Here is a 269,443-nt window from a genome sequence, read left to right as displayed (position 1 = left end):
GCAGAGGGGCCTTAATCTCAGTTGGGGCCTCTGGGCCCTGCCATAATGCAGAAATAATGAGTCTATTATTAAGTGCCCACAGTACTTCTTCACTCCGGTGGCTCGCCTCCAGCAGCAGGCAGAACCTGCCCTGCTTGAAGTGGATGTGTCATCATTTGCCTCAGCAAATCCGATCCCCTTTGATGATGGGCCAAACGCCCTTGGCATGAAGGGCCACAGCTGTGATACAGGCCCCTTTTTTTTCTTTCTTCCCCTCCTCTCTTCCCTTTGTTCCCAGTTCATTGACAAGTCGCCGGCTTGCCTCGGACCTGGGACAAGTGGACACTGGTGGGCATGGGCGGTGAGAGCCCCTGTGCCTCCCTGGAGAGCGATGGGGTGGGGGGCCAGCTCCCACGGCAGCCTCGCGTCTCCCCCCTCGGCGCTGGGGAGCAGCAGGCGCCCTGCTCGTCATAAGGACAGGTTCCCAGCGTGGGCGGTGATAGGGAGTGCTCCAGCCCTTCCCTTGGGCTGAACCGCACTGCCTGGCCTGCCCGGCCTGACAGTCGGGGAGGGCAAGGGTGGGACCAGCACGGTCCCCTGGCCTTGCGCTGGGCACTAAGGTAGATGGGTGTGCAGGGGGTCCCTGGAAGAGGTGGGATTCCTGAGGGGAGATGAGAGTGTGTGAGTTGTGCAGCATGCTGGCAGTGCTGCCAGCACTAGCAGACAGTGCCTGCTGGAACCTTCCCCAGGCTCCCAAGCCCCATGCCTGGAACTTCCACCGTGGGTACCCCCTGACCACCAAGGGGGCCTGCTGATGCCCTGCATGATGCCTCCCACTGTGACTGCAGCCTTCCTCCCCGCTCTCCTGGCTCTTGACTGCATCAGCAAGAGCCTCTCCTCCCTGCAGTGCAGCTCCGACACAAGGGGCTGCCAAGTGCCGAAACCTCCCAGCACGCCACCTCCTTTTCTCCAAAGCTGCTGTCTGTGGTGTGCTCCATCCACGGAGCACGTGGGCTGAGCGGGACAGGAGAGCTTCCTAAATGCAGGCAGCATGTGGAGTCCCCTAGCCCTGGAGCAGGGACATTCCCCGCCTGGGAGGAGGATGGCTACAGGGTTTAGCTGGGGTCAGAGGGGGAAGAACCCTCCTGGAGGAGGAGGAGGGATCTGGGTGAGCCGCATGCTTCAAGAAAACGTGTTGCGGGGTCTCCCAGACCTGACGAGCTCACAGGGCGCTCCTGTGGCTCAGCTTTTGTGTACGGAACGCTTGTCAGCGGGAAAAGTGCAACCTCAGGTTCTCTCCCACAGGCAGCTCTTTGTTCCCAGATAAAGGACCGTACACCAAAGGCCCTTTGTGCCGCTGCTCAGAGCAGTGCCGGGATTAATTGTACCGATAGGTGCTTGAATGGGGAGCACACAAGGCCACTCACTCCTGGTGTAATTATCTTCAAAACTGAGAAAGAAATTAAAATATGCAGAGATGCCCCTTTTGGTGGCTTTTTGACTAGCAGGCAGTCTCTGAGATTAAAAGTGCATCTCTAAACAAGCTAGCTTTCCTTCCAGAGGAGAAAAGCATAGCAGTGAGGGGAAGAGGCATCTGGCACCACTGTTAGCAGCCACCCCACCATAGTGGAAGCCAAGCTAAGGTCTGGAGCAAATGCCCAGCCACTGATGGCATCTGCAGGAGCTTAGCATGGGGAATGTGGCCGCATAAGGCCGGTTCAGACCACTTTCCCCATGCTGAGCTCCTGCAGACACGGTGCCATGATGTGTGTAGCTCACAGAGAGCATGGGCACATTGCAGAACAGGTTCCTCTGCAGTGAGGCTGCGTGGGTGTCTTTACTGACTTTTCTACCTTGCCTTCTTCCAGGATGCTCTGGACTTGCATGAGCTGCCTTCTTATCGGGGCAGAGTTGGCATCTATATTGCCAGCGTATCCAGATAAAAGCCATCAGTCCATGTATTCAAAGGAGAGAGCATTCAGAGTGGAACTTATTGGTGGAGACGATCAAGTCTTCCCCAGTGGCTTCATCTTGAAAGAATTTTGATATTTCCCCCCCTTTTCTGGCTCAGCCATCGCGGCCGCGCACGTCTGCCGCTCAACAGCGCGAGACGGGCTCTCTGGGCCTCTTAAGGGGGGAGTTCAAACATTTTCGCTGGCCTCAGACCATGCATGCTGCATTCCTGAGCCTCAGCACCGGGAGAAAGAGGTCCCTGGCTCCAGATGGGTCCTTGCCAGGGCTTCAAACACCTAGTGAACTGCTGGGGGCTCTGTGGAGGTGATGGGAGGGCTGCTGGTAAGGGACCACTTGTCTTTGCTGCTCAGGGCGTGCTTGGAAGATGTGCAGGGCAGGGAGGAGGCAGCCAGAATGATGCTCACAGCCCTATCCAAGGAATAAGAATTTTTCCCTGTCGTGGGATCCCACTCTGCAATGGAGTCAACCCTGTCCAGCTGCACTTGCTGAGCATAGCAAGGCTCCTGCTCCATCCCTTGCTTTTGCCCAGCTGAAGGTAAGGAGAGGACAACTCCCAGCGCTGCAGACAGTGATAAAGCAAGCCTTAGGGTGACTTCCCCACCTGGCGAAATTGGGAGCCAATTTCCCATTGACTAATGGTACCAGGCTCTTGCTGTGGTGTGCGGGATTGAAGTGGCTTTGACTCACTGTTCAGCCAGCCCTGACACTGTTCACGTCCGTCCACAGCACCTGTAAACCTGAACCGCACCGGGAAATCCCTGGTGACACTTCTCAAGCCGCCTCTGGCACCATGGGCCGGAGGGAGAGAGCAGCTGGTTGATCCTGAGCCACTGAAGCCCAGTGCTTGGGCTCCCCAGCCCTGGACACTCTCACATGCCCTTTAATGGGGGCCAGTGCTTGGTGTGCCCCCGTGGTTTTGGGAGAGAGGACCAGGTTCAGGGCCAGGCCGCGGTAGGAGCAGAGCACTTTTAGAGGCTGAGAGCAGTTTCAGCAACTTGGCTCAGCATGTGCCCCCAGCCCCTGGACCACACAGCACAGAAACACTGGGCCTTCCACCCACGACCTTCACAATGGCAGGCTGGAAGGGTCTGGGAGGTTCCACTGATCCCACCTGGGTCACTCCTGTGGCTGCAGGAAACCCCCTCTGCCCTCTGTGCTCAGCCTGTTTCCTTTAGCTGAGTTGCTCAGTGATTTTTTTATTATTATTTCCCCTTCCCACTCTCTCTGTGTGGTTTACGTGGCTCTCACGCCAACAGCCGGCTTGGCTCTGTCAGTTTTTTCTCTCTGCTGGTCAGATGGCAGATGCTGCCAAATTAGGATGCAGGCAGCGAGCCTCCTGTCCAAGCTGAGGTTCTGCCCACGGCCAACGCTTGAGGGGAAGGACTCTGCCGGAGGGGACAACTGCTATGGCAAGGGCTTCCTACGTGGGGCCTGCTGCTGTGCAGGAGAGTTCCCGCATAGCCTGGACAGGTTTGGGAAGCAAACACCTACTGTGGTCTGGTCAGTCAAAGCTATGCTGTGGCTTGCCACAGCATCCTTGTGTCGCTCTGTTTGTGGGCACACCCTGCCACCCAGATCCCCATCTCGCCAGCCTGACTCACTGCCACAGCCGCTCGTCCATCAGCAGCCCCAGCCCTGAGAACGCAGGGCATCCTTCCCCGGCTCCTCCTGCAGGAACAGCCCCCAGCTGGCCACGCCGGCAGCAGGGCCCTGCACCGGCTGGACCCGCACAGAGTATCTGCAGCGGGAGTTGGCAGCCCCGCACTGTGAGCGCTGAGCGCACGCTTGGCTCTGCTCACCGCCAGCATGGCGTGTCTGGGCCCTCACAGCACCGCTGTGCCCTTATTAGGGCAGCCAGCACGGGGCCTGTCCCTCACAGAGGTGTGGGCAGCCCCCATCTGGAACCTGCTCCCCCGTCATCTGGCACTGCCCACCCGCCCTGGCAGCCACGCCGTGCAGGGGTCTGGGAAGCGCAGCAACATCTCCAGTGGTCTTGTGGCCGTGCAGAGGCACACTTGGGATCCTGCTGGGGTTCAGTAAGTGATGGTGTGGGAAATAAGAAAGGGAGACGTAGCAGTTTGCTGGGCAGGTAGTGCCACAGGACTGAGCAGAGGCTGCCTTATGGGTGCACACTGCCCGTCCTGTATCCCACCCCTCCTGCATTACCTGCTTGACAGAGGCCTTCTTCCTTCTCTCCCTCTGTTTTTGCCAGATGCCCCTAGTTCCCCTAGTTCATGTTCTTGAGGAACAGCAAATAACTACTGCCCAGTAACCATCTCTGCCCTGGTGTCAGCTGTAGATGCTGCCCCTCTGCACCTCTCCCAATGGGGAGCTGGCACCATGAGCAGTTTTCCTCCCTCTGTTCCCAGTGCCGTGTCCACTGCTAGTGCCTCCAGCCCACAGTGGGACTGTGTGTTTGCTCCAGGTGAACAGCCTGGGCAAGAAGCAGGCTTGCTGGCCCAGCTGGGAACCTGGCAAGCCACGAGGCAGGTCAGAGGGCCCACGTGTCCCCAGGTGTGCTTGTTTATCTGTGCTGCAGAGGCACCCACAGCCTGTGCTCCCAGCCTGTCTGTGGGCGCTGGCTTGGGAGCTGCTGGCGGGTCTCCCCGGGGTGGGACACGGGAAGAAGGTGTTTACCTCCAATCGGGCTTCATCCGAAACCCTGCGATGCGTGAATGCTTCCTTCCTCCTCCACACTTCCTCCCTGGCTGGGTCAGCCTGGGGTTTTCCTGGGGTGAAAGGAAAGAAGCTGACATTGCCTCTTTCTGTGGGGCTGAACCATGGTGCTGGCACAACCGAGCTGCCCTGGCACGTCCTTGTGCCCCAGCTGGCGATAGTGAGCGGTTCCCAGCCCGCCGCTGGGACTAGGAGAGCCATGGCTCCCTGCCCTTCGTCTTGAGCCCAGGTGGGCTGAGAAGTGGACAGATGGATGGACAGCCCTTGGGGAGCTGTGTGGGATTTTGGATGGGGCTGTACTTCCAGCTGGGGAGGGGGAGGCCCTCATCAGGGAGGTGTTTTGGTGCTGGTCCTGGGTCCTGCTCAGTGCAGGCAGCAAAGCCCCCCTGAGCACACCAGGGTCTCCAGGCATTTCCACCCCTCTTCTGCCAAACCCCCCTAGGCAGAAGAAGGTCTCGAGGATCCCGAGGTGCCAGGGTGCCTGCTCCCCTCCAAACAGCCTAAAAGCCATCCCTGGAGCAGGGTTCACCAGGCCAGCAGCTCACAGAGGGGCCATTGGCCCCTGAGCATGTCAGTGTGCTCTCATCCTTGTGTTTCACTCCTGGTTTTTGCGCGTGGTGCTCGCGCGGAGCCACGCGGCTCTGCCTGGGATTAGCGACAGCTGCCTGCAATTGCAGCTCTTCCCAGACAAGCGTCTCGCTCCCCCAAGGCTGGGGCTGGGGCTGTTTGGGGAATGCTGCCGGGGTGGTTTGTCTTGTAGTCTGCTCCAGGAATGTTGGCCAGACGGTCAAATTCTTCTCCCCTCTTGTAAAATGAGTGATGTGGGGCGTCTCTGGGAGAGCAGCCTGCCAGTCCCTCCTCCTCTGGATAAACCTGCCTGGCCCGCACCGCCCTGTCATGGGAACGGGCCCTTTCAACCCCAGCCACATTAAATACGCACCCTGCCAAAGCAGAGGGGGGAGGGTGCGGACAGGGGCGCCCGGTCTTCCTCCTTTGGCACCCCCTGCCCTGCCCGGGGGGCACGTTTGGCTGTGCTAGTGGCTGGGGTTGGTAGCCTGTCCCCATCTCCCCCTTGCCACCTGGCCAGCTCCTCATCCTGCCACTTGCCTGCTCCAGCACAGCTCTCCGGGGACGCCTCGCTCTTCCTGTTCTCTTGACAGGAGAAGAGAAATCTGGAGTCTGTCTGCGCCGCTCCCCCCTCCTCCCACCATGTCTCACCCCCCAAGTTGCTGTTTTCCACAGAAATGTCAGGCTCAGCGCTCCTCTCCCCCACTCCTCCTGGTTTTTTTCCCCTCTAATCTTGGCCTTCATCTCCAATTACTTCTTTCCTTCCTTTCTCTCCAGAGACCCTGATGGACACAAAGTGGGTGACCTCTGAGTTGGCATGGACAACTCATCCAGAGACAGGGGTAAGTTTGGAACCAGCCCTGGTCCTCACCTCCAAAGGGCAGAGCTGGCCCTGGCCCTATGGGAATCATGGCTGCTCACCAGCACCTTTGTGAAGCTGGCTGCATCTTTCTCCTTCCCTCCTGTGCATATCCTCGCCTCATGAAACCATCTCCTCTTGACTCTGTGCCAGCAGAGTGGGAGTGCCATGGTCCCTGGCCTGGGTTGCTCTTAGTCACCTTGATGACCAGGAGGGTTGTGACGGGTGGAGGTGCAGCTGCTGCTCTTCCCTGTTGACTGTTGCCTGTTCCCCCCACCCTGTGCCATTCACTATGTGTCTGTGGCACCGATGTCCCTTGGCTGAGGATCTAACCCTTTCCTTCTCAATCACAGTGGGAAGAAGTCAGTGGCTATGACGAGGCCATGAACCCTATCCGCACGTACCAGGTCTGCAACGTACGGGAGGCCAACCAGAACAACTGGCTGCGTACCAAATTCATCCAGCGCCAGGATGTCCAGCGCGTCTACGTGGAGCTGAAGTTCACTGTGCGGGACTGCAACAGCATCCCCAACATCCCTGGCTCCTGCAAAGAGACCTTCAACCTCTTCTATTATGAGTCAGATACGGATTCTGCCTCTGCAAACAGTCCTTTCTGGATGGAGAACCCCTATATCAAAGTGGATACAATTGCCCCAGATGAGAGCTTTTCCAAGCTGGAATCTGGCCGCGTGAACACCAAGGTGCGCAGCTTTGGCCCTCTCTCCAAGAATGGTTTTTACCTTGCCTTCCAAGACCTGGGAGCCTGCATGTCCCTCATCTCCGTCCGGGCTTTCTACAAGAAATGCTCCAACACCATTGCTGGCTTTGCTGTCTTCCCGGAGACTTTGACGGGGGCTGAGCCCACGTCCCTGGTCATCGCACCGGGCACCTGCATCCCCAATGCGGTGGAGGTGTCTGTGCCCCTAAAGCTGTACTGCAACGGCGATGGCGAGTGGATGGTACCCGTGGGAGCATGTACGTGCGCTGCTGGATATGAGCCCGCCATGAAGGATACCCAGTGCCAAGGTATGTGCGTGGCAGAGCGATCGTGGCTTTTGTCCCTACGGCTGCGCTGATGTGAAGGAGGTGGTTTTGCACTGAGCTCGGCCTGGTTTTGGAGGCTTTTCCCTGATGAGTGAGCAGGGTGATATCTCAGAGGACTGGTCTGCAGTTTGACTCCAAAGCCTTAAAACCTTCGTGGTCTGGACTCGTGCAGTGTCTGCTGGGACACACTGGTGAGCCACTACCAGTGCTACCCTCTGTGGGATGCATCTCCTTGCATAGAGCTGCAGCTCAAGGCATGGTCCTCAGCAGGAATCCAGCACATTTAAGCCCTTGAGCATTACCGAAATCGCTCTCTCATCACTGCTGCCGTATCCAGCATCTTCCCTCTCTCCCTCCTGCAGTGCTCGGGGCTGGGGCGAGTGATTGTTCTTGGCAAGTGTGATTTCACGCTGCTTGTGCGGAGGCACTCGGAAACCCCGGTGGTGAGCAGTGCTCTGCTGTGGGAGAAGCCATGCTGATGCATGCTCCCGCTGCCAGCGCTGATAGCTAGCAGCAGGGTTGGTAGGGCCCAGCACAAAGGCAGGGGATCTGAAGCCCCTTGTTCTTGTTGGAAGGGAAGGAAACACTCTGCACATGGCGATGCTGGGGATGGAGAGCCACCCTAGCAGCGGGATAGCTCTGCGTGGGTCCTGCAGCTGCCATGCTCTCCCACGATAGCTTTGGCGTTGTTGTTTAACCCCAGTTCGGGTGTGTTGATAAGGAAAAATCAGTCTGGATGAATGTTGTATTCCCTTGGGGTGAATTTTTTCTTGGGAGCTGTTTCTGGCAGGCAGGACCCTGCCCTGGGGTGGTTGGGGCTGAGGGCAGAAATGTTGCCGTTCCCCTTGGCTGCATGCATTGTACAGGGAGTGGGATGCTGGCTGGGCCTCCAGCACTGGATCCCTTGTTCTCACCAATGACGGGATGCTTGGCGCCGGCCCTTTGCTCTTGGCAGGAGCCTTGTGATTTGGGATGGCCTGTGACGTGGGGCTTGGGCCAGGCTGGCCTCCCCATTGGCTTTGGGAGCGCTGTAGCTGACAGCCATGCTGCTGTGGCTTGTTAGGGAGCGGTCAGTCTCCACGGCCCGCAGCTCTGCCAGAGCCTCCAGCACCCTGAGTGCCAGCACAGCTCTGACTGCAGTGCCACAGACCCCTGCATCAGTCTTGTGAGCATCCAAACTGGTTCCTCCCGAGCAGTTGGACACCAGTGCCAGGCATCCATCCGCGCTTTAAACTGCACTGAGGTCCATCCTCCTGGGGAGCTCCTGGGGCGCTGCCCTCCTTCCTGCTTGGACTGGGAGATCTTAGACCATACACGATGTTGGCTCTTTCCCAGCAGAGAGTGGGATTTGGGCACAAGGGGACACAGTTTCCAGCAAGTACCAGGGCTGTGCTGAGAGGGGGCATCCCAAGGCAGGACAGATTAGGCTCGGGAGCCTGGGGCAAGGTCCCATCTCCACATCCCCCAGCTGGACAGGCTCCCATGTGGCAGCTTTCCCAGCGCCTTTGATTTCCCACCAAGCCCCAGCTTCTGCTGCAGCAGGCAGGGGAGCCGTGCTGGGCCACGGGCACGTCTCCATCCGGCAGCCTGCCTTCTCGCTGGGCAGAAGCGGTGGTGTCCTCACGTTTCTCTGGGAAAGTTGCACTGCGCTTGTAGGATCAGATTTTCCGCCATATGATCGTGTGTTTTAAGTGGAAACAGCTGAAGAAGGGCTGGGAGAAGCCGGAGCTGCAGCTCCTTTTCTCCTCTTGGCTGGATGTTCCCTTACCCCATTTCCACAGTCCAGCAGCATCTATAAGTCCCCGAGCCTGTGTCATGGGCAGCAGTGTGGATGCAGCCCCCCAGAGCTGGGGTTTCATTACTCCCTCCCCAGGGAGCCCGCAGGGGCTTCACCGTGCGGGTGAGCAGCGCTGCAGAGTGCCAGATGGCATTTTAATAAATAACAATACCCAGTTACTGCTTAGATGGGATAAGCCCTGTTGTAAATCTCCCTCTTTTCCCAGACTTTCAGTGGCCTTTGAAGACCTCCTCCTCCTCCTCTTTATCTCCATCCAGAGCCAAGATTAGAGCTCGCATTCAGACCTGTTACAATGCAGCTTGTATCCTGGTCCCTGGGGAGCAGAGGGCTCATCCTGCCCGACTGAAGACAGTTTCTTTGGCATGCTTTGTAAGGCGATACGCCAGGCTGGTACCTGGCGCTCTACTCCTGAGTTGCCACAGCATTGATTTGGCATCTCATTCTCAGCCTCATTATCTTTATTTAATTAGCACACGGCCCTTCTGGGGGTTGTGCTGCTTCCCACACACTCCCTACCACGCAGAGCTGCAGAGGCAGCTCTTGGAGGACAAGGAGGAGCTGCTGGCCGGGGAGGGAGGCAAAGGCTCCCACATGCCTCCGTGGGATGGGGTGCACTGCATTTACACCCCAAGCCCTGCAGCCCCTGGGGTTTAGCCTTTCCCCCCAGCTCCATCCCTTCTCCTTTTGGTTAGGAGGGACCCGAACAGTTCAGAGGATTTGGTGCCAAGGGACTCCCCAAAAATGCTCCTGGGCGTGTGTTCCATGATGGATTTGTTGGGATTTGCACCCCTTGTGTTGCTGGCTTCCCACAAAAACAGAAAGCTGCTGTGCCAGGGTGAGCAGTGAGCCCCCTCTTTGCATGTTCCCTCTGCCCATGGGGGAGCCCTGGAGGAGATCCAGATTGCCCCCAGAGCCTGCACCCCACCTGGAGGAGAACTGAGTCTGTGTGGTGCAGTCTGTGGATACCCAGGCCTAGGAGCACTGGAGGTGACAGTGTACATCATGACACCACACCTTCCCGAGACCCATTTCTCAGCCTTCTTGATGTTCCCTTTCTTGTGGCACCAGGCATTGAACATTTGGGCACAATCAGTAGGTGACTGCAGGTCAGGCTGAGGCCAAAATCAGGATTTTTGCAAAAATAAATTTCCCTGGCAATCAGTGACTAATGAAAACATCACTCTGAATTAAATAAAAAAAATTGCCAAGCAAGCATTGCACTTGCCAACTGTTTGCAGCTTTGCATTGCAACATGGGCTTGCTGCATGAAACCCAGGAAGTGAAACTGCCTGGGATTAATTGCCCGGGATTCCAGATCAAAGGCAGCAGCAGGGAAGGCAAGGAGAGCTGCCGGTTTACAGCCAGGCAGCTCCACAATGGGTTACTTGTAACACAGTCGAGGAAATCTGCCCCTGCCCTCCTGCCTGTGACCTGCTGTGGCTCAAGAGGCAGCTTTGCTTATTGATTTTTTTTTTTCGTTTCTAAAAAAAAAAAAAAAAAAAAAAAAAAAAAAAAAAAAAAAAAAAGGAAAAAAATTTGTTTTCCTGCCTGTTCCTTGGATGCCACTTCAAACCCCCAAGGGCTCTTTCCCTTCTCTCCCTTCAGATTTACTCCATTCACTTTTGGACTGCGCTAGTGTGAAATATTTTCACCCAAAGGGTGATTATTTTCCTTTTTTTTTTTTAATAACTGCCTTTTAAGAGAGACTTAAAAACAGAGTTACCGCCTCAGCTGTAGCCAGGCTGTTGCTTCCACAGCTCCGCTCCATCTGTAGCCACTTACGACAGCGAGAAGGGAGCGAGCTGTGCAGGTTCATAAAGCACAGATCGTCCCGAACAAACCTGACTGCTGCCTCTAAAGAAATTACAGGGTTGATGGGCAAGGGGATATGATCAGTTTAATTTATCTAGGCTCAGGCGAGGCATCCTGCTTCAGTCCTTCAGGGAAAGAAATAGCTGGAAGGATGCTGGAATATTGTAGCGTGAAAGGGAAGCAGTAGAAACATGAAACATGGTGGTTTGGGGCTGGTTTTTCCCAATGTGTCACAGCTATCCCTGCCTTCCACAAGGGAGGGGACTCCAAAGTTTTGGGGATGCATGCGTGGTTCATTGCTGCTTGCCTGCATCCCATGCAATAATGGAGGCTGCCTACGGGATGAGTCATTGCTCTCTGCTGCTGCCAGAAGGGTTTTATTTCGGTGTTTTTTTCAGCTCCCTTCCTTGAACTTTATTCACCAGGGTGGGGATTGTATTTGGGAATAGTACCCTCCTCTTCCCCCAGCTCTGTGCTGCAGCTCTTCGAGACAGGATCAGGCCCTGGAGGTGGGTGGCTGATGAAAATCCTGGAGGAGCTGCCAGAAGCAGCCGGATGGCCGGGTTTGCCGTGCCGGGCGTGCGATGCCCCTTAGGGGGTACAGGGGCAGCTTTACAGCAGGGCTCTGTTACTGTCCTCCTCCCTCCCACACCCCACACAAATCCCCTCGGTGGCTGATCCCTGCTGTCAGGCAAGACTGCCTCTCCCTCCCATCAAACCAGCGGCTCCTCTTCAGACCGGGGAGCTCCGTTTCGGTTCCCTGACCTGTTATCCTGTGGCTGTCACTGACTGTCATGTTCTCCCCAGAAGTGACCGCAGCACAGCACCAGGAGATGTGATCTGTGTGCAGAGGTCCAGAGTTGTTATTTTATTTGAGGACACTTCAGCAGGAAAAGTGCTTATGCAAAGCTCTCGGTAGGGAGAAGGGAGCCTGGCTTCCCAGCTCTGGCTGGATGGAGTCACGTTCCCACTCCAGAGCTCCCAGGCTCGTTCCGCAGCGTGCCGGCCAAGACAGTGGTTGTTGTACAGGCAGTTTCTTGCAGAGAAGAGATGACACAGCGGCTTATCCACCAGGAACCTGGGATCAGCTTTCAGCTCGGTTACAGCCTTCAAATGTGGCGGCTGAGAGCTGTCACGCTGCCACCGAGGTCTTTATGCTCTGATTTATTAAGCAGGGTTGGAAACTTAAACACTGGAGTGCATCTGGGCCTCAGTCCCTCTGCTGCTCTTCCTCTTCTTAACAGGGCTGGTTCATGGCTCATCCCCCTCCTGCTAGGGTGGCATGAGGATGCAAAGGAAAGGCCTTCATCCCTTGTGCCTGTGCTGGGCACTGCTGAGGGGTGGCAGGCAGCTGCTGAAGGACAGCTCTGCCTGTCCCTTCCTCCTGTGTTTGGGAGGCCACTATCGCCTCCATGCCCGTAACCCACTGGGCACTGGCTGGCGCTCTTTGTGCAGGAGACCAAGTGCCCTCTTCCCTCCTGCATCCTTTGCAAGCACCTGGCTGTTCTTGGCTGCCATGCCATGCCATGCTTGGGCTGTCAGCTTCACACAAGCTCTGGGTGCTCCGGCTTCACTCTCCCCCCAACGAGCCTGTTCAGGGGGTTTTGTCCCTGATGGATCTGGGCTCCTCTCCATAACCAAAGCATGTTTGGCAGCTTTCTGAGCCCAGAGCGTTCCTGTCCAAGAGGTTTCAGTCATCTCTCATTCCTCAACAATCTGGTTCCTTATGTGTGAATCTGCATCCACCCAGTTTGAACTGCCTGGGACTCCAGCTGGGGTGGGTCTGCCTATGCCAAGGCTGCTCTGCGAACTCTGGGCCTTTGCTGTCCACATAAAGACACGTTTTCTTGTGGCCTGATTGTCCAGGGCTGGGGAGACAGAAGCCCTGGACCTGCTTCCCATTGCTTGCCAAGGAGAAGATCTGTGCACTCCTTTGCCTTCCAGCCTGCACAGTCGGGATGGGCAAAGCTTTCATTTCCATAGGGAAGGCCCAGAGGCTGGGTGAACTCAGGTCAAGGAGCTGGAGTCAGTTGAGCCATGTAGTCGGTCCTGTTTTGACCAAAGAAGAGTCTCACTGCCGGAAGGCTCGCACCCTTGGGAGCAGGAAGAGGCTCCTGACACCCATCCAGGCGGAAGGGCTGGAGAGCAGGCAGTGGTCTCTGTGAGGGGCTGCTCTCACATCCCCCTGGCCAGCACCACTGCACTGGAACAGGGCTTCTCCCGTGGGGTTGCTGCTGCCTGGTGCCTGGACAAAGCAGGGACCCAAGACAGCGCCTGGAGCTGTGTGCGGGTCCCTGCGGGGCCGGCCCGGCAGCGTGTGACTCACAGCACTCCACGCCCCGTGTGGGGCTGCAACCAGCTGGAAAACTTCCACAGAGAGTGTCGGGAGATGCCTCATAGCAGGAAACTTCCACTCGCCACGGCCTGGCGAGGCACCAGGAAACATCCCTGTTTTCAGGATGATGTGTGACAGGCGTGGGAGGTGGGAGGGTTATGTGCCCTGGGAGCTTCCCTAAAGTGGTGGAGCGAGGAGGACGTGCCCTCCTTCGGGGCCATCGGTGTTGCTGCTGCCCCGGCTGTGGCAAACGGGGTGATGCCAAAGCAGAGCCGGCGTCAGTGGGTCTCTCACCTCATCCAGCTGCAAACACAGAGTGCAGAATCCGCTTCCTTGGGCAGCAATGTGATAAATTGAGCTATTTTGAGGTGTGGGTCAGGTTCCCAAGGCCGCTCTGCCCCTCGGCTCGAGTGCTGTTAATCCTTTCACGTGCCCCTCATTACAAATAAACACCTTGCGGTGCCGATCAGGCCGTATCCCAGGACTTGTGGCTCCTTGAAGGACCCTGATCGGAAGCGGAGGAGGGAGGTGGTAGTGATGCTGAAGCAGCTCTTCAGCCAAGGACCTGCAAGAATGTTTTCATCTCGCTAGCGCTCCACTTGAGCCGACCTCGTGAGGTGCCGCCGCCCCGGGACTGAGAAGTGGCTCAAGAGCCTGAGGCGGAAGGTTTTGGGCTGAGTGGCTGATTTTGGGTGGTGGAGGCCTCTTGCAGGGGCTGCTGCAGAAGGGCTGAGGAATTCTTTCCTTCCCAGCTGTATTTCCCCAGAGGATGGACCTGGCACTGTGAAGGTTGCCAGGCCTTGAAACCAGCATGGCCTTCATCCATGGAAGGGAGCATGGTAATACCCTTGGGAAGGGTAGTGAAGGAACAAAACTGAGGAATGGAGTTCCTGGATGGACCTGCCCTGTCGCCTCATACTGCTGGTGGTGACCAACTCTTCCCACCTCCAGTTACCTCAGGCCTGCTGCTGGAGCACAGTATTTCCTGGCAGAGCTGTGCCTGGGCTCTCTGGTGCTTCCAGCAGCCCACTGTTCTCACCCTTCCCAGCCATATGTCCCTGGGCATGGCTGATGGTGGTGGAAAGGCTCCTAGGAGGCCTGAGGTCTTCAAGCCACTGATCAAAGATTGGGCAGGGGCAGCGAGGAAGGGTCTACCCAGCTACGGTGGGAGCAGTGAATGTTTTCTGGGTTCACTTTATAACTCAGTCTTAAAAACAGGTCTGTTTTTCTTTCCTCCAGCGTGCGGCCCAGGAACCTTCAAGTCTAAGCAGGGGGAAGGTCCCTGCTCTCCCTGCCCTCCCAATAGCCGGACCACCTCTGGAGCAGCAATGGTCTGCACTTGTCGAAACGGCTTTTTCCGGGCAGACACGGACCCCGCAGACAGCGCCTGCACCAGTGAGTCCCGCTCTGGGCACGGAGGGGAGGCAGGGGAAGCTGTGGAGGTGATGGGGATCTGTGTCTGGCATGGAGGTATGTGCTGTGCCCCTGCCAGGGGTGAGCTGGACATGAAGACACACCACCCCTGCCCCTCACATTTCCCTGCAGGTGTCCCCTCAGCCCCCCGCAACGTCATCTCCAACGTGAACGAGACGTCGCTGGTGCTGGAGTGGAGCGAGCCGCAGGACACGGGCGGGCGGGATGACCTGCTCTACAACGTCATCTGCAAGAAGTGCAGCGTGGAGCGGCGCCTGTGCACCCGCTGCGACGACAACGTGGAGTTCGTGCCGCGCCAGCTCGGCCTCACTGAGCGACGCATCTACATCAGCAACCTGATGGCCCACACCCAGTACACCTTCGAGATCCAGGCCGTGAACGGCATCTCCAACAAGAGTCCCTACCCTCCCCATTTTGCCTCTGTCAACATCACCACCAACCAGGCAGGTCAGTGGAGCCGCCAGGGAGCAGGGGCCGTATCTCCTCCACAGAGCGGAGCGGAGCAGAGATTTCTTTCTGACAGCCTGGGAGGCTGCAGTCCTTGGTGGGGCCGCCTAACAGGCTCTCTGGGCCTGCATCTAATCCCCTGGGTAAACTGTCCTCTCCGTTTAAAGCATGTCCCTAGAGGAGATGAGATCAGAATGCATGCAGATGGAGAAGACTAGGGCTGGTAGATGCTCCAGAGAGCTCTGGATCTCCTAGACCTACCCCAGAGATGCTGTACCTGCTGCGAGGAGAGGAGGAAGGAAATGAGATTTCTCTCCTGTGTGCCTGGGAAGGCTCAGCACCAGCCCAAGCCTTTTCAGGCAGCCAAGTGCTCTGCCATTCCTTCCTTCCTCCGGCCCTGGCCCCGCTCCAGCGTGCTGGTAATCTCCAGCCACTGCGCGCTGATCTGATTTCACGGGTCTTGCTGCTGGGGTGGAGCACAGAGCTCCTGTCGAGTGGAGGAGGAGAGGGAGCCCCAGTTTGGCCTGGCAGGGCCCTTCCCCAGACCAGTTTGCAACTAGGCATGGGGTGAAGCGTAACCTCAGTGGTATTTCTGAGGCTCCCCTTGGTGTTGAGATCACACCTCCTTATGGAGACTTGGGGGAGGCCAGTCTCAAAGCTTTTCCATGCCTCTCCACCAAGATTATCCAAGCAGGTCATAGGCAGAGCATCCCCTACTCTGTGTGGGATGGTGGAGGGGGAAATCTGGTACAGGTTCCTCATTCCTTCCCTGTCCTCCTTCCTAGCCCCATCTGCCGTGCCGACGATGCACCTGCACAGCAGCACCGGGAACAGCATGACGCTTTCGTGGACTCCCCCAGAGAGACCCAATGGCATCATTCTGGACTATGAGATCAAGTACTCAGAGAAGGTAAAGCAGGAGCAGCCTTTTCCCTCCTCCAGCCCTTCTAGCTGGCCATCAGCACCACAGCAAAGGCGGTCCCTACAGACATGGTTCCTGGGGGATGTGGGAGCCAGCAAATGCAGGGCGGCTTCACAGAGGTGACATGTCTCCCCTACAGGAAGGCCAGAGTGATGGCATCGCCAACACGGTCACCAGCCAGAAGAACTCGGTGCGGCTGGACGGGCTGAAGGCCAATGCTCGGTACATGGTGCAGGTCCGGGCGCGCACCGTGGCGGGGTATGGCCGCTACAGCCTCCCCACGGAGTTTCAGACAACTGCGGAGGGTGGTAGGTACCAGCACTGGGCTGCCTCCATCACCCAGCCCTCCCACATGTGCTCCTTTCCCAGCTTGACTTTGATTCTGCCTGTCCCTCCATCAGGTTCCTCCAGCAAGACTTTCCAGGAGCTGCCTCTGATCGTGGGTTCGGCCACTGCAGGGCTGGTGTTCGTCATCGTGGTGGTGGTGATTGCTATCGTCTGCTTCAGGTACTGGCTTTTCAGGGAAGGGGGCTTCAAATATGGGTTTGGGGGTTGCTCGTGTCTGCCACAGAGCTTTCACCCTTACCTGTGGGCAGAGCTCTGGCAGCTCCAGTCACAGAGTGAAGGACACACATGAGTCCCAGAGCAGGGGTCCTGTGGGAGGATTGTGCCTCTGCTTCCCCAGCACGAGCTGGGCTCTGCCCAGGCTGCTGCCATGCACTCGGCACAACTAGGCCATCTCCTCCCATTGCGCCTCGGGTGGAGGGATGGCTCTGCACACAGGCTGCCAGAGGGAATGCTCTCTGGCATAGGCTGTCTGTGCTGGGATTTGGAAGTTGGCAGTGAATGTCTTTGCCCCATCAGGAAAGGGATGGTTACTGAACACCTCCTCTCGTCTCCTTTGGGCAGGAAGCAGCGCAACAACACCGACCCTGAGTACACAGAAAAGCTGCAGCAATACGGTGAGTGTGAGAGCCCAGCAAATGGACTCTGCCTGCCCTCTCCCAATCCCTGTCCCATGCAAAGGGGCAGCCTTTGCTAACAAGGGGTAGGCTGACAGCCCAGCCAAGTGTCTTGACATTTGTCACCCTTGCTGTGTCCCTCCTGGTGATGACTTCTGCCCTTGCAGTTACCCCGGGGATGAAGGTGTACATTGACCCCTTCACCTACGAGGACCCAAATGAAGCTGTTCGGGAATTTGCCAAAGAGATTGACATCTCCTGCGTGAAAATTGAGGAGGTCATTGGAGCAGGCAAGTCCTGGGGCTGGGCACAGCACGTGCTGAGACTGCTGCCTCTCACCCTGTCCTGTGGCTCACCATGCTGCTCCCCTCGCTCCTTCCCGCTACAGGGGAGTTTGGTGAGGTGTGCCGTGGGCGCCTGAAGCTACCTGGCCGTCGCGAGATCTTCGTGGCCATCAAGACGCTAAAGGTGGGCTACACGGAGCGGCAGCGGCGCGACTTCCTGAGCGAGGCCAGCATCATGGGCCAGTTCGACCACCCCAACATCATCCACCTGGAGGGGGTGGTGACCAAGAGCCGCCCCGTCATGATCATCACGGAATTCATGGAGAACTGTGCGCTTGACTCCTTCCTCCGGGTGAGCACCCATCCCTCCTGCCCTGGGTGCTGCAGTGCGTGGTGGGGCAGCAGCTCTGAGCCTTTCTCCATCTCTCTGCACTGTCATGCTGGTGTCCCCAGGGTTAAGCTCCTCGCAGACGTCATGACTGGGAGAAGAGGGGTGGCTCTGGGGAGGAGGAAGGTGATGGTAGCACGTTGGGATCCTTCCTCTATCTGTTCAGGGTGTTGCAAACCCCTGTGATCTCTCCTCTGGCAGCTGAATGATGGGCAGTTCACAGTCATCCAGCTGGTGGGAATGATGCGAGGCATCGCCGCTGGCATGAAGTACCTTTCGGAGATGAACTATGTGCATCGGGATCTGGCTGCCCGCAACATCCTGGTCAACAGCAACTTGGTCTGCAAAGTGTCCGACTTCGGGCTCTCTCGCTTTCTGGAGGATGACCCAGCTGACCCTACCTACACCAGCTCCCTGGTACAGGACACTCACGAGGGATCCACTGATCTGGGGGTGGGGGGAAACACCTCAGTTATGCACTAAATTGTAGAGCTGTGTATCCGTGCAGGGGGGCAAGATCCCAATCAGATGGACAGCTCCCGAGGCCATCGCCTACCGCAAATTCACTTCAGCCAGCGACGTGTGGAGCTACGGCATCGTCATGTGGGAAGTGATGTCCTATGGGGAGCGACCCTACTGGGACATGTCCAACCAGGACGTAAGTGCTCTGGGGAGTAGGGAACCGGGAGCTGTAGGCTGCCTGTGGAAGCCCAGGTGGCTCACAACCCGCCTCTGCCTGTGCCTCTGCAGGTGATCAATGCTGTGGAGCAGGATTACCGCCTGCCACCCCCCATGGACTGCCCCACTGCCCTGCACCAGCTGATGCTGGACTGCTGGGTGCGGGACCGCAACCTAAGGCCCAAATTTGCACAGATCGTCAACACGCTGGACAAGCTCATCCGCAATGCTGCCAGCCTGAAGGTCATCGCCAGCGTCCAGTCTGGGTCAGTGACATCCTTGTTTCCAGCCAGCACTTACCCCAGTTCCAGGGAACACTGGAGTGGTTGGGAATCAAGCTGGAGGGCAGGGATAGGAAATGTTCCTTGCTTCCAGTTACGTCTCTCCCTCCCCTGCTCCCTGTGACCTGTGGCTCTCTTGCCCTTTAGCATCTCCCAACCGCTCCTGGACCGTACTGTCCCAGATTACACCACCTTCACCACCGTGGGAGACTGGCTGGATGCCATCAAAATGGGACGGTACAAGGAGAACTTCGTCAATGCTGGGTTTGCCTCCTTTGACCTGGTGGCACAGATGACTGCAGAGTAAGTGCCTGCTTGGAGGGGAGGAGGGAGAAGACTGGGACTGGGGCTGCTGCACACTGTCCCTTGCCTATCTGACAGCTGCCTCCTCCCACCTGGGCACGCGGTGGGCTGAATTAAGGGCTGAGATTCAGCATCCAATCCCAATGGAGTTCAAGCTTAGGATTCAGCATTCTGAATCCCTCTGGTGTTACAGGGAGCACTGGAGCTTGGCAGAGGGCTGTAATGATGGATAGGTCCTTACCCCAGTGGGGCAGGGCCACACATTGATGTTGCTGGTGGCTGGGAGCTGAGTCTTCACCTTTTCCTTGCAGGGACCTGCTGAGGATAGGGGTGACGCTAGCAGGGCACCAGAAGAAGATCCTGAGCAGCATTCAGGACATGAGGCTGCAGATGAACCAGACGCTCCCAGTGCAGGTTTGACCACAGGGGACTCTGCATTGGAACGGACCAAGGGAACCTGCCAAAAAGGTTCAGTTTGCGGTGCAGCCCAGCTTCCTGTTTTCCCCTCCACATGGCGCTCCTCTGCCTCGGACGGTCGCCTGGGACGGGATGGGACGGGACGCCCTTCCCTGGATCGAAGGCACTCATGCTGAGAGGGAGCCCAGCTTTTCGTCCCGTGTCCTGGAATGGCGAGGCAGCAACACATCTTCATATTGAAGATGGATTATGGGACAGAGATGGCACATCCCACTTCCCACCCTGTCTTGGTGCTCATCGGTTTGAAGAGTTGTTCTGCTTCTTGGATTTCTTTTCACCCTGTTTTCCTCCCAGTCTTCACTTCCCTCACCTCCCTGAGGCCACAGACTGTTGACCCGTCCACTGACTCCGTCAGACACGTCCGAAGCCTTCCCTAACCCCGTTCCCCACATGGAAGCAGCCGGGGGAGGCCGAGCCAACGACAGGGCTGGGGCCACCAGCCCCAGACAATCACTCCTCTCCTCCAGCCCTGGCAAGCCCTCTGCCCAAGGGTCTGCACTGGAACATATCTGAAGGGAAGGCTTCGCTCCCTTTCTTGGCTTTGCACGCCAGAACCCGAACCCGATTTACTATGCAGGGAGTTAGGCAAAAAAAAAAAAAAAAAAAAAGGAAAAAAAAAAAAAGAGATATATTAAAAAAAGGTAAGAGGGAGCAGAAAGGGGAGGGAGGGGGACCAGGTGCCCGGCTCCTCATCTCTTACCCTCTTGGTTCTCCTGGCCGGCTCTGGAGTGCAGAGCGAGGCCGTCAGCACGTTTGCACAGGGACCCTCCGCCCCCGGACCGACGGCGGCCGCGCTCCCCCCCGGGGCCGGAGAGCGGGGCTGGGCTGGGGGCTGCGCCGGGGGCCGCGGCTCCCCCGGCCTCCTCTTTTATGCAGAAGGAGCAGGCGCCGCCGGCGCGGCTGCCCGCTCCTGACACACGCTGTGATTGCTGCCAAAAGACTCACTCACCTTTCCCTGAGGATTCACTGCAGCCCGGTTCCTCCGAGCCGAGGGAGAGACTCCCAGCGTGCCTGAGTGTGCGTGAGTGTGTGCATGCGTGCGTGGGTGTGTGCTGGCCGCAGGACTGTGGGAGGCAATGGGCAGAATAAAGGCAATAAGAATTTTACCCGAGTTTCCTTTGCTCGATCGCGCTCTCATTGGATGGGCCTGGCTGCCTGCAGCTTCGCTGCCCACCAGGGTCATCCTCCTCCTCCTCCTCCTGGCCGACCCCAAGCTGGCTGTGTGCCCCTTTCTGCTCCCGCCTTCTCTTGCTCTCATGTTTTCAGGTTGTCTAATGGGGATCAGGCAGTGATGCTGTACCAACCCTGTGGTGCTGGGGGCCCAGCAAACTCCTCATGGGGCACATAGGGTGGAGGCTCTGAGTCCCAGGTCAGACCAGTCAGGAAACTCTAATGTACTAGAGATACTCAGCATTTTTTTCCCCCATACCCTCCTCAAGTCAGGCTGGAACTGTGGGAACCAAACAGGGAATGTGAAAGCCAGGCAGGGAACAGCCGTGAGCACTGCTCGTCCAATGCCAGAGTGTCCCCACAGCTCTGGGGCTTCTCCAAAGGGCACTGTTCCTCCCCTGCTCCCTCTGGGCAGCCTGGCCTTTGGCAGGAGGGTTGCAGCAGCCCCTGGCACTTCTGGATTGCTGGCCTCACTCCTCCTCTCCGAAATGGCTCTCGAGCTCACCAGAGTGAGCAGACCAGCTGTGTGTGGCAAGGTGCTCTCCTCTGGGAGAGCAGATCTGGGGGGGCCCATGCCCTCAGTCTAGGGGGGGTTTGTCCACAGTAGTCAAGTGGAACCCCGGTTGCTCATCCCGGGTTTCTTGGGTCCCCCTCAGCTGCAGTACACCTTGCTAACTGGCTTTTGGGGTGCTTTGCTGGCAGTCCAGAGGAGCAAGTGGTCTCTCCCCAAAATGAGGGGGTGTGCCCCTAAGCTCCCCAGTGCTTGGCCCTGATCCCCTCCTCCCCGGGCTGACAGGGCAGGTGCTGTTTTTCCCCTTTCCTTGGAACAGGCCTGCCCTTGGGTTTCTCATTAACCCTGTCCTCCTCCACAGGGTAAACAAGTCCAGGAGGGCAGGTGGCAGCAGGTCTTGCAGCAGGAATGGTCTCCCCACATCCCACTATTTCCTCTGTGACATTTATCTGGGATGTTGGCTGATAGGGACGGCACAGCCCCATTTTGCTGGGGGTTCCCACCCTGGTTCGTTCTCTACTCTGGCTGCTCCCCAGCCCTGCCATGGTGGGACCCCAAACAGCAGCGCTAGATGGATCTCACCCCTCTACCAGGTCAGGAGAAACCTGGCATTGAGAGGCTTTTAAGAGCGAGAGGCTGAAGAGATATGAGAGCCTGTTTGGGGCCTGCTAACCCCCCCACAGCCCTGCCATGCAGAAGCACAATAGGGCACAGGGGCTGCCCCTGCCTCCCTTGGCCCCCAGGCCCTGCAAAGTTTGGGGTCCCACCAGCCCTGGTGCATCTCAGACATCCCCATCTCAGCCCTCCATCCCGGCCTGGCTTTGCTTTGAGGAGGGGTTCTTCTCGTTTTAAACAACAAACCCCTTCTCTATGCACACCCTGCTCTCGTGGGGCAGGACACACCATCCCTGCAGGCAGCCCTGGGTCTCACCCCAGCCACAGGGGTGCAGCTCTCCACATCCTGTACCTGCCTCCTCCCTTTCCATACAGATCTGGGGGAAAGCTGTGTTCCATGGTGAAAGAAAAGCAACAGCGAAAAACAGCAGCCAGGGAAATCAATGCGAGCGTGCGTTTGTAAAAATATTTTTTAACGGAAAGACTTTTTTTCAATTAAATTATTTAAGGAATTTTATGGAGGTCTGTGGTGCCTGCGTGGTTCTTGGGGAGCTCTGGGTGGCAGGGAGCCCTGTGCTGGTGGGTGAGGGTGTGTTTGGGCATTTGAGTGTGTAAAAATGGGTCCGTGGCCGTGAGCAGGAGGTGCGTGACCCCACATGGGTGCGAGCCCAGTCCAATTCCCCCCCAAAAGATGCTCCCTGCCTCTTCCTGGAACAGCCAGTGGGTGAGGGCATTTTGAGGAGCTGGGTGAACCAGATGATGCTCCCAGGGTTGCCAGCCCTCAGGTGCCACTGCGGGAACATCTGGGGCCATGGGCAGGGGAGCAGTGTGGGGTGGCCCTTGGGGAGCGTGGTGGCCAGGCTGGGCTGGGGGCAAGGCAAGCCCTGCCTGCACCCCTGCCCGAGCTCTGCCTGCGCCCCGCGCTTCCCCCCTCCCAGCCCCTGCAAAAGAGCCTTTTGTGCTGCTGGGCTTTTTCCCCCCTTTTAATTCCTAACCAGGAGATTAAGGGAAGACAAAGGCTACGATTGTTCCCGCTCTGCTGAGAGCTGGAAAGTTCGGGGAGGGGGGATCGTCCCTTTCCAGACAGACCCAGAGGAGGGGGACATGCGCCCCAGGTGGAGGGGCCGGCATGGGGGGAAGACCCTGGGAGCGGCAGTGGGGGGTCCCAGGGGCACCGCTGGGATGAAGGCACACTGGGTGTTAAGGGGGAACCCCGCTGGGGTGGCCCGGGGGCTCAGGGCTCCAGCAGGAGAGTGGGAGGCTGTCCGCAGCAGAGGAGGAGGAGGAAGGCTGAGGAGGATGGGTTGGCCGGCTTGCCGGCTGCTTGGCGTTTTCCCTGCTAACTCTTGGCTGACACCTCAACAACTTGGCAGGGAGAGGATCCCGCAGCCCCGTCAGCCGCCTGGGGCCGGCACAGCTGGAAGGGATCACGGCTCGGCATGGCTCGGCACGGCTTGGCACAGCGCTCCTGTGACCCGGCAGGCCAGCACGAGGCTTTCTCCACAACCTCCAGCACGCCTTGTCCCCACTGCCAGCCTGTGCCCAAGGGAACGGCCAATGTGCTGGTGGCCACATCCTGAACCCGCTCAGCCAAGGATGGGCCGGACGCCGGCCAGGCGGGTCATTGCCTCATGGCTGGAGCCAAGGACACGGCACGACCCGGGAGGGGGCTGTCCCCACACCACAAGGGACGGGACCCAGCACATTTTCCCATGCTCACAAGAAGCCGTGAAACACCCACGAACACCCCAGTTCTGCTCCTTCTGTTTCCCGTTAAGATTATTTATTGGTAATTTTTAAGACCACTTACAGACTCTGTTCACGTGCCAGGACCCTACACGGCTTTTTCCCAGGGCTTTTTTTTTTAATTATAAAAAAGGAAAAAAAAAAAAAAGCCCTGAATTGTTTTAATCATTTTCTTTCCATTTCTTCCTTCCAGTCTCTTTTGGTTGCTAGCAGAGGACTTGCACATGGTGCAGCATCTGTCCTTGTCTGCCGCTACTACAGTCTGTCCTCCCTGCCCGCTGCTGCTGCGGCTGCAGCCTCATCCCTCATCAGGACTGAGTGTCCTCACAGGAGGGCCATGGGGGACAAGACCCCCAGAAGCTGCCAGCCAGCCTGGGATGTTCTGGAAAAGGGGATCTGAGGGCCAGGGGCTGCCTTGGGGAGCAGGAGGCAGCTCTCTTGCAGATGCCTGGGAGCTGACATCGTCTTTGGCAGCACAGCCAACGAGCAAATGCACGCGCATCCATCACCCCACGCCTGTCTGCCGTGTTTGGGGAGCAGAATCTGACCCAACACTGGACCAGGAGGCAAAAAGCAGCTTTGGGTTATTAAACAAGACCAGGGCAATGCCTTGACCCAGTGCTGTCTGGGAAAGGCTGGATCTCCAGGGGGAATCAGAAGGAAAGCAATGGTGGCCTTGCTGGTAGGGTTGGGGCTGGTGCCAGGAGCTGCATTGCTCCCACCAAGTGCTGCCCTGGCTGGAAACGCTGGCTCCTTTGGGAATGAGGGGAGCAAAGGACTGCTGCATGGCTGGAAACAAGAGGGAGAGATGTCTGTATTCCTGCTAACTTGCCTTACCCAGGGTCCTGGAGTATCACAGATATTGATGCCTGTGGCTCACATGGCAGCATTACCCATGCCACTGTGCCCACCCGGCCCTTCCTGCCACCTAGATCTGGCATCTTCAGATGGGGAGACCTTTCACCCTGCCCAGTCCCCCAACAACCACAGCCCAGCCGCTGCTGAGCCCCTTGTTGCCCCTCTCCCGCTTTGATCTCCCTCGGAGCCCGGGCCAGTATCGCCGGCGGGGCCGGGGGCCGCCCCGGGTGTCAGACTGGTTCAGCCACACATTTCTGGCTAATGAGAAATTTCCTCTCCCCGGCACCCGGCCAGGTTTTTTTTTAGCTCCGGTATCGCTACCCCACCTCTGCCTCCGCCACGGCAGCCTGAGTCAGGGGAGGCCCCGGGCCACCTCCCGCACGCTGGCTTCAGCCACCGCCACGGCGCTCGCCGTGCCCGAGCAGCACCCTCTCCCCGTGCCTTCCCCTGAGGATGGCGTGACCGGGAGCCCGGCAGAACCAAAACTCCGATGAGCCATCCTCTTGCAAGAGCCAAACGCTCCGGAGTGATGCCCTGGAGCCGGGGTGGATGTGTCGAGCCTGGGGAAGGGGTCGGGGCAGCAGCGGGTGGGGAGCTCGGCTGCCACACCCTGCTGTGCCCCACCGTCCTGGCTGCCCGGGTCCGTGCTCGGGGAACCACAGCTCGGGGCAGCTGGGGAGGTTCAAAGGGAAGAAGAAAAGCAGCAGGCCCCGCTGTGTGTGGGGGGGGTTTGGGCTTGGATCCCCACTCCCCGTGTCACATCCTGAAGTCATTTAGTGCCATTAACGGGTTTTCTCGCTCTGAAGTCGCTAATGAGCCTGCGTGGGAAGCAGCAGGGACCGAGGGCCTCCAAACTGGGGCAGTGGAGGGAGCGAGTGGCTCCTAGCAGAGCATATTGAGGGAAGAGACAACCATCATCCGCCCTTAACTCCCCCATTGAGCACCAGCACGCTCCTGGTGCTCCCCAGCCAGCCCCACTGACCCCCCGTGCCACCCCGACAGCCCGGCACTGGTAAAGAAAGAAGGGTGTCTCATGTCACCACCTTAAGGAGTGGCTCAGCTTCTGCCGCCTCCCTGGTGTAGTTTCCCCCCATCACGCTGTCCCCATTGTCACCCAGGCGGGGAACCAGGACTGCGCCCCGGGAGGATGAGGCTGAAACCATGACCCATCCCCAGGGCGGTGAGTCAGGCTGTGCCAGGTGATTTCTGCTGGAAAGCACCTTTCAGCACCATCCCCATTCCTGCCTCTATCCCTGTTCCTGTCCCTGTTCCTGTGCCTGACCCCATCCCGCAGTGGCACAGAAGGACCCCAGGGGAGGCACTGATGCAGAGGAGGAAGGTAAAAGCTCCGCGGAGGTGGTGGATGTTTCTGTCCACGGCCCAGCCTTGCAGGAAGCGGAGCAAGAGGATGAGCCAAGCCTGGGGCAGGAACACTGGGGCAGGAGTGCCGAGGTGTGTGAGCCAGCGTCATCAGAGCTGTGCAAACAAACACACGGGGCTGCGGGGATGGGGGAGCGCCAGGCAGAGGGATGGGGAGGATCCATCCTATAACACCCTCAGCTCTGGGGCTCATGGGGCCGAGGACCCCGGCGATGGAGCCGTGGCACAGCACATCTGGGGGCTGGTACGAGGCAGGAGCTGTCCCTGACAGTGTGATGGCAGCCGTGCTGGGGTCCCAGCCATTGTCCCGCGCCCCCCGGGCTCTGGCGGCAGGCAGGGGACAGGCTGCGCTGGCACAGGGGGTGCGGGCTCCGTTCACACGCTCGTGGTGTGGGTGGGCAGCGGGTGATGGACGAGGCGTGTCCCAGCTTCCGCGCCCAGATAATCCTGTCCCTGCCGGCCCGCGGTCGGCATTTATCTTGCGCCAGGGCTGACGTCAGCCTCCAAGACCCCAGCCAAGGAGGCCTCGCTGCTCTTCCTGGCTTTTCCCAGGGACGAGGGGCTTTGGGCCCCTCGCCCCAGGCTGCGAGCAGGTGGATTTATGACCACAGCCATGCTCCGGCATCCAGGGGACAGGAGAGGCAACGAGACCTTTATGGCTTTAATACACCTTTCTGACAGTGAAGTTTAAATGGCCTCGTAAACCCCCTTGTCACCCACCCCCCAGCAGAAGGCAGCAGTTTATTAGGGCTGTAATTCTTCTCCTGGCATTCCATCAGTGTCCTTTTAATCTGCGCTAGGGTTTTTTTTATTATTATTTCTGCTTAATACCAGCAGCTGTAAATGCTGTTAGGGATCGTCTCGTGCAGGGACCCTCCGAGGGGGACTGGGCACCGGGGCACGGATACAATGGAGCAGGGGGAGCTGGAGGCTGGGACAGCCCAGTTCCAACTGAGGGGTCAAAGTGGTGAAGAGGAGACAAATTTTCCTGCTCCATGCACATGCCTCCTTTGCAAAGCAGGCCCGGGAAGGATGCATCCATGATGCAAGGGAAGCCTTTCCAGGGAACCTTGGGATTTCAGCAGCAGAGCCGGCCGGGAGCTAATCCTTTGTGCCAGGCTTTCCATTTTCATCTCATTAACTCCCGCTCTCTGTGCTGCTGCCCTCTCAGTTTTTCTGGCGGGGAGATAAGTCTCCGTGCTCGGTGCGGTGAATCCTCCGCGCCTGCTCGCCCAACGCTCCCGGTTGCGCTGACGCTGGCAGGCAGCTTCCATCCAATTACAGCGGGGTGAAGCTCATTTTAATTGCATAGAGCAACTGGGATTACGCAGACTTTATCTCCTAATTCCCTCTTTATCTCTTAACTTCACACTCACTGCTTGCATTGAAGGCAGGACAGCTTGTGCCGGGGTTTGCCATTTCTGAAGTACCCTCTCCCCCTGCACCAACCCCTTGCTCAGATGGGGTTGGCCCCAAAATGCCCCAGCTGATGTTGGGGAACCCTCTGTTTCCCATGGAGCCACAGCCTCCAGACATCCCTGCAGTATTTGGGGGGTCAAGCCCACCTGCTGGGGCATGGCACCCATTACACAGGCTGCTTGTCACACCGGGACACCGGGAGGCAGAGACTCCCTAGGAGAGGCTGGGATGGGAACAGCATGAGTAAAGGGCTCTTCCTCTTTACAGCCCATGATAGTAGGTGCCCAGCACCACTGCTGAGGCTTCTGCAGGGCTCAGGGGGTCCCTGTGAGGGAGAGACGGGTTGCTCGCCACCAAAAATGCACACTGAGGACAGCAAGCATCTCAGCCAGCTCCCTGGGGACTCTTGAGGGCCCTTTATCTGCTCTGTGCACTTAACCAGGATGAAAGCTTCTGCAGGCCTCTGGGGGCTTGTTAGTGGAGTCGAAAGATGTTTTTCAGTCTCCCCAGGTATGAATAGCACCCATGGGTCCCTGACTCCCCCTCCAAAGGGCAGCCCCCACCGTTCCTCTCTGCAGCAGGAGCAGACAGAACCACGGTACTCTGCTCTTCCCACCTCTATTTATTCAGCTCCTGAGACATCCCTGGGTACCTCCCAGCCACCCTGGCTTGGGCATCCAGCAACACCCTCTTGGCGTGAGGACACGTCCACCCCGACCCAGAGCGAGCTCTTGAGATACGAGATAGCCAGAGGCTGCCCCGGATGGGGCACTTGGCAGGGCTGGCCCCGATAACAAGCCAGCAGCTGGTCCCCTCTCCCTGCAACATTTCCTTGTTGGTTTGATGTCTCTTGGCTTCACGGAGCACCAGGTGCCAGACTCGCCCTGCTGCAGGTGGGTAAACTGAGGCAGCAGGGCAGGGGTCAGGTGCCTGGCTCAGCAAGCTCTGCATCAGCACAGCTGGGTGTTAATTAGATACCATTAGCACACGCTAATTAATGTAATTCCAATGACCCACAATTCTGGAGCGTGAGAGCTGCTCCTCACCCTGTGCCATCGCTGCGAACAGCTGTGTCCCTGCCGTGACTGGTGGCAGCAGGAAGGGACCAACCAGGCAGCCCCGATGCCAGTGCCAGGCTACCAGCGCCCTCCCAGGGCTCCTTCCGGCAGGCTGGCACGCTGCTGGCCCCCACTCCCCGGGCACTGCCAGCACAAGCCAGACCCAGCAGATCAGGCGTTTCAAGCGCTGGCAGAGCCACATTAAACCTGTCAGTTTTGCCAGCAGGAGTCCCCCAAATAACCATCTCCTTGGCGTCCTGTTGGCTGCCCTCCCTCATGGGTGGGGGGCTGAGCACGCTGGGGGGTGCAGGGGCTTTGGCACGGGGGCCGTGGCAGCGAAAGGGTGACTCTTAATCCGGCGGCAGCTGCGGGGCCCAGGCTTGCTTGTTCAAGGGATATGGCAGCTCGGTCAACAATCCCTGGCCCGTTTCGGGGGGGATTAGCAGCCCCCCGGGGAGGGAAGGGGCCCACATGAATATTGGGCGGGTGGGAACACAGCCCAGTGGGAACAAAGCCAGACAGGGAGGCAGCAGGGAGCAGGCACCCGCCATCTCTAGGCGTCCCCAAGGTGGGGGACAGGGCCTTGAGGACTGTCCCTGTCCCCATCCTGCTTTCACACTGCAGAGTGCTGACAGGAGGGAGCTCTGGTTATCATCCCACGCCACCCCAGCACGATAACCCTGCGCCAGCGTCCGGCCACTCCCTTGACCCCACGTCCATCCTCATGTCCCACCATGGCAAGCCTCAGAGGGAGGTGGCACAGAAGGGAGCTCCTGGCAAACAAGGGCAAGTGTGTAAACTAGTCCTTGTTTGCCACGTGTTGTCCAGCTGGGGATAATCCAGGCTGGAGGAGGCCATAGGGAATAAAGCAAGCTAGGAGGGGAGCTGGGCTGTCTGGGGACCCCCAGTGGGAGTGGGAGCCTCCCATATATCCAGGGCCAGACTCAGACCACTAAAACATCTATGGATTCAAACTGGGAGGCTCCAGCTCCTGCCCAAACAGCAAGTAGGACTCAGGAGAGAGGAGGAGGACAGCTTGCCTTGGTGACATCCAACCCTATGTTTCCCACGTGCTCAGCACCTCTCCATTCCCTCTGCATCCTGCTGTGCCCCATGCTTGGCCCTGGTGTGGAGAGCCCTTGCCCAGTGGTTGGGATTACTGATCTGCAAGGTCAGTCTTTGCTGAGGCGAGCCCCGGGACCGTGTCTGCCCTGGGCTTACCTCCATGGGTAGCAGAAGGCCTCTCCAGGGCAACTCCCTTGTGGACTGAGAAGGTCCCCAGGGTGAGTGCAGGTCCCTTTGATGCCTTAAGCTGGGGCCACAAAGGCAGGCGAGACTGGGGCGTGCACCCAGGGAGAGGTCTGCTGGGTGGTGGTACTTGGGGAATAAGCCCCCACCTCTGGGGTCTTGTGCTGGGTACATGTTTGGGTACATGTACACGTGTAGCTGGGTGCTCCCTGGGGCCCCCCTCACCCCATTGCCCACGGGTGCTGAGCAGGGGCCACTTTTCTGCTCTGTTAGCCACGGTTGTGCCGGCACATAATGACATGGTAATTGTGAGCAGAGGCCCGGCCACACGCGCTGCCCAGCTCACTGGCCAGCCCTCCCAAACCCGGGGGTAGCTGCTGCCCGGGGGGTCCCACCATCTGCCCCCTCACCCACCCATGGGACCCCCATGTCTGGCTCCACCTGGGACTTGCCCCAGTGGTAGTGCAGGGGGGAACCCCCCCGGCAGGCTGCGGTCACCTCCTGGCCTGGGAGCTGGGAAACCTGTTCTTCCCCGTGGTGTTTACACGGGTAAGAGGGGTCCTCTGCCGCTGCACATCGCATTTTCTGCTTGGTCACTTCCATCTGTGTCCCCGCATAATGATTTTTTCTGCTACATTAATTTAACACACTGCGGCGAGCCGAGGCGCTGGGACCCCGGGCTGCTTAATTGTGTCAAAGGAAAGGCTCCTGCTCCCGCTTTCATTGGCAGCCGGGGCCGCTGCGGGGTGGGTGTCCCCGCGGGGGGGTGGGAAGGGGTCTCAGGGTGGTCGTAGGGGCTGGAGGGAGGCAGCGGCGGAAGGGTGTAGGGTGTCAGAGGGGTTGGCGTGAGTCCTGGGGCAGGCAGCAAGCCCTAGCTCAGGCTGTCTGCTGGGGGCTCTGAGGTGAGGGCTCCTGGGGACCCTAAACTTCCCTTCCAAAGAGCCTGGCTCCGTGGGGTATCGTCCCTTCAGACGTGGCAGCAGGATGGCAGCAGCACATCCTGGTGCCCGATTCTCTGCTTGGGGCCGGCAGACCCCACCCGGGGCCGGCGGGAGCCGGAGGGTTAAGTGATGTTTGTGTTGGCTGAATGAAGCGGGAGCCGAACAAGCCCCCACAAATGGAGGTGAAGGGCTGCCCAGACGGGATGTGACAACCCGATTTCAGGGCTGTCAGCCCCAGCATGGTGGGCATTGAGAGGGGACATTCCTCCCCGACGCTCCCTGCTCCCCTGGCTCCAGCATCGAGACACCGACAAAGGCATCGGGCAGCCCCTGCCCACCTCGCCCCGCCATCCGGGGTGCCATGGGGCATCCGCGGGGCACTGCGGAGCTCGAGGAGCCCCCAGTCTGAGGGGGATGCCGGGAGGCCCCCTCGCCCTCCCCGCTGGCGGCCCCGCCGTAAGTGGCCTTTGGTATTTGCAAACATTGTGGCGAGGGGCTGGGAAGGTCTCGGCCCACCCCAGCGGGCGCCTTTGTGCTGTGCGGACCCCCGGGGGCTCATTTCCATCCCGCCCGGGCGCTCGCCTCGCTCCTTTCAGTGCCGACCGCCCTCGCTCCCCGCTCCAGCAGCGCGCCCGAGCCCGCAGCAGCAGTGCCAAGCGCACAGCTGTGCCCCAGCCCGGCACTGTCCCCGTCCCGGCGGTTCATGCCCCATCCCGGCGCGCTGAGCTGTTGTGAGTGCCGCTGCCCCACGCGGTGGCTGCTGAGCTGCCCCGTCCTTGTCTCGCTGAGGGTCTGTGCGCACCTGCACAGGGGTGTGTTCGCTCTTTGCACGGGCCGCCACAATCAGGGGGGTGCGTGTGCTTCCCCCGTGCACGGCTGCACCCGTTGTTGCACACCTGCCCACCCTCCTGCGGCCAGCTCCAGCTACGTGTACCCACTCTGCCGTCTTCACACCCCCGTGCACACCCCCGACCCTCAGGATCTCCCAAATCCCCCCATCCCGGCTGAGCAGGGTGCCTGGCGCTGGCGGGCTGCTCCATCCAGCCCAGCACAGCCAGACCCCACGGCACAGGCATAGCGTGAGCTGCTCTGGGCTCCCCACAGCATCCTCCCTGCACACCCAGCTGAGGGGTCACCATCGCCACCAGAGCCCAGGGACCCAGCCCAGCGCAGCCTCCGGCAGCGCCCGTTTGCTGGAGCCGGTGTTTTATGGTCCAACTCAACACCTGCGGATCAATGCCAATCCGCACTTTATTTGGGTTTTATTCTGGGTTTCATAAAGGTGAATTGTTTTATTTTGGGTTTCATAAAGGTGGATTGACCCAGCTGCACCTCTGCAACTGCTTTTCCCTGCTGCCAGGTGCAGGGTGGAAGAGAAGGGCGGGGACAGGGGACTCCGGGACACAGTGCCCATCCCTCACCGTGCCCAGGGGAGATGGGGTTGCTCTTTTCTCGTGCTTTTTGTGACTGGAAAATCTCCTCGGGGGCCCCCGGCGGTGACCTCTTCCTGGGCGCAGCGCTAAGCCCTTTGTAATGGGATTTTGTGGCAGAACCGGCAAATTAGGGGCGAAGTGAATGTGTTAAGCTGCTGGTTTCTTTCTGGCCGTTCCCCCTCCCCAGCCCACTCCGGCCAGAGTTGGAACAAAGGCGAGGAGCTCTGCTTTCATCTCGGGTCCTTAGAAGTCAGAGCTGTACAGGGCTGTGCTTCCCCCTCCGGAACAGGCAGGCTGGGACGGAGATGGGGACATGGACGTGCAGGGCTCGGGGCTCCGGCACAAGAAGCATGGGAGGAACATGCTTGCAAGAGGGTTGTGCCAACACATCGGCTACGGCCATAAATTTGGGGAAGGAGCACAAAAGGATTCATCTCTGGGTCAGGGAGATATGGCACCGAGGAGTCCCTGTGGTGTGGGACCACTCAGCATCCAAGACAGGGAACAGCAGTGGGAGGGCGGGTGGGGTGGGGAAATGTATGGGTCTGGCGCAGCATGAAGATTGTCCCCGGGCCACGCTGGGGCTCGGCAGCGGCAGGACCTGCCTCTGCTTCAGAGTTAATATTGTTACAGCGAAAAGGCTCCGTTAACACTGACAAATACAAGCCATAAATACTTGTTAAAATCCCACATCTCTGGTGGGATTGACAGCTGGAGTGTCCCCTCTCACTTCTTGTGCCCCAGCTCTCCGGGGTCCTTTTGCCTCCCGAGTTCTTTCTGCCCTTGAAAGAGAAGAATGGGCAACCCCCAGCCTGGAGCATCTCCCCCAGGCACAGCCACCCCCACCAGGAGGTCTCCTTTCTAGGGTTCCCCAGCACCTCTTCCACTTAGGGTGAGGACTGATCTCCTGGGACCTGCCCTGGGTGCCTCTGAGCACCCTCAGGCAGGAACAAAGTACCGAGGGGCCGGGTGGAAACGATGTTGCTTTGACACCCCAAAAAGCCCCCAAATGCAGGCAGGGAGCAGGAAGGGGACAGTGTGCTGCCCCCAGGGCCCCCGTAAGGACCTGATTTATTGCTGTCTCTTGAAGGATGCCATTAAGACAGAGTCCGGAGCTGGGAGCACAGCTGCCAGAGCAGATCAGCGCCTGATTAATGTTGGGCAACTTGTTATATTGTCAGATAATTATCCCCAAACTGTATGACTTTTCTGCTAAGTGGCAGCGCTTAATTGCGTTTTTAATTACACTGCCATCACCGCAACCCCTCGGAGGGATGCTGGGAGCCAGGCAGGAACAGGGTAGGGGACCCTTTGCAGAGGGCATGGCAGGGGCATCGCGCTCCCACAGAACCCTCCTGGCGTGGGGCTTACAGCTGTGGCATCTCCAAGCCATGAGTGCTCCCTCGCTCCATGAAAACGAGGTTTTGGAGTGATCCTTCTCGGCGCTCCTCAAGGTGGGGGCACATGGGGTGCAGAAAAAGGGGGAGTAAGGCAGGGTGCCCCTTTGCACTCCATGAGCTTCGAGGGATCACCATCCCCTGCAGCCCCGCATCCCCATCTGGCTGGGGGCAGCTCAAGGTCTGGCTTCCCCTCACAGGCGGGGATGGGTCAGGGGTCAATACATTTAAAATTCCTCCTCGATCTCAAACTCCGGCGAGCGGCCGGCGGGCAGCGGCTGCACAGGGAGCGCCCGCCGGCACCCCGGGCAGGCAGAACACGTGCGGGCAGAAGGGAGAGGCTGTGCCTGCGTGCGTGAGTCCATGTGTGCGTGGTTTTGGGGGCTGCATGCACACTTGTGCGCGTGCGTGGGAGTGGATGTACGGCGTGTGCGTGTGGATTTGGGGGTGAGCACACGCGTGTGTGGGTGCCCCTGTGTGCGCGCACACACGTCTGGTCGTGTCGGGGTCTGTGTATCGGTGTACATGTGCTGCAAACATGGAGGTCTGTGCACACCTGTCTGTGCGTGTCTGAGTGCCTGGGGGAGGAGGAGGTGCCTGTGTCTGTCTGTGCTGGGACATCAGTGCCGCGTGTAGCCCCGTGTGTGCGCAAAGGTGTGCCCCTGCGCACACCCCCGTGCCCCCACCCAGCCGGTTCTGCCATCCGGGGTGGCTGCAGTGGGCCCTGACTCTGTCCCCCTCCCCAGCCATGCCGGACCTCCCAGGGAGACCCCCCAGCTGACGCCGTGGGGGCAGCAGGGACAGGACCCTCGGGGCTTCAGGTGCAGGAGGCACCTGCAGGTCACAGCAACTCCTCTCCCTCACCCATCCCTGCCTGGGACAGTGATGCTCCCAGTGCTGCAAGGGGCTGCCAGACCCCTCTGCTGTGTCCCCCAGGGCCAGGGGTCAGCTGTGGCTGTTCCTGCCGGGGTACAAGGTGCTGCTGCTGGGCAACCCCCACACCACATCCCTCCTCACCAGCCGGACGCTGGGCAGTGCCGGGAGGAAATCCAGGCGTTATCGGGCAGCCGGCTGCAGCCCTTGCCGTGGCCTCTGGCCTGAAATTTCCTGACGTGGCCATCATAACAGAATTTATCCCGGGCTGTGCCTTCCTCACCAAGGTGGGGTCCAGCCAAGCTTCCCCTTGACACCTCATGTCCCCAGATCAGGCCCCCCCAGACCCCTGTCAAACCAGTGGAGAGGAAGAAACATGGATTTTGATGGGGAAGGAACCAGTACTAAGCCCTGCCTTGGTGCTCCTCTGTGCCCTTCACACACACAGGGTACACAGGCTGGGGTGAGAATCGAGCTTGGGGGGTAGTAAGCCCCCCGAAAGCCACCCTGCCCTCCAGCAGCCCCCCTACAAGCCCCTCTTATCTTCATGACAGCCGGATGGGGTCTCACCAGAGAGAGGCTGAAATTTCCAGGAAAAAATGTAAATAAAGGTCCCTGTCCCGCCTGTCCCTCTTATCTCAGGAATCCGGAGCGCGCCGGGCCCTTCTCCCAGCCATATTTCATCTCAGCCATCCCTGCTGGCCATGAACCAAAGCAACAGTGATGGGGATGTGTAAGAGACTTAAAGATCACAGTTGCCTTCAACATTGTCTAGGCCACAGAATGGAGGGAGGCTGTGTCTCAGGGCCCACCAGGACCCCAGGACCCCGGAAGCCACAAAACACACCGGGCTGGGGTCACTTTCCAACCCCACACAGCTGGGGGTTTGTAGGGTGGTCAGAGGGGTTTGGTACTCCAGACCTCAACACACACCGCCCAGCCATGGGCGTTCCAGGATGGGAAAGCTTTCGGGTTCTCACTGCTCACCTGATGTCCCCATGCAGCAGGGCCAGGGCTCAGCGGCTTCCCCTCCCTGCTCCCAGATCAGCTGCTAATGATGTCTCCTGACCCTGCTGAAAAAGAACGTGAATTATTCAGCTTCTCATCAGAGCAATTAAATTAGCTCGTCATCGCAGGCCATGAATATTTCAGGGGGGCAGGGGCTGGGGAGCTGGGGGTGCCAGGGGTGACAGGGCTGGGGCTGAGCCCCATTCCTTGGCCAGGAGGTGTAGTGAGTGTGCCCATTCTCAGACCACAGGGAACAGAGAGGGTGGGGTGTAGGGGTCGGGGGTCTCTGGGCAGAGGTCTGGAAGTCTGGTGCCCAGATGTCTGGGTCCCATGTGGGCAGTCTGTCCCGTTGTCCCGTCTGTCTGGGTTACTTTCCCTGCTGCTGACAGAGGCCAGGTGCCAGCAGCCAACCCCTGCCCCACTCCCAGAGCACCTCCTACAGCCCACATCGCCCCCCTCTTTCAGGAGGGACACCTGGGGGTTGGCGGCACTGCAAGGGGCTGCCTCCACCCTAGAGATCCCAAATCCCCCCTGCCTTCCCCTTGCCCCAGGCTGTGCCAACTCCTGCTCGCTACCCTCCCCGGAGCCTGCGGGTTCTCCGTCAGGATTTCTCTTTCCTTTCTTCCTCGCGCTGAACAATTAATAATTTATCCCATAATAAAAGAGGAAACAGTTAATGAGATGAAAACAAGCCAGAAACATCTGCTGGGGCTGCTTTCATCGCCTCCCCGGGCCGCCTGCGCAGGAAGCGGGGGCGGGAAGGGGACGGGGGCGCCGGGGGGGCCACAGCAGCAGGAGGCTGTCCCTGCACACAGCCTTCCTTGCCACGGCCCCCTCCTCCTCGGGGACCCCCAGGCCAGGCACTCTCTCCCCACTGAGTGATCAAAACCTGGCTGAGAACTGCCGGGCTTGGGTCCTGAATAGCACTGGGGCTCCTGCCATGGGGGTGTCACCCTAAAAAGGGCAGTGAAGCCTGTTGGTCTGATGCTGCCCAGTGTCCCCAGAGATGTGCCTGGCTGCTGAAAGGGGACAGGATTGTCCCCTCAGTTCCCTCTGTCCTCAGCCCCCATGCCCAGCTGCTGTTCATTACTGGTGATCTGATCTCCGGTGAGTGGGGCTGCCCCCAGGACCTGATACTATCGGGGTAGCAACACAACCCCAAACCCTGCTGGGGTGCCAGGGGGGACACGTGGGGATGGGGCAGGGCACCCTGCCAGCAAAGGGGACTGCAGGGCTGACCCCATGACTCAGTGCCTTGCTGAGATTTATGGAGTCCAAGGAGGAAGCTTATTTTGGGACCGCTTATTTCGGAACTGTGGCTTCATGGCATGTGAGGAGAGGTGTGAGGGGACATGCCTGGGATGCAGCGGGGATGCAGGGTGCTGTGGAAAGGGAGGGCAGGCAGCTGGGGCACTGAGAGCAGGAAGAGGACAAGCAGGGAAGGGGAAGGGGAAGGCAGCAATGCCCATAGACTGCTGACGTGTGGCCAAGACCCAGACTGGAAGAAAGAGACAGCCCAGACCAGCCCCACCATCAGTTTGGTCATGGGAAGGGACTGCGAGGGCCCCACGGAGGCACCCTGAGCTGCAGAGATGGGGCTGGGCTGGGGGTTTGGGCAGGGGCAGCAGAGCCTGTGCATGATGCTGCCGCCTGCCTCTGTTTCCAATTTAGCTGATCCTCACCCCGATCCCTGCAGCTCCCTAATCTGTTTGTCTTCCAAAGCCGTTAAGTTAATTTCGATCCCAGCAAAATCCCATAGTCTTCATCCCAGCCCACCCTCCAGCTCGATGAGTCTGGCAGGGGCATGGCGGGCAGCTGCCAGTGTCCAGCACGGAGCCCCTTCCATCACGAAGGAGCAGGAACTCGCTCCTGGCCCAGTCTCCAGCAGCCCCTAGGTCCCTCCTGGGGCCGGGTGCCGCTAAGGGCCATCACGGGGACAGGCGGCTGTGATGACAGCTGGGGAGATGGCCTGTCCCTCTGCCAGCCCGGACAGGCACCCGGCCCCGCTCTCAGAGGTGCCGCGGAAAAACTGACATCAGCATCAGCCCGGAGGAATTCGGCCTCCCTGGCCCATCCCAGCCGGGGACAGGGACGGACAGGGACGGAGACAGGCGCCTCTGCCATGCACCACAGCAAACTTGAGCGTGGTGAAGTAGGAGGGGGAGTGGTAGAAGCCCCCTTCTTTGCTGTGCCCCTTCCCGAGGGCCAGGAGCAGCCCAGAGGGTCTGTGAGTACCCCCAGGGTGCAGTCACTGACTCTGCTTCCCGACTGCAGAGAGCAGCCAGCTCATGGCACTGGTGACACCCCCTGTGCCAGTCAGGGACAGTGCTTGGGGCTGAATTCCTCAGGATCTCAGTGAGGAGAAAGAAAGCTCTAATCCCTCCGCAGACGCCTTGGGGCTTCTGGTATGGTTATGGCCTGGTCACCCTTGGTCCCTTCTGTCCCCACCCCGGGGGATGTGCCCGGTGGCGATGAGGAAGTTGCCGAGAGGTGGTGACACCCCCCAGATGCTGGAGACCCCGACATCCTGCTCCCCTCCCCCAGTCACACTCCATCATCTCCTCATTCCCAGCCCGGGTAATTGGTGGCCTGGTGACAGACGGGCTCATTAACAGCTTAATTTCGGCTTCATCTCTTCCTGCCCGACCCCCAGCCCAGGTGGAGACTGGCCCAGCAGGGATGGGCACCCGGAGGCCGCACTGCTGCACCCCACGGGGGCACCCAGGGAGCCGGTGGGAGAGCAGAGGAGGGCACAACGGGGGCTGGCAGCGCTGCCCTGGGCAGCCCACACGGCCCCGGCTCCCGACATCGGGGCGCATGGGGGGAGCCCCATTCCTCGGCACGGGGACCGTGCCTCCCTGCTCCTCGCCCCCCTGGGCTGGGCAGGGTACCACCACGGCAGGTGCCGGCCGTTGCCCACCTTCCTGGCCTCACCCTGCCCTTGTTTGCTTCCCTAACGGCGGCTCCTTTCGGCTCCTTTGTGCCGGCGGATAACAGGAACAGTCGCTGCCTCTGAAGTACCGGCCAGCAGCCCCGCACCCCAAAGCGGGCAGCAGGATGTGGGCGTACGAGCAAGGAGCCAGGCCAGGGCAGGGGCAGGAGGGCTGGCAGACCTGCAGGCAGTAGCTGTGGGCACGGGTTTTGTCACCCCCGCTGCTCTTCTGCTTTGCCTTCGGGTCCTTATTGCAGCCCATCCCCAGCACCAGGGCAGCACCCAAAACCCTGTCCCTGTCCCTGTCCCTGTCCCCCTCCCAGGAAAAGCAGCTGGCGGCAGCCCACGATGGCTGATGTGGGGCCCCCAAAGGCTGCCCCACCACCGGATGGAGGCCTGGCTGCCTTTCAAAGGCGCTTGTGTTGTATAATTTATCGGCAGGAGATAACAGACGAGCGGCTAACGAAGGAGGAGGCTGTACCCCTGCTCTGGGGAGTCTGGCACCACAGGCACTGGTGCTGCCAGGATCCATCACACTGGGGCCACGCACGCCTCCCTGGCCGAGGTGTAGGTCTCATTTTGGTTTGGGGGTGCCCCAAGGCAGAGCCAGAGATGGTCCCACTCTGTGCTCTGCTTTGGAGCTGCTGCCTGCCTTGCAAAGAGACCCCAGGGCTGCAGCACCACCAGAGCAAGGGGAGCCCGGGTCCAGTACGTGAGGGGTTCTTCACCCCAGGGACACAGGGACTTCCCAGCATGGGGGAAGGGCAGCAGGCATGGAGGGGCACAGGGTAGGGAAGGGCTGGTCCCACGGGCACAGGGGCAGCACCTGGCGCCAGATCTGAGGAGAGTTTGTTTAATCCCAGATAAGGAGGCAATGCCAGGCACCTGGCTGGCAAACGGGCACTCCCTGGGCAGCAGCAGGGAAGCAGCTGACCCACCAGCACCTGCGCCAGGACCGTCTGTTCAGCCCCGGCTGCACAGGGCTGGCGTTCGCTGGGTACACGAGTCCCTCTGGCCACCCACACTCCTGTGGCACAGCATGTCGTGGCATGGCATGGCACATGGCACGGGGTCAGCAAAGCAGCCGGCACACGGCACAGCCAGGGCAGATGGACGTGGAGTGCAGGGAAAAGCAGGATGCCCAATCCTGTGCCAACCCGGGCCAGATCTACACTGGGGCCAGCAACCCCCCGGCCAATCCTGCCCCAAGGGTTGCGTGGGCATGGGGCCAAGGAGGGGGCTTAGGGGCAACGACGTCTCTTGTCATCATGGTCCTACTACACAGCCAGTGCCCAGGAGGTTCAGGGCTGTGCCAGTCTCCTGCTGCCACTCTGATCCTGTGGCATCTGTGGAGCCTCTGGAAATCCACCCCCCGCTTCCCCATCTGGCCCTGCAGGTGGTTGCGTGCCTGTGACCGTGCCCAGGTGTGCCCTGTCCCGCCAGGGCAGGGAGGCAGATGGCAGTGCTGGCTGGCAGGGTCACTGGGCAGCAGCACCCCTGGGGGCTGCCTCGCCGGCTGGTGAGCACAGTCCCAGCTGCCTGCTGGCCTGTACCGAGTGTGCCAGGTCTCAGCAGGGGCGGACAGGCACAGCCAGGTAGGATTAGCCCTTTGTGTCACCCTGCAGTGGCCCTGAGAGCATCCAAGCAGGGGCACAGCTGTGCCATGGCCCTGCAGCCTGAATCACACCAGGATCCCAATGGGTACTCCTGAGTACGGGGGTGGGGCTGGCACATGGACCCGTCCCCGAAAAACAGCCCTGGCCCCCACACCGCCCTGTCCCGGCAGGCTGGTGTCCGCCGGGCAGGTCACGTCCCTCCAGGACGGCACCCTGAGCATTCTGGAAAGGGTAACTGGTCATACTGGGGAGCCTGGCTGCGGTAGGACTTCCCTGTGTTCCGGCACACCCTGGGGCTGTCCTGCCATGTCCGGTGTGCTGCTGCCACCCCCTGGCAGCCTGCACGGCCCCTGGTGTCCCCCACAGCCCCTCACGCCGGGGTGTCCAGGTCCCCTGCACCAGCCCAGTCCCAAACGAGCGGGTACGCGGGATGCAGGATGCCAGGAGGGCACAGTAACTCCGGGGAAAGGTCCACAGCTCTCACCCTGGGCCAGAGGGGAGCCTGTCTACGGTCACCGCATTCCGGCAGGGAGAAGGTTTCTGCCCCTCCCTGAGCCCGGGTGGGCAGAGTGGGGAGGGGGACTGCGGGGCCCGGGGGCGTCACCCACCCGGGCGATGATTAGAAGGAGCCGAGGTTCCTTCCCAGCGCATTAGGACTGTCCCCGCTGAGTGCCACCGCCGCGGGGTGACCCCGCCGTGAACCGCCCACGCTCCCCCGACGAGCCAGCAGACCCCTGGCACCAGCACCCCCCTTCACGCCAGTGTCCCCGCTGTGTGTCACCACACCGCCCCGTTCCGCTGCCTGCGCCTCAGGCATGCGTGAGGATGCGCTGGCACCGTGTCACGGAGGGGACATGCCACGGAGAGGTCGCACCTGTGTGTGTCTGGGGACCGCAGGCATCTTGTGACAGGCCGCCCGGTGCGGATGCCGGGGCACCTGGGCTCTGAGCGCCATCCCGGACCACGGCCTGGAAATGTCTGGCTGCCGGGGACAGCATGGGCTGTGTCCCCACGAAGCCGCCTCGCTGCAGGTATAGGGGCCGCGCACAGGGGGCAATATGCCATAGATGTCCCCGCTCAGGACCTCCTGGTCCCTAAGGAGATGGTGGCATGTGACACACACACACAGCGCCGTGCCTCCCGCCGTCCCCGGTCCCCATCCCACCGGGACACCTGCAGGCTCCGCCAGACTTCTCTGTGCCACACCTGGGCACACGCTGCCCAGACGAGGCGCGGGGTCCCCACAGCCGAGCGGGGAAGAGTTTGTTCGGGCAGGCTGGTGCTGGCATTCGGGGAACGGTGGGGACAGGGCTGAACTCTTGAACCCGCAGCGGCAGCTCCCGACCAGATGCCAAGCACGGAGCACCCCGTGGAGCCCAACGTGTGAGCAGCCCCCGGCCGTGCCAGACCCCCCTGCTCCCCTCACGGTTCATCGGCAGGACACGGGGGACGCTGTCACGCGTCCTTCCCCGCCATGGCCGGCGGGCGAGGACGAAGAAGCCGGTGGGGGCTGCAGTCCCGAGACCCCGAGATCCTGGCTGAGTCCGCGCAGCTCATCACACCGACGTCCAGCTGCAGTCGGGGGGCGCGAGTGAAGCCCCTCCGTCCCGTGCGGCGGGGGTGGGAGGCGGGCTGCAGGAGCTCCGCGGGACATGCCGGACCCCTACCGGGACATCCCGGACCCCTGGCGGGACATCCCGGACCCCTCCCGGGACACCCCGGATCCCTCCCGGGACACCCCTGACCCCTTCGGGACACCCCGAATCCCTCCCGGGACACCCTGGATCCCTCCCGGGACACCCCTGACCCCTTCGGGACACCCCGGAACCCTCCTGGGACATCCCTGACCCCTCCCGGGACATCCCGGACCCCTCCCGGCACATCAATAACCCCTCCTGGGATAACCCCTCCCAGGACACCCCGGACCCCTCCCGAGACATCCCTAACCCCTCCCGGGACACCCCGGATCCCTCCCGGGACACCCGTGACCCCTTCGGGACACCCTGATCCCCTCCCGGGACCCCTCGTTCGCCTCCCGGGTCTCCCCGTGTCCGCCGCGCGGGGGCGCTGCCGTGCCCGCTCGGTGTCGGGGGGCGTGGCCGCAGCCCGCGGGTCTCTCCGCGGCCTCGCAGCGCCCCCTGCCGGCCGCGCGCGGGGGGGGCGGGGCCACGAGGACGGCGCGCGCTCCCAGCGGGGGTGTGGCCCCGCCCACCGCGAAGCCGCTTCCGCCCCGCCGGTGCGATTGCGTCATCAGCGTGCGCCGGGCGGGAGCCGCGCCGGGAGCGGAGCCGCTGCCATGGCCGGGATCCTCTTCGAGGACATCTTCGACGTGAAGGACATCGACCCAGAGGGCAAGAAGTTCGACCGCGGTGAGTTGGGCCCCGGCCCGCTCCTCCCGGTCCCCTGTGCCGCCGGCGCTGGCCGCTCCGCGTGTTGCCGGCTTCCAGAGCGCCCCGCTTCCCCAGGGTTTCCCCAGCCCGGCTGCCGTGCCCTCCGCACCCCCGCGGGCCCTGTGCCTTTCATTTCTCGCCCCCCCGTGTTCCTCTCCCTGTTTGTGCACACCTCCGTCAGCTGCTGGGCTCGGGCATCCATCCCAAACCCGTCCGAAAACGGCTCCGGAGCCAGCCGGGGGTGGGAAGACGAGCCGGTTCCCACCCAGCCCTCGGGGATCTTCTCTGTCCTGATCCCTGCCTCTGCTGCTTTCCCCAGTGTCGCGCCTGCACTGCGAGAGCGAGTCCTTCAAGATGGATCTCATCCTGGACGTGAACATCCAGATATATCCCGTGGACCTGGGTGAGCCATCGGGCTGCCAGCACAAGGGCGAGGCAGCCGGTGTCAGCTTGGGTGGGCGAGGTTAGAGAGGATGGAGAATTCCTGTGACCGAGGAATAAGCTGCCTCAGGCTTCCTTGTGCCGCAGTCTTGTCCCCGGGTAACAGGAGGTTCAGGGCTCTCTCAGTGTACTGAGGCTGGGCTGGGTTTCTGGTTCACCTGCCTGGGTGTATTTGGGCCCACCATTGTCCCTTTCCCCACAGACACTGTCTGGGGATGCGGCTTCAGCTGATGGTAACCAAGCTTTAAGGGAAACCTCCTGAAAGTAACTTCTGCAACTAAACACGCTAAACGCTTGGAAAAGAAAATATTGCCCTTGATGAAACACCAAAGGGCTGAAGCTGATGCTGCAGGGGTCTCATGTACCTGCCCAGGGTTCAGCCAAGCCATCCTGTTGTGTCCCCTGGAAACAGCCGCAGTGTCCTTGTGACTCTGGTTTCCTCCGTGATGTGGGGAACAAGGAGACACAGGATCCAGTGTGACCTTTCACACATTCCCCACAATCCTGTTGGAGGACTGGCAGTAGGGACAGAGCTTGTTTAGCACCCCCTGCCAGGGTGGCCCTGAGTTCTGGCTGTGTGTGCTGCTGCTCTGGTTGTGCTCTAACCTTCTCACTGCTCCTGTGGCCTCCTTGCAGGGGACAAATTCCGCCTGGTCATTGCTAGCACCTTGTATGAGGATGGCACTTTGGATGACGGCGAGTACAACCCCACGGATGACCGGCCATCGAGGTACAGGCCCAGCTGGGACCCACGTGGGTGGAGATGAGAGAAGATGTGAAATGCTGAGGTTGAATGTTTCAGCTTGGACTCTGAGAGGAATTTCTTCACGGAGGGGGTGATTAAACATTGGAATGGGCTGCCCAGGAGGATGGTGGAGTCACAGTCCCTAGCATTTTTTAAAGGAAGACTGAACGTGACACTTGTGGTCTAGGTGTTCAGTCACAGGTTGGACTTGATGATCTGAAGGGTCTTTTCCAATCTGATTGACTCTGTAACTGTGAGGTGCCTTCTCCCAGAGGACACTGAGCTGGGGGAACGACCAGGTTTGATTCCTTGCTGACCTCAGGCTGTGCTGTTGCAGGGCGGACCAGTTTGAGTACGTGATGTACGGCAAGGTGTACCGGATCGAGGGGGACGAGACCTCCACGGAGGCGGCCACGCGCCTGTGAGTGCCTGTCGAGAATGGGGGGACACAGTGCCCTGGGGTGGGAAGCGCTGGGATCTCGGCTCGGGCCCCCCATGGGATTCCCTGCTCTCACTACTCCTCTCCTCCCACCTCAGCTCTGCCTATGTGTCCTACGGGGGACTGCTCATGCGGCTGCAGGGGGACGCAAACAACCTGCACGGGTTTGAGGTGGACTCTCGCGTTTACCTGCTGATGAAGAAGTTGGCCTTCTAGCACGCCTCCATGGACTGCCCCACAGACATCCAGCTGGAGCCCTGAGAGCCCACATTCTGCTCCAGCATCCATGCTGCCCAGCTTCTTCAGAGCTCTCCCCCTCCTCACCCCAGTGTCTTCTGACTCCTGCTGGAATCCACAGCTCTGTTTGTGAGGAGAGAGGTGCCTGACATCTGGGTGGACACCATGCTGGATGCTCCGGTCTTGCCTGATGGCATCTCCTCACCTTCCCCTGTGCTCTGGCCAGGAGGAAGTGGACTGGGACAGCTGCTGCCTGCCTCTGGGGACTGGGGACCATTCCCTCAGGAACCATCCTGAGGCAGGCTGCCTTGGTTTTGATTAAACTGGGATGTTTTCTACATCTGGCTCTGTTTGTTAGGAGATGTGGCTGGCAGGGAGTGGACACACCTGCGCAGGGGCCAAGGGGGAACCCTGCCACTTCCCAAAGGATGGGGAGTCCAAACCTGTGGCAGGTGGGTACAGAGAGGAGGAGTGGCAGCTCAGGCCCCATGCAGGGCTGTGCCAGGGGATCCTGCAGCACAGGTGGCTGCTGCAGGTGGGAGGAGGCACTGGGCAGAACTGGGAGCATGTCCCAGAGGAGCTGGCTTCTGCCCTGGGCACAAGGACGCACACAGCTTTTAGAAAAATAGCTCTTTAATTGAAAAGCATTCACAGTAGAGGTGCCTGCCCTGATGGGAGCAGGGCCTGTGCCTGCTGGCACGTGAGTGTCACCGTTTGCCTCCATGCGCTGCACAGTAGACAAAGACTTGAGGAACAGGTGCCAATGCTTTCCCAGTGGGCATCTTGCTGGGCACCCAGAGCACAGCTTAGTGTCCTGCAGGATCGCTCCAGCATGGCTTTGTGGTTGAACCCTGCATGCAGCCTCATCAGGCCCCACATGGAGGGTCTCTGCCATCCCCCTGGCCTTGCTTGCACAAGACCTTGGCCAGGTCGTGGAAGAAGAAGCGCAGCTTGCCCTGTACCAGCTTCCGGTAGGTGAGGAAAATGCTGGTGATGTGGGTCTGCTCAATGGAGTGTGGGGAGCAGCTCTGCTCCCAGTGTCCTGCCTGAGGGGCGAGAGTGGGACAGAGGGGTGTCAAAGGCCGTTGCATCCAGCCCAGCCCATCTGGCACCTGTGGTGGTCTGGCTCATGTGGGGAGGTCTCACCTCCCAGCTGAAGGTCTGCAGGAGCAGGAAGAAGGAGTTGGCGTGTCGGTAAAGCTGGCTCAGCTGCCTGGCGCCGCACTCATCGCTCACCTGGCCCTGGGCCCCTGCCGCAGCACCCACCAGCAGGGCCAGGTCACACAGGATCTCCCGCCGCTTGGTCTCGTTCTGGGGGAGCAGACAGTGACCCCCAGGGCCTCGTTGCTTCCTGTGCTCACCTTAGGTCTGGATGGGGTCCTCTACCCTCCCTGTGCCACCAGATATGCCCACAAGCACCTTGTTTAGCATTTCTGGTGCTTGTGCCAACCCAAGATTCCTTCTCCAGTCCTGTTAGTACGCCAGTGTCAGCACCCTCCTCCCAGCCCCTCTCACCGATTTGGATTTCCACTGCTGGAAAGTGAAGTCCACCAAGGGCAGCACTGCGGGGCAGCTGAGTGCAGGCAGGGCCTGGCACTGGTCCTAGCAAGGAGAGATGTCAAGCTGAGGTGCCAGGAACTGTGCATGTCCCTGGTCTTGGGTTTTATGGGGGACCGTATCCTCACCACTCTCTTTTCCATGTCCTTGGCCTCCGCGATGTATTTCTGGATAAGCCTGTTGTCACAGACCAGCCGTGTTGGGCTGGCATGGTCCTCTTTCACGTGCAGGAGGAAGGATGTGAGGAGGAGCAGTCCTGGAGGAGATGGGGTTACCTTGTGCATTGTGCCAGCCCAGAGCCAAGCCTGCAGTGGCAAGTCCTCTCCCCAGCCCTTTGGTGGCCCCGTGGTAGGGATGCGGGGAGATGTAAGTGGCCGAGGAGGGCCGTGTGCTGCTCTCCAGTCAGCCAGCGAGGGGTGCCCCGTGCTCACGGGCGAGAGCCGGGGTTTCCGTGCCAGTGGTGTGTGCCAAGGGGCCGCACAGCCACGCCTGCCAGGTTTTTCGGCCGCGCTCCAGGCAGGGAAGCAGGGCTGTACTCCCTGTGCAGACCAGGGCCAGCCCTCCGGATCCCTGCCAAGAGCGGTTCCAGGCGTCATGTGCACTTCGGGGAATCCCGGCCTGCAGTGTCCCACAGGGAACATCTGTTCCTGGCCGCTGCCCTGGCTGAGTGCTCCTCTGCCGGCGCTGCCTTCCCCAGTGCTGCTGCACACCGCTGTGCCCAGCAGCTGCCCATCCTGCCAGCTTCTCCAGTGCCCTCTTTGCATCCTCCTGCCTGCCTCGCTCCCTGCCCTGGCACTACACCTGTCCCCAAAAATCCTCAGTGCAGCCTGTTTACCTAGGATGGGCATGGAGAGATGCTCGGTTGCCCTCACACGCTGGCAGTGGCTAGGTCCAACCAGCCCAGAGCCACCCTTGGGGTTAGGTGCCCATCTGGGATTCATCGTGCAGGGGACACGGTATCCAGCGTCCCTTCCTGCGCACCCAGTCCCCCCTTTTAGCCGCACACTCACTGTTCAGCTCCATGCTCAGCTGGGGGCTTCGGCCCTGCATCTTCCACCGTGGGGCCAGCGGCTGCTCCCTGGCTCCCGTCCCCCTTCCATGGAGGGCAGTGGTGGCGCGGGTTCCCCGCGAGCCGCCCAGCCGGGACGGAGGGCCGGAGGCCGGGAGCGGCCCCGGGACAGCACGGCGCGGCTCTGTGGCTCCGGCCCGGCCGCCCGGCCGAGGCAGCACGATTTCCTGTTGTGTCGCCGCTGACCTTCCAGCAAAGTCGCAGCAGGGGCCCCGGGCCCGGGGGAAGGCTTCCTGCCTCTGGCCGCTTCCTCCCTTGGCTCGGGGCACGGGAAGGGCGTCCCTGGGCGCCCTCCGTGGCTGCTCACCTGCCCCCGGGCCTGAGCGCTCAGCAGCCAGCACCTCGGTGATCAGTGCCTGTCCAGGGGTAGGGGGTGGCCCTGGTACCTGCAGAAGGGCTGGCATCAGTGACCCTGCACTGGACAACCCCGGGAACATCAACCCTAATGAGGTCCTGCTCCTGGCTGTGGCAGCCAGGTATGAAAGCCACCAAAAACCCTCTCCCAGAGGTGGACCATAATCCTGGTGACTCTCTCCCAGGGTGGTGACCTTTACCCTATTAGAGCCTCATCTCTGTTGACCCTCACACAGAGGGATGCTCTGACCCCTCCCTCCACCAGAGGTGACTCAGGGAGCCGGAGATCCCTGCGATGGCTGTGGTTCATGGGATCCCTCTGAGCTGGGGAGGGCAATGGATCACAGGGGTCATGGCCCCAGGGCTCTTTCACCAGGGGTATTTCTTGGGAGTGGGCTGGGTGAGGCACCCACGGACGTCCCCTCCCTGGGGGCCCTGTTCAGCACCACGCCTTGGCACGGCTGTGACATTCCCCGGCAAAGTCAGCTCCCACTGGCCATTCTGGCAGGGGGTGCGCATCCCCATGCCCGTGTGTGCGTGCGTGTACGCCCGTACCGCACACGTGTACACACCCACCGCGGGCACCCTCAAACCTACGTGAACACACGTGCGCTGCCCTGGCACGCGTCAGGCCACGAGCTCAGATCACCCTCCATCCTGGCAGTCCCCACGGCTTCCCTGTGGGGGACACCCCCCTCCCAGCACACATCCTCTCGCTCCCGGTCTCCCTGCAGCGCGTGCGTTTCCTTCTCACACCCCAGCTCTCGCACACTCTCGCACGTTCCCACCCCTGTCCCTGTGGACAGCAGTTCCCGGCAGCGCCTGGCTGGGTGACAGCAGTTAAAGTAAACACCCCGGCCCCGCTCCACCTGCCCCATGCCCTGCTCAGCCCACAACAGCCCACCTTGCAGGGTGCCTGGATGGGGGGTCCAGAGGGTGCCACGACTCCAGGGATGAGACTGACTGCCCCGGCTTGCCCGGGCACAGCTGGCAGCAACGGGACCCGTGAGCTGCGGGGTCAAACGCCTCCAGGCTTCCCCCACACGGCCGTGGCTCTTCTGCGGACGTGACAAGCTGCAATCGTGCCCGCGATCACGCCCATCAGCACCCTCAGCCCCTCTGCCAGCTCTGACCTCGGGCCCTGCGCGTCCCCATGTCAGTCCCTGCCATGCCCCCACCGTGTCCATTCCCTGTCCCTCGCTGGGTGCAAAGTCACTGGCGATGCCGGGCTGGAGAGTGCGGTGCCCTGCGTTCCTTCTTGATTAGGCAAACAAACCTGTCAGGGGAAACTGGAGAGCAACTGGACACTGGACGTCTAGTGGACCCCTCATGGACAGCCTAAGGTGCCTACAACAGTCCCTTTGCTCCAAAATATTCCTTTCAACAATGCCAGAAGTTGGCAGGCAGCAGGAGCCAGTGCCCGTGGGCAGCCTGGTATTCCTCTGCTGGAAAGGGCAATGCCAGCGTTTCCTGCCCGTGCCAGGGGGGCAGGAGATATGCGGGAGAGCCCCTGCTTCTGGCCCCAGCCCGATCCCACGGACGCTTTGTGCTGTAGAGGGAGAGAGTGTGGGGGCAGTAATTGAGGCGCAGGGACCCCAGAAGGGCACGGGGGCTCCGGCCAGGCAGCCCGGGCTCTCTGGCAGGGGACAGGAAGCCAGGCGGGGGCCGCGGGGCTGCACAGCTGGCCGGATCCCGGTGCCAAGATTCCCACCTCTCCTTACGGGGTGCAAAGTGCTGGGAATCCCGCTGCAGGGACAGCCGTTCGCACCCACTTTGCCAAGGTGCTGAAGACAGCAGGAGGTGCCAGGAGTCAGGGAAGGGGAGGGGGGGGACGGGGGACTGTGGTTCGGTGGCACAGCTGCTGTCCCCGCAGGCCACCCAGATGTGCTCGGTGGGCACCCCCAGGATGTCAGTGCTAGCATGGGAAGCAAACCTGGCCTTCCAGGGCGGGGAGGGGGTCCCAGCCCCCTTTGAAGCCCCCATAAAAGAGTCAGGAATAAAGGAAAGAGAAAGTCAAAGGAACAAAGAGAGCGGCTAATCCCGGAGTGAGCAAACAGCCCCGTTTGCTCAGGGCACAGCTGGCTCCGGGGCCAGGGAAAGGAGCACAGCGGGGCTCTACGGGTGCCAGGCAGCGGGGGACCCTCTGCCCGGGCTGCCCCTCCCTGAGCACGGGCAGTCCCCGGGAGCAGGTTCCCTCCTGGACCCTCCGGGCTTTTTTACTACATATGCAAATTGCCAATAAACATCCGTGGGCAAATCCTACTCCCCGTGCGACCCGGTCCTTGCAGTGCTCCCAGACAGCCATCCCAGGAGAGCACCCACGCTACCGGGTAAACGGACTTGCAAGGGGCACCTTGGCCGGGGTACAGCAGCTTGGGGGTGAAGGATGGCAGGGTTTTACCTTTCCCAATTTTCAGCAAGCCACATGCTGCCCAGCACCCCTGCACAAACCCCTCGGTGCTGCCCAGAGGATGTCCATGGGCAAACCCTCCTTGCTTTGGGCAAGGGCACCTAATGCCAGTGGCTCTACTGGCATCTGGGGCGATTCTTCCTCTACCGTCCCGCTTCTCGGCCAGGCTGAGTGTGCTGGGAGGGCACCTCGTCCCTCTGCCTCCATCCCATGGAGAGGAGAAGGGGTTAATGCCAGGCAGCCGAGCCGCAGGTGGGCGCAAGAATGAAATTCCTTCTCGCTGTCCTGCGAAGTCTGGGCACAAATATTTGCCTGCATGTCCGGTGGGGAGGGGGGAGACCACCATCGCATCTGGGAGCTTGTTAATCCCCATGCCAAACAAGGCCCCCACATGCCCCACATGCCCCCCACCTTCCTCCTTCTGGGGTCACCCTGAAAAGCCTTTGAGGAGGGGACATTTGGGGTCAGGGGGACACCAGCACCTTTGGGTGCTCCTATGAGCAGGGAGCTCTGTGGGGTTGACCAGGCACTGAGAACAGGTATCCTGTTCAGGGACACCACCAGGACCTGCTTGGCACAGCAGATGAGACTGTTTTGGGGTTTCCATTCCGCTCCCCGAGCCGTGGCCACCACAGCAGGATGAGATGAAGGCAAGGGCCCCAGCCATCCCCCAACGCACCCTCCATAATAAATTCCATGTGTTCACAGACAGAAAATAGCCAACTTCCCCCACTCCACTGTTCCCCCAAACTGCATCCCCCTTCCTTACCTACCACCCCCCGAACTCCCTCTATCCCCAGACCCCCCTGGCCTTCATCTGGGATGGCCCAGCCCTGCAAGTCGCCTACCAGTTGTGCAAATATTGCCGGAACGGCTGTAATCCCTGTGTCCAACGTGAATTATGAGATATTTCCACCCATTACGACAGCCCCCCCCCCCCCCCGCCCTGCCGCGTGTGTGAGGCCGGGGGGATTAGACACGGCACAAGCCACGCTCAGCACAAAGCTTTGGGGAGGCTGACGGCTCTCCGCATCCCACAACGGGGCGGGGCAGCCGAGGGGGGCTCTTTTTGGAGAGAGGGAGTGCCCCACATGCCTTCCCGTCTTCAGGCTTATGCCTGGAGGGGGTGTTGGGGTGCCCAGAAAGGCAGCAGGAGGCTGAGAGAAGGGGGTCCCAGGGCATGCAGTTTCCACCACGACCTCATTCCTGGGGAGCAGAGGCTCCTTCCTGTCGCCCTGAGCCGGGCTCGTGTTCAAAGCCGCGAGCAGGCAGCAGCTAATGAGGGCAGACAATGGGAGCTGCGCAGGGCAGAGCGAGGGCGAGGGCCTGCTGAGACAGCCCCCCGTGCCAGGCGTGGCACAGCCCTGGCACCACGATCCTCTGGAATACTCCGTGGGACTCTCACCACTGGGCAGGGCACATGCCACAAAGCCCCTGCAGAACTACAGGCTGTTCTCTAGGGCACCGTCGGGGCACCCCACCTGTACTTTGCTGGGACAGGAGACACCCCATGGGACCATCACCCGTGCACTGGGGACAAGCCAGTGCCCGCCCTGGGAAGAGGTGAAGGTGCCAGGCTTGAGGCCGCCCGTGGCCAGCCGTCTCCATCGCGGTACAGCTCCAGCTGCCTGCAGCTGGCTGCCCTGTTGGGGATGTGCCAGTGCCAGGCCCAGCTCTGCAGCCTCAGAGGTGCCTTTGTGCAGAGCACTGCTCCTTGCACACATGTGCGGGCGCTGAGAAGCAGCTGGTGGGACTGGGGACCCTTTCCCAGTGCTGCCCTTGACTGGGACCATCCCCTCTCCAAGAGCACAGGGACCCCCAAGGTTCTGTCCAGCCACTTCTGCCTATTGATGAGGGCACCCCTTGGCTTTCTGGGGGCAGCCTAGGCTGTGGAAGAGGGGAGCCCAGGCATGGCTGGAGCATCCATCTCCTCCCTGCCCATGTGCCCCCCTCCCTGGGCAGGGATGCCCAGCACCCTCCTGACCTGGTAGGTCCCATGCCAGCATCCCACCCTCCTCCCAGCCTGGTAATGCCCTTGCAGCCCCTCTCTTGCCACCCCATGCCTCGGATTCCCCTGTGCCGAGGAGGCTGCAGCCAGGCGGGTTCCCCATCTCTCTTTCCTTTCCCCTGGAAAGGGGAGGGAGCTTCCCTCATCTCTTCCCTGTATTCCGCAGAAGAGCCAGGAGACTGTGACGAGCTCTGGGTGCACAGAGCCAGCACCGGATTCCTGGCACCGGCGGGACCGCTGGGAGCCATCGCCCGCCTCCTCCCTGCTCGGCCCCGCTCACGTCCCGCCGTCCCCAGAGCCGCTGCTGTGCTGCAGCGGGCACCGTGCAGCGACGCTGGCACAGCTACACAGACCCCAACCCTTCCCCGCCCTCCGAGTCGCTGGATCCTCGGCCAGCGAGGACGTCGGGAGAGAGCAGAGGGGACAGGTCAGTGACACTGCTGGGGACGCGGGGAGGGCCGAACGTGCCATGCTGCCAGGCACGGTCGCTGTTCGCAGAACGTGCTTGCGAGCAGCGGCGTGTCGGGGACAGCCGTGGCCGGGGGATGCCCGAGGTCCAGGCAGTGTCCCAGCCTTGGTGATGCCAGCGGGCCGTCCTGCCGGAGAAAGCCCGGCTACTTCTTGCCAGCTCCTGCCACGAGCCAGGTCCCCGGCAAGGCCAAGCTCCCCTGTCCCACTGCCCTCCCCGGGAGAGACGTGTGCCAAACCAGGTCAGGGAGCGGGATGGGGCAGCCGTGGACAAGCTGGGGACGGGCAACCCCATGGCACAGGGGCACGGGGCGGTGGGCTGCAGCCCCCCCCCCAGCTGCTCGCTGGGCTTCGGGGAGGCCCATGAGGAGCTTTCTGGGGAGGCAGGAGCCTGTTGTGCTCCAGCTGTGCCGTGTTTCCCTAGCTACACCGCGCAGCTGGCCGGGTGTTTGCACCGCCCGGAGTTGATTTTGGCAGCCCCGCGCTTCCCCCTCCTCCCCTCCCCACCCGCCTTCCCCCTGCCGGGCGCCCGCCTGCCACGCACCCACCACCCTCAGCCTCTCCCTGCCACCCTCGGCGGGGGTGGCAACAGGGACACGGGTGACACAAAGTGCCCCCACTCCTCATAGGCTCGCCCTCCCCTAAATTCGTGCCTCAGTTTCCCCAGATGGATGATGCTTTCCTCGAACATTTCCATGGTGCCTACCCACTGCCAACGTCTGCCATGCCTACCAGCCCAGGTGTGGGTGAAGAAAGGGACTGGTGCTGGGTGCTGCTCTCACAGCATCCCCCCTCCAGATGCCCCTTCTGTCCCTGGGCAAGGGAACCCAGACACCCTAGGATCCTGTTCCCCTGCAGCCTCTGTCACTGGTGGGCAGGATCCCAGGGTCCCACTCTGGAACCTTGCTCTGCCCAGGGTAGGCAGCAGCAGGAGAAATTTAGGAATGTGGAAGGCTGGAGGGGGTTGGTTGTGCCTTTGCAGAGCACATTGTGCATTGGGGGAGGGGGCTGGCTGTTTTGGGAGCCCATGCTCAGGGGTGCTGAGTGGATGGAGGAAGGGAAACCATGGATGGACCGTGCCTTGCAGTGCCCTGTGTCCTGGGGGACAAGGGGCTTGGGAGTGGACTGAGTGGATGGAGTAACCTCCAGGATGTCTCATGCCTGAGGAGTGGAGGACAATGAGCCCTGGAAGAGCTCATGACTGAAGGTGAACTGTGTGGATGTGTGGGCACCAGGATGCTCCATGCCCAGGAGATGCCCTGTGCCAGGAAGAGTACACAAATTGAGGAGACAGGCATTTGAATAGGTGTGCCCTGCAAATGCCTTATTCCTGAGAGGGCTGGCTTATCTGGACGAGGAGACTCCCGTGGGGGTCATGTCCTTGAAGAGGGGAACGTGAATGGGGGCATACCTGGGACATCCCGTGCTCAGGAACACCCCATGCACTGAGGAGGAGGTGTGGATGGTGGTGGTGGTGTCTCCACAGTGCCACATAGTCCCGAGGGTGCTGTGTGCATTGGGAGGGGGTGTCTCCAGGATGCCCAAAACCTGAGGGTGCCCAGTACTCTGAGGGAGGGTTATATCACAGAATCGTATCCTAGACCGGGCTGGGTTGCAAAGGACCGTGAACATCATCTAGTTCCAACCTCCATCCCTCAGGCTCCCCGTGCCCTGGCACGTCAGCAGGGATGCTCCGCACTCGGGGGTACCGCATGCCGGGGGAGCAATGAATGGGGGGGGTCCCCAGGACATCCCGGGCGCGGGGGTACGCCCTGCCTGGCGGGGCAGCCGCCTGCCCCGGGTGTCGCCGGACCGGACGGGACAGGACAGGACGTCCCGTGCCAGGCGGGGGCGGCGGAGCCGGAGCCCCGGGGGTATGTGGGGGGGGTCGGAGCGCGGCGGGGGGCGCATCCCACCCCCCCCGGCCGGCCGCTGCCTGCGCCTCATTAGCAGGGCCTTTGTTTGCACAGGGCTCGCAGCTCCCGCTTGCCCATGCCGCCGCCTATAAAGCGGGGCCGGAGTCGGCAGCCGGGCAGAGGCGGCGGCAGCGCCCGACAGCGCCCGGCCCCCCCTCCCCGCCGCCGCCTCCGGTCCCGGTCCGCCCGCCCCGGCCGGCCGGCACCATGCGCGCCGCTGCGCTGTTGCTGCTCGCCCTGCTCCCGCTCCGGCCGCTGCCCGGCCGCGCCGCCCGCCCCAAGCTCGCCCTGCCCATCCGGCCCGACGCGGAGCCGCTGCCCCCCGGCGGGGCGGCAGGTAGGAGCCCCCTGCCCTACACCCCTCCTTCCCCCGCTCCGCGCACCCCCTGTCCCGTACAAGCCGCTGCCGCGCCCCCCCCCGTCACTCATTTCTCGTCGGGCACCCCCTCCCTGCCACCCGCACCCCCGTCCGTGCATCGCATGCCTGCACCCCCCCTTCTCCGGCACCCCGCGTTCCGCCCCGGGCCCCCCGGCCGGCCGGGACCGGCACCGGGAGCGCAGCGGGCGGCGGGGCGGTGCCGGCCGGTCCGGGGCTGCGGCAGGGGGGTGCCCGCGGCCCGGAGGTGACCGGCGACGGCGGTGGGTGGTCGTGGGGTCTCCGCAGGCTGCGCCTTCGGGGGACACTTCTATGCTCTGGAGGAGACGTGGCACCCGGACCTGGGAGAGCCCTTCGGGGTGATGCGCTGCGTTATCTGTCACTGCGAGCCGGTGAGTGCCCCCCACACACCCCTTTCCCTGGGAGACCCCCCGGGATCCGGGTCTGCAGGGGAGGGGGCTGGCAAGGAGGCAGTTTGACCCCTCTTTTCAATACACTCCTCTCCTTCCCATGGAAGAGGGAAGCGGGATTCCTTCAGCCAGCCGGACACCTGGATGTTCTCCCCCGCGGCATGGGGGAGGAGAAGGGGGATTTAAAGGATCAGACTTCATTCTTCCTCCCCCTCCTCGGGGATGGCCTCAGGCCCCCTCCCTCCCTCTCTCCCTCCGAGCAGCTCCCCGGGGCCAGGGCTGGCGGGGCCGCGCACAGCTGCTCAGGAGGCTGGGGGCAGCGGGGAGGGGGCCCGGGTTTGGCTGCCGTACAGGCATCTGGGGACTGTGCAAGGTGTCCAGGGCTCCAGATGGAAAAAGATGGGGGAAGCCAGGCTGTGCCAGGAGGGCACACCTAGAAATGTCCTGGCACAGCTTGGCATGGCTCTCCTGGGGTCTTCTTGGCCCCCCACAGCAGAGGAACCACCGGGGGAAGCCCGTGGGGAAAGTGAACTGCAAGAACATGAAGCAGGACTGCCCCGTGCCTACCTGTCCCCGGGCCACGCTGCTGCCTGGACACTGCTGCCACACCTGCCCCAAAGGTGAGGAGAGTGGCTGCTTCTCTGCAGAGAGCCCCCGCCAGTCCCCCAGGATGCCCCGCTGGCCTGGGACAGGGGCATTGCACACCCCCTGAAAAGGACTGGTCAATTTGTTATGAAAGTCACCAGTGCCCATGACATGATGGGCAGGGGAAAGCCCTGATGGGAACAGCCTGAAAGGAGCACAGGGAAGGCACATAGGGCTAAATGCCCTGCCTGTCCATGTGCCTGTGCACAGCATGCCCCAGCTAAGAGCCCCATAGTGATTCACAGGGCACGTCTTGGTCTGTCTCAAAAGGGGCGATTTGTTATTGTCCCCCACCCCAAGCTCTTGGCCACAAGCAGCCTGGTGTGATGGTCTCCTCCTGTGTCCACCCCATGCCAACTTTGCCAGGCCCCCCAGAGAAGAGCCCTGCACTCCGCTTTGACACCTTCGAGTACTTCCAGGACAAGGAGGACGACTTGGACAAGCCCTACAATGACCGCTCCTACCTCAGCTCTGAGGGCCTGGCTCGTGACGATGCCCGCACAGGTGAGCCACCCACCCAGACAGCAGCAGTGTGGGCCACCCTCCATGCTCCCCCTCATCAGCAGCCTCTCCTCCCCAGAGTTTGTGGCCTTGCTGACGAGTGGCCCAGAGCCGTGGCACCCCACATCCAGCGCTGTGGGCAAGGCTCGCTTCACCCTGCTGCGCTCCTCCCTGCTCTTCTCCATCAGCTACGAGCGGTGAGTCCTGCCCCTGTCCCCTGTGCAGCCTGGCGCAGCAGGCATCTCTCTGGGAAAGGGGGGGATGCAACTGTGCTTGTGCCTCAGTTTCCTTTCTGATATCCCCCCATAGCGCCATAGCCTTACACTGACAGAGTGAGAGGTTTGGAGAAGGGGGAGCAGTGTGCTGGGCTCCAGCCTAGGTCAGCGGCCAGAATTTCGGCACACCCACGGTGTAGGCCCAGCCTCACCCATTTGCCTCCAGATCTGCACTGGAAACAAACAGGAACGGTTCCAGGGCTCCCGTGGGTGCAGCTGGCAGAGTTGCTGTGCCACCCTGCAGGCTCTGCCGGTGGGCAGTGCCTTGGCACTGCTGCCAGGGCTCCCCATCCTTGCCATGCCCTCCCCGGATGCCCGCCAGCAGCAGAGCCTCTCCTCTCCCTCCCTCCTTCCCACTCCAGTTTCTTCTGCTCTTCCTCACTTCCAGGCCCCTTTGCATAGTAAAGTGGTGACTAATTTCCAGCTCTGACAGGGGGAGCCAAGCGGAGCCGAAAATGCTCCTTATTTACAGCTTGAGCGCTCCGCTCCCAGCGGGTTCTGCCATGGTGCCTTTCCCGGCAGAGACCCTCATCCCGCTTTGTGCCGGTTAGACACTGCTCCAGGACAGGGGGGCCCAGAGAATTCATGCCGAGCTGGCATTTGGCAGGACAGCAGTGTTGGGCTAGTCCTGGAATGGGCGGGCAGAGCCTAGCGCTCCGCACCCCATGAGAACGTCATCCTTCCCCTGCCCACCCCAAACCCCCGGTGACCCCCGCATGCCCTCCCCGACACACCCCCGTGCCTGATGCTGAGTGAGGGTGGTGCCGGGGGAGGGCAGGGGCAGGTACTGGCCCTTGCTCACCCCCGCGGATGCTCGCAGGCTGGGGCGGCCGAGCCGGGTGCGTTTCAGTGACCCCGAAGGTAACGTGCTGTTTGAACACCCCGTGCAGAAGAGCGCTGCCCCCGAGGACGGCATGGTGAGAGGGGCTGGGAGGGCAGGGGGCACGGTGCCCCTTCCGACCCCTTCCGGGAGTGCGGTGCACCCCAGCCACCGCCCAGCCCTTCCATCCCTCACCCACAGCTCTGCGGGATGTGGAGGACGGTGTCCAAAGCCAACGTCCAGCTGCTGCGGGGGGAACAACTCCGCGTGTCCCTCATCACCCGGGCGCAGCCCTCCGGAGAGGTCCACGGGCACATCCTCAAGCACCGGGCACTCTTTGCAGGTGAGTCCATCTCCTGCATGAGCACGCAGTGGGTGCCCACCAGAACCTCCCTCATGTCCCCGTCCCTGCACAGAGACATTCGGTGCCATCCTGACCTCGCTGGACCCCTTGCACTTGGGTGCTGGGGGCATGGCCATGCTGACACTGAGCGACACCGAGAACAACCTGCACTTCATCCTCATGGCCCGGGGACTGCTGGAGCCTGGAGCGAGGGGTGAGAGCGGGCAGGGAAGGGGAGGGAGGCACTGAACAGAGGGGGCTGTGTAGACCTGAAGGAGTGCATGGCATGTCTGCAGCTCAGGATGCATGGCTCAGCATCTGTGCTGGCAGGATGGGTGGCTGGGCTGGGGGTGGGGCTCAGGGTGGGTATAGGAGCTGTGCGTGGGGTGGGGTGGAGTGGGGGGTGAGGTGTGCATATATTATGTGTTGTGTGATTTGGGGTGCACGTGGAGGGGAGGGGATGGCATGCACCTATGCAGGGGGGCAGGAGGTGCTGCAGAGCGTATGGGGTGTGAGGGTCATTGTGCAAGAAGGTTTGTGAGGTGGGTTTGTAAGGATATAGGGCATGCTGGAAGGAATGGTGAGGGTCTGGGCACACAGGGGCAGGCAACTGGCAAGAAAGTGCCAGGGGTTTGGAGGTGGTAGGCATAGAGGTGTGGGTTTGACAGTGGTTGCAGACCCCTGGTCCAGTGGGTCCGCTCCCCTCTGCCGTGTCCAGAATCCCCGTGGGTCCCGCTGAGGGTTCGCATCCTGCACCAGGACCAGACGCTACGGGAGGTCCACACCAACATCACCGTGGAGGTAAAGCCTTCTCCTCCCCCTCGTGCCCTGGCAGCCACGGTGCCCAGAGCACCAGGGCTGATCCATAGCACTCTACCCCTCGTGTCAGGACCCCGACTTCGCGGAGGTGCTGAGTGATCTGTCTGCCCAGGAGCTGCAGTGGCTGGTGCAGGGGCAGCTCCGCATCACGGCTGAGACGGAGGGCCGGCACGCACGCCGGCTGGCTGGCACCATTACCACCCGCCGCAGCTGTGACAGTGAGCACAGGGCAGGCACCCCGGGGTGCAGGGGGATTGCTGTGCTCACCCCCGTGCCAATCTCACCCACCCTTGTGCCTCTCTCCCCGGGCTGAAGCCATCCAAAGTGTGCTATGCGGAGCAGACGCTTTGCTGCCGACCAAGACCGGGGCTGTAGGCTCAGCCAAACTGGCGCTGCATGAGAATGGCACCCTGGAGTACCAGGTAAGTGGTGGGCACGCATTTCCTTCTCGAGGGTTCCGGCTGTATCTGCCACCCTGGCACTGCCCCCTGGCACCCCCACCCACAGGTGCAGGTGGTGGGCACTGCCAGCGAGGTGGTGGGCGTCACACTGGAGACCAAACCCCGGCGGAAAAACAAGAGGAACGTCCTGTTTGACATGACGCCCAGCTACAAGGATGGGCTGGTGAGCACCAGCTGATGCTTGGAGGGATGGCACAGGGACTTTGGCTGGGTCCCTGTCCCAACCTGCACGCTCTCCCACTGGTGGCAGGCCTGCGGTGCCTGGCAGGGCCCCAGCGCCCGCGATGCCCACATGCTTCTACAAAACGAGCTCTTCCTCAACGTGGCCACCAAAGACTGGGCAGAGGGTGAGCTGAGGGGCCAAATCATCTCCCTGCCCTACAGTGGACTGCTCGCCCGCTACACAGGTACCAGGGACGCGTGGGGTGGTAACGGGGGGCGATGGGGCGGCCCTGCCACACACCACCCACACCCTCCCACGCTCCCTGTCTGCACACAGAGATGCCAGTGGCGCTGGCGGGGCAGCTGGTGTCCCCCCCGGTGCACAGTGGCGCTGGGGGGCACGCCTGGCTCTCTCTGGATGAGCACTGCCACCTGCACTATGAGATCTCGGTGGCGGGGCTGGGACGCCCGAGCGACGGCACGGTCAGTGCCCACATCCATGGGGTGGCCGAGCTGGGGGAAATGGGCACCCGCCCCCATCAGCACAAGCGTCTGCTCAAGGGCTTCTACAGCACTGAGGTGAGGTGGGCACCCGGTCAGGGCACCACAGAGCAGGGGCCGGGCCAGACCTTGTCCCCACCCCAGTGCCCCTCTTGCCACGACAGGCCCAGGGGGTGGTGAAGGACCTGGACGCCGACCTGCTGCAGCACCTGGCCCAGGGCACTGCTTTCCTGCAAGTCAGCACCAAAGCACACCCCAGCGGGGAGATGCGGGGACGGGTAGGTTCTCGTCGGGGCAGGGCGCCTGCACCCATCCCCAGTGCTGCCTGCGGCCGGGTGGCACTGCCTGGAGCGGGGTGAAAGGGCACAGGATCACTCTGTTACAAGGTCCCAGCAGGACAGCCTGATGGGTTTTGTGGTCACGGTGGTTCCTTCACCAGCCCTGACCATGGACGGCAGCCAGGCAGCGGCATGGGATGTGACTTCCTGCTCATTGTCCCCTCCAGGTGCACATTCCCAACCAGTGCCATGCAGGAGGGACCCGCCTGGCCCCAGGGGAGTCCCTGGGGCCGGCAGAGCTCTCTGAGAGCACCAATACCAGGGACCAGGAGCAGCTGAAGAAGGACCCCAATTCCTGCTTCTTTGAGGGTCAGCACCGGGCCCATGGCAGCCGCTGGGCACCTGACTATGACAAGAAGTGCTCCATCTGCAGCTGCCAAGTACGAGACGGGGGGTTGTGCTGAAGGGGCAGCACCCATCAGTAACGCCCCTCTGCAATGAGCCCCATCCCTGCTGTCCCCAGAAGCGCACAGTGATCTGTGACCCCATCTTGTGCCAGCCCCTCAACTGTACCCATCAGGTGCACCCTGAAGAGCTGTGCTGCCCCATCTGTGAAGGTACCTGGGGGATGGGATGGGATGGGATGGGATGGGATGGGATGGGATGGGATGGGATGGGGGCGCTTCTTGTGAAAACAAGGTGGGGGTCCGTCTCGGAGACTTTGCTGCTGGCACCGTGTGCACCCCCTCATGGCCTTCCTCTTCCTTGTAGAGAAGAAGACAGAGCAGGAAGAACTGAAGCTGGAGCGGGCACGGGACAGTAGCGAGGGTGAGTCCTTGTGGGCATGGGCTGAGGGGGCAGCTCTGCAAAGGCTGAGTCACAAGGGCTGTGACTTCCTCTTCTTCTTCCTCTCCCAGGCTGCTACTTCGATGGCGACAAGACATGGCGAGGCTCTGGCACTCGCTGGCACCCTGTCGTGCCCCCATTTGGCCTCATCAAATGTGCCATTTGTACTTGCAAGGTGGGTGTGGGTTCCAGACTTGCTCCCCAACCTGGTCTGGCACCTTCGAGTGCTCTCAGCTCCCAGGCGCTGTAGCTGAGGCTCAAACCAGGGCATGGGGAGCTGACTGCCCTGTGCCTCCCGTGAGGCCCGTGCCCTCCCTGCAGGGCACCACAGGCGAAGTGCACTGCGAGAAGGTGCAGTGCCCACGGCTCACTTGTGCCAACCCCGTGCGTGCCAGCCCCTCTGACTGCTGCAAGCAGTGCCCAGGTACCTGCACCCCTCTCCTGCCCTCCGCTCTCCCTGTGTGCCCCCACCGGCAATGCCACAGGCTGCCCTGCCACAGGCGGGCATCCTCCCAGTGCCCTTTCCTGCAGCCCCAGAGAGGAGTGTCCCGGAGCTGGCTGACTCCATGCAGGCAGATGCACCACGGGCGTGCCGCTTTGGGCGTCGCTGGTACCTCAACAACGAGAGCTGGCACCCGTCTGTGCCTCCCTTTGGAGAAATGAAGTGCATCCTCTGCTGGTGTGTGGTGAGTGTGCCAGCCTGGGGCAGCACCAGGGGAAGGGAAGGCACCACTGTGCCAGTCCCTAGGGCTTTGGGAACGGGTGGGAGAGCAGCACCCTGGATACCCACTGCACCCTGAGGAGCTGCTGCCACCCACCCTGCTGCCCAGCCCCTCTTTCTGTTCCCCAGTCAGGGGAGACGCACTGCCAGCGCCAGGAGTGCCCTCCATCCGCCTGCGCTAGCCCTGCCACGAGGGACAACCCCTGCTGTGCCAAGTGCCGTGGTGAGTGCACTGCTGATGCAGGGGCACCGCTGCCCGAACGCTCTGTGGCAGCCCCTGCACCTCCCAGTCCCCTTGGTGCTGAGCCAGGGCTGGCACCACCACCCCCAGTGCCCTCCTGGCACCCACTGTGCCCATCTCTCAGCCCCTCTTTTCCCCCCCCCAGCCCTGGATGCCCCCTCAGATGCACGGGAGAAGGTCCACGATGCCAAGGTGGAGTCACGGAGCCACTGAGCAGTGACTGCTGCCCAGAGGGGGCAAGCACGCAGCGACGCTGGGTGGAACGGGGGGTCCCCACTACTTATTGCCCCTTCCCGTGTGGGGCTGGGGGCACAGAGGAGCACAGTGGGGCACGCATGGCCAGGCCCCCAGCCTGGGCACCCCATCTCAGCACAACTGCAATGCCAGGACTGCCCTGCCCACTCCTGCCAGTGGGCAGTGGCTGGGCTCATGGAGGCTGGGGCACCCGCTGCCCTGCTGCTCCGAGCCCCCCTGGCCAGGGGGCACCCTGCCCACATTGTACATAGTGTAAAGTCCCTCTGGCCCCTGTTTACTGCACCCACCCTGTCTCGGCCGGGTTTCTCACATAATTTATGGTGCCAGTGGATGGGGGTCAAGATGTATTTATTAAAACCAGAGCTATTGCCCACCTGGTTCCTGTCTCTTCCTAGCAGCAGTAGGCACAGGGCTGCGCCCCTGCATCCCGCGGGGAAATTGCAGGCCGTGGCATTGCTGGCGTTGGGGATGTCTAATTGGGGATATGGGCTGTGAAAGCCAATGCCAGCATCAGGACTCCTCTGTGGGCTGTGGGGTGGCGCTGGAGAAGACCAGAGCAGTGTACAGTGCCCGCAACTGGGGCCACGATGACAACCTCTGCCCATAGTGGAGGCTGCCAACACAGGGCTTGGCGGTGGTGTCTGCTAGCACAGGGACAGCAGGAATCTGTTCCCCACACCTCCACGGTGGCACAAAGAGCCCAGCCTGGGGCCCCCATCCAGCTGCCACCCATGGCGGCCCTTGTCCTGCAGCACCCACAACCTGCCGCGTGCCCAGGGCTGGGCACAGATACCCACGGTTGTGCAGGGCAGACCCCTGTGCGTGCTCCGGGGCAGCGCAGGCACAGTCACCCCAGTACAGCTGCACTGGGCTAAGGCCTCGTGGGGCCCCATGGGAGACCCAATGCTGCCACCTGCCCTTTGATCCCTGACACAGAGGACTGAGGGGTTTCTGGGGCCATTTATATTGTGCTGGTGTACACTGGGGTGACTGGGACAGTCAGAGCTATACTGAGCTGTACTGGAACAGTGCCAGAGCTGTAGGGAAAGTAACACTGGGTTCTGCTGGGATAGCAGGAAGTCATGGTGGCACAACCAGGACAGCGTTAGCCTATACTGGGGCTGCACCCAAGGTGACACCAGGCTAAACTGGAGTAGTGGTAGAGCAATAGAAGGATGGCACTGGGGCACACTGGGCTGGGACAGAGCCCTGCAGGCTAAGCTGGGTGCCCTGCATGCACCCACAGCCACGCAGGCAGCTGTGCCATCAGGGTGGCATCACCTGTGGTGGCCTTGCAGTGTGCTGGTGGCCCACAGCCAGGCACGCTGGTGGCAGCGGGCAGAGCATGTGTCCTGGCACAGGGCTTCCCCTCCGGATGAACATCCCTGCTGCCATGGGGCAGTGCCAGGAGCTGACGAGCAAGGAGGGAGCTCCGTGCCTGGGGATACAATGAGCGGGGAACCCATTTTGTCACCTCCCTGCCTCAAACCGGTTCATGTCGGGCAATGAACCCTCCCAGACTGGCACAGGACATATCCCGGCCCCCAGCTCAGCCATCGTCACCCACCCTTGGGGGTGCTGACGTCAAACCAGAGGGTGGCACCTGGGCAGTGAGAACTAGCCTGTTCCCGATCCTGCAGCACCAGCCCAGCAGTGCCAAAGCTCTGGCTCTCTCTGCACCCAGTTCTTGCCACAAAGGTGACATCCCGTGCCCGGGGGAGGAGGGTGAGCGTGGCCCTGCCAGCTCGGTTGTCCCTGAGCCTGTGGCGGCGGTGAGACAGGGGTCCCGGCAGCCAGCCTGCCATGCTGGAGCGCCTTGCCCAAGGATTGCCGGTGCCAAGCTCTACCCGTGCGCCTCTCTGGAGAGGACTGAGCCTCTACTGCCCAGCAAGTTCGGCAACAAAGAGTGGAGCCCACCTCTCTCCCTGGGGGCTGACGGTCCCGGGATGCTGAGCAGCATAACGGTAAGGACGAGCTCCCTGACAGCTTTGGGGCGGTGACATCCCCACAGCGCCAAGGTGCCCTGCCCTCCTTGGGCATTGACAGGTGCCCCCGTGCCCTTCATGACGAGGCAGACCTCAGGCGCCCTCGGCCAGATCTGTCCCTTAGCCAGGCATGGCCATGAGCCTGGAGGTGACGGTCTGCAGAGCCCCGGCACGGTCCTCCCACATCTCACCAGGGGGAACCCACCGGGAAGCAGCGCCCAGCCCCAGGCCAGCCCCTTGTACCTGTGGGAAGAGGGAGCAATGCTTCCCGGGGGAGGCTGGCCCTTGGTCACGTCACCCACGCCAGCTTTTACCCTCACCTGCACCCACCGGCTGCCGTCCTGGCCAAAGGCTACGGCGGACGGGGTCCCGCCATAGGACAGAGTTTCCGGCCGGACTCCCCTTGAGCTAGCCGGGCACCGGGTGCCCAGCGCCGCCGGTGCCGGGCGCTGCCGGCGGAGGCGGAGCGCGGCCGGTCCCTCCCCCGGGCAGTGCCCCGGGCCCGCCCCGCGCGGTCCGGGAGGAGCCGCGGCCGCCGCGGGCACCGGCAGCGGCACCGGCACCGGGACGGCGCGGAGCGGAGCGGCGGCAGCGGCGGCACCATGGCCTCCGACAGCGAGGCGCAGCGGGCGCTCCAGTATGAGCAGACCCTGGTGAGTACCGAGGGCACCGGGCGGGCACCGGGCACCGTTGTGGCACGGGACGCGGCGGGACGCGATGGAACAGCCGGGGATTCCGGGGGTCTGCCCTGCTCAGGGCGGCAGAGCTCCGCGGTGCCCTGTTTGGGGTGCTTTGTCCTGTTTGGGATGTCACTGCCGGCCCCCCTCTGGCTGTGGAGGAGCCTAGCTGAACCTTCCAACCCCAGGGCAGGACTTCTGCGCACACCTCACCACCCCCTGGCAATACCCCTCATCACTGGGAAGGATGCCCACTCTCTGGGCGCTCCCAGAGGCGCCAGCCGGGCACGCTTCTCTTCCCCACACTGCTTGTGCCCGGCCCTCTGCCCCCGAGATAAGGTATCTCCCCCGCCTGCAACCTTAGCCCCATGTTTACAGCTCATTTTCCTCAGGGGCCTCCCCACCGGCACCAGAGTGTCCCACTGTCCTGGGGTGTCCTCCTTCCCCGCTGTGTCCCCAGTCACTCCGCTGCTCTCCGCTGCCCACGGCCCTCAAACATCACGGGCAAAGGTGCTTTTCCCCGGCCTCAACTTGGGATGGTGCCCAAGGCGGACGGTACTTTGCCCTGGCAAAGGCTTTTGGACAGGCAGGGCCAGGGAGGTGTTCAGGGAAGCAGAGACTGAGTGGCCACAGAGTTGTCGCACCCACGGCTGCCCGAGAGTGCCCGAGCCGGCTGCTGTGTGCGAGGCGGGCCCTGCCGAGCCTTAGCCACCCGGCATGGGCACACAGGGCACCGTCAGGGCACTGCTGCTCTGTGTACCCTCGGCATCACCTTTCCGGCACCCGAACCCTTCTCCTGGCAGCGCCCCTCAGCTCTCACCCCAAGCTGCCCCTGGCCGCCGCTGTCAGGTGGCCACAGGACAGCAGCTGGCCGTGGGAGCCCCGGCTGCGCCGTCATCTCCACGACCTTATTGACCCCACGGTCCTTCCCGGCAGGGCTGAGTCAGGGAGCACTCGGGGGCAGGAGCAGGGGTGAGCGGTGGCGCTGCCGCTCCCTGTCGCCAGCTCCCCTGGGCCCCGCTGGGCGCCGCGGTCACGGTGGGTGAGCAGAGAGGCCATCCCGGCCGGGCACCGCGGCGCGGAGGAGCCTGCGGGCAGAGCGTGAGGGGAGAGGCACGCTGGGCTGGCATCAGGGCAGCGCCAGCAGACTTTGCCCTCCTTTTCTTTGGGCAGGGTAGCACCCGTGTCCCGAGTGCTCCGTGGTGCCCATCCCGGTGGCCTCTGGGCTCAGTGAGGATCGTGGAAGTGCCTGGGGGTTGTGGGTGAGGCTGGGTGCGGGCTCCTGTCCCATAGCCTCACACCTGCGTTTTGGGAGCTGCCTGGGCATATGCTGGGCAGGAGGAGTGCCCAGCCTTGCCCAGTGCATCTGAGCCACCAGCAGCTCCTGCCAGGAGGGTCAGGATCCAGCTGGAGCCTGACATAGGTGGATCTGAGCTGGACAGCCTGGGGACAGCTCTTGCTGCTTGTGCCCACAGCCGAGCCATCACAGCCAGGCTGCAGGTTGTGCCCATCCACAGCCAGGGTCCTGTGTCCCTACCCCAAGCCCTTCCCCTCCTCAGATTTCACCAGCCCTGAGATGCAATGGGTCTTGGGGTCCCAGACCTAAAGGTCCCCCCAGGCATCCCACCCCAGGGTCCCCATGCTGGACAGGTGTCTCTGGGAACCCCTGACATGCCGAGGGTGCTGGAGTGCACATCAGCCCCGGTGTCCCCCACATGCCAGGCAGTTGTGGCAGGGAGCAACAGGCCCCATGGGGGGGATTAAGCTTGACAAACTGCCCTTGTTCCTTGCAGAGCTGCTCAGGGTGATTAGAGCCCGGCTAAGACGGGCAGCGTGACACACACCCCTGGTCCCTGCCTGCCCACTGCCAGCCCAGAGGAACCCCCGACTCCTTGCCTTTAAATATCTCCCCTAGGGGAAATCTGGAGGAGAGGCTGGCTGGCATTGGCCATGAGGAGGTGGGCACCACTGCCAAGCAAGCTCCGTGCTGTGGGACAGGCTGGCATGGGGAGACACGGCAGCACCAGATGCCAGTGCCTGCCCCAGGCGCAGCATCGCCCAGGCACAGCGGGCACCGTGTGCTGGCAGTGCCCAGGGAGCTGTGGCACAGTCGGTGCCTGCAGCGCAGGAGCCCAGGACCAACACAGTGGCCTTGGCCCATGCCCGTGTCCCCGAGTGCCCCCTGCCAGCCCCCCCTGTGCCCGTTCCCTGCCCGCCCGGCACTGTGATTGTTCAGCTGCTTCACGGCAGAGGCCGGAGTCCCGGGGCTGTTTGTGTTTCAAAAGGCCTTTGTGGAAAAATAACCCAAGCGGAGGAGGAGGAGGAGGAGGAGGAAGGAGAGAGCCCACCACTGGCTTTCACAGCCATGCCAGGGCTGTGGGCACAGTAGCTGTGGCTGCTCAACCCTGGGCACCCGTGGGGGTCCCATGTCCTGCCTGTGGGGCTGTGGCATGGAGCGGAGGGGCGGCATGGGGTGGCACAGGGTGGCAGCAGGGTGGCATGGCCCCTTTGCTTGCACCCCTGTTGTTACAAGTGGGGTCGGCTCCAAAGTGGGACAGAGGGAGAGCAAATCCCACCACCCCCATCCAGGCTGGAGACCCTGGGACTGGGTATCACGTTGTGTGCCCTAACACTTGGGGGACAGTGCGGCAGCCCCTGGCACAGCCCCAAGAGGCAGACACGGAGCTGCTTTAGGGGACAGTCAGTCTGGGGTGCTTCCATCTTGGTTTGGGCTGGCCATGGGTCAGCAGTGGGGCCAGGCAGACAAGTGCTTGGCAGGGTGACAGCGCTCCTGGGGTGCTGGCCCATTTCATCTTCCAGAGCAAACAAGCTTTTTCCAAAGGGAGCCTTTGAAATCGAGACCCCGTGCGGGGCCGGGGTCCTCCTCTGGCAGCCGATGCTGGATTCGGCCCCTCAAGGTGGTCCTGCCTGTCCCCCTCAGCTCTTTTCCACAGGGCAAGGAGCCACTGAGCTCACGCTGAGCAGAAGTTTGGGGGAAAATCCATGCCAGAACAGGGTCAGCAATGGAACTTAGTTCACCCTCCTCTCCCTGCCTACATCCCCACCCTCCCTCCCGCTGCTGGGCACAACCCGGGTATTAGACAGCAGGGAATCCACTCGGCGCCGCTCTGACTGCTTTCCGCTGTCTACCAAGGGGACCTGGGCAGGAGTGCTGCCCCGTGAGAGGCGCACCTTGACGCCGGCCGCACGGCGAGTTGTCGTGTGCCGGCAGCACAGGGGGCTGTGAGTGGGACCGGGGCATCCGGGGTGGGCACTGCTGCCCGCAGCTGGCCCACGTGCCGAGCGCGGTGCCCACCCGTGGCGATGCCCCTGTGCCGGGCGCTGGCACGGGCCGTGCCGGGGAGGAGGGCGGCTGCGCCCCGGCTGGGCAGCCACGCGCTGCGCTGGCACGGCACGGAGGGTGGGCACACCATCAGCATGGGGCTCACGTTGTCCCGACGTGGGAGCCTGGCAGGGCCCCCACGGCCCTGAAGCCTCCCTTTGTGCCGGGCCAACCTCTGGCGCTTGGCATTCAGGTCGTGCGAGGGGGGGAGCGAGGCGGAAACCAAGCAACCGAGTCCTTGGCAGTGCCCGCCGGCGCGAGACAAATGCCCCCGGCTCAGCGGGGAGGACGGGCACAAAGAGCTCCCGGCCGGCACCAGGGGCACTGCCAGACCCACCCCCTGCCAGGGCCGTGCCACGTGCCACAGCCAGGCAGGAGGCATCCCAGGAAAGGGGGGTGATCCCTATGTGGACACAGAGCCGCTCGCACCCCTTTGATGCCTAAACCCCCTCTTCACAGCCCAGGGACCGCCCTGGGCTTGATGTTGTGCTCCCCCTCTCCTGGAGCTGGGGGTACCTCCTGTCCCTCACTGTCCTCTTGCCTCCCTGCTGCCAGCTGAGACCAGCCAGCTCATGTCACATATGACTTACCAAGGCTGCTTTTGGGGGGGTATCCCAGCCTTGTTTTTAGCATGTCGGGGTGTGGTGCCTGCAGAGTGCCAGCACAAGCCCAGTACCAGCCCTCAGAGAGTCTCCTGGCCAAGCTGGCCACGCTCCCATCACTGGAGGCCCTTCCCCACCCTGCACCAGCCCAGTCCGGTGCTTGGGGCACCTGGGCAGGGCCAGAGACTGGTACCGACATTTCAGCCGCCTGCTTTGGGCATGTGGGAAAAACAATCACCATCGATCCACACTCACCTTATCTACCTGGCTCCTTCCCACGCCCTGGAGGGCAGCCGGGCACTCCCACAGGCTCCTCCACCCCTTTGCCTTGGGATGCCGTGCCTGCTCCCTCACCTGGCAGGCCATGCCAGTACACTCACTGCTCCCCTGACTCAGTTTCCCCATTTGGGTGCAGGGGTTGCAGTAGCAGCCGCCCTAACACCCCTGCCTACTCCTTCTCCCCTAGATGTATGGGCGCTACACGCAGGACTTGGGCACCTTTGCCAAGGACGAGGCAGCCCGGCTGCGGCTGCAGGAGGGGGACACGCCCCGGCCCCGCCGCCCCTCCGAGCTGCTGGAGTACAGCCAGGGCCGCTGTGCCCCGTGTCGTGGTAAGAGTCACGGGTGGGCACAGCCCCACGATGGCACGGTCTGGACACGGTGGCCACCCCGCCACGGTGGTGCGGGTAGAGTTTCTCCATCTGTCATGGGACACCGGCGCCGAGGACAATGCCACCTGACCGCTGGGACACAATGGCCCGAAATAGCCGGGCACGCTGCAGGGACAGGGGGCCCCCGGCCCCTCTAACCTGGGGCCATGCCAGGGAGGCTGTGCTGGTGGGAGGTGCATGGCCCGTGGTGCCGTGTGTGACTGTGCAGTCAGCTGGCTGTGACAGCTGGACACAGCAGTGCTCCGGAACCAGGCAGAATCAGCAGCGCTGGGTCAGTGCTGCTGCTTGTGAGCGTTTCTGTTGCTGCCAGCCTGGCTCTGCCACTTCAGCGTGCCCATCCCTGGGGCATTCAGCCTTGAACCCGCCCTTGTGTCCACAGTCTGCGCCTTGCAGTGCCAGCGGTTCCTCATCTCCAAGGTGGGCGAGGACTGGGTCTTCCTCATACTGCTGGGACTGGTCATGGCGCTGGTCAGCTGGGCCATGGATTTCGCCATCGCCACGTGCCTCCAAGGTAAGCGGGTTCCTGGGTTCCAGGGTGAGTTCCTGGGGCCGTGGCAGGGCAGGGAGTGGCCATGCCACAGGGCCATGCCATGTGCCTTGGCACCCACCTCCTATCTGACCGGCTCTTCCCACAGCTCAGAAGTGGATGTACGGGGGCCTGGACACCAACGTGCTGCTGCAGTACATGGCCTGGGTCACCTACCCCACTGTGCTCATCACCTTCTCAGCTGGCTTCACCCAGATTCTCGCCCCCCAGGCCGTGGGTAGGGCACCGAGGGGCTGCCTGCAGCCTAAACAGGGTGTCCACTCCCTGGGGCTGTGCCTTGGAGGGGCTGTGCTGTCCCTCTGGAGGTCCTGCGAGTCTTTCTAGGAATATGGGCTAGTCTTCAGAGGGTCTCCTGGGGACTGTGCTTTAGATGTCATCCTGAGCTATGGGGTTGGGGATCTTCTAAAGCCTGTGAGAGAGAGGTTTTCAGAGAGTCTCCAGTGAGTTAAGGGGTGGATGTCTTCCTGGGCTATGAGGCCAGCAGGCTTGGGGGTCTTCCTAGGGCTAAGACCCGATCTTCAGTGGGTCTCCTGGGGCGTATGAGATTGGGGTCCCCATGGGGCTATGGGTTAATCTGTGCCTACATAATTATGGGGCTGTTCATCCCAGTTGTGGGAAGAGGTGTCTCTGGGATCTCCCTGTGGCAGTGCGGTACGGCAGAGCGTCAAGGGTTACCCCCCAGTGTCCTCCATTCATGGCTGTTGGTCAAGGCTGTCCCCACGTCACCAGGCTCAGGGATCCCCGAGATGAAGACCATCCTGCGGGGCGTCGTGCTGAAGGAGTACCTCACCCTCAAGACCTTTGTGGCCAAGGTGATAGGACTGACGTGTGCCCTGGGCAGTGGCATGCCCCTGGGCAAGGAGGTGAGGGCAGTGCTGGGGCAGGGTGAGCAGGGGGCCAGGGCGTGACGCTGAGGGCAATGTCCTCAGTGCCCTGTTGTGCTCTTAGGGTCCCTTTGTCCACATCGCCAGCATGTGCGCAGCGCTGCTCAGCCGCTTCCTCTCCCTCTTTGGGGGCTTCTACGAGGTGAGCAAGGCAGGCTGGCCCCACGAGGACCAACCTGTCCCCACCAGCAGGTTTGGCAGTGCCTAGGGTTGGGGGGAGCAGTGCCCATTCACTCCTGTCTCCCTCACAGAATGAGGCAAGGAACATTGAAATGCTGGCAGCTGCCTGCGCTGTCGGTGTTGGCTGCTGCTTCGCCGCCCCCATCGGAGGTAGGGTCACCTCGGGCCTCCCCACACCCCCCACACCTCCCGCCCAGGCAGCAGGGTCCACCTGGAGAGGCAAGCAGGACCCCCGGGACAGCTGGCATGGGAGAGGGCAGTGCTGCTCAGCAGGGAGGAGGAAGGGAGGAGTGGGCACCATCCTCCCAGATGTGTAATGTCTGCTCTTGTCCTCTCCCCTGCCGCCCTGCGCTCCAGGGAGCTCCCCACTCCAGTCCCGCTGAGCCCTGCCCGTAGGTTGGTGATGTGTCTGACTCTTTCCTTGCCCTTTGCCTGCTGCCCTGTCCGTCTGTCTGTCTGCCCATCTGTGTGCACCTCACTCCATCCCAGTGCCACCCCTCGTGTCGCTGCCCACATCCCTGTGCTACCCTCCCGCTCGTGCTCGTGCTTGGCCCGCTGTGCCGTGTCCACTGTGCCCAGCTGGGACCAGCCACGTGCTTTTCCAGGGAAGCCCTCGAACCGCCCCGTAGTGGGGCAGCCAGGCCCCCATGGGCTGCACACGAGTGTGGGCTCAGGGTGGGAAGCATGCCAGGCACTGGGGTCTGCCTAGGTTTCTCCACCTCCCTCGTGCACTTCCCCCAATGCCAGGCGTCCTCTTCAGCATCGAGGTCACCTCCACCTTCTTTGCCGTCCGCAACTACTGGCGCGGCTTCTTCGCTGCCACCTTCAGCGCCTTCATCTTCCGTGTCCTTGCTGTCTGGAACAAGGATGAAGGTACCTCAGGCAGGGTGGGGGTACAGGGGTGCCCCGCCCAGCCCTACTGACCCCCACCAACCCCCAGAGACAATCACGGCGCTGTTCAAAACCCGCTTCCGCCTCGACTTCCCCTTCGACCTGCAGGAGCTGCCCGCCTTTGCCGTCATCGGGTGAGTGCGGCCATCCCAGCACCCGTCCCATGGCCCTGGGGTGGCCGTGGTGGCACTGGTGGCGCTGGTGGTGGCGGCAGGACACCTCTTCCCTTGGCTCTGCCCAGGATCGCCAGCGGCTTCGGGGGCGCGCTCTTTGTCTACCTCAACCGCAAGATTGTGCAGTTCATGCGCCGCCAGAAGACCATCAACCGCTTCCTCATGAAGAAGTAGGTGCCCAGCAGGCCCCAGCAGCAGGGTGGTGGAGCTGGGGCTGCACCAAAATCACCCTCTGCCCTGTGCCCCCCTGCCAGGCGCCTGCTCTTCCCTGCCCTGGTGACACTGATCATCTCCACGCTGACCTTCCCACCTGGCTTTGGACAGTTCATGGCTGGCCAGGTACCTGCTGTGGGGTGGCACACCAGTCCCCACCCCAGGGCCACCACAAGCCCCAGCTGACCCCTGCCCATCACCAGCTCACCCAGAAGGACACCCTGGTGACACTCTTTGACAACCAGACGTGGGCCAAGCAGGGGATCAGTAATGAGTTTGAATACCTGGGCATCCTGGAGGCCTGGCACCATCCCCGCTCCAATGTCTTTGTCACGCTTATTGTCTTCATCCTCATGAAGGTGGGTGCCTGCTTCCTCTGTCATCCAGGGTACCAGCGCGGGGTTATGGAGAGGATTTCCTGGATGCCATCAGGGAGGTGCCAGATTGTTACCAGAAAGGTGGCACCAGAAGGCACTGGGTGGTTGCTCCAAGAGTCCGTCAAGGTGTTTCCTGGGTGGTGCTGGCATGCCATCAAAGAGATCTTGGCTGGGAGCCACCAGTGTGCCACCAGGGAGGTTCTGGCTGCTTGCTCCTTGGTGCCACCAGGGAGGTGCTGGCCAGATGCCACCAAGTGCCACCAAAGAGGAGCTGGCAGGGTGCCCCTGGGAGGAGCCCATGTCCCATTGCAGGGTGCGGTGCCCACGTGCTGCTCCACAGCACTCAGCTGAGGGTCACAGCAGGGGCAAGAGGCAGGGCTGGGTCAGGGAGGGCAACTAATGGGTGTCTGCCCCACAGTTCTGGATGTCAGCCTTGGCCACTACCATCCCAGTGCCCTGTGGAGCCTTCATGCCTGTCTTCGTCATTGGTAAGACCCTGCACCCTGTGTGGGCAGAGTGGGAGGAGGGAGCCGCCTCTCCACCCAAACTGGGCACCTATGGGTGCCTCCGGATGCCTCTTCCTAGGCAGCATCAGGCAGAGGAGAGGGCACAAGGTCGGGCCGAGTGCTGGGAGATCCCTGTGCCCATTGCCAGCCCCTCTCTGCCTGCAGGAGCAGCCTTTGGGCGCCTGGTGGGGGAGAGCATGGCAGCCTGGTTCCCTGATGGCATCCACACGGACAGCAACATCTACCGCATCGTGCCGGGGGGCTACGCCGTGGTGGGTAAGCACCGGGCTGGAATGGGGACACCATGGCAGCATCATTTGGAGATGCTGCCCCACCGCTGAGGCGATGATCCCTGGAACTGGGAGTGGTACCACCATTGGGGATGTCCCCGGATGGTCCCAAGGGCTCCAGATGAGGATGCCCTAGAGAAGGGAGCCCAGGGTGGGGACCTAGCCTGGTGGGCAATACCTGACAGCTCCCCCTCACCTCCTGATGGTGGCCGCAGGGGCAGCCGCGCTGTCAGGTGCTGTCACCCACACGGTGTCCACTGCCGTCATCGTCTTCGAGCTGACGGGGCAGATCTCGCACATCCTCCCTGTCATGATTGCTGTCATCCTGGCCAATGCCGTTGCCCAGAGCCTCCAGCCCTCCCTCTACGACAGCATCATCCGCATCAAGAAGCTTCCCTACCTCCCTGAGCTGGGCTGGGGCCACCACGAGTGAGTCTGTGTCCCCTGTCCCAACCCCAAACTCCTCACCGGGCACGACGGGAGGGGTTGGCACTACTCTGAGGCCGCTGTTCTTGTCCCTGGGCAGGAAATACAACGTGCGGGTGGAGGACATCATGGTGCGGGATATCGGATACGTCACCCTCAACTGCAAGTACCGGGACCTGCAGCAGGTCCTGCACAGCACCAAGATGAAGAGCCTGCCACTGGTGGAGTCAGCCGGTGAGACATAGGCAGGGGCTCTGCCAGCATCCACAGCAGCCGTGGACTATGCTAGGATGGTGGGTGGGTGGCAGAGGGAACATCAGGAGCCAGTGTGGCCCCTTGCTGTGTCTGGCAGAGTCCATGATCCTGCTGGGCTCCATTGAGCGGGCTCAGGTGGGGGCCCTGCTCAGCAGCCAGCTCAGTCCCCAGCGCCGGCTCCTGACGCTGCGGCAGAAGGTGCTGCCCGAGGACGGGCACCGGCTCTCCGATTCCAGCATCCGCTTCCAGGTGAGGGGCGCAACCACCTTGGGGGATGCCTGGTCAGGGTGCCCCCCGCCACCGTCACCCTACCGCCCCATCCCCGCACAGATCAGCACAGAGACCTCCTCGGGCACCCCTGCCCGCCCCGCGCTCCGCAAGCCCCTGAAGCCGGCGCTGAAGCGGGTGCACAGCAGCCCACCCGACAGCCCCCCAGGTGAGTCCACATGTGGCCCTCTGGCCCCCCTATGCCCCCGCCACTGACACCTCCTCTCCACCCGCAGCTGGCAGCGCTGACCACGCTGGCATCGCCCTCAAGAACCTCTTCTGTGCCAACGCTGCCACAGAGCCCACGGAGGTGAGAGCCTGGCCCTGCCCAGCCCTTCCCATCCCTGAAAGGCCTTGCCTGGCCCTGCCCAGCCCTGCCTGGCCCTTCCCAGCCCTACCCATTCTTGTCACATCCCGTTCCGTTCCTGTTCAATCCTGCCTGTCCCTTCCCATCCCATCCCATCCCATCCCCTTCCATCATTTTCTATCCCATCCCACCCCATCTGATCCCATCCAATTTCTACCCATGCCATGCCATGCCATGCCATGCCATGCCATGCCATGCCGTGCCAATCTATCCCAACCTACCTCATCCCACCCCATCCCACCTCATCCCATCCTATCCCACCCCATCCTATCCCACCCCATCCCACCCCATCCCATCCTACCCCATCCCATCCTATCCCATTCCATCCCATCCCATCCCATCCCACCCCATCCCATCCTACCCCATCCCATCCCATCCCATCCCATCCCATCCCATCCCATCCCACCCCATCCCATCCTACCCCATCCCATCCCACCCCACCCCATCCCATCCCCTAACTGCTGTCTCTCCCACGGGCCAGGCCCAGGGCACAGCCTATCACAAGGCCAAACGCGTCCGCATTTCCATTGTGGTAAGCTGCAGCCAATTGCAGCCTGGGTACAGCTCCTCCCAGCCAATCAGAGCCTGGGAGGAGTTCTCTGAACCAATCAGGGGCCTGGCAAGATTTTGCTTGGCCAATCACCATGGGCCTATGTCTATGCAGTCTGTCTTGGACAGTGACGATTCCGTTCAGCCAATCCTGGTGTGCATCCTCCCCATCCCAAACCTCCCCGGGAATTGGGATGTGGAGCCTCCCAGCCATCACAACCACGGGATCCTCCCCACTTTGCTCAGCCAATCATGGCACACCTTGCATTTTCTCCACCAATCACAAGCTTGGCTTGTCCAACTGTGGCCAATCAGAGTGTGACCGATGTCCTGTCAACCAATCATGTTACTTGACCTGCCCGCGTGCTGCCTGCACCCTGCCTGCACCTTTGCTGCACCCTCGCTGCACCCTGCCTTTGCCCTGCCTTTGCCCTGCCTGCAGCCGGCGTGCAGATGCGCTGCCTGCCGCCCTCAGGGCTGCTCCAACACACCTCTCTTGCAGGAGGAGATGATCCTGGGTGACAAGATGACTCCAGCAGAGGTGAGAGGCTGGGCAGAGACGGGCAGGACCCTCCTGCTCAGAGGGATCCCAGACATCCCTAAGGGGTGCCAGAGCATGAGGCGGGCATGGGGAGGTAGAGGACGGATAATTCATATTTCTCCATAAGACTGCATGTAAGAAGGATGGGAGAGCCCTTGCTGGCACCTGTGGGGAGGCCGTACCCCTTACCCTGCCCAATGGCACCTCCCCAGATCCTGGAGTGGGAAGAACAGCAGCTGGACCAGCTGGTGGACTTCAGCAGTGCCAAGATCGACCCCGCGCCCTTCCAGCTGGTGGAGCACACCTCGCTGCACAAGGTGCGCCCACACCCCACCCCAGACCCCCACCCACAACCCCCAGACCCTCAACTCAGCTTCCTCTTCTTGCAGACCCACACCATCTTCTCTCTGCTGGGCCTGGACCACGCATTCGTCACCAGCATTGGGCGGCTGGTGGGCATGGTGTCCCTCAAGGAGGTGAGCAGGGAGCCGGGGGGCTGGAGGGACGCGGAGCAGCACCTGGAGCGGTTTGCCCATGGCTTTGGTCCCCGCAGCTGCGTAAGGCCATCGAGGGCTCCCTGACGGGCAAGGGGGTGAAGGTGCGCCCGCCGCTCGCCAGCTTCCGCGACAGCACCGCCAGCACCACCGAGGCCGACACCACCGCCCTGCGCCAGCTCTGGGATCGCCACCAGCACCACCACATGCCCCGCGAGGCTGGTCCTGGGGGCGACGATGAAGACACCCCCAAGGGCCAGTGAGACCCTGGAGATCCACCCCCGCCGTGTCCCCGGGAGCCACAAGGGCCCCTGGCAGGTGCCGGGGGATGCCCACCCTGAGCCCACTGTCGCCAGGCTCAGCACAGGCATGGGCACCCTCAGTCCCGTGCCTCTGCCCCCTCCCTGAGCTGGGGACAAGCCAAATGCCCCTCAGCCAGCCCCTGCTCCCCAGCCACCTGCCAGCTCTTGGGGCTTCCCACTTTGCTACCTCTGTACCCCCCCAGCCCCTGGTGCCCCCCAGAATGGCCACTGCCCTCACACCCCTCCATGAGCACCGCAATGTCCCTTCTCAGAGTGGCACGGGGCAGAGAGGGGCATCAGGTTGGGGTGTCCACGGGGACATGGGTGGGCATTGACCCCTGTGCTCAGCGCCTCGTGGCTGGGAACAGGGGGTCCTGCTGCCTCTCTGCCATGCACCTTTCTCCATGTAAATACAGAGATTTTTATATTAATTTAATAAAAGGACTTTATAAACAGAGCTGAAGCACTGTGTGGCTGGCGGTGGAGAGGGGCGCAGCCAGTGGGCACCGGCTGAGCTCCAGCACAGTGCTGGGGTTGGCATCACTCCAGGCAAGGAGCCTGTTGTCACCCAGAGCCGCTCACAGCATGGCCTCGCTGCGGTACAGCAGCTGCGGGGGCTGCCCACGGCCGGCGCTGGCGCGGCGCCGCACGGTGATGACCAGCGTGCCAGTCTCGGTGATGGTGCAGCTCACCGACAGTGGGTCCGTGTCCTCGGGCAGCTGGCACTTGTGGGTGAAGGTGTCGCAGACGGTGCCATCCTCAGCCACCTGCGGGGAGGCAGCGCGGGGCAGCGGTGGGTTCCACAGCACATTCCCAGTTACCCCAGTGCTACTAATGGGGCAGCTCCTTGTCACCCTGGCTCCGGCAGGGAGTTCAGCAGGAAAAATCCCAGTGACACCAGGGCAATTCCCAGTTACTCCATTGCCAGCAGGAAGCAGGCCTCTTGGCCTCGTGGAGTAAATTCCAGCTGCTACAGAGCCAGCAGGGACTGTTCCCACTTGCCACTTCCAGCAGAGAAGGGAATGGAACAGGAGTTCCCTTCCCAGTTGTCCCATTCTCAGTGAGGACAGTTTCCAGTTAGGCCAGTACAGGACAGGTGCAGTAGAGCAGGAGTTACCCGTTGTTCCATCTCTAGGGCACATCTCCCATTTATCCCAGTGCCATCAAGGGCTATTCCCAGTTACCACCCCCTCCCCTCCACCCACAGGAGGGGGTGTTATGGGACAGGACCCCCATTGTGCCATGGCTGGGAGGGATGCTGTCCCCTCGGGAGCCTCACCTTTTCTGCCTGGATGGCGACGTGGCAGTTGGAGGTGGTCACCACAATGTCGGGGGGCTCAAACTGGCTGACGTCGGCCACCACTTGGTAGGTGTCACCCTGGGCACGCACCCAGGTGCCCAGGCTGCAGGGGTACATGGCGCCTGGGGACTCTGTGGGCATTGGAGGGCTGCTGGGCATGGGGCCACAGTGCCAGGGGCTGGGGGACAGGGAGGTGTGGGAGAGTCTGGTGACACTGGGTGAGTGAGGGCTGGGGCTAGCAGGTGGCAGTGCGAGTTTGGAGATATTGAAGGTGCTGGGAAAATGCAGGCTCAACTGGCGGACTGGGGAATGGAGCTATTGGGGGGGTAGTGGGTGGTCTGGAGGCTCCTGAGGGCACTGGGAGATTCCAGAGACACTGGACAACCTGAGGACCGCAGGGGAATGGCACAGGAGGGTGAAGACACTGGGGATGACCATAAAAGTCTGGGGGGAGTGGGCTGGTGTGGGGGGAAGAGGCCACTGGAGTTACTGGAGCTGTACAAGAATGTGGGGGCCTAGCAGGTGACATCAAAGGGCGTGGGGCACAGGGGAGCTGAGGACATGAGGGCAGCCGGGATGGTCTGTCTTGAGGAGGAAAATCTACGGGGGTTTTTGAGGACAAAAGGAGGATCAGAAGGGTCTGGGGACAGGGAGGAGGCAGCACGGTGCTCCTGGGGACAGCAAGGACACTGGGGTTATTGGGGACTTACAGCAGGAGCACAAAAGCATTTGGGGAGAAAGAGCTGGAGGACAGTCCAGAGAGCCATGGGGCACCTGGGGGGCAGTCGGGGTTCCCCTCTCAGCCCTCCCAGCCCGTGCTGGGGGGAGGGTCACACGCCGTCTCCAGGCACAGTCCAGCTGGATAACCCTTGGGGGGCCATCCCCAGCGTAGCAGGGCTCCCCCAGGGTAGCAGGGCAGCCGCACCCTAGAGCCCCTCCACCCTCCACGCCCGATACCTGTGTACCCAAACGCCTCCTGTGCCCGTGCCCCAAAGGGTCCACGCAGCCGGTCGCCCTCGAAGCGGGGTTCGCTGTGGCCCTGCCCGTAGGCACCGAGGAGCTCGGCGCGGTACGAGGAGGCTGAGCTGAGCGATGCCATGGCTGCTGCCGCCCCCCGAGGCACTGCCCTGGGGAGGGTCCGGCTGCCCGCCCGCCAGCCACCGGCGTTCGATGCCCATAATTAGGCACCCTGTCCGTAGGAATGTGAGATAAGGGACGAGGCCTCCGTCACCCTGTGGGGCCGCGCAGGGGGATGCATCCCTGCCACCGCTGGCTGCCACCCCTCTAGCCCCCAGGGGAGGAGGTGCCCGCACCACACCTGCAAGAAGAGGCGCCCGGCGCAGCGCTCGCACAACTGACTTTATTCAAGACCTGGCAGGATGGAGGAGGGGGTGCCACGGCGTGGGCACCCCACGGATACTCCACAGGTACCGCCGCAGCGGGGCGGGAGGCTCCGGCAGCTCCCACAGGGATGCACATGCGTGCACATGCCCATGCACCCCCCGGGGGTGCACATGCACACACACACAGAGCGAAGCCCCCCACACATCCACAGGTACCCCGAGCCCCCCAGCCTGTCCCAGTACCGTGGGGAGCATCCTCTGCCCCCGGGAGCAAGTGGAAGAGGGTGGCAGGGAGGCATCAGCATGGTGTCGGGCCCGCTGGCCCCTGCAGCCCCTCGGTGATGCAGTGCAGGGGGGTCCAGCCCCACACCGGGCACCCCATGGCAAGGAGGGAGAAGAGGAGCTGTGCCCGGCAGGGGTTGATGGGGGTGCTGGGGGATGCAGAGGTGCAGCGGGTGCTAGGGGGCAGCCCGGGGTGAGGGGACACAGGGGACAGTGACTGTGCTGGGTGAGGAGCAGCATGCAGGGGGAGAGTGACCCCACGAGAACACGTGCCATGCGGGAAGGGGTGCGCAAGCGTTGGCAAAAACTGGCATTCCTCCCCCAAACGACGTGCCTGGAACCCCTCAAGTGGGCTTGGGGGGTCCCCGGGGGGGTGCCACCCCCAGCCAGGACAGGGGGGCTGGTCGCCCTTCGTGTAGGCACTTGGTTCCCTGCTAGGGGTGAGTGACTTGTCAACAGGGACGTCAGTCCCACGTCCTACCCTCTCTCTCCACCCTGCTTTGCCTCACAGCAGACTTTGGGACCCCTGGCTGGGCTGACCCCCTTGCTTCAGGGCTGAACTGGGGCTGCTCTCCTGGTGGCCCAAAGCCCCCAGCCTGTGGGCCTGCACCCACCTGGCCCTGCAGTCTTCCCGTGTCAGCCCCATGCACGTACAAAAGTATAGAAAGTCCCAGCACCGCAGCACATCCACAGCCCCCCAGCACCCCTCCAGCAGCTCCATGCTCCAAGGCAGCAGTTCACAGTTTTAAACTCGGTCCGATAAAGGTTGGCCAGGGAGAAAGGAGAAAAGCCCTTCCCACACCAAAACCCCCACCACCACTCTGGCTCGGGGTGGTAGAGGCATCACAGGATGATCAGAGAGTTTCAGCCATGCCATTCGGGGAGAGGGAACTGTGCCCAAAAAGGGAGCCCAGGGTGGTTTGGGGGAGAACATGCGAACAACCAGCCCCACTTATTTAGTCTTGACAGTTTTGGGGGGCACATCTGGGCATCAGGGCAGAGGACAGACCCCCCCCAAGCCCTTCCCTGCGCCCCTTCCCTGCTCTCATGCAAAAATCCAGGAGGGCGACGATGTGGCCAAGCAGGGCCGGGGCACAGTGGGGGCACACTGGTTGGGGGGCTGCAGTGGCCCCCGGACCCCTCCTGCACCCGAATAGCGAGGGGGAGCAGCGGCAGGGCCTGTCCCTCACCCAGCGTGGGGTCTGGCCAGAGGGCTTTGACAGGGGACCCGGACCCCCACCAGGAGAGGCAGGGCACCCCAGGAGGCATCAGGGCTCTTCGGCCTCCTCCTCCTCCTCCAGCGATGCCACCCCGGAGGAGGCGACGTCAGAGATTTTCCGGCGGAGTGGGAAGTCCTTGCTCAGCACCACCTCGTCCTCCGTGGGCGAGAGACAGGCTTCGGCGTAGGACACGGAGTAGAGGGAGTCCTGGCACCGGAGCCGTGCCAGGCCCCTCAAGGCACTTTGGCTGGCTGGGGGCGGCAGCTTGGGCAGCAGCAGGTCCTCACCCCCCAGGGAGCCCAGCAGTTTGGCAGTGAGTTCGGAGGGGGACACCATCTCCAGGCTGCAGAGGCTGGAGCAGAGAGTCTCGGGGGAGAGGGTGTGCGAGGAGTCGCTCTCGGGCTCGCAAGAGCCGTGCCGCATGCCCAGTTGGCACAGGTGGCCCTGCAGCAGGTCTCGCAGCAGCGCGCTGGCGGGCATCGTGCCTGTCAGCTCTGTGGGAAACCAGGAGACGTCTGGGTCAGTGCAGGGCTGAGGACACCAGGGATGTCAGCTGCCCCCTGCCCCGTGCCCCGCAGGTTGGAAGCAGTCCCGCGCCCGCTTTGCCTGCAGTTTGCTGCATGCATGGCACTGGTAACCACCAAAGGAAAAGCAAAACACTCTCTGGCACCACGGAGCTGTTGCATTTAAGGGCTTCCCCATCCTTGGTTCAGGCATTGTTTGCCAGGCTGCCAGGCAGGGGCACTGCCCTGTATGGGATGGCCAGGCTGGGGAATGTGCCAAGCAGTGGGCACCCCGTTCCTTTAACCCTCAGCGGTGGGACACCCACACCAGCAGCGGAACAACTTGCCCACTCCCCCCAGCACTTACCAGTGGGCTGGGAGCTCTCTGTGGAGGGCATGAAGTCCTCGTCGTAGGACTCATCATTGGAGTCGTCCCCATCCACCGAGGACCAGGCTCGCAGCTTGGCCTCAGCGATGGCAAACTGCTCTGCCACACCTGGCACAGGACAGGCACACATCAAACACCTGCAGTGAGGTGCTCCCAAAATCCCACCGCCCTGGCACCTCTATGGCCATAGTGCCGTGGGATGGATGGATGGATGGGTGGATGGATGAATGGGAACAGCCCACCCCACCACCCCTGCCCCGGGCCGCAGCGGGGACCGTGCCCGCCGGCCGTGCCCACAGTGCCTACCGGCAGCGAATCGCGCCTCCTGCTCGCCCTCGCTCAGGTGGCAGTAGGAGCTGAAGGCGCTCTCCAGGGCGGAAGGTGACTCCACTGGCTTACACCAGCCCTTCCACTCGATGAGGTGGGCAACACGGCCCTGTGCCATGGCCGTTGGCTTTGTCACGTGCTCCTTCACCACCTGCGAGATGCCTATGGGATGTGCCCTGTCATCAGCATGTCCTAGGGCACCCCAAGTCCCCAGCACAGAGCCCATAACCCTGGAACCCAGCACTGCCTATCTCCAGTCCATGGGACCTGGTACCCCCATACCCTCCTCTTGAGTGCCACCAGTAACCCCCTAACCCCCCAGAACTCCAGACAGGTGACACCCAGGTCCCTCCCAAGAGGCCCAGACTCCTCACCTCAGGAGAGCCCCCTTTCCCAGATGAGCCCCTGGGTGAGCAGTTACCGTGCAGCGAGGAGCGGGCCAGGGCAGCGATCTCCTGGATGGTCAGCGCACGCCGTGACTTGGGCAGCATCTCGACAGTGTCCTCAACATTGACCTGCCAGAGTGGGCAGCGTGGTCACAGCCCCAGCACCGTTCCCTTCCAGGAGCCCCACGCTCCAGGAGCGGCCTTGACCCTGCTTGGTGCCTACCCCAGGGGGCCTGGGGTGTTTGTGCACCCACACATTTCAGGCATACATGTGTGCAGAGGGATGGTCACGGCAGGGCGCGCTCCCACAAGAGCAGGAACCCCGTACGATGACACTGTGTACACACCTGCGCACGCCTGCTCAGGTCACCTCAGACACACAGACTGACCATAAACACACACCTGCACACTCACACCTGAACTCCACCGTGCACACACACGCACCTGCACACCCATGTGCGCTCGCATGCGTACGCGCCCTGTGCTAGATGGTGTCACACACACACGTGTGCCCTCCCCAGCTTATGCACACACACGTGCGTGTGCAAGACCACTGCAGCCCGGCTCCCCAGCGCCCACTCCCCGGCAGCACACGCCATGCCAGGACATCCTGTCCTATGTCCCCATTGCTATCCCGGCCACGCCAGGCCCTGAGCCCATGGCCACGGGGGAAGCGATGTGGGATTTGGAGGCGCGCAACAAATTGCATTGCCATGGCAACGAGGCACCGTGGACTGATTTCTCCCAGGATACAGCCCGGCTCATGGCTGACGTCAGAGCAGCCCCGAGCCACTGCAAGCTGGCAGGGCCACGGCCAGGACGGGTGCCCCGCCACGGGGTACCGGCACACGGCCACCTCAGCCGGGCACGGCTGGGCTTGCTGGTACCTGGAGGAAGTCCTGGCTGTCGAAGGAGGCCTGGCGCACCAGCCGGGGCAGCGGGCGGGCAACGCTCAGGGGTGACAGTGCCTTCACCTCTTTCCACTCCACACACAGCGTCGTGTCCACGGCCACTGCGGGAAGAGCCGAGGCCAACCTCAGCACCTCCGTTTCCCCAGCAGCCCTCTCAGTGCCCCAGCCACTGACCCTGCGGTAGCAGCTCCTTGTCCAGTCTGAGACCAGACACAACTCGTTGCTGCAGCACTGGTGACTCACGCCCGGGCAACTCTTCCGCCTGTGTCAGCGGTAACGCACGTCCCCAGCCTGGCACTGGGGACCAGGCGCCTGTCCCAGCTTGGCAGCTGCTGTGGGAGGGGTGGGGGCAGCTGGACCAGGCTGGACTGTGCCAGGTGCTGGGTGTGTGATGAGAGACAGCACCAGGCCATACTTGTAGGGGGCTGTTGCTCCTCCACTACCTCCAAAATCCCCCTGTCCAATTCCCTGCCACTGGGTCAGGAGGGAAAGGAGCAACAAGGGATAGGGTCAATAAAAGTACCTGCACCCATCTTTTACCAAAAGAGCTTGACCTCCTGGCACTGGCACCTCAAATGGATGGGTGCCCACATCCTCAGGCACTGACTGTCAAGTGCTGGGGGGTCTCCTGTCAATGCAGTTGCCATAAAAGACCAGTCCCAAAGGGACCAAGACAGAGTACCCCTCCAGAGCCTCATTTCCTCTGCACCAAGGTGGGCCTGGCTGATGTAAACCAGCTGTGAGGTGGGATACACGGGAGCTCAAAAGTGCTACCTCCCACCCACAGCTGAGGGTACACCCTGGCCTCCTTTGGAAATTGCAGAGAGGATCGCCCCCACTCCCAGCTGTGGGCAGGGGCACCCTGTGGTGACATCCTAGCAACAACACCCCCAGGGCCCCTCCGGCATGTCTGCAACACTCTCAACACTGTCCTAGCCCCCACGAACCCAGCCTCCAGAACACACTCTGATCACAGCCCCCATCCCTCCTGCAGCACCCCCAGGACATCTGCAGCACCCCTGCTGCACCCCACACACTGCAGCAAACCCCAGCATCCAACGGCCCCCTGAACAACCCTCCCTCTCTCATAGCTACCCCATAACCTCTCAGAACTCTAACCAGCACCCCAGTGCCACATTCCCTTCTCAGCCCCCTTGCACCCCCAGCCCCCAGAGCTGCAGTCCAACCTCTCCAATCACCCCAGCTCTACACATCCACACCCCGCCCCCCCAATATCTCCCTGCATTCCCTGGGCTGCCCAGCTGCCCCAGAGCAGCACCCCCAGCTCCCAAACCCCCACCCACCTACAGCCCCCATCACCCTTTATGTACCAAAATCCTCCAGAGCCCTCAAGCTGTCTGTATACACAACACACTTAGATACCCCAATTCTCTCTGTGTACCCCCCCACCTCCGTAATTCCGTATACCCTACGACCCTCACAGCCTCCCAATCCCCATACACCACCACTCCATGCCCTGGATCCCCCTCAGCTCCCTTCCCATATCCCCCATCCTCCGTAGACCCCACGCCCCTATCGCATCACCTCCAGCCCCTCGGCCGCCCCCGCACGTCCCCCTCGCCATCCTCGAGTTCCCCTGACACCCTCCATACCCTAGGGCCCCCTATCCCCCCAAGTCCCCGGTCCCATCCCGCTGTCGCTCACGCACCGATGGTGGTTTTGGAGCCGATGCAGCCCATGCTCCCGGGGGGGCCCCGGTGCGGGCACTACCGCCGGCTCCGCGCCGCCCACATCGCCCCCCGGCCGCATGGACGGCCCCGGACAGCGCCCGCGCCCCGCCGGAGCCGCTGCCGAGCCGGGTCCGGGCCGCGGTAGCGAAGCCCCGAGCAGTACCGGAGCCCCGAGCGGTGCCTGCGCCGGGCCGGGAGCAGCACGTCCAGAGACGTCACTGGTGGGGGAGGAAGAGGAGGGAGAGGGGGAGGCGGGAAGAAGAGGAGGAGGAAAAGGAGGAGAATGTGCGGAAGGCTGAGAAAGAGAAGGCAGAGGGGGATGAAGGGTGAGGGAGGAAGGGGAGAACGGGGGAGAGGGGAGGCCGGGAGGAAGAGAAGGAAGGGGAGATGAGGAGAGAGGTGAAGGGGGGGATGAAGGCAGCCGGGGAGGATGAAGGAAGAGGGGGGCTGAAGGAAGAGGAAGAGGGGGATGGAGGAAGAGGAGGGGGCGCGGAGAGGAGGAGGATGGACGGAGGAAGAGGAGGGGGCTGAGGAGGAGGGGAAGAAGGCCGGCCACCGCGGAGAGCGCAGTGCCAGCACCGCGGACAGCGCCGCCCCGCCCGGCCCCCGTGCACCCCCCGATCAAGGAACGAGGGCTGAGACCCTGCGGAAACGGGGCACCCCTCAGCCCCAGACCTGCCTGCCCCTAGCCGCCCCCGAGGGCCTGGTGGTGCGGGAGGGAGCACACAGCCTCGGGCACAGGCTGGCACCCCCACGGAACTGGGCTGGGGACAGGTGGGTGCAGCCTTTGGAACATCACATCGCGTCCGACAGCAACGGCCCCTGCAGGAGATCCGGGCCAGCGCTGCCGGCCAGGCTGATGGGTCAGCCCGTGCTCATTCTGAAACCTACCGATGGCAGCTCATGCTGTGGTACCTTCTCCCTGGCACAGGAGGGCACTGCTGCCGTGACACCCTCTCTCTCCCTTGGCAAGCAGGTTACCCAAACAGCTCAAAGGGCCTCCCCTCCCTCCTTACTCACTCATTCCCAGTCAGGGAGAGTTCCTGCCCAGTCCCCATCCCGAGGCCTTTCCCTGCCAACTGTTTCCCAGCATTAGCGATGCCAGGGCTGCAGCTCAGACAGATCAGCCTCTAATCTGGGGAACAGCCTCCAGTTAATTATTCTGTACCCTCTGGGCCATGGCCAGGGTGACTCAGCAAGAGGCAGCCCAAGGCAGCAAAGACCAGCCTCCAGCCCCACAGGGGACCAGCCTCTGTCCCCAGCAGGGATACCCCACGGGGGAACCCCAGCAGGGGCCGGCTGTGCCCCATCTCTGCTCCAACTGCCAGACAAGGTCAGGAGGAAGCTGACAGAAAAATGCCCTCCCACAGTGGAAGGTGTAGGGAGAACCTGGCACACGTCTCCCATCTCCTGCCCCGAGGAGACCATGCAGGTTCCACCACTCATACCTGTGGGAAAAGCCATGTTCGGGGAGATCAGGCTCTGCTCCACAGCCAGGCTGCTGGCAGGGCTTTCTGTTACACCTCCAGAGACCCTGTGCCAGGCAGTGCCAGCAAGGGGGGTCCAGGGAGCCTGGCTCCAGGCACATCCAACCCCCTTGCCCCCCTTCCAGCCCTGGAGTGGGGGGTACCTACCTGCCTTGAAGTGACAGGGTAGGCTGGTCCTTGCCCATGCTCAAGGCTGGCACCCCCACACCAGCCCAGGCACAAGGGACATGGGAGGGTGGGGCTGGGGCGGCAACAGCGGCACACGGGGCATTATTTAGCAATGTTCTTTTATTTCCAGTTTTAAGGTGAAAAGATGCCTTTAAATCTTCAATTAAATACTCCATAAAGAAAGAAAAAAAGAAAAAAAAAAAAAAAAGGCAAAAAAAAAAAATTATTTACAAATTCACGTGACCAGTAATTGAATCCTTGTTTTAATAATTACACATGCGGCTCGTCACATCCGGCGCTCTATAAATACAGGGGACGCAGATGAGGGGGCCGCCCTGTCGCTTGCCCAATTGTGGCCTTAAACGTTTGGGAGGAGGATGGGGGCTTCTGGGGCCGTGGAGGGGACTCAGCCTGGCCCAGAGAGAAGGGGCCACCCCCCCTCCTCCCCGGCACCCTCCCCAGGTGTCAGAGCAGGAGCTGGGGGGGAATGATTTATATTTAAAATTTAAAAACCATAGAGGGGAGGGGGCCCAGGCAGTGACAGAGGAATAGAGAGAGGACAGGGGAGGGGGAGAAATCACGCTCCTGTCCCCAAACCAAATTTAATAAGTTTATATATATATAATCTCTCTATATTTCAAGAAGGGGGGAGGAGAAAGAGGAGGAGGGAGAGGAGGGGAGAGATATGTCCCCATCCTATCCCCCCCCCCTTCTCCATGACATGAATCCAGGGGTGCTGTGCCCCACTCCCAGAGACCTGGTGTGCCTGTGCTGGGAGGGGGGCGAGGAGGGTCCCCAAGGGGACCCATGGCAGCCACCACCTCAGTCAGCATCTGTTTATTATCATGACAAACTCGTACAGGCCTTACAAACAGAACCAGGACAGAGGAAGAAGAGAGAGAACTGGAAAAAAGAGGGGGGAGCTGCAAGGGGCACAGCAGGTCCCTCAGCCCTGGCCTCAGCAAGTCCATGGGGGCCAGGGGTGGGAAGGGATGGAGTCACTCCCCAGGGTGCCCCACTCTCTCTCCCCCCTTCCTCCTCCTCTTCCTCACAGCTGCTCAGTTGTTGTCCGACTCATCCTCAGCTTCCCGGAGCCAGGTGAAAAAGGCTGTCACCGATTTGAGAGCCACCCCTTTGCCCTGCTGCTCGGCTGGGTCCTTGCTGGACTCCCATTTGTAGAAAGCCTCCTCCTTGATGACGTCCTCATCGTAGAGGGCATCAAAGAACATCCGCAGCAGGTCTGGGTTGGGGGGACAAAGGGGAACCTCTGCTATTCTGCAGCCACCAGCCAACCCTGCTGGGATGGGGAGACATTTGCCAACCCCTCCTCAGCCCACCTGCACCCATGGTACTCACTGGGAGGCTGGTCCAACTTCACCACCAAGGCTTGCAGGGCATAGAGTGCCTGAAGCTCCTTCTGCTCATCCCGCAGGTACTTCTGGAGCAGCTTGGCTTGGTTGTGGATGACCATGGAATCCACGCGGTACGGGTTCTCAACTGGAGGGGACGGGGTGTGAGAGGGGAAGTGTGGACAGGGAACCCCCACCCCCTCCCACCTCACCCTGATACTCACAGACAATGGCCAAGTGGCACACAGACGTCATCAGGGCCCTGATAAACGCGTTGGACGAGACCTGCTGCTCACTCAGGTTGGCCTGGAGGGGGAAGCGTACAGGACTGTGAGCTGGAGAGGGAGCCAGGAAGAAGCCTCCTGACACTCAGGCATTGTGCCCCCACCCTCACCTCAATCCAGTCATATATTCTTTGGTTGTTTGGGTTCTCCTTCAGCAGTTTGTCCATTTGCTTGCACAGCTCCTCTGAGGTCAGCTCCTTGCGGCTTGGCATGTCTGAGCTGTCCCCCATCGTGTACTCCAATTTCTGGGGAAGCAGAGACAGAGCTGTGGAAGGCAGCACAGGGCAGCACCCCTCTCACACTGCTCAACATCCACCCACCTCTGCCCCTCGCTGTCACCATGCCCCTACCTGCTCTGTGACAAATTTGTTGACATCCTGGTCCTCCGGCAGGAATTCCTTCCAGCTCAGGCCCCCATCCCGCCACAGCTTCCCTGCGGTCTTCTGGCCCTGCAGGACAGACAGCAGGCATCAACACCTCCATCTTCAGGGAGATACTGCAGTTTGGCCATGCCAGCCCCATGACCCCCCCACTGAAAGGGATGCCCCTCACCATCCTCTCTGGTGGAAGGGGGGGCTCAATCCCCATATGCCCACCTGGCCCCCAGACAGGATGCCAGTCTTTGAGACAGCAGCCACACAAGCCCCATGCACTTACCATGCCCTTGCACAACAAGCCCAGCACCTCGACCAGCAGTGTGGTGGCCTTCCCAATGGGCACCAGGGGCTTCGTGATCTCCCTGCAGGGCACAGGAGACCTGGGTGAGCTACCTGCCCCCAGGAAGCGCCCCTGTGCCAGCCCAGCCGAGGAGCACAGCCCTCACCTGAACAGCTCCTCCATGGGGATGCCTTCCTCTTGCAGGATGGGGGTGATGAGCTCAGCCAGGTATAGCCAGATGTGTGGGATGTCAATCTCCATGTCCTCTGCGATCTCCAAGATCTCCCGCAGCCTGAAGAGCAGAGGGAGCTGTTGGGATCCAGCAGTCCCCATACCCTTGGCTAGGAGGGACCTCAGGATGGTTTCAGTGCTGAGTCCTAGTCAAGGCAGGGCCAAATTCAAAGCCATGCTGCCCCAGCTCCTCACCCTTTGTAGTACTGCTCCTTGGAGAGCGTGCCTGCCTTCACCAGCTGGCAGAGCAGGACTCCCATGTGCTCACGGGAGATGGTGCTCCTCTCCAGCGTGGACTCAATGCCATTTTGCACAAAGATGTAGAGCGAGGAGGGGCTGCCCAGCTCCTGCACACACTGCAGGGCCTCCTGCAGGGAAAACGGGGGTCAGTACTGCCCTACAGCCAGCTCTGGCTCCCCTCTTCCACATCCAGGCACCACCAGAACCCTGCCCAATAGCGCTACCACACAGGGAAGGAAGCACATGACATGTCAGGGGAACATGTATGGTGTGTTAGGGTACTTGGCCACCCCCTTCTCTCACCTTCATGTCATTGATGTGCAGGTATTCCTCTATGATGGCCTTGGATTTCTTCTCCAGTTCCTCTTCTGACAGCGCAGGCTTGGTGGATGTTGCAGGAGGTGCTGGCTCTTGTTTAACTGCAACAAGAGGGTAAGGATCAGGCATCACCTGGTACAGGCAGAGCCGCAAGTGCAGCCAGGCCCGGGATATCGCTCCTCCCCAGCTCACTGGTCTCTCTGCTCCGGTCCCGTTCCTCCGTCATGCTCGCAGCCTTGCGCACAGCCTCGGGGCCGCCCTGCTTCTCCCGTTCTCGGCTCCTGTCCTCTGTCTCTTTGCTGAAGCTCCTCTTGGTGAGGGCAGACCTGTTCCTGTCTGTTCTCTCTGCTCGGTCAGGACGCTCTAGACGGTCGCTGCCCTTCTCCGAACGCGACTCCCGGTCGCCTCTGTCCCCAGCCTTCTCTGACCTGTCACGGCTGGAGCTGCTCCTGGGTGAGAGAAAGATGCACACAGCGTGAAGAGCCCATCATCACTCCCTGACCACGGACTGTAGAGCTCTGTAAGGTAAGGCTGTGCCATTCCAATCCCCACCTCTTCTAGCACTTGACCATTCTTTGAGGAATTTTTTTTCCCTACTTCTCCCCTGTTCTAACTCATACACTTTTCCTTTTACTCAACTCCTTGGCATGGCTGAGCAGCGCCTGCCCTTGTCCTACCCACACCTTCCTTCTGACACAGACTGTGGTAAAGCCCCCCTTTGTTTTCCTCTTCCCATAAACAAATCCAAACTCCAGCTCTCTTTGGGTTCCTCACACTCTCATCCATTAATGTCTATCCAAGGACCCCCAGGCCAGACTAAGCACCCAGGGTTGGTGACCCAAGTGCCAAACAGTAGGGAGGACACTCAGGGTAAGGTCAACCTTCCTTGCCAACCTTGTGACACTGACTCTGAGCTCTCTCAAGGCCTCATCTTGCCACAGGGCAAGTCCAAATACCATAACATGCCTATACACTGACCTACCAAAAATCTGAATCAGGAGTTCTCCCTCACCCCCACACACCCATCTGTCGAGGCAGGGCTGGCTCCTCACCTCTGCACCACACGGCGGGACTCCGGGCTCTCGGCCGGCGTTGACTGCTGGAGCGCTGAGAAGCGGTTCAAGGTGCTCGTGGCGGGTCGCCCTGAATCAGATGCTGGGCGTGAAAAGAGGGAAGTCTCAGAGTTCGGCAGCTCCCTGGTAGAGGAGCTGCCAGGGGAAGGATCACCCCTCCCACTCTGTCCCACAACACCCAGCCAGTTCCACACTGCCTACCTGAATCTGCAGGCTTCGCGCCAGACCCTCCGCTGCTGCCTTTGCCCCAGCTCAGCCGCCCACCCGGTGCAAAGAGCTGGTTATTGGAGTCGATGGATCCAGGCTGCAGGTGGAGAGAGACAGTCAGATCTGATCCTCCCACCAAGGCAGGAGCTAGGCCAGGCATCTGGCTCAGCTGCCACACCAAACCCTCAGCCTCACCTTGGTGATCTTCGTTAGCCGGCTGGTGTCGATGGGCCGGTTGCCCTTGCTGATGGGCACCGTGTTCCAGCCATCATCTGCAACCAGGCTACTGCGCCCTGAGCACAAGAGGGACAGTCATAGGGTGCAGACCAGCCTTGAGGAGAGTCCAGCATGAGAATTCCGCCCCCAGCAAACTCAAGTGCTCCCGAAGCCCAGGCACTCACCACTGGAGGATGGCCCAGGGGGTCCTCTCCTCTTGTCCTTTGACATGAGCTGCTGCACTTTGATGTGTTCCCGATGCTCCTCCATCTCTGCTTCCTTGTGGATCTGATCGATGGTTTTGGGGCCCTGGTCTCCTCGTCGCGGCACCCAGCTACTCTGCAGAGGGCAGGGAAGGAGGGAAGAGAGAACTGAGATGGCTGGAAGATGGAGGGAAAGGCATTCCCCTTTCCCAGCCATCCCACTCTGAAAGTCTCAGGTTGGTCTCCTGCCTCAGCCATCACTGCTTTCCATGCATTGTGGCAACTTTTGGCACAAAAAGGCTCAGTTTCCAGAGCCCCCCTGCATTAAATAGCCGCCAATTACTGTGCGCCCACTACCACTACCATGATAACCAAGGGCAGCGGCTAACATGGTGTCTCTGGGGCTGGCAACAGCTCACACACCCACCTCTCCCCTAGAGGGGACATATGGATTGCTGGCACTCAGAGGACACAGGCCAGCAGCTCCAAGGGAACAAGCAGCAGAGGGAGGACAGTACCCAGGCAAAAGCATTCCATGAACCTTACCCGTCTTAGGTCAATCACATCCTGCAGCATGAAACGGATTCTGGATGATGTCTTTTTCTCTTTGATGATCTTCTCCATCTGATTGAAGTACTGGTCCATCCTGGGCTATAGAGGGACAGAGCCATGGTCACACTCTTCCCAAAGGCAAGGGAAGAGCAAGGTATGGCAGGGCAGGGCAAGGAGTACCTTGGCTTTCTCAAAGTCCAAGTCCTTGCCAATAGTCGTAAGCAAGCGGCAAAGGCACTCAAGAGACTCCTCATCGTGATTTTTGAGCAGCTTCACCACACAGTCATGCATAATGGCCTCCGTCAACATCTTCAGTTTGAAGAGCTCTCCAATGAACTTGATGTTGCCCAGGGATCGTCGTCGGGCCTTGTCCCGCGCCTCCTCCAGCTCATCCTTCATACGCGCCTTCTCCTCGGGCTGTACGAAAAGCCCAGCAGCCAGTTCAGTGTCCAGAGCCAGCCCAAGGACACCCATGCCAGCCCTCAGCCGCAGACTCCCACCCCAACTCACAGCACTGGCGTCATCCATCTCCTTCTGCCGCTTCTCAAAGATCTCGTCATCATCCTTGTCCTTCTCAAACTCCTTCTGGCAGCGGTTGAGCAGCAGCTTGCGGAAGTTCACAGTCACTGTGGGCTTGTCTGTTGTGGGCACTTTAAGCTGCAGGGAGAGGTACAACCCAGAGAAGGGGCGTAAGTTGTGTCTCCCCCAAAAGTTGGGCAACTAAGGTGGCACTGCTCAAATCAGGGAAAAGCCACACTACAACACTGTGATGCCTGCTGAGACTCCAAACTTGGCACCCCCCCCAATCCACACACCCCAGTTTCCCCACTCCACGTGGAAGGACCTGCACACTACTAAGCTCAACTGAGATGGCCAAAAAAACCCTTTCCCACTCAGCAGGAGACCGCCCAGCTTCTGCTCACCCCCATAAGGCAACGGCACATGTTAGCATAGGCAACAGAGAAGTTTGGCTCCGAGATGGCCTTCTCGAAGACGAGGTCAATGACACCCTTGAGCCGCTCCTCCGTGTCGATGGACAACTCCATCACCTGCTTCATCAGTTGCTGGAACATCTGGGGCGTCAGCTTGTTGAGGATGCTGCGGACACGGCGGAGCAGTTCCTGCAAGGGCAGCAGGGTCAGCAAGAGCTGGGCACCCTTCCCCCAGGCCCTCTGACTGCCTGCCCACATCAGCTCCCACCTGTGTCTTGATATTCTCAGGATCCTCCTCCTCGGAAGCACGTTTGCTGCTGGGTTTCCAGGCCTTCTCGGCCTTGTTCAGCTTGACATCCTCATTGAGGGACACGGTAGCAATGATTTTGCGAGGCTCTTTCCTCGGGTTCTGCTGGGAGCGGCGGGGACCCAACCCTGAGGGCTGACACACAGAGAAGAAACTCAGCTCTGTGCTCTGGGACCACATGAGCTGTCTCCGAAGTCCCCAGTCCGTCTACTCAGATCCTCAATTCCATCATGGACATCAGTGGCCCAGACACAGCGGCTCGAAAGCTTGATCATCACAGAGAGGCAGAGCAGGATAGCAGGAACGAAGCGAGGAGATACTCACCAGGCCTCGGCTGCCCATGACAGGCCGGCCAAGGTTGGCGAAGGAGGGGGTGAAATCAGGGCTGCAGTTCATGCCAGTGAAGCGGATGGGGTCGATTGTCCGCAGTGGGGTCTTGTTGGCCTGCGAAGGTACACACGGCTGAGGATGCCCGGGGGCAGAGGAGCGGGACGGATCCATCCCCCAGCCTCAGCGCCGGGACAAGGAACTGGAAAAAAGGCCCCAGAGGTGCTCCCACATCCACCAAACCCAGGCTCAAGCGTCATTGCAGATGCTGCAATAGGACCCTGAGCACAAAAGGAAGTCCCTGCCCCACCTTCACAAGGCACAAAGAGGAGCCAGACCCCACCTAACCACCACCCACAATTCCCCAATTTCCAGGGCCGCACCGACCTTGTCCAGCACCACATCTGTGATCTGGGGCAGCCCCTCAGGTTTCTGCATGCTGGCAAAGATGAACTGGAAGCCCAGCAGGAACTCCCGGTCATATCGCTTCTTCTCCTCAGGGTTTAGTGGCTTCCATTGCTCTGCAGTGGAGGACAAGAGGGAGACTCTGATGAGGCCTGTGCCATATTCTCCACCCTGAACTGTGGTAGGTCTGGGTCCACACAGGGACAAGAGAGGTGGGATGTAGACAACCACAGAACTGCCTCAGCCTGGTACACCACGAGCATAACCATGCATGCTTAGACTGCCTGATGCCATCAGCTCCCTGCCTCCTGCCAGGACCCTTGTGCTGGGAATTCTGTTCCCTGCCCCATGCCAAGCTTGGGGACAAGATGGGAGGAAAATGTGAAATTTAGGACCATGCCACCCACACCTTCCCCCCTGCTGGGTCCAGAGGTGGTGGCTGCCAGCAGAGGACTGTACCTGGGCACAGCTCACCTTCCTTGTAGCCATACTTCTGGCCAGCAGCCTTGCCCTTCTCCGGGGCCAACTTGTCTTCCTTCTCCTCCCACGTCTCTTCCGACTCTTCCTGTGGACGGGCAGGAGCCACATCCTCTGCTTCACTGGGAGAGGCAGACATGGGGGGCTTGTTCTCCACCTCCGAGGCACTATCACCGGTCTGAGACTGCATCAGGGGGACAGGGACAGCGGTCACCACACCAGCCTGGTCCTGTCCCCTTCATCCCACTCCTCGATGTCCACCTCGCCTCAGATCCTCATTACCATCACAGAGCATCAGTGGCCCAGACACGATGGCACAAAGCAGAGTTCATCACAGGAGATGAGACACAGGATCCCCAGACACCCCTGGGACACTCACCTCTTTAAAGGCATCCAGCAAATCACCTACTGCCTCCTTCTTGTTCAGGTCCTTCATCCTTCGTTTCTTCTTTGGCACCGACATGGCGACTGGGAGGAGAGGCAGGAAGGTGAAAGACAGGAACCCTCCCAAACCCCAGTACCCTGACACCAGCTATGGGGTCACCAGCAAGGCTGCAGTAACACCAGGTGAGCTTCAAGATGGAGCCACAGGGATGTGGTCTTGCCACCCCATCACAGCCCCCATCCCCAAACACACCCTGATGTACCTCATCAAAGCCTCCTACACACACCACTGCCCTAGTGCGTGCTCCCCATCCTGTCAGAGGATCCCTGCAGACACCCACACTGCCCTACAGACAGCAGCCCTTACAGGAACACTCCCATACAAACCTCTGTTCCCATACACACCCCCCTCCCTGGCACCCCTATACACCAGCCCATACAGACGTGCTTCCCAGAAACATCTGCCCTCAGGTTGCCCTCCTAGAGCACTCCTGTATCCCTGCCCAAGGCACTCCATAAACACATCCTGTGAACCCATCTTCCCCATCACATTCCCATGTAACCCCAACACTCCTGTGCAAGGTGCTTTAAGAAAAAAAGAGAAACCCCAACACATCCCCAGAGCACCATTTCCTCAAGCACCCCTGTATACTTGCATACCCCTGCACAGTACGCCCCACATCTTCCCTGCCAGTCCTCCACCTCCCAGTGTCCTCAATGACTGGGGACAACCCTCAGATACAACCCTGATACACCCATCCTGCACCCCTGTGTAAAGCATCACAAAAAACGTGCTTCCGTTCCCCATGACATCTCCTGCACACAGTCCTCTATACCCACCCCATACACCTCCACCTCCCCAGCCACCTCCCCGATCCCACCATCCACAGGCACCTTGTCCCTTTCAGCTTCCCATAACCACACAACCTGTTATCCCTAACCACATCCCCCCTCTCTGATACCCTCCCTGGGGCACCCTGGAGCCCAACATTCCCAACCTTGTGCGGTCGCTTCCGAGATCTGCGAAGGGGCAGGGGCTGGGCTCAAGCTTCGCTCCTGGGTCTCACCAGGGCCTTCGCTCTCTTCCTCCTCCTCCTCTGCAGGCGGGGAGGCAGGGGTGCCAGGCTGGGCTGGCTCCTCAGGCTCTGAGATGGGGCTGACATCTGACTCGGGCTGCTCCTCACTTGGCTCCACTTTGCTGGTGCCCTCCATCCCATTGGGTAGAGGCAGCTCTTCAGGCTGGGCAATGGGGGAGTCCAGGGTGGGCACAGGCACTGGCTCAGAGACCGGCACTGGCTGGCACACGGGCGCCTCAGGGACCGTCTCAGGAGTCTCCTCCAAAACCCCATTGGCCTCAGCAGTGGGCTCAGGGCAGGGCTCTTCCCGGGGCGGTGGAGGGCTGGGGGAGGCGGGTTTGGCGGGCGCTTCAGGGGCCTGTGCTACAACGGGCGGCGGCGACGGCGCAGCCGGCACCAGGGGCACGGCTGGCATCGAGGGAACGACGGGCACCGGCAGCACCTCAGGAGGCACAGGCTCCTGCAGGGTGGGCTCCGGGAGGGGAATAGCAACCTCCTCCTCCTCTTCCTCCTCCTCCTCCGCAGCCACAGTGTCCATGTTGGGCGCGGGCACAAGGGGCAGCTCTGCAGCCCCTGGCACTGTAGTGATGGCGCTTAACGTCTTTTGCGGGTCAGGTGGCGCCTCGCCCTGCTCCGCTTTCGTGTCCGTGTCCGCGGGAGGCTCCATTGGCACCAGCGTCACAGGAGAGAGCACCACGGGCTCCACCTCGGGGATCAGGGGAGGGGGAGGCGATGGGGATGCCGACTTGCTGGGCTCCAGGGAGACAGGCTTGCTCACCACCAGCGCGGGCTTCGGGCGGTCATCTGCAAGGTGGGTGGCATTAACGAATGACTCTCTGATCCCCTGCTCATCCCACATTCCTCCCCAGATCCCTTTGACTTCAGGAGAGATAGGGACAGATTTGCCAAGCCACATCACAAATGGCTGATTGGGACAACAGGGGGTCCCCAGTGCCCAGGGGACAGCTGAGGTGAGTATACAGCCCCCACAAACTCTCCTGGATCCAACAAGGGGAGACAAGTCCCCAGGTATGAAGGGACGGCCTCTGAGCCCACAAGCCTCAGAAGAACCAAGGAACAATGGGGCTGGAATTTCACATCCTGCAGTGCCAACACCAGGGAACCTTGCTGCAGCCATGCCAGCTGGCACACCCAACCCTGGCATGGACACTTACCGGGCCGGACAATAACTGCTACATGGGGGGTCTCTCCATTGGCCTGGGGCTCCAAACCGCTTCCTGCCTGAGGGGGCAAAGAGGGAGTTGAACAGGGCCTCATGCACTTCCCTCTGCCCCAGCTGGAAAGTCAGAGGGTGCACTTACCTGTGGAGGGGTGGGGGTGGATGAGGTCCTTGCTCCAGACATAATTTCTTCTGTAATATCTTTGCCGCCTTGGTTGGGGTCTCGTATTCGGATCTATCCAAGAATCAGAGCAGAGTGGGGAAGCTGTTGGCAGGGTGCAGGACACAACACACGGGCTACCCCCTTTCCCCGAGCCCAACAGCCCCATGACACCCTTCTCCAAAGGGAAAAGGGAGCTTCATTCACTACAGTGCCTGTCCTGGCCATGCATAGTTTGGGGACCAGTGGGTGCCACATCCCCTCATCACAGGGCACAGTGTCCCACAGACACTGGCCTGTTCCAGTGCCTTGCAAGCCATCACAACAGGCAGCTGGAGCCAGCAGGTACCCAGGCCAGTGCCCATCTCCAGAAGTCAGGAGACCCCAAAGCATCATTGTGCTGGCACAGGGGCTGCAAGGTTCCCCCCCTCATTTTTGGGACAATACAGGAGATTAACCTCAGCACACAGAAACCACAGTGAGCTCTGTGCCACCCCAGGTACACCCTATATGCCCACAGCCTCACTTGCCCCATGTCCGCCACAGACGCAGCACGAGCTACAGGGCACCCTGCTGCAGGGCAACTGGAGGGGTAGACGTGAGTCTGCCTGGGACTACAGTGCAGGATAAAGCACAGCCAGGAGCCTTGTCCTCTCCACCTTCTGAACATGATCTGCCCTCAGAACCCCCAAGTGCAGAGCTCAAACCCAACGCTGATGAGGAAACGCCAGCACGCCACTTCCCAATGGCAACCCCTGCACCCCAGCACGGGGCCACACCGGCAGCCACCCGGCTCCTGGCTATAAATAGGCCCCGTGCGAGGCCTCTGAGCACCGGCATCTCCGGGAGCAGACAGCAGTTGGCAGCCGCGGCACCCCCGCCCTCTCGGGAGCCGTGACTCAGCACAACGCTGCCCGCCGGGACGGCCAAGGTCGACAGCACCCACCATGCACCCCAGTTCCCTTGCTAAGCCCTCCAGCCTACAGGGACACAGCCCCGCGCCTTTTCCCTGGCATGCTGAACCACATCCCAACCCACACGCCACCAGCACCTGGGGCTGACACCATCCCCCTCCTGCACACGAGCACCCCCATGCCTGGAGGCAGATGGCTCCTTACCGTCTTGCGTTCTCGTTTTGGGGGAATCGGTGGTTGCTGGCTCACAATGACCTGGGCAGCAGGGACCCCCGCTGAGAACTGCTGCACCCCCTGCGCCGGGTAATACGCACCCGCTGAAGGAGAGGAGACAGCGTCAGACGAGCCAACTCAGATCCTCCAAGCCCAGCCTGAGGACTCCCTGCTCTCCCAAACACAGGGGTCTGTCAGGAGCCCAGAGAGCCCTTGCTGCTCTGCAGCGAACCCCCATCGCATCCGGCCTGGATTGTCCCAACTCGCCTGACAGGCCTGACCGAATTCCTTCCCTGTGAAGCAGAGAGCGTCCCCGCGCCACCCCCACGCCCAGCCAGGCCCTGCAGGCATCCACCGTGCCCACCAGCTCCACGCCACCGAGAGCCCTGCCTGGACACTCGGCCATGTCAGGTACAGGCGTCCCGGCTTTGCAGGCGGCCGCCTTCCTGCCTGCGCCCTTATCTCCTCAGGGCCAGCACCAGCCCAAGGGCGGCACCAGGCAGCCTCCATTCACACCCAGGCTGAGGGGCTCGGGCTGCACGGGGAGCAAGCCCAGCCCACAGGAAGGAGCTGCGCTGAGGGCCAGAGGCAGAGCTGGACCTCATCCAGGGCTGGCACAGCCCTCAAGAGGTTCTTCACTCCTCCCAGGGCCCCCGTGAGCATCTCCCCGGAGCAGTGCCACAGGGACATGGGTGTGTTGGGATAGGCACAGCTGGGACCCAGCCCCCTCTGGCTCCAGCACCTTCCCCACTGCACTGACCCTGGAAGTCAACCAAGGTGCTCTGGTGACTGCCTCATCCCTGAGTCAGGACCCTCCCTTTGCTCAGGGGACACGCAATGGGCCTCACATGCCAGGATGGGCCAGGCATGCAGGGAAGGAAGGAGACCCTGAGCTGCCTAGCCCTGAGGACCAGGCAGGAGACCCGATCTGATTCATTTGTCAAGGGGCACATCATGCCGGGTCACCCTACCAGTCCTGTGGGCAACAGGTGAGCTGCTGCCAGCTTCCGCAGGAAGAACCACAGCAGCCCCAAAGCAGAGGTTGGGGGCACACCCATCCTGGAACCTCAAAGAGATACCCAGAGCACATCCCAGGGCTGTGCACAAAGGTACAGCAGTGTCCTGGCCCAAGCACAGGAGACAGCCACTGCCAGGGGCCACCTCCCTCCTCTGAGGAGCTGGCTGAGCCCTGAGACAAGACGGAGGGAGGCCGGGCACGTACCTGGCTCAGGAGAAGCCCATCTCTGCCCTGGTTATGCTTTGCTGCTGTGCCGGGGCCGGGCCGGAGGCCTCGGCTCACATTTCTGTGTCTGCTGGGCCTCCCGGGACCAACCAAGCCTAAATATAGTCACAGCCCGGGTGGCCACATGCAAGCAGGGGGAAGGAGGAGGGGCCGCTCACATCACACTCCCAAGCACCGGGAGGGGGCAGGCACGGAGCACCCCGGCTCAGCTCCTGGGGAGCAGGAGTACCCCGGGGGCTCAGCAAGCACTGAACTGCTCACCACCTTGACAGTAAGTAAGGGGGAGCAGGGGATAAAGTCTGCCCCAGCCCTCTGCCAGCAGAGTTAAATATTAAACAGCCCCAATTTGGAAAAGGACATGGGTGAGTGGACTAGTGCAGATGAACCAGTGGGACATGATGTTCTGCTGGGCAACAAGCAACTGCCCCCCAAAACAGCCTGCAATGAAGCCACAGTGAGCTGTGTTCAGCTCGGTGGGATACACAGAGGACAGAAGCAGGGGCGCAAAAAAACGGGGAAGTGCTGGGACTGGAAGAGCTTTGGGGAGTGGAGCAACCCCTCTGTCTGTACCGTAAGTCCCGAACTCTGTGGGGCTGGCTCCAGGGTAAAAACTAGGGGCGCCAGGTTGGACCGGGTACTGTTGGGTCGGGACAACGTATGTGGAGCGACCCTGCAATGGGAGAGAAGAAAAGTCAGTTCAATTCCCTGCAGGGCATGGACATACCCCCAAACCAGATGTAACCCCAAATCTGCTGGGAACTAGCTGTACACTGGGGCAGAGAGCAGGACACAGGCAGAGTAGACACCAGGTGCCTTGAGGAACTGCTGGGGAGGGGACCAGTACTGCCTGCCACCTCTCTATAGAGCCAGCAGCACCTTGCTTAAACCAGTGGGTGCTCAGAGTCTCGGGACCCCTTCCACCCTCCTAAAACGGACCTGGGATCCAAGCCCAGGCAACACATCCCACCAGTGCCCATCCCACTCCCCTCCCACAGAGTCCAAAGCATAGCCCTCACCTGTCCGGGAATGTAATAGGCTCCTTGGGAAGGTGTGTAGGATATCTGGGAGGGTATCATCATCACCTGGGAAGCAGCTGGATACACATGGGCAGGAGGGCCGGGCCGAGCCGTCGTGTTACTCTGCACGCGGGATGCACTGGCGGGAGGCTGTGCCCTGTTCTGGTAGAAATGCTTGGGGAGAGATGGGGCACAGCGTTAGGAGCTCCAGTACCTCCATCTGTCACCGCCACACATGGAGGGAGACACCAGCTCCCGCCCGCTGCTGGGATGCAGCACCGCCTCGGCAGCCCCCAAGGCCGCGGCCCACCCCGGCACCATCCTGTCCCCACGCACCTGCGGGGCTGCCTGGGTCCACCCGACCCAGCTCATGCCCGGCGTGGCACCAGCCCAGCCCTCCCCGGGCCGGCAGCTCCAGCGCCCGGGGCCGGCCACGGCCGCACGCAGCTCAGCGGCGGCGGCGGGTCCCAGCGTGCTCTGCACCGGCTCCCGGCGCTCGCGGGGGATGCTGGGACCTGTAGTCCCACCACGCCGGAGCCGGACAACATGTGGCGCTCCCTATTCCCACCCTGGCCAACGCCGTTCATCCCGACCCAGCTCATTTGCCGGGCAAGAGCATCCCCGGGAGCAGCAGCTCCAGCCCAGCGCCAAGTGGGCAAGGAAGGGTCCGCGCACACGCCCCTGGGGCAAGGAGAAAGTGTTACCTGAAGAGACCTGAATCCTCCCTGTTAGCAAGCGCACGCATACAGAGGGAAAGGGGGAAAGAGAGAGACAGGAGTTACTGGCACTGGGACAGGGACAGCAGAGGAAGTGACATGAGGCCAAGGAGCCCTTTGCCCCGTGCCCACATCCCAAATATACTGAGGTCCCCTTTAGGGACCTCCCAAAAGGCAGGGATGGGTCTGATGAGGTCCCAAACAGCACAGCCAAGGATGTCACCAGATCTGTCCCCAGCAGCTCCTCCACACAAGAGGGCTGATGGAGGTCCAGAGCCCTGCACGCCATTGCAGGGCCTTGGGAGACCAAGCAAAGCAGGGAGGAAGAGGAAGATGAGGAAGGACACAGGCAGAAGCAACAGCCTGGGCCGTAATTAGCACAGGCACAGCTACATGCTGCAGGCTTCATGCAAGGAGGGAACTGAGTATACACTGCAGAGAAACCTACCCAAAGTCGAGCAGGCATCCCGCACTTTCCCCAGACCTGCCTGTCCCCAGACTCCAGGGTCCCCACATGCTCCCCTTCATGCCCAAGGTGGGTGTTTCTGTGCAGTGTCAGGGAAGGGTGCTCAGCATGCAGGGCAGGGGAAGCGGGTTAGTACCTGCTGGTGAATAGCCCGAGGCCCTGCTGGAAACTGAGAGAGGAGGAAAGGGAGGTTTGGGGCAGGGGAGGAAGGAGAGAAGAGCAGTCACTCCGTGGGCATCCTCATTGGAGGCGCCTGCCCCCCACCCCAGGGCCAGGAGGTCCTCAGGCGGCAGTCGTGGTCCAAATCATGGGCTCATTCCCCCTTCACAGGCACACCAGCCCCAAGGGACACCACATTGCTCCTAACACCCCCGGGTTCCAAGGTGGCATGGGCTACACGGCCAGGAAACAGAAAGCTGCTGGATACCCCTTATCACCCTCTCCAGCTCTGGGCAAAATGCTTACCTGGCGTGGCTGGGAAGGCGTATTCATTTGTGAGTTCGGTGCCGGGTTAAAAACCACAGGTGCCGTCTGACCAGGTGGGAACGTCGGCTGGAAGAAGGCAGGGAGGGAAAGAGATGGTACTGCTGCCCCTGGAACCAACTGGGGAGGCAAAGCTGGGTCCCCCAACCCTGCAGGGGACGGTTACCTGCGGCAGTCCGGGAGAAGGGGCAGGGTGTGGGGCAGTCGGGGCTCCTCCTGTGGGCTGTGGAGCTTTGTTCATTTCATGGGGTTGTGCATAAGGATCCCCTTGCTATCTGCAGGAACAGGGATGGTAGGCATAAGCTGGAGATGGCAGTACCCTAAGCATCGGTCCCCTGTCCACATCAGCCCTGAAATTTGCAAATCTGCAGCCCCACAGCCTACCAGTGTAAAGCCAGGCATCAGCCATATCCCGCAGACACCATCCCACCAAGGCAAGGACCCCCAGCTGTCCCCTCCTGCTCCACTGGGCCACAGGGAAGATAGGGTAGCTACTGCCAAGTCACCCAGCCTGGGCAGGTCCTCATGCCCTATGGAGCAGAGCCCCCCATCATGCCCCAAACCCAGCCATGCCTACTAGCAGGACTGACCCACCCAAGGTGACCCAGTCCTACACAAAAGTTGTCACCAATGCCCATGATTTGCTGCCAGCACCTAGGCCACGACTAACTCCGGGGGGCTGGGTGGGCCGGCGGCACTCCGGCGTCAGCCGTGCCCAGCTCCACCCCGGCTGACCTACTAAGCGCTTCCCCCGGCCGGCCAAACCTGTTCCTGCCGGTGGCACCGGGTCCCTAGCGTACACCACAAACGCCTACCAGGGAAGGCAAGGAGCAGCTCCTACGTCCCCCCAGTGCCACTGACACTCCTGCCCACTGCCCTGCCCAGGGGAGTCTGCAGCCCCCTGCCACCGCCGGCACCCAGGCAGCACGGACACCCTCCTGGCTGTCCCAGGAAGGACTTGGCAGCCAGTGCTGCTCTCCCCGCCCCAGTGCAAAGGCCGCCGGGGCAGGAAAGAGAGGCGGTACCCCACACACTGACAGGGGTCCCCTGCGGCCCACAGCACCCGGCAAGCCCACTGCCGGCCAGACACCCAAGGGAACAGCCCTGGTGCCTCCTGTAATCTGACGCTTGGACCCGTCAACCCCCCGGCCCCACTGCAGGCGCTGCCAGACACGTCCCAACAGCGCTGGGAAACAGGGCACCCCAATCCCCCCAGGGCTGCATCTTGGTATGGAGGCACCACCCCATCACAGGCATCCCCCAAGCCACAACTCCAGTGGAGATGAGCCCTACCAGGGTTTCAGGAGGTGGCAGGGGCTGGGCTGCACCCCCCAGTGCTTCCCCCGGGCCCCTTTTCACCGGGGACCCAAGCGCCTGGCACGGACAGCCTGTACCTGAGCCAGCTTAGCTAGGCCTTGAGACCCCTCACCCCAAAACAGAGGGGGAGGATTGTCCCACAGGGGACAGGGACACCCAGGGACAGCCAGATCTGGTCTCCTCTGCCAGACACACCGGGAGCGAGCTGGATACTCACCCCCCCGCGGGAAAAACCTGGGCCGGCTGAGCGGGCCTGCAGAGACCGTTCATCCGACTGACTGGGAGAGAGGAGGGAGAGAGACAAGGAGAGAGATCAGGCTGGGCCCCGCGGGGGGAGCCCGCCCCGACCCCGGCAGCCCAGCAAGACCGGGAGAATGCGGGTTCCGTCTCGGGGAACAACGGGGCACCGCCGCGGCTGTTTGTAATCGGAGTCGCCGCCGCCTCTCCTGCGCCGGGAGCGGCCGGGCCGCGGCCTGCGCTGGGCCCGCCGACGGGGCGGGGAGTCTCTGCCCGGGGGGGGTCCGGGAAGGCCTAGCTCGGTCCGAGTGAGGGCCCGGGGAACGGGAGCAGCAGTTCGGGGAAGCGGGAACGCACGGGGGAGCGGGGGACACGACGAGGATCACCGACGGCCGGGCCGGGACAGGCCGCGGCGGTGGCCCGAGAGCGGCCGTCCCACCAGGCCCAAGCGCGGCCTCGCCCCCAGGCCGAGGCGGCGGCCAAACCGGCGGCCGCGGCCAGCCCCGTCCCGGGGCGGCGGCAGCACCATCGCGACGGCGGGAGGGCGCGGTGCGGTGCCCGGTGCGGCATCCGGCGGCCCGCTCCCCCCCGCGGCGGCGGTGGCCTCTGCCAAGGACACGTGTCACTGCCGGCCGCAACCGCGGCCCCGCGGGCACCGGCGGCGGCACGGGAGGACGGGCGCGGCGGGGCGGGGGCGGCAGGGCTGGCAACACACGCGGCGGCGGCGCCGGGCCTAGGCGCCGGGAGCACGTGTGCGGCGGCGGCGGCGGCGGCGGCGGGGCGCACCGGCCGGCACGTGGGCGCGGACCGACTCCGCCGCCGCGGGACCACGGGGACCATCGGGACCAGTGGAGCCCGGCTCAGCAACGGAGCGAAGCACGGGACGGGGCGTGGGAAAGGGGTGGCGGCGGCGGCGGGGCGGCACCCACGTGGTGGCGGCGGTGGCGGCGGCGGCGGCGCGACAAGGCCCGGCGGAGCGAAGCCCGGGGAAGGGAGGGAGGGGCGGGGGGGGCGCGGGGGGAGGGGGGGGAGGAATAGGGCGGCACGCGCGGCCCCGGTACCGGCGCCCCCCCCCGTGGGGCGCGCGCCCGCCCGCCCCCGCCCGTTACCTTCAGTCTCCTTCAGCGCGCGCGGCCCCGACGCAGCCGCAGCGCAGCGCAGCACGACCATTTCCGGAAGCCGCGCCGCGCGCAGGGGGCGGGGCCGCGGGGCCGCGCGCCCGCCGCCGCCGCGGGGGAGGGGCGCACGGGGGCGGGGCCGCCACGCCCGGAGCCGCTCCGAGCCCCGCCCCGCCCCGCCCCGTGGGCCGGGGCCGCCACGCCCCGCCGCTGCGGTCACGTGGCGGAGAGGGGCGGGGCCCGAGCATCCCGGAGGGGCCGGGGTCCGCACGGCTACGCCTCGTCCCGGCAGCCACGCCCGCCCTACCGGCCCGGCCCGACCCGGCCCGGCCCGCCGCCGTACAACCCGTGCAGAGTCACGAGGTGAGAGGGCGCACTTGGCACCGGCAAGTTCGGGACGCTCGCTCACCCGGGGCCTGACACCACCCGGTTCCCGCAGCCACCCAGGGACCGGCACTGGCGGCACCCCCACCCATTCGGTGCTTAGCACCACCGGGACCCGGCCTCACCCAGGACCTCCACCCACGCAGAACTTGACATTGCCCCGGCGGGCAACCACCCGTGCTCCATCCAGCCGTGGCCACGTCCGTGGCCGCACCCTCCTGGACAAACACCGTCCTGGGACCAGCATCCACCTAGGGTCTGCTCTCAGCAGGACTTGCACCCATCCAGCATCCCTCCCTCTCCTGGCCAGGAGCTGCACCTTCCCAGAACGCACCCAGCACGTTCCATCCACAGGGGACATAATCCCCACCCTGTCCCCTGCAGGATGCAGCACCTTATCCCTATCCTGCATCCATCCCACTCCCTTCGGGACTCAGCACCCCACTCCCACCCGGATACAGCCTCCCCTGTTCACCCAGCTGGGGCACAGCAGGATCCAGACACTGAAAGTTTTGGAAATAGGGCAGGGCTTTCCTCTTCACTAAAGTACTTCCCACGTAGCTTCCATCCCCCAGTCCTGATGGCCTTTAACCCCAAAGTCAGCTCTGGACCAGCACCAAACGATGGCAGAGCCCAGTGCATCTGGAAGAGCAGTTGAAAGCTCACAGTTGCCAACCAAGACCCCAGGAGAGCAATCCCAGCCAGGGACAGGCCCTGCTAGGCTAAAGGGAAGTTGCACACTCTGAGCACATGTGGCTGTGCCTGGCACACACACAGGGCACAGCTGGATGCTGAAGTTTAGGAACACCCACAGCACCCCACAACTCTCTGTTCCTGCCCTGCATCTTGGGGTCTGCACTTTGCACAGCCTCCCTGGGCCACAAGCAGACCCAAAAGGATGAGAGTCCAGTCCCTATTCCCAGTGCAAGGAGAGCATAGAAGCACTAGTCCGCACATAGTTTATTTCCTTGACTCTCAGTAACAAAAACAAACTAGTTTTTTCCCCTCCCCTCCCAAACCACCTACCCACCCCCCCAGCTTCCCCTTGGCTCAAACGTCATAGTTGGGGTTTTTGCGTAGGATAACAAATCCCTCCAGAATGGGTGTCACAGGCACGTGCTCCTCTGTGGCCAGCTCTGCCCGCTCTCCATGTGCCAGCAGCACTGGTGTTGTGTGAGTCTGGAAGCCAGTGATGGTTTTGGGCTTGCCTGCCTGGCCCACCACATCCACAGCCTGTGAGAGAAGAGCAAGGTCAATGCCACGGACGCAGAGGGACATCAGCACACGCCCTCCTCAGCCCTGGCTGCCCCTTACCTGTCCTACCCGAACCGACACGGGCAAAGGCCGCAGCTCCTCATCGAAGGTGACCAGCATGCGGGGCTGCATGGCAGCAACAAGGCCGTAGAGGATGTAGTGGGACTTGCCCAGGATAACTGGAGGGGAGACACAAGTAAAGGGGCTGAGCAGTGCCCACACTGCAGGGCAGAGAGGGCTGAGGGGGACAGAGCCCACACTACTCACTGTTGCGCACATCCAGGAAGGACACGAGGACGGTCAGCAGCCCAGCCACAGCCACCTGGCTCATGAGCTGGCGATCACTGTGGTATGGGCATAGGGTGAGTGTTCCCTTGCCCAGATGAGTCAGGCCCTGGTGTGACAGAGAAAGCACATGAAAAAGCGATGGAGTAACCTGGGACTCCCTGCCCTACCCTCAGGAGGGTGACACCCCCAGGACACCACTCTCCTCCTACACCCAGGGCAGGGACCCAAACCTTCCCCTTCCACACACAAGCAGTGAGCACAAGTATCATCACCTGGGCCAACCGCACCATGAAGAGGTTGTTGGGGTCCTTGGCGTGGTACTGGGCCAGCTGCCGCAGCATTGCTGCCAGCCGGGCATTGTTGGTACCTGGGAACAAGGAGGTGCAGGCAGAGTAGTGTACAAGGCACAGATCTCCCACCTTCCCCCCAAACCAGGCTGTCCCCAGGCTTACCACTGCCCACCATGCCCATAGCAAAGATGGAGTTGTATGAGACCTCGGGGTCGGCGTCATGCGAGAACTTGCTGAGGGTATCAAGGATGTTGAGCCGGGGATTGGAGACTGAGATAAGAGCCAGGGCCAGGGGCACAGCACGGCGCAGGGTGGGCTCCCCATACCGCAGCTGCACAGAGGGGAGGTGGGTGTTAGACGCAGATCACTAAGCGCAGCAAGGTCTACTGAGCTGTGAGGCAATACCCAGTTTCTGCTCCGAGGTCCCTTCCCAGCCTTGTGCTGTCCCCCGAGGTCCCTTCCCAGCCCTGTGCTGTCCCCCAGTGTCACTCACCAGGTGGCCGAACGTGCGCAGGCCCATCTCCGCACCAATCTCCTCACCCATGGCAATGAGCGCAATCCCCAACACAGCTACACCCTGTGGGGACACAGGCACTGAGCACCAGGCAGGGAGCACCCAGCCCAACACCCAAGTTCTTAAGCCTCTGTGCCCATTCCAAGCCTAGGAGGACAGGGTGAGCAGGGGATGCTGCTGGGAGCTGTTTTCCCTCTGCTGTGACACCACAAGGGCCTTAGGAACCCCTCCAAAGCCAGTTCCTGCACCAGGAACAGATCCCAGCCCACATTTCCCCACCTGGTGAGCACCCATGTCAGCTGAGCTCTCTTTCTTCTCCTTCTCTTTCTTGTCCTTTTTGTCCTTGTCCTCCTCTTTCTCTTTGGAGTCAAAATGCTCACTGCAGATGTGCAGGAGCTGTTGCACCTTCAAGACATTCCCTGATCCTGAGGAGAAAGTGGAGAGTCAGGATCAGCAGGCAGAAGATCTTGGACCTGCTCCTGCTTCCCCCCACCTCAACCAGCCCAACTCACCTGCATAAGCACAGATATCCACCAGTGTGTTGGCAAAGCTGCGGAACGGCTCTGACACCACCTCCAGTGCTGCCAAGATGGCCTCAATTGCCTCTCCCTTCCCTGTCAAGGAAAGCATAGTAGTTAAAGGACAGCGCTGGAGGGATGCTCCCACCCTGTCCCCCAACCCATGGAGCCACTGGCACTGCCCAGCCTTACCCAAGTGATTCAAGCCCAGGCCAAGTGGCAGCCACCGGGCATACGTGTCCTTCAGCTCTGTCTCTGATTTCTCCATGATGGTCTGGAGGATAGTCGAGGTGACATCCCCATTGCAAGAGCCCACTGATATCATCCCACAGGCCAGGGCAGTCACACCAGCCACCTAGTGATGGGGGAAGGAGTCATATCATACACAGGGCCAGCTCAGAGTAAGCTGGCCTACAGTACTAGGTACCCTTGGTCTCCACTTCCTATGAAAATCTGGGCGACTGGGAGAGCTGATGGTTTCCTACCCTCCTAAATCTGCTGCAATCCCGTTGTGGCAGCAGCTCAGATAAGGAAAATAGGGTCATGCTCTCCTGGCATAGCACAGTGCTGAGCAGGGACATGTAGCCTTGCTCTTGGAGCTTGAGCTGGCTGCAGGACTGAGCTGGCTGCTGGCCTGTATTCCCAGGAATACAGGGGCACTGGATGGGGAAGCATGAATCACAAGCAAACCCTGCCTCACTCCCTACCTCCATGCTGGACTTGGAGTCTCCCATCACAGGCAGCAGCAGAGTCAGGACATCCTCGCGGTTGGAGCCTGCGTACGCCAGTCCCAGCCTGCAGAGAGTCCAGAGGGGTGTGAGGGAGGAGCTGCACCACCCTGTGCAGCAAGAGGAGGCTGTGGCCAGGCCCTTACCCAAAAATGGCTCCAATCCTCATGGTGTTGCTGTTGTGGAGGACATAGTCGGACAGGAGGGCCAGGGCAGGGTCACACTCATTTTTCACCCCCGAGTTGACGATGCCACAGGCTAGGAGGGCTCCAGACTGCAAGGCAGAAGCACCATCACAGACTAGCCACCAACACACAAAGCTCCCTGCTAGCCAGTGACTGATGTCACCCCACACATCACACCCATCCCCAGGATTGGCAAGTTGGTACCAAGTGGGTAATGCCACTCTGGATTAAGCTGAGCAATCTAAAGCTCATAGCTCTGTGACAAGGGGAGCCCCCAAGGTACTTCAGGCAGTTCCCAAGAGATCCACACCTTACTGTGAGCTGCTTGAAAGCCTGGGCCACAGGGCATGCAACCCTTCTCTGTGCAGGAGCTGAGCTGCACAGGGGACCAAAGCAAGGACCATTCCCCAGCCAGCTGCACACCCAGCTCAGAGCAGGACTGCCCCACACAGACACTGAGCTAGGATCTGTCACTGACCTTGATGTAATCCTCTGAGGAGTACAGGTACTTGTCAATCTGTGTGAGTCCCCCGTCCACGTCCCACAGGAGGATTGTGCCCAGCGAGGCTGCAGCACTCAGCATCCCTGTGGTTCCAGGGAAGAAAGGCCCACATCAGGCCTGAACTGATGTACCCTGCCTGGGGCTTGTGATAGCCAGGGACATAGGCCAGCTCAGCCACACTTACCCCAAAAGGAACAGGATGGTAACCCCAAGCCTAGAGGCACCTCCAGCCCTGCCCAGCCAGCTAACTCACCATGGTCCTTGTTCTTGTACAACCATTTATTGCCATCATCTGTCAGCAGCTTGTCCTGTCCAAAGGCAGCATTCACAAAGCCATTCACAAAGGAAGAGGCCAAATTCATCCGGGCTGAGTCCACTTGGGAACCACTTCCCCCAAACCCTGTGGAACAACAACAGGATGAGAAAAGCAGCAACAGAAGCCCTGCCAGCCCTCCACCATGCAGCTATCCCACACCATAGGGGAACGAGGACCTGTCCCATCACCAGCAGGGAGGAGAAGGTCAAATCCACAGGTTGGAGACCATGGGCAGGCCATCTGCCCACCTCAGATACACATCTGACCACACAGGCTCAGAGGTGCTTGGCAGCCTCAAGAATTCCACACAGGCAAGGATGATAAAAGCCACAACACAAGCCCTTACGGTTGTTTTCTAGATGGGTTTTGTAAATATCGTCTGGCACTTTAGGCTCCATGATGTCCAGCTGCAAAGACAAGGGAGAAGGGAGTTACCTCCTGGCCAGCACATCCTACAATGGCAACCTCTCCAGGCAGTGTCTGGTCCAGATCATAGGGATGATGAATTTCTTCTCAAATCTTGCCACAGGGCGGCAGCCAGGGCAACCACAGCTGGAGGTAGCCCAGGGTGCTTTTCCCAGCTGGGATACTCACCTCTCTGGCTAAGGCCAGGAAATTGCTGTTGAGCTGGACATTGGACATAATCTCTGTTAAGTCCTCATACTCCTCCACATCTTCGTTCAGTTCCAGGAAGACCCCATGACGGCCCAGCATAAAAGCCATCTGCTTCTGGACAACTCTGTGCAGAGGGGAAGGGTTTCCTGAGTGCCCAGAACCCAGCAAGACCCAGCACAAACACAAGTTCAGCAAGCAGTGAGCCAACCTGCCCTGCCCAGGGGATACAGACATGACCCACTCCTGCCCATCCTCATTTCAGGGACAGGAGTCTCAATCCAAACTCCCAGACACCTCTAAGCAGGGGCAGATGCAACCTGAGCAAAAGCTGCAGAGGGCAGGGAACATCTCTGCTTACACATCTCTGCAGGAAGTGAAGATGTCTTCCACCAGCTCCACATCATTGAGCATCAGAGCCAGGCGCAGGGCTTCAGGGTAGCGATTGAATTTGCGGAAGATGCCCAGGGCACAGCGCAGGAGAGCCGAGTTCTCGGGCTCCGGGACATAGCTTACACAGCTTCAAGGAGGAGACAGACATGAGGGTGACAACCAGATCAAGCAACCTTGGCCCTACAGGGATCAGGCCCTGTCAAGCACCTCAGCCTGCCAAGCCCCCTCACCTGGTCAGGTAGAGGCACACTTTGGAGTAGGCATTGTCATCGATGTACTTCTCCAGCATGTCCATCTGCTCTATCTCCATGAGCAGGTCACAGGCCTCGTGCTCTGCATTGTGGGCCATGTTGTAGGGGACGATCTCCTTGACTAGGGTGAGGAGTGTGTCCCTCTGAGCCTTGTCAGCTTCATCAATCTCCTGCCACTCCTTGGCCACCTCTCCTGCCAAGTGCCTGCCGGAACAAAGGAGCATCACCACTACAAAAAACAGTTTCACTGAGCCATGAGAATGGGGAGCAACTACTGCCAGTCAGCCAGGGCTGTTTGCTGTTTATGGAGACTCTGCATTCTGCAGAGCTTATGGGGGACAAGCCCAGAGAAGGAGCAGGATTAAGACCAGAGATCTCAGAGGCCACAGCAGCAAGACCTCTGCAGCAAGAAAACCACCGTGAACAGAGCATGAAGTCACACATGTGCAGGTCTAATAGGGGCAGCTGAACACACCACCAGCTAGTCAAGACACATTCCAGACAGGCTAAAGCCAAAGCGCTCCAGGAAATCCTCCTGAGCCTTCATCCTTCCCAAGCTCTGGTCCCACTCAGGCTTACCTGACGTATTCATGCCCCCAAGATGCCAGCTCCTCTTGGGAGCCCAGCAGCCGGTACTTCAGACACTCACGCTCCCCACTCATGGTCATGGCCAGCACAGAAATGATGTCTGCTGCAAAGCGCTGCAGAAAGAGTGCAGAGCTCTAGACACAGGCCAGGCACAGGGAACCAGGAGCAGCCAGGGACACAACACCCTCCCTATGCTCACAAACCACCACAGGTGGAAGAGGTATCATCCTGACAAGTTATAATCCTCTGGTGCAAGTCAGAGACTGCTCTTAGATCCCAGGGTCCAGAGGGCTCTGTGACTGCCTGCCCCAGCACTGTCCCCTGAGTCACATGGGATGGTGGGGCCAAGAGTTTCTACCTTGTTCTCTCCCGGAGCCATGTTCTCGTAGATCTCCTTCAGCTTGCCATAATGGGGCCGTAGGAACTTGAGGGGTTTAGGAACGGAGGTCATGGAGGTGGTGGAAGAGCGGATCTGCCTCCGCAGCTCCTCCAGGGCTGGGCGGTAAAGTGACGTGTCTTTCTCCTGCAGAGGGAAGCTGCCTGTCAGGGAGCAAGGGGCTGGTTTCTGAGCCACCAGCCCTCCCCAAACACAGCCATGGCTCTTAGCGTAACAGCCTCCTACCCTGGGCTAGCTCCTTCAGCCCAAGAGCTGAAGAAGGGCACAGCAGGGCAGAAAGCCTCCCTCATACCAGGGACACAGAGGTCCCTTGAGCACAGGTCAGACAGGCAGCAAGGCTGGGGACAGTTCACAGCAGACAAGCACGAACACTTGCTTGTGCACCACCCCACTCAAGGTAAAATCCCCCATCTCCACTGCACTAGAAATAGCCATAAGCAAGAGACAGACCGAGTCAAATCCTGGCCAGGACTCCTTGCTGAGGGGCACAGCACAGACTTACCCCCAGTCGCTCCACCAGCATCTCCAGCTCATCCTGTAGCTGCTTGTCCTCCTCGGACTGCCGAAACACACGGGAGAAAGCAGAGTTAAGGGTGCAGAGCACAGCAAGTCTCAGTGTGTCAGAGGCAGGGGTGTCACCCCAAGCCACAGGGGTACCAGGACAAAGTGATGCGCTGATTGCTCAAGGCACCATCCTGTCCCAGTGCTGCCAGAGTGGAGCAACGCTCACATTACTGGGGATACCCTCCCAAAGAAAACCGCTTGGGTGAGACGCATTTCCCCATTACTCTGTGCTGCATGAAAACAACCACAAAGAGAGGGGCACGTCAGGTCACAGCCCAACGGGGGAACACCCAACTCAGAGCAGCCCCTTCACCCACAGGCTGCATCGCCCAGCCCACGGGGACCCCCAGAGCCAAGGTCACCCCGTGCCGGGCAAAGCAGGGACCGCTCCACAGCGCCCACTGCCACACACCCCCTGGTTACAACACAGCTTCACTCACCAGCACTCCTCTGAGACCCCCGAGCCCCCCGCCCAGGAACGGGAACCCTCAATCGCGTCACACGGGCACCCCATGACGTCCCGGGCCCCGCCGAAGGGAACCCCTCGCGCCGCTGCCGTCACGAGCCCCCGCTGGAGGGAGTCCCCGGAGGGATGCCGGCCGCCCCCGTGACGCGGGATGACGTCCCGTTCCCGGAGGAATGCCGGCCGCCCCCGTGACGCGGGATGACGTCCTGCTTCGCCGGTGACGCGGGCCCGAATGGGCCGTGACTCAGCTGCGGCCCACGGCGCGGCGGCACTCACCAGCTCCTGCTCCTTCTCGGGCCCGGCGGGCGGGTCCCGGCGGTCCCGACCCCAAAGCGGCGTGGGTTTCTCGTCGCCGCCCTCCCCGGGGCCGCCCTGCACCCGGCTCTGCCCGCCGCCACCGCCCGCGTCCATGTCCGCCCGGCCGCGCTTCCGCCGCACCGCGCCTGCGCAGCGCCGTGACGGCACCGCCGCGCGCCGGGGGCGGGGCCAGGGGCGGGGCGGCCGCACGTGCGGGGGCATCGGTACCGACCCTGGCACCGGCACCGATACCGACACTGTCACCGATACCTACACTGTCACCGTTACCGACACTGGCACCGGCACCGATACCGGCACTGACACTGAAACCGGCACCGATACCGACACTGACACCGGTACCGATACCGACACTGAAACCGGGACGGATACTGACACCGACACCGGTACGGATACTGACACTGACACCGGTACCGATACTAACACTGAAACTGAAACCGGTACCGACACTGACACTGACACCGGCGCCGATACTGACACACCAGCACGGATGCTGACACTGAAACCGGTACTGACATAGACACTGACACCGGTACCGACACTGACGCTGACACCTGCGCCGATACTGACACACCAGCATCGATGCTGACACTGAAACCGGTACTGACATAGACACTGACACCAGTACCGACACTGACAGTGACACTGGCGCAGACACTGACACTAACACCGGTACCGACACTGACATCAACACCAGTACCGACATTGACAATGACACCGACACTGACACGGACACTGCCATGGGCACTGACGCCGGCACCGGCACTGGCACCAGCACTGATCCTGACACCGGTACCGCCACTGACACTGACACAATGGTATTGACACCGACACTGGCACCAACAGCGGCACTGACGCTGACACCGGCAGTTGGAGCCCCGGGGGCTCCTCCACCCTGGCACGGGTAACACTGCCACCCGAGCTGGGCAAGTGAAGTAGCATTGCTGGCGGGCTTGCCGTGCCCCCACATGTCACAGACAGCCGTGGGCACCCTGGTGCCCCACCAGCGGTGTTCACACACACACCCCTCCTCACACGTGTGTCCCTAGCTCCCCAGTCTGGGCAGGTGGCGCCGCCTCACCCTGTCCCTCCAGACTCTCCGGGGAGCACTTTCACCCCTTTGCAGCAGTAGCTCGGGCATCGAGCGGGTGACCTGCGGTGACGCCTTGTCCCGGACAGGTGGTCACACAGCTCTGGGAGCTATCAAGGCAAGGTGTGAAGCTGTGCATGGCCACGGCCTTCTCCTCGCTCACTGCCAAGGCTCCCACCACGGCTGTGCACCCCCGGGTGCGTGTGCTGCGGCGTGGGCCTAAGGGTGACATCGGGGTGCCGTCCTTTAGGTACAGGGGACGCGGTGTCAGTGTGCGTGTGTGCCTCCACCTGTGCGGGTGCTGCACCGGGGGATGTGCCCGGGTGCCGGAGCAGGGCGTGCTGCTGCGGCTGTGCACCATTGCTACCCCGCTGCCGGCGCCCGTGATCGGTACCGGGCGGCGCTGGCGTGCCCCGCTGAGCGCTGAAGACAGGAGCCGGTCCTTGTGTCCCTGTGCGCCTGTGCCGGTGCCCGTTGCGGGCAGCCGGGTGTGATACCGAGTGCTGCTCTCCGTGCCGGTGTGGGCGCCGGTCCGGGTGCCGCTGTCGCTGAGAGAGGCTGCGGGCGCCTTTGCGGCTCTCCGGGAGTGCAAGCGGCGGTGCCGGTGCGGACACCAGTGCGGGTGCCGGTGCGGAGCTCCTCCCGTGCCGCACGGCGGTCACCTTGGTGGGGGGGCCAGGCCGAGCGGAGCGGAGCGGAGCGCTGCGACCGGGCTGGGCACCGGGGTCCCCGCTTCAGCCCCTCCCGGGCCGCCGGCCCCCGTCGCCCCCGCCCGGTGCCAGCGGTCGGCGTGCCGCCGGTCTCAGCCCCTGAGGCTCCATCCCTCCGGCGCGACCCCCTCTCCGCCCGGCCCCATCGCTGCCCAGCCCCGGTGCCGGTGTTGGCGGCAGCGCGGCGCACGGTGCGGGCCATGGCGGCAGCGGAGGCAGGCGGCGCTGCGGCGGCGGCGGGGGCCCGGCGCGGCCCGGGCGGGGAGCGGAGCTAGGCGGGAGGCGGCCCGGGATGGCCAGGATGAACGTGGCCCTACAGGAGCTTGGACACGCCGTGAGTGCCCGGGGGCAGCAGCGCGGCAGGGAGGGGGGCAAGAGGAGAGGGAACGAGGGGCACCAGCGAGGGGGTCGGCGAGGGGGACAGGAGGGGGTCGGGGTACAGGAGAGCCCAGGGGCTGGAGAACTCGAGGATCTGGAAGGGCTGCGGGGGCTTCGGGAACCGGATGGAGGGAAGGAGGGCGGGGGGGGTGGGGGGTGGACTGGTGGATTACGGGGGGCGGCAAGAGCCTATGGGATGCAGGGGCTGCGTGGTGCCGGGGCTGAGGGAACTGAGTGGCTGGACGGTCCCTGTCCCCCATGGTGGAAGAAGAAGGACCCTCTCCAAATCCCTGCCTGGGGCTGGACAGAGGGAAGTGGGGTGGTTCAGACGTAGCCTCACAAACCCTACTCCACTGAGGCATGAAACGCACAGTAATGCTGTTCATAGGGTGACCCCCAACACAGCACCTCTGGAGGGGGCAGGGGGCCCTGTCCCTACGGGACTCAGCCCTACAGAGGGGGTAGGAGGAGCCCCAGAAATAGGCTCCTGCTTTGAGGATGCCACAGAAGATGCTGGAGAGGGGGTATTGGCTATTGCCCAGGATGAGGACCACCCAGGAGGGGAAAGGAGCATGTTGAGGGGAGCCAGGGTGGTGGGAGGGGGCAAGCTGGCCAAGCTCCTACAGGATGCTGAGCAATCCCTCCTAATGCCAGCATCTTCCAGGAGCCCGACTTGGTGGGGGGCTCCTGCCAACTCCTGCCAATCCCACTCTCCTGCTGCAGCCCTTGGCAATGCCCCCTCACCATCCCAGCAATGTGGCAGTACGCAGAGCTGGGCATGAGGCACTTGCTTTGCTTTCTCCCCTGCCCATCATCCATCCCACCCCAGCTCCTTCCTGGCCCGCAACACCAGCCCTGCAGGCTGGGCATTCACTTTAGTCTGCAGCACAGACACGAGGGTGAGCTGCCACCCACCCAGGCATTAACTCCGGAGCCTATGGATAGCCCACAACCAGCAGCATTGCTGATTCTCTTTCACCAAAACCTCCAGCATTTTCTTATAGCTTATCCCCCCTCCAACGCTGCTGGCTTAACTCCACCACTCCCCTCTTGGCTGAGTCCTCAGCAGCCTTTATGGCTGGATCTGTGCACGCTGCCTTGTGAAGCTAGGACTAAGGGGGACCCTGCCCTGCCAGCTGGTACACACTGCAGGGCCCCTTCTCCCCTTGCAGGCTCTGTCCTGCATCCTGGTCATCCCCAGAGCCAGGATGGGGCTGGAAGCACTTCCAGATGTTTCAGACCGGTGCACATCTGCATGGAAAGTTCCAGTCAGGGGAGGAGGGGTGAGCCAGCAGTACTAGGAAATCGTTGCTTGGTGACGGGGACCATGTCTCCGTGGCGATGTGTCACCTGTCGGCAGGGCTGATGCCATGGCTATGCAGAGAGATGCTCCGGTGACAGACCACAAGCCCCTCATTAGCAGCTCTCCCCGTGCTCTGCAGGGCCACACAGGGCTGGGGACAACCTCTGGGGGAGGCTCAGGCACACCGAGGGGGCTCAGGGACTGCCTCGGCGCCGCTGTGTACTTGCTGAGCAGGCACTGGGCCCTGCCATAAGAGCCAGAGGGTGTGGCAGGGCGGGGAACGGCCACCCCCACGCCCCTGTCCCAGCCCGCTCCCTCCCTTAGCAGATGCCCAACTACAAGCGTGCCACGCTGCAGGATGAGGAGGGGCCGGAGCCAGCTGGGGATGGCAGCGCCTCTCCCGACAGCGTGGAGGTGAGGTCCGCCCCGGCTCCTCCATCCTTCCCCTCTCCATCCTCTCTAGCCCCTGTCCTCTCCCTCTGGAGCCTGCCTGCAACCAAGTGGGCAGTGGGAACAGGGTAGGGAGCCAAGCCAGACCTGGCTGTCCCCAGGGATGTGCTGGGAGTCAGCCAAAATGCGGCACAGATTGTGCCTGGACGATCATCCTTCCTTCTGCTTTGAGGGGGGCTGCCAGCACCCACCACTGGCCTGCCAGGGCTGCTGGGGGGGGATGTCCTGGTCCCCACCTCCTCCTGCAGCCACGCCAGGCACTGGGGACCGGCGGGGAGGGAAGGGGGGCAGTGATGTTCGGCCCCCCATGGTGCGATGGCAGGTCCTGCTCCTGCTCAGGTGGGGTTTCGGAAGGCGCCGGGGACGCTGCTGAGCCGCCTGGCCTCGCGCAGCCAGCTGGAGCTGGTGCTCTGCGCCGTCGCCATCTCCCTGGCCCTGCTGCTCAGCGTTGCCATCATCACTCTGGCCATTCAGTACCGCAGAGGTAGGGAGACTTGGCAGTGGAGTCCCCACACCCGAGAGGACACGGGAGGATGAGGAGTGATGGGTCAGCCCAGGGTGCCTGCTCCAGGTGCTCTGCCCATCCTGGGGTACAGGCAGGGCTTGGCCCCGCTCTGTGCCTCAGTTTCCCCCAGTACACTCGCCCAGCCCCAGGCATGCCTTCCCTGCCAGATCCCTCTCACAGCACGTGCCTGACGGAGGCCTGTGTCCGGGTGGCCAGCAAGATCCTGGAGGCCCTGGATACAGAGATGGACCCATGCCAGGATTTCTACCAGTACTCGTGTGGGGGCTGGATTAAGAGGAACCCGCTGCCCAACGGGCGCTCCAAGTGGAGTACCTTCAACAGCATCTGGGACCAGAATCAGGCCATCATGAAGCATCTCCTAGGTGGGCACCAAGGGGTCACAGACACTGAGGGGGTAACCCCTGTGTCACTGGGGCTGACCCACAGCCTCCCACAGAAAACGCCACCTTCAACTCCAGCAGCGAGGCGGAGCGGAAGACACAGCGATACTACCTGTCCTGCCTCAAGGAGCAGAGGATAGAGGAGCTGGGCTCCCAGCCCCTCATGGAGCTCATTGAGAAGGTGGGCAGACACTGACACGTGAGCCGAGCTGCCGGGGCTCAGCCCAGCACACCTACTTAGCTCTTCACATAACTGGGGAGGGAGCAGACCTCGGGGATGCACCCCATCCCTCCTTGAAGTGCCGGGTCTGTCTGCTGGCAGATTGGAGGATGGAACATCACTGGCTCCTGGAACCAAACCAGCTTCATGGAGGTACTCAAGAGCGTGTCAGGCACTTACCGGGCAACCCCCTTCTTCACGGTGTATGTGGGTGCAGACTCCAAGAGCTCCAACAGCAACATCATTCAGGTTGGCACCTCAGCCCCCAAGGGCGGCAGACACCGGGGGACACCATAATGTCTATGCTGCCCCTCTCTCCTCACAGGTGGACCAGTCAGGGCTTTTCCTCCCATCCCGGGATTACTATCTGAACAAGACTGCCAACGAGAGGGTGAGGCTGGGTGCTGGGCATGCTGCCAACAGCAATCAGGGAAAACCCACGGCAGTGGGGTGCGAGCAGCACTGGGACACACCTGGCACCTCCATCCTGCCTGTTGGGTGCCCACCCCAGGGACGTGGGATGAGCTGTGGTTGGCACTGAGGCAGGGCTTGGGGCTCCACAGGTTCTGGCAGCATACCTGGACTACATGGTGGAGCTGGGCACACTGCTGGGGGGCACCCCGGAGCCCACCCGCCTCCAGATGCAGCAGGTGCTGGACTTTGAAACCCAGCTGGCCAACATCACCGTGCCGCAGGCTGAGCGGCGGGATGACGAGAAGATCTACCACAAGATGAGCATCGCCGAGTTGCAGGTGGGCACGGCCCAGAGCAGCCTGGGGAGACCCTTCTGGGACATACAGGGAGCTGTCCAGAGGGCACCGAGGGGTCCGTGCCTGTTGCTATCCTCACTCTGGGACACCCTGGGCAGCCCTATCTGCTGTGGGACATGCACTGGGTGTGGAAGAGTAGTGCCCATTCCCCCAGCTCTTACCATTTTGGGGAAGCTGCCACCTCATATTGTGGGGTCCAGGGGTCCCCTTCCTGTCCTGCAGCATTAAGAGCACCAGGAGGGGTGCAGAGAAGGATCTGGAGTGGTGAGGGACTTTGGGTCCTTCCCAGAAAACACAGTTCCTGACCCAGGAGATCTCCTCCATGCTGAGCAGGATGCAGCAGAGCCATGCCAAGCCCCTGGTGCCACATTGCTGTGTCCTCTCCAGCTGCTGGCCCCTGCCATTGACTGGCTGGATTACCTGTCCTATGCCCTGGCCCCACTGGAGCTGACAGACACGGAGCCTGTGGTGGTGTATGGGGACACCTACCTCCAGCAGGTCTCTGACCTCATCAATGACACTGACAGGAGGTGGGGCTTCTTCATATCCCTGGCTGTGGCCCCCATGGCAGGGGCACATTTTGGGCTCATCAGTGTCTTGAAGTCATAGACCGTGGTGAGCTGCAGCATCTCTCTGCCCCCCCAGCATCCTGAACAACTACCTGATCTGGAACCTGGTGCAGAAGACGGCCTCCAGCCTGGACCAGCGTTTTGAGACAGCCCAGGAGAGGCTGCTGGAGACACTCTATGGCACTAGGAAGGTAATGGAGGGCCCTGGGATCAGACCCTCTGCCCTCAGCATGGAAGCAGCGAGGACCTCCTTTGCCCTTCAGATGCCCTTCGGATGCTAAGACCTGGATGCTCCAGTGGGAACCCAGAGATTATCTTTTGGGATGGGGCTCTTGCTGCTGTGTGTCTCCCCTCTGATGAGGAGGCAGAGCCAGGCTGGGTGAAGGCAGGGGAGCAGGGGAGTTGGCTGTGGGTCTCACAGATCCTCATCTCTCTCCCACAGTCCTGCACGCCCCGTTGGCAAACCTGCATCTCCAACACGGATGACACACTGGGTTTTGCGCTGGGCTCCCTCTTCGTCAAAGCCACCTTTGACAGGGACAGCAAGGCCATTGTGAGAATACTTCTGTCCCCATCCCCTCCCCATCACCATCCACGGGAGTTCCGATTCCACCCAAGCCCCAGGGCTGGAAGGCAGGGAGCTGGGAAATGGGACCCCCAACCCCGGGGAGGTTGTACCCTGTCCACCCTGTCCCCACTGCTGTGGGGGACAGGGGGCCTTCATTCCCTCCCCTCCCCAGGCTGAGGAGATGATCAGCGAGATCCGTGCAGCCTTTGAGGTGTCCCTGGACCAACTGGACTGGATGGATGAGAAGACCAGGCAGGCTGCAAAGGAGAAGGTGACCCCAGGGAGGGAAGTGGATGGGAAACCTCACCCTACCCACGTAAGCCCCCCCATCTTACTGCTGGGACCTCTCCCCATGTAGGCAGACGCCATCTATGATATGATTGGCTTCCCTGACTTCATTCTGGACAACAAGGAGCTGGATGATGTCTATGATGGGGTAGGGAGCACCCAGCTTGTGGGGAGAGGCTTGGTTATGCCAAGCTCTGGGGGGCCCCATGGTAGAGCAATGTCCCTATTTGGGACGTTATGCAAAGCCGCCCCAGTACTGAGTTCATCCTGGCCAGAGTGTGGGGAACCACCCCAGTGGACCTGTCCTCATCCCTCCTCTTCCTCACCAGTACGAGGTCTCTGAGGACTCCTTCTTCCAAAACATGCTCAACTTCTACAACTTCTCTGCCAAAGTGATGGCCGACCAGCTCCGGAAACCCCCCAACCGCGACCAGTAAGGGGTGGGCTCAGGGGGTGAGGGGGAGGATGTGATCCTGGGTGCCTGGATGGCACTGGTTCATGGGGAGAGGTCACCCTCATGGGGTAGCACAGCACTGTAGGTCACCTGTGGAGGCACAGGTCACCTGGGGTAGCTGTAGGTTATCCTCAGGTAAGGTCCTTGGTAACAGGATGGGGCAAAGGTTTCAACCTTGGCAGGGCCCTGTGGTGGGCAATGGCACAGGAGGGTGCTGGGGCTGGCGTGAGAGGGACACACCCCTGCCTGTCCCCTGTCCCACCTCCCTGCCCCAGGTGGAGCATGACCCCACAGACTGTCAATGCCTATTACCTGCCCACCAAGAACGGAATCGTCTTTCCTGCTGGGATTCTCCAGGCTCCCTTCTACGCCCGCAACCACCCCAAGTGAGTTTGGCATGGGGGGCACCTCCTGGAGGCATGGGTGGGATCAGGGCCAGCATACCATAGAGACCCCACAGTGACAAATAAAAGCCCTTGAAGGGCTTGAGTGTCTCTCAAGGCTTTACATCCTGCAGTCAAGACAGCCTAAGTCCCCTTAGGGCCACCAGCGTCCCCAAGAGGAGTTATTCCCAGCTGGAGCAGAGTTTCATTGGGTGCCCAGGCAGAGATGGGGTGGGCGGCAACAGCATCATTAACACATCCTGTACTTACCTGGTTCTTTCTCACGGCCCCACAGAGCCCTTAATTTTGGTGGCATCGGTGTGGTGATGGGGCATGAGCTGACCCATGCATTTGATGACCAAGGTGAGAGCCTACAGGCAGCGTTGGCCCTGACCCCTGTCACCTTTCTGTCCCCCCCCGCAGCCCCTGCCCTCGGCATGGGGAAGAGGTGCCCTGGGTGCACAGGGGTCCCGCTTTGCCATCCATTGCATCATGTGTGCTCGTGCCCCCCTGGCCACCCCCTTCTATCGTCCTGTCTCCCCAGGTGGCACCTGCCGATACCTCCCCCCGGCTTCTCTGTGCAGCTTTCGCTCCATCCGCTTGGTGAGGACACAGTGTCTGCAGCCCCAGCCCCCTTCTCATCCTCCTCCCTCCAGGGCATAGGATGGGGTCCCTCTCCCATCCACTTTGCTTTGCACCTTCACCACAGCCCCGGTGCCAACATGGGGTCATTGAGGGAATTTGGGGTCACAGATCCGGGCTGGGATATTGAGAATGCACTGGGGGATGCCCGGGGACCCAAGTGCATGGCTGAGCCCCAGGCAGAGCCTGCCCACAGCAGGGGCTGGAGGACACCCTCCCCCCTGGGCGTGGACCCAAGGTACCGGGTCCCCCCGGCATCCCCCGGTGCCCATTCTCCCAACACACCTCGTTCTGCTCCGGGAACCCCTGCAGCAGAGGGGCTGCAGGGGGACGGCTTCCCCTGGTCCCACCCCAACCCACGGCTCGGTCCTGCAGGACGGGAGTACGACAAAGAGGGAAACCTGCGGCCATGGTGGCAGAACTCCTCGCTGGAGGCCTTCAAGAACCGGACGGCGTGCATGACAGAGCAGTACGGCCGCTACACCGTCCACAGCGAGAAGGTCAACGGGCGGCAGACACTGGGCGAGAACATCGCGGACAACGGCGGGCTCAAGGCAGCCTACAACGTGAGTGCCGCCATCCGGAGGGGACACGGACCCCCCTCTTGTGCCTGTCTGTCCCCTGCCGGAGCTTCATGCCAGCTCTCCCGCAGGCTTACAAGTCCTGGCTGCAGAAGAACGGGGAGGAGAAGCGCCTGCCAGCCCTGGGGCTCACCAACCACCAGCTCTTCTTCGTGGGTTTTGCGCAGGTAGGGCGGAGCGAGGTGATGGGCTCCCCGTCCCTCCCTGGCTCCTCGGAGCCACAGCACAGCTCCCCATCCCGCACCGGGGGGGGGTCCTCTGTCCCCATCCCCGAGGCTGCTCCGGCTCCGTCAGGTGTGGTGCTCCGTCCGGACGCCCGAGAGCTCCCACGAAGGGCTGGTGACCGACCCCCACAGCCCCGACAAGTACCGTGTCATCGGCACCCTCAGCAACTCCCGGGACTTTGTCGAGCACTTCGGCTGCCCCCTGGGCTCCCCCATGAACCCCGGCAAGCACTGTGAGGTGTGGTAGGGACGGGGAGGGCGCTGGGGACAGAGGGGATGATGCTCTGCTGTGCCCCCCCCTCCCCAGACCTCAGTGGCTGCCGGAGCTGGCCACGGGCAGAGAGCGGTCCCCTCCTGTGCTCACACTGCACACCCCACCTCTGCACCCTCCCCGGCACACACGGCCCCACACCAGGCACCCACCGCAGCCCCATCCACGGCTTGGGGCTGGACACGGCCGGCAGAGAGGCTGTAGCACCCCTAAAAACGCAGCTCTGCCCCCTAACCCTGATGTGCTCGAGTCAGGCACAGCTCAGTGTGCGCTGCGTCCCCCCCCCCTCCTCAGGCGGGCAGGTCAAAGCGGTTCCAGGGAAAGCACTAGAGCCAAGATCCCCCTGCTCCTGCGCCCCAAACCTGCCGGAGATGGAGGCTGGGGGCCGCCCGGCTCCGCGCTTCCCTTGTCCCCTCCCACTCCAGCTTGGCTTCCCCATTCACCTCTGCTGGGACCAGCGGGCGGCAGCGGGGACTCTGGTGCCTTCAGCTGTGGGTGGCTGTCGCCGAGTTTATTTAACGATTAAAAGCAGTTTCCACTTACTCCAGCGGCTCCGAGTCCTTGGCGGTGTCGGGGCGGGGACAGAGGTGGGTCTGGAGCGCTGGGGGCAGAGGGGTGACTCCAAGGCGTGGGAGGTGAGGCATCCCGAGGGAGGGGAGTGGGGGGGTGAGATGTCCGGACGGACATTCCCTGAAGGAGAGAATGAGGGAAGCAGAGGCGTGGGGAAGAACACAGCAAGGCTGGTGGGGACGAGTCAGAGACACGGAAGTCCCCGGTAAATCCCAGCCCGGGGATCCCGCTGCCTTCAGCGCGGGTGATCCCAGCCTGTCCCGAGCCTCCGCTCCGAGCTCCGCCGCAACTGGCCAGCGCACAGCGCGGCGCCAGCCCCATCCCGGAGTCTCCCGAACTCCCCGGTACCGGGACCCCGCGGGACTCCTCGGCAACGGACAGAGGCGCTCGCAAAGGCTGCTGGGAGTCGTGGTTCTGCCCGCCGACGACGCAGGGCATGTCAGGAGCTGTAGTTCAGCGTGAGGGATGCTGGGAAGGGTAGTTCGGTCACCGCAGGCCCGCCGCCTCACCGCGAGAGCTGGACTACATTTCCCAACAGAAAGCGCGGTAGGGCCAGGGTCCGGGCCTGGGCGCCTCGGGGGTACGGGGGCATCGAGGCCGGGCGCGACGGCGGGGCCGGGCCGGAACCGAGCCGGGGGCTGGGCCGGGACAGATCGGGGGACCGGACCTGGGTGGGAGCCTGGGCTGGGCTCCGGGCTGGATCACGGATGCTGGGCCTCGGCCCGATCCCGGGTGCGGGACCGGGCGCCGGCTGGGCCCGGGATGCAGGGTCGAGCCGAGTGCCGGGCACCTGTGGGTCCTGGAGGTGAATTACCACCGCTGAGGCCGTGTGCAGGCTCGGTCCTGGGGCGGCAGAGCGTGGGCGCAGGAGAGGAGGAACATCCCTGCCTTGGGGTCAGGGGCAATGAGACAGCGCCGCCTTGGGGACAGGGATCCAGGGATACCCCTGCCTTCAGAACGGGGGCAGTGGGATGTCCCTGTCATGGGTGACACGGCCCCGTTCCCTAGACAACATGCTCACCTTGCAGGCGTTGTCGCCCAAGCCTGGCACCATGGACAAAACCATCACTCCTGGGGAGCTGCTGTGTCTGGGCTCCAGCCTCGCCTTCTCTGGCCTCTTCTACTACCTGTACAGGAGGAAAGCCAGAGTCGTGGCACGCATACAGGTAGCCCTGTCTCTCAGATGCTTTTTCCTGCCCACTGTCCCTTCCATGCTGCCCTCCACACTTTCATTTGGGTGCACACACTGATGCCTGCTGCCTGCTCCATCCTCTGGTGACTTATGACAGGGAGAACTGAGCAGGCTGCATCCTGCCAGAGATCTCCACAGAGCCATTCTTGCCCTACTCACTTGCCTGTCCCTGCCCATGCTCACACTGAGTCCATGCTCTTCCAGGAGGCCCCAAAGCTCCAGGTCGATGACAATTTGCCCGCCCTGGTGTCTGCAGCTGAGGGGAGGTGCCTGCCTTATGTTGCCCTGGAAGGTAAGGACGCCCTGTGGCCCTGCACAGGAGACAAGGGTCAGGATCTCTTCTTTTGGCTGTGACACATTCCTTGTCCTTAGGCATAGTGCTGCCAGCCCAGGCTGTACTGACCAGCCACTACCATGAGGGGCTGCAGGGCGTGATCCAGAAACTGCTGCTGAAGGAGCATCGGCTGATCTGGAACAGCTTGGCCCGAAGCTGGTGAGTGATGGGAAGGGACCGTAGGAAAGGGCTTGCAGCAGTGAGTCCAGACCCCCATCATCTGGGGCCATATGAGAGACAGAAAATAACTTGGTTAAAGACTTCAGTCCCTATGGTTAGCTCAGCACTGAGAGCTCAGAGCTTCTCTGTGTTGTGGCCAGCAGGAAAAGAGCAGTGATCATCCCCTTGTACTGGTGAGGCCACATTTTGAGTCCTGTGTCCAGTTCTGTATCTCTCAACTCAGGAAGGCCTTTGAGCTGCTGGAGCAAGTCCAGAGAAGGGCAGCAGTGCTGGTGAAGGGCTGGAGCACATGAGGGGCAGCTGAAGGGATGTTTAGCCTGGAGGAGACTCTGGGGTAGCCTTAATGGTCTCTACAACCCCCTGAAAGGAGGTTGTAGCCAACTGGGGATCATCCTCTTCTCCCAGGCAACCAGTGACGAGACAAGAGGCCCCAGGCTGTGCCAGGGGAGGTTTTGGCTGGAGATTAGGAAGAACTTCCTCACACAGAGGATGATTAGACATTGGAATGAGCTGTCCAGGGGGCAGGAGTCTCCACCACCAGGGAAGCAGTGGAGTTGACATGGAGGTGTTTAAGGCTGGACATGGCATTTAGTGCCATGGTCTTACTGACAGGCTGATATTCAGTCAGAGGTTGAACATGAGCATCTCAGAGGTCAACCTGACTGATTCTGTGATTCTCCACACACCCCAACCCTCTCCACCTGCAGGAGCGAGAGCGAGCGGGTGCTCTCAGAGCAGATCTACACCGTCCCCTTCCTGCTGGCCTCGCCAAGCCCTGAGGCAGTGACACAGGTGAGTGTGGACAGCCCGCTCCAAGCCGTCTGCCTGCCCCTGGAGATGGTGTACGAGCGCTTCCAGCAGCCGACCCACAGCTTCCGCGACCTGCTGGGCCAGTACCTGATCGGGGAGAAGCCCAAGGGCATCCTGGAGACAGAGGAGATGCTGCGGGTGGGGGCTGGGCTGACAGGCATCGGGGAGCTGTCCCTGCAACCCGACGGCTCCCTGCACCTCCAGCCGCCGGCGCAGGGAGGAGAGTTTTTCCTGTGCCTGGGGGACTGGCAGACGGTGCTGTCGGATCTGGAGTCGGCCAGTGGGCTCTGGAAGGGGGCAGCATGGCTGTGTGCGGCAGCGGGGCTGGCCGCCCTCCTGCACATCCTGTGCCGTGCCTACCGCCGCTCCCGCCCCAAGCAGCAACAGGAGAACAAGGAGCTGGATGGGGAGCAGGCCAGGGACCGGCCGCCCGAGGACTCCTGCGTGGTCTGCCTGTGTCGGCCCCGTGAGTGCGTCCTCCTGGGCTGCGGCCACATCTGCTGCTGCTTCCACTGCTTCCAAGCCTTGCCCACCCGCTTCTGCCCCATCTGCCGGGGTCCCATTGACCGCGTGGTGCCCCTCTACCAGGCCTGAGAGCACCAGCGAGGGGCAGTGTGAACTGGGCCAAGCCTGGAGCCTGCAGAAATCTCAGCTGTCTCCTCATGTGCAGCAGTGCAATTTTGTTTTGGAAGGGAGGGGTCTTGGTGCGTCCTTCAATCTCTTTTGGGGAGGGGAGCAGTTACAGCCTCCTCATCCTCCCTTTGTCTGCCAGAAAGATCTCCCTAAACATGAAGGCTTGGGAAAAATCTACACAATGCCTGAACTGAGGAGCCGAGACCCCAACCCCACACTGGGGCACCGCTTTGGCTGCCAGCTATTGGACTTGTGTCTCTTTCTGAGCGATGACCCCCTCAAAGCCACGCAGGATTTCTCCCTTGTGTTTTTTTTCCAGCGTGTGGATTTCGGGGGAGGATCACGAGGGCAAGACCAGGGCTGGTGGGACACAGCAGGCGCAGTGGAGCGGCAGAGACCCAAACCCCCTGACTCACTGCAGTGATATACCTTGGTGCCACCTTTGTCCTGCCACACAAGTCCGTGTGCCTACAGCCGCTGCCCAGATGACACTGGGGACACCCAGGGGCTGGCAGTGATGAGTCCATTTGCCAGCTGCTCTATCACCAAGATGGGGGCTATGTCCCTCTGTCACTCTCTGCAGGGAGAACAGCTTTAGGGTGCCACAGAGCCTGCCCTCCTGTCCAGCCCCACTACACCCAGCTTTCAGGCTCACCTCCTGGACAGGACACGTTGTGGGAATGACTTGCAGTGGTGTGTGGAGTGATAAAGCCAAGGAGCCGAGTTTGGCTTCACCTCTTCCTTTGCGCCGTTAAGCTGGGGGCTGGGTGGGTGCTGGGAGCCAAGGCTCTCCCCTTGGAGGGGTGGGCACCACTGCCTCCCCTCCTTCCCCATCCAAGGAGCTGGCCCAGGTTCACAATGGAGCCCAGGTGCATCTCCTCCAGCTGCAGCCCTGGATGGGGGTGGCAGGACAAGCAGGACCGTTGCCAAGGTGATTGTGCTCCTCGGGTCTCCATGGCAACTTCTCCCCTGGACTGCTCCCCATCACTGCCTGGCTGCAGTTGCCCAGGCAACCCACGGGCTCTCCTGGCTCCTGCAGCTTTGGGGCACCCAGGCTTTGGGGGTGGGGGGCAGCGCTGGCAGGCTGCCGTCAGCCAGGCAGCAGTGTTGGGATTGGAGGGGAATGATGTGCCCCCTCCCCAGGGCAGCGCCCACAATTGCTGCCAGGCTGGGAGCTTGCTTGGGGCAAAGGTACCTTGGCAGGGCTGCCCCCAAGGACATAAAACCAGACAGGAGGCCCCAGAGGACACAATAAAGCCTCCTGGGACCCACATGCATTTTAGGGGTGGGGATGTGTGGGGGAGTTCTCTTCCTCCACCCTGCTTTTTCTCAGCACAGCCTCTTCCCTGGGCTGCAGAGTGAGCAGTGGGGCCCAGATTCCCCCCCTCACCCCCCCAGCATCGGGCATCCCCCCCGCAGCAGGAGGGATTTCGGGAAGGAGATAAATACCAGATGGGAGAGGGCCGGGCTGCCAGGAACACACTCCCTGCATGCCAAGAGCTGCTGGCGCGAGTGGGCGCGTGGGCCGGGGAGGGCGGGGGGTGCCCCTGCTCCTGGAGACTGCTCACCTCGTTACCCAGGGCTCAGCAGACAGCCAAGGATGGGACAATTAGAGAGGAGGCTGCACCCTCTCCACTCCCCTTTGCCTCCAAAGTGCCCAGGGCAGGGAGCACATCCCTTGTGCTGACAGCAGGGAGCACATCCCTTGTGCTGACAGCAGGGAGGGAAGCTATCCCTCTCCGTGTTAGGGCATAGCCTTACTCTAGCCCCACCCGGCTCTCTGCCACTCGAAGGAGGCCACAGCCCAGCAGTGGCCTGGCTGCAGAGCCAGCTGCCAGTGCTGCCTGGCATGGCTCCGGGCAGCAGCGTGACTCACCCGCTCAGCTCACCACCAGCCAGAGCTCGCAGTGCCAAACGCGCGGCATGGGCTGGCACAGGGGCTGGCACGGGTGCTGCCGGGCCACGCTGCGGTGCCCGCATCCTCAGACAGACCTGCTGCGTGCCCCCTGTGGGTATTTGGTGGGGAGCGGGACAGTGGGATGCTCACAGTGCCTTGGATGAGCACGGCCCAGCCTCCCTCTGTATCACACAGGCCACGCATCCTGACAGCCGCCTCCTCTCACCACAGGGTGCCCCTGTATGCCAGCCCGTGCCCATGGCCTCCACCCGCTCCCCCCAGGGCTGCCAGCCCGCTCTGCCTGCTTCCCTGTCTGTTGTCATGGTGACCAGATATGTGGTGACAGGCGAGGATGGAGCCTCACACCCCAGCAGGGCTGTTTGCCCAGCAAGCTTGGCTTCCCCCGCTTCCTGCTCTTCCCCTGGCACCCCCGGGTCTCGGCAGGGGACTCTCCGTGGAGCCCCTGCCCCAGGCATTGTGCTGGGGGTGCTCCGTCTGCTCAGATGCCAGGATTGCAGCTGTGTCCCAGGCAACTCCTGTGAGAAATGGGGACAGCGCCATCCTCCTTCCACCTGCCCTGACAGGGCACCTCTTTCTCAAAGCCAGGCTGTGCACAGAGACAGACAAACTCATCTCAGTAATGACAACCTGTCTTTCTTCCCAGGGAGAGACACTGTTCCTCCACCGGCAGCCTCATCTTCCCACAGCAGCAGCGGCAGGAGCAGCGCAAGATGAGGAGCGTGCCACTCTTGCACACTTGCCTTGGGCTCACCCACAGGACAGCTGCCAAGCAGGACACCTGTCCCCCAACATCTCTGCACTGTGGTGACAGTGTTCACCACAAGCATTGTCTCACAAGGCCATCCCCACTGCATGTGCCCTGCCCAGTGTGTGTCTCTGCTTCCCCAAAACACCTGGAGCATGGCACAGGCAGCACACAAAGGGGCATCCCCTGGGCTTTGGCTACTGAGAGCCAGCAGCAACAGCCAGGAATGGGCATGTCCCCAACCTCACCAGTGACATAGTCCCTCGTGCTGGGATGGGGACTCAGGGAGAGCATCAGTGCCAACAGCAGGTGCTCCGTGCGGCCCCCAGTGGCTGCCACTGCTGTGAAACAGAAGTGCCATTTCACGTTTCTTGGCAGGGCTGGAAGCAACACAGATGGAGGCACCCGCACTGGCCTCCTGGCATGCCTTGGCAGCCCCAGCTGTGTGGCACCAGCCCCAGGTGACAGCACTGCTTCCCAGACATGCAGCAGAGAAAGCCCTGGGTCCTGTGGCTGATGCCTCCTGCCTCCTTTCAGCTCCCTGACATCCAGTCACTGCTTGCCAGGCCACTGATCCCATTCCTGCCAGGCATTGGGCTGGATGGGAGTGCCTGGTGCCTCCCGGCTCCAGCTGCCCAGGCTCCCTGCAGAGCATGGGCAGGATGTGCTCCACCACAAGCCACTTGCACACACACAGGGTGATTTTTCCACCATAAAACCACTTAAACCATCAATGACTGCAGGAAAAGCCCTCACCTCCATCACAGCACCTGGACTAAGCACCCGAATTCCCACCAAGGGTGCAGGGCTCGGGGGCAGTATCCAGGTGTGAAGCTAGGGCATGGCAGGGACTGGTGAGCTCCCAGAGCATCGGCTGAGTGTGGGCAATGCAACACCACCTCTACTGCCAGCCCCACTGCAGCTGGGAGTCTGATGCTGTGCCTCGTACCCAGCTCCATATCCACTGGCGGGGCATAGCTGGCCTCCAGCCCTTGCATCATCCCCAAGGTGACCCAGCTTGGGGGCTGCTGCACAGGTTTAAGGTGCCAGGGCAGGAAGAACCACCTGCTTCCCACTCCCACAGCTCCTTCTTTCCGGTGGAGTTGGCTTTGTGTTGGACAAAAGGCTGCAAAGGAAGCAAGAAAGGAGATTACGTGGCTGCTAAAAGACGGATAAGGAAGGTGGGATAAGAGCCAGGGGAAGGAGGGTGCTCATCTGGCTCACGAGGGGGAATGCTACATGCAGTGGCAGAGGGGATGAGGGGGTTCTCTTACGCACCCCACTGCCAATCCACTCACATTCAGGTCCTTGGTACCTTCCCCTGCTGCTCAGGGATGTGAGACAAGCAGCACCCTTGGGGAACCAGAGACTAGAGCTGTCCCAAGGAGATGCAGAGCCCAGAGCCACAGTGCTGCCCTGTTCCACCCACAGCCCAGCTGTGCTGGCACAAATCCAGCCTTCATCCTTCCTGGGATGTGCAGACAGACCCCACACCCCCGATCCCAGGCAGCCCCACAGAGCCCCTCCCAGCCCATAGCCAATTCAAGCAGCTCCCCCCAGGTGAGGCACTGTACAGACACAGGTGTGGGGTATGTGGGGCCATTCCCAGGGTGACCCCTTTCCAGCCTCTCGCCAGCAGCCCGCCAGGCTGGAAACCCTCCTGGAGCGCTGCACCGGTGCCACTCACATCCCACACAGCCCATCTGCTCCTCTTCTCGCTCACCCCCGGCCCCGCGCGTGCCACGGTCTGCCTGTCCCTGCCCACGGGCAGTGGCACGTGGGCTCAGCAATGGGAAAAGCAGGCCACATCTCAGCGTGGGCCTCTTGCCTATTTTCTCAGGCACTTTTCACAGGAGCAGAAGCTTTCACATGAAAAAGTTCAAGCTGGTTCCCCAGCAAAGGCATGAATTAAAGCATTGCCTTGCCAGGAGAACAGGTACCACTGCCCCGACCTGGCTCTGGTAGGGGACAGCAGGGACCGATATTCTGCAGATCCAGACACAAAGGTAAAAGCATGGCTGAGCCTTCCCAAAATAGAAGAACCTGTCTGCCCTCATGGACCAGCTCAGCTGATGCTCTTCTGCAGCACCTTTCAACAGGACCTCAGACTATGGAGATGCTGGAACAGCAAGATGGACCGCAGGGCCATGTGGAAAACCTCACTGCCACCCCCTCAAGATATCCTCATTGGGCTGTGGGCTGGCACGAATGAAGTGCCATTTCCATTCAGGGATCTGGCTTAGCTGCAACCCAGGACCCCACATGAGCAGCAGGACCTGGATGTAAGGGAACAGTAGGAGCAGGACTGCTCCAAGACAGGATGGTCCTCTCCAATGAGCCACAGCCACAGCTGCTGTCACCATCATCCCAAGATCAAGGGATCATGGCTGTACCCATAGCTCACTCAACTTTATCCTGAGCTTAAATAGCCCCCCAGCTGCCCCAGGTGACCTGAATGGGATAGGTCCTGGGTGAGGCTGCTCAGAACCACCAATGCCAATTAATGCAATCACTGCCCTGGCAGCAAACAATGTAGGAGAAAAGATCCAGGGTGGTCTGGGGTAGAGGTGTGTAAATACCAGTGGGGCTCCGTGAGGACACTGGGATCATCCCTTGCTGCCCCATCGCAGCTCCCCACAGGGGATGACCCTTCCTCTTTTCCACAGAGAGCCCTCAGGGAAGGGTCAGTGGGACAAGGGGTGTCCCAGGGCACAGTCCCCACGTGGCCACACTTTACAGACGCCTGCAGAATTACACCTGTGTACCCCTGCATTCCTGCAAAGATACGGAACAGGAGGATGTGTACAAACATGTGCACATGTCGGGGCCAAGATGACTGGCAGCGGTTGAGGCAGGAATGGTGCAGCTCCAAGGGAGAATCCCAGCACTAAGTGAGGCTTCAAGAGTGGGTGCCTGAATGGGTATTGGGCAAGAGACACAAGTGAGGGATGAGGAAGACCCAGGGTGGGAGCTAGCCTGGAATTCTGAGGGTTGTGCTTTCTGGGCTGTGGGGTGCTGGGGGACTGGAGCAGGGTGTTGGCGTCTGTTCGGCATCACCTTTACATGCCAGGGGAGGGCACAGCTGTGGCTGGTGGTCCTCAGCTGTCTGACCTGGAGGCACCCGGCTGTGACAAGGGTTCCCCTCTCCATAGGGGCACCCCGTGGTTGGGGGCACCCCCGAGTCGAGGCTACCGCCCGGGAAAGGCTGTTCCGGGGGGACCACCCGCCTCTGGGGCCGGGGCGGCGGTGCGGTAGGGTCCCCATCACAAGCGGGCGGTCACCGGGCACCGGCCGTGGGGCTCCCCCGTCTCTGTCCTGTCCGGGCCGGGCCGGGCCGCGGCGCTCCGGAGCCGCCCCCCGCCGGGGGGGTCCCCGCTCCCCCCGGATGCATGACTTCATCCTTCCGCCCGGGTTTCCTCCCCGCCGCCGCCGCCGCCGCCGCAGACCGGCTCCCGGCTCGGCGCGGCGCGGCTCGGCCCGCTCGGCCCCGCCATGTCGCAGGTGCTGCCCTACGGCGAGGACAAGGTGGGCCGCTACGGCGCCGAGCCCGAGGCGGGGGAGCTGCCCTTCAGCTGCCGCCTGCAGGACACCAACGCCTTCTTCGGGGGCAACCAGGGCAAGCGGCCCCCCAAGCTGGGACAGATCGGCCGCGCCAAGAGAGGTACCGCCGACCCCCGCCTCTGCCCCCCCAACCCCGCCTCAGCCCCGCGGCATCCCCGGGACCCCCGCATCCGCCCTTCAGCATCCCCGGGTTTGTCCCGGGACCCTCGGATTTGCCCTGCAGCGTCCCCGGCATCCCTGACCCTGGCTCCTGCATCCCCGGCGCTGCCCCACGGCGTCCCTGAGACCCCCGGATCTGTCCTTTTATCCCTGGTGCTGACTCCTGCATCCCCGGCGCTGCCCCACGGCATCCTCGGAACCCCCGCATCTGTCCTGCAACGTCCCCTGCGCTGCCTCCTGCATCCCTGACGTTGCCCCACGGCATCCCCGGGACCCCCGCATCTGTCCTTGCATTCCCGGCTCTGCCCTGGAATCCCCGGCTCTGCCCTGGAATCCCCGGCTCTGCCTTGCAGCATCCCTGGCTCTGCCCTGCAACGTCCCAGGATCTGCCCTGCAGCATTCTTGGCGCTGCCCCCCGGCATCCCCGGCACTGGCCCTTGCATCCCCAGCACCTTCCCGTAGCAACCCCAGGATCCACGATTCTGCCCTTGCTTTCCTGGCGTTCCCGGCGCTGGGCAGTGCATCCCTGGCACCCCCAACGCCCCCCGCCACGAGATCCCCAGACTCCCGATTCTGCCTTTGTATTCCCAGTTCTGCCCCATGGCAGTCCCCGTCTCTGCCCTGCAACATCCCCAGCGCTGCCCCACAGCATTCCTGCGACTCCCGGCTCTGCCTTGCATCCCCCAGAACTGTTCCGTGCCGCTCCTGGCGCTGCCCCCAGCATCTCCAGAATCTCCATCTCTGCCCTACATCAGCTCCAGCGCTGTCCCCCGGCAACCCTGAGACTCCTCAGCTCTGTGACTGACACCCGCCCCCAAAGCCACACGCGCCCCCATCCCCTGTTCCAGACACCACGCTGTTCCCCCGGTGCTGCCCCGCAACAGCCCCCGCCTCATCCTGGGACTACCCCTGGGATTACCCTGCAGCATCCCTGGGGCTGCCCCCGGGACTATCCCCAGCACCTCCATGAGTGCCCCTGAGACCCCTCGGAGCTGCTCCTCTGCACCCCTAGGACTGCCCCCCTCTCGTTCTGTATAAACAAGCCTTTATCCGAGGATCACCGGGAACAGCCCCCCTGGCCCCCTAAACCTCTCTCCTTTCATGTTTCTGCCTGCCGCAGAGACCACCAGCAGCCTCTGGCCATGCTGATCAGCAAATCCCCCCATCACTGTACTGTCCCCCCGGGACTCCAGGAGCCTGTGTCCTGCCCGCCCGCCCCCCCGTACTTCACCGCCAGCCGCAGAGACCCCAGATCTCCCCTGCTTCCATCAGGACCCAAATAACTGCCCCCCTCTCCTGCCTGCATCCTGATCTGTCTCCATTGATCTTCCCAACGCCTTGCGGACCCTTGAAAATGGCCCCTGCTTTTCCTGCAGCCCCCATCCCACCTGCTTGGGGGTCCTCCATAGGAAAACACCCTTCCTTAAGCTGCAGGGATGAGGAGGGGGGGAAGAGTTCCCCCGTAGCTCAAATTCACCCCAGCCCCACAGGGGGTGAGCGCTGCCTGCTCCACTGCCCCCTTTTGCAGTGGTGGAGGCTGGGTCTGGCAGCACCCCCGGGGTGATGGGGGGATGGTTCTCCCTCAGTGGTGCTGGGGGATCCATCTGCTCTCGGTGATTCTGGTTATGGGTGTGAGGGGGGAGGGTCTGGTTAATCCCCCCCTCAGGAGGGTGATGGGGGGGGTTACTGACCAGCCCAGTAGTGATATTGGGGTGGGGGTCTGCCCTCCACCCCCAGATGTTGATGTTGATGGGGGGTACCTGCCCAGCCAGTCATAGTGTGGGGTAGGGGGAAGGTGTGTGTGTGTAGCTCCCTGGTGATGCTGATGGTGGTCTGTCCAGCCTCCCACCGCTGCTGCTGGGGAGGGGGCTGCCCAGCGGGTGGTGCTGAGGGGGGGGTCTCTCTTGAAGGTGACATGACGGAGGAGCTCTCCAGCCCCCCAAGGTGATGCTGATGGGGGTTCGTGCAGCCCACCACGCTGGTGGGGGGCCGCCCGGCTCCCCCACGAGTGATGCCGGTGGTGAGGGTGGGTGTCCTGCGCAGCGGGTGATGCTGATGGGGGTCTGGCTGCCACCCCCGCCGAGCAGGCGGTGCCCCCCCCCCCGCTGGGTCATTACCCATTCCAGTCCTGTTGCTCTCATCAGCGCCTGCCGCAGAGAGGAGGGGGGGTCCTTCCTGGTCTATTCCTGCCCCCCCCCTTTCCCTAATCACCCATCCGGAGGCAGCCGGCTGGCCGCAGGAGGCATGCTGCCCCTACCCAAGCCGGGCAGGGGGGGTGATCTCCCACCCCTCATCCCGACTGTACCCACCCGAACCCCCTTTGCCCCGCTGCCCAGCGCCCGGGGGCACGCCTGGAGCCCGCACGGGGCGAGGGCCGGGGGAGAGGAGCAGGAGCTGCCGCGTCCCCTCGCCCACGCGCCCCCCGCCTGTCCCCGCAGTGGTGATCGAGGATGACCGGATAGACGAGGTGCTCAAGGGCATGACGGAGAAGTCGCCGCCGGGGGTGTAAGCCGGGACCCGCCGCCAGGACCCGCCGGCCGAGCCCCGCTCCAGCCCGCCGCCCCGCATGCTGGCTGGACCGCCGACGAGGAGGGGGAGGCCATGCCCGCTGCCCCCCACCCCGGCCCGGGGGGGGGCCCTGCAGCCACCACCACCCCCCCCCGAGCCATGCACTTTACCCCTCCGCCTCCCCCGGGGCCGGGACAAACCGCCGAGCCCCCCGCCCTGGGCGAAGAACCCCCTCCCCGGGGAAGGGGTCCGGCCCCCTGCTCGGCGGCGCGTCCCCCCCATCCTCCTTGGCGGAGGGTCCCCGAATCCCGGGGTGACCCGGCCCCATGAGCAGGGGGGGAGCGCTGCTGTCCAGAGACATTTTTTGCTCCATCGTTTTTTGCATGAGCTTGGTGGCCCGGGCGGCCGGCCCGGGGGCCGAGGGTCAGCCCCACCACTCCGGCACGCTTCTTTTTAAACAGAAACTCCTCATATTTGTATTTTTATATCCGAATCTTTGTTAAAAACGATCTGCTGACGTTGATCTGTCGAAGTAACTGCATCGAGAAAACAAACGAAAACAACCAACCAACCAACCAACAAAAAAAGGTTCATATTTTTTTCCATAAGAAAAAAAAGACAAAAAAAGAAGAAAAAAACGAGGGCAAAAATTAAAAGGGGGGGGGCGAGAGTGACGGAGGGAGCATGAGGAAAGCCACAGGAGGAGGGAGGGGAGCAGGGACCCCTGGCCCGACCCCCCCGCTGGCAGGCAGCAGGAGCACCGGAGGGTTTGGCAGCACCACCGGCTGCTGCAGTTCCCTACCGGCAGCACCGGGGCAGAGCCCACCGGGGCCAGCTGCAGGTGCCGGGGGGGGTCCCGGCACTGCCCCTCGCTTGAGGGTGGTGGGGTTAGGGGAGAGCGGGGAGGGCAGGGACCGGCCTGAGTCGTTGTTTTTAATTTTGTACTTTAATTTAATTTTATTTTTTAAGAAGCTTCTCGGGGGGTTCTGATGTGCATGAGAAACTTGTCATCTTTTTCAATAACCTACGAGTGGCATTTATGGAGACAACGACGCAAAAAAAAAAAAAAAAAAACCTACAACAAAAAAAAATAACAAACAAAAAACTGAGAAAAAAAAGAAAAAAAAAAGAAAAAAAAAGATACTTGTGTCATGATGTTCTATGAATGATCCATTGTAAATTTAAATGCCATTTTTCACTGTACTGGTGAACAAAATGCAATGAATAAAATACATTCATGTACCCAGGTGAAGCCGGCAGCCTCCTGCTCCTTTCTGTCCCTTCCTCGCGCCAGCTGGTTTTTGGGGTGCCTGTGGGATGGGGTGGCGTGGCCAGGGTGGGGGCTGACCCCAGAGCCCTTCACTGGCTTCTGGTGCAGGGGGAGCCGCTGTCTGACCCACTTACACCTTCTGCCTGAAATAGTAGCCCAGCAGCTTGCACCTCTGTGGTGTCACCGCCGTCCCGCCCAGGAGGGCTCCCCTTTGCCCACCCCAGGGGGAGCTGGTGCCCAAAGAGCCTCTGGGGTCGCTGCCAGTGGCACCCACGCACCTGCCACACCGGCACACATGTGCAGCCAGTCCCACCAGCACGCGCTGGGCCACCCGTGACCCCCCTGGGCACACACGTGTCACCGTGCCGCTGGCCCCAGGCACAGGGGGACACCATCCAGGCGTGTGCGGCACATCGGGATCGTCCCCCGCAGGCAGGAGTGGGGATGGACGGGGACAGAGGCAGATGTGCTGCCCTTCCTGCCCTGTGGCACCCCCTGCCCCATGCTGGCACATTCCAGCCTGGACCCCCCACTACTTGGGTGGGGGCGACAAGGACACGGTGCCCTTGCACATCCCTGTGGCCAGGGAGGCTGGGGCAGGGGTCCTGGCGCAGGATGGGGTGGGGGGATGGAGCAGTGGGCACTCCCAATCCTGCCCCCCATACCCAGTGCCAGCACCCCCACTCTGCCCTCAGCCCATGCCAAGGGGAAGAAGGGATGGGGGCCAGGGAGCCACTCCCCGCAAGATGGATGGGTGAAATTAAACCCAATTTGGTTTCATTACTGGCTGCAAAGCCTGGAGTCCTGGCTGCTCTCCAGCTCAGCAAGGAAGGGCCAGGGAGGGGGCACAGAATCACCGGAGCATCCCTGTGCCCCCCGGAGGAGGCCAAGTATCCCCCTCTTTCCTCCCATTAGCCACATCACTGGGCAGCTTGCAGGGGGATGCACCGGTTCCCCGTCTCCCACCTGTGAGGATGGAGCATCTTAAGGCTTTATTGGGTGGGGGGAGGTTGGGAAAGGCCCCTGGATCACAGCTGGATGGCAAGGAGATAGTCCTCGTCGTCCTCCAGGGGGGCGGGAGGCGGTGGCGGGGCGGGGGGCGGTGGGGGCTGGTGCAGCCGGCGCCCCAGGGCCACGTCACGGGGGTCCAGGGGCTGCCCCTTGCGCATGACGTAGAGGAAGTAGTGGAAGGCCCCAGCGTCCCCGTCCCCACAGGCAGCGTGGCGCAGGGACCAGCCAAAGGCCTCCTGGGCGTAGTGGGGCTTGCGGAAGTGGGGCTGGGCGAAGGTGATGGAGATGAAGCAGCCGCCTGGGCGCAGCACCCGGCTCACCTGCATCAGAAAAACCCCCAGCACGGCGCGGGGAACACAGTGAGGTTCACTACTTTGGCTCTGTTCCCAGGGACCCCATCGCTACCTGCCAAAAATCCCTCCCGGCCTTTCCCATCACACCCCCAAATCTCTGTCCTAACCTCGACCCCGCACAAGAGACACCCTGGTTCTGACAATCAGGAACAGGGGTCCCCATGCCCCACCTCTCCCTGCACCCCAAAACTCTTCATTCCCAGCCACAGCAGACAGAATGGAAACCCAACCCTGGCATGGGGGAAAAGCTTCACCCTTCTGAGCACAGAGCCCCCCAAGCACAGCGTGGGACACCCATCCCACCCACTCCTCCCCAGACCACCCAGTACCACCCCACCACCAGCACCCAGAATCGGAGGGGGATGCGGGGGATGTTTGATGGGAAAGGACTCAACCCTTTTAATCACCATTTTCTCCCTGCTGGAATTAAGCCCCGCTAACAGGATGGAAAAGAACATCAATTTTCCTGCTTGGCTTTATCCAATGTCAAAAGGCTTTTACGGCCAGCACCCGCGTGCTCAGCATGCAAAGGCAGTGCCCGGGGCGGGCGGGCGTCCAGCCCCCTCCCCGCCACCCTGCCCCAGGCGGGGACACCCCCAGACCCCCCCGGCAAGGGCAGAGTTACAGCTGCAGGGGACAGGGCTGGGGGCCAAGTGGGGGGGGTTTCCCGAGCTCTGGTTTAATCCTGCTGGGAAGCTCCAGCTGGGGAGCTCTGGCTGGGGCCAGCAGAGGGGAGAGGCAGCCTGTGTGTGTCCTCCCCAGCTGCCGCACTGGCTTTTGAACCAAACCTCACTGGTTCTGGCCAGGAAAAGGGGAAGGCAGGTCCCTGCATCCCTCTCTCAGTATCCCTCCCGCTCAGCAAATCTGCCCTGGGAAGACCCCACGGCTTCCCAACCTATGGGCGAGGAGGGGGGGGTCCCCGGAGGTGGGGGCAGGCAGGGATCTCCGGCTGGAACTGAGCAAGGCATCCCGCATGTCCGCATCCCATCCCTCGTTAATAGAGCAGTAATGGCCGTTGCTTGGAGACGAGCGCAGGAAACCTTCCCATCCATCAGCTGGAGCAGGGGGGGCTGAGGGGAGCTGCTTCCCGCTCCGGCACCCGCCACACCCGCTGTCCCCAGCTCGCTGGGATGGGCTGTCCCTGGGGTGTCCCCACAGGCAGGGCGGATTTCCAGGTCCTTATATCCCCCCAGGGAGAGGAAGACAGAGGCTGTGAGCCCCCCAGTGAAGGGGGGTGGGAAGGGAGACGGACCCCTCTGTAGGGAACCCCCAAGCCGTGAGCAAGTAGGAACACCCAGCGAATCCCCCTGGGGATGAGGACAGCAGGGACTGGCTGTGGATGGAAGCTGGTACCCAGCGATGCTGGGGGAGGGCAGGGATTGAGCAGAGGATTAAAAAGGGTAAAAAAAAAAAAAAAAAAAGGGAAAATTAAATCCCTGCCGTTTGGCAAAATGACAAGGACAGGCAGCAGCGCTGGCAAGGAGGGCAGGGCTCAGAGAGCGAGTGCAGCCCCGGTGCCCTGCTGGGGGTTGCGCTCCCTCGCAGGCTCAGCGAGGCAAGAGAGGATTGGGAGGGTTGTCAGCAGCCATTAGCACCCTTCCAGCACCCTGTGCCTGCACCCCAGGGTGCCAGGGAGGTGAAGCAATTAATTACCCTGGCAGTTATTCCCGCAGGGTGGGAGAGGCTGCCAGGATCCACACCCCCGCGCCGGGACAGGTTCAATCCGGTCCCGACGCCGCCAATTAACGGGGCCCCGAGGCATCGCCCGTCCCCGTGGCAACGCCATGGCCCTGTCGATGCTGATGGGAGTTGCCATGGCAACACCAGACCAGATGATGGGGACCCCGGCTAAGGCGATCGAAGCTGGGCCGGGGGTTGCGGGGGGGCCAGAGCTCTCACAGCCCCACGGTCATCACCTTGCCCTGGGCAGGCAGGGCCGCCTCGGCGTGTCCCCCTAGGACCCCTACGGCCATCCACGCCAGGATGGGGCCCGTTTCTCCTGCCAGCTCTTTGAATTTAGCACGCAAATAAAGAGAGGGGTCATCCAGTCCCTCGGCAGGACCCAGGGACACATCCTGCTCCATCCGCCTCCCTGGGGAGTGTAAGAGGGGTGTAAGAGGGGGCAGTGTCCCACCCCAGGAGGGCTGGGAACCCCCCAGGTGCCCCCTGCAGCATAGCTGAGAGGGTAACATCGCCTGGGAGCACAGAAACACCAGCTGGGGCACCCACAGGAAAGCGAGGTGGTGAGGAGTCACTCTGCACCTTCTCCCACCCCAAACGGGGATGGGGTCCACCCTCTGCACCCCTACTCAGCTCCCTCCGCCCCGTACCTCTGCCAGCACCCGGCGCATCGCAGCGGCTGCCTGGGGCGAGACGTGCCAGGGGTCGGTCTCCTCCACCATGAGCACATCAAGGGTGCCCTTCTCCAGCACCACGTCGAAGGAGGCGTCGGGGAAGGCCAGGGCGCGGATGTCCATGACGGCCCAGCGCAGGCCGGGGCAGCGGGCGTAGCGGGCGCGCATGGCCGCGATGCAGGCGGGGGAGAAGTCAATGCTGGTGACGTCGGTGTAGCCCAGCTCGTACAGGTCGTGGCTCAGGGCGCTGTTGCCACAGCCTGTGTGGGGCAGTTAGTGAGTGTTGGGACAGTCATTAATTATCCCTCTCCTGCAAGGTGGGGGCTTTGGGCTCCTATCCCGGGGCAGCCCTGCACACCGGATCCCCTCGCCTTGGAGTGGGATGCGTGGGGAGGCTGGAGGCAGGGGGCATCCCCAGTTATCCCTCCCACAGCGCTTGTGGGGCAGGAGCCGACCGTGGGCCCCAGGAGCCTGACGGATAACTCCAGTGGGAAATTAGGGAAGATCCAGAGGGTTTAACCGGGTGCGATGGAGAGAGGTGCGGAAGAACTGGTGTCTCAACAGGAGACACGAGGAGAGCCCGGCCAGCAAGCCCTCCCCTCGGAGCCGCTCCACCGGGGCTCGACCGCTCACCGGGGGCGCGAGGGAGATCGCGGGGAGGGGGGCGGATTTGGGGGCTATTAAGCGCAGCTGGCAGACGCTGATCCGCTAACAGGATCGGTGATTACACCCGCTTAATCCCGGCGGCGGATCAGACCGCAGGTGGGATTACGGGCCGGTTATACCCGGCCCGCCGCCCGCCAGCGCCCCCCGCACCGCGGCCACCCCGCCGGGCCGGGCCGGGCGCAGCTCCCGGGACCGGCCCGGTGCCACACCGCCCCCTGGCGGCTACCGCCAGCGCATCCACCGGCGGGACCCCGAGCCCCGCCCGCTCGCCCGCCCTCCGCCGGGCACGCCGGGCACGGGGCACGTACCGAGCACGAGGATGCGGTCACCGGGGCGCAGCTCGGGCTCCAGCTGCGGGAGAAACCGCGAGAGCCCCCCCAGCCACTCGCGGGTCTGGGCGCCCTCCCGCCGGTAGAGCGCGTCCCAGAAGCGGCGCCGCCCGTAGCGGGGGGGGGCGGGCGCGCGCCGCCGCTCCATGCCCGGGAGCGGGGCGGGAGCGCCGCGCGCCACGTGCGGCTTCCGGTCCGGGCGGGCGCTCCCCGCTAAGCGCTCCGGGCGGAAACACGGGGCGGAATGGCGGCGGGGCGGGGGGCGGCGGCGCTGCGGCGGGCATGGCGGGAGCGGCGGGCGGCGCTGCTGGAGCCCCGCTACACCCCGCTGGTGGCCGCCTGCCTCTGCCTGGCCGAGGGCGGCGTCAACCTCTGGGTCATCCGCAGGGTCCCCTGTGAGTGCCGGGGCCCGGCCCGGCGCTGCCCCCGGCGATGGCGGGGCCGGTGCGGGACAGCGCGGGGCGGTCCGGGGGCAGGCGCGGCTCGGCCCCGGGATGGGAGGTGATGGCGGGGCCGGTCCTGGGGCAGCGCGGGGGGCGGGGATGCCGCGGGCAGGGGGACGGACCTGCCCCGGCCCCTCGGGTGACAGCGTCCCCCGGGCAGGGGGATAGGTTCGGGCAGGGGCGCCTGGATGGGGCCAGGGAGGGACGCGGGGCCGGGCTGCGGGTCCCGGGTGTGGGCGGCAGGGGGAAGAGGCTGTGCTGGCAGGGAGGCAGGGGGTCGGGCTGGCGGGTCTGGAGGTGGGTCAGCCCCCACACCCCCTGCAGTATCCCCCGAGCCCCCGCTGAGCCCTCCGTCCCGCAGACACCGAGATCGACTGGAAGGCCTACATGCAGGAGGTGGAGGGTTTCGCCAACGGCACCCTCGACTACACCCAGCTGAAGGGTGACACCGGGCCACTGGTGTGAGTGACAGGGACACCCAGCTCTCCGTGACCAGCGGCTCCCGGAGGGGCCGCAGGGCCCGGCCCCTCACTGCCGTCTCCCCGCAGCTACCCCGCCGGCTTCGTTTACATCTTCCTGGGGCTGTACCATGCCACCGGCCGCGGCTCCGACATCCGCCTGGCACAGTACCTCTTCGCCGGCCTCTACCTCCTCAACCTGCTCCTCGTCTTCCGCATCTACTGCCGGACCAACAAGGTACCCTGAGGCCAGGGCTGCTGCCGGCCGCCTCGGGACCTCTGTGAGGAGGGCTCTGCTGAGCCCTGACCCCTGCGAAACGGGCACAGAGTCAGGGCTGAGGTTTGGAGGAGCTCAGCCCCAGCAGGGAGTCCAGGACAAGCTGCTGATGACTCTGTTGTCTCTGTCCCCTGCAAGGTCCCGCCGTACGTTTTCTTCTTCATGTGCTGCGCCTCATACCGCATCCACTCCATCTTTGTCCTGCGGCTCTTTAATGACCCTGTGGCCATGGCCATCCTCTTCCTCGCCATCAACCTCTTCCTGGAGGAGCGCTGGTCCTGGGGCTGCCTCCTCTTCAGGTGAGGGGCTGGGAGCTGCTCTCCGTGGTGTGCTGGGTGCGTGAGCCAGCTCAGCCCCGGGAGGAGGCTGTGCTCGGCTCAGGGGCTGCCTGGGCTCCCGTGTGGGGTCCGCAGTGGTAATGCAGCTTCCTGCTCAGCCTGGCTGTGTCGGTGAAGATGAACATCCTGCTCTTCGCCCCTGGACTCCTCTTCCTCCTCCTGCAACGGTTTGGTCTCCTGGGCTGTATCCCCAAGCTCTGCATCTGTGCCCTGCTCCAGGTGGGTTGCTGTTTGCACTGGCTGTAGCAGCAGGGAATAGTGGGCTGCCTTGCCTGGCTGCAGAGCCGTGGGTGGAGACAGTGGTACCAGCATCTGTGGCCTCTCACAGCAACCTGGGTGTTGATAAATAACCTAACTCACCTGACTTTCATCTTTGGCTGACTGTCCCTGTCACCACCCGTGGCACTGGGCTTCTCAGGAGGTAGCTTGGGTAACAGTGAGCTGGTGTAGGGCTCTGTGACGGTGCTGGTGTGTCCCTGGCAGGTGGTTCTGGGCCTGCCCTTCCTGCTGGTGAACCCTGTGGGGTACCTGACCCGCTCCTTTGACCTGGGCCGCCAGTTCCAGTTCAAATGGACGGTGAACTGGCGCTTCCTTCCAGAAGAGGTTTTCCAGAATCGAGTCTTCCATGCTGCTCTGCTCCTGGCTCACCTGGCAGGCCTGGGGCTCTTTGCACTGCACCGGTGGCACAGGTGAGACCTGGGGTTCCCCACGGGTGTTGATCCCTGCCAATCCCATGTGCAGGACACAGATCCATGACTCCCCTGCCCCTGCAGTGCTGCAGTCCTGGGATTGCAGGCATGAGTTGGAGGGCAGTTACTGTTCTATTTTGGGGAATGTACGGCCCAGGCATTGTGGCTCACAGGGAAACGTTGGGTTGGGAGAGACTTTCAGCAGCTGAGATCAATGTTTGTTCTTCCCCCTCAGTTCCAAAGAGAGCATCCTGACTCTGTTGAAGGATCCTGCCAAAAGGAAACCCGCATCCCCTCGCTTGACTGTCAACAATATCCTTTGGCAGGGTGGGCAGCAGGGAGAGAGGGCGAAGGCAGGACAGGGGGAAACGTGGTTGGGTCCCAGGTCATGCAGTGCTGTTGTACCAGCCTGCCCTGGGGAAAGGAGCTAAGCTGGACAGCCGTTGTGGGATCACACCTCCAGCCTCCTGTGTTTGCCCCCTTAATGCCAGTGCATGGATTGTCTTCATCCTCTTCTCCTCCAACTTCCTGGGCGTCTGCTGCAGCCGCTCCCTGCACTACCAGTTCTACGTCTGGTATTTCCACACCCTGCCCTACTTACTCTGGTGCACCCCGACCACCAAGCTCGCCCACATGCCCAAGTACGTGCTGGCAGGGAGGGGGAGCACCCATCTGCTGGGGGTCTGGGAGTGAGGGTGGCTGCTGCGTGCCCTATGCTGACCCCCAGCTTTCCCCCTGTGCACAGGGTGCTGCTGCTGGGCGTGATTGAGCTCTGCTGGAACACCTACCCCTCTACAGTCTGCAGCTCCCTCTCCCTGCACATCTGCCATGGACTCATCCTGCTCCAGCTCTGGTACGGCACAGACCCCACGCCAGTGTCACACACCCCTGCACCGAGCAGGAAACCCACAGCCACATCCAAGAAAGCCCAGTGAGAGTAGGGATGGCTGGCCTCTGGGAACTGGCCTCTGGAACTGCCCCATCTGCCTGCTCTTCTCCCACTTGACTCCCAAGCTGCCCACAGCAATCCCAAGAGGGCAATGAGCGCTGGAACTGTGCAAAGGGGTTGGGTGTGGGGACCCTCAAAAGGCAGGACATCCTGAATAAAGGGGGCTTTGTGTGCCCTTCCCCAAAATCATTGTCCTGTGATGATGTCAGAACAGCTGTCCCGGGACTTGCCCCACCTGAGGGAAGGCAGAGCAGCTTCTAGAGCCATGGACACTCTCGCTTCCAGCTGTGGGAAAGGGATGCCCAGGGCTGGGCAGCAGCCTCTGGGGTGAGGTTAGAACAGAGGAGCTGCAAAGCTGCTTTGCCTCAAGGTTTCATTTGCTTTGATGGAGCCCAGGAATCCCTCCAGTACAGCTTTTCCTATTCCCCTGCCTGCTCCCTCTCACCAGAGGTGGCTGGGAAGGGGGTGACCCCCTCCTAGGATTCTGGTAAGTCCTGACATGGCCTGAATGGAGCCAGCAGCCCTCTGCTCGTTACAGAGACACCAGTGCAGGTGGCTTGGAGCCAGGTGTCTTTATTGGCCCCTTGGGCGGCCGTCAGACGTTGTTGGGGTTGTAGCACAGCATGTTCAGCTTGATGTTCTCGTCCCAGTGACGCAGCAGCAGGAACAAGTGCCTGGCTGCCCCTTTGAGGCAGCCCACGTCCACCCCCTCGGGCAGGCGCTGTGCCTGCAGCCACGCGTCCGCCTTGGCTGCCACCAGCTCCCACTCCTCAAAGAACCCAGCGCAGCGATGCTCCAGCCACGCCAAGGCCACCGCCGTGGCCCAGCTGGCGCTCTCCAGATCCTCCGGCCCCACATCCTGACAGCTCACACCGGCCTCGGAGGGGGCGGCCGAGTGGGGCCCGGTGTCGGACTCGGAGCCGTGCCCGCTGTCCGCCTGCGCCCACACGGCTGCGCTGGGCACCTCGGAGCAAGTGCTCCGGGACGGGGGCGAGCTGGGCTCCTCACCCTCCTCAGCCCCGGGTCCTGCCTCAGGCATGCTCCTGGCCCCTGGGGACGTGGGGCTGAGGCTGGCACGGTGGGAGGCATAGGGGGAGGCCCGGCGCAGGCGATCCAGGGGGATCTGCACCACTTCGGAGAAGCTCTCGGTGAGCTGGAACGGCCCCCGGGCTTGCTGCAGCTGCACCTGCAAGGAGGGGGACAGACGAGTATGGGGGCAGGCAGGGGCGCAGACCCACCGCAACACCAACCACTGGGGGCTGCAGGAGTGTCCCTGGGGCACAGGGACAGTCTAATCTAATCTAATGCCCCCCAAAAAGCCAGCCAAGACCCCCAGAGACATTGAAGGATGCAGCAGGGCTATGCAGGCATCTACTGGGAGCATCTTCCGCTGCTTGTGCTGCCGGGCATGAGCTGGGAGGCTCAGCTGGCACCCAGCAGGGCAGATCCCCCCACTGGGATGGGGACAGGGACAGCAGGTCCTTACCAGCGGGAGGTAGTCATGGCTGGCGTGGTTGCTGGAGCGCTCGCTTTCTGGGCTGAGGCACTGCGGGCGCAGCACCAGGCTGGGACCCCTGCGCCTGCTCAGGCTAAACCTGTGGGGTCACAGGCAAGATAACAGGATTGGGAGGAATTCCTGAAAGGCAGCTGAACACCAAACTGCTGCAGGGAAGGGGCTGGAGAGCCAAGCCCCCCACTTAAGCTGCAGGAGCTGGCAGGGGACATGGGACCAGGGGGTCCCAAAAAGTGGCACTGTCTCCCTCTCCCCACAACATGCCATTTTTTGGTCCCTTGCATCCCCCTATCCCAGTGTCACCTGGAGCCTGCGATGCTCTCTGTGGATTTCTGGGAGCCCATGGAGGTGGTGGAGGGGCTGGATGGAGGCCCTGGAAGGGGGAAGAGTTAAGCACAGTGGGAACATGATGCACCCAGAGGTGTGTCTGTGCCACTGCCCAGTCCCTGGCAGGGCAGCTCAGCCCATGTGCCCAGGGTATGAGGGCACAGTGGATGCTCCAGCTGTGGCAGGGCATCAAGGGTACCCCATCTCCCACCCTCATCCAGCCCTTGGCCCCTCCAGCCTGGACACACCGTTTGAGTAGTTCTGCTTTTCCCAGCCAAAGGTAGGGGAGGAGATGCTGCCCAGAGACCTGGCAATCTCATCTCGCTCTGCAAAAGAGCAAAGTCCTGTGGGGCCCTGGGCTCCAGGGACCCTCACTGCTCACAGCTGCTCTCAGGGGCTGCTATACTGTCCTCCACTCCCCCCATCCCCACTGCAGGGCAGGTGCCTCTGTCTGTGTATCCACAGCACCCCAGGCAGGACCAGCCCCACACAGGCACCAGCCGAGGGCCTGCAGAGACCCCAGTGCAGACCCCTGGGGAGCGTAAGTTGACATAAATATCAAAGTCAGTACCTGCAGTGCCAGGGACCTCATCCTGCTCCTCTACATCCTGCTGCTGCCCCTGACCCGCCGAGGAGCTCCGGTGGTGCCAGTTCCCTGCCGCGGCAGCTCGTGTCCGGCTGGCTGAGCCAGCTGCAAGGGACGATGCCACCTCAACCCTCTGTCCCCTTGATGCCCCCACCCCACTGGGCCCTTGTCCTTACCTATGCCCCACACCTCGGGGGCTGCGGGCAGGGCTGCCTGCGTGGCACCGTCCACAGGCACCAGGCGGGTGTAGAGGGAAGGCACGTTGCAGGCTTTGCTGGTTTGCACGGCTTTCAGGCGGAACCGGCGGGCAAAACCTGCCCGGAGCAACGCGGTGAGAGCAGGGAGGGGATGCCGGAGCCGCGCCGGGGACACGCACCAGCACCCACCCTGCTCCAGCTTGGCTTCCCGCTGCGCCACGCTCTCATTGTCCCGCACCACGGAGCGCGCTGCCAGGCGGTGCAGTGGCTTGTCCCAGGCTTTGGCCGCCAGCCGCGGCGGGTTCTCCCTGCCCGGCCCCTCCCGGGGCTGCAGCAGCGACTCCAGCGAGGCTGTCACTTCCCAGGACACCGGCTTGCCGGCTCGCAGCGCGTGGATCACCACCTGGCAGCGCAGGGGCGCGCTGGCATCGCCCAGGCTGGGCCGCCCTGGCTCGGGTGCCGCTGGAGACGCACTGAAGAGGTAGGAGGGCTCCACCAGCATGTCCCAGTCCAGGTGGGTGGGCGAGAGGAGGTTATCTGGGCAACGGTAAAGGGTGGGCTCAGCAAGACAGGGGCAACCCGGCTGCATCCCCACTGCCCCCGTCCCCAGAGCCAGCGCATACTTGACTCCATTGCACTGGGCTGCATTTGCCGTGGCTGGGGTCCCAGCTCATCCAGCCGCCCCTCCAGGGACTGGTTCCTCTTCTGTGACACCTTTTCCAGGGCCTGGAAGAGCCGATGGGCATCCAGCTCCCCGTGTGGCGTGGAAAAGCTGCGCCCGGCCAGGGCGGCACGTGCCAGCGCCTTCTTCTGCCGCGCCAGCTCCTCCGTGCTCAGGGCCACCGTCACCTGCGGTGGGGACAAGGCTGTTGGCAAGCCCAGCGCAGAGCCCACATTGCACAGAGCTGCGATGGGGCACCTGTGCCTCTCCAAGGCTGGAGCCTTGGCTGTCGTCAGCCCCAGTGCTCTGCAGGCTGGCACCAGCTGCCTCCCAGGGAAGCTGCTCTGGCACCACAGACAAGGGAAGCACCCACACACGAGTTTGCAAACATCCCTGGGGACTGACTCAGGCTGATGCTGGAGCTGCCAGGGATTTTTGTGTGTGCAGAAGTGAGGTTAACTAGGATACTCAAGCTGGATGATGTTTCGGTGGGATGATCCTCCCAGGTCCCTGCATTGAGATTCTTCCCCTAAAAGCCATGTCAGGCCAACGGCACCCATGCCACCCCTCACCTCAGCAGCAGGGACCTGGGAGGATCATTTACTCTGCAGGGAAATCACTTACGCTTGACATTTCAGCAGCAAAGGTCACCAGCTGTGCTGCTGTGTGACAGCAGTGCGTTACCTAAGCCGTGCCATTGGGAAGGAGTGTGTCCTGGTGCTGGATGACAGCTGTTCTCACCAAGCCTTGGGGCTATCATCACCAGGACAGCTGCCTTTCCCCATCCCCGTGACCCAGCTGGGTTTTAAACCCAGGTATGAAGCAGCAGAGAGGTGGCCCATTGCTAATGAAGTGTCTGGCAGTGTTGGCTGAGGGCTGAAGGAGCCAGGCTGAAGCCCAGCCAGCCAGCCCTTCCTCTCCAGCTCAACAGATTTGTTACGTGATGCCAGCCCAGCTATTTTCATTTGGTTTCTGCAGCTTTAAGGCATCACTGAGCTGGCTCGGGGGTCTGTTAGACACTCAGCTGACTGCTGGCCAGGGACACTAAGGGACCAGCAGCTCGGTCCCCAGCTGTCCCACTTCAGCGGGGCAAAACCACCCAAGGAACATCCTCATGGCATCTATTGCCAATCCTTGCTTAAAATCCAGGCTACAGCACTCTGCTTCCAGCCCAGGGAGCAGATGCCTGGGCACAATAGGGCAGCGAGGCTCCAGCTAAGCCATGAACAACCCACACAGCATGAGCCCCTGCCCCCCATTGGCATCCTTACCTGGGTAACAGCTGGGGCAGAGGGCAGCGGGGCAGATTTGGTGGAGGACTCGCAGAGGGACAGGCTCTTCTGGCCCTGCTGGGAGGTGACATCAGCACCAGGAGCCGAGGAGCCACCCTCGGGGGCCACATCCCGGGAGCCAGTGGACTCGCTGCTGGTGGAGCTGCGGGAGAGCAGCCCCTGGCTGCGGTCAGTGCTGACAGAACAGTGTGTCAGGACATACTGCTCCTGGATGTAGGAGGGCTGGTAAATCCGCTTCCAGATGTCTCCCCCAGAAAGAGGATCAATACCTGCCCGGTGAGCACACACCCTGTCAGCCCACGGCTCCCACGACTGCCCCCTGCCCCAGCTCTGGACCCCACTCACTCCGCTCTGACGCCTCTGTACTTCCAGCAAAAAGCTCCAGCGAGGCATCCCCAGTCCCTGGGTTGCTCTGGGGTGGCTGGTGGCTCTCCCCAGGACTGGCCACTTCCTGCTGGGAGAGAAAGGCTGAACCCCGGGAGCTCTGGCGAGCCCCTTCCTGGCCCTAGAGGAGAGAGGACAGCACCGTCAGCCCCGCCGCCGGGGGAGCGGCGCTGGGACCGTGCCGCGCCCAAGGCCAGTGCCAGTGGTACCGGTGGGCGCCTGTCGCCGAAGCGGGCGATGCTGTAGAGGACACAGTAGCTGATGAGGCGGTCACCGGGGTAGAGGGCCGGCAGCTCGGTGGGCGAGAGCAGAGCCTCCATGCTGTCAGGGACGTACCAGTCGATGGTGATGTCGCTGATGGCTGGCTCGATCGCCTTCTTCAGGGACTTGATCAGCTGCGGCGGGGAGCGCAGACGGTGGTGTCAGACAGGGCCGTGTCCCCAGCGCTCCCCGTGCCCCTGCCTGGGTGTTACCTTGGGCTGCAGCCTCTCGGCCGGGCTCAGGAATTCGGCACGGCCCCGGCTCACCTTGGCCACGGCCTTCAGCAGCCGCCGGCACGCCCGTGGGCCCATGCCAAAGCTGAAGCACCTGCAGGAGAGCCAGGGGACGGAAAGCCATGGCTGGGAGGGGGCTGGGAGCTGGAAAACCCAGTGGTGAGCCCTTTAGTGGAGATGGGCAGGGGCGTCCGACAGCCGGAGCGCCATCCTGGCTCTGTGCTGGGCTGGGGCACGCCAGGAAGAGCCGAGCCGACGGGCTGAGGGATGCCATGGGTGAAGGACACCTGTCACCCTGGGTTTTCTGAGGTTTTGTTGTTGTTGTTGTTTTGGTTTCGTTTTTTTTTTTGCTTTGCGTACTGTGATCACACAGAGACCAGAGGTTTGCAGGGCAGAGTTGTTCCTCCGAGAGAGACCAAGGCTGAGCCCAGGCCAAAAAGCTTCTCTGCCTGTTTATTTCTTACTTTTTACTGGTTGTGGATTGGCTTCTGGGGTTATCACCTCCCAGCCCAGTGGCCAGACCAGCTATCAGTTACAATTGTTTTCAGGTTAGAAATATGTAAACAAAGAACAGGGAATGAAAACCAAAAGGTTTGTTTACATTACCATGTGTGAGAATAAGTGAAAACTGCTCCTAATATTGAGCAGAAGCTAAAGAGACTGACTCCATCTTATGAACAACCAGAAGGCTTTAAAAAAACTCAGAAAAACCAGGGTGACAGACACCCCCGGGGCAGATGCGAGTAAGACTTGAGGCTGCACAAGGAGAAATCAGCGGGAGCAGCGCGGGGGAATTAGAGAACTCCGAGAGGGGCCGCGGTGCCCGCGCCGTACCTGACGGCGCCGGCCTGCCTGCGCACCAGCCGCAGGATCCTGCCGGCGTTGCCCGCTGCCGCGCCGGCGAACAGGAACAGCTGGCGAGGGTAGCCGTGGTGGAGGGGCTGTGCCAGCGCCCAGCCCAGCGCCGCCAGCAGGTTGGTGCCGCCGCGCTCTGCCCGCAGCCCGCCGAGGTGCTCGCAGGCACGCCGCAGCGTCTCCTGTCAGCACAAAGAGCCGGCCGTGCGGCGGTGCCCCCGCTCACCTGCCCCCACCCCAGGTCAAGGAGCTGGGAGGAGGACAGAGAGGGGTCGGCGGATACCCGGGATTTGCCTGTGGTACTCACGTTGCTGCAGAGGCGACTGGATGGGAAGAGCGGCCTGACGTCAGCGCCGAAGCTGGCGAGGTTGAGCAGCGTTCCTGATGGGAGGCTCTTCAGGGCCACCAGCAAAGCCTCCTGAGGTGACAGCGGGGACCAGGGACAGCTGCTAAAGGCTGGCCAGCCAGGGAGCACCCCCGGACCCACGGCCGTGCCTCACCTTGACCTTGCCAAGGTCGGGGCCGCTGATGGCGTCGCTGCGGTCAATGAGGAAGAGGATCTCACGGGTGACGCTCTGCAGCTCCCCGGGGACGCCCTCCACGACCGGGCAGAAGTTCAGCATCAGCACGGGGTTGGGGAAGATGTCCTTGTGGAAACGCTTCTGCACGAAAGCCACCTGCGAGCCAGGCAGGTCAGAGGCTTTCTCAGGCCCTCGGGACCACGCCAAGGCCTTCCTCACCCACAGCCCACCCTCTCCCCCGTTCCTCCTCCTGGCTGGGGCAGCAGTAGCCGTGCCCTGTCACCTGTCTCTCGCCGCTGCCGTCCTTCCTGGCGATCCGCATGAAATCCCGGCGGCTCCGGACGTGCGCCTCGTACTCGGGGTACGTCATGGTGCCATCCTCAATCACCAGGTGGGGGCTGTGGGGCTCTGAGGGGCACAGAAGAGTTTCGAGCTGCCCTGTGCTGCAAGGGGCTGGGGGATGCTCTGGATGTTTCTGGGGCGATGCCTCAAGCCCTCCAAGGGCTCCGTCTCCCCTCACCACAAGGGTAGAGGATGATCTCCAGGTCCCTGTCATAGCGGTGGGGCTCGGCCAGGGTGACACAGGTGGTGGTGGCAGAACTGGCCCGGGGGTCGGCATCAGCTCTCAGGGCATGTGATGGGCTCTCCAGCCCTGCAGAGAAGGGAAGGCAGCAGGTAAGTCCCTCATGAACCCCCTCCCCAGCCCCCCACACACCAGGCCCCACAGCAGTGGCTTGTTCCTGACAGAGCTAATGGGATTGACCGGGCCAGCAGCAAGGAGCACATCCCCCCCCAACCAGCCACCTTCCCCTCCTCACCCCTCCTCTCCCCAGTGCATCACATCACCCCAGGGAAGGAGGCTGCTGACCTAGAGCTGCCCAAAGGCACAGGCAGGGTGACTTGGAGGGGTCCCAGCCCCAAGGATGGAGTGGGAAAAGGGCTTCTTCACCTGGAGAGAATGCCCAGGAACAGGCCCTCACAGCCTCCTAGAAGGGAGGTACCGGGGAACATCACCCACATTTTGAGGAGGTTTTACACAACAAACTGATAACACCCAAGTTACATGCCCCCCTACCTGCCAGCAAGCAGGGGCCCTTCACCAGCAGCTCGAAGGCGAACTCGTAAGGAAAAGGGTTGTAGGGTCGTCCCCGAAAGACATCCACACTCTCCACAGGCACCACAGTGGGTGACTGGCTCCGGGCACCTGGCCCCCCAAAACAGCTGGTGGGGCTGCAAGGGGAGAGGGGGTGATGGCTCCTGCCCCCCTGCGCTGCTCGCCCAGCGTTGGCATCACCCCCCTGGGATGGCAGAGACGGAGGAAGCCATGAAAATCACCATAGGGCCAACCTGTCGTCACACAAGCTTGCCGGCTCGCTCTCGGGGTCGGCGGGGACGTGGGGCGCGAGGATGGGGGGCAGCAGGAGGCGCAGGGCCCCGTCCGGCAGCGTGGGCAGCTCCTGCACGGTGCTCAGGGTTACAGCCAGGCTCTCCGACGGGCACAGCGTGCCAGTGACAATGATGAAGGTGGAGCGCTCCACGTCCTCATCCAAGACAAGGTGGCCTGGGCAGGAGAGGGATGAGGCATGAGGGATGGGGGGAGGTCAGTGAGGCATGTGGGGTTGTGGAGGGGGTCATTAGCGGCCCTAATTGCTCCCAAAGGTGACAGCAGAGCACAGGCATCATGAAGGCCGTGGGCATGATGGCAGAGCTCCAGACCAGGTGGAGGAAGAGGAAAGGAGACACCGAGATCTCCAGCCCCAGTGACCTGCCAGGCACTGCAGTGGCCTGGTAGGGGCTCTCAGTATTCCCCCACACTTCCCCCTGCCCATCCGGAATGTCCTGGCCAGGAACTCCCAAGAGCACCACCGGTGCCACGGCGCTCACCGCTGGCGCAGCGGCGCGGCCGGCCGGGGCTGGGGCTGCACTGGAGGCAGCAGTCCTGCACCCGGTGCCGGTTCTGCAGCTGGAACGTCACCCGCCGGCTGCCCACCGCTGCCTCAAAGCCAGCCACCACCTCCGACTCCTCCAGAGGGTAGATGAAGATGCCTGCAGGCAGAAGAGAGCCCCGAGGCAGATCCCGCTGCTGTGCGTGGCACGAACAGCCCCTGGGAGCCGTGCTGAGAGCCTGCCTGACCCGCAGCACGAGCAAGGATGAAATCCTCCTGTTCCCCTCTTTGCTCTGTCTCACTCTTCTGCTGCCCACAGTGTGTGACAGTGGCCCCACCTCTGCTCGTCTCCATCTTTGGTCCCAAAGCGAGCAAGGTTTGGGGCCTGGGACACAGGTGGGCTGCAGACAGGATGCTCACCAGCAGAGGTGGCTTTTAAGGGGCAGCCTGGCTCCCTGCTAGACCTGACAGTCTCCCTTACCTTCCACGGGCTCCTTGTGGGGGTTGGTGTACGTGAGGTGAGCAGTGATGCTCAGGGAGTATCCGTTGGCACAAGCCTTCACCGTGGAGCTCTTCAGGGGCAGAGCCTCCCAGGACAAGAGGGTGTAGAGGCCTGGCATGGTCCCTCAGTGGGCAGCTGTGAGCAGAGGGAAGGAAGGCACTGGATGCTCGGGGTCAGGGTCTGCTGGAAGGGGCTTCTGCCCACAAGCCATCTTCCTCTGCCCACAAGCCATTTTCATCTGCCCAGCCTGCAAGAGGGAGCAGGTCTCCAGCCCTCCCACATCCCAGGCTGCTCATCAGCATCCACAGGACACGTGGACCTGGAGCCAGGTCTCTCCTTGGACCCCAGCCCACCTGCAAACCAGGTCTGGAGCCACAGAGAGGGCAACAAAACTCCTGTGGGCAGCGGTTACATGCAAGCCCCAAGCCCTGGCAGACGAGCAGGGACTCCTTGACAGAATGGACAATGGCCAGCCACATGCAGCCCATGTCTCAGCCGCCCCAGAGCAGCTCCAGAGCCTCTCCACGCCGTCTCCTGCACTGGCTGGAAGAGGAGCATCTGCTGCTCCCATCTCCATTTGTCTACAGAGGTTACCAGGGTAATTTGTTAAAAAAAAAAAAAAAGAAAAGAAAAGAAGAAAAGGCAACCAGAAGGGTGAGAAGCCCACAGTGTAACTAGGACAAAGCAGCGAGCAGTGTTTGCTGGGGGTTTAATAATTAACAACAAGGTCAGTGCTGCACGGAAGAACAGCACAGAGAGGAATGCACTGCAGGGTGGAGCCCCACAAGGGGATGATCATCACCTTCTTGGCCCAGAAATGGATGTGTCCGGGGTCCCACCTTTTGGCAGGAAGAGAGGTGGCTGGGGATGCCTTCCAGCCACGGCACCAACTCACTCCACACCTCTCTTCTCCTTGGGAAAAACACCCATCACAAATAATTGTCTGGAGTCAAGGCATCTCTCCAACATCAGTCCGGCCTGTGCCATCCAATAATTGTGTAAAATATTCCTGACAGCCTTAGCCCTGGCTGTGTGGATCTGTGGACAGTGTGTGTGAGTTCTGCTCCAGACGTGGTCTGCACCTCTGCTCTGCCCCAAGCACCTGTGACCCAGCAGCAGCAAGGCCCCCGCCCCACGCCATGTGCTGGTGCTCCAGCACACAGTGTGCCCGGGGCAAGGACAAAGCCAGGTACAAGTGAGCCATCTGGTGCCCCCGCTCCAGTGGCCTTCATCCTGGGAAGAAGAGCTCGTAAGAGCTTTGGTAATGAGAGGCTCAGGGCGCCCTCGGCGTGTGATCACAGAGTGCCTCTCACTGAGCATCCTTGAAAGCGGAGCAGGGCTACAGCTTTGGAGGCAGCACCGAGACCAAACTCTCAGCTGGCACAAAGCAGGGAGCCTTGGAGAAGCGCAGAAGTGCATTAGCAACGTGGCTGCATCCCAGGAAAATCAGTCCATTACACCAGAGGAGAACCATTTACATGCTCAGCTGGCATTGCAGGGATATGCTGGCAGATCCTAGCCCCCCAACCACGCCCCATCATCAGCAACCCTCCACCCTCTGTGCAGGATGCTGCATGCACTGCTGCACCCCCCAAACTGTGCTCCCAGCACACGAGGTGGCACAGGGTCCCTGCACAGCCTGCTGCTCCTCCACACTTGCAGTTCCACATCAACAGCTGGTTCCTGCCCTGACCACAGCACCCTGACAGGATCTGGAGACCAGGACACCTCCAACCCAGCCACGCTGAGCCATTAAAGATGTATTTCTCCCCAAAGCTGTTTGATTTGTTCCCAAGGCACCCAGTGTAATGCTCAGCAACGTGCCCGCTATTTGCCGTGCCACCTGTCGGCCGGGTCACTGCCAGCTTGTTTACCAGGGACTTAGTGGAGAAGCTGTCCCGGCTGCTTTTTATCACTTCTCTTTACATTTACCCTCACAGAGTAAACAGGCCCCATCTGGTCCTGCCATGCTTTGTGCTGGCTGCTCTAAGCCCCGTGGTAATGAATAAAACCAGACCTGATGGTCCTCACCCCAGCCTCTTCATCCTCTTTCCCTAGGGCAGCAACTTGTCCCCAGATGCCAGCGTGGCATCACCAACAGGTCCCCAGCGCTCTCCTCATCCCCAGCATGATTTCCAGTTCCTTTACAGCTCTCTCTTCTTCCTCTCCTCCACTTACCGCCTGCAGGAGCTGGTTTAACCAGCAACAACCCTAATATAAAAGGGCTACAGCAGGCTGGGGGCAGCTCCCTGTGCTGGCAGCTAAAAACTCTCTGTGAAGGCGAGAAGGAGCTGACTCTTCCCTAGGTCAGAATAAATCAATGTTTCTCTTCTCGCCTGTGGGCAGGCTGAGTTTTCCAGCAAGGCTGCTGCAGGGAGGCAAGTGCCCGAGCCCAGTGGACCCTCCTTAGCTGCCTGGGGAGTTGTCAGAGTTTCACCTGCTGCAGCAACAGCCACCCAAGCCAGGGTTCAGCACTGTCCAGGGAAAGGAAGAGGCCAAACCCGACACAGGCAAAGCCAGCGGAAATTTCCACTGGTGACAGATACACAGAGAAAGGATGGAAGGAGAGGAGCCCAAGCCTCTGCAGGAGCACCCAGAGTGAGGAGCCACTGCTGGCCTTGCTGCTCAGCTGAGTTACCCCCTGCTTCCCCGGCCTCCCCTCCCTGTGAGACATCCCATGGGGCACAAAGGCAGGAGAGCAGGATCCATCCCAGCTCCTGGAGCATTGAGAAGGCCATGGAGGCAGGAGGTGATGGTGCTGTTGCCCTATACCCATGGGACACACCACTTTGCAGAGCCCAAAGAGGAGCGAAGGGGAAAGGAATTGCTGGATGGGGCAAAGGACTGTCTCCAGCGAGTGGAGCCTCCTGCTTTGTCTGCTGGGGAGTGGGAACAGAGAGCAGAGCCCACTGCACACGTGCATGCAAGCCGGCACTCACACCCTGCCTCCGACACCACATCCAGGACCACCACGTCCAGGAGCTGCACTGCTGCTCTCGCACACACAGAGCCACTGAAATCCCTGGAAGAACCCATCCTTGTGTCAGGGAACAGGAGTTACTTGCCCTCAATGCACCCTAACACAGGCAACCCCCAAAAAAGAAAAGTCTCAGCCCCATGGATTTCCCCTGACAAGGGCAAATCCTGGCAGGGCAGCTGCACAGAAGGGTCCCAGTGTCCTCCACCACAGGACAGCTGTGGCGGGGGCCAGGGACTGGTTGCTGATAACCTGGAGCGTGTTCCCAGCAGTTACTGGAGCCAGCCCTGTCCGGTCCCTGCCGGATGGTGATTTCAGCACTTTTGTGGCCCTGCTGTCTCATCTCCACCTCTCACCCCTCCTATGACCCAGAGCTGCCCTGACACAGTGGATGCGCGACCCTGGATCACCGAGGAATTGCGGGACACCCTCGGGGTCCCAGGCCACCATGGTCCCTGCCCTGCCCTGCCTGCCCCTGGTCCTTACCTGGAGGAGGAGGATGAGGATGACACAGAGGCTGCAGGCTCCTTTCAGCACCCGCTGGGTCCCTGCCTTCTGCAGAGCCCTCTTCCCTGGGGATGGGTTTCCCTGTCCCGCTGTCTGGGCGGCTGCGGTACCCGGGGGATGTGCGGTCCTTCCCCGCCTCTCCCTGCTGCAGGCTCCCTCTCTGGCACTGGCTCCTTCACCGCCCTCGCTCCATCCCTCACTCCCTGTGCCAGCAGCAGAGCTGCTCCAAGCCCAGCCTCATTAAAGAGACACACTCCCTATACCGGCACCCTGGGGGGGTGGGGGGATGCTCTCACCGGGAACGCTGGGGGTCTCAGGGGACAGCCAACACCCTCAGAGGGTGACAGGCACCAGTCAAGAGCACAGTCCACGGCTGTGGACTGCTCTGTACCCACAGAATAGCAAAGTCCAGGCATGGTGAGACCCCCGGTGATGCTGCAGCAAGAAAAACCACGGGGTTTGTCTGACTGGGACATGTAACCACCCCCTGTGTGCCCCCCCCACAACAGATCATGAGGCAAAATAGCCCCCATCAACCCGCTGAACTCTCCAGCACAAATCATGCTGGCCACAAGTGTCACAACCAGCTTCACTAGGAAAGGTCTCAGCCGCCCTGAGACCATAACAAAATGACTGGGAGGAGGCAGGTGCTCAATATCCACCACAAATCCAGATGCCCTGGGGTACCACTGGGCTTTCCTCATCGGCCTCCCTGTGCTGCAGTGAAATCACAGCCCGGAGGAGCAGGAAAGAGGGGGGATTCAGGGACAGCCCAGCTTTTGGGTGACAAGTGTGACAACAAGCCCCCCTGGGGAAGGTGCAGACAGTCAGGAAACCCCAGCAAAGTCAGGACACGTCTGCTGGCAGGGAGATCTCACAGCCTGGGGCGCACTGGGAATCCCTCAGCCACTGACAGCCCCGGGTTCCCAAGCAGGACCAGAGAAATCCATCAGATTTGGGCTAATCCCTGCCCTGCCTTTCCCAGGCAGCTCCCTGTGCTATAGATAGGGCTGTGCTGCTGCAGCTCTTTTTATAGAGCACACAGAGAGGAGTGTGTGTCCCCCCCCCGCACCACAGAACCCACCGTCGCAGCCACACCAAACCTGGAGCCAGTCCAGGCACAAACTGGGGCAGAAAAATCCAGCAGCACCACAAGGGGAGCAGTCCCCAGTCCTCAGCCTGTATTTTTAGATCTCACCTCTGAGGTGACCCACATGCCACCACAGCTTCAGCTCCTTGACACGGGGTTCACAGGTGACAGCAGGAGCCATGGAGGGGAATCTCAGCGGAAAACGCCCTTTGCTGCACGTGGTGAGACACACTCCTCCTTCCCGACCCCTCACCCTGAGCTTTAGTCAACAATTATCGGGCCAAGAGGCACTCGGTGCATCCCTAGGGCCCTTGCTAGAGCACTCTGAGCCATTCTCTCCCCCACGTGAGATGTCCCACGGCAAATCATTTCCCCTCCCGGTGCAGAGAGGAGAGCTGAAGTGTGCAGCTGCTCCCCTCCCCTGTCCTTTACAGCCACAGGAGAAGGATGCAAATCCATGTGTTATCCCCCGTGACAGCTGCCAGCCCTGGGAGCTGCTGGAGGCCCCGCACACACCACAACACATCCACACATCCTGCAACATGCATGGGACTCCCGCTCCCATCATCACAGCAAGCGCCACAGACGCTCCAGCCCCGGAGAAAAAACCCACAAGCTTTGATTTTTTTCTCTGAGATATCATTTCTAGGCCAAACTGAGGAGAAGAAAAGCGTCCAAATGTGAGCTCTGGTTCAGTGCCACCAGCCGGGGTGATGGAGCTTGGCCAGCCCGCAGCGTCAGACGTCGGCCCCGGCGCGACAGCAGGTGAAAAACAACGGCAAGCGCAGCGCTGGGACACAGCCGAGGCTGCCCCAGCGTGCTGGCAACCTTCAGAAGGGCTCCGTCCCAACCTGCTACCAGCCATCAGGTGTTCGTGTCCCTGCTCTGCACCGTCACAGCTCCCCCACAGCAGTTTGTCACAGACACAAATAGACCTGGAGAGTTTGGCGTTACTTTTCAGCAGAGTGCTGAGCTTACACGTGTTAAACTCTGGAAACAGAAGCGCAGCTCAGCTCCTTTCAGCATCCTCACACCCCACTAACACCTCATCAGCAGCTGCAGCACAGCCCAATGAGCTAGTTATTCATCCCCAAATCACCTGTTCCTTGAGCTCAATTTTCACCCACTGACAGGGCTTGCTGGAGAGGGCACAGGCCACAGAGATTTTACAAATGCTTTCAGGTCCTAAGTAGCTGACAAGCCCCATGAATTTGGTGTGAGTTTAGTTATTTTGGGAAATAACCCAAGACCCAGGCTGGCAGCAACTGTGCTCAATGCAGCTGCAGCTCCTCAGAGCCCGCTGAAGATGGCACAGGCAGGGAGAGGGACTGGGGCGCCCTGTATAGCTGCTCCTTAATACACAAGAACTAAACCGAATCCTGAGGATGGGTAGCCATGGAGGAGGAAGGTGCCAGCGGTGTTTCTGGTCAAAATCGGGCACATTTTGGCTTAACCTGGGTAATATTTGTCTGCCCAGCTGTAGGGAGCTACAGAGGGCCTGGAGGGAGGAAATGAAACAACACCTCAGAAGAGACAGGGATGGCTGGTGGAGACATCTGGGATCCTTGGGGAGAGGGGCTGGAACCGCTGCCAGCACTCCAGCCTGCCAAACCGAAACCTTCCCAGGACGCTGGCAGAGGTAGATGGAGGGGCCGGGAGCCCCTGCGGGGCTGTCTCTGACACAGACCCAGGCCACACACTGGTGGCTGCTGGATTTGCTTTCGCCAGACGAAAATTACAGGGGCTCGCAGCCGTGGGGGATCTCTCAGCGGCCTCGACCCCGGGGCTCGCTCGGCGGCGCCACGTTCTCTGGAGAAAACGAAACCGCCCACATTTGAGGAACCCGAAACTGCCGTGCTGGTGACGCCTGCCTCTGCTTTGTTCAGGGCGGCCAAGCCCCCTGCCAGGCTCGGAGGTGGGGCTGTCTCGGCGGCGCTGAGCCATCCCTGCGCCGGGACCTTCCTCGCACGGCAGCACAGCGGCTGCTCCAGGCTGGGTGTCGCCGCTCCGGCTCCTCGCCCTTCTCCCGAACGTCTGCTCGCCGCGGGACGTGGAGGCTCGGATCAGCTCGGGCCATCGGGGCTCGGCGGGGTCCCGTCAGGTCAGCCTGCCCTTCCACAGTGCAGCTCGAGAGGCTCAGCCCTCTGCCCGCGGGCGGGGATGGGCTCCGCGGTGGCCGCGGCGGGGTTTGTCCCCAGCGCGGTGTTAAGCGTTGGAGGGTCCCGGGGGAAGGCATTGGGATGTCCGGCCGGGGCGGAGCGGGCATGCCCGGGCAGATCCCGCGGTGCGAGTGCCCGAGCGGCTGCTTCCCTCTAGCGGGGACCGGGGGCTCGGCCGACGGCTGCGCCCAGCCCAGCCCCGTGCTTCCCTCCCTCCGTCCCTCCCTCCGTCCCGCGGCGCTCGGGCCGCCGCCCCTGCGGCACGTGGGGAAGGCGGGAAGCGCTTCCGGAGCGGCGGCGGAGCGGTGAGAGCGGCGGCAGCGGGCGGGGCGGGCCCGGAGCGCGGCTGGGATCCCCGGGGTGGTGCTGGGGGTTCCCGGCCCCGTCCCTGCCCTCCACCCCCGCTGGCCGAGCGGATGGGACGCGCCTGCTCCCCGGGCAGTCGGGGCTCCTGCGGGCGCCGCTGCCGCGTCCCGGCGGAGGCGGCTCCGGGGCCGCTGTGCCCCGCCTTATCCTCGGGGGGGCCCGGACCGGGGTGCGGGCAAGGGGGGGGTGAGAACAAACGCCCCAGCCGGGCCCGCTGCCGTTCCGCCGTGACACGCGAGCCGAGGGAAGGGGTGAAGCAGCAGTTCCGGCAGGGGCGCAGCCTGCCCCGGAGCAGGCGCAAGGAGGGCCGGGAAGAGGGAAATAAGTGTTGTGAAGATCTGCATTAAACTTTATTCCGTGTCCACAGCGTAAGATCCTCTGACTTGTAGCAATGGGGAGACCCAGGAAGGAGTCTGCTGCCACATCGTCCCCCCGACCGGCCACAACCGCCTCCAGAAGTGCCCCCGCTGCGCCTCCGCCTTCCACATCGGCCACCCGGGCCAAGGCCGCAGCTGCAGGGAGCCAGTCCCGCAGCACTTCGGCTGCCAAGGCTACCACCTCCACAAAGGGGCAGGGGACAAAGGCAGACTCTGCTCAGCCAAGATCCACAGCATCCCGCGGAGCCCGAGGAGATGCTGGGGACAAGAGCAGAGCACCCGCCAGGAGTTCTACAACCCAGAAGGAACCCAGCACCAAGGGAGCTACTGGTCCTGCCAGGACCGACCTGTACCCAGAGAAGAAGCAGCCTGGGGCTGACCTGAGCAAGGCCTGCGACCGGTTCCTGCCCCCTGTAAAGAGCCAGGACATCCCAAGGGTGGAGAAGGAGACCCGGGGCCAGCGGGACAACCCCAAGTGGTACGAGTGGCGGGAGAACCGCATCACTGCCTCCGTGGCCCCCAAAATTGCCAACAGCAGGTTTGCCAACAGCAAGACAGATGAGGTACCCAAGTCCTACCTAAAAGAAGTGGTGAGCTCTGGCTCCAAGGTGCAGACCCCAGCCATGTCCTGGGGGATCCGCAATGAGAAGGTGGCGGTGGAAGCCTACAAGCAGAAATCACAGAAAGGGGGCAAGCCAGTGCAAGTGGAGGATTGTGGCCTTTTCATTCACCCAGAGAAGAAGTGGCTTGCTGCTAGCCCAGATGGGATCATCAAGGATGCAGCCACAGGGAAGGACCTGGGGCTGCTGGAGGTGAAGTGTCCCTACAAGCACAGGAACAGGACAGTGCGCGAGGCCTGCAAGGACAAGGACTTCTGCCTGGAGGTGGAAGGGGATTCCTATGCCCTGAAGAAGAATCATCCCTACTTTACCCAGGTCCAGTGCCAGCTGGGAACCACTGGCCTCCAGCGGGCCGACTTCGTGGTGCACACCAACAAGGAGACAGCTGTGGTCCCCGTGGAGTTTGACAGAGAGTTCTGGGGGAAGACGGTGCCCAAGCTGGAGAAGTTTTACACGGAGGCAGTGGTTCCCCACCTGGAGCAGAAGGCAGGCACCTCTGTCTGGGCCAATGAGGAATAGACCACTGCCTGCCTACCTCGACCGAATACTTGCTTGGCTGCATCACTCCAGTTTTGTCCCCTAGCGTAGAAGTTACACCCAGGTTAGTTGTTGTTCCTAAACCGTTCACAGCCTTGGAACTGAAAAGTTGTACCAGCAGGACCCTGCTTGGTAAGGGTCCCCACAAATAGTGCCTTCTTGCTGCCCCAGCCAGGTCAGCACTCAGCCCCCAGAGCCTTCTTGTCTGTCACCCTCACTGCACCTCCCACATGTCCCAACAGCATGCCTGATGGAAGCTGGCATACCTCTGGATCTGCAACAAAAGCCAATGATACCTCTGTGTTGTAATTAGAAGCTTATTTTGTGGAGAAAACTGGAACCTTTGGCACCTCGATTGCTGTCGGGACTAATTTCTAACTGCACTCCAGAGCGGAGACAAAGACAAGGAAGGTTTGTCAGAGCCCAAGAGGAAAACTCTTCTTTTGAGCCAAACAGTGATGTGCCTTAAGTATTAGAGCAAGGGCACACAGACACCACCCTTCCTCCCCGAGCCATCATCGGATCTGCTGCTTCTGTGGAACAACCAATGACATTCCCTGTGAGATGCCTGCAGGCTCTGGAACATGATTCCCACTGAAGAGGTTGTCCCCGAGGCCATGTAACTCCTGAGGACCTACCCATGGAGCATTATTCCCTGTAAACTGCAGCAGCGTGGGGAGGTGTGGTCATTGCCAAATTAAAGATAGATGTACCGGTCTGCTAGTTTCCTGTTGTTTTTGCAGCTTGGGATTTACCTGGGGGAGTAGCAGGGCTGAGAGGTGTCCCTACACCAGGTCCCAGCCACAGCAGAAGGGAAGCAGGGGAGCGCTTGGGTCCCTGGGGGACACGAGAACCAAGGTCACTGACCTATGCCAAAGCCACCACTGTTATGGCAAAAGTATTTATTATATACATAAGACTCCAGTCACACTCCACAGGGCAAGGACCAGAATTAGCTATAATACAAATTAACTATAATACAAAGTAACTATAATACAAATTAACTATAATACAAAGTAACTATAAAAACATAAAGCACTTTTGGGGCCCAGGCTTTCCACAGGAGGAGATAGGCACAGGGACGAGCCTGGGGGCTGCTGTGCGACAGGGGGCTGTCCCACACCCTGCCCCCTGCTGTGGTCCCACAGTAACCAGATGTGCAAGTAGGAAAGAACCCAGTTAAGAATTAGAGTCGTGGGGACTGGCAGGTGGGGGCTGAGCTGAGTGTCACCAGGACAGGAGCGGGGCCTGCATCCCCCAGGGAAAGTGCAGAAGGCACATGGGCAGGGCTCTTTGGAGGGGCTGCGAGGAGGAGGTGGGATCCAACAGTTAGTGCATGTGGGGCCCCAGGAGATCACAAACACTAACACACCACCCACAGGGATGAGAATCTGGACCATCCTCCTGTTCCCCGCACACTTCTGGGATAACCGAGCTCTATGGCCAATATGACCCTTGGGGAGGACACGCAGGGCAGCTTCCAGGGGCCAGAGGCGTGAGGGGGACGGTCTGGCCCTGTGTCCCAGCCCCTCCCCTGCCAGTGCATTGATTGTCTAAGTCTTCAGGTTAAAAAGTGACCCCCAGCCTTCCTGCTCTGCAGGAGCATCAGTCAACGAGGCGCTTGCGGGGCACTGTCCGAGCTCGGTTGGAGCGGCGGATCTCCTGCTTGGCATCCCGGCACCGCTGGCAGATGAAAATGTCAGGCACGTTGGATTTGCGGATCTTGGCACAAGAGAGGTGGATCCAGGTAGCGCATTCGTTACATTCAATCATGGGCCTCCCTGCAAAGGGCTTCATGCAGAAGCAGGTGATCAGATCCCAGGCATCATCATCTGCTCAGGGAGAGAGAGACACCGGTCAGACACAACCTTAGCAGCTGCAGGTCTGCCTGTGGCCAGACCAGCCACTTCCACTGGTGTTAAAAGGGACAGACCCCCACTCACCTTCTGCTTTGGTGTTGGGAACTTCTGCGAATTCGACTGCTAAAGTTGCAAAAGGAGGGAAAAAGAGGAAAAAAAAAAAATCAGAACCAGATGAGTAAGGCAGCCCTACACCCCACTTCAGACCTGTTTCATGTCTGCACCACCTGCTCTGCAGAACAGAGCAGAGCTCCCTGCCCGCCCTCTGCTCTTCAGTCCCCCAGGTCCCAAAAGTATTCCTCTTGCTGGGAGAAGCTTGGGCTGTCGACAGCCCATCCCTGTGACCAGCAAGGGTGGCTGCAGCTGGGGGAGGGACAATGTTTGGCACTGGCCCTCTGCAGTCCCCCAGACACTTACCACTGAGCTGGGAGGTCTCCCTGCTTGTGTCTTCCCCTGTGCTTTGGTCCAAGGTATTACAGGGACTAGGGCTTTTCCTCTCTCCAGAGAAGGGGTCATGCTCCTTAAGCTGAGGATCATCTGCTGGCTTCTCAGTTCCCTGTGCTCCGTACATCAAGTCCTTCTTCTCCGTCGTCGGCTCCTCCAGGAGGGAGTTGGGCTGGGGGTCCCCAGGCGGATTGAGGGAAGGCTCCAATAGCTCCTCTTTCACAGGAGACAGCTGTCCTGCCAGTGCAGCCAGCTGCTTCACCCCATCCTGCTCTGCCCCAAAGTCCTTCCACGCACTCAGCGGCACCCTCTTCTTCACCTCCTGCTCCAAAATGCGTTTCTTTGCTGGTGGCTTCTTCCGTTTGATTTGCTGGGGCCGGACATTGTAGAAGGCAGTGGAAAAGGCAGGGCTGTTCATTAGCAGGCCACTGCCCACAGCCCCCCTGGCCACAGCATTCCTGCTCTTCCTATTGTCCATTGGGATGTGGCCGTCGGAGCAGTGAGATGAGGTCGAGCTATCGCTGTCCTGAGTGCTCCCCGTGCTGTTCTGGGGGCTCATGCTGCCTCCGTGGGTCCAGGGCACATACTAGTGGCAAGAGGGGAAGATGAAGGATTATCATGGGAGACCAGAGCACAGATATTTGGGGTAAGGAGAGAACGACTCTCCAGCAGTGCCTACCCAAACGTCAAGGCCAGACCGGACGGGCCCTGAGCAACCTGATTAAGCGGGTGGCACCCCTGCCCATGGTAGGGGAGTTGAAACTAGATGACCTCTAAGGTCCCTTCCAACCCAAACCAATCCATGATTCTTTAAGGTTAGGAGCTGAGCCTGCACATGGCAGGGAGATCAGGAGACCCAGCGTCTTTGTAAAGGAACACAGTGCAAGCCCGCTTACCTCTTCAGGGTACGGTATGTAGCCTGCATAGGCCAGAACAAAGGTGCAGAACTGGTTGAAATCCTCCACAGTTCTCCGCCGTTTCTGAAGTGGCTGCAACAAAACACCACGAGTGGATTAAACTCCCGGGATATCCCAACCAAGCCGATATCACAGCCCGGCTCTGGCGGCAGCTCTGGAGCACCCGGCAGTTTTAGAAGCACAGAATATCGGAGGTCACCCAAACATCCATCCTTCCCGTAACTCTTCATCATCCGCCGAGGCAAATGCAGCCCTTCCCTTTAAACCCAGATCCCGGGCGGGGTGGTGGCGGGGCTGGGGAGGGAGGGCCGGACACACGCGACGACACCGTGACGACATGCCGGGACACCCAGAGCCCGGCAGCCGCCGGCGGAGCCTGAATCAGAGGCTCGGGGGCCCGGTGCCGGGATGTCCGCCCGCGGGCGGTGACTCCGGGTTGGGGGACGCTCCCGGGGCAGCGCCCGGCGCTCGGTCCCGCGGGGCGGGGGGGGGGAGCGGTGGGAGGGCCGGGCGCCGCCGGCAGCACCGGCGCCCCCCGGGGCAAGCCCCGCGCCCCGCGGCCGATCGAGGGGGAGCCGGGGCCGGGCCGCAGCTCTCCCCGCCGCGGCGGCGGCCGGGGATGGGAGGGGGTGTCGGGGGCGGCCCCCCCCGCTCCGCCCGTCCCCGCGCCGGGCACCTGATGGCTCCCAAGATGGCGCCGCGCTGCCGGTCCTGCCCCGGCCGACCGGCCCGGGGGGGACCCCGCCCCCCAAACCGACACCACCGCGCCCGCGGCAACCGCGCCGCCGCGGGACCCCCGCTCCCCCCGAAACGCCGCGCAGCACCCCCGCTCCCCTTCACACACACGGCCGCCCGGCACCCCCGCAGCCCCCAGCCCGACCCGGGCCCCCTCATGGGGACCCCGAGTGCCGCCACCGCCTCCCCCCGCCCCACCCCGGGCAGCATCCCCCGCCCGTGCCCACAGCCGCCCCCCCAGGGCTCCTCTCCCACGCACAGCCCCCGCGGGCACACGCGGAGCCGCCCCCCCCCCGCGCACACACAGACACACACAGACCCCCCCCCCAGCCCTCACAACCAAGCTCACCCTCCAGCACAACCACCCCCCACCCCCGGCGCTCTGTGCGCTCCCCCACGAGGCCCTCCGCGACACACGACCCCCCCCCAGCACACACAGACACACACCGAGCGACCCACAGCCCGCCCCCGCACACACACGGCCACGCAGCGGGGACCCCCCCCCGTACCGCCACAGCGAAGGAACCCCCCCGTACACACACAGAGCCACACAGAGGGCAGCCCCCTCCCTACACACACACACACAGAGTGAACCCCCCCGTACACACACAGCGCCACAGAGAGAGGAGCCGCCCGGACACAGACACACGGGGAACCCCCTCCACCTTTCACACACACACACAGGGGACCCCCCCGCCAAGCACATACATACACCGAAGGGACTCCCCCCCGCACACACACAGGGGGGACCCCCCCGCACACGCACACAGCCACACGAGCCCACCCCCCTCGGCGCACACACAGACGATTCCCCCCCGCTCCCGAGGGCACCCCCGCAGCCCGCGGCGGCCCCGCGGCCCCGATGCCCAGCGCCCAGCCGCCCCCCAACGCGATCCGCTCCCCTCTGCCCCGCTCACCTCCTCGGGCGCCGGGGACGCGGGGCTGGGCACGGGGCTGCTCCCCGCCGAGCACGGCCCGCCGCGGGGGCAGGGCTCCGCCGGCTGCCCGCCGGCGCTCATGCCGGTGCCGGTGCCGGTGCCGGTAGCGGTGCCGGTAGCAGTCCCGGTGCGGTGCGGTGCGGTGCGGTGCCCGCCGCCGGTGGGAGCGAGGCTCGAGCGCCGCCCCGGCCGCAGGGGCGGGACCACCTGGTGGCGGGGAAGGCGGGGGCGGGGCCTCTCGCCGACCGTCCCTGTGCGGGGTGGGAGTGGTGCCGGTGAGCGTCTGCTCCTCCCGGTACCCAACACGGGAACGCAGCCGGGCTGGAACTCGCCCGGACCCGCCGCCTCCAACGGCAACGCCGAGGCGCCGCCCACCGCCCGCGCGGGGTCGCGGCTCATGGAATGTTGGGGCTCGGGGGGAACGCCGCGATCGAACGGTGCCCGTGCGACGCGGGCGGCGCGGCACACACCCCGCCGGGGTGCTCCCTCCGACCCGGCCCGGGACAACTCCGGGGCCGGGGCATCCACAGCTGCTGCGGCCAACCGGTGTCACTGCCTCCCCACACTTCCAGGGACAATTTCATCCTAATAGCCAATGCAACTGTCTCCCCTTTCACTTTAAAGCCATCCCCCTTTCTCTCACGCCTGTCTCTGCCCGTGTAAAAAGTCACTCTTTTTAAAATGTGTCAACAGCAAAAGCCACCGCAGAATTCACGTTTTCTCGTTATTGGATGAGGATGGAAACTCCACAAGCAGATACATAGACAAGGCAGAGATGTTTAATGCCTTCTTCACTTCAGCTTTCAACACCAGTGATAGGGTCTAGGGGGTCCCTGAGCTGGAGGACCATGGCTGTGAGAATTATAAACTCCCAGTCAATCCCAAACTTGTGTGGGATCTGCTGTTATCGCCAAATCCCTTTATAGGGATGGTGTATGGGCCTTTATGGAATTCATCCAAGAATACTCAAAAGAGCTGGTGGATGACTTAATGAGACCTCTCTCAACGATTTTTGAACTGCCATGGGAATCTGGAGAGATCCCACTTGACTGGAAACTGGCAAACATGTTCCCAGTTTTCTGAAAGGGCAAGAGGGATGATCCTGGGCACTACAGGCCTGTCAGTCACATTTCAGCGCCTGGTAAAATTATGGAGCAGATTATTCTGGGTTATGGAAAAATACCTGAAGGACAATGCAGGCATCAGTCACAGCCAGCACAAGTTCATGAGGGGAAAGCTCTGCTTGAGAAACTTTAATTACCTTTAAGGACAAAGTGACTCAAGTAGTTGATCTAGGGGGTCCTTGATACAAAATTTGGAGTTCAGTAAAGCCTTCAATACGCTCCCAGGATTTTTCTGGACAGAATGTCCAGCACACAGATGGATAAATATGTCATGCTATGGGTGAGCAGTAGGCTCATGGGTCAGGTTATAGTGAATGGGGTGACACCAGACTGGTGACCAGTCACTAGTGTGGTTCTGCAGAGCACAATTTTAAGGCCAGTGCTCTTCAAATCTTCATAAACAACTCGGATGCAGGACTTGAAGACACACCAAGCTGCCAACATATCTGAATCAAGGCAGCTCTATCAGCAGACCCCCCTGACCAGGCAGCCCACAGTAGACACCGAACACAGGCTGCTTTTTGCCAGTCCTGTCCTTGATTTTTACCCACAGGCAATCAACCTGTTCATGGCTGTTACTCAGAGGCAGCTCTTCACAATCTGTCCCTTCCAATACCCCTGCCCCTTCTTCCCATCCTCTCTTCTGAAATCTTGTAGCCCTCCATTGCAGCGTTCCAGTTGTGTGATGCATCTGTTTCTTCGATGGCAATTACATCAGTTTTTTAATTGCACCACAGTTTCCAACTCCTCTTGCTTGTTACCCATGCTGCATGCTTTGGTGTGGAGACACTTCAGCTGGGGCCTTTTCACCGTTTAGGAGGAGCCCTGCCTAATAATTCCTTTGAGACGATTTATGGGTATTACCCCGTTGCTTCCTAAGGTGTTTCCTGGTTCCTCTCTGACACCCAGAAATACATCCCCATTCACTGCTCAATATAATTTACAGCTCCACCCCCTTCCTCCTGCCCACCAAACTACAACCAGACCCGGTACCCTCCAGAACTGACACCCAACCCCAGCCTCACACCAGCTCCATGCCCCCAAAGGTGGCCTGTGGCCTCCCATTGCCCAGTCGGACACTGGCACACTCCATCCAGAAGGTCCCAGCCTCACCTGCACCACAGACCCGCCATTTAATTCAGAGAGAATCATCTGGAAAGCATCTCCCCCACCCCAACCTTGTGCTTGCTTGGGGCAACAGGAGGACAATCCCCACTTGCCTCCAAACTCAAGCCCCACAGTCCCGCCAAGGAAAGGAGAGCGTTGCACCCACTGCGTCCTGGGTTTATTTACACCACAACGTCTGTGTGGGTGGGCAGGGAGGGATAGCAGGCAGCCCACCTCAGGGCAGCCCAGCCCAGGGCAGCCCAGCCCCAGGCTCAAAGGCAAGGCAGGCAGCGAGGCGGTACCGGCAGCAGCACAGGGAAAGGAGCAGGAAGCACGCCCAGGAGAACCGGGCTCCGGCTCCCTCGGCACTACAGACGTAAGCGAGCCCCAGCATCGGGGGGCTGGGGAAGAGGCGGGGGTCACTTTTAGCAGCAAACGCCTCGTTTCCCTCCAAGGCAGCAGGGAGGACAGTGGCATGTGATGGAGCCAGACTAGTGCTCAGGCAGTTAAACGAAAAAACAAAGAAAAAGGCAGAGGGTGAAGTGAAGAAACACGGAGAACAGCTCTTCTGCCCTGCAGAGCACGGAGTTAAACCGAGGGTCAGGACGCGCTGCCTTCCCTCCTCTCGGCACAGCAGCAGCTCCAGGCACAACCTTCTAAGTGTGCCCAGCGCCAGGCACGGCCCCGGACAGTGACAGAGCCCGTGGCCACGCACACCAGGCTCCTGCTCCCACGCTGTCCTTCCACCCGGCCCCGGGAGGGGAGAGCAGTTCAGGTGGCAGTTTGATGGCATGGCTGACGGTCCATGCGGGCAGCAGCGTCCTCGGCACTCTGCCAGGCACAGTCGGGATGGATGCCAATGGGGCCGAGCTTTGCCCTCCAGCCTCTGGCGCAGTCCGGCTCCCACCTCCCTTATAGAAAACCCTCCTTTCGGAACTGCTCCTTCAGGATGTCTCTGTACTGGTCAAAGCCACCCTCGATGCGTGTCACGGTGGCGTTCTCACACACCCATAGCTCCTGGCACACCAGGCGGATGAAGCGTTCATCGTGGGACACCAGGATTATACCACCCTGTCAACAGACAAGGGGGAAAATTAGGAATTTAGTGGAGCACAACCCAGGGCCCAGGACTGGTGGCATGGAGATCATGTGCCACTGTCTAGCTTGTGCCCAGCACTTCGGGTTTCCATCCACTCCACTCCAGGGAAAACTTAACAGGATTTTACTGGCAGGGAGCTCATCCGGGCCTTTCCTCCCTTCAGGGGGACACAGATCACCTACAGAGGAGCCATGTGCAGTAGTTACATACTTAATCTCCACCCTCAGAAGGCAAGCTTTGTTACTGGCTCTCCAGGTCTCCAACAACTTCAAGGATGGAGAATCCACACCAAGTCAGTAACAATGAAAAGGTGTCTGAGTAAGGCCCTGAGCAGCATCAGCTAAGCTTTTCTGCCACGGGAAAACTGCACCAACCTGAACAACAACCAGTGAGGTCCAGGCTGATCACGGTGGTATCTGGAGGCTGAGTCTTTGGAGATCAGGCATACAATATGCCTAAGGAAGTTTTGAGCAGCCCCAAGGAAGGGCTGGGAGCTGCACACAGCACATGAGAAGTCAGAGTGTAGGTGAGGATCAGTCAAGGTGCTCTCTAGGCTGCTGCTGCTACTGCCTCTTTCAGCCACTCCTAGCCAAAGCCATCAAGTAAAGAAACCACTAGGAGGGATGGCTATGGCATAAACGTGACTAATTTCCCAAATTCTGTCCTAGACTGGAAGTCACTGCTGGTATTTCACTATCCAGCTCTGGCTGAGACACCAAGTAACTTGAGCTGGAGGCTGCAGGAGGCGTTAGAAAAACAGAGATGTTGCTGGGAGAACCTTACCCGGAACTTATTCAGTGCCTTTGCCAGTGCCTCAATGGTCTCCATGTCCAGGTGATTTGTTGGCTCATCCAGGATGTAGAAGTTTGGACTAGAAGAGAAGAGAGCTCTGAGGATGCACTGAAACAGGCTCAGGCTGGGTCTGCACCCTGACTGCTGCTTTAGCTGCTTAGAGCCACAGCCACTGGCACGTGCCTGGCCCCAGAATTGGCACTGTCTAGTCCCAGGGACACCTCTTATCCCTGTGACCCCAAAGCAGTGGGACAAAACACCTGCCTCTTTCCACACAGTCTCCCCAGGGTGACACCTCCCTCTCCATAAAAACCTCCAAGGACAAGGCTTCTGTGGGGTAGCAGGAAGTCCCTGGATGCCTGCCTTCCTCCCGGTGAAGCAAGCTCCAGGGATGGAGCCACGCAAACATTAACAGCATTTGGGAGAACATTACCAGGGCATGGTCATCTGGGCAAAGGCCACACGACTCTTCTGACCTCCGCTCAGGCTGGCCACAGGACGCACGGCCAGCTCTCCGGAGATGCCGTAGCTCCCCAGCTGATGCCGGTACTGCTCCTCTGTCTTCCCTGTAGGATCATGTCACAACACAGCTATGGCACACCTGGTGTGACACAGGGCCACAGCTGGGCAGCCTCTGCCAGACCAGCAAACAGGAGCTCAGCAACACTTCCAGGAAATTCTCTCCCACGCAGGGGGGGAGCAAGGAAAGCCTGACTGACACAATCAGGACAGGGGTGCAGAGCCAGTGACTGACACCAAGTGATGCTATTCCCAAGTCCCTGTCACCGAGTCAAGTAATGGAGAGGGGAACCAGAGGTTTTGGCAACTGGGAAAGGGGGATCCAGTGCTCATCCTATGAGCAGGAAAGCAGCTCATCTGCCCCCAAAACTTAGCACCAGGCTGAGATCTGCAGACTACCAGCTACCCTGCTTCTCATGGCTGGTGACCTGAACTTGGCTGGATGAGGGGAGTTATCCCAGTGTTGGCAGTGACCCTTAAGCACTGATGGGACAGAGCCTTCTGCCCAGGACCATAGACAAATCAATGCTCCTCCATGTCCAGCAAAGGAGACCTCTGGGATCAAGAAAAACTCACCTGGGAACTTTCTTGCCAGTAACTCTACAGCACTAATATTCAAGTCTAGTTGATCCACATGGTGCTGGCTGAAATAACCGATCTTTAGGTTTCTGCAAAATGAGAAGAGGGACTGGGAGCTGGTACCAGACCCTACAACCACAGCATTCATGGCTGCAGTGCCGTAAGGGGGTACAAGAGTTGGCGTGCTGGACCCATCCCCATTGCTCAAGCAGCCACTGCTCCAAAGCACAGCCCAGGAGCCCCCCAGCTGCACCATTCCTCCCAGTCCCCCAGTCCTTCCATCCAGGTACCTGTGAGCATGTCTGATCCCTCTGACCGGTGCCAGCTCCCCCATTAAGATCTTTAGCATGGTTGACTTGCCAGCTCCGTTTTCCCCAACCTAGAGAAGCAGCAGCAGCATTGGAGAATGTGAAATCCATGAAGGCACTTTGGAGAGGGGGGCAGTGATCAGGGAACTTCAGTTCTTGCAGATGATGAGGGCGAGCAGGACAGGGTATAAATGTTGACTTCAGCTACCAGGAAGCTGCATTTCTATCACTGACAAGCAGCAATGGCAGCAGTGCCAGATGTTCCCTCCAAACCCTCAAGCCTAAGGATCACCCAGTCCCAGCCTCATCTGCAAGCACAGTGTCTGCTGCCCCATCCAATTTAGCAGGGCCCCCACTACATGCTGCTGTCATCTAACAGGAGTTGTATATGGATCCAGTCTCTTCTCTGATGTGTCCAGTGAAAGGATGAAATCACAAATTCTAGAGGGTACTAGGAAAAATGTTCCAGTGTTCCTCAAAATGAGAATGATCAAATGCTGTGATGAGCCCAGCGGAATGGAAGAAATCATCCTCGCTGGAAAACATCCAGCATTCAACTGGACAAGGACCTGAGCAATCTGACCTACAATCAAAGCTACCCCTGCCCTGAGCAGGGTCCTCCCAAGGTCCCTCACAGCCTGCATTGTCCTGCGATCCCACATACCACACAGATGCGGGACTCCAGGTCGGCAGAGACAGACAGGGAATGAAAGATGTAGTGACTTGGCTCATAATAGAAGTCTACTTCATCCAGCTGCAGGATTGGAGGGGAGAACTTCTCAAAGCCATCAGGGAACCTGAGAAGTCAGGAAGAGGTGAGAGATGGCCAGGAACTTCAGAGATTTCCAGCCATGTGGAACAACCCCTGTAACTCCCCAGGTGACAAGAAGGGCCCCTTCCATGCAGGGCCTCAGGGAAGGATGGTCACGTGAAGGCAACAAAGACCTGCAGCCTTGGCCCCAGGGAACCCAGCCTGAACAAGGGGACCTGTCTGGTGTCCCTGTCAGAGTAAAACTGGCCCACATGAAGGGGTGGTTGTCCCAGGTGGGACAGGACCCTGGAGAGGCTTGTGTCAGAAATGGTGCCAGGTGCCCTCCAAACAATGGCTCTGGGGACACTCACCTGATGATCACCTCAGATTCCTTGTCCACAGGCTTCAGCACTGGCCTGCAATAAGAGGAGACATTTAACGAAGGGGCTCTGCACTGTGGATCTGCTCCCACACCAGAAGCTCAGGTAGAGTCTTTAGCTCTGTGACACCTCATCTAACCAAAGCCTCTAGACCAGAGACAGGCACTCAACAAGCCCAAACCACAACTGTACCTGCCAGATACCCTAGGAACCTCCCTTTCTTTCCAGGAGCACTGCCCCTTTCCCACCTCCAGAGAGGAGCAGGATAGGTACTCACAGCTTCTCCAACAGCTTTAGCTTGCTCTGCACTTGGGATGCCCGGTTGGCGTTGTAACGAAAGCGATCAATGAAAACCTGTGAGAGAAAAGCATCAGAGAGCCCCAAGTCCCCTTCAGCACCAGCCACCCTGCTCCACTGCCAAACCTACAGCAACACAACCACTGGCAGAGAGAAAGGCACAAGGCTGGGAGAAGAATGCCCCAGGTCCACTGGCTTCTCCCAGTACCTGGATGTGCTCACGGTACTGCTGCTGGGCTTCATACTCTCGCTGCTGGTTCTTCAGCCGCTCCTCCTTGGTCTTCATGAAGTTCTCAAAGTCCCCACGGTACATGTCCAGCCGCTGCGAGTGCAGGTGGATGATGTCCGTGGCCACCGCGTTCAGGAAGTTCCTGTCGTGGGACACCACGAGGATGGTTGACTGCCAGGTCTGGAGGAGACAGCAAAAGCGAGGCCTGAGCACCATCAGGCCAGAGCACAGGGGTTGGTCCCATCACCCAGAGAGGACAGGACATCTCCCTCCCTCCCCCTTCTCTGTATCAAGGCCTTCTGCCACCCCCCTACCTGTAAGTAGCTCTCCAGCCACAAAATTGCCCTCACATCCAGCATGTTCGTTGGCTCTGAGGGAAGGGGAAAAGGCACTCAGGTCAGGAGGGATGGGGATGGCTGGATGATATTTTTTTCCCATTGGAAAGCCCAGTGATCTGCACTGGGGTGGAAAGAGCCTGCGTGGAGACCTCCTCTGCCCAGCTCAGGGGACTCGTGTAGGGTGTGATGCTGCGTGTGCATGGGGGCTGAGGCTCAGGCAGGGATGCTTCCCCCACGCCACATCAATACACAGACTCTAGTGCCTCACAGCAGCACCTCACCCGGATTCCCTGCCCAACCTGGGCATGCTCTGCACTGAAGGGACTTCCCCCAGCACAGACTGGCAGCCATGGTGCATTCCAGGGACTGGCAAGGGAAAGGGAACAAAACTTGGGGCAGAATGACATGCAGAGTACCTGGCTGGAGCACAGGGCAAGGCTCTGCTGAGCACAGTGAAAGTTTGCTGCTGCCCAGGCAGATTTCCCTGTGCCACTGCTGCCAGCCATGCTGCCAGGCCAGCCTGTCACACAGGGTTATTTTGAGCAGGCAGATAAAGGCCATGGCATGTTCCCAACCCCAGGAAGGGCACAGGCAGGCACAGCAGTGTTAGAGGGGGACTCACAGTATCAACTTACCATCCAGCAGAAGGAGATCTGGCCTGGGGAAAACAAGACATGGGTATCAGAAGCAGAAGGAGCACAGGGTCAGTGCAGAGTGTCTCATCACACACACAAAGCTGCAGTGCCTCCAACACCCACCCAGCCCCTGAGCCTGGGTTGAGAGGATCCCTGGGCAGCACCCCTGCACCTCGCAGCATGGACAACAAGGAGGCTTAACCCCATAGCATGAAGGCCTGGACACCAACCTGGCAAACAGGGCTCTGGCTAAGGCCAGTCTCATTCTCCAGCCTCCAGAAAACTCTCTGAGGAGGGAAGATGCAGAGAGGGGTTACTCTTCGACACAGAGGCACTCTGTTTTCGCCTGCCTGCAGGATCCCTGCTTCCCCATGGCCCTTTTGGCTCTGCTGTCACCCAGAGGCAACTTGTCCCAGCAGAGATTTCAGGCACAGCACAAGATCTGCAGTCCAGCAGGAAGGTGGCAGGAGACCACAATGGATGGGCAAGAATAGACTCTTGCTCTTCCTCAAAGCCACAGCAGTGCCTGGGGGCTCAACTGGAACATCTACCCAGCCCCATCACTGCCTCAGTGCCCAAGGTTTGGAAACTTACTTGGTTGCCTGTTGCTGCATCTTCGCATTAAAGCCTAGCCCAGCAAGAATGACGGATGCCCTGGGGAAAAGGGGAGAGAACTGTAATCCAGCTACAGCATCCAACGGCAGAGCACAGCCCGAGGTCTCAGACCCACAACCACCAAGGGAACTCTGCTGGATATTTTAAAGCCATTCTGGTGCAGGAAAACTTCCCTGCACACCCAAGAGAAGCACTTGGCTAGGAAATGCAGCCCATCAGGGCACAGCATCCACATGAAGTCCCAGGAGATTTGCAAGGAGTTTTCATCTCTTTGGCCAGGAAGAGAGTCACACCACCACTACCATCCCAAAAACGCGCCCCAGGCATCAGGAACCTAGGGAGGCTGGAGAGCAGCAGCAGCAATCTAAGCCATTTGGGGCAAAAAAAAAGTCCCTCCATCTTCAGCAGAAAGCTCAACTATTCCTGAACCAGCAGAGCTGTGATAGAGAAGAGACAAGAAAAACCGCAGGGAAAACCCCATCCCCACACACTGGATCCCAGGGCTGCAGCATCAACCTTCCATACCCCAAACCACCGCTCAGCCCTGGCCATGCCAACACACAGCGGTGCTCACAGGGCTGTCTCACCTTGCTGGGGCCTTGTCTGCCTCAATCTCCTCCAGCTTAGCGTAGATCTCCGATAGTCTGGCACCTTCTGTCCCTTCTCCCCTAGGGGAGAAAAAGGAGGAGGGTGTGGGACTCACCAAGTCAGGGTTTGAGAGCTGGGGGAGGCTGATCTCCCCAGGCAGGACTAAAGTGGGCAAAATACAGTCCACCCCTGCCAGATCCTTCCTTTGGAAGGGAGAGACCTCAGAATGAGATCTCGTGGTCAAGAGGCCTCAGAAGGGCTGGAAATCAGATCACCTCACCTGCCAGCACTGATCTTGGCTGTCAGCTCCCTCTCCTCCCGCAGCAGGCTCTCACGAGTGGTGTCACACTCCAGCACACTCTGCAGCGCCGGTGTCTCATCCCCTGCCACCTCCTGCTCCACGTGCAGGATGCTGATGTGTGAGGGGATGCGCAGGCTCTGGCTGGCGATCATCTTCAGCAGCGTGGTCTTCCCCAGCCCGTTCCTGCCCACCAGCCCGTAGCGCCGTCCGAAAGCCAGGTTCAGGTCTGCTCCCGTCAGCAGGACACTGAAGCAAGGGAACAGGCAGGTCCCTGGTCAGACTGTCTCATGAAGAGGAGATACCCAACAGCCACCTGCCCCTGGTGTACTTCAGGCTGTGCTGTAGCCAAGCAAAACTCATGGGCTTCTCCTGCCCAAAGCCAACAGGGTCAGCACCCACCTTGCTTCCTGATCTTTGCCAGACCCTCTGTAATTTCTCAACTGCTCTCCGCTCTGGTCTCAATCCCCCGTGGACCAAAATCCCAGCCAGGGTCTGTCCCACGTCCCCAGCGCACTCACCGCTCACCGAAGGACACATCGAAGTTCTCGATGCGCACATCGTACGACTTGTTCTTGCCTGACGACTCCATGCGAGTCTCCTTCTTGCTGGAAGCTTGGCTGGCAGACGCCTCCTCAAGGACTCTGGGGACACAGAGAGAGGATACAGGACAACAGGAAAGCTCTGGTACAGCCAGATCCCAGCCATGCTCAGCAGAGATGTTCAAAGTGCCCTGCATACTCACACTGGGCCAGATGACTTCAGGGAATCCCGCTCCAGCCTCTTGTCCTGCTTGGCTTTCAGCCTGGCTTCCGCCTTCTCCAGTTTCTTGGCATTCACCATCTGGGACACAGAACAGACTTTGAAGAAGAGAGAGCACCTTCAGCAAAACCCCCAAAAGCCCAGATGTGGGAGAAAAAATATCAATCAACCTCTCAAGCCTGGAAGAAAGGGAGGGAGGAAGGACAGTGAAACTGGGACAGATTCAAGCATATTTTGAGGAGGCTAATCAGGCCAGGAAGCTACTTCAGGAATGAAGTCCTAAATCAACAGCTCACACATAAGTTTTGCCTCAGCAATGCAGAGGTTTTGGCTAACCCTATCGTACAGTCAGTTTCTGTAGTTCCAGGGACCTGGCTCAGCCAAGTCACTTCAACGGCAGCAACCTGCCATCCCAGTGCCTCTTCTGATATACTCTGCACCATGAGGGGTTTCCCTTCCCAACACGTTAAACATTAGCCAGTTTGGAACAAACTCTTCTCGAGCAGTGGATCAGAGACAAAAAAGCATTTAACTAACCCTGAAGGCAAGAAGGCGCCAAGTGTTTTAACCTAGCTTCTGGTCTTGGCCAGGCTTTCAGCCCACTCCAGCTGATTTCTGCATAGAGTCAAATATTTGTGGCTGACCAAGGATACTCCTAGATATTTCTAGGCAACTCTGCAGGCACTGGAGCACGTTACAGACCTGCATGCCAGACTGAAAAATGTCTTGTTACTAGAGCTGTGACCCCACACCTAGAGACAGAGTCACTCTGTAAACTATACCCAGCTTTCTGAATCTCCTAGCAAGACATGTCCTCCAAAGCTTGACAGGCCTCCCGAGGCCTTCTTTGAATTGTCTCCAATTTTTCTGAAGATCTTTTTTTGAGCTGCAGACACAAGAGCTGGAAAGTGAATCCAGCCGCAACAACTCTGGTGCCAAAACCAGCCAGAGCTGCCAGTTTTTGCTTAAGACTCCTGTTCAGATGTGTGGGAATGGTGTTAGGTCTCAGCCTCCAAGTGAAGGGTTCTCATCCTCAACACATTAACCCATGGAAAGGGAGCTCTGTGTGTGACCTGGCAAAGATGCTGCCCATGCTGTACAGCCACTGCTGTCCTTGCTTTGTGGATGTACAAGTGCACCTCAGCCACACTCAGACTTTGGCACCTCCAACACAGACAGCAAGCCAGCCTGTTCCTGAGCAGCTACACATTCCATCAACACAGATGTCCCGATTTCTTTAGGTCATGGAGTGGAACTACTTCCAAACTTCTCTGCTCTTGATCTTATTTCCCAAAACCACAACAACCTACAACTAGCTCTAGAGCTGGGCTTACAACATCCCTGCAGCAGCTCTACGCTAACTTCCCACCTGTAACATCCCCCCTCCTGCCATTACCCAGGCCTTCACCCCTCAGTGAATATTCAAGATGTCATCCAGGGACATCGTGTTTTCTCAATCAACGGCCCTGCTGTAGGAGCCAAAGGTCCCACAGCAAAAGTCAGAGTTCTAAAAAAGTACAGCAAAATAGATCTCGTCAGATTAATAAGCTGCTAACTCCCGTGGAGCCTCTTCACCAGACCAAGGTCAAGAGCTTTCCAAATAACAGAGAGCCTGACAAGGAGGAGCAGTACTCCCTGCAGCTATACTGCTAACCGGGATGCTGCTTGCCTTGGCTGCTCTCCAAGGGCAACCTGGACTGGAGCAGGGCAGGGCAGGGCACCTGCAGCCCCACGTGTCAGCTGCTCCCACAAGGAAGGGCACAGCCCTCACTTACCGAGGTCTGGCCTCTCTTCAGCAGCAGCCCCGGCAGCAGATCCGCACTGGTGTCGCCTGCCAGGAGACAGCGGGGTTGGTGAGCACGTGTGGCAGGAGGCTCCTCAAAGCCCTGCCTTAATGACCACCCATGCCCAGACATGACTGATCCCTCTCCCGACAGGATGAGGGGACCAAAGGGCATCTCTCCACCTCCACCATCACTCCAGCTTACCCCGTGGGCACTGCTGCCCACAGCTCAGCAGCAGGAGAAACAGATGTGTGCCTATGAGGGAGAGCCTGAGCCCTCCCTCCCCAAGGTCAGGCAAGCACACACAATGCCTCGAGCCCTTCTGAGCTCCAGGACCCTGATGGTTGGACGTGAGCCGCGGACATCACTCACCATATCCATCAGTGATCTGGGAAAGCTGTATGGGGGCATCCAGCAACACTTGGCTGCAGCGCTGGGCTTGGCCCTCGTCCCTACGGAGAGGAGGAGGAGGGTGAGGTGCGTGAGTGGGGTGAGGGGGTGCGAGGGGACGCCGGGTGCCCTTACAGCTGCAGGGTGTTGAAGAGGCGCTGGCAGATCTCCCTGATGGCGCCGTCGTCCTTGGTGTCCTGCGACACTTCCCTCAGCAGCTCGCCCACCGCCTCCTCCAGCTCGTCCACCGACTCGAAGTCCGACCCGCTGCCGTGCAGGATCCCTGCGGGCACACGGCGCCGGCGCTGCACACCCCGCCGCTGTCGCGACAGGTGGCACCCTCCCGGTCCCCCTACCCCACCCCTCCCCGGCCGCCTGTCGCGATTCGGGGACTGCCGCCCGTCGCCACAGAGGGGAGGTGTCGCGACACGCGGCGTCGCGGGAGGCCGAGCCGCAGCGGGCGGGCGGGAGCCGCTCACCCGTCACGTAAGCGAAGAGCTCGCCGTCCAAGTCGGGGAACTCGGAGCGGAGGATGTCGGCGCAGGACGCCATGGCGGGGCGGGCCCGCCCCGCGGAGCCGCCGCCGCTCGGAGCCGGAAAGGACGGCAGGCGCTGCCGGGAAGGAGGCGTGCGGCCGCCATGGCGCGGGGGGCGCCGGGAGATGGAGTCCGGGCCCGACTGCGCCTGCGCGTTACGAGACCAGGAGACGGGATCCAGGCGCCACGTGCCGGGACAGCGGCACCGGGAGCGATCCGAGCGATCGGGTCTGACCCAAAACCCGCTCAGCCCCTGCTTGTCCTCTCGCCCAAGGAAAGAGGTTTTGGGAGGATTTGGCATTTTGTTCATCCCTCTTTTAAAATCAGAGTTTCTTCTTTTAAACCGCAGTCAAGACGCTGCAGGTTGGGACACTGCAGGTTGGGTTTGAGTCTTTTCATCCACCGATGCGGAATGACCACTTGGACTGGCTCACCTGCTCATGGACTGAAGGCAGAGGGGCTGAGCCAAGGGCCAGGTTCAGCTGCTCAGCAGTTGCTGGTTCCCTCAGCTACCCTGCACAGCACCCACATTGGCCCTTGACACCAAAAGCCAAGTTAAAAGGGAAAATGGCTTTTGAGCTTTCTTCCGGTGTGCACAAGGAAAGATGACCAGGATTTTCTTAAGTGTGCCTGGGGCACAGGAGCCTGACTTCAAGGGGGCTGGGACACACTCCAACGAGTTCAGCTCACTCCAGCTGAGGCCCCAAGGAAATTCCAGAGCATCCTCCTTTCTCCAGGGAGCTGCAGCACTGGCACAGCTGGAAACAAAAGTATCACCTTGCCCTTTTCACCTACTAGCCCCCAAGCAGCCCAGGGCTGGGGAAGCAGCACAAGCAAGTCCCAAGACAGTGCGACACAGCCCCAGGGCACAGTCCAGGCTCTTGCAGCACCAGTCCCAAACAGCAGCGCAGGCAGCCTTCTCCATTCTACATACTTTATTAGATTCAGAGCTGGACAAATCACAAAGTGTACAAAATGGAGACCACACTACCAGAAGCAGGATTGTGGGTTGCAGCAGCATTCCTATGGCCCAGAAGCATTTGGTAGAAGCATGGAAAGGGTAGGCTGGGTCAGGGGGCTCTTACTGCCAACTGCATTTCAGATTGCACGAGACAGACCCTGTTCACATCCTGACAGAGCTCAGCTGACCCACACACCCTGGGACAGTGGGGCCATGTCTCCAATTTGTTCGGAAAGGACAGACTGGCTCAAGCCAGCAGAGGGTAGGGGTAAATGCTCCAAGGACCTGAAATGCTGTGCCACCCACATACACACCAGCAAGAGCCTAAACCCTCATCCTTTTGGTCACAAACCTTCCCACGGCAGGACTCTATACTGACAGCTTTGCAAGAAGTAAGGTGGTGGTGGTGGTGAGATCTGGTGAGCCCACCATCTCCCGTGGTGGGGGCTCCACAAACTCACCACCCCAGACATCTCAGACTGGCCAGCAACATCTACCACAACAGCAATAGCTAGCACAGAAGCCAGGGTAACTTCAACTCAGATTTGTCCAGTCTATGTTTAGATCTATTCTACGAGTACATATGCACAAGAACTTCAAAAATACTAGGATATGATGCAAGTAGTGAGACACCAACAGAAGAGGAGTTTAATGGTGGACGTTCCCTAGAAAGATCACGAGAGGATGGGAGTTAGACTAGCCCTTGCCCACCCTGGGACTGGGAGCAGGAGGCTGACTGCACCCCTGCACACGACTGGGTTCTGAACTTCATCTGCAGTGTGGGTGGTAACTGAACACAGGCAGGCGAATCCGCTCCCGGGGTGAGCCACAGGGTCTTTCAATCTGCGTCGAGGGGCCAGGCAGACATCTCTGAATGTAGTTGAAGACTGAGGAGAGGCAGAGCATGGCTTGGAGAAGAGGGGGCCTGCCAGCCTGTTTGGGCTAGCATCTGGTCTCGTAGATCCCGCTCCTGCCGATGTACCTCACCCATTTTATCACATCGTGGTCACTGTAGTTCAGCTTTGGCTCAAAGACTTTCAGGTAGCGCACCTTCAGCCCAGAGGGAGCAAATGGGACCTATTGTGAGGGGAAGGCAACAGAGAGCATTGGAATGGGGTAAGACGCTCTCTGTACGCAAATGCCAGAGGACTCCCGGGCAACGCATCTAGAAATGGACATCATGAGCCACTGTTCCCTTCCCTACTCCCTGCATGCATAGTACCAGACTCTTGTGGCTCTAAGGGCAATTTTCTTCTAGGAGCTTTGCCATCTGGCTGACCTCACCTGTCAGCTCATCACAGGGAATGCTCAAACCTGTGTAACTCCCAAGAGGGACTGACAAAGCTTCCCCAAGGTTGGGTGCATCCTGAAAGGCAGACAGGTACTCACCTCAAAGTTCATGGAGATCGGAGGCCGAGCCCACTTCTTTTTGTCATTGGTGGGCAGCAGTTCAATCTCTGCACTGATCTGGGATTCCTTCATTCCAGCCATACGTTTTATCCTATTGGAGAAAGCCCAAAAGTGAGAAGGCCAGAGTTTATGCAGCTTTTCACTACCTAATCTCAGGGCAGACAGGAGCACTACGCTACCCTGCCTCCCCAAGGCCTGCCCCTGCAGGCCAGCCCCAGCATGCTCACTTACTTCCAGACAATGGCATTCTCACTGGCCTTGTATTTTGCCTTCCCTTTCATGCAGATGACTTGCACTCCACTGGTATTGAGGGGCGTTGGGATCCGGACCTGGAAGGCACAGTCTGGTAAGCAGGGGCAAAGAGCCTGGGCACTCTGGGCAGTCTCAGATGGTCTGTCCTGGACCCCTTGGGCCTTCTCTCTCCCAGCTCAGTGCCCAGAGAACATCAGTTATCACAAGGCATCCTAGGCTAGCTCTCCAGTTTCTTGCTTTGAAATACAGGTTCACAGTTCCGTAAGACAGAAAAGTCAGTAAGGAATAGGGCAGAGATCACCATGCTGCAGGAATCGTGGCTAATGTTGGGAAGATGAGCTCAGAAAGATGTCAGGCACTGCAGCAGGCTCTGGCCAGCCCAGCCTTGCAGCAGTATGCCTTCCAAGATGGGGACTAAGCTGCAAAGCCACCCCTAGCCTGTCTTGCACAGCTCACAGCCTGCTGCCTGTCTGACCATCACATCACGCAGACCGAAGAACATGAAATTTTTCACAGTGGCTGAGAAATTAAGCAGAATAAGGTCCCTGTCAAGGTGAAAAAACAGCTTTCACCTCCCTACTCTACAGCAGCTCTCTCCCACAGTACAGCAGCACCACACATCCAAGAGATACTCAGCTCACTTTTTGAGTCCTGCTTAAGCTTGAAGACTATCTGTGAGAACTGCACCACAGAGGATATAAACTAGAGGCATGATTTCCAGGCACAAGATACCACAGGTTTTTTGTTTTTTTTTTTTTTTTTTTCTCTTACCTCTATCTTCTGGGCCAGCAAGGAAGGTTTGAAATTTGATTTGATCACCACCTTCACTTCCAGCTTGGTCCGACCCACCTCCCGCACTAGTGGGATCACACGGAAGGGAAGGATAATGTCCTTTGTGGTTCGGTATCTGCAGGGATGGAAGCTACAGTGAACTCTGAGGAGGAGTTAACTCCCTTATGCCTCAAACTGCATCACCCTCCTAAAAACAGCAGTTAAGATCTGTGCTGCTGTATGGCAGCAATGGTTTCTTGGTGTCTCAAGTTTTGTATCTGGTTCCTGCCAACAGCCTTGTTCAAGGACACCAGTGTTAAACACTAAAAACAACAGATACATCAAGCTCAAAAGCAAGAAAACCCATACCCAACACTATGATTGTGGCAAAGAAAACCAAACCCAGCTGGGCTTCCACATTTGTAACAGATGGATTTGTGGGACACCCTACAGATTCCACTCTGAAAAGGTGGGGGTGTGTATTTCTTAAGTGCTCAAGGGCTGAAAGTCTGCCTGGGAGCAACAACACTACTGTAGCAGCAAGCAGATGCCAACACCAGCCTGTTCACCCCCAACCCACAGTACCTCATGAGCTCAAATTCTCCATCTGGTGGAATGAAGCTGATGCTCCTCTCAGAATCAAACTTGCTGAGCCTCACACACTGGTGGAAAGTGCAGTCATCAATGGCAATTGACTGTTTGCCGCTGAAAACATAAAACACAATTAGAGAAGCACAAGCTGCAGCTCTGGTATCTTGGTGCAGTTAAAATCTGTCCAGGCAGAAACTACTCTACAGAGCATGTTGCCATCGCAGGTGTCCAGGAAATGGGGAGACAGGGAGAGATTTAGGGGACAGCAGCCTCTTGGCTCAGACTTTCCTTGTTTTACCACCACAAAAATTGTATTTCAGGAAGCTTGTTTGAAAGAATTTTCTCCCTCCCATCCCCAAAGAGGAGAGAGCTTAGAAGAGCACCCTTCTGTCACAGCCAGCAAAACAATGCTTGGGTCTGTCTGCCAGCAGCACTCAGTACTGCAAAGGCAACTCTGCCAGCCCAAGTTTTCTCACAGCACAGTTCAAAGGAGAGAAAACACTTTCCTGTCCACAAAGCTATCCCATTGCCACAGCCAGGAAATGCCAGGTTCAGAGTCTTCCTATTCAGAAATCTCTTCACAGCTGTTCATTTCAACACTGACAGCAGGTGGTTTGACTCTGAACCAAATCACCAACATGACGATATTGTGACATACAAGTCTGTATCTCTCCTAAAAATCTAAAGAATTACCTCCTGTCCATGTAGGTGCACCAGCCTAACCTGCCAGCACTGAACTTGTGCCAGTACTAACTCCTGAGAATACAGGCCCTAGGCCAGCCAAAACTCCTCAGCTCCTGAGAGGGACCAGCAGGCAGGAGCAACAGAAGAGGCAGTGGTGTTGAGAAGGTGCAGCAGTGTGTCACTATGACATCTAGGCTGCCTTAGCTGCTGGAAGAAACAGGACAACCATGCCAATATGCCAAGATAGTGAGAACTACAGCAGGTTTAGCTGTCCTAGGGACCACCACTACCTATACAAAGGGGAAGCAGACTGACCCCAGGCTGACTGGCTGTCTAGTCACACAACCACCAGTGGTGTGGTTTGTGCTTCAAGTCTATCCAAATCTGCTGCCCAGATTACAACCAATTAATTTCTGTTTCTTTGGAAAACAGAAATTAGTTTTCCAAAGGCTTTCTGGGAAAGCCCTCTGCCTAGGACTGTTGCAGGTCTCAGGCAGCATTATTCAGGGTTGGCCTTGCTACAGGCTAGATCTCAAAAAGCAACTGACAGCAGTGGTCCCTTTTGGTCACTTCATAACTAAATGCTTCTGGAGAGTAATATCTCCAAGCTGGAGATGCCCACTGGATAATCACAGCTAGCAAGAACCAAGAGTCCCCGTTCATCTTACTTCTGTAACTCAGAAAAATAGCATATTTACTGGCAAAGGCAGTTGGCACAGAAGCTTTGGGACAGTGCACTGACTCTTCAAGGCCTGTGCAGCTGATATTTTCACTAGAGTAAATCCTCACTGAGCCCATCAGCCATTCCAGGCTCATCTGTTTTACTAGCTCAATTCAGGTACAGGAAAGATAGCTTAAAGGTGACAGTGAAGCGATAGCTCTTGGCTTGCTTCTTAGAGAAAAGGCAAATAGCAGCTCAGTTCCATTTACAGGAACCATCATGGAAAGTGTCTGAGATCCAGGTTACATGCACAAGTCACACAAAGCAAGAGACAGGGGGAGAGCAGAGTGCACACAAAGCTGAAGCAGATTATCTACCTTCCCAATTCACTGGGGGGTCAGCAAAAAAAAACAAACAAAAAATAACCAAGAGAAATACAGATGAGTTGCAAATGGTTAGTGAGACTAAAGTGGCAGTCCCGTTGCTTTTATCTCTTCACCCCAAGCAGGAAAGCTGGAGAAGGTGTTTAAGAGCTGGTTTTAGCATCACTATGGGTACTGACTGAGATGCAGCTGGGCTGTAGGAAAGGATGTGCCTCCTACTCACACAGCCACTGATCACCGGTAATCAGCAGGAGGGGCTTCCCCAGCCTTTGTTCTACTTTGTGGGAACAGTCCAGGTACAGCAGGCAGAGGGATTCTTTCACTATTTCTTGGGAGCACTGCTAGTGCTTTTATGATTAAGAGTCTCTGCACTGAGCAAAACTGCTATAGATATAGATTCTAAGAAAATCCATCTTGGGGAACTGTTTCCAGGTGCAAGAACTCTACACTTAAAACTGTGTTTGAATCTTAATACCTAAAGAGCTGTAGACAAGCCCTCCGTATCATGGCCCTCAGGCTGGTAGCTTGCATGACAACTGATCTACCCAAAGTTAGCAGTACCATCTGAAGGGAAGGAAAAAATCCAGCTTTTTGTCTGTCAGATCAGAAAAGCTATTAAGGACTGCCCTTTCATAAGAGTCCCTAGTGGCAAGTGGTCACCCAGTTCAAACCTCTTACCTTTTCCCCGTTTCATCTGCAGTCCCTTTGCCCTGTTTTTCAATGACAATCTTGTCATTCATGCCAAACTTGCACTCTGGCATTCCACTCAGGTAACTCTTCATCACCACTCTGCCAGAGACATGGGCACTCAAAACCTGACCTGGTTAGAGAAGACCAGAGTTCAGAACCCTTACAAGAGTCACCACTCACAAACCTTGAGCACGACAAGGATGCCAGCTCAACACCTCCTACTTACCCTGTGGGGACATCAAGAGATTCACACTCTCCAGCACATCAAGAAAGAGTTCATTGCGACGGTATTTGATTCCTTCACGTCTCCATCCAATCTGTCCAGTCACTTGGCTGGTGATCTGGGACTGCTCTTCCTTGGTCTGAAGGGAAGAAATGACATCTTAGACATAAATAAACACCTCTAAATAAATTCAAAGACTAAGAAACCTTGCTCCGTATCTAAGAGCAAACACTTGCCATTTATTACACATAAATGCTTTTGTCACTTAGACACGGATGCTTTCACACCTCACATGATTTGGTCATTCCCTCCTCAGAACATCAAATTCTATGCCTAACCAAGAACTGGCCATAGCAACAGCAGGGAACATTGCTCTGTTTTGTTAGAAAGTCCATTAGGTTACCTCTTAATGCAGGGAGGCATGGGCCCCACCAAGGGCATTCAAATCATGTCTCATATTGTCACATCAATCCATATTAAGCAGAGAAGCTTAACACGGATTGATGTAGCAGTTCACACCCTTATCCAACATGAAACCCCAGAGCCACAAGAGAGCTAATCCCCAAGGCCTGTTTCTTAATAACTGCAGTCATAAGAGTTACATAGCAACACGAACCCAAAATACATTTAACAGCACCCAGGCTCCAAGCCTCCGAAAAGTACCAAGGATTGTATTGAGAGGCACAGAGAGGTTACCTACCTGATGCTAGAGGTGGGGTCCAGTCACATGAAGAAAGTCAAGAAGTAGAAGTATAGCAGCAAGCGCAGTGTAGATAGGGTTAACAGGCAAGCAGGTCAATAGCAAGAGAAGGGAGGAAGGGAGAAAGAGGCAGGTTAGACTTAAGGCTGCCTGAGGACAGGAAAAAAGCAGGTCAGCTCTTTGTTAATTAGGTAGCTAATTAGCACAAACAAGATGAGGGTTTTTGACCTTTAGCTCCCTGCAGGAAACCCAGCACTCCAAGCAGTGAAATGATTTTTCAGACTTGGCCCATTATTGACAATCCAAACACAAGGTGGAGCAGAGGAAGAGACAGGCAAAATACCCCTCCCAATAATGTTTCTATGCAGAGCAGACTCATGCTGGTGTACCCAATGCAAATCCTGGATATCTATCATGTCACAGATGCCCAGACTATGGGAAACACCAGGCACTTTGGGTCCTGTATAAAGTGGTATTCTTGTTAATTCTGTTCTTCCACCACAACAACTGCACAAGACACAAGTGGGTTCTCCCACAGCAGCCCTGCAGTAGGCCCACAGGGTGGCAGTACGAGATCTCAGTTTCACACATGCTCTTGACAGACAGTCAGTGCCTGAGCAAGAACAGCCACTGTCATATCATCTAAAAAACCAGAGTTTTATATTCCCCAGAGAATTGCCTAGGGAAGTGCTCAATACAGTACACAAAGTACCTCTCTTGTCTGTCACACAAAAAAAGCACTGCCTTGTTCAATGCTTTGTTCGGGCTTTCGAAGCACACTTAGATTTAATACCCAGTGCTCAGTCTTCCAAAGGGACATCGATTATGCGATGACATTCTCATCTGCAACAGCACCAGTACCCTGGGCCTACACTCACTCTGTAAAGTGACTGGATGGATCTCGAAGCAGCTGCTGAAGTTGAGACCACCCAGCAGCATGAGTGAACTGGCTCTATGTCAATGAGGAGCTGAAGGCTAGAAGTACCACAGTAGAGAGTAGACAAGGAAACATGGCAGGTACTTTTTCAACTGCTGCCCTTGCCATCCTGCGTCTGCAATGGATTACTTCTGGTTTTTGAACTGGGCTGCACAGAATTCCTATACTGAGCAGAACTGCTTACTTGTGTAAAGCTGAAAGCCAAACTCCTCTTTGTAAGGAAAGGACTAAACCTGCTGTTGAATTAAGCATGATGCTGTGACAGTGGCTTGCACACAAACAGCATAAGAGTTTGTTAAAAACAACAAAAGAGGCGGGGCGGGGGGAAAGGGGAAGGAAGTGAGGGTGGTGGTTAGTTTTGAGTTTTTCTAAGAACAGGAGCTGATTCAGCTATCTTCCGTGCTGACTGCCCAAACTGTCAGACTGCAGAAGGGCAGAGATTTACACTAGAACTCATGATGGGGACTGAGACCGGATGCACTCACATCTGGCCATGCTGCAAAAGAGTTTGCTGCTCTAGAGGGAAATATGCCGCTCAGGGGCAGCTTCTCTCTCACTTCCTCTTGAAACACAGTTAGTCTTGCTATTAGATTAAAAGTTTAAAAAGGAATTCTCAGGGAATCAGTGCTGATGAACTGAGTTGAAACAGAGCCTCCATAGACTGATCTTTGCTAACCTAAACAAGAACAGTCACCATGCAGGCTGTTGTTCAGCTTTTTGCTCCTGTTTGTACCTGAGGCTGAAGCTTTACTCTGCCACAGACTGCCTCATTACAGACTCCTAGCTTTTTTTTCCTGACTCATTGCTATGCAGGGGAGAGGACTAACTTTTAGCCTAAGTCCTCATTATTGACTCGCACAGCTATGTCAGATGGACAAGGTGGACAATAGTCCTTGGGAACATGAGAAAGAGACTATGAGTTTCCTCTGAATTCAGAGGTTAAGCATGAGCTTATGAGACAGGAAGCCTACTTTTGAGGACTGCACCTGGAGTAGGATTAGAACCAGTTTAAACGCATTCCCCAAACGAGTCCAACTAACCACCTTTTTCCCAACACGTCCTTTATCTTCTAACTCCATGTAAACTTTGTTGCAAGGGTTAATACTATGCTAAAAGCACTGCAGAGATTCTCATCTCTAACCTAAGAATGCTCAGGCTGTACTGACACTGATGTGCAAGGATGTTACAAACAGAGATGAGCTTCCTGACTTAACAGCGAGATTCACAAGGCTGAAGAACACTTCATTACAAGGCAGGCATGAAATCCTGACAGCTCTGGTGGAGAACAGACCTGCTCAGTGAGATTCACATGCAAAAGAGCTACTTCTGGTTCAGCAGGTAGATTTGTTTATCCTCTCAGAAGCTGACACAGAGCAGAGCCTGAAGCCAGCAATCATATTTACATACAAGGGACTGACATTATCCTAGCTCTGGGCTCTTCCTCCTGCATCTTATTGTGTGCCAGGGAACATGAGGTAACACAGTGCAAGGACACCTAGAACAAGGTGCCACTGAGATACACCCCTGTCAGGGTGTTGTTCTCAATCTTCCATACAGGTCAAATGGTAATGAAGACCATACTCTCTTGAATGGGCTCAGCAAAAATTAACCAGCAGAGCAGTGCTATACCCCAAATTCCTCTGATTACCTGACTCTTGATGCCTTGCTGAGTGATGAAAGTCTTCAGGGCCCCTGTTTCAGAGTTCTGAGGATAGCCAAAGTCCAGGATTTCTACAGAAGGGTAAAAGGTTAGTTCAGAGCTACAAGGTATAAACACATCAACTAAGCAAACCATCCTATAAGGAGAAAGGCAACTAGTGAACAGATGCTGCTCACACATTGAATTTCTGGGTAAGTTGCTGCAGCATTCCTTATCAAGAGAAAAAAAAAAAAAATTACCATTCTTGCTACACTAAGCTCCCAGACCAATACTTTGGAGACAAGGGGTGATGGAAAGCTGTGCAAATCATGAATTTGCCAGTTTTTAAACACAAATCACACCTCAGGACTAAATATCAACTAACCTAGCCATCTGCACAGGGCACACTAAGGAGTTTTTCCAGCAACATCCAAGGGACAATAGAGAGTTTATCCAACACCACGGCATTTTTATCTTTGCAGCTTTTCTAAATAAGTTTTGTTCTTATTAAGATGTAATAAAACCCCAAACCTAAAACAACAGCTGAGTAGTGGCACTGCAGGATAACTGTAGGACGGAAACAGATGTTAACTACACAGGGCACAGTACACACCTACTCCCTTCAAAGAGGAAGGGAACAATCCACAAGATATTTAGAGGGGAAAGAAGACCACTAACATGATACTGAGCAACATCACACTGGGAGGTTTGATCTCAGTGTGCCTGCAAGGAGACAGCAATGACTGACCAAAGCAGAGAACAGGCAGTCTATTGGTCTGCCCTGAGGGAACAGGGAAAACATCAGTCACTGTGACCCTTGGCTAAGAATCCCAGGACACACATGTGTGGTGCCTTGTCTGGAAAAGAAATTGAAAGGTGACTAACACAAAGTGCTCATGATATGTGAAACAGGGGCAGCTCAGACTGATATCACAGGCAGCTGAAGGGACACTATTCTTAATCTGTGAAGTTTGGAGCTGTATCAGTGGGGGAGGTAGGGCTGGGACAAAGTACATTGGGTTTTACTGACTTCCTTCTGTTCAGAATTGAGCCCAAAAGGCAACTTACTAGGGACAATCAACTTAAGCCTTGGGTGACTGCTTCCATGCACTGTTAGAGCCACCTGGGCACCAGGTGGCCTTAGAGGTGCTACTGACAGCCCTCTTTATGTACCTCAGGGTAAGGAAAGCCTGACATCTACACAGGATCCCCTCAGCTTCTGAGCTCCAGTACCAGCTGTCTCAGTCATACAAGTGCACAGCTCTCAACATTTCAGGGAAGGGAATCAGCACAAGGCTATGGGCTTGAGGTACCATTCACATTCACAGTACAGAAAGCTGAACAAGTAATTTTGAACTCTACCATACATGTTAAAAATACTTCAAGGACTATTACTACATCATACTAAGCTAAGGATTTCAGAATGACCAAGTGCAATAGGCCACAGTATATAAGGGAAACATCTCACCATCCAGCAGTTCATAGATGAGCACAAAGTTGTTCTTTATGTTCTCCTCACTGATCTTCCCGAAGTAGGCCGTCATCACGTCACACATCTTGTAAAGAAATTCGAATACCATGGCAGCGTTGACATTCTGCTTGGTGACAGCAGCCAGCCAGATGTTGGAGCGCTTGACATGGAAGAAACTCGTGCGGGCGATGTTGGTGACAGGCGAGCGCACCTGCTGCCGTGCGTGGATGACATTGACGCGGAACGCGTCCACGGCATTGCGCCTACGAAAGCACCACCAAAGACAAGTCAGCACAGCCAGTGTGAAACCAGCTGGCTGCACAGTTGTGCTTATGCCATTACGGTCAGGCACTGAACTACACACACCAAGCTCACCTAGGGAGGGTGCCTGGGGATGTCTCTAAGAGGGACAAGTGAAGGCTCTGAGCAGAGTTAGACACTAAATTCTGCACAAGTTCAAAGGAGAGAGTGTGCTACTGGTCTGTAGGGACCTTTGGACTATAGTGTAATTGTAGTCAGAAGGAGAAGCAAACCTCCATCTGGAGTAAGAAAGCAAAGAAACTTCCCCTTCAAATCATTTTGACAGCACTCCCAACTGATAGTCATAGCTGGAAGCAAACACATTAGTAATGTATGGCTCAAAGAGTCCAGTTTTGGCCAAACACCTAATTATTGTCTATTCTGCATGTCCAGGCCTTCACACTCTTGCCCCAAAGCAAGCTGTAGTCTCCCAAGATACGTGTCAATGGCAGTTGCTCTCAGACCTACAACCAAAGGAAAAACAGCAAAATTTGCCCGTGCCACCCAAGAGATGTCAGTGCCCAGGTATCCTCCAGAAGGGAGCATTAGTTCTCAGATCCAGCTCACCTCCACACCCGACACACCTTGGAGGGCAGGCTCAAAGCACCAGGAGGATTAGGATCACTGCTGGCTTTCCAGTTACATGTCACCTCAAGACTGCTCTGCTTCAGAACAGGTGTCTTGCATCTGGACTCAGAGTCCCCACAGTGCAACGTGTTAGCAGTACTGCATGGGCCAGGACCACTTACAGTCAAGGGTTCTGCCCAGTGCTGAGAAAGTGCTGTGCAAGCTGCACATAGGTGCTGCCCTCTTTGAGCCAAACTGTCTATACACTAGCAACAGGGGAAAAACCCCTCCTTGTTACACAAGGATTCCAAGTGACATTCTGGATGCCAGCTCTTGCACACTGGTCTCCTTACCTATAACTACTAATCAGAATAAACTTCCCAAATTAAGTCCACCAATCCTGAGAATACAGGAAGGAAGCCCAAGTGCTTTATATGACAAGACCAAAACTTAAAGCAACAGTCTACACACAAAGCCAAGACCCATTTAGTCGTGCTTTATTACTCATACTCTCAGACACTTTAGAACAGGGGGCCTGACTTCAGCATCAAGGCCATGGTAGTGATTATGCAGAAACATGTTTGAGAGCAGACAGTAATATCATCCTTGCAAGCAAGGATACAGGCATACAAATGCTTGTAAGCACTGAGGATTGTCAACAATCCAACACACAGTTCCAAGTTAGAAAACAAAGGATAGTCAAAGGAACATATGCTACCACAGCAGGTGTTTGCTCCTTGAAGGTCTGGGGACATATGTAGAAGTGTCATCAGTAAACACGCTCCCCCATAAGCAAAATTCTGGCTTTTTAATACTCCTCAGGTTTTATTGCTCCAGAAAGTTTCCAAGTTGGAGTTAAATTAATATTTCATTTCTACTTTAGTTTTTCCAAAAGAAAGTAATTTAATCTACTATAAAATAACAATATCTAAAAGCCCAAATCCTCCCCTCCAGTAAGCCTTGCAAGGAAAGTTCAGCTTGTTCTGGAGCATTAGCCCTCCTGGCCTCAAGTTCTAACCCACTAAAAGTAGCACCAGCAGCAGTCACCAGACTGGTGCACACCAGAGGAGAAGCCTCAGGTCAGGGAGGCTTTGCTAGCACACCAGGTGCCCACTGTGCAGTGCCAGTCGTGGCCTACCACGCGTCTCTTACCTATTGCTACAGCAGCCAATGAGATGGGATGGACAGAAATGGCGCCAGCGGAGAAAGGAGGAGTGACAGCAACAAGAGAAAGGGTTAGAAACACACACACAAGGCACAATGAATCCAAAGAGATAAGAAGAGACCAAATAGCACCCCCTCCCCCCTGCTCCTCGGCACAAAAGGCCGAGGTGGTATTGGATGGACAGTAACAAGCTATAGCGGCAATGAAGCCCTCACAAGGTACAACACTGACATGCCACGGTCAGGCTGTCAGCATGGACAGATCTGTGTTTGGCTGAACTTCAGGGCTAACTGGGCATTTAGTCCAGGTGAGCTGCACCTGTATCACAACCGTGATACCCGGTCTGCTCTGCTAGTATAGGTAGCAGGCCTTGGTGTGGAAAAACCCCAAAGCCTCAATCAGAGGCATCACCTGGGGACCACAGAGTATCGGGTATCTTCTTCCCAGTCTGCCTCAGGACAAGGCTACAAGTCTGGGTGGGAATTTCTATGACAGTAGTTCTCATTTGAAGGTGTTTGTGTTGATGCTTTCTGGTTTGGTCCAGCCAACAGGAAATACAGCAAGTTTGATAGAGCTGGAGCACATCTGGAGAGATAGGGCACATCCTGCAGATTCAGACACTGCTCTATCCAGCTTGCACTTTTTCCTTAAGGATCAAGAGCCACGAAGCTGACGTGATGTATTAGAAGCTCAGAAACCAAACACCTATTACATTTAACGTGCATGCAGTTTGTCATGTAAGCTGCTCAGTTTCAAATAGCTGAAGTTTTATTACACAGCTGCATTCTTAAATGCAGGTAAGTTCCCCAACGACTAAGTCACTGAAGAACAAGGCACTTGAAAATTACAGCAGAACCCTCCATGTTATCCTGAGTTATATGCGCAGTGTATTGCCTATTTTTTTTTATAATAAAGCTGCTTATACATGCAGCTAGCTGCTGTATGGACAGATGCGCTACATGCACCAAAGCCATTCTAAGTTGCAAGCAAAGAAAGTTCAAATTCTGTGGTACTTCTGCCTTTAAAGTCAAAAGGATATCCTCATTGTTCGTGACTTTGGTCATTACATATGAGCTGGTAAGTGCTTTTTAAGGCCCTTAAACTGTGCAAGGGGAGGTGCTCTCATAACCACAAATGACCTTTAATATCTCCCAGCTCCGAAACTGAGGCTTCAGAATGCCAAAGGCAATGGCCAAGATTAAGGAGTGTTATGGGCCAATCACTCATGAAGACAGGGAGTAGTTATGCTCATTTCATATTCAACTCCCAACAAGCATGGTGGGTTCAGCTCTCAGCACTTCAGAACTGCTGCTTAGGAACTAAGAAGTGTGTAGTATGCTAGAAGTCTATCACTCAGCTGTTTGGTTAGAGACAGAACTCCTACAGAGTGGAGTACAAACTACAGTATCATGGCTATTCCTTTCCTTACCTTCCACTGAGGATTAGGATAGTAAATATTTGAGTTAGACCTGGCATTAATGCTAATGTTCAGACTAGGAAATGGAAAGACTCACTGTTTCTTGATTATATCACAAGATGAGACAGCCATTTTTAAACAACTTTTTTCTGTAAGGCTATGTCTTTAAAAAAATCCAAAATAGCACTGAAGGCCTGTTTGAGAAGAAATCCAGCACCTTGGGGAGCAAGTTCAGTTAACAGCCAACATCAGCTACACCCAAGTCACAAGATTCACACTTTCACAAGAACTGAACGGATGATTTCACTGAAAGGAACACCAGCGCCTCAAGTCCTAGAGAAAACACTGGAATATTGTGGCACTCTGCCAGATGAAAAAGTTAAGATAGGATCAGGCAGGAAATCCCATTTTCTAGCTTTGGCCAGCCAGCAGGAAGTACTTTATCACGTACTGAACATAAGGCACTGACTCTGTAAGAGAAATGAGCCAAGATAAAAAGCAACAGAAGATCATATTAAAATACCTATTTGCTCCCCAGTTTGCATCTCCACAGCCATAAAGCTATTTATATCGAAAGACCTTTCTTGAATAAACATTTGAGAACAATCTTGCGTTTCAAGTTTGCAAACCACAATTAAACTGCAGCCAAGCTCCCTAGCCCCTACCTGAAATATTCTCCAAAATTACCTATAATCCAAACTGGCTAGGTTCAGTCACTGTGATACGAGCTTTACAAAGTCAGTCCTGTCATATGAATTGCTCTGAAGAGCTTCAGCTAACAAGTACTGAAGACTGATGAGAGTTTGTACAGTAGAAAAGATGCAAGGCATCATAGCCACTGGCTTTCTGCTTGAGAAATAAAATGCTTCCTTGGCTCAGCTATGTGTGGAAGTCCTGGAATAACTCAGTCAACCTTAGAACAGCTACTTTGCCTTAACTGACCTAGAACAAACCAAGAGACTTAAAAGCTCATTAGGTGAAGCCTCATTACAGACCCTGTGTTGACTACTCCCTCGATGAAACAGTACAAGCCTTGACTAGCTACTAGTTCTACCTCAACTTTTAACCTCCACTAGACAATCCATAACCAGAAGGGATATACTCCTCAGAACAGAACAGTCTGAAGGCAGACTGGCTTGACAGTTTTTTGTGATTTATGGCAACAAGTTATTTCGCAGCACATCCTACCACTAGACATTGTCGAGACCTGGTACAAACTGCTTTTTCCTAAATTGGCCTGAAGGTTCTCTCTCACTGAACTTTCAGCTGGCACCTACCACAGCTCTGCCTCCATTGGCCCTGCCTCAACTCTGTGAACTTAATTACTAACTTCCGCCTAATGCTTGACACTAATGAAAACCCACTAGAAAGAGTACTGCTGAGCACAAAACCCTTCCATTTAAGGTTTTCAGCCCAAGCAGCACGATCACTTACAATCCACTGCCTACAAGACACCATATTTTTAGTAAGATACCTTCTGGAAACTAGCAGCTTAAGGATTGCCCAGATCCAGTCTAACTGAGCATCATAGCACTTGGGGGAAGTGCAACCAGACACCTACAATCTACTGAGGGTTTTCAAGGCTTCCCACAACTTTAGTTACCCAATGAATGTAAGCTTTTGACACAAGGCTGCCATACAAAGCTGGGGGACAGAAAGCCAGCTGTAGTAGTACAGCCATGGTTGCTATGAGACTGCTCGCAGATAAAACTTTCCAAGACCACAGTCTCCTGCATGCCTGTACTTGATGTTAGAAATCAGTGCCTGAAATTAATTCAGAGCCCTGGCTATAGTGTGTAGCAGACAGTTCTCACATTACTGCTCCTGTAAAGTTTTAGCAATTACAGTGAGGCAGGCTCTCACAGTGGCAGTCCATGCTGCTGAAGCATTTTGTAATAACAGCCAGATCCCCACCATCGAAAAGAAAGTCCCAGGTTTGGCTGCAGGCCATCCTTCACTGTAGGTGACCAGGGCTTAAACTTCTTTTTTCTAAGCTAAGCCTAGAGCAGCAAGTTGAGTTGCACTCTTACATGCATGCACAGCTAATGCAAAACAAAGCAGCTCTGGGTTGTTTACTGCATCAAAATGAGACAAAAATGCAAAAATCAGGGATGCAACAGCAGCACTTACCCGATGTCATCCCGGTAGACACGAGAGATTAAAACCTCTCCTTTGTGATTATAGATAAACAAGCCTCCGATCATGATGGAACTTTAGTCTTCACTTCCCATGTTGCTTAATACCTGAACAAGAAAGAGCATATATAAGTAGGCTGTACAGAAAAAAATTGTAGCCAGGACTAAAGTTTAAAATTGGCACTGAAACAGAAGCTGTCTTACTTCTCGTTCCAAAAATCAGCAAGGACAGATGTATCCAAAACATACCTCTTGCATGTGAGAAAAAACACAGGCCTGGAACTACAAGCAAATCAGAGACCCCTCCCTTCTACTATAAAGTGTCTATCTCCCTCATGACTGAGATACAAATCAGATGCAATTCCTAAGTCTTTTTACATGCAGTTCACACAAACGTCTGACATGTCACCAAGCCTATCACCACGTGACAGGGGGTTCCTAGCAGCAAGTACATCTCTACTTATTACCATTTTTACATAGTTTTTACACATCAGCATAAGAGCCTTTGTTACTCCCTAGCAGCCATATCGAGTCACACTTCAGAATTCAAACTGAGAGCCATCTGGCCACAACATATCACTGGAGTGGTCACAAGCATGACCCACTTGAACTGGGAGATAGACCCTCAGATGTTACCCTCCTAAACTGCTAATCTTCTTTCTTCAAAGGAAGACTGCTTTGGAGACAGCTACAGAGCTCTCCTCAAAGACATTAGATATTATTGACAGGGTAGATATTATTGATACAGAAGACTTTTTAAAATATACAGCTACTTCACCAGATCCCATTCCTGGAGTCTTATGCACTCCTATTCACTGAGGTCAAAGTCATAATACCCACAAGCAGCAACTGCTTGGTTGGCTTAGTCCCAAGAAGAGAAGTGCAACTCTGACAGGGCAGGCCTTGGGGTGATCACACAGGAACTGCTTAGCTGGGGCACTGCAGAGCATGAGATAACAGCCACCTCCACACTGCTCTTTGGGTGGGTTAGCCTACACCCACCAGTCTGGGCTGGGTGAAAAGGATAGGGAGACGCCAACCTAGAGAGACAGATGCTGACAGTGAACCGATATGAGTCTGCTCAGGAATGCTGCAATGACAAAGTTAAAGTGACCCAGCCTTGGATCACCTCAACGGTCAGAAAAAAAAGAGAATACAAAACCAGTATACACATCAGAGGGACTTAAGGGAGTTCTGGATTATCAAGAGTAATGTATCCTCTAGAAAATTACACCCAAGAGACTACAGTAGCTGCCCATCTGAAGAAGTACTGCAGATGTGAGTTCTATGCTAAACCAAGGTTTACAGAGCAGCCACTACTTGTAATTTCTGCAAGACAAAAAAGAAACTTTGAATTTCCTAAGCCTTTACACTAACATTTTTAGCTACATCTAGTGAATCCTCAAAGAATAACACTACTCATACTTCTCTACTACAGGTCTTCAGCTTCCAGATGGCTGCTTCTGCTTATTAAAAAGGGGAAAAAAGAGCCCAAAAGTCAGTTAAGTCAAAATAGAAAGAGACAAGCAGTTTTCCCAAAGCCCAGTAGTGAGCTTTCTGGCTTTTATTCCCCCATTCTGCTGATCATGGATCTCTGGCTACTGATGGGTTGCCTTCTGCCACTTGTCCGTGGCTTTTTGTGGCACTGTCACCAACATATTTTCATGTCTGAGACTCCAATTAGCACAGAACAGCTTTACAAATATGTTTTTCTTCCATTCCCAACTATAACACTTTATAACTTTGGGATACAAGTATTTCACTTACTTCTAAGTCTCTGTAACCAAACCTATTAAGACATAGGCAGCTCCAAGATTCCCGTGTAGTTAAGAGTGGAAAAGCTTTCTGAGGTTGCTCACTGTTTCATGACCAAGGCTACAAAGTCTATGGGTAACAATGTCAGCATCCCCACAGCAGAAGACAATCCCACTGGTCAAATGAACAAACCAAATTTCTCAGACTTAGGGAAGGAGCTGTACCACACACTCAATACTTACACAAAGCACACACAGCCCCAACAGGCCTGAAAGGGTCACAAAGAGGTAACGTACAGGGCTGAAACCCAAAACATGGAGAATTGAACACAGCTGCCCAACAAGACAGGCAGATGCTGCAACATTTTCAAGGTCATTCACACAGGCCAAACAATGGGAAAAAAAAAAAAAAAAGGAGAAACATTATGACACTGAAAGCAAATCGTTGCCCAGTCTAGAAAATTCTTTCCTACTTACTATTTTTTTCACTCCAGATAAGAAACAAGCATTCATTTTCAGACTTCTACAGTGCTGGCTTCCACGTTCAGATATGGACTATTGCAATCAAAGGTGAAGAATTCCTGCTTTCTCAAGAAGACTTGCAATGTACAGAGCAGCTTCCTGGAAGCTTATGCAACTGGTCAAAGCTGGATCATAAGAATCCTATAAACCCTTCCCAGAAGAATCCTAGAAAGCACATCCTAGTCTTTAAAAAAAATAATCTCCCTCTTGGGTTTTAATGCTGCTTAAGTTATTTGTTTCACTATTTTTAGTATAAAGGAAATGTCTGCTTTGATGAGCAACAGGATCAGACATGCAACATATACAAGACAATGCCTTTTGCCAGCATGATAAGCCAATCACTTTCTGAAAAAGCCTTGATTTGAATATTTACTGCATTACTATAAAACATGTAGAAGATTGCTGATCAAGCTTTGCATTGGAAATTAAAAGCCTCCTCTTAGGAAGATCTACAAACTTTAAATGCTGACTGAAATAATGGTGGCACACTTTCTCATATGTTAGGTTAGAACATATTCTGCGACAGCTTTGCTGAAGTTACAGACAAAAAAAATCAGCATTTTTAACTGCATCACAGTACCAGGCAGCAGAGTCAACTGCTTCCCCATCTTACATGTTAGTAAAAGCACGTTTGATGGAGAGTAGATAGATCATAATTCAAAGTCTTCAAAAATTCTTCATCAATGCAATGAAATGCTAGGCTTCTTCCTTATACAAAATATCCCAGGAGATAAGTTCAAGCTTCAGATTGCCCATGCAAAGTTAGTTCCTGGTTCCACCTCCACTGGCACATTTAAGAGCTGCACTGGCTCATACTGCAGAGACACAGGTGAGGCCAGAATTGCCTTTGCTACTTCATCCACACACCTCCTATATGCACCATTGTACAATTGCGTATCTTGGATTTAGGGTGCCATTTTGTAGTCCCATTTGCACCTCTTTGGTCTACTTTGATCTACTTTGCCCTTACTGCTTTGAATACCCTCATACCTACACACATCCTGCTGCCATGACTACTGAACAGGAATGCTCTTATTGCAAATTCTTGTACGGTACAAAATAGAGAAGTACGCAGAGATCTGCCACCAACCAGCTGATGTGTGCTTGCTGTACTACACTGGCAAAACAACTCAATAATGATCTTGCCCAAAGTTAGAAAGGGGCTGGCTCTGGCCCTGCTTAACACCTGAGCTTGTACTTTTACCTACTACTATGGATTTGGCCACAGGATCAGCGCCATTCTGACAGTTTTATAAGGGCAGCCAACCATACACACCTGAGACATACATGAGATTTATTTCACATGTAGCAGCAGAATGCCTCCATATGAGTTATGATTCTCCAGTCTGAAAAAGACCACAATTCTACAGCTCTAAAAATTAAACCTGAATTCACATTTAAGTACAGTTTACCTAATGCTTTGTGTCAGACAATCGGTAAAGAGTTTCCAGGTACCAGCAAAGTCACATGGGTTAAAAATTGTGCCTATAACAAGAGTTTTAGATGACCTACCCAACTGTACCAGGTATCAATCAGTTCTTTGCAGTAGCTGAAGGACACATGCAGTATAAACCTCTGACTGCACTCCCATCTAATGGCATCAGAGAATGAAGAGGTCTCAACCATGCAAGGCATTTAACACAATTATACGCAGATCTCCCTTGTCTGCTCAACTTCTGCAGTTCGGCATCTTGAAGAGTTCCAGGCATCACAGACAGCACAATGGCGTCAACACAACTTACAGCAAATTCAGTTTGGTGCAGGGCTGCTCTCTGTCAGCCTTCACCAAGCTTGCCCATGATGAGAGTTCATGGAACACGGACAACATTCCAGTATTTTGTTCAAGCCTTGCAATACATCCCTCCAAGACACAAGACCAGAGTCACTACACTCCCCCTCCACCACAGAATTACTTCCATCAGCTAATGGAAGCATGTCCACACAGCTGGAAACTCAAGAGGTAGAGTAAGCAGCCCAGAGATCTATGAACAGAGAGGAAAGCTATACAAAGGACAGAATGCAAAAGAAAGTTGCTTAAAGCTCAGCAAGAAGAATGGCTCTTGAAGACGACAATGGCTCTCCTTGAAGTGGCTGCAGTGGAAATAAGCTTGCTTTGTTTTGATCCTCCCTAGTGTTTCAAGTTTCACAGATACTCCTTTCAACTATTTCAAGGTTACATTCTAAATACAAAGAGGATTTTAGTGGCACAGTTCAGACATAGCACAAGCTTCCATATCTTTTAAAATAATTAATAGTTTTCTTTACAGATCAGCTGTGGAAGTGAAAGATCCTCATACTTGCAGTGGTTAAGAACTGCAGGGAAGAGGGTTGAAATTAATTTAGACTGACATTCAGTGACTCATGGCTGCTGGAATCAGAAGGCCTCAGAATAAAAACTCCAGCACAGGAGATGGGCTCATCTGCTCCCTGTGCATTAGCAACATGACTCAGAAAGCACTGCTCAATCAGCTTTCAATGACTCATTCTGCTCCTCTCCAGTCAGCCTTTTCTAGGGAGCTTGCTCTACACTGCTTCTGAGTTTCCTCAGCCTAACGTCTCACTGTCAGACACAGCTTAAGAGCAAAGCCCACCATTTCTTCAACTGTTTACCACCAAGTGCCTGGAAACCAAGATGACTCTAGCTGAAACCTTTGGGTTAATGATCCATCAACTGCATTTTCAGAGCTTTGCAGCTCCACTCCTCCAGTTTCCCTAGCTTGAACATATGGCAACCCGCTCCACACTGGTAGCTACAGCCCTGTTTTCTACTTACAGTATAGATTTATTCTAGTTAAGGTACAGGGATAATCCACATGTATGCTGAATTCACACCAGTTGATGAGTAATCACATTAATTTAGGAACAGCCCTCTCCCAATACACTCTGCATTCTTCAAGCAGCTACTGGGGTAGATGTAACATCTGAATGCAGCTCCTCCAAATACTTAAGGCAATAGGCTTCCTACTCTCCTGCCAAGTGCTCACGTTCCCATATACTTCCATTTCAACCCATAAGCAGAAAAGGAGCATGAAGAACATCAGAACATCACAGACAGACCACACACTTATATACATGCCTATAAACCCACCAGGAGTTAAGATGACATGGAAATGACTCATCAAGTGAAGATGAGAACATTAAAATATACCTTTAGAGCAACTGTGGCAAAGTCACAGCATTAATACAGCCAGCTAAAAAAAAAAACAAACCAAAACAAAACAAAACAAAAAAAAGTACATGTATAAAAACAAAGGCTGGGATAAAGATTTTAATGCATTTCAGTAGTTACATAACAGAAAAGCAAGGAGGATTAGCTGGGCCTACACTGACTGACATGGTACCATGCCTTTTCCTAAGAATCACACATGCCTCAAATCATATCTCAGTGCTCCCACTGTGCAGGGGATGTGCAATAAGCACCCCTCTCTCAAACCACCAGGACAGCCTGGATGAAGCCCCAGAAGTCAGTGTGCAGCAGGTGAGCTGCAGACCATAACCAAGGGAATCCAGAGAAAGATAAAGACAAGATAAAGCACAGTATCTGAAAAACTGCTTTTGTCCACTGATTCTATCATAGATGGAAAATGCTCTGTTTATTAGGTCTGATCTAAAACCAGGTGATTCTCCAAAAGTCAGACTTCATCCTTTCAGTGTGCCACCTGCTTGGAATGCACGGGTGAAGTCAGGAGCTCAGGCAGCCAAGCTCAGGCAGCAGGATCCTGTTGCTGGACTCTTAGTTTCACATACTGTGGGCTGGACTGGGAGCTACCTAGTGAGATGAGGCACTAAACCTGCATTTATCAAGTGGTGATAAATAGCAGCTCCATCCTGTAGCATGGGAGAGCCCAGCCTTCCTCTTCCATTTCCTCTTCATCAGTTCTGACTTATAATAGCTGCAGAAAAATGAACAACACACCACATGGAGCTTTCTTAGACTAAACAAGGCACACATAAGGAATCAACTAACCAGCACAGTTTGTTCCCTCTGCAGCTGTTTATCTGTAGCAACTCTTTCAGAACCACCACAGTACACAGTACTGATGCTGTAGTCTCGGTCCAGTGCAGCCTTTCATGGTGTCTCTAATTGAGAAGCCACAGCATCACATCAACAATAAAACACAACTGCAGTATCAGTCATCTGTTCATTAGGGTATGAAAGACTAAGCTGAATTGTAGCCTAAATTCCAGATACACAGATATTCATTCAAATGAGTGATTTTCTCCAATACCTTTGTCCCATAACCTGAGGTCTTTCACATGACACCACACAGACCATTAACCCTTCCCTGCACCAGTAGACAGAGGTGGCTTCAACTTTCACCATAAACATTGGAACACAGTTCTCTGCCTTTTGTAACTCTATTTGCACAAGTAACAACAAACAAACACGCTGATCTGCTCAAATTTGTTGCTTAGGAAAAAAAGTGAATTTTTAGTCAGCTTTCCTCTGTGGTAAAAGGAACATGGCTGCAGTAACTCCAGTTTCACACATGAACCAAGGAGTACTTGTTCTGGCTCCTTAAAGAATTAGGAACTGTCTGAAAGAAACATGTCACTAGCAGTGTAATGTGCCTACAGCCTAATGGTACCAGAGTCACCATAAATTTTGGGTGTACATTGGTATTTCTGCCTCAGGAAAGCACAAATACACTTCTTTGTATCCTTCCATATCAGTTTCTCTAAGTCCAGTGTAGGCAGAACTTGAGGAACACTTAAGCCAGGCCTGTTTGCTCTCACGGCATCTGCTCAGCAAATCCTCTGTGTCCTCTTTGCAGAGGTGCAGTGGTGACACAGCAGCTCAAGAATAACTGCTCAGTAGCAATGTGACTGCAGCAGTTCTCAGGCTGCCCATAACATAACTACAGTTTCACATTAGCGACCCAATTGTCCCAGGATTTGATGAGCACCAGTAGCATCAGCAGCGAGCACATCTGTCCACTTATTTTAGGAGACAACTTTGGGATCAGCTGTATTGTCCCAAGCCAGCTGTGTGGGTGATATTCTTACCATAGAGATACCCGTCCAGAAAAGAGCCTGGCACTACAGGTGGGGAAAATAAGCCTTCAACCAGCCACTGACTGAGGCTGGATGAGCAGATGTCAGGACTGCTGCTCACCTACAGAGCCCTCCTGGCCACAGCCCTCCTGTGAGACAGGCCATGAGCTTCATCGAGTTTCCTGCACCATCCAGTACAGGGTACAAACAAACACAAGTTGATCAGTAGTGAGCCCAAGACCCAGCTGCTCGGACTTTGTCACTCCCATTAAGGGGCTGGGAGTTTCCTACAGCACAGACATCACTTAGTTTGAATGTAAACAGGAATGCTGATTTCTGTAATCTACAGAGCACATCCAGGAAACGGCAATCACAAGTCAGTTAATAAGCTGGTGTAAAGCAACCAACCTCTTCAGCAGTCTATTAAAAGACAGTTTGGGTTCTGACTTAACAGTAAGTAAGACTTCTGTGCATTAATGAGCTTATCTAACTAAGCAGTTCAAGGTACATTAGCTGCTGAGTTCTCATCCAGGAAGGAATCAGGAGAGGTATTGAAGGCAAATCACCAACTCCAGCCATTTTTGCATTCCAGAAATCAGTATGATATTGGACAAGTGACAACAGTTGAAGCAGGAGGGGGATTAGTCAGGCTGGTCTGGCAAACTGAAGTTGTTGGGAAAACACATCCTTTCAGCTAGCACTAGTCATTATCAACCCAAATGACTTAAGGCTCAAAACAATGCCATCACCCACCAGGTAATCTGAGCACCTGAGCTTTGCTTAGAGGGCTGCATTAGCCACTTTCCAGGAGGCCATGGGCTGCACTTGGTTATAAACAAGAGCAGCTTCAATCACTTCATCCTGGGGAAGACAGGGTGCATAATTCACTTAAGGGGCACACCCTGAGCTAAAGAGCTCCTGAGATAAACCCATCAGTTCCAGAGAAACTGTTCCTATTTTAAACACAATCCCAAAAATCCCCATACCCAGTGGGCAGGAAGAGAAGCACATTCACTTAACAGACCTTCCTCCTACAGCCCACTTCTGCATGCCATACTGCATGCAGCTAGTCTGAAAAGCAACAAGAGATAAATACTGACACCGAGAAACATAAGAGGCTCCCTTACTCCAGTAAAACATCACAGGTACAGCATTTAACACACCTCTGCCGTATTTTGAGCCCAACTTGATGTGAACAGCCCCAAAGCTTTTTTCTATTTCTACCTGTTCTACCAAAGCATTTTTAAAGTCAGTTTGAACAACTTGCTTTTTCCTCTTGAGCTAGAAACCTCAACAGTGATTTGCTTCCTATGTGTCTTCTAACAGAAGAGGTTAGAGGCAGAGAGTGGAGTTTGAGTAAGAGCTTGTATTCTGCAGACCACTAATGGTCTAGGTGCCCTGATGTATCAACTTTTCTCTCACTACTGTTACTGGAGAGCAGATAACTGCATTTCACATTCTGTGCTTCTGCCTGCAAGCTTTTAGCTGAGCGGCTGATCTCCTGCCAAGATCAAAATAATACATGACTTGTCAGTAACTTTTGACTCGGTAGGTCACTCACTAAAGGAGAGAAGCAGACTCTGCCTCACAAACCAATTATATTTTGGCACTACAGGCCATCCTCCAGTTGGCCCCAGGAAGAGCCTTTAAATACTCTAATGGTCTTCAGTAGAATAAGCTTAGAAAACCAGTGCAAGACATTGTGCTGCAAAAGACAGTCTTGGCTTTACCTTTTTTTGATGCAGGGATGAGGCAAGAAAAGTTTAACCAGGGTTACAGGAAGTTTCTTTATAAAGCCTATTTTGTTTAGTGACTGCTCCTGTTCCACACACACACACACAAAAAAAAAAAAAAAAAAGGAAAGAGACAGTATCAAACAAGAATGCATGTTCAGTCCCCTGCATTTCAAAGAACTCAGGATGTAACCCTTCACAGACTCAAGATTCAATTCTCCAAAAACCAGGACTATCAGGACTTTAGGGAGGAGGAAGCAGCCGGCCATGATACCCTGCAAAGCCATCCCAACGCTGTCCCTGGAACATGGCCACACTACAGCCCAAAGAACACCAGGTATCTTTGTCACTAGATGTCAGTAACATGGCATTTCCTATAGAAGAGAAGTGATGCCTCCCTTCTGACAGGAAAAATATGGATGCAGACAGTTTGGCAGCATCTCTTCAGATTTGAGATTGTTCCTCCAAGCAAAACTCACAGGGACACACACACAGCTTTCACTATAGGAAAAAAATAGTAGCTACAGCTCTGACAGCATTCAAGTAAATATTGCCCAACTAAACACCACATAAGCCCATATACAGTTAGAAGCCTGCAATACCGAGACTTCTAAGCCACAGAAGCCATCCAGACTCACCTATCTGGGCAAGTTCCAGGCTCAGATTTTGGCAGCCTGAGGCTAAAACTTGATAGCAGCTTTGTCATACTAAAGCAAGCACAAAACAGATCATGGACTCACACAGCTGGAGAGAACACTAGATCAAAAGCAAGTCATTTCCCAGTGGGGAGAGAAGTCAACTGCACTGGCTGATAAACACAGGCTGTGCTTCTTGCAGTTTGGCTGAATCCAAAAACCTAGTCCTGGGAAGAATGGATACGGAAATGCACCCCCAAGAGCCGCTGGATGGGAGCCTGCTTTAAGCCTCAGAATAAGCAGTTCGGCATCAGCAGCGCTGCGTTCTGCCTCAGCAGGTTTTCCAGAGAGGAAGCAGAGTGCAAGCCATGACCTAGCTAATTCACGTTTGGATCAGTAATACAGGCAAATATTTTTCGGTGAAATTCCAGTCCGATCCGACTGAAAAAAACCTTTGCTCAGGATGACCTGACGCATCGCTGCCGGCCTTCCTGTATCACACACAGCCCGACCCTATCCCCACCCTCCCCCGGTGCAGCACCGCAGGGCTGCCACACAGGTATTGCAACCAAAGAGCTAATTAACAGCTGTCAGTAACCCTCCCCGAGCCACAAGCAATGTACGAACGAATGACGGGGTCGCCCAGCACCCCCTCAGAGGAAGCTGAGGAAAAGCCCTCCCGGGCGGCCCCGCTTCCCTCCCTCCCTCCCGGCTCCGCGGGCACTCTCGCGTCCCTCTCAAGGGCAGCCGGCGGGACACCTCGCCCTGCAGCCGCCTCCCCGCTCCTGGGCCTGCAGACCCCAACCCCCAACCAGCGCCCAGGGAGCCGCCACCCGCAGCAGCTCGGCCACCGCCCGGGCGCGGCCGAAGAGCGAGCCCGACAGCAGGAAGCCGCCCGGAGGAGGGCCGGGGACCGCACAGGCCGGCGGGAAGCGAAGCACGGCCCGGGGCGCCTCACCTGCCACTGCCACCGCCGCCGCCGCTCGCCGCCCCGCGCCCAAGATGGCGGCGCCGCCCCCCTCGCTCCGCGCCCCCCCCGCGCACTGCAGAGACGCCGAGCGCGCGCCCCGCCCGCGCCCCGCCAATGCGCATGCGCCTCTCCAGAGGGTCAGCGAGGCGGGGGCGGGAATTAAATTTCCGCGCAGGGTATATGGGACTTGTAGTCTTTGGCGGGGCGAGGATAGCATGGCAGCTGCGCTCAGCGAGCTGGGCCGGGGGTGCGACCGGGCAGGAGGCCGCAAAGTCCTGAGGTCACCGCGCCCTTCCAGAGGGTTGCTTGCTCCCGCTGGCCTCACGCCCAGGTATCCTCGCTACCCCGCCCCGCACTGCTGCGCCAAGGGCCAGCGCACGCTGTCGGACTGGCCCCTGGTTCTCCCCACAGTGCTGCCGCTGGAAACGGGAACCCAGGGAACCCCGAAAGCTCCGGCCCAGGCCCTGCCCCGGCGAGACTCAGCCCGCAGCCGCCCTCGGCATCCCAGGAAAAGACACCTGGCAGAGGGTGCCCTCATCCAGCTGGGATCGCACCAGAGCAAAAAGGCAGGAGGATGGAGGAGGCTGGGGGGAAAAGAATAAACGAACGACACAAGACAGGAGTCCAATAAAACTATGTTTATAAATAAAAACAAGGAGATTGGTGTTTTTATAAAACCCAGTGGGTAGGGCAGGGCAAGGGGTGAGCAGTGGCCAGGGAGGCTACCGGGGACAGTCTGACTCCAGCGGGCTGAGGGAAGGAGAGGCTTTAGGGAGTCAGGGAGATGAACTGATGGCATGTGAGAGCTGGCAGGGGGGCTGCAGAGGCAATGCAGACTCCCAGGGAGCAAAATACAATTCAATTCCATCGTATAAAAACCGCGAACACAAGAACGACAAAAGGAGGCAACGTTTATGGAGGGAGCCACAGCGTGGCAGGAGGAGAGGGCGCCGGGGCGCCAGCACCAACAGCAGCAGGGTTGAGCATGTCCATACTGTACCGTGCTTGGCCCTGGGCATGGGGAAAGCTCTGCCCCAGCCCCAGGCACGTCTCCGAGTACCCAGAAGTAAAAGGAAGAAAGGCAGGGAGCACTGGAGCAAACAGACTCAAGTGTCCCAGCACATCTGTGGGCACTGAGCCCAGAGGCCATGGTTCAGGCTGCAATCTCATCCCTGGAGAGCTCGTGTTGCCACCAGGCATCGCTCACAGCCCAGAGGGACTGGGGCTGTCCCAGAAGTTTGTCCCTCCCAGCAGCCAGGCCAGCAGCACTGGGCAGAGGAGGAGACAGACTCAGGCCCTTCAGAGGGCAAATACAAGGGACCTCCACGTTTCTCCAAAGCATGAAAGTGAACCAGTTGTGCCCTGCCCTCACCTTCTAACTCCGTCCAGGCCCCTGAATGTATCACACAGCTGAGCAGCAGCACGACAGCAGGAGGGAGAAGGCCACAGCTGCCACCGCCGGCCTCAGGCATGGGACAGCCCCTACAAACAGGACAGGCAGCAGCACATCGCAGGCAGGAGGGCAAAGAGCAGGATGGAAGGAGCAGAGCTCTGCCCTTAAATCCCCCCCAAAGAACCCCAGGGCAGGTGTAGGGCACTGAGTCACGCAAGAGACTGTGCACAGGCAATCACCATTTCTCTGGGCTGGATGCAGAGGTACAGCCCCAGCCCTGAGGCCTGGCCAAGGTAAAGGAGGGTTCTGCCATGGGTCAGTGTCAGGCTCAGACCTGGCCCAATATGTGGGCAAGAGAAAGGAGGCATGAGGGGAGTAGCAGCATCTCTCCACTCCCTGGAGGCACTGAAGCCCTGGAACATTCATGCATAGCCAAAAGGCAACTACAACGGGATTTAAAATACATATATAAGGCTGGTCCCTGCTCCCCTCTCAGGGCTGTGGGAAGGGCAGGGAATCTTCCGCGAGGGGGAGGAAAGAAGCCATCTTCAGCGCCATGCGTGCCCAGCGCCCCTGGAGCTCCGTGTCCTGCTGTCGGGCCACGCCACGCTCCAGCTCTCCCCCCCACGGGCGGCAGGCTCAGAGAAAGTCAAACACCCCGTAATTCTTTGCTGCTTGATAGAAGAAACACAAAAGCGTGAAAAGAAAGAAGAGATGTTTAGGGTGGAAGGACTGGGGCAGCAGTGACACACGGGCAAGCAGCACAGGGTGCTGGGACGGATGCGGATTAATGAGGTTAGAGAGGATGGCAGGAGGGAATTACCATCGGCAATACACAAGTCTGGTGGCGGGATGGGCTGACAGCACCCAGCAGGCCTGCCAGGCCTGTCCACCCCGCTCGAGGAGGGATTAGATTCAAGGTTTAGTTCCATTTATTTTTTTTTTCCCTTTTTTTTTCTTTTCGTTATCAAGACAAAAAAATAAACAAAAACAACAACAAAAAAATAACCCCAAAAAACAAGGGTTGAAGCCAGGGCTGGTCCTAGGAAACAAACGACAGGGATAGAAGGGGGAAGGAGGGACAGCAGACAGACAGGGGACGGGCGCTTCACATTACATCCACAAAGAACTCACTGGGGTTGCCCATGGCCATTCGGAAGGACTGTCTACTGGCTGTCAGTTCGGGGGGCACAGAGGCCAGGTCACGGCCCGGCGGCGCCCCAGGGGGGCCCATGGCTGACGGCGGTGGAGGCATCAGCAACATGGGGGGGCTGAAGAGAGGGGGGAGGCCGGGAGGCCCGTACGACTGCTGGCTGTGGTGGCTGCGGATGCTGTGAGCCAGGGAGTGCTGGCTGCGCTGGCTGTGCTGGCTGGCCGGCACCGAGCGCTCGCTGGCCGCGCGCTCGCGCCGCATGCTGCTCCTCGTGGTGTGGTCTGACTCGCTCCCGCTGCCGCCTGACTTTGACTCCCCGGTCTTCTCTCTCTCCTTCCTCCTCTCGCTGCCACTGCGATTGGAACCGCTGCTCCGGCTCCCTGCCAAGCACACGAGGCGAGGTTAGGTGCCAGCTCGGACAAGTCAGGAAGAACGGATGGATGATCCTCTAGCCAAGGGAGGACTGCAGCACGCTCTGGCACAGCCAGGCCCCAGCACAGTCTGTGCTCTCAGTCTCCCTTCAGTAGTGAGTCCCATGACCCCTCTGAGATGGCTTCTGCCTGGCTTCCCCCACACAGGGCCTTGCCTAAGCAGCCTTGTCCTGCTGCTGCCCTGAACAGAACATGTTTTCCTGCTGTACTGAACAGGACATCTGCCCACCTGCAGGCATATTTTAGTCCTTTTCACTCACCTTCACTGTGCTGACTGCCTGCACTGCCCCCTCCGTAGCTGTAGCCTGGGTCAGGGAAGCCTGGATGGGGGTTGTATGGATGAGGCGGTGGATACTGATATGGGAAAGCCATAGGCCAGGGTGCAGCTCCTGGGTGAGGGAGTGGAGCCAAAGTGTCCTGATCCGAGGCACCGCTGGAGCCATCATGATCATGAAGAGATAGATTAGCCATGTCTGCAAGAAAGCAGAGAACAGGGGTCAATCCAAGCAGAAAAACAACCATGTGTGGTGAAGCAGCTTTCTGTCCATTCTTGCTGATGGACAAGGACAGGATATGCAAGGAGACACAAGAAATTAGAACTCTCTCTGTTAGTCAATGCCACCATTTGTGCTTCCTGACTGAACAACTGCCAGGCTGTGGGAGTCCAAGCTGCCACTTTAATACAGAGACCAGCTTGGTGGGAAAGGACCATATTAGAGCTACAGCTTACCCTGCCAATTCCTTCCCCCATCTTATTTGAGCAGAACCCAGTTGCCTGAGCACCAACCCCTTGCCAGCACTGAAATTCAGAACTTGGAGACAGTCAATAAAGACTAAGAATCTGCTAAGACTGCCCAGGAGAAAAGATCACATGGTAGGTGACACTGTCAATGCTGCTTCCAACTTCACTACCTCAGCAGCAGGACGAGGGAGTTGGGATATTCTTCATCACTCCCTTAACAGGGTTTATAGAACAGGGGCCCAGCCTGATGGCAATGGCTGTAGGTGTGTCCCCATGGTGTCAGCAGGGCTCTGCAGGACCACTAACCCTCCATCCTCTCCCTCCCACCCATGCCAAGAGCCATACTTCCACAGAGGTCCCCGAAGATGTAATAGCACTGCTCCGAGAAGGTGATCTTGTTGACGGTGTGTCGGATGTAGCCAGCCTTCAGCAGATTGCTGGCATATTTGCGGGACTCACGGCGGTCTGTAAAGCCCTCCACATGGTGATAGAGCCAATCTACCACATCCGAACCTGTCACCAAATAGAGAGTTAAATTTGGCAAGAGCGAGGAAGGCGGTGGCCCTTGAGGCAGTGAGCCACGTTGGAGCAACAACAAAGGGGGTCAAATGGTTCAATTTGTGAAAGCTGCCTAGTCAACAGTTTGTTTATGGTGACAAAAATGCTCCCTTGGACATCTGCTTGAAAATGGGCCACCCACTCCCCAGCCCCTCCCTCTGCTGCAGGCAGCACGGTCTCTTACCAATGAAGGCATTAGGGATGGTGATCTTCAGCCACATGCGGTCACGCACCTCGAGGCCTGACTCTGGTGAGGCCATGGCTTTGACAATGGTGGCCATGTCACTGTGAATGGACAGGTGAAAGTCATCGAGGCCTGTGGTGTGGATGAAGGAAGGTAGGCAGAGGTGAGAGAGGACAGAAGAGACAAGAGGGCCACATGGAAGCATCGCACACGGGAGGAATGGGCCAGGGAACAATACATCGCAGACAGCCTTGGGGTACATGCTGTGTAATCCCCCTTCCAGTCTTTCCATGTTATCCTTCACATGTCAGCCGCTTCCTCTTGGGCAAAGCCCAGGCAAGAGTCACAAACTTACAATAACCTCCCGGCTTGTTGCCTCACCCAAGCTCTCCAGATCTTGCTTCAGGGCTCTATATACCAAATCATCCCAAACCTTCAGAAAACAACCAAGAGCCCTGTGCTCAACAGGACCCTGCCCCACCACAAGGCTTTTTGCTCTCAGCTGCCTCCTCTGTCCTGCTCTATCTGCTGTCTGGGAGGAGCTCTCAATTGCTCCAGGGACATGCTCAATCCCTCTGGCTCTACATTCCCAGCAGCTAACCCCTGACTAGTCCGAGCCTTTCCTCTACACTTGCCACACCTCCTGATTGCACCCAGGCTCCTCTACTCTCCTCACAGAGAAGGCTAAAAAATGTGATATTAATTCTCCCGGGCAGAATTCCCACTTATCAAAGTGCCAGCCCAGCGAGAGCTGCCTCCCTCCCAGGCCCTTGGCAGGGCAGATCTGGCCCACCCCAGCTGTGCCTAGGCAGATGTATTGCTCCCTTCACAGCACAGTGAAGGCGAGGAGGCCGTGCAGCAGGTGCAGCACGGAGGCACAAGGACTTACGTTCAGTCTCTGGGATGGAGCTGGTGATGGAGGAGCTGGTGGAAGTGATTGTGCTCATGGATGGACTCATACCGTACGCTGGGTAGGTGCCAGTCATCGCTGCCGTGTGAGACACCCAGGCTGCCGGGTCGATGGGCCGGATGGGCTCACCTGCATTGAAGAAAGGAGTCAGTCAGTAATTGTAAGAAATTATCATCTCATCAAAACAACCTCTGGGGAGGGACAGGGACTCAGCACAGCCCATTTCATCCCCAGTATTTGCCGGGACTCACCCGGATCGGAGCATGGAGAGTCTGGCCCAGCCCAGATCCGCTGGGGAGCAACTGGGAGAGAAAGAAGAGAGGGAGGGTCAGCAGGAGAGGTGCAGAGGGAGAGATCCCCCTATGACTTTAAGGGGGGGGTTTCTCTTTCCTCTGGCGCCCCGAGCAAGTGACCTCCCTGCCCCAGTGAAACGCGTCCCCAGCGTGATGTGGGAAGGAGGGCTGGGCTTATGGGCATTTTGGTCTGGGAATAGGACATAGCAGCCTCCCAAAAGGAGAGCTGAAACCCCATCAAACCCCAATTCAGTGCCCCACGGAGTTACACACACAGGGGAGGAACAAGACAACAGCCAAGTGCTTAAGGCAGGGCTCTCACATGAGCTGGGCACCAGCGCTAAGGGTGGGTCAGCTATCCACTTACTCCTGGGTAACGAGAAGCAGCCCCGCGGACTGGGGTCCCAGCACTTGGCCACTGTCAGGGTGATGGGCCTGCAACAAAAAGGCGAGAGTTAGAACCAGAGCACAGTAACACAAACCCTTGCATGATGGGCAGATGCTGTGTACCAGCTCTCTCCTGGGAGACAAGGAGAAGCTGCCAGTAAAGTGACCTTGTTCCCCTCCAGCTATGGGTTTTCCTAGTGACATGAACAAAATGATGTGACCCTGCTGGGGGTTGCTGATGACCCAAACAGAATCAGACAATCACAGCATAGTTTGTTTTGGAAAGGATCTTTAAAGGTCATCTAGTCCAATTGCCCTGCAATGAGCAGCAACACGACATCCCCACAAATAAAGGGGCACAGGCTCCAGTTCCCCGCAATTCCCTTGGCTGCAATTCTTGCATTGGACATGAAAACCCAGGAATCAAAGCAACACCAAAACCCTAAGTTCTGAGCTTTTGCAGAAGCCCTGGCAGAGGTGGCTGGAAGATACGACTCACACACCCCAAGCACAAACTGAGCAGATGTGCCCACATGGAAGGAAAAACCCAAGCACTCACCCCGGCTTGTGCACAATCTCCCTCAGCACCCGCACAGCATCATCGTTGCTCATGTTCTCAAAGTTGATGTCATTTACCTGCAAAGAACACCAAGAGGTGAGTCCCACAGATGTGACCAGAGGCTGAGTTCCACACTCAGCTCAGCCGTGACTCAGCTTCCCTCTTCTCAGCACAGCTTCCTGGGTTTAGCCTGCCAAAGTTCTCAGGGAGGCTTCTGGGTCTTTTCTTACTGCTTTCCCAGGCCCAAAGAAGGAGATATGTGGGTGTGAAGTACCTGTAGGAGCATGTCTCCTGGCTCAATCCTGCCATCAGCTGCCACAGCGCCTCCCTTCATGATAGAGCCAATGTAAATGCCTCCATCCCCACGCTCATTGCTCTGTCCCACAATAGAAATGCCCAGAAAGTTGTATTTCTCTGCAGGGATGGAAAGAGAAAGAAGTCAGTCACCCTAAAGCATCAGGCACAGGCAGACCTAACCTCAGTAAAACAACATCCTAATGATGGTGATTTGCAACCCTGTCCCAGAGAGATGTACTGGGACACATAAACTATTGAGAGACAATTTCTACAAGAGAAGTCAATCTCCTATAGAATTCATATCCTTACTCCTCCCCCATGCATTCTCTTTGCACCCCTCCCCAGTCCGCTCTCCACAACCCAGTCTCGCTCTGGAAGGACTGCAGGCTCCATGCACACCCCCAACTCACCCATATTCAGTGTGACTGTGATGATGTTCAGGGACATGGTGGAGTCTGTGATGCTGCTGAAGGATGAGGACTGCAACATAAGCAAAACATGAGATGTCCTCCTGTGCCTCAGTAACATTCCCAGCCCTAGCTTCCTCCACTTGCCTTTTCCTTCCTGCCCCTCCTTGTGGCACTACAGCCACCATGCACAACTCCAGTCTTATGCTGGGAGCTTTGCAGAGCCAGAGAACAGCCATGGTCCTTATGACCTCTCTACAGCTGAGACAAGGCCTGTGGTCCCAGCTCAAGGCTACATTGGCTTGGAAAAGGTTCACAGCACTTTTTGAAGTCTCAGCACTTGGACACTCGTCTGAAGCCACGCCCACAGCAAAAACAGCTGAATCCCTGAGAGCCCACCCTGACCTGCAGTGCCCTCCCCAGGATACCCAGCCCCTCCCTGGGTACCCGTTCAATGCGTGGAGCCTTCTGTTTCCGTCGGCGCCGCTTGTGCCTTCTCATTAGACGGGAAGCACTGCTTTGCTCTGTTGAACTGCTAAACCTGCAGGCAAAAGCAAGAGTCAGCTCTTCTTCTGCCACAGTGGTGTCTCTGGCAGCAAGAGAGCTATGGAAATGGCACAGAGAGAGAGGACTGCAGGGGCAGAGGGGAGAGCATGCACATGGGGGACAGACAATGGCAGAGGGGTCTGCTGGGTGAGACAGAAGCAGGTCTGAGCCCAGGACTACTGTGCCCTGCATCTCTCCGTTCTGGGAGTCAGGGGTAAATTAGTGTTTCCCCAAGATCCAAGCTCTCCTACCTGCTGGTGGAGTCATCTTCATCTGAATCGAAGAAACTGGTGGTCTCCAGCTCGCTGCTCATGAGTGTGGAGGAGCTCTCATACCCACCCAGGTCTCGGCGCCGCTCTCCCTTCACTGTCCCATTCACCCTGGGTGCTGTGAAAAGACAAGGCTCAGTGGGCTTGAGACAAACCTTTCCCCTATGCAGGGCTCATGGCAACCTCCTCAGAACAAATCTGTCCATCAGTCAATCCCATCTAGTGCCAAATAACTCCCAGTCCACCCTGGGATCAGATCCGTCTCTTATGGGATACCTCTTCTGTCACTACAGGATGGGGAAGCGGCTGATGGGCCAGTAGGAACAATGCTGCTAAACTTATGGAAGACTTGCAGCTGTTTCCTTGGTAGAGCAAGAAGCAGCACAAGTGGCAGGGCTAAAACTCACTCTGCTTCTCAGCCAAGAAAACAGAGGCACAACTGTCTCCTGCTCTTGGGGCTTCTAGAGGAGATACCTCCTTTGACTCCAAAGGGTTCAACACCAAGCTCTGATGTAACACAGCTCCTGCCTCCAGTGTGAGGCTCTGGCCCTTCTAAAAGCCATAGAATAGCCCTTTTGAGCTGGGAAGGTTCTGCAGAGCAGAGAAATCTGCCCCAAGTCTGGAGCTGGTGCTGGCACCATGCCCCAGCCATGCCCTCGCAGAGCTCTCACCATGTCACCAACACTCACCATGCTCAGGCCCATCGGTCCGACGAGGTCGTTCCCTCTGCGATGACACCACCGAGTCTGTCTCTGTCTCATTGTCCAAGTTTTCCCGACTCCCCCCAGTGTTAGGGCTGTGATGAGATAAAAGCAATAAATATGTTCAACAGGGAACAACTTGACAAGGCTCTCCCTGCCTCTGTCTTGACCAACACAAGGTTCCAGCTATCAACTGTCTCCTTCTTGAGGGACAGGAACAACCACAGCACATCTATGAGTGTGGGGCAAAGGACTGGGGATGCTGTGCTGGCTCTTTCCCTGCATTATTTTCAGCATGCCCTTGTTTGTTGAATAACAAAACTCCACTTCAAATCTGCTCCCAGCCCCACTCTCCTCCCCTCTTGCTGGCTGTCATCCCTGACAATTTGGGTAAGAGTGTCCCAGTCTGGTCTGGGACACTGCTCTGGATTACAGCAAACGCACCATGTGTCCCTTGGAAACCAGAACAGATGTCCATGTAACTTACTGGAAAGAGGGGGGCCTGGAGTCTCCAATTCCTCCTGTGCGCTCCATGGAGGGTGGCAGCTCTGTCTGGTTATCAGCACAGACCGAGCCAGCATCTGAATGGGAACCCTCTGCAGACACCAGCTGGAGGGATAAGAGACAGAAAAGGAAACTCAGAAAACATTTTAAGAGTAGCCAAAGGAGCTGGCCAAAAGCCTACCTGGCCCAGGATCTCATTTCTGGTAGCTGACAACAGCAGATGCCCAGGAGCAGGTACGGAACAGGCCAAGCATGTAGCAACACTTCCCCCTGAGGCCTTCCCAGACACTGCCTATTTGTAGCTCAGGAATTCCTGACCCAGCAGTGAAGCCCAGGTGGGTGACAGCCATGCTTGGACAGTCTGACATCACCTGCACACCCACACCACACACTCAGGTAACCTTTAGCACACATCCTGCAGCAGGGACTGGATTCCCCCAGTTCTGACACTGGAAAAGGTAGCTACAAGTCATTCCTCTCCTCAGCTCAACAGCCTCTACACTTCTGCCTTCAAGCTGTGGGACCCAGCAGGATTTTCATCTTCCCAACCATCAGAAGCTGGGAGTAACAAGATCTTAGAGCCAAGGCTTTTTATCTTTGAAACAGACTCTTGAAATGGGCTCTTTTTCTGGCTTCCATATGTTCTTCACAAACTTGCAGGTTGTGTTCAGCTTATTGGCTTGAGCACAACCTTCAGCCAATCTCTGGCATGCTCAGTGGATTCCCCAGTGCAGACATTCAAGAAAGGGCTAAACCCTGGAGACTCTCTATACCAGCCATGCTGTGGGGCAGCCCAGACACATCAACACACCGTGATTCTGGCTCTATAATAAACCACCAATTCCAGGGCTCAGGGAATGAGCCCTGAATGACTGGGAATGACTCTCCCAGGGGCCACAGGCTCAGCAGTGGAATGAAACAGAGGATAGTCCAAATAAGCTGTTCCCCAACATTGTTCCTTGTCTAGATTTGCACTCTCCCTTACTTTCAAGCTGTAATGAACTGGACTGATCCCAATAGGGCCATGCAAGAAAGCAACAAAAGGCCTCTTCCTTGACAGAGGCACTCAGGACCTGCAGAGCAGAGGTGACAGGGCCCAGAAAGGATCTAACAGAGGTGTGGGATACCCACTGTTGCTCATGACAGAAGGAATATGAAACATAGGCTGGAAAAAAAGGCTGGTAGCTGCTGTCCAAACCATAACACCCAGTGTAAATTCACAGGCAGCACTACTGCTTGCTGGTGAGGGAACCACATCTGCATGGATCCAAGAGCAGATGCCAAGTCAGTTGCTAGAAGCACAGCCCATTTATACAGGTCTTGAGTGCTTCATAGCATCACTGATGAAAGAGCTGTGCCCTGACCACCTTCAGGAACTGGGGAAACCCTCATAAGGGGGGGATGGACCCCACAGATTATCATGAATATAGCAGATGAGAGGTCTACTGCCAGAGATACCGGTAACAGAGACACGGATGTAGCTGGGGCAAGGAAGACAGGGCAGCCTTGAAAAAGCCAGAGCCAAGGCAGCAGACAGGGCAGAGAACAGCCTCAGGTGTCAAAAGCTGCAGAGCCCGTCCCACAAGCCCCAGGACAAGCCCAATGGCTCCTGCTCTCACAACTGTCTAACCAGCTCTTGTCTCACACTCAGGTCAGCTTCTCTCCCTCCAGCAAGGCCCAGGCATATGCCTGGCTCTCCTCTTGGCACCTTCCTGGTGACTTGTCTTCCCAGGATATATCCCCCTCCCTACGGGCCACATCCCTACTCTGGTAGCCACTGCCTGGGAGAACAGAGTAGAAAAGACGCTGAAAATGGCCAGCATTGCCTAGGGAAAAGTCCTATAACACATTATGCTTGACAATCTCAAGGCGACATCAAGCAAATAGATCTGGACAGAGGGAACTAGCCATAGGCAGCTGTCAAACAGCAGCGAGGAGAGTTAAGGGGGTGTTCCCAAGCAGATGGGATTGATGATATCTTCCTCTAACATTCCCAAGGCTGGGATTTCCTCCCAGGAAGGTTTTGATAACCATCCTGCACTTTTCCTGCCTCTTACACTGTCAGGAAATACTCACTTGGATTCAAGCCCCCATCTTTCCCTGTTGCTAAAATTAGTACTGAGTTCCTAAAATGCATCATCCCAGCCTGCCTGCCAGAAGCAGCAAAGTAAGTGCTCTCCTCTCAGCCCCCAAACCACACGTGGGCTAGGAGGCTCTCAGCAGAGGTAGAAAAAGGGATCATCAGGTGCACAAAGGCATCTGGGACTGCCATTACCCTTCATGCACAAGAGCTGGTAGTGATGTTCACTCTGGGCACAAGTTCCCTGCAAGGATCCAGCCCATCAGAGTAGCAGCATGATGGTCACACCAGACAGACACACACCAGATCTGTGCCACTCACACTGAAAAACCAGAGAGCTCCTACAAGGAAAGCCAGCAGCTGTATGGATACATGGATCACAAGGAAAAGCACAGCAGATGAAAAAGGAGCACTGGAATGGACTTAGAGACTCTGGGACTCCCTTTAGGGCAAATGAAAGCAAAAAGCAGCTGGAAAGGGTGGGGTGGAGAGACATCTTGGGGCAGACGCAGCAGCAGCGGGATGGCTGCAGAGGAATGTGTGGTGGCCAAGAGCCGGACACGGTGTTTTCCGAAGGCCCTGGATAACCGCTAGAGGGAGGACAGCAGGCGTCCGGCCCCGGCTCTTTGTGCGGGAACCCAGCACAGCCTTTCCTCCCTGCTCCGGCCTGCACCCTGCTCCCCCGCCTGGAATCCCAGCAGCAGTGGGTACCTGCCTGTCCGAGTCACTCTTTGGTGCAGAGATAGACACAGAATTAGGTCTGACCTAGCCTGATTTGCTGATTTTTATTGTTCAGGGTCTGCTTAGAGACCTCTGGAAAAAGGCATTTGAGTCTTGGCTCCTCCTGGTGTAGGTCCACACACCCTCATCAGCACAAACTGCAGCTCAGCAGATGGAAAACTGGATGATGTACTGTGGAGACTCCCCCTCCACTAACGGAGGATCCCTGCGGGGACAGAGGGAAGCATGCAAGCAGGGAGCAGAGCGTGTGCATGGCATGGTACTGAGGGAAAAGCTTGTCCTGCAGCTGCCCAGGCAGTACCTTTAGTCTTCAGGGCAGTCAAATCCAGTCCGCTTCACCAGCACTAAAGTCACTTAAGCCCTTTGCGCCAGTCACTGGAGTGAGACTTTCCTTGGAAAGCTGACCCTGCCGTAGGGGCACAGGGGTTATGCTGTGGACAGGCCACGACTGTGATCTCTGCTAGGCATCAGTTACCGTAAGCTCTTCGTGGAGGCATCCCACATCTTCCCTGGCACACAGAGCCCCCGCTCCAGCTGAGGGACTGGAGTGTGGGGATCCAGCTCATCAGTTTTGTGAGCAGCCAGCACACCAGCAGTATAGAGCAGTCCCTGTGCCTTACTTGGCACTCCACATCCAAACAGTGCTTCTCAGAGAGGGCACAAACAGGCTGAGAGATACCAAATCAAGGGGCTTGCTTACCCACGACACCACCCGGCCGTTGAAGCAGGGAAGCTTGGCATTGTCATCCGAGATCTCTTCTTTCACCACCCTGCAGAGGGGAGAGGAGGCAGTCAGAGCTGGGTTCAGGACTTCAAAGGAAAAGGAGACTTTCCCAGATGGGTATTTGCACACAACACCACGCAGCCCAGGTTTGGGGACAGAGCAAGAGAGGATTGGCAGCTCTCTCCTGCTGCCAGACCACAGGTTCCTATGCCCACAGCCATGACTGGCAGACTGAAGAGGAGCCAGACAGAATAACCCTTCTATGTGCATGCAGCTGTTTCATCCCCCAGTTCACATTTTAATCAGTAAAACCGAAATTCAGGTGCATATCATAGAATCATTGGGATTGGAAAAGACCTTTAAAATCATCCAATACCCAATTTAAGTCCAACCATTACCCAAGCACTGCCAAAGCCACCACCAAACCATGTCCCCAAGTGCCACATCTACACGACTTTTAAATACCTTCAGGGATGGTGACTCCACCACTCCCCTGGGCAGCCTGTTTCAGTGCTCTACCCTTTTGGTGAAGAAATGTTTCTAATGTCCAACCTAAACCTCCCCTGGCACAACTTGAGGCAATTTCTGCTTGTCCTGTTGCTTCCTATTTGGGAAAAGAGACCAATCCCCACCTAGATACAACCTCCTTTCAGGGAGTTGTAGAGAGTGATAAGATCTCCCCTGAGCCTCCTTTTCTCCAGACTAAACACCAGCAGCTCCCTCAGCTGCTCCTCACAGGACTCGTGCTCCAGTTCTGTTGCCCTTTTCTGGACATGCTCCAGCACCTCAATGTCTGTCTTGTAGTGAGGGGCCCAAAACTGAACACAGGGTTCAAGGTGTGACCTCAGCAGTCCCAAGTACAGGTTGCAGTCACTGCCCTGGTGCTGCTGTCCACAGTACTGCTGACACAACCCACAATGCCACTGACTTGCTTGGCCACCTGAGCTGCCTCACTGTCAACCAGCACCTCCAGGTCCTTTCCCACCAGGCAGCTTTCCAGGCTGCCTTCCCCTAGCCTACAGAACTGTGTGGGGTTGTGACCCAGGTGCAGGACTGAGCACTTGGCTTTGCCCAACCTCCTACAACCGGCCTTGGCCTGTCGATCCAGACTGTACTGATAACTCTGCAGAGCTGTCCTACCCTCCAGCACATCAACACTCCCACCCAATTTAGTCATCTGTGAACTAAGTGTGCCCTCAATCCCCATGACCAGATCATTGATGAAGATATTAAACAGGACTGGCCCAGTACTGAGCCCTGGGGAACACCAACGTGAGCAGCCAATAGATGTAGTTTCATTCCTGACAACCTCCTGGGCCCAACCAGTTTTCTACCCAGGGAACAGTGCACTTGTCCAAGCCATGAGCAGGCAGTTTCTCCTGGAGAATGCTATGGGAAATTGTGTCAAAGGCTTTACTAAAGCCCAGGCAGATAATGACCACAGCCTTTCCTTCATCCACTAACTGTGACACATTGTCACAGGAGAGCAGGTTGGTCAAGCAGGACCTGCCTTTCCAAAGCCCATGCCAGCTGTGTCTGATTGCCTGGCTGTTCTGTACATGCCCCATGATGGCACTCAAGATAATCTGCCCCATGACCCTCCCTGGCACTGAGGTCAGGCTGACAGGCGTGTAGTTCCCTTGGATTCTCTTTCTGGCCCTCTTTGTAGATGGGCATCACATTTGCCAACCTCCAGTCACCTGGGACCTCCCTGGTTGACCAGGACTGCTGGTAAATGACAAAGTGACTCAGTGAGCACTTCCACCAGTTCCCTCAGTATCCTTGAGTGGATCCCATAGAATTTCATGTGTCTAAGTGGCATAGCAGGTTGCTGACCATTTTCTCTTGGATTACATGAGCTTCATTCTGCTTTCTGTCCACATCTCCCATCTCAGAGGGCTGGGCACCCTGAGAACAGCTGATCTTGCTATTGAAGACTGAGGAAAAGAAGACATTAAGTACACCAGCCGTTTCCTCATCCTTTGTCATTGTTTCCCCCCACATCCAATAAAGGCTGGACATTCTCCTTAGCCCTCCTTTTGTTGCTGACATTATTTGTAAAAACATTTTAGTTGTCTTTAACAAGAGTAGCCAGATAAGTTCCAGTTGGGCTTTGGCCCTTCTAGCTCTTCCTGCATAATCTCACAACATCCTTGTAGCACCCCTGAGCTGCCTCCCCCTTCTTCCAAAGGTAAAATACTTTATTTTTCCCTGAGTTTGAGCCAAAGCTCTCTGCTCAGCCAGGCCATTCTTCTTCCCCACTGGCTAGTCTTTCAAACACATAGGGACAGCCTGCTCCTGCATCTTTTAGAATTCCTTCTTGAAGAATATCCAGCCATCCTGGGCTCCTGTGCCTTCATGACTTCCTCTCAAGGGACCCTGCCAGCCAAGTCCCTCATCAGACCAAAGTCTGCCCCTTGCAAGTCCAGGGTGGCAGTTTTGCTTGATCTCCCTCCTTACTTCTCTGAGAATCTAAAACTCTTACCATGCTGTGACTGGCGTGCACAGGATGGCCTCCAGCCATCACATCACCCTGAAGTTCTTCTCTGTTCACAAACAGCAGGTCCCGTGCGTGCCTTCCCCAGCTGGCTCCCTCACCCACTCTATCAGAAAGTTCCTCCACACACTCCAGCAACCTTCCAGACTGCTCCTGCTGTACTGTATTTTCAGCAGAAATATTTCTACCAGTTTGCTTATTTCTAAAGAAATACATAATTTAAGCCTCTTTATGATGATCTGAAAGAATCACAAACTATGCCAGAGATTTCTAATAGATGAAAGTGAAATACATGAAACATGCTGCCTACCAAAAGATACTGCTGCTTTTTAATTACATACATAATATTTCAACATCACTTCAAGCTTTATAGTTGTGCCATAATGTCATGTCCCTGTGTTACACAGTTACATTATTATCAGCCTTCACAACTAACTTTGTTTTTTCCCAGGAATAATTAAAAAAAAAAAAAAAAATCCATTTTCTTTGGAGAAAGAAAGGTTGGGGTGGGGTTTTTTTTGGTTTTTTTTTTTTTTTTGGTTTTGTTTTTGTTTTTTTGTTTTTGGTGTTTTTTTTTTTTTTTTAATAAAATGAATACTGGACCTCTAAATACTTTTCCTACAGAGAATCTCCAATCAAAACAATATGCAAATTCAGAAGATTCAATTACTACTATCTTTGATAAATCGAATACCAAAATAGGCTTTAACAAGCTCATTTCCTTTTCTACCCAATGATATCATTTTAAGCGCTATTATTTAATACAAAGATATATTACAATTAGTTTGTGATACTATGTTCTCCTTTCCAAGCTATATCTAAGGTAGCTTGACACATATTATGCTTAAAACATGAAGTAACTAAATAGTGACTAAATTATTAGGGGGGGAAATACAAAAAAGAACAAAGTAAAGAATGTGAAACCAAGAGAAATTATGTATTAAAAGTAAGTACATTATAAGTATCTAACGCCACTCAGAAGTGGAATCCTATCAACAGCTCTGAAGGGCCCCCAAGCCAGTCTCCAACTCACAGAGAATTGTAGAGGATACAAAGGTGGGACATGGAGCTGTGACCCGTTTGCTCCAGAGCACCGTCAAGTCGCAGCACGCCGGGGCTTGGAGAAACAGGTACTCTCAGCTCCTGGCTGTGCTCCCTGGTGGGCCAACAGCTGCTCCAACTGCCCCCAAAAACAGGACACAGGGCTTGCCAACACTCACAAGGCATCAGCAAAAAGCAAATGAACAGTGCTGGAAGCCTAGACCGGGGGAGCAGGCTCGCTCCACCCTGCCAGCCCCACTGGTTGCACCGGTGTCACACACGCTCAGCAAAGGGCTGTCCCACGGGGTGAAAGGCAGCACGTCGCCAGGCCTCTGCTGGCAGCTGGCACTCACAATCCCTGACAAAACTGGAGAGGCAGCAAAGGGACTGCACAAAGGCTGCCCACCCCCAGAAGGCACAGATGAGGAGGTCATGGTTTGAGCAGTCTAATCCACTCCCAGGATGTGTGTTAATTCTCCTTGCACAGATGGAGAAGCAGGAAAAGCAGGAAAGGAGCAGTGATGATGGATTAAAACCCTGCTATCATAATGCTTCTTCAGCATGTTCTGTGCCAGCCTCTGCCCAAAGCCCCTGCAGCCCAGATGAATGTCAAATACAGGCAGTCCCCTTGGGATCCACCCTCTTTGGTGCCCACACCAGCCCTTTCCAATGCAGACAAGTTGTCGTCTTCTCACTTCCAAGTGTGCACACACATGCACCCTGCCCTGGCTGCGCTAGCATCCATTCATACTGTCGCCAGCAGCCTGGACTGCATCCAATTCCTAGAGAGAACTTCAGGCAGAGCCAATTTTCAGTGCTACATGCTGCCTGCTCAGGGACACAGAGCCTTGCCTGTGGGTGAAGGGACAGGGTGATATATTTGCTGGGTCAAGGTGACCAACCGCTCAGCACAAGTCAACTATTCCACTTTCAGTGGGGACAGAGGAAACCAACCCCAAGACGCGCCCATTCAGCCTCAGCTGCAATGCCTGATGGAGAACAAGCTCCCTCTGTCCTGAGAGCTGGTCCCTCCTCACTCTTATTACCCTGCGGCTGCCCCAGACATCCCAGGGGTCAGCTCCACCCCGGAGCAGTTTTCTCCCTCCTTCCCCAGCCACTACATTATTTATCACTATTTATCAGCCAGATGCCAGAGCACAATGGCTTATATATTTAGACTCTGCAGAGCAAAAACTGATAGTGCTGGAGTCAGGCACATGCAGAGCAGGAATATCTCTGCAGCGCTGCTCACATCTGTCACCCCTCGCACCATCCCAGCTATTCGTGCCCTGCATTCCTTTCCAGCCTCAGCCTGAACTGCAGCCTTCCTCCTCCATTCCTTTCCAGCCTCAGCCCTAGCTGCAGCCTTCCTCCTCCCACCTCTCACCACTCCTGCAGTCACACTTCTCGCACGGACACGACCGCAGGTTCACACGTCAGAAGCCACTGAGCGAGCAGCCTCTGGGGGAGCTGTGAGCAGTGCCACGTTTCTGCTCCGCGCTTGAACGGGGAGGCAGCCATGAGACGAAACTGTCCCGCGGATGTGCTGGCAGGGAAAACCATCCTGGGAATGTGCTGGGAACAGCCCCCACCTGATAGGGTCTGAGCCCGGAAATCCTGAAAGAGCAGACCCAAAAAGAGTTCAGGCTCTCTCGGTTCTCACCAAGCTTTTCCTTTTACCAGAAGCCAGGGAAAACATCTGCCTAATGCTGATTTCAGAGGGACTGCTTTGAGTTTACTGTCAAGTTTTCAATGTTCCAACGTCCTGCTGGGGGGCTGGGTGCAACACGGCTAAGAATGGTGGCCAGGAAAAACCCCTTTCATGTGGAGGCAACTCGAGCCTTGCCCAGGCGAGTGAGTCCAGGACCCTCGGTGCTGCTGCCCTGCCCAGAGGATTGCCCTGAGCCGGGCACTCATCGGCCCCCTTCCCATCCCGGGGCCAGCAGACACGCCGAGGCCAAGCTGCAGCTCAGCGCCTGGCCCGCAGGCCCAGCGCTCCCCGGCACTCATCTGCCTTGAATTTTCCAACAAAGAGACCTGCGGGAGGGAGGAAGGAGGGAGGGTTCCAGGGGAGGCAGGCCGAGTGGGCGGATGATTCCACCGCCATCCCCAGTGACACGGGGCCAAGCCGGGGGGAGGAGGAAGAAGAGGAGGAGGGGACGAGGCTCTGGCTGCGCAAGGAGCCCGGCTGGGGTGTGCGGAGGGGGCTGCCAGCGCTGACACAAACAGCACATCTGCTCCCATGCAGCTGGGGGAGGGGAAGGGACAACCCCGGCAGCAGGGAGGGAAGCAAAGGAAACCCAGCTTCAACCCTGGCTCCATCCCCATCCTCCCACCAGCTCCTCCTTTGGAGCCAGCAGACCCTCTCCCCACGGCCTGGGAAGATGCCACGCTCCCAGTTTCCCTCCCTCTGCCTTGCCGGCGGGAACAGCTGGCAGCCTCGAACACGGATGCTGCAGAGACGGGTGAGGGACAGGCAGGCAGATGCTGCCTTCTCCGGGGGGTTCCAGCCCGGCTCAGGAAATTAGAGGGTATTTTATATCACAGAGTCATGTCCTAGGAATGAAGGGAAGGTGGGGAACAAGAGAGTGTGCACAGGAGAGAAAGGAGGCCATAAACCCCAAGCCGCGGAGACGGCCGCCGTGTCAGACCCCGGCTGCGCACACATCACCAGCGCAGCTGCTGTGTTCCAGCCTCCTCGTTTCCCTTCGGTGGCCTCCAGCCTGGCTGAGACTGCGGATACAAGCGAGTTTCTAGCTTTAGCCAGCTCTGGTCTCTCCTGAGCAGCATCCACTCGCCACAACAAGGTCCCCACGTAGAACTCTGATGCAGTGATACAAGCCCAGCAACAGAAGAAATCAAAGAGGCAGGGAGAAAAGCTTCCACAGGATCTAAATCCCAGGTTTGGAGGCAGGCTTGGAGCTCAGCAGCAATTACTGCTTATCTTTGGCAGTCCTGTCCCCCAACTTGCCTATCCAAGGGCTTGCAGCGGGGAGGATACTCAGAGAGAAGAAACCACAGATGTGGTGGCAAACACAAAAGCTGAATCAGAGGGGTCAGTACCAAGAAGGGAGGTAGGGGGGGGGACCTCTCAAGCATGTTGGACAGCCTGATCGCCAGGATGCAAAGATTGAGCAGAAAATTGAGAGTGACAATTTTACACTATAAAGATGCAAAGTTAGTAGAGCAGATGAGAAAAGTAAGATGTCTCCTCAATTATTAAGGGGAAAGACCTATACAGAACAGCAACATTCTTCCCAACAGTGCAAAGCCAAGAAATTCAATTATAAACAACATTCCAGAATTGCACTATTAGGTTGGTCATTCTTGTAACTTTAACAGCCCCATCTGCTACAGCTCACAAAAAAGGAAGAAAAAATACCCCAACCACACAAAAAAACACCAGGAGACACTTCTACCCAACAGCACAAGCTTCAGGGATTTACACACTAGAAATGTGATCTCATTTTCAAGACCTGTTGTACACTCCTCTTAGGGCAGGGATGTCTTGTTTTCAAATGATTGTATAGATTAATAATGCTGCATAGCAAAAGGAAGCACCTTGATGTTTTACTACTACCCAAATATGAGCAGCTCCTGGCTCTAGAGCAAAATCCTCATCTCTTCTGTAAGATAATGCTGAAGCCACAGGGATGAGCTCTGCAGCCATTTCACCAGAAGAGAAAACTGGACAGGGCAATTCTCTACAAGTGTTGGGATTTCAGTTGGGAAATACATGACTGTCCAGATTAAGTCCAGACATGATATGTGTGTTTCCCATGGCAATACAATTCACCCAAGAGCTACAGGCCCAACCAAAGAATACACATGGCAGTGATCACACATCTATCTGTGAGACCTTGGGCTTTGCAGGCAAACAGGATGCAGCAAACAGGATTAGAGGATTTGAGCTGTCTCCGTAAGCCAAGGCACTCTTTCGGTCTCCCTCACTATATTTTCACCTCCTGTACAAAGAGGAGTACAGATTGCGTGACACCAGGGTGAGAAGGGCTCTCTGACCATAAACAGACTGTCACTCTCCCAAGGTAAAAATGGAAGCACAGATTTGTAGATGGCTTTGTTCTGTCAGACCTTTCTCCCTAGAGGAGCTGCTGTCCTTCTGTCTGTCCCTGCAGCCCATGTGAACGTGAACTCCTTTGCAGCACTGTCCTTACCTGTTGTGCTTTTCAAAAATCAAGAAGCACAAAGCATCTATTAGCACTTGTCCTACTACCACAACAACAACACACCTCTGCATTTGGGTAGGAACGGCCGCCCCTGCACTCCTAACAAGTCCAGGGAGCATCACAAGGACTCCTCAAAGGTCATTACATTTCAAGCTACTACCTGCACTCCTCAAGAGTAGGCTCTTTTGTTCTCAGAGAATGTTACAACTGGAAAGGACCTTAAAGATCATTTAATCCCAATCTCCCTGCTATGGGCCTAGAGCCTCCCTCAATCATGTTCACTTCTGCTGCCCCACACCCTCCTCATGCATCACCCCCAGCTTTCTGTGCTTCCCCCCATGGTCAGTCAGGCAAAGACTGAACAGACATCCAAGATGCCAACTGTTTTCCCTGAGAAGCCCTCATCAACACATTTGCAAACACTCCACTGGACAAACAGCAGGACAAGCAGACCCCCTAGGTCTGGGCAATGCTTGGCTCCAGCTGGACCTGTGCTCAGTCCTACAGGCATTGCTGGGTGGGAGATGGCAGAGATCAGACCTCCTGCTCACCTAGTCCAAAGACTGGAAAAGGAATGCCATTTAGGAAGGAGCCACCCAGGCTCAGAGGCCTGCCCAGGAGCAGCACTTATCAAAGCAAAGCTACAGACCGATTTCACAGTGAGCACCGAGCTGGCAGCCCCTCCCGCCTTGATCCCAGAGTGACCATCTGGCTGCAGCCCTGCTCTGCAAACAAGCCCGACAGGCCTGTCCTCCGCCGACCGGCAGCAGGAAGCTGCACGGGGACTGAAGGAGGCACCTCCACACTAATTAATCCCGCCCTACCCAAGCGATGCTTCCAACCTCCGGAAGGACATTTACAGACATCATCAAAGGAAGCATTCTGCAGGCCCTCGAAGGTTCAGTGACACTTTCAGTCTCTTTGAATTGGAAATCAGGACAAACGGGAACTTCCAGCAGAAGCCGAGTCAGGTTCTTCACCCTGCTAACTCAATTTCAGCTCCTCAATAACTAAAAGCTTGCATAGCCTGACACAAAGATCCAAGACAAGTGCAGGGACTCACTGTGAGAAAAAAAGAAAGATTTGAGGTTAAACATCTGCAGAAATGACCTTCAGGGAATGGAGACAATTCCACAGATATAACAGTGGCCAAAAGCTGGGCTTGTATTCAGGGTGGGAGAGGAAACAGGCCCAAAGAGGCCCCAGCCAGAGATGTATATGAGACAGGGTGAAATCCTGATGTGGTTGCTGTGGTTCACACTGATGTTGTGAGACAGCAAGTGCACCAGAGGAAGGAGGCTTGGTCTGCTGTGACACTTATCTCCATCTGGACACAGACAGCAGGAAGAGCCCACAGCGCAGAGCTGCAAAACACCAGCTCCTGCCGACAGAGGGAAAGGGAGAGAGGTGAAAAAAGTGCAGAGGTGGACAAAGGGTTTTTCTGGCTACTGCTAGTAACAAAGAGCAAAGCACACAACATCAGCTTATCAAGAAGCTTCTGAATGAGGTGTTTGGGCCTCACTGGGAGCCCCTTGCTACTCCCCATGAGTGAGAAGTCACTCCCCTCTTTCTAGGCTGGCTAGAAATACAACAGCCTCCACTGCAATGTCCAGGGACTTCACACTGGTTAAGACGACTGTGAGGAGCTGTAAAGGGCCCCAAGCGCTGCCACAGGGACAGTGTGATGTTTGCACATACACCACAACCAAGGGAGGAGGTCGTGATGCCTGTGAAGGCTCTGCATGCACCATGAGGAATGCAAGACCAGGCCTTCCTTGTCTGGCCCTCAGCTGAGGGACACCAAGTCAGTCCTGCTTTTTCTAACAGCAAGCGAGGCTCCTGCCAAGAAAGCGCTGCTGCTGTGGAATGTGCTGGGCCAGCAGTACAGCTCATTCCTGGAAAAGCATCAACTCAGCAGGAGAGCAAGGAGAGGAGAAGAGGGGGAAATTGGGAAGAGGGGGAGGGTGGGAAACAAAGTCTGAAAGCTTGGACTTCCACACCTGGGGAAGCACAGAGCAGTCTGCTCACCAGCACCTCTCCATCACACGCAGCCATCACAGCAGCCCTGCCCAGCACCAGCTCTATGCTCTGGGAGCACCCTTCTGACAGCCAGAGTGGATCTGGGACCACACAGACCAAGGCAGATGTCCATGGGCAAGAGGAGCAAGGTTCATTTTCCCCCATCATGTTAATAATTAATTTAATTTAAATGACAGATCTCCACGAGGAGATGACAAAGAAGCCTCCACATGTGTCCTGTCCTCAAGACACTGACCAGCTCACATTTCTCTCTCCTTGCATAAACAATTTTGCATGTCTCCCCAGGAAACCAGCTCAACCCCCTACCCAAAGGGAAGGGGTCTTGAAGCATGACAGGCTGTAGATAGCTACACCTACTCTGCACATCCAGCTGGGCTGCCATCAGCAACAGCTCTGCTAACTGGGTCTGTAAGACATACAGAGAACCCCCATAAAACCAACAGGCCATTAATAAAGCTCACAACAAACTTTCACCACAAAACACTTGCCAAAGACAATGAGAAGGACTCACGCAAAAAAGAGCCTTTCAATGTCACCACAGCTGCATGGTGGCAAAGACAGATCCCCAGCTATTGCAGTACTCTGAAAAATGGACAAACACCTAACTACATCCCTCTGATCCTAAAATGCAAGAGGCAGAAGAGAGCATGAGGGGACTGAACCCTCATAAGAAACTTTACTGACCATTGCTAGGCCAGGGACACTCATTTGTTTTCTTCCTCATCTGCTTTTGATGGTGTCATGCAGTGGATGGTAAAAAAAAAATCCCTGTATAAAAAACCAGCAAACAGAGCACATTTTAGTAGCCTTTTACATACTTCACCAATTTCACTAACATCAGTCTTATTCACCAAACTCCATTCAAGACATAGGGCCAAACCCTTGAATACAAGTAACTTACCAAGGTTTACCAGGCCAGCCAGGCTTTCCCTCCAGCCAACAACCCGGCAAGCATGAAAATACTGAAATACTGTTCAACTGCTGGACTAAAGGGACAAGAAGGGTGCTCCAGTCCTAACCAAACCAAGCATGTGCTGGCAAACAACTTAGTCAACTAGAGGTCCAGAAACCAGATGAAAGCCATATAGTAGGACCCAATACATTACTGCAAATTAAAAGTCTTCTCAGTTCCCATGTACAGAATTCAGTTCATGTCCTACCTCAGGACTCACCTCGACAACAGGAATCATCTTCCTTTTCAACAAGAGGGTAAGCTTCCCCTCAGTTTAGAAGAGGACAGTGTTTTGGATCACTGTAGCACCAGGTTCCAACTGCTTCTTTTCCTTGACAGTGTGAACTCCTGGACCTGACCCTGTCACATACCATGCAAAATCTTCCACCTGCTGTCTCTGACAACTGCACCAAAGGCTGGGTAATGGCCATTGACCTCCAGAAATCACCATAACATGACATAAAATGTTCCTCTTGTAAGGGTCTCAAAGCCACAGCTGCCAACTCCTAGCTCCTTCAAGGATGGAAGAGTGCAGTGGAAGGCCACACAATCTGTCTGTAAGTCTGTAAATATCCCATGAGCTTGGTAACTGTGTTGAACTGGTCATTCTACACATTAACTATTCCCAAAGGCAGCTCAGAAATACTCATGACACATTATTACTGCAATTGGGCTATTTCCTGTGTCTGTGGGTCTGCTGGTAAGTCAAGTTACAAGACCGCCCCAATTTTGAGCTTCCTAATTATCTGCAATACTGATACCAAGTTCCCTTGAAGCATCTCTCCTGCAAGTTCCATGTAGAGTAACCACAAAGAGTGGCAGCACCATATGTTGACCAACCAGGACCACAGCGGGACCCTACAGTCAACATGGCCAGACACAGTCCCCACCTCAAGTCTACAAACCCTTCTACATGGCACAGCTAAGTCAGATCCAGCTCCAACATCATGCACACTGGCAGAAATATTACACACCTTGTGTTAGTTTGGAACTGCACCAAGGAAACCCAGAGCTCACCCTAAACTGATGCAGATGTTGACATCCTCAAAGTCTCCTGGCACTTCCAGGATGACTAGACAAGGAACAGTCTTAAAGAGTTTTCCCAAGTCTAACCTGTGGGCCCCAGCTGAAGCAACACAGTTTTAATCTAGGAAAAAAATCCACCTCACAGGACCCCCTTCAGGACCTAAAGGTGCATTTACCAGCTCTAGGTCTAAGTCAGGTTTGCCATAAGGGACTCAGCTCCACACCCAGAACCATGAAAATCCACCCTTCTCAGAGCCACTAAAACCAGTAAGAAAACTCAAATGAACACAGTGCAACAGCAAGACTATATGCATTGAGGCCCTATATGGATTTCCAGTATGGCACAGCCCCAGCTGGGCCCACAGGTAAGTCTGTGTGAATGGCACTAACATACTGGTTTAGCTAGGCAGGGCTGAATGAACTGGGACAGCTGGTTAGCTGTATGCAAACACAAGTATGGAGTTTGCATACCCATCACAGCTTCTGGAAAAAGATTCAGTTCAGGAAGCTGCTGCACCCCGGAGCCAACCAGGCAACAGCCATCGACACTGCAGCAACTTTCTCCCTGCCCTGATGGCATCGGGCCACGAAGCCAAGGTTGTCACCCGCTGCTGACACTGCTCTGGCTGTCAACAACAGCAGCACAGCACAATGCAGTGTACAGGGGACAACGTATTTGCTCACAGATCATGAGACACAAAAAGACCATGAGTAGGTGGTCAGAGTAATGCTGAGGGAAAGAGCTGAAGCCCAGGCAGGGGCAGGTTACTGTGCTAACACCAGCTTCCCTGCTATAATAATCAATGCAGAGCCAAAGCTCCTGAAACACAGACCCCTCTGGCAGACTCTCTGGGTCCCCAGAACCAGCCTGTAGCCACTAGCAAACAAGGCAAAGTCCACAAACTCTGTCAACCAGACCCAGAAGTACTAGCCTATCACCGAGACAGCTGCCAGCGATCAGAGGGGCCACGTAGCAAATAAATTCCTCTCCAAACCCTAGAGGCAGGTCAAAAACCAGCAGAGGAAAGACCTTCTCACACAGCAGCCAGTGACAGCTCTCCCAGAAACAGAGCTTTGCTCCAAGTCATGTGAGGAAGCTTTTCCCACTTCAGCTTCTGTCTTCAGCCAGGACCAGAAGGACAGACTCCTACTGCAGCAACTCAGTCACTGCTCACAATGCATCCTCTTTTCCTTCAGCTCTAACACCCTAACAAAGACACAAGGACAGTTACTCCAGAGAGGAAATAATCACCACAAAGGATTTAGTGGAGTCGGGTTCCCAAATGCTGCTTCTGCTGCCTTCCATAGCTAGCTGTGATTGGAAAAACAACGCCTGTGGCATGTCGCCTTTAACAAACAACTGATACAACAACCACAACAGTCCCATCTCTCCACTGTGATACAGAATTACACGGCACAGGAAGGTCAGCACCAGGCATCTCTGCCTGCCAAAGCCTCCTGAGAGTTCCAGCCCATTCCTGGATGGGTTTAATATTAGTGCTACAGTAATAACAACATAGCAATGGAAACAAGTGAAACCAAGAGCTTTGGGGCTCAGGGAAACACTAATGCCTCAGCTCTGTAAGCTAATGCAGTCCTCAGAGACAGTGATATTCACAGGCCAAAAGCTCACACTCTCTCCTAAGGCCACCATGGCATTACACAGATAAGCACATGGACAAAGCAGACAAAGTCACAGAGATTAGACTAATTCCCCTATTTGTACTTTATTGAAATGCCTTCCAAAAAGCCTTTACAAAAGGATTTGGTCCAAAAATTTCCAACGGCAGCCACCAGCGGGATTAAGTTTTGCTTTACTTGCCAGCTGCTGCCTAACAAGCCAGCACCAGCGGGACAAACAGTAAGGTAGCCACGTGGTGCCACATCCCCCTTCTGGAAAACAACAATCCATCCAGCACAGGTCAGAAGGGCAGGCTCTGAATAACAAACAAGGGATGGAAAGAGGAGGAAATCAATAGGAAACACCAAAAACACACAGCCCTGACTGCTGCCTCATCAGATGTGCAGCACGATGCAAAGCTGGTGCAACATGAGGGCAATTTCCTGCAGACTCTGTATCTGTTGTGTTATGCAAGCCCAGCTCCTCTTCACGGGCTTTTTCACAGATCAAATATCTTAAACCACAACATTGTTCTATTTATTTGGATGCAGCCAAGGGTGGAGGAGTAGCAATTCATTACAGCAGGTACCCTCAGCTCAGAACTGTTCAGCAACTGCCATGCAGGCATGGAAGAGGCTTCCTACCCCTTTAAGTGCACTGAGCTCAAAAAGGAGTTCAGGAATTTCAACTATGCTCCCTACACCTCTACATATAAAGCTTGCAAGTCTAGATGAAGGGCCTGATGCCCATCCTGACAGAGGATTGAACCTAAACCCATGTGTGCAGCAGAAAAGCTGCAGGGGAAACTGGATTTTCTCTGCTTATTTCCACAGACCCTTCTTTCCTGAGCACCCCCACTTGCACAGTGATGAGTGGCTGCCTTCCCCTTCAAGAGTTCACACCTGCTAGGAGAAAGAGGCCAGGAGCACGATGGAGAAGAGGGATTTACTGAAAGCTCAGTCCTCCAAGCACAACGACCTTGGGCTCGTGGACCATCTACCTCCAGCCCTGCACGCCAGCATCTTCCTCCTCAGAGTCCATTATGAAACACTGCCTTCCCCAGTAACATCCTGCTCTCACTGCAGCCATGTAGGAAGGAACATCACTGCTTACACTACCACCCAGAAGACCCACCACCCACCCTGAGGGTGAGCCAACATCTGGGATTTGGGGACAGCAAAGTTCTAGATGAAATTCTAGAGTTCACTTTAGAAAAAAGATGTATCTCAGCAGGTACCAGAAAACTGAGTGGTGGAGACACCACTATCATCCCATAACAACAAAAAACTCAGGTTGTGACCCAAATTATGGTGATTTATGAGCCATTTTTTACGGCATTATGCCTTGACATCCAAGACTGAACCTTGGAGCTGGAACACAGCTGTACCACAGTTGGGGCACACTGATTTACTCTGCAGCAATTTCTGACACATCAAGGTAGGGTTTTGCACTGTGCTGGAATTTGGAGGACCAGAGTCCTCCAGATGATTTGAGAACACTGATCTGCACCAAAACAGTTGCATTCACATGGCTTAGTAAAGGTCTCTTGACCTTTTTTTCTTTTTTTTTTCTTTTATTCAGAAATGACAAAAGAGGCTTAAAATTAAGAAACATTCCCATCAAACACATAACTGAAAACAATGCCTCCCTAAGAAAAATGCTGGCTTCAACATAACACCATATTTTGGGAGAAAATACATTCAGTAAAAAAAAAAAAAAAAAAAAAATCTGACCAGTTCTGGCTGCAAACTAGTTCAATAGATGTTGTAAAGCTTCATTGTTTGCATAGGACACAGAAGGCCTTCGGGTAATTGGTCTGCAGCCTGATTTGGCTAACTTGGCTTTCCGAATGCCACCCCAGGCTGTGACTGCCATCCAATGTGGCCTTCAGAGCACAGCTCCAACCACAACTGAGAACGCTGGACACCGACAGAGTCAGTAATAGCTGGGTCTGAACGGCAGGACACACAGGGCCAGGCGCAGACAATACGGTCCAGGGAAGCAGGGAATACTGTCAACTAACCATCTCCATCTTCACCTCAGCCCTGGCACTGCTGTAGTCCCCACCACCATCACCACAACACTTGGAAACAGCTTCCAGCAGCAGCTCCAGCCAGAATCAGCTCCAGTGTCCATGGGCCACCCCTAGCACGGGCAGCGTTACAGGAACTCCCCACCACGAATGCAGACAGTGGTTAGCAGCTCTCTGCCAAATCCTCAGCAGCTCAGGAGACAGAGGCACAGGCTGCAGTAACCTACAGGCAAAATGTCTGGAGTAACTGCTGGTGGGCCCTTGCTAACCAGGGCAGCTCTCCTCACAGCAGGCATGGAAACACATCCTCTGGAGCACAACAGATGGGGTGCTGTGGCCTCTACATGTAAAGTGCTCCCCTCCCCATGGAATGGACAGGGACTGACTAGAAACTGGAAAAAAGTGATGGCCACCTTCCAGTAGGGCCAATGCTGTCACTTAGATCACCACAAGGGACGTGAGTATGCAAGGGAGTTTTGCAGACCTTTTCACTCACAGACTTCTTGCCAGCCTCTCCCAGCATGAAATTCATACTGACATGGAAGCAGTCTCCACCAGGGACATGGGACAGGCAAAGGTCTTCTGGAGACAGCAAAAGTTTCCAATTAAAAATAAATTTTAAAAATTTCCCCAAATCAAAATAAAACGACTCCCCCAACACAGGCTACAAAGAGCTGGCAGGAAAGGCAGGGGCACCATGCCAGTGCTCACCACTGCTTAGAAATTGACACTGCTTATTAAGTTTAGGATCCCTCCCCCAGCTCCCAGCATTTCCAGCCAGAAGGACAGTCACCGCTGGCATCAATTTCAAAAAGACCCTGCAATAAAAATAAATCACTTGGCCTTTCAGAGAGCATCAACGGGTTTCCTCATGCACATGTGCAGAGATGAGGCTGCCAAATACCAATGGCATCTGACCCCTACACTGGGAATTCCAGCAGCACCCGCTTTGTTCTGCCTCCAGAGTGTTGTCCTAATCACTGCCTTGTACCGGGCTTTGGAGAGCAGGTGATAATTAAGCAGGTCTGGATAAGATACTGGGCCAGTGATTAGCTGGATACCAATTTTCACTTCACAGCTGAGACCAAGGAAATCACCACAGCTATGAAACTAAAATTGGAATGGAGACCTGCAAGAGGGAGAAACCAGCAGCAGCAGCAGGAGCAGCACCATCCCACCACTGTACCTCAGATCACTGGTGTTCTCCCAGCAACGCAGAACCAGTAGGATGGGGAGAGAGGAATGGTCCCCTTGCAGAAGAATGGGGCGGGGAGGTGGCCAAGTGAAGATAAGTGAAATGATCACCAAAGTGATTTCTTCACAGGCAAAAGAAATTCAAACTTTCAGGCACTCCACAATTTATGGAAAGACAAGGCAGAACTTCAGGCCAGGTGCTAAGGATTTACCTGGACACAAAAACTGCACTCATTAAACTGCTCTGAAAAATTTAGCCTAAACTTTAGCATGCCCCTGTGGAAACACATTTTGATCAACAGAAAATGAGCAGTATCAATAAGAATCAGAAAATTAATCAAAATATATCACACTTCAGCTGATCTAAGAATATCCTCAGAGTTGTACCAGTTGAAAAGACAAATCCATAGTTCAGCTGAGGCAAACATGCACAATACATGGCTGGTGAGAAGTCCATGCTGCCCAGGCAAATTTTTCATGATGGATTTGGGTAGGAGACAACACTACACATGACTGAAGCCCATGTCCCAGCAAACTACAAACTACAGACCATCAGCATGGTTGCTCCCTTCCCAACTGCACAGGTACCCAGAAGAATTTACAGTCCTGTCCTTGCAGCACCTCTACAGAACTGAGAGCTCTGTCATGCTAAGAGCCACACAAATGTTTGCCCAAGAAGCTCCCAGAGTCAAGCGGACAAGACAAAGCACAGCTGGAAATTCTATTTTATGGATTAACAATAAAACAAAAAAATTAAAAAGCCTGCTCAAAATCCCATTAAAAACCTGGGGGAGGTCTGATGGAGAATATGGATCTCACAAGCAGTGATAGCACTGCACTGATCTAAGGTGCTCTCCTGCTGACCAGCACACAGCTCTTACCTGTGAAACCCTGAATGAAAAGATTCAAGCTGCAGGAAGAAACCTTCCTTCTCTAATGAATGCAATGTTAGCAGCCAAGGGTAGTTCCACTCTTCATAGTGAGACACATCCACACAAAGTATTTCAGGTCCAAAAGGAGTCTACTACATCTGTGCACTGCTACACTCACACCATCCATCAACTGACCTTCATGTGCCTGCACTTCTGGGATTAGCAAGACACAAAGCCAACAAGGGCACAGGTATCTGCACCCTGTTACGCACCTCTGTAGCCCACTGCATCAGGAACAAAACCCTGCAGCCTCCCTGCTGCTCACAACTCCTCTTCCCCAGGAGAAAGTGCGTGAATTCTTCTCATTTCTCCTCCTTGCCACCCAGAAGTGACACCCACCACTCTAGGGTTCTTAATTATTTGAAGCTGAGCACTAACTCCTGCCATAGCACAACAGCTCCACAGCCACCCAGGGGAACCTCAGATCATATTTCCAAGGAGACGTAAACAGTGAAGCTGCTCCATCACAACTCTGATTCTCAGAGCAAACAAATATTAACAAGATAAACAAAAGAATGAAAAAATCCCACACACTAAGACTGAGGCTCTAATACTGCCTTGGGGATGGGGTGAGCTGAAGGGAATACCAGATTGGAGATCCACAGCCTGGAGAAAAACAAGAAAGAGCAAGAAAGATTCAGACTGGGCAACAGAGGTGAGAGGAAACTTTGGACATCCTGCTCCAGCTGGCTCTGGAAGGTGAGATGCCTACATTCCTGATAATGGACAAAAGGAAAAGTTTGCTTTATGCCACAGGGATCCTGCAGAAGGTCCAAAACAGAATCATGGGACCTGCAGGCCTCCTCCTCATTGATCAGCTGCCCTAAGGCCATCTACTTCATCTCTGATTGAGGGGGCTTTAACCTGGGTCCTACTCCTGGACACTGCCCAGTTGACAGAGAGCAGCCCAGCACAAGCAGCCAGAAATCACCTGAGGGAATCCCCTCAGAGAAGGAGCTGAGAGGGATACATGTGTGAGAGAGAAACACTTTTCCCTGTCACACAGCTTCTGAATGCCACCATTGTTAACCTCCTAGCTTTCATTAATTGCCCATGCATTTACAGACAAGCAGCCAAGGTGCCTCCTGCCCTTCTGTCTCTGATTCTCCCTGCAGGCCAATGGCTTGCTTTCCCATTGAAGTCAATTACCAGAGATCGTGAAATTATTCAGCTGGACTTGATGAACTTAAGGTCCTTTCAAACCAAAATGATTCTTTAATTCTATTTTGCGTGCTGCCTGAGGCTTCAGGGCTTCTCAGAGCAGCTAGACTGCTCTGGTTGTTCCCACCACATCTCAACCACCAGTGTGTTCTTCAGCTCTCTGGAAAGCAGCAGAGACAGCTTTCCTGATGAAGCATCCATGGTGACACCACGAGAGCTCTGTTTCACCCCAGGCCTTGCATATGCTGCTCCAACTGCACAACTCCTTGCCCAGGACTTCTCCAAGGAATGGGCTGCCCACACAGAGCCCCCGACCCCCTCTCAGCTGCACCTTCCCTTCCAGAGCAGTTTATGCTTCCCAAACAAATTAGCTGAACTGGTCACAACAAAAACCTCATCCCATGCATTTCTGACGCAACTGATCTTGTGGTGTCTTCCTGAGGGACTTTCCCCTCTCCCTGCTATCACCCACTATAACTCCCTATGCTGCTTTATAGTTGAGTTTTGTTAATCCACCATCTACCTCCTCTTGTAGAACCTTAAAGAGACAGAGGAAGATGAAAAGGCACAGCACAAAACCTCACTGCCACCAGACCCCTCTTCCCGATGCAAGACGCGGCTATTTATTACTAAACTTTGTTTATAGTTGCGCACTCTCCCACCCACATGGCAATGTTTCATTCAAGACAAGTTTGAATTCACTTCAAGAACAACATTTCAAAGGATCCCAAAGCATTTGTTTACAAACAGCATGCATGGAGAATTCACTTCTCCCACCAATGAACATGGTCCCCTCCGAGACAGGGAGAGGCAGCTGTTTCATAGCACCCAACAGCTGAGGGACAGGAAACCGTCCACAGACAACTGATACTGCTGAGGAAATTTATGGAAAATGAGGGCTGGAGATTTCTATTTGCCAGGAGAGAACGGGGAAGCTTCTGAGGACTAAAGCTCCCCACTGGGTCAGGAGGAATTTAGGGAGGCAAAGCATCCCAGACTGTGGTCAAAGGAGCGACTCCAGATTTCAAGCCTCATCTGAAAGCTGGCACCTCCCAAATTAACGGGAACCTGGGCACCGGGATAATTTGGCTGAGGAGGGGAGAGCACCCCCTGCTGAGGCAGCCACACAGATCTCATCCAAACCCCAAACAGGCCCAGCCCTGTTCAACATGGGGTACAAGCCAAAATCACAGCCTAGAAAGGTATTTGGTGCAGCAGGACACTGGGAAGACTATAAAACTGAAAACACTTTGCAACCCCATACATAAGACCTACTGTAAACACTAAATCTTCAGAGAAGGAAGGATCACACAACTCCTTCAAATATCAAAAGTCCTAGGAATGGTAAAGGGTCACATGTTGTGGAAAGCAAGAGGGTCCCAGGATGGAAAAAGAGATCCTCAAAAAGGCTAAAGGAAAGTCAGATGTAGGAAACCTGGACAAAACAGAGCGAGGACAAAGAGTCTTACAGGGAGCTGGCTTCGTATGGTACTTGCTCCCCAGAACAGTAACCAACTTTACACAGGTAGAAGACAAGAGGGCTCCCCAGAAGATCGGTGAGTACACATCCAAACAAGGGATAGAACACACTCCTCACCTCCAAAGAGTCACCTGTGATGGGACGAACCAAAGGGCATCACAAAAGAAGTGATGGAAACACCAGTGCTGGAAGAAAGCCACCCTGCAGGAGATGGGATATGAGGCACGGCTGCACCACTCTTCCATACCAGAGACTGAGCATGGAAATCTCACTTTGAGGATGGGACATATACATGGGTACAGTGAGTCTCACACACAACCCTTACTCAGAGGGAGGCAGCATGTGGAGAGCTCTCACTCCTTCTCCATGGAGGCAGGGGAGGAGAAAGCTGGTTCCCTCTATGCATTCCTCCCAAAAGTGAGATGTGGAGGACAAAGCTGCCAAAATGGATGTCCCTCCCCAAAATGGATGGTAGGAGAACAAAACTGTCCCCAAATCCATTTAGTGGAAAGGGCTGATGGAGGTGGCACTACCTCAGCAACCTTTTGGAGGAGGAAGCAAAGGGTACTTTACCCAGGCAGGCCCAGTGGGAGATGCCCAGGCCCTTTTGGTGGGGAATGACAGTCCTGAGTAGGATACAACCTAGGGATGCCACCCTAGACACCCCAATGTGGGCTGCATTGGAGATATCACTCAGGCAAGGTGTTGGTCAAACATCCTGAGTACGGGGAGGAGGTGACCCCTGGATGGGGATGATGGTCTCCTCCAAGGTACCTCTGGCACCTAAAGCAGGGTATCACTAGCTCCCTCACTGAGGAGGTAGCACGGGGCAGCTGGCCCAGAGCTGATGCGGGATCCGAGGATGTGGGGCAGTGCCCAGGGACAACGAACCCCAGAGAACGTGCACAGGGGGGCATCACCACCAGCCTCCCACAGGTGAGGTCCTGGGGTGCACGGAGGGTGTGTCCCGCCAGACAGACCCCGAGGGGGTCACCATCCCCATCCTCTCCAAGGAAAAGCGATGGGGACGGAGGATGGATCGGGGTCTCCCTCCCCGCGCCGAGGGGCAACTCCCCACCCCGGGGGTCCCGGCCCCGCCGTCCCGGGGGCGCTGCCGGGGCCGAGGGGGCAGCCAGCCCCGGCCCCAGCCCCGTGAGGGGAGGGAGTTCCCCAGCCGCCCCCCAGCGCTCCCCGGGGAGGCCCACGGGGCCCGGGCTCCACGCGTGGCCCCGGGGGACCGGGCCCGGGCCCGCGCTCACCCGAAGTCGTCGTCCATGGACTTGAAGTAGAACTTGTAGTTGGGGCGGTTCAGGAGCCCCTTGAAGTCGCCGAGGGTGACGCGCTCGGCCGGGATCGGCAGCTTCACCAGGTACGGCGTCTCCTGCTCGTCCAGGTGGTAAATGATCTTCGTCTCGGCCGCCGCCATGGCGCCCCTGCCCGGCCGCCAGGCCCCCGCCTCTGCCTCCGCTGCCTCCTCCGCCCCGCCCCGGCCCGGACCCGCAGACCCGGCCCGGCCCCCGCCCGCGCCCCGGCCCGGCTGCGGCCTCCGCACGCCCGGTCCCCCCGCGCCCCTTGTTCTCCGGGTCCCAGCGCCGCCCGGCTGCACGGCGCAAGCTCGGCCTCGGCCGGCCCCGCCCCGCCCGCCGTCCCGGCCCCGCCGGAACCGGAACCGGCGCCCCGCGGGGCCGCGGAGCGGGAGCGACCCCGCACCGGCACCCGCCACGGGCCGGCAGCGGGCTCAGCGGGCAGCCCGGGAGCTTGGGCCCAGATCCCGCCGCGATGCTGGCCCGCACCCTGCCCCCGAGCCAGATCCCGCATCGATAGGGGACCCCCCTTCGCTGGGATTGACCCTCTCATTTGGACTGACCCCCCTACACAGCCATCCACCCCCGCTGCTGCTGTGCCCCGTGTGGATGCATGGCCCCTGGGACTGCCACAGCCCAGCCCCATCGCTCGTGGGTGCATTGGCATTTATGCTTTATATCCACATCCTCCTATCCACCTGGTACTCCCGGTGCACCCACATTCCCAGTTCCAGCTGGGAATATACCTCTCCCAGGCTCCCCACTCCCCTTCAGCTTTCACACTTCCTTTCACACACCCTTCTGATGCTGCTTCACAGGGTCGTTCCTGTGTCCCACGACCTCTGCTTCTATCCACACCCCAGGCCTCCCCTGCAATCCCTGCAGCCCTGGTCCTTTATCACACACTTCCCAGCCTGCCCCATGCTTCTCGTACGGCGATGTGCCCCATCAGTACAGCTTACAAAACATGAGGCATATCCATCTCTACCCTATCCTTCCATGTACAGACCCCTTTGAGCTCCCTGTAGTGTCTCAGATAGACACCACACACAAGGACTACCACCCACCCCAGCTCCTCTCCAGCTGAGGCTTCCCTCTGAACCCCTTGTCAGCATCCAACAACTAACCCCAGTACCCAGACTTTTCCTCACCAAGCAGACTCTTTGCTCTTCATGAGCATCTGTTCCACACACCACAGCTTCTTCAACTGGGCACCCTTTGGCTGTGTGTTTTTTTTTCTCATCCTTTCTCTCCCTGGACCCCAGCAAATTCTTACCTATAGTCATCAGCACTGTGACCCCAGCCCCTAGGACTTGCCTCTCTTCCACAGCAGTCTCAGCCTGTCCGGTTTCCCCTCTGCACACCTTGCCAGCACGCAGCAGGCACCAAGGAACCATCTCCATCAGTAGTTTCCCAGAGCTGTGGCTGAGGGCAAAGCTGGGGTGGATGGAGTTTTGGGAACACCCACCAACAGGAAGGGCAAGAACCGCCTTGCACTATCCTGGATTAGAAGGAACAAATGCAGAGGGAGCACCACACCATGAGCCTGCACAGGGCATGAGACTAGATCAGCCTTCCGACGAGACTCCCCTGCCCTAGGAAAAGGAGCCAGAGAGATCCTACAGGGAACAGGGCCAAGTTCCTCAGGCAGGCAGGCAGGCTGAGCTAAATAAGCCGCCTCATGCATTAAAGAGTTCTGCAGGCATTGCTAGTAATTACCTGGGCAGCACTGCTAGACTGGGGGAAGAACCTGACATTAAACTGAAAAAAAAAAAAAAAAAAAAAAAAAAAAAAAAAAAAAAAAAAATTCAAGGGAAGTCCTCAGGTAAGCAGAAGCTGTAAGAGGTCTGAGACTCTCCCATGTTTCCACACCAAATCTTGGAAGATTGTAATTTCCTTGTGCTTGGAGCTCTGTGGTAGAAGCTGGTGTACCTGAAATGAGGAATCCAGGTCAGGAATGGAAAAGTTTAGTTTAAGTTGCTTTTTCCTGTGTCAACCCTGACAGAGCTAATCCTAAAGTCTTTTTGCAACACCTCTCTGCCCCAAAAGCAGGCACTTGGGAAAGAGCCCCAGTCTGCCCCTAGCAAGGCCACTGTCTCACCCACCTCCCTGCACAGCCATGGATGAACCTTGGAGCCTGTATTGTACACATTACAATACCTTTGTATTTGTTACCAAAAGGGTAACAAATTTGTTACCTTCGTTACCAATAGGGCAATTTTCGGTAGCGCTGAGCTCCCAAGGGAGCACATGCAGCTCAGGGGAGGGGTGCCACATCCCCCAGGGTGGTAGTAGATGAAATCTCATTGCTACAGCTGCCTTTTCTTTTAAAACAGGCCAAGTGACTGAACAGACTCAATGATAGATGGGTTTCACTGCTCAGAGAGGCCTTGTGCTGTATGACTCACTGAATGGAAGCTAAGAACACAGTGCCAAAGAAATTAGCAGGAGGGGATTGTGCTGTGTACTCCAAGGTCCACAAGGAAGAGTTTCTGAACTGCCTGTTGGCTTATTTTTGCAATTATTGCAACTTAAAAAAATGCAGCATTGATAACATTCCTTCTTACGGAGTACACAGGCTTCAGACATTTTGGTGGATCTTGGAACAGCCCAAAGCAGAGGCGGATGTACTTGAGTTCCATCACTTACACCTTTAAGCAACGTCAAACTATTATCTTCTTTTAGAAGGGTTACTATTGTAACTGAAGTTATGGGTTTGATACAGGAACACCAGGTTCTGTCCGTCCAACCATCCATCCCTTCCTCCCTCCCTGTCAGATCGGAAGTCAGACAAGCTGATTGTTATAGCCTTAGGAATATACTTACTGCTTACATTGAGATGGGGAGCAATGATTCCACATTCAAGATTGCTCTCCAAGGCATCTCCAGTCTTCCAACCAAAAAACCATCTTGACTGAAGCAACAAGAAAGCATCAAACCCACCCTACACTTCAGCAACGGAGCAAATGCTTCTTTTAGAAGTACAATATGTATCAGTACATAAGGATGCTGCACCATGCCAGAACTCCACCTTGGAGAATATTAAGTATCTTAATTTGTTTTCTTTTTGCTGCTCTGTTCTTGGCATCTGTAAAACTACCCCACCACACACACCACCAAGGCCTGAAGGATGTGGTCACAGAGCAACATCATTCTACCCTTGGATTTTAACTCCCAGGTAAAAACAAACAAACAAACAAAAAAAACCAGCTCACACCACGAAGTTGGAGCAAAGGAGGAAGGAATGTGGAAAAAACAAAAGTGGAATTGTTACTTGGCAGAAATAATCAAGAACTGCTGGCAAAACTGAGCTATTTACAGCACTACATGGTAAATTTATTCTTAAGCCATCTTTACCCTGTAAAAGGAAAAAAAACCAACTTGATATATCCAAGGAGATTTTAAAATTACCAAGTTTCGCAGCTGGTTTGTAAATGTTTTTACTGTAGCTGCCCTTCCCTGCCTCTGCCAGTTCCTATTTCCCAGCATCAAGAGAGTACAATGCAGGACATATCAGCCAACATTCTCAGCATTTCCCATAATGACAAATGATAACAGATTTCTTTGGCTTTAAGGTTCATCTTTGCAACACAATTCTGTACAAAACCAAACCTCACCCACTTCAGGATTCCAAGTTCAGAAGTTTTAATTAATTGTTCTCTAGTTGCAAATAGGGGTTATGAGTTACCATCAAACACTTTCACCGATTCAATGCTGTGCTGATTTCCTTTGTGCCTATTCTGTGCTCAAAATCTGAGGAAAAAGCAGTGATGAGTTATTTAACTTACACATGAAGCCCTGCTCAGGTATGTAAAACTGATGACATACAATTCCAAGTCAAAAAAAGCAAACAAGCTGGTAACACCAGGATAGTTTTTATTTGCTCCCTGAATTAAATATTGGCAGATACAGAAAACTCAGATACCAACTATTTCCCCAACATTTACAAGACTGAGTTTGCAGTGTCAGAAAACAAGGACATTTATGCACAATCCTGGCAACTGATAGTGTGAGTGCACAAGATGGCCCTGCCTGAACTTCAGCTTTTTAGAGGCAGTATCCCTGGTCTCCAGCATCCAATGCTGTCCCCTCACTGACAACTGTGGCACCACGGAACGGCCAAGTAAATATCCTGAGTGGGCAGCTCCAGTGCATTTCCCCCTGCAAAGGATTTATTCCATGCTCCTCCTGAAGGGGCAGAGGCAAGGTCAGCACATCCAATAACCCACCTATGAACACAAGCTGATGGCTGCAGTATCCTTTTCACTCTGTTCTCTGAGAGCAGGGAAGAACACAGCACAGTGACACTTCCAAGTGAGCTGTTCTTAAAGGCCTTGCTGCTGCCACACATTGCCTGAGCCAGAGGCACACTCACTCCCTGCTGCCTGCCAAGCTGCTCTGTGGCTGCAGAGCCTCACAGTGGGTTTGCAGTACTTTCCCTGCTGTCTGAGGGAAGTTTTCAAATAAATAAATGGCCATGAAGTAAGCAAGCTTATATAACTGAAATCATGTGGATACACAGACTGTGTGCTGCTGAAGGAAATACCATTCGCTCCTTTTCACACTGGAGCAGAACTTAGGAACTTGCCATCTCCTCAAAGCAGCTGGTGCGGTCAATGCCCCCAGGGCAAAACACAAGTGTAGCTGGTGCAGTGGGAGGAGACAGGCACCTCTGCTCCCTCCTCATTAAAAAAAAATAAAGAAACAGACACTTCTCTAAAACATGTCTGCTAAGCTAGGGGCACAGAACAATCACATGCAGGATATGGTGATCCGTACAGCCATCAACCAACCCTGTGGGGAAGCTGAGCACACATCACCCCTGGTTCTACAGCACGGGAAACACATGGTTTTACCAACTCCGCTGTGCAATTTGTGTTAGATCCTAGCATGGCAGATGGCAAGAGATTTTCCCTTTTGGAAAGATCACAGAAGTGCCTTCTAGGCTGCAAAATGCCTTGGGCGTCCTCCGACAACTGCATCTTCTCCAGGCACAAGAACTCCTGAATTATAGTCCTGGACTCCAGATCCTAATCCGCATGCTCTTACTCACCAACCTTGCCCGTGTCTCTTCAGAAGGAGCTCCCTTAGCTCCAGAACCAACAATGACTCCAAATACCTTAGCTGTATGACCACTCTTCCACAACCCCGATGGTTCGATCTACAGGGGCATTGTATGTATTTGCATCTACTCTCTCCCTTTGTATTAGTAACAATAGACCTCCCAAAAGACAGCTTATAGTACATCATATCCAGGCTTCAGAGGGATTTTAGGTATCACTGCCTCCTGTTTTTCCCTTCTAGTTTTTATACTGGGTTGCAACATAAGGTGCAAATGAGGGAGGGAGGGAAGTGGCAAAGTTGGGAACACACAACTGAATTAATGATGGGATTGTCAGTCACTTCGATGTCAGGCCCCACATCTACACACCATGCACTGGCATTGATCTTGCCCTGCCCACTTGGCCCAGAAAGGCAGTGAGAGCCTCTTCTCATGCTGAGCCACCATATCAGTCTTGGTCGCCGTCAGACGACTCCTCCTCTGCCTCCTCCAGCCACTGGATAAACTTCTGGAGCTGCAGAGAGAAAGAAATGTAATTAGGTTAACAACTGACACCTAAGAGATGCTGGAAATGCTCAACAAATACTGTGTGAGTGAGCATCACTATCATGAACAAAAAAGAGCAAGTGTTTCCAGAAGAAACAGAAATGGAGGCAGATTGAGAGACAATTAGGTGAAAAACAACTGGGATGCCCCAGACAAACACAGATTGATTAAATTCCTAAAGGAGATTCCTCCAGTCAGACCATCCCTCCAACACTCAGCAAAAAGACAAAAGCTTGAGAGTTTTTCAGAGCTTGAGGGCAAACTGAAGGCAGCTGCACCTTAGCTGACATGTTAGGAAAACTCTGCTGGGAAAAAAAACTTGTGCCTCAGAAACTGCTATTAAAAAGGCAGCTTATTTTACATTTTAACTCGAACAAGCAGCTGAAAGCACTGCTGACCTACACTAATAGCTGACTTTGCAAAGGTCTTGAACAAAGTTGTTCTTCAGCTGGCTTTTTTTTCCTCTGCTTCCCTCCCAGATCCAGGGAGGAGGACTGGAACAGGGCTCAGACAAACTGCAGCACAAAGTTCTACCTGATGGAGGAGGGAAGTTTATATATTCCTTGCAACAGAAGCCAAATGAAACCACTCAGTACAGCAAATGCTTAGAAATGTATGTGAAGGGACTGCTGAGCCAGGAATGAAAGCTTCAAAGGACTTGCATGGGGCCAGCACACAGGGCATTGGCCTAAAGCCCATTTCAAATGGGTGTTGACTTGGAGAAGCTGTGCTTTTACTCCAGAAAGTGCTGGCCTCATGCTACAGAGAGCCCACTAAAAACAATCCTCATACTACCTCCATTTCTCATCCAAACAGGATGATTACAGCAGAATGCACAGAAATGCCTGTTCTGGAGAACAAATCTGTGTTGCTTAGTGCACTGGTGTGTTTCTTGGCCTACCATGTCATGGCAGCTGCTCCACAGAAGGTGACAGTGACACCAAACTTCACTCGAAGTTTCTTTCAGCAGCTGTTGTCTGTCTCTCTCCCCCAAGCCCAGCCTCTCCCAACACCTTTGGGACTCACCCGTTGGTTTTTACGAAGCTGCTTTCCTTTGTCAGACGTGTCTCGCAAAGAGAACCAATTGAGAATTACATCTTCTTCCAGAATTTCCAGCTGGTAAAATGTCATCAACACCTGCATCAATTAGAAAAGAGCAACAGGCTCTCTGTAAACTCTTACAGGACTAGCTCACGTCCAAGTACAAAGTTTGCACGTAATCTGTGTCTCTCAGCTCTGTCTTCACCAGAAGGCACTCAGTCTGCTTCATTTTCCTTCTACTGTTAAAAATAACTGTGATTCTCCTACCAAGCCTTATGTTCCTGGCACATAATGAGTCAAAAGTTCAAGGCCCATCAGCTTCAGCTCTGAGGATGCTGGGTATGACTGAGAGCAGTGGGCAACAAGGGGTCACAGAGGCTATCAGTTCAGGACGTAAGTTCTCCTTCTAAAGCACCCCAAACGCCGTCCCCAAAGCAGATCCAACAAGCAACTGATGCAGGCTCACGTACAACAGTGACACGTGCAGAGGAGCGTGAACCTATCCAGCTCTGCCCCAGGCTCCTTCCTCCTGTCAGCTCTCTCTTTGCAGTGCCTTATGACAGGTGTCAAAGCAATTGGTCATTTGTCAGCTCAAGCCCCTCCCCTGTGAGCGAGGGGGAGACACGATCAGGCTTTCTCAGGGTGCCTTTGGGCTCAGGCAGAGCAGGCATTTCGCAGACGGTCTCCTTGCAGCAGAGCACCAACAAAGCTGGCTGCCAACTCCGAATATAAAGTGTCACTTCAATTCCCAGCCTCTAGGGAAACCCAGGCCCCTAGAACAATGGACACATGCCAAACAATTGCTGTAGTTCAAGGACATTTTGGCTCACCAAACTGAAGGCTTTTGGCTCCAGTCCTAAGTGCTTTGCCATCAGCGAGAAGCACTCGTAGCAGAATTTAGGATTACTCTTTCTTGAGGAATCAAGAGTTAAGCAGGCTCTAGGAGAACTCCTCCAAAACAGACAGGGGCTTCCTGAGCTGCTGCTAAAGGAGCCTTGCAATCCGTCAAATGCTCTCCATGTGATAGGGCAGACAGATTGCAGGGACAAAATATTTGTGAAGGATGGTGACGAGGAATATATGAAAATTCTCACAAGCAGGGAGACATAACAAGCCACATGACAGGTTTCCTTTATTCCCAGTTTCATAACTATCTCAGCCTGAATAAAATTCCACTTTTATTCCCAGCTTTTCTGTTTTGCACTCCGAAGTAGGATAAGCCATTTAGCAGTGAGATCCCAGGGACCATGGAGAGATAAATGAAGCTCTTCCTACAGCAAGTCTCCGGCTTTGCCTCTTCCAGCATCACACAAAAAGGGCATCTATGTTGGAAGCTGCAAAATAATAGCTCCCCACAGGCTGCATGCTGGTAATTAATACTCACCCTCAGCTGTGCTCCCTCAGAGGCACAGCAGACACAAAACTTCTTTTTTTTTTTTTTACAGAAATTGTTATAGACGGATTTTCTACACACCCTCTCCACTGAGACCCCCAAATTCTCTCCCCTAAAGCAGAGAGGTGATGATGTAAATAGGATGCATTCCACTGTGAATCAAACAAAAACAGATTTGGGAGTGGATACTCACTTTAGCTATCGATGTGCAGAGACTGTCATGTTCCAAGAAGAATTCCTCAATGGCACATAAGGCATTCAAGTGATCTGACGCTCGTTTTATGTAGTTCTTAAACAACGGGGTCCAGTTCTTCAACAGCTGCAGGGAGAAAACACAGAAGAGCTCCTGAGCCGAGATGGGTGGGTGCACTCAGCCCTGTGTCTCAGCTGTGTTACACCAAGAAAGTGACCCAGGGAAGCATTTTACGAAACCGTTCAGCTGACTGCTTCAGGTATTTGACCCTCTCTGTCCATGGAACAGATGCTACTGAGTCTCGCATGCGAGGACAGAACCTGGTTTTACTTAGCTTTCAGAATATCTACAAACTTTCTTGTTTTTGCCTCTCTGGATGGAATGCCAGACCATCACAATAAATGTGTTCAATGGAGTCTGGTATTCAAACAAAATCTCTTCACTGCAGACTGATAAGGAGAGATACCTACATGCTACTCACAGCCTCCCCCCACAGAGCAGCTGACATTTCAGTGGAATTTTCCTTCAAAGCAGAAGGATGAATAAGGAAACGTAGGAAAAGATAATGCCAGGTTAATTACCAGCTGAGTAGAAGTGAACAGTGAAAAACAACCACCCCTAAAACAGGAATGCGTCAGAGCAGCCCCTAAGTGCAAATCACACATTTGCTGTGTGCCTAGGGGCTTGTTTGGATCCTGAAGCCTGCTGCAGGGAATGGGTGGAAGGATGAAGGGCAAGAAGTTGTTACACTATTAGTTGTTCTCTCCTCCAAGGCTTATTTTTCTTGGAGTCTTGAGTTTAATGATTTTAGTGCTGCCTCTTCAAACAATATTTCTGAGTCCTCCACAACTCTTTCCCTTGTACATTTCTGGGAAATATGCAGCAGGGAGCTCTGCAAAGCAGCATAGACTGACCTGAATCTGGGATAGGAGATAATACCTAGATCCCTGTCCATAAAAATTTTAAAAGATATCAGAACTTGGATAAGATACAAAAATTCTTCGTTGGCCACATCATGACCTGACCATCCTACAAAAATATTGCAGGAAATTAAACCAGAGTTCCACATCCTTTTCAGTGGAGCAATTCAACAGCAGGCAGTCCTGCAACTACACCCCTGGCATGACTGCACAGATACAATGGTTCGCTGTGCCTTCAGCAGTGTCTCCTTACAGAACACATCTGGTCTGTTTTGAAGGGAAACTGGCAATTCACAGGGGTTTGGGGTGTGATGAAGAAGCTTTGAGTCACCCACATTTGGGGTTAATCAGCATTATACTGTTCAGGATAACTGTTAACAGGCAGTAGACCTGAGAGAGGGAGAGCTCCAGGACACACAGCAGAGCGATGGAGATAGCCCAGGCTGGTGTGGACTACCAAAGGTAACCTGAGCTAGGATATAGTTCTCATCTACTCTGCAGTATTGCACTCCATCACCTCTTCAGACACATCTGCAATGCAAACATGCTGGAATTTGCATGCCTCAAATAGAAACAAAGAAGGGGATGAGTACAAACTCATCTGTACAGTGGTACATTGACTGGTTTAAGGAACAACAGTAACAGCACAGAATGATCCTGATCATCATAGTATCACAATAAAACTGAGGATTCTGTAACATATTTACAGGAGGTACTTCAGTGTTTAGCAAAATGCCTAATGCTAGACACTCTTCTCTCCTCTACAACCATTTCCCTATTCTTATTAATCTTTAGAATCTTCACCTCAACTGCAGTAAAGCTATTGGAAAGTTCCTTGCAGGCTAAGAAACACTTGGTAATACCCTTCTATTAACACCTTTAAATCATAAGCAGGCACAAATCCAACCAGAAGCTATTGAGTTTCTGAAAGTGGGTTATTTATAAAGAAAACACTCACAACCCCAGGACACAATTCATTGTTCCTGCTGCTGGAAAAGGGAAAGAAGAAAAAATATACCATCTCAAGTCGAGAGCATGCACTGCACTGAAACTGGTGCTAATGGGGATAGTAGGGTTCAACCCTGCAGAGCCCCTAGGAAAAACATCCTCTAAGCCTGTATGACCAGAGAGGCTATTTCAGGAGTTTCATGAAAATCTAAACCAGAGAATTAGAAGCTTCCAATGTGGATTTGATAAAACACTTAAAAATGTGAAAAGTTACCTGACAGAGAGCCCTATGGACAATATCAGAAATTTTCAGGCTTGACTCTACATAGGTAACTCCTCAAAACAATCTACAGTCTGGGGAAAGCAATCAAACTTCTCTGACAGGTTGATTATCTTTCATCAAATCTTATCAACAATATTCCAGCAACTTCGAAGAGGTTTGTGATCCAGCTCTCCTGTCAGAAGGACAGTCTCAACACCAAGATCATTTTACACCTACCACCAGCACATAACACCATCAGGAAGTATATGGAAAACAGGACAGACAAAACTGTAATTCCAACCTGTTAGAGCACAACAGCATCCGTGCTGATCACCACAATTGTCTTCAGTGACAGCAGAGATCCATTTGGTCCCCAAATAAGTAATCCCACAGTGTGTTCACATGCACACCATTACAGGATCCCAGGTCTAGGAAAGGTCCATAGTTCTAGGAAAGGTCTATTTCCGCACCATCTCTCCTTCAAAAACTTGTACAAGAGCTGAACAAGACGCGTGACATACATCAAACTGGATATCTCTATTTCTCAAGCCTCCATGTTTCATCTGAAAAAAATACCTATGGGCATATCCTTTACCAGATGCTACCTGAGGCAGTTTTAGCTGCAAACTTCAGCAGCAACTGCTCTCATTATGTACTAACCTATACCAAGCCTGTGCTTGGGATTTGCAGAGTGTAAATAAGAATTAGTAAATTAATGGAGTGTACTTTTTACTAACCAGGGAATCACAAGCTGCAGAGAAGCCACTGTTCCAGGTGCTGTACAACTTCTGCCCAAAGAACTGGTCTTTTCAAAGCACTGCAGGTAAATACACAAAGCTGCTGCCTCAGAATACCAGCGATGTGTGTTCAATAAGCATTTCAAGACTGGTTCACTACATCTATTAGAGGTACATCCCATCCCAAATATTGGGTTATTGTAACAGAGACAAACAACATGAGTGCAAGTGAACACCCCTGTACCTCACCAGGACACTGTTCTCCTGCTGAACACAGAGCAGAAAGTCAGTGCAGCAAACCTGAACACTGAAGGCACCAACCGAGGCACAAACTGTCTCAGAGAAGGATTCTCTAAGAATCTTCCTGGTTCTTTACAAGGGAGAATCTGGAGAAACTGCCTGCCATGATGGTCAGTTGGTTTGACACCTGGCTTTCTTTGATAAACCTAAGGGTAATTTGTTCTTCATAAAGGAACAAAATTCCCTGCCTACACAATGCCACCTGCCCATGACATGACACATGGCCACTGTAAACATTACATTTTGATTATCACTACTTCTCACTAAAGGTGAGCTGACTTGTTCTTTCTGCTGCTAAACGTGAGCATTAGCTTTCCTTTGATGAAAAGTTACTCAAACTCTTCACGTACTACCATTGTCTTTAGCTTCTGGGGGTTTGGGGCAATTACACAAAACTTTATCCATTTATATGCTTCATCTCAGACTAGAACTTCTGACTGGGTGCTGCAGTGAAATTCTCCTTTCCCACTCATACTAGAGTAGGAGCCTAATCTGGGAGACCAAGAGATGCCATATCACAGATGGGATTAAAAAAAAAAAACAAACCTATATAGCTACCAATTCCACACAAGCTGTTGTCTAGATGTACTGCTTTTCACATAGAATCTAACATCTGCTTCAACATTTTCTTCAGTCCTCCCCCTTCAATTCTCTTTTTCTAGGACAGGACATGCTATTCAAGAAAACAGTCTGGAAAAATGAACAAAAGCAAGCAGAATTTAAACAGAGTGAGCAGCAAAATCTCACTAAGCCATCTGAAGAACAGATCCATTTACATGGATGTTTTCTCCAGAAGGCATCTCCATATGTCCAAGAGGTGAATTAAGTAGCATGCTTGCACCTACACAAATGAGAGTTTTCCACCCTTTCTCATCAACTGAAAGCACATTTTCTCAGAGAAAGGATTATGAGGAAGTCTAGTGTTCCTCTCAATCTCCTAAAAAAAAAAAGAGTAGTCCTAAAAAAATGGAAGTAGTCTGTCCCAAACATGTGTCAGACCTATTCATTCTGAAAGAGCATCTTCAGAATCTGTAGAGTTTGCAAAGTCAAATACATAAATAGACTGTAAAAAGGAGACAGAAATAGCATAAAGACTTCAGCTTGGGTGAACAAAACCATTAAGACTGCCTGCTTTTTAAAACAGATCCTACCCTATTTTGTCTGCCATAAAGCAGGAAACTGAAGTTGGTACATCCAACTATATAACCCATCTCCCTAGAAACAAAGCAGAACTTTATCTTTGCACAAAGACAACAATATCATGCCTTTGCATTTGGCTGAAAAAAAAATTTGGCACCAATTATAGTATGCAGACAAGTAAGACCTTGGAAAGGATCCCACTGGGAGAGGAGTGCTCCCCTCTGCCCCAGGCATAGGACTTGAGACGGATTCAAACCGGGCTGCTGCAATGCAAGCCTGTAAAGATATCTCTAATAGACGTTCTCTTTTCTGTTTTACAAATGATGCACTTCTACTGTCTCACACAGGCAACAGAAACAACCATAAGTACTGAAGCTCCCCCACTTACAGTCTTAGCTGAGCTCTGTCAAGCAGGAACAAGAAGTTTCAGTTCATTTTTACTGCTACAGAAGACAAAGAGGCTCATGAACTCAAGGAGTTCAAGTGGCTCCAGGCTTACCCAAAGAGATTTCTCAGGCAGGAACTACCTGGGGCACACAGAGAGACTGCTACACACTAGGAGACAAGGCCAAAGAAGGTCAAATGGAGCAGGACTCACAGGAAGTAATGCTGAGAAATAGTTCTGGGAGTCCAGGTTTGCATCCAGCTGCTGCAGTGGGAACTCCAGGATCACTTTACTGAGCACCTGCATCATCTCCTTCAGGCCAATGTTATATGCATACCTATGATGAAAAAGGCAAAAATCCTCAACATCTCACACTGTCTGATCTCTGCAGACTGTGGCTATTCACAGAGATAGAGAAGAAAATCTGATTTTCACCTTATCAACCTATTTTTTATTTGTTTACTTGGTTTTCCAAATATTTAGACAATAAATCACTTTGCATTGCATCAGGCCCTGCATAAGGCCGTGAGTCGTGAAAATCTGTAATCACAACTGGAACGAGCTGCTGCAGGGACAGCACCCTCACATTTACCAGGGTGCTGTAGCAATGCTCTTGCACAAAAGAAGGCACACAGGTTTGGATTTGAGAAACACCAGACAAAAGGCATTCTAATTTATGTGCTCTAGACTTGCTGCTGTAAAAATCCTGTGGACAAGCCACACCACAGCCCAGCCCCAGCTGCAGGCAGCTGGCTGAATACTGCAATGCCCAGAGCAGCAGACCCTGGATGAACTTCCAGGCAGTCCTGCCAAGAACTGGCTTGCTCTCTTCACTCCACAGTTATTTAGCAGCAATTCAATCTCTTGTTACAGAGATGGGGCAGGAAAAGCCTAACCACCAAGGATGGTAGAGATGCAGCTGGTGCTCTCCATCAACTCCTGTTGTCATTCAGTCATGATGCCTAAGCTGCATTTCTCATGCTCCATACTGATAAAATGTCTAACAATGGGCATTCATGTGGTTTCTCCTCTTCTTGTGACTCATCTGCTGTCAATCCCGACTGTTCAGCATAAGGGACAATATCCTTAAGGACACCCCAAGGATCCCTAAGGACATCCCCAACTCACTTGAGGGAGTTGATTTCCAGGACCAGGTTGTCACAGGAAATGTTTTCTTCTTCACCCCTTTGTAACGTACCCAGAACCTCATTCTGGAAAACTAATGAGAGAAAGGACAGGCAGTTAGACATGAGGCAAAAGCACAGATTCTTCAAACTGCTCATTACTGAAGGAATGATGTCCTTCACAAGCAAAGCATTCTGACACAGATGTCTATTTGTTCTCCGTAAGCTGACAAAAACCCACAGCAACTATAAATAGTGGGATATAATTCAAACAAAGGAAACCACCTACGAAATATCATTGATCTATCCACAGAAACCAGTACAAAGTTATTTACCTCTACAGCGTTTTAGAACAGAGTTTCTATTATACTTTCACAATCTAGCCTTTTTTTTTTCTGACAAATCTCATTTTCCCAATTTGAAAGTATTAATTCAAATCTAAAATTTATTGGTTTAATTTCTTTTGGGGTAATATTCCAACATGAGAAAGTTTTTGGGTTTTTCCAATTTGGCCTGAATCTCTTCCAAATTCAGGTAAGCTTAACACAACAAAATAGAAACCCAAAACATCTCTGCCAAAAGAGGCAGCTCCTACAAGGACATTTATTTCTCCAGAATTATTACAGTACTAAGCTGCCCATACAGAGAAATTCTGCTGGACCTTCCCATAGTCTCTAAAATTGGGCAGTGACACTGCCATTCAAACAGCTCAGGGAGGTCTCTCTCATGAAGGTCCAGTGATGAGGAATGGGAAAATGGAGGCTCTTTGTCTACTTTCTCATCTTTGACTGCCTTGGGTTAATCCAGCAGTGACACAGGGAATATTAAAGAACTCTGCAGAAAATGCAGAAATTGAGATCAGGAAACAACGTTATCATAGAAGTGCACAAATTTTCCAATACACCAAGACACAACACACAAACATCACACACTGCACAGAGTCACTGTACTTCTTCAGAGCCCACCTCACCTTTGATGTCATCCAGCTGAGGGGAAGCTGCCCGACTGTCTGGCTCCTCAGAGCCCATGCTCAGGTCACTGTCAGATTCGCTCTCCTCCTCTGAGTGCATAGCTGGGCCTGAGGAAGGAGAAGATGCAGCATTCAGCACTCAAAAGCTGCAACTATCATATGCCATGAGGAACCAGGTGTCCCAGGGACTTCCCAGCCAAGTCAGCAACTATCTGTCCTTGCAAGGAAGCTTCTATTTACAGGTCCAGATGATTATACTTGCTGCAGAGGGAACACTACAGCTGGCACTAGGATAATGGGATTTTTTGGGAGTCTGCAGGCAGGCAACAAAGGACAGGGACAGAAGCAACTGCATTTTGCACAGACTGCTGACTCACAATGGAGCAATGTCAGCACACACTGCCACTGGCAGGAGGAAAGCCAGCAGCACTCGGAATAGCCAAAGCATATTCCCATCTGAGGGAGGGCCTGGTGTCTCATAGTGCAGCATTCCCAGCACAGACAGCTCTGTGTGTTAGTGCAAGGCAAATATCTAACAACACCTTCCACAGAGCACAGGTAGAGAGCATCTGGTCCACGCACGACTTGCTTTTACCTCTCACCTTCCCTCCACACATAGCTGTTATCTGGAGTCAGTCTGCTTCACAAAGCCCAAGTTTTGCTCTAGACACAATTACCAGCATCCACTTGGCTGGTTTCCCCAACACACATTTATTCACCCCCAGGTGACCACACTAAACTTTTCCTCACCCCATAGGCTTTGTCTCTGCTCTTCTTCATCCTCTTCATTCTTGTCATCTGCTTTCCAGAGATAGCCTCTGCCCTCTGAGCCTACATCCTTTTTATTGTAACCTGAAAAAGAACCAGCAATCAGTGTGTGGATGTACTGGATCTGCTTACAGGCAAATCTGAAATAGATTGGTAGAACCTGCATATTACTGCTCCTAAATAGCCTTCATCAAGAGGGAGCTGGGATTCCTGCAGATGCATATGGATTTCAGCTTTGAATTTCTCACATGCCTTGACAAGTGACTTACTCCTTCCTACAGCAGCAACATTTGGCACACCATGTTTAGATCCCTTGACAAACCCACACTGTAGCAACAGCACTTCACAAGGACAAAGCCCTTGGACACAGCTGAGTATCCTTGCTTGCCCTGATGAAAACACATAGATTCCAGGCTGAATGCAGCACTAAGCTCCACCCTGGCACTGCAGTCTGGAATGGGGCTGGTAACGACTCCAAAAGATCACTGGAAGACAAAACCTTTTGCATAGGTGCATGGAGACAGAGACTCTCATACCTTTCGGTTTTACTTTGCTCTCCTTGTTCACACCAGAATCATCACTGAACTGGTCATCGTCCTCTTCCTCCTCATCTGGGGGATGCAGAGAGATCACTGTGCCCTCAGAGAGAGTGATGCCAGGACCTACTACTACCTGCAAATATGTGAAACATATCTTAATGAAGAACACTGACTGCCCCCTTGTACCTCCACCAGCAGCTCCAGACAAGCTGTCACTATCAAGTATAACTGAAGACATCAGCACATTCCATACTATACTGCCCCAGCCACGCAAAGCGAAGAAATGGTGGGAGCAGTAGCACAGTTTCCACCTCTGCAAAAAGGCTTGGGGCAGCTCTGTGTTCTGGGATAGTACACTCTAAGATGAGTAACCTGCCAAGAGAGGCAGAAAGCAGAACAGACATAAATCAGCTCACCTGAGAAGAGAGGACACAGCGGGGCTTTAGCTTCACTTTCTCCTTCACTTCAGCCTCATCACAGATAACAGAATGGTGGATCTCCACGTTATCTGCTATGTGCACTCGGTCCCACAGAACAGCTCCTTCCAAAGTGACTCTATCACCTGTTATACACCACCAAGTACAAATATGTTGAGGAAGGCTGTCTGGTGTTCTCTGACACTGCTGAGCCCACTAAGGAAGCATCTTACTGACTCCCAACACCCTCGATGCATGACAGATGTTAGATGACAGGGGAAAACCTGCCTCAGAGACCTACATCCACTTCTTACCCAAAGTCTACAGAGACTTGAGAGTAACAACTGACATCTCAGTTTTAGACGAACAGCCAAAACACAAAAAAATTCGAAAATCCAGCCAAGGCTAAGGAGAAGTGAGCTAGGAGGGAGCAAGGTTAGGAGTGAGCTGCTAGGAAACAGCTCATGAAAATGGGGACAGATGTTCTTCATTTGCAGGATGTTGGTGGTTGATAACTCTACGTGAGTAAAGGTCATGCACTCCCTGCTGCTGAAACAACTCATTTGCATGAAGTACTTCCCAGCTTCATTACGATACCCTGAAAACTTCTATTTCCTCTGCTGGAAAACCAAGCTTTTCTCCTTTCTCCCCATTAGCAATCAATCAGGACCCACCTATCATCCTCTCAGTGCCAAACGCACTTTAAAAACCGAATCCCAACGGATGTGTGCCCTGGCCTGGCAAGGCTGGCACATCTCTGTTCTCGCACTCACCTATCCTACAGTTCTGCCCAATGACGCTGTTGGTGATGGAGCAGTTGCTGCCAATGACCGTTCCCTGCCCGATGAGCACGTTCTCTTCCAGCACGCTGCCGTGGCCAAGGCTCACATCCACCCCTCGGTAAATATTGTGTTTGGAGTGGGTGTAACTCTGGTTCTTGTCGTCAGTGAAGTTCATCTCTGGAGTGAGAGGATAAACCCAGCGCCGGATGATGTCAGAGCACACAGCTTCGTACATCAGCAGGTTGCATATGTGAGCACCGTACTCTTCTGTTGTTACATGCATATGGATCTGGTTCCCCAGGACCTGGGAGACAGGCGGGAACACGTCAGAAGGTTCTCTAAGGCAAAGTAACAGGATCTCCCTCGTAACAACCCTCTCCTTACCTCCTCATTCACCAACAGACCACGCACAAAGTCATCCCGTGTCTGGTAGTCAAAATTGTCTGTGAACAGTTCGGCCACCTGCCAGGAATAAAGTACATGGAAATAACATAGACAGAGTCAAGTTATACAATATAGGAAAGTGATGGTCTTGCCTTGAAATAAGCTCTGACTCCTGCTAGGAATATTGACCCTCCCATCTTTTCCTCCTTCTCCTCCTCCAGAATCCATGAACAGAATCTGGTTTCCAAAAGGAGCAAGACATTGCTTTAGCGTTTCCAAGCAATTTGCCCAGCCTTACTTTGTAGTATCACCCCCAAAGGAAGGCTGCAGACAAACTTTATCAGATCTGGAAGACATGTTAGTCAGCCTTAGCTGGAATAACCCTGAATGTTACCCTAACGTGGTACCAGCTTACAAATACCGATACTTTTCCACATCACAGCCATCACCTCTGCTCCACAGATGTTATTATACCCAAAGTGAAATCACATTTTTTCTGGAATAGTTTCATTCTGTGCCAAATCAGACAGTCTATGGATGCATCCCCCATGCAGTTCTGCCTGGGCTTGAGTGGTGGATACCAGAAACAGACTGAGCCCCCATATGTTCCACACAGCAGCACCACATGATCACCCAGGCCCTCAGCTCAGCCAGCTCTGTTTTCCAGACTTGGTACTCAGGCCACTCACAGCCCCTGCACACCAGCAGTACCAAGGGAGCAGACTGAATTTTGGACTCTTGGAAGGGCAGGGCTCACCTGTGGAGAGCAGATGCTGATATGACAATCCAGCAAGTCATGGCGCACCTCCACATTCTCAATCGAGTTCTGGAACAGACTCTGAAAGAGGAAAAAAGTCAGATGATCTGAGTGCCTCAAACAGTATCAAACCCCAAAACCCTTCAATAAGCCAGGGGCAGTATTGACTGTATTATTAAACTGACTGAAGTTCTGAGGATCAGAGAAATCTACAATCTACAGCAGACCCAATTTTAGCAGGCACAGATTGGTCACACAAAGGGCCAAGTGTCAGCCAGAAGAGATTACCCCTGCCCACTTCCAACAATCACTTTTCTTCCAGGAGGCTCCTTACCTCAGTCTCTGGGAGCTACAACTGTACAAAAAAACACTGATAAATCCAAATACAATTTTTACAGATGTGGGTCAGTTTTGTATTTTGAGGTTTTGTTTCTTTTGGTTTTTCCTTTTTGGTTTCCTACAGTGATTTGTACTTCCATTTGAAGACATGAAATAATCTCCTGATTACTGATTTGGGGATGAAAATATTATACAATCACAGCCTTAGTTCTGAGTTGAAGAAAGAAACCGATCCATCTAACTCATGGGGAAAGTGCCTTCATGACATTCACAGAGCATTTACTACATTATTAGGTGAACAAACAGGTAATAGAGGAGGTACCACTTCTTGCATCCCTGTAATTCCACCCTATGTCAGGCTCAACAACACTTCAAAAAGGAAAGGGTTGTGTGGGCCTGATATTTCTGAGTCTGAAGAGATTTTAGCCTGCTAGCAGTGCTAACTCTTTCCCAAGGGAAAATTTCTCGAGAAAGCCTCTTCTCAAAACAATCTTGGCAAAACAACTATCCTTTCCCAAAACAATCTTTCTCCAGGTGGTATTATGCTGTTTCTCTAGTTTCACCAATGGGATTAGAGAGGCGTCGTTCCTCGTCACCAATCATGTTAAGTCTGTATCAGAACACCTTATGAAAGGTAGTAAGAATTAGACAATAAAGCCTTCTATACTCTTTGCCTTCTGAAATACTTGGAGTCTTTCGTCTTTCTTTCGTGTCCTACAGCAACGGGGTTGGTTAAACACTGGAATGGATTACCCAGGGAGGTGTGGTATCCCACCCCTGGAGGTGTTCAAGAAATGACTGGACATGCCATGGTCTAGTTGACAAGGTGGTGATCAAAGGTTGGATTCTCTGATCTTAGAGGTCTTTTCCAGCCTAAATGATTTGGTAAAAATGGTCTGTGTATGGTAGTGGTATATGCACCCCAATTTGGGAGCCCCTGTAATAGCACAAATAATCTCCTTCTCTTGTTTTACATCATGGAAAGGAAATAAAGGTCAAAACCTGAACTGTGAGAAATACATCTGCCTCATATTCAAACTGGAATGAGTCACAAACATGCGTGTCCCAGCATGATTTCACCAAGCTCAAATAAAGATTAAGAGGGAAAAAGCCAGTTTACCCCAAGTTACTTCTTATCATCTGCTCCTCCAAGAGAAGCAGCTAGGACAGTTGCCCAGCCCTCATCCAAGGAGGATCTCCTTGTGTGAGCTGCTTCACCCCCACAGCCCTTTTCCACCCGCCAGTTTCCAGACGCACCATAGGGAAGCGGAATCGTTTCAGCCCCTGCGTTCTCTGGTAGTGAAGGACGCGGTTTGTGGCACTGTCCATAGCAATAACAATGTCATCCTCCTGGCACCTGGCATGGTGGCCAGGCGAGGACTCCTTGAATATCATCGTCATCACAGACACATTCTTTTCCATCTTACGACGCAACCTGAGGAAGGAGGGCAGAACTCTGAGAACACTCCTCAGAGAGCTACACACCGCAGTCCCAGCACACCAGGCAAGCACTCACTCTTCCAGCACCTACTTGTGCTCTTCCAGAGCTTTGGATATATTGAAGTTGGACACCACATCACCAGTGACAAGGATGAAGTCGGAACGAACGAGAGACTTGGCATCCACGTCTCGCAGCACGTCACCAAGGGAGCGGTACAGGTCCGACGTGACAAACCGCACTGTGTTGGGAGATGTGTGCCGGCACCACTTGGATTTTCTGGAAGGAGGGAAAAAAAACATCAGGAAGGCAGAAAGAGGCTGTTCCTACACACACACTAGGACACAGTGTCCCAGTGCACGCCACACCTGTAAGGGGATGCAAGGAGCATCCTGCGACAGTGAGCCCGCTATTGCCAGGCTCAGAAGGTGAACTGAGGAGCAGTCCCTCAACACTCAACCCTTTCAACAAACTGCACCCTTCTACACAGCAGGAACAGTATTTTCTGAGATGTGCTAGCAGACCACTGCTGAAAGGGTGTCTCTTACAGTTTTCATAAGAGTCAGTGAGGCCTCTGAGGCTTGTTGGAGGGCAGACAAATACTTTCCATCATAAAACTAAAAAGAAGAGATTCTTACTGCAAATGCTCTTTTATCTCAGCTGACTTCCAACAGCAGAAAACAAAGGTTTCTTCCACTCCAGTTGCTGTTAGGAACTCCAAGGTATAGTCTATCATGGCCACATTTGCCATAGGTAAAAGAGCCTGAAAAAAAAAACCAAAACAAAAAACCCCATACAGATAGCTGAACAAACATTCAGTACCCCAACATCAGCAACAGCCCCTTCCAACTTGGGGATAAAATGTCATCGATAGTACCAAAAACATAACACAAGTAAGTGCTCTACCAGGCTTTATTAAAATCTTTTAGCATTATCTAAACAGTAAGAGCTAATTTGTGATCTTGTAAGGGCAGATCCTCAGTTCAGAAAGAAAGGCATAAAAAAGTGAAGTTATCACTGTAAACTGTTCAAGAAGACTCAAATAAATTACACAGACTAGAAAAAAAAAGAAGTGCTGATTCCCTGACTCAGGCTCTAACTGCTTCAAGAAAAACCTGTCAGACATGAATGATGAAGCCACAGGAATATGAGTGTCCAGAATTAAACAAGGGGGAAAAAACCCGCCAACCTAAAGTGAAGTAAGTACCCTCTTGACTTGAGATTCAACTCACACTTTTAAACTGAGTTACTGAGTCACACCTGAGTGATGCCATACCATTCCTTAATTCGTTTTTGGTGCTGTTTCATTTCAGGCTCGAGCTTGCGTGTATAATTATAAGCACCACCAACACTTAATCAGCAAACGAGGTAAGATAATTGTTCAGACCTAAAGTCTCCAGAAGCTTTTATGTTTCCTTAACACACAGCCTTTTGAGCTGGATAATTAAAGTACTACCCCCATCCGTTTTCCTGGCCATATTCCTTCACACATTACAGCTGGCAAGGGCCAAGATTTCGTTTCTTTTCCTTTATCAGAAACAAGCCTGTCCAAGCCCGCTGCCTGTCCTGCACCAGCCACAGACGAGGAGCCAACAGCGCAGCTCTCCACGCCATATGGAAAAGCGGACAGCACCAACACTGCCTCTCCAGCGGGAGACCGAAACTTCCACGGGGGAGAACTCTTGGAGCGCAGGAGGGCGGGAGAAGTCGCGGCGGGGGCTGCCCGAACCCGGGGGGGCCGGGGGAGCCTCGTCCCCTCCCGACCCAGCCCCGCCTCTCGCCAGATCCCGATCCACCCCAGCCTCCCGGGGACAGTGCACACCGGGACGGGCGGCCCCGGAGGCACCGGCGCGGCGCAGGCAGCAGCACCCAGAGGGGATTTCTCACCCGCGGCCGGTCCTTGGAGATCGGGAAAAAGCGGCGGTTGAAGCTGTCGGCGACCAGCACGGCCTGGAGCGGCGGCGGCGGCTCCTCCTGCGGGTCGGGGCCGCGGGCGGAGCCCCCGCCCGCCCCGCGCCGCGCGGTACCGCGGGCCGCCATCGCCGCACGCGGCCGCCGCCGCTTCCGCTTCCGCCGCGACGGGAGCGGCGACGGGCGCTCGGCGGGGACACAACAGCGCGGGGCGGCGCGTCCCGGCGGCAGCGGGGCGGGAACGGGGCGGGAGCGCCGCCGGAGCTGCTCCTTGCCTCCCCAGCATCTCCCTCCTCCCGGCATCAGCTCCGTGGAGAATATCCGCCGTGGCGCGGCCTCAGGAGCGGGGAGAGGCGTTTCACCGCCATCCCCCGAGGAGGGAGCGGGGATAGAGCAGCGCAGCTCCCTGCCATGGCCGGGCACGGCCGGGCGAAGGCCTGAATGTCCCCACAGACATCCCCGGGTGGCCTCGGGGTGTGTGTAGCGCTTTGACGTGACCCTGGTGGTGTCTGGTTTGGGGAGCAGCGATGTTTTCTGATACACTTCCTAGCTGCGACGTGTTTGTGCTATGTTTCCAAATGTCCAGGCGGTCCTCCTGGGAAGGACGGCCTTGATATGAAGCAGCCCGTCAGTGCACAGCTCACACCTGCCATCAAAAAGCTGTCCCCAAAACCCACAGACCCTGAGGGACCCCTCGAAGCCCACTCAGAAACCCTTCCAGAGTGCATGGGAGGAAAGAAGACGTTTTCTGAGGGTGGAGGTGGCATTTTTCATCCCCCCAGCTTGGTGAAGCAGCTGGGATGCTGCAGTGCCGGTGTCTGGCTGTCCCCCTGCTTGGACACGGTCAGTTCCAAGGATCCCGATCCCATACATCCATTCCTGCCCCAGCCCAGGTTCTATCCTCGCACAGCTCTGATTGTGCTTCAGTATTACCCTGATCCTCAGAAAGGGGTGGCCCGTGTTCGGCCCTCAGTAGAGAACACCTGCCCTCAGCTGTGTCCCTCCTCGGCTGCCTGTCCGTGCCGCCGGGCCCAGGGCTGCAGGACTTACCTGGCACCGTTCACACAGCGCCGTCACCTGCTCATTTGTCACCGAGGGAAAGCTGGGTGAGAACCCTGCGTTCAAAACCAGGAAAACAGGCTACAAGACCTCCCTAGGGAGCTCCTAACAGGATGGCAACAGTAGGGTTGTGGAGAGTCCTGAGCCTGGCAGCAGGAGAGCCCTTTTCCTTGCTGGCTGCTGCAGGACCTGGTGCTCACTGCTTTGCCCCATTGTCACACTTCTGCCCCTCTCCACGTGGGACAGGCATTCACAGCCCCTGCTCTGTCACCTCTCTTGCTGTCCCTCGATCCCCACAAATTGACCCACGGTGACACCCTGCTCTGGTCCTCGCTGCTGTCATCTGCTACTGAGTGACAAGCCAAAGACTCAAAGAGTCTCAAATCCAGTTGTGATCTGAGAGAAACAGGGTATTTGCACCCCCGCCTCTATCGAAGGGCCTCTCCCAAGGGCGGAAGGTGGCACACGCTTATCAGCCCAAGGCACACACTATGGCCTTTCCACCCTGAGGGAGGGGAGGCACCACTTAACCACAGACCTACAGCACTGCCCCGATATCATGGGCAGTGCTATACAGCCCCTGTGGCATTGCTGAGGGGTCTTTAGTAAAGGGAAGAAAGCTGTAATAGGCAACATGCAGTATTCCTCCCCACTGATTGGATTTCAGGTCCAGAACTGATGTAGAAAACAGTCTCTTCTGTCTCCTGAAGGACTCTGCAGCACTGGGTATTCCCTGAAATTTCCCCGAGCAGTTAAAATGTTCAGGCATCACTTACGTGGTGCCATCTGTGCCCAGTGACTTGTGACTGAGCCCTTGCTGCGCTGCAACTTGCGGCTGAGTTGTTTGACCTTAGCTAGTGGTTTGGAAAAAACAGCAAGGATGGACACAGCAAGAAAATAGAAATTGTTATAAATAAGTCAGAAATGAGCTGCCCATGGGAAATAAATCATCCCCATCCTTTTCAAAAATAGTTATCTACATACCCTTGGGAATTGTGTTGTCCTGGCAAAGGAGCTAACCCCAGAACAAAAGCTCCCAGACGGTTTCAGCCCAGGGGTTACAGCCTGAAGGGTGATCCAAGAGATGGATTTGTCATTGCCTCAGGGCAGGACAGCATCTTACTTCCTGCCTAGGTGGCACTAAGTGCATAAACAGTGCAAGAAATCAGGTCTGATCCAGCCTGCACAGCCACTGCGTGTGTTGGGACTGGGCACAGAGAGGTTGACAGGGGAATCAGCAGATTATCTGGCTAATTACATCCTGTTCTCTCCAAATGAGGCAAGTTTCCAAGACGTTGCCCTGGTAAATTGGCAGGAACAGGGGAAGACAAATCAAGGTAATTGCTAATGTACTAAACTCAAAATCAACTTGATAAATATTCCTCAGGCTTTGCAGACACATTTCCCTTTGGTCTCACTGGGGACTTGTAGGCCAGCAGCACCCAGGCCAAACATTTTCTGAAAGTTATGTAATTCTAGGGGAACTTTTAAAACTGGAATTACCTCATGAAAATTGAAATGAGACGGAACTGGGATTGACTGGAGGTCTATCAATCCCAGTACCCCACAGTGGATCAGCAGAGTGGTGGGAAGACACGGAGACTGTGAGACTTTTCCTTGCTGCCTCATCCTTGGATATCCCTGGACAGAGCACACATCCTGGACAGATCAGCATACGCTGACTCTGGGAATGATGACCCTGGTGGGGATGCTCTGCTTTCTGGGACATCTTTCCGGTTCCTGTTCCTGCATTTTAAACCATTTTCTCTTTTCATTTGTTCTCTCTGAGAATCTGGTTATCTCCTGTTTTTTTCCTCAGCAGACACAGTGGCCTATGAGGCATCTCTAAGCCTTGGCAGGTAGCTCTGGGTCTGGTCCTACTTTAGACAGCTTTGGGGCCCTAAAGGGACTGAGCAGAATCAGAGGACCCCCAGAGTGGAGACTTGCAATGAGGAGGCTCACAGGAAGTTTACATGGAAGAATCATGTACCTAACATGAGGCTCATTTCTCCTCACATGTCCTGCCTGGTGGCCAGCAGCTCTGATGCCCTTAGAGCATCCTTCTGTGCTTTCAGCAGAGCTATGAGACTTCTGTCATCTCAGCTCCAGGTCAGGGATGCTAAATTCAGCTCTTCTTAGCCCACTCCATGCTGGCAGGCAGCCTGGTTTGGTTGGGGCTATTCCCACACAGTGTCAGGGGTGACAGGGGCAGGCCACGAACCCTGGGCACTCAGGGGAGTGTCCTGGACTTGCCCAGGACAGCTGATGCTCACTTGGCAGGTCTAGAGAGGGGTCTGCCTGCCCCAAGCACCCTTGGAGGAGCCCCTGCCCCTGGGAGAAGGGGTTGGCAATGGCCAGGACATGGATGTTGTCCAGCCCCCTTCATATACATCTGAATGACTGTCCCTGACATGAGATTTACCTCAGCACTGAACCACATTCTGCAGGGTAAAATAAAACTGCAGACCACAAGTAAGTCAGTAAGCATGAAAGCCAGACAGATTCTACACCCCAACCCTTCTGCCCCGCTCCCTCCCACACCCTGGGCTCTGGCCAAGCAGAGACAGCAGGGATACTGACTCACAGGCTATTCATCTACTCTTTGCTCATTTGGGCTTCTCCTGTGCTTCTCAGCAGAGGGTTTCTGCCAGATGAACTGCTGGGCCTCGTCCACCCTTGGCTCCTGGGTTGACAGACTTGAGAAGGTGAACCAGACATGAGGCCACCCTGTCTGCACCCCTCTGAGTTTCCAGCTCTGCTGGGGTACTGCTTGCAGAACTTCCTGGTATTCCTTTCCACCACGGGGATGCTAGGCACAGCATCCCTCCCCTGCTAATAGGGAGAATGTGTTACTGCTGTCTGAGCTCTGGGCTACCCCAGCTCCCTGTACTCAGCTGCTGCTGTACCAGCTGGGACATGCAATGAGACAGGAGATGTATCAGCACTTCCCCAGCTGCCAGAATATGGAGACAGGGCTGGAGGGGTCCATTTGCAAGGAGCAAAGCATTCACAGCAGAGAGGTGCTGCTGGTGGGTGTTCATCCCATGTCTCTGGGTACCACACAGGTATGTTAAGCTGAGCAGGTTCCTCAAGGGTGGCACAGGTCACCCTGTAGGGACAGGGGATGGCAGAAGTGCCCCTCTGCTTACTTAGAGAAGGGACATCCATGTGACAATCTGTCTGCCACTGACCAGCCTGGAGCTTAGGAACCTGAAATGAAAGGGAAAGCACAGCAAAGTCCCAGGGTAAACTTCTCTCTAATTTACTTCTTCTTGGCACTTTTCCTCGTCCCAGGCTCTGCCCTCATAGACACAGGCAGAGCAGTAGGATATACTGCCCTGGATATTTTAGCTGGGTTTCCATTGCAAGCCTTGATCCAGTTTCTCCTGCTTACAATGGTTTTTGTTTCTTCACATGGCCTCAGCAAGCAATAGCTCCTTCCAGATTTAATAGGTAGCTCATGGATTCATCCTTCAGGATACTGCTTCGATTATCCCTCATCAGCAGATCTCCTGAGGAGAAACACCAGCCCCAGAGTGATGAGACATGATGATGTTCATGTCAAAGTAACATACATGGTCTTTCCTCGGTAACCATGGTGCAGATGCAGGAGCACCTGTGTGCTGCCCTTCTACCACCACTGCTCATGCTCTGGCTCCATCCTCTGCTGATTAATCCCTCTGGTCTCTCTCAGAGACTGAGGAAGCTTTGGCCATGGCAGGCACAGGCTCCTCAGTGAGCTCAGTGAGGACATCCTGTCCAGGGGTGGAAAATGAGTCAGCGGCCATCTGAGCTTGGCATGTGCTCCAGCCACAGGGACAGCAGTCCCTGGAAGCAGCCACCCTGTGTGACCCCAGAAGCTGCTTAAGCCTGAAGAGCAAAGCACATTTCCCGTGGGGGACAGTGCTGGAGCAGTCACAGGGACAGGCACTCCCAGTCACATGGGGACTGCCTGAGCACAAACACCCTGGAGCAAGGCTCCTCAGTCCGGAGAGTTCCCCTGCCTTTTCTGTATTCCTTATTCAAGGTCTTGCACTGCTGCCACACCAGCAACATCTCCTTCCCTGGGGTCTCCGGCCTTCAAACCCTACCTTAGTCCAGGGTTTACCCCTTGCTTTGTGCTCCTGTTTATCTGTGCACTGAGATGCAAAATGGGGTGGCAT

The 269,443-nt window shown here is 57.2% G+C and overlaps 20 protein-coding genes and 2 non-coding genes across 38 annotated transcripts; 9 read left to right on the top strand and 13 right to left on the bottom strand.

Moving 5' to 3' along the window:
- Positions 1–5,977: 5,977 nt before the first annotated feature.
- On the top strand, positions 5,978–19,794 carry EPHB3 (EPH receptor B3). 2 transcript variants are annotated; one of them, XM_040074102.2, is made up of 15 exons: positions 5,978–6,038; positions 6,409–7,081; positions 14,284–14,439; positions 14,590–14,925; positions 15,711–15,835; positions 15,987–16,155; positions 16,249–16,354; positions 16,757–16,809; positions 16,977–17,099; positions 17,198–17,445; positions 17,683–17,898; positions 17,990–18,139; positions 18,232–18,425; positions 18,588–18,743; positions 19,055–19,794. In XM_040074102.2, the coding sequence occupies exons 1-15, from the start codon at positions 5,982–5,984 to the stop codon at positions 19,161–19,163; spliced, it is 2,871 nt and encodes a 956-aa protein (XP_039930036.1). In that variant the 5' UTR covers positions 5,978–5,981; the 3' UTR covers positions 19,164–19,794. The 2 variants fall into 2 exon arrangements, with proteins under 2 accessions (XP_039930036.1, XP_039930035.1); XM_040074101.2 differs by having other exon boundaries at positions 16,712–16,809.
- Positions 19,795–41,671: 21,877 nt separating this feature from the next.
- On the top strand, positions 41,672–44,015 carry POLR2H (RNA polymerase II, I and III subunit H). Its single transcript, XM_040074189.1, has 5 exons — positions 41,672–41,794; positions 42,135–42,218; positions 42,893–42,986; positions 43,339–43,422; positions 43,539–44,015. The coding sequence occupies exons 1-5, from the start codon at positions 41,722–41,724 to the stop codon at positions 43,654–43,656; spliced, it is 453 nt and encodes a 150-aa protein (XP_039930123.1). The 5' UTR covers positions 41,672–41,721; the 3' UTR covers positions 43,657–44,015.
- A 528-nt stretch (positions 44,016–44,543) lies between these two features.
- THPO (thrombopoietin) lies at positions 44,544–46,347 on the bottom strand. Its single transcript, XM_040073867.2, has 5 exons — positions 46,245–46,347; positions 45,363–45,490; positions 45,193–45,279; positions 44,824–44,988; positions 44,544–44,723 (listed from the first exon to the last, which is right to left on the bottom strand). The coding sequence occupies exons 1-5, from the start codon at positions 46,282–46,284 to the stop codon at positions 44,544–44,546; spliced, it is 600 nt and encodes a 199-aa protein (XP_039929801.1). The 5' UTR covers positions 46,285–46,347.
- Positions 46,348–54,150: 7,803 nt separating this feature from the next.
- On the top strand, positions 54,151–60,565 carry CHRD (chordin). Its single transcript, XM_058421892.1, has 20 exons — positions 54,151–54,227; positions 54,739–54,865; positions 55,257–55,394; positions 55,471–55,588; positions 56,487–56,583; positions 56,688–56,829; positions 56,903–57,043; positions 57,548–57,630; positions 57,719–57,866; positions 57,964–58,070; positions 58,156–58,272; positions 58,360–58,516; positions 58,609–58,850; positions 58,937–59,050; positions 59,278–59,490; positions 59,574–59,667; positions 59,822–59,878; positions 59,968–60,071; positions 60,199–60,320; positions 60,428–60,565. The coding sequence occupies exons 1-19, from the start codon at positions 54,198–54,200 to the stop codon at positions 60,298–60,300; spliced, it is 2,331 nt and encodes a 776-aa protein (XP_058277875.1). The 5' UTR covers positions 54,151–54,197; the 3' UTR covers positions 60,301–60,320; positions 60,428–60,565.
- Positions 60,566–62,748: 2,183 nt separating this feature from the next.
- CLCN2 (chloride voltage-gated channel 2) lies at positions 62,749–76,116 on the top strand. Of its 4 annotated transcripts, XM_040073864.1 has the most exons (24): positions 63,651–63,751; positions 68,187–68,331; positions 68,771–68,902; positions 69,027–69,155; positions 69,668–69,801; positions 69,887–69,964; positions 70,074–70,152; positions 70,750–70,875; positions 70,943–71,027; positions 71,135–71,236; positions 71,321–71,405; positions 71,483–71,638; positions 72,075–72,144; positions 72,328–72,438; positions 72,668–72,881; positions 72,979–73,112; positions 73,231–73,382; positions 73,464–73,569; positions 73,637–73,710; positions 74,249–74,299; positions 74,819–74,857; positions 75,070–75,174; positions 75,247–75,333; positions 75,411–76,116. In XM_040073864.1, exons 1-24 carry the CDS (start codon positions 63,701–63,703, stop codon positions 75,612–75,614), a joined length of 2,649 nt encoding a protein of 882 aa, XP_039929798.1. In that variant the 5' UTR covers positions 63,651–63,700; the 3' UTR covers positions 75,615–76,116. The 4 variants fall into 4 exon arrangements, with proteins under 4 accessions (XP_039929795.1, XP_039929798.1, XP_039929796.1 ...); XM_040073862.2 differs by lacking the exon at positions 74,249–74,299; XM_040073861.2 differs by lacking the exons at positions 63,651–63,751; positions 74,249–74,299 and adding an exon at positions 62,749–63,077 and having other exon boundaries at positions 73,231–73,569.
- Positions 76,117–78,304: 2,188 nt separating this feature from the next.
- On the bottom strand, positions 78,305–84,083 carry FAM131A (family with sequence similarity 131 member A). Its single transcript, XM_040073866.2, is given in 7 exon segments — positions 78,305–80,292; positions 80,669–80,797; positions 80,996–81,178; positions 81,438–81,531; positions 82,290–82,414; positions 83,983–84,026; positions 84,028–84,083. Coding segments are annotated over 7 exon segments (1,077 nt in total). The 3' UTR covers positions 78,305–79,846.
- A 1,678-nt stretch (positions 84,084–85,761) lies between these two features.
- On the bottom strand, positions 85,762–104,031 carry EIF4G1 (eukaryotic translation initiation factor 4 gamma 1). 5 transcript variants are annotated; one of them, XM_040073769.2, is made up of 35 exons: positions 103,952–104,031; positions 102,823–102,883; positions 101,455–101,563; positions 101,271–101,357; positions 100,942–100,974; positions 100,328–100,348; positions 99,624–99,797; positions 99,178–99,277; positions 97,356–97,468; positions 96,220–96,312; positions 96,073–96,139; positions 94,820–95,701; positions 93,817–93,905; positions 93,435–93,621; positions 92,943–93,076; positions 92,553–92,690; positions 92,190–92,363; positions 91,913–92,110; positions 91,500–91,646; positions 91,170–91,406; positions 90,984–91,088; positions 90,420–90,573; positions 90,214–90,311; positions 90,013–90,115; positions 89,791–89,893; positions 88,931–89,187; positions 88,724–88,839; positions 88,376–88,548; positions 88,116–88,241; positions 87,950–88,031; positions 87,643–87,741; positions 87,403–87,537; positions 87,233–87,314; positions 87,016–87,156; positions 85,762–86,899 (listed from the first exon to the last, which is right to left on the bottom strand). In XM_040073769.2, exons 3-35 carry the CDS (start codon positions 101,527–101,529, stop codon positions 86,718–86,720), a joined length of 4,905 nt encoding a protein of 1,634 aa, XP_039929703.1. In that variant the 5' UTR covers positions 101,530–101,563; positions 102,823–102,883; positions 103,952–104,031; the 3' UTR covers positions 85,762–86,717. The 5 variants fall into 5 exon arrangements, with proteins under 5 accessions (XP_039929703.1, XP_039929705.1, XP_039929706.1 ...); XM_040073771.2 differs by having other exon boundaries at positions 89,791–89,881; XM_040073772.2 differs by having other exon boundaries at positions 92,553–92,672.
- Positions 92,436–92,510, bottom strand: LOC120757531 (small nucleolar RNA SNORD66). The gene has a single exon (XR_005702574.1). It is a non-coding gene; the product is annotated as a small nucleolar RNA SNORD66 (small nucleolar RNA).
- LOC120757530 (small nucleolar RNA SNORD66) lies at positions 93,701–93,777 on the bottom strand. The gene has a single exon (XR_005702573.1). It is a non-coding gene; the product is annotated as a small nucleolar RNA SNORD66 (small nucleolar RNA).
- Positions 104,032–105,286: 1,255 nt separating the features above from the next.
- Positions 105,287–112,659, bottom strand: PSMD2 (proteasome 26S subunit ubiquitin receptor, non-ATPase 2). The gene is made up of 21 exons (XM_040074518.1): positions 112,487–112,659; positions 111,683–111,739; positions 111,142–111,306; positions 110,775–110,896; positions 110,175–110,399; positions 109,913–110,071; positions 109,534–109,678; positions 109,286–109,346; positions 108,877–109,023; positions 108,600–108,706; positions 108,083–108,210; positions 107,916–108,003; positions 107,401–107,563; positions 107,203–107,304; positions 106,970–107,115; positions 106,670–106,753; positions 106,339–106,507; positions 106,159–106,253; positions 105,866–105,992; positions 105,659–105,777; positions 105,287–105,577 (listed from the first exon to the last, which is right to left on the bottom strand). The coding sequence occupies exons 1-21, from the start codon at positions 112,619–112,621 to the stop codon at positions 105,395–105,397; spliced, it is 2,727 nt and encodes a 908-aa protein (XP_039930452.1). The 5' UTR covers positions 112,622–112,659; the 3' UTR covers positions 105,287–105,394.
- A 1,908-nt stretch (positions 112,660–114,567) lies between these two features.
- On the top strand, positions 114,568–122,874 carry ECE2 (endothelin converting enzyme 2). 2 transcript variants are annotated; one of them, XM_040074717.1, is made up of 19 exons: positions 114,568–114,659; positions 116,334–116,420; positions 116,796–116,940; positions 117,129–117,344; positions 117,419–117,543; positions 117,685–117,831; positions 117,908–117,973; positions 118,146–118,334; positions 118,740–118,882; positions 118,998–119,112; positions 119,364–119,474; positions 119,662–119,760; positions 119,848–119,925; positions 120,107–120,210; positions 120,507–120,617; positions 120,910–120,977; positions 121,632–121,822; positions 121,909–122,004; positions 122,132–122,874. In XM_040074717.1, exons 1-19 carry the CDS (start codon positions 114,618–114,620, stop codon positions 122,306–122,308), a joined length of 2,310 nt encoding a protein of 769 aa, XP_039930651.1. In that variant the 5' UTR covers positions 114,568–114,617; the 3' UTR covers positions 122,309–122,874. The 2 variants fall into 2 exon arrangements, with proteins under 2 accessions (XP_039930651.1, XP_039930650.1); XM_040074716.2 differs by having other exon boundaries at positions 114,588–114,659; positions 116,331–116,420.
- A 561-nt stretch (positions 122,875–123,435) lies between these two features.
- Positions 123,436–126,338, top strand: LOC120757410 (mitochondrial ubiquitin ligase activator of nfkb 1-A-like). Of its 2 annotated transcripts, XM_040074722.2 has the most exons (5): positions 123,436–123,482; positions 123,931–124,068; positions 124,299–124,386; positions 124,467–124,587; positions 125,316–126,338. In XM_040074722.2, exons 2-5 carry the CDS (start codon positions 123,955–123,957, stop codon positions 126,010–126,012), a joined length of 1,020 nt encoding a protein of 339 aa, XP_039930656.1. In that variant the 5' UTR covers positions 123,436–123,482; positions 123,931–123,954; the 3' UTR covers positions 126,013–126,338. The 2 variants fall into 2 exon arrangements, with proteins under 2 accessions (XP_039930656.1, XP_039930654.1); XM_040074720.2 differs by lacking the exon at positions 123,436–123,482 and having other exon boundaries at positions 123,916–124,068.
- Positions 126,339–132,165: 5,827 nt separating this feature from the next.
- Positions 132,166–136,188, top strand: CAMK2N2 (calcium/calmodulin dependent protein kinase II inhibitor 2). The gene is made up of 2 exons (XM_040074724.1): positions 132,166–132,375; positions 134,873–136,188. The coding sequence occupies exons 1-2, from the start codon at positions 132,207–132,209 to the stop codon at positions 134,941–134,943; spliced, it is 240 nt and encodes a 79-aa protein (XP_039930658.1). The 5' UTR covers positions 132,166–132,206; the 3' UTR covers positions 134,944–136,188.
- On the bottom strand, positions 136,152–141,073 carry EEF1AKMT4 (EEF1A lysine methyltransferase 4). The gene is made up of 3 exons (XM_040074723.2): positions 140,905–141,073; positions 139,907–140,190; positions 136,152–137,543 (listed from the first exon to the last, which is right to left on the bottom strand). Exons 1-3 carry the CDS (start codon positions 141,071–141,073, stop codon positions 137,241–137,243), a joined length of 756 nt encoding a protein of 251 aa, XP_039930657.1. The 3' UTR covers positions 136,152–137,240.
- A 96-nt stretch (positions 141,074–141,169) lies between these two features.
- ALG3 (ALG3 alpha-1,3- mannosyltransferase) lies at positions 141,170–144,265 on the top strand. Of its 3 annotated transcripts, none has more exons than XM_040074718.1 (9): positions 141,170–141,320; positions 141,730–141,829; positions 141,917–142,064; positions 142,242–142,402; positions 142,540–142,660; positions 142,925–143,130; positions 143,366–143,442; positions 143,627–143,771; positions 143,876–144,265. In XM_040074718.1, exons 1-9 carry the CDS (start codon positions 141,170–141,172, stop codon positions 144,063–144,065), a joined length of 1,299 nt encoding a protein of 432 aa, XP_039930652.1. In that variant the 3' UTR covers positions 144,066–144,265. The 3 variants fall into 3 exon arrangements, with proteins under 3 accessions (XP_039930652.1, XP_039930653.1, XP_058277844.1); XM_040074719.2 differs by lacking the exon at positions 141,170–141,320 and adding an exon at positions 141,377–141,426; XM_058421861.1 differs by lacking the exon at positions 141,170–141,320 and adding an exon at positions 141,494–141,536.
- Positions 144,266–144,674: 409 nt separating this feature from the next.
- VWA5B2 (von Willebrand factor A domain containing 5B2) lies at positions 144,675–156,954 on the bottom strand. The gene is made up of 22 exons (XM_040074725.1): positions 156,761–156,954; positions 153,277–153,432; positions 152,794–152,955; positions 152,245–152,470; positions 151,985–152,139; positions 151,430–151,561; positions 151,193–151,317; positions 150,889–151,065; positions 150,696–150,806; positions 150,368–150,570; positions 149,513–149,627; positions 149,249–149,434; positions 149,001–149,160; positions 148,635–148,924; positions 147,326–147,551; positions 146,892–147,239; positions 146,682–146,819; positions 146,491–146,610; positions 146,168–146,245; positions 145,896–145,965; positions 145,566–145,674; positions 144,675–145,265 (listed from the first exon to the last, which is right to left on the bottom strand). The coding sequence occupies exons 2-22, from the start codon at positions 153,413–153,415 to the stop codon at positions 144,675–144,677; spliced, it is 3,861 nt and encodes a 1,286-aa protein (XP_039930659.1). The 5' UTR covers positions 153,416–153,432; positions 156,761–156,954.
- A 2,126-nt stretch (positions 156,955–159,080) lies between these two features.
- Positions 159,081–162,648, top strand: LOC120757348 (uncharacterized). Of its 3 annotated transcripts, none has more exons than XM_040074616.2 (2): positions 159,081–159,972; positions 160,764–162,648. In XM_040074616.2, exon 2 carries the CDS (start codon positions 160,788–160,790, stop codon positions 161,910–161,912), a length of 1,125 nt encoding a protein of 374 aa, XP_039930550.1. In that variant the 5' UTR covers positions 159,081–159,972; positions 160,764–160,787; the 3' UTR covers positions 161,913–162,648. The 3 variants fall into 3 exon arrangements, with proteins under 3 accessions (XP_039930550.1, XP_039930551.1, XP_039930552.1); XM_040074617.1 differs by lacking the exon at positions 159,081–159,972 and adding an exon at positions 160,222–160,335; XM_040074618.2 differs by lacking the exon at positions 159,081–159,972 and adding an exon at positions 160,513–160,647.
- A 169-nt stretch (positions 162,649–162,817) lies between these two features.
- LOC120757349 (PHD finger protein 13-like) lies at positions 162,818–166,886 on the bottom strand. Its single transcript, XM_040074619.2, has 5 exons — positions 166,803–166,886; positions 165,130–165,222; positions 164,207–164,819; positions 163,874–163,912; positions 162,818–163,762 (listed from the first exon to the last, which is right to left on the bottom strand). The coding sequence occupies exons 3-5, from the start codon at positions 164,790–164,792 to the stop codon at positions 163,536–163,538; spliced, it is 852 nt and encodes a 283-aa protein (XP_039930553.2). The 5' UTR covers positions 164,793–164,819; positions 165,130–165,222; positions 166,803–166,886; the 3' UTR covers positions 162,818–163,535.
- A 2,329-nt stretch (positions 166,887–169,215) lies between these two features.
- ABCF3 (ATP binding cassette subfamily F member 3) lies at positions 169,216–179,996 on the bottom strand. Its single transcript, XM_040074547.2, has 21 exons — positions 179,898–179,996; positions 179,554–179,701; positions 179,401–179,480; positions 179,020–179,075; positions 177,228–177,325; positions 177,004–177,126; positions 176,465–176,731; positions 176,184–176,264; positions 175,576–175,635; positions 175,212–175,268; positions 174,982–175,004; positions 174,323–174,378; positions 173,988–174,188; positions 173,760–173,836; positions 173,474–173,518; positions 173,016–173,148; positions 172,334–172,422; positions 172,041–172,132; positions 171,379–171,511; positions 170,937–171,024; positions 169,216–170,125 (listed from the first exon to the last, which is right to left on the bottom strand). The coding sequence occupies exons 1-21, from the start codon at positions 179,968–179,970 to the stop codon at positions 169,967–169,969; spliced, it is 2,139 nt and encodes a 712-aa protein (XP_039930481.1). The 5' UTR covers positions 179,971–179,996; the 3' UTR covers positions 169,216–169,966.
- An 875-nt stretch (positions 179,997–180,871) lies between these two features.
- Positions 180,872–207,585, bottom strand: AP2M1 (adaptor related protein complex 2 subunit mu 1). 2 transcript variants are annotated; one of them, XM_040074906.2, is made up of 11 exons: positions 207,509–207,585; positions 196,907–197,019; positions 191,325–191,590; positions 189,866–189,948; positions 186,584–186,719; positions 186,346–186,487; positions 183,934–184,053; positions 183,349–183,484; positions 182,557–182,654; positions 182,305–182,416; positions 180,872–181,992 (listed from the first exon to the last, which is right to left on the bottom strand). In XM_040074906.2, the coding sequence occupies exons 2-11, from the start codon at positions 196,978–196,980 to the stop codon at positions 181,858–181,860; spliced, it is 1,302 nt and encodes a 433-aa protein (XP_039930840.1). In that variant the 5' UTR covers positions 196,981–197,019; positions 207,509–207,585; the 3' UTR covers positions 180,872–181,857. The 2 variants fall into 2 exon arrangements, with proteins under 2 accessions (XP_039930840.1, XP_039930842.1); XM_040074908.2 differs by lacking the exon at positions 207,509–207,585 and adding an exon at positions 206,554–206,617.
- A 558-nt stretch (positions 207,586–208,143) lies between these two features.
- On the bottom strand, positions 208,144–242,034 carry DVL3 (dishevelled segment polarity protein 3). Of its 2 annotated transcripts, XM_040074544.1 has the most exons (16): positions 241,822–242,034; positions 220,376–220,445; positions 216,838–216,959; positions 216,339–216,445; positions 215,632–215,767; positions 215,282–215,375; positions 214,838–214,907; positions 214,405–214,544; positions 214,131–214,207; positions 213,552–213,619; positions 213,143–213,193; positions 212,871–213,020; positions 211,982–212,113; positions 211,585–211,752; positions 210,758–210,970; positions 208,144–210,446 (listed from the first exon to the last, which is right to left on the bottom strand). In XM_040074544.1, the coding sequence occupies exons 1-16, from the start codon at positions 241,986–241,988 to the stop codon at positions 210,022–210,024; spliced, it is 2,190 nt and encodes a 729-aa protein (XP_039930478.1). In that variant the 5' UTR covers positions 241,989–242,034; the 3' UTR covers positions 208,144–210,021. The 2 variants fall into 2 exon arrangements, with proteins under 2 accessions (XP_039930478.1, XP_039930479.1); XM_040074545.1 differs by lacking the exon at positions 213,143–213,193.
- A 3,688-nt stretch (positions 242,035–245,722) lies between these two features.
- Positions 245,723–264,350, bottom strand: EIF2B5 (eukaryotic translation initiation factor 2B subunit epsilon). Its single transcript, XM_040074373.1, has 16 exons — positions 264,198–264,350; positions 262,949–263,073; positions 262,404–262,589; positions 262,130–262,307; positions 260,534–260,614; positions 259,777–259,854; positions 259,384–259,696; positions 258,611–258,756; positions 258,192–258,327; positions 257,638–257,739; positions 256,888–256,995; positions 255,922–256,012; positions 255,007–255,130; positions 250,102–250,227; positions 248,501–248,611; positions 245,723–247,442 (listed from the first exon to the last, which is right to left on the bottom strand). The coding sequence occupies exons 1-16, from the start codon at positions 264,348–264,350 to the stop codon at positions 247,377–247,379; spliced, it is 2,124 nt and encodes a 707-aa protein (XP_039930307.1). The 3' UTR covers positions 245,723–247,376.
- Between the last annotated feature and the right edge of the window lie 5,093 nt (positions 264,351–269,443).

Source organism: Hirundo rustica, chromosome 10, assembly GCF_015227805.2.
Source record: "Hirundo rustica isolate bHirRus1 chromosome 10, bHirRus1.pri.v3, whole genome shotgun sequence".
Lineage (NCBI taxonomy): Eukaryota > Metazoa > Chordata > Aves > Passeriformes > Hirundinidae > Hirundo > Hirundo rustica.
The sequence above is the reverse complement of the archived record's forward strand: the minus strand, read 5'-3'. Positions and strand labels throughout refer to the sequence as shown.

Coding starts and splice junctions, on each gene's coding strand:
- ABCF3 (XM_040074547.2), bottom strand. CDS start 179,970: ATGGCGTCCTGCGCCGACATCCTCCGCTCCGAGTTCCCCGACTTGGAC. Junction 179,702..179,897: donor GCTCTTCGCTTACGTGACGG/GTGAGCGGCTCC, acceptor GTGTGCCCGCAG/GGATCCTGCACGGCAGCGGG. Junction 170,126..170,936: donor AGGCACTGAATAAGTTCCGG/GTAAGGTTCTCC, acceptor GTCTGTTGACAG/GGTGGTATAATCCTGGTGTC.
- ECE2 (XM_040074716.2), top strand. CDS start 114,618: ATGGCCAGGATGAACGTGGCCCTACAGGAGCTTGGACACGCC. Junction 114,660..116,330: donor TACAGGAGCTTGGACACGCC/GTGAGTGCCCGG, acceptor TCCCTCCCTTAG/CAGATGCCCAACTACAAGCG. Junction 119,475..119,661: donor ACAGGGACAGCAAGGCCATT/GTGAGAATACTT, acceptor TCCCCTCCCCAG/GCTGAGGAGATGATCAGCGA.
- THPO (XM_040073867.2), bottom strand. CDS start 46,284: ATGCAGGGCCGAAGCCCCCAGCTGAGCATGGAGCTGAACA. Junction 45,280..45,362: donor AGGACATGGAAAAGAGAGTG/GTGAGGATACGG, acceptor TCTCCTTGCTAG/GACCAGTGCCAGGCCCTGCC. Junction 44,989..45,192: donor AGCAGTGGAAATCCAAATCG/GTGAGAGGGGCT, acceptor CTGCTCCCCCAG/AACGAGACCAAGCGGCGGGA.
- EIF4G1 (XM_040073769.2), bottom strand. CDS start 101,529: ATGAACAAAGCTCCACAGCCCACAGGAGGAGCCCCGACTGCCCCACAC. Junction 90,574..90,983: donor ATGTGATTGACCTAAGACGG/GTAAGGTTCATG, acceptor TGCCCTCTGCAG/AGTAGCTGGGTGCCGCGACG. Junction 88,032..88,115: donor CCCATGGAGGAGCTGTTCAG/GTGAGGGCTGTG, acceptor TGTGCCCTGCAG/GGAGATCACGAAGCCCCTGG.
- AP2M1 (XM_040074906.2), bottom strand. CDS start 196,980: ATGATCGGAGGCTTGTTTATCTATAATCACAAAGGAGAGGTTTTAATC. Junction 186,488..186,583: donor TCTCTTGATGTCCCCACAGG/GTAAGTAGGAGG, acceptor TTCTCTAACCAG/GTCAGGTTTTGAGTGCCCAT. Junction 182,417..182,556: donor GAGAATGCCATTGTCTGGAA/GTAAGTGAGCAT, acceptor TTTCTCCAATAG/GATAAAACGTATGGCTGGAA.
- CHRD (XM_058421892.1), top strand. CDS start 54,198: ATGCGCTGCGTTATCTGTCACTGCGAGCCG. Junction 58,851..58,936: donor AGGGCTTCTACAGCACTGAG/GTGAGGTGGGCA, acceptor TTGCCACGACAG/GCCCAGGGGGTGGTGAAGGA. Junction 59,668..59,821: donor GTGCTGCCCCATCTGTGAAG/GTACCTGGGGGA, acceptor TCTTCCTTGTAG/AGAAGAAGACAGAGCAGGAA.
- LOC120757348 (XM_040074616.2), top strand. CDS start 160,788: ATGGGGAGACCCAGGAAGGAGTCTGCTGCCACATCGTCCCCCCGACCG.
- LOC120757349 (XM_040074619.2), bottom strand. CDS start 164,792: ATGAGCCCCCAGAACAGCACGGGGAGCACTCAGGACAGCGATAGCTCG. Junction 163,913..164,206: donor GGAGACCTCCCAGCTCAGTG/GTAAGTGTCTGG, acceptor TTGCAACTTTAG/CAGTCGAATTCGCAGAAGTT. Junction 163,763..163,873: donor TCCCAACACCAAAGCAGAAG/GTGAGTGGGGGT, acceptor CTCCCTGAGCAG/ATGATGATGCCTGGGATCTG.
- CLCN2 (XM_040073860.1), top strand. CDS start 63,701: ATGGCCTCCGACAGCGAGGCGCAGCGGGCGCTCCAGTATGAGCAGACC. Junction 69,802..69,886: donor GCATGCCCCTGGGCAAGGAG/GTGAGGGCAGTG, acceptor TTGTGCTCTTAG/GGTCCCTTTGTCCACATCGC. Junction 72,439..72,667: donor GGGGGGCTACGCCGTGGTGG/GTAAGCACCGGG, acceptor TGGTGGCCGCAG/GGGCAGCCGCGCTGTCAGGT.
- PSMD2 (XM_040074518.1), bottom strand. CDS start 112,621: ATGGACGCGGGCGGTGGCGGCGGGCAGAGCCGGGTGCAGGGCGGCCCC. Junction 108,004..108,082: donor AGGATTGGAGCCATTTTTGG/GTAAGGGCCTGG, acceptor GACTCTCTGCAG/GCTGGGACTGGCGTACGCAG. Junction 105,993..106,158: donor TCATGGTGCGGTTGGCCCAG/GTGATGATACTT, acceptor CTGTCACACCAG/GGCCTGACTCATCTGGGCAA.
- EIF2B5 (XM_040074373.1), bottom strand. CDS start 264,350: ATGGCGGCCCGCGGTACCGCGCGGCGCGGGGCGGGCGGGGGCTCCGCC. Junction 259,697..259,776: donor GTCTGTTGGTGAATGAGGAG/GTAAGGAGAGGG, acceptor CCTGTCTCCCAG/GTCCTGGGGAACCAGATCCA. Junction 248,612..250,101: donor TCTGCACATCGATAGCTAAA/GTGAGTATCCAC, acceptor TAATTGATGCAG/GTGTTGATGACATTTTACCA.
- DVL3 (XM_040074544.1), bottom strand. CDS start 241,988: ATGGCGGCGGCCGAGACGAAGATCATTTACCACCTGGACGAGCAGGAG. Junction 215,376..215,631: donor GAAGATGACTCCACCAGCAG/GTAGGAGAGCTT, acceptor TTTTGCCTGCAG/GTTTAGCAGTTCAACAGAGC. Junction 213,620..214,130: donor GAGATTGTGCACAAGCCGGG/GTGAGTGCTTGG, acceptor TTTTTGTTGCAG/GCCCATCACCCTGACAGTGG.
- EEF1AKMT4 (XM_040074723.2), bottom strand. CDS start 141,073: ATGGAGCGGCGGCGCGCGCCCGCCCCCCCCCGCTACGGGCGGCGCCGC. Junction 140,191..140,904: donor TGACCGCATCCTCGTGCTCG/GTACGTGCCCCG, acceptor TGCCCCACACAG/GCTGTGGCAACAGCGCCCTG. Junction 137,544..139,906: donor TGCGCCGGGTGCTGGCAGAG/GTACGGGGCGGA, acceptor TTTCTGATGCAG/GTGAGCCGGGTGCTGCGCCC.
- EPHB3 (XM_040074101.2), top strand. CDS start 5,982: ATGGACACAAAGTGGGTGACCTCTGAGTTGGCATGGACAACTCATCCA. Junction 6,039..6,408: donor CAACTCATCCAGAGACAGGG/GTAAGTTTGGAA, acceptor TCTCAATCACAG/TGGGAAGAAGTCAGTGGCTA. Junction 16,355..16,711: donor ATTGCTATCGTCTGCTTCAG/GTACTGGCTTTT, acceptor TTGCCCCATCAG/GAAAGGGATGGTTACTGAAC.
- POLR2H (XM_040074189.1), top strand. CDS start 41,722: ATGGCCGGGATCCTCTTCGAGGACATCTTCGACGTGAAGGACATCGAC. Junction 41,795..42,134: donor GGGCAAGAAGTTCGACCGCG/GTGAGTTGGGCC, acceptor TGCTTTCCCCAG/TGTCGCGCCTGCACTGCGAG. Junction 43,423..43,538: donor ACGGAGGCGGCCACGCGCCT/GTGAGTGCCTGT, acceptor CTCCCACCTCAG/CTCTGCCTATGTGTCCTACG.
- ALG3 (XM_040074718.1), top strand. CDS start 141,170: ATGGCGGCGGGGCGGGGGGCGGCGGCGCTGCGGCGGGCATGGCGGGAG. Junction 141,830..141,916: donor GGTGACACCGGGCCACTGGT/GTGAGTGACAGG, acceptor GTCTCCCCGCAG/CTACCCCGCCGGCTTCGTTT. Junction 142,065..142,241: donor TCTACTGCCGGACCAACAAG/GTACCCTGAGGC, acceptor GTCCCCTGCAAG/GTCCCGCCGTACGTTTTCTT.
- CAMK2N2 (XM_040074724.1), top strand. CDS start 132,207: ATGTCGCAGGTGCTGCCCTACGGCGAGGACAAGGTGGGCCGCTACGGC. Junction 132,376..134,872: donor GATCGGCCGCGCCAAGAGAG/GTACCGCCGACC, acceptor CTGTCCCCGCAG/TGGTGATCGAGGATGACCGG.
- LOC120757410 (XM_040074720.2), top strand. CDS start 123,916: ATGCTCACCTTGCAGGCGTTGTCGCCCAAGCCTGGCACCATGGACAAA. Junction 124,069..124,298: donor GAGTCGTGGCACGCATACAG/GTAGCCCTGTCT, acceptor ATGCTCTTCCAG/GAGGCCCCAAAGCTCCAGGT. Junction 124,588..125,315: donor AACAGCTTGGCCCGAAGCTG/GTGAGTGATGGG, acceptor CTCCACCTGCAG/GAGCGAGAGCGAGCGGGTGC.
- VWA5B2 (XM_040074725.1), bottom strand. CDS start 153,415: ATGCCAGGCCTCTACACCCTCTTGTCCTGGGAGGCTCTGCCCCTGAAG. Junction 152,140..152,244: donor GACGACAGGTTGGCCCTATG/GTGATTTTCATG, acceptor CTCCCCTTGCAG/CCCCACCAGCTGTTTTGGGG. Junction 148,925..149,000: donor TACAGAGGCGTCAGAGCGGA/GTGAGTGGGGTC, acceptor CTCACCGGGCAG/GTATTGATCCTCTTTCTGGG.